Source organism: Ambystoma mexicanum, chromosome 11 (genome assembly GCF_040938575.1).
Source record: "Ambystoma mexicanum isolate Mex_15411 chromosome 11, UKY_AmexF1_1, whole genome shotgun sequence".
Classification (NCBI taxonomy): domain Eukaryota; kingdom Metazoa; phylum Chordata; class Amphibia; order Caudata; family Ambystomatidae; genus Ambystoma; species Ambystoma mexicanum.
The window spans coordinates 1,411,062,470-1,411,350,827 of NC_090934.1; the positions used below are offsets into that span (position 1 = coordinate 1,411,062,470).

At 46.1% G+C, this 288,358-nt stretch overlaps 1 protein-coding gene across 1 annotated transcript; it reads right to left on the reverse strand.

Moving 5' to 3' along the window:
* Positions 1 to 112,751: 112,751 nt before the first annotated feature.
* On the reverse strand, positions 112,752 to 232,788 carry PGPEP1L (pyroglutamyl-peptidase I like). The gene is given in 7 exon segments (XM_069625430.1): positions 112,752 to 112,997; positions 211,506 to 211,689; positions 211,692 to 211,734; positions 230,833 to 230,949; positions 231,240 to 231,283; positions 232,255 to 232,462; positions 232,750 to 232,788. Coding segments are annotated over 7 exon segments (825 nt in total). The 3' UTR covers positions 112,752 to 112,807.
* Positions 232,789 to 288,358: the final 55,570 nt, after the last annotated feature.

Consider the following 288,358-nt stretch of genomic DNA (forward strand, 5'->3'; position numbering starts at 1 on the left):
CAAGGTGGGGCAAGAGAAACCAAACTCCAAGACTGGCTAAGTGAAACATGACCCCAAGGCGGGGAGAGATAAATTCAACCCCAAGGTGGACTGAGAGATACCAAATCCCTAGGCAGGGTGTGAGACCTGAGGCCTCAGGGAGAAGTAAACCCTGGGAGATAATTCACTGGTGAGAGTACCACAAAGTTCCTTGGTGTGGAAACCAATACATATACCTGGTGTGGACTTAGGAACCAGGCAGTTCCCAATGATAGAAGAAAACCAGAGACAGAGACAAAGTGTTTGAGAAGGGGACATTTCTTCTGTTTTGTACTGAGCTATAAGCCAAGGGGCCCCTTTATTTGATCTAAAACATGACACCCAGTTCCAGGGAGGGGAAACTTGAAGAGATAGTTCTTGTGTTAGAACACTGCTACGGGGCAAGGACTCCCTTTGTTTTGATCTGAAACTAATACACAAACCCATGTAGGGGATGCTTGAAGAAACATTTGTTCTCCTAATTTGACTTTTGCCATGGAGCAATGACCCCCTTTGTTTTGATCTAAGACTGACACGCAACCCCAAAGAGGGGAAGTTTGAAGAGACATTTGTTCTTCTATTTCCATAAAGAAATATCAAGCTGCTGTCCAAAACTAGCCAGAATTCTTCCCTTATTCTGCGTATGTTAAAGTTAGTTTTGTGCTCACAGTGGTAGGGACAGTAATCCGGTTATGATAGGTTTTCTGAACATTGGACTTCATTTACTTTGTAGGGCACCCTGACGAGGTCTCCTTTATACTCCTTTCTTGTCTTTAAAAATAGGGACAAGAAACTTGGGGGCAGCATAGGTTTTGGGTGTTTATAATAAAGGACCTTGTCACTCAAAATGCCACCTTGTGCGCCTCCTGATTCTGACTTGCAAATCTGTTGAAGTAAGCGCTGTCTTCTGCGAACTACACTGGCTGGAGTATGTGCTTGGGGGAGAAACCAGTAGCCCACCAGGGACTTTCAAAATTACAAAGGGCCTACAGGAAAGCCATGAAAGTGGGGGAGGCTTAAACTGCTTTGTTTTACATGGCAGAAACACAGCAGAGCTGTGCAGAAAGGGGGGTGGAGCTTAAAGCCCGTTTTAAGTGTTCCCATCCCCCCTGAACACCCCTGATACCCAAATAATTAGAGCACGCTAATCGGGGAAGAGGAAGGATAATTTACGGAGAAAACAGGAAAGAGTTGGTGTGGGCTACCAGGGTGAGGTCAGGTGTGGAAGGTGGAGAACCAAGAGACCAGCAGGAGGTTGGAGAGTAGTGTGGAGGTGGTTGGAGAGCAGGTACTACAGAGTGGTTGTATCTGAGTGAGAGGAGAGGGTGAAGTATTGGTGGAGGGTGGAAGTACAGGGGAGCAGGAGATAGTGTTAGCCTTGGAGAGGTACTAGTAGTGGAGGTGAAGTAATAGTAGTAAAAGTGGCAAGATAGTTGTAGTAGTAAGAGGCGGTAGAGAAATTATAGTGACAGGTGGCAGTAAGAGTGGTAGGAGTGGAGTGGTAGCAGTAAGGTGTGGTGGTAGTGGAAGAGAAGTATAGTGAAAAGGTGGTATTAGTGGTAGTAGGAGAAGTAGTATTGGTAAGAGAAGAGTAGCAGGAGAAGTAAGTGGGAGAGGAAGTAACTTCTAACGGTGGGAAGGCTGCGTGGAAGGGCAGGTAGAGAGAAGAGAAGGAGGAATTGTAGAAGAAGAATGAGGTGAGCCTGTGCGACTGGTAGGTGATTCCAACAGGGCTAGTGCAAAGCATTCCCTGACACCCAGTAGAGCACAAAGCAGTGCAGGGAGAAGTACAGATAGAAAAATCCAGAGGGAGTCAGAGAGCCAATCCCTCAGGGTAACCATTGCAGGCTTAGCCAATATATAAAACAGTAGGGGTTAATAAGCCCTAGTACTATCCATAATTGCGGATGCATGGGCTAGAATGGGGGTAACCCAAGGGAGATGAGAGAGGGAGAGAGGATGGTCTAAGCGTCAATTACGAAAAAATAAATTGCAATTTGTTTTTTCCGATACCACCTAAATCCACAGTTTTTGTAATAAACACTCTGGGAACTACTTCAGGTGTCCAGTTGTTTTTTTACTTATTTTTCTTGGTCATTCTTTGATGCATTTTAAAATATAAAATAAAATATTTCTTAACATATTTGCATTATTTGACTTATGGATTGTTTGTTGATAATGGTGTTATTCTTTCAAATTCATTTTGTCACTACAATTTGCATAAACTCAATCCTGTTGCTTGGTACTCAGTTATCCAAAACATTATATTTTCTCTAGCAGTGGATGTCATGCACCGCCACCTGTGCCCATTCTGGACTTCGTGGTCCCTGACCCATAGAGGACTGAATTCCGTGATCCTTCGAACATGGCCGTTTGGTGCGGAACGCAGCTTGCCAGTCTTTACGTGCTACGTTCAGCATTCTACAAAGCAGCCACACCCCCGCGGCTCTGCGCGTCTCAACACTACTGCTCGGAGCAGTCTTACGTGTGTTGCCGAAGTTCGCCCGGAACTTCCTTCCTAGTCCTGTTTCCCTGATTCCTTGAATCTACTTCCTCCCTTTCCTTTCCTCAAACTTACCTTACGATTCTTTCGGGATCCTCACCTGCGCTTGAGTCACGGCGTTCCGTGCCTCCGAGCTCGGACTTAGTCTCCTTCCTGGTTCCTGGTACTGGACATCCGACCGCCTCTTGGAGGAGGACCGCTATCCCCACGCTGGAACCAGACGACCAGCACACAAGTCTCTACAAATCCCGGACCGTGCGAAAGAAATCATCAGAGAAGGTCGCAAGCAAAGAAAGACAGGTGAGAAGGGGGGAGACTTGTGACAGATTGAGACGCGTAAAAAACGATACGAATACAGAGATGGAAGCCACGGTTGAAGACCTCATGCGAGGTATGCAGGAATTAACCACTGAAGTCCAGAACTTTAAGGCAGAGAACGCTGCTTTAAAGCAGCTAGTCTTGTCTTGTGACTCTGCTACTAAAGAAAGTGTCTTATTGGGAGGAGTGGTGGACAAATATGATGGCTCTTCAAAGAACCTTCGTGCCTTCCTTGACTCATGTTTGGTGCATTTCACCTTCAAGCCCTACTACTTTTCCACTCCAAGAGCCAAGGTGGGGTTTATGATCTCACACCTCAACGGTAACGCCTTAACTTGGGTAAGCCCCCTAGTCAATTTGGGCGACACCCTCCTAGATGATTATGATGGATTCGTGGAAGCCCTAAAAGCCATGTTTGATCGCCCAGAGCTTGTTTACAGTGCTCAGGAACGACTACTTGAATTTCAACAAGGATCCCAGGATATGCTTACCTATGTGACCCACTTTAAACAACTTGTAAAAGAGGCTGATTGGTCCCAAGAAGCCAGCTTCACCCTCTTTCGAAGAGGCCTAAATGAAGAAATAAAGGACGAGCTAGCCAGGGTAGCTCGCCCAAGCTCCTTCCAGGCCCTCATGGACCTCTCCCTACAAATTGACTTTCGTATCCAGAAAAGGAAGGTAGAGAAAAGAAAGTCTAAGTCAACATCTCAAAAAGCTGCCACAGACCATTCATACAGACCAGAGCCCGCAGCTTCTCCTACCCCGGACCCAGAACCCATGCAACTGGGGGCCTTCCGTGGACCCATTACTCCACAGGAAAGGATGCGTCGGATTCACACTGGACTGTGCATGTACTTTGCCTCCGATAAACACCTTGTGAGAGAGTGCTCTATCGCTCCACCTCGGCGGTCGGGAAACGCCAGCTCCCGATCCTAGATGGGGCACAGTTTGGGGAGAGAGATGTCTGCTCCACATTAATTCCTTCCTTGAACTCTCCTGGACAAAACAATCTTGTGATTCTACAGGCATTCCTATCCCCTTCCAAGAAAGAATCCTACCCCATCTTGGCACTAGTGGATTGCGGAGCCATGGGCATATTCATAGATCATGATTGGGTCACTAGTCACTTCATCCCCCACGAAACACGAGAGACTATGCAACCTGTTGAAGCTATTGTTGGGAGACCCTTATCTTCAGGACCCATAACCCTTCAAACCAAAGAGATTCTTCTTTCTATAAATCACAACCAAGAAAGGGTTATATTTGATATCATAGGATCTGCTCACTATCCTATGGTTCTAGGCATGCCCTGGTTACAGAAGCATAACCCATATATCAACTGGGCAGCAGGCTCCTTATTTCTTGGTTCAGAACATGCTATGTCCCATTGTTTGTCCCCAATCACTTTACCAAGTTCCTCTGAAGACTTTCAAGAAACTCAGCAAATTCCAGTCACTGTCTCTAACGTTGTCTGGATTCCCAGGGCCTACCAGGCATACGCAGATGTATTCTCAACAGCAATTGTTCAAGCTCTGCCACCCCACAGACCAGAGGATTGTGCCATTGACACTGAACCTTCAGCCGTGATCCCTTTCGGAAGAATGTTTATTTTGTCAGAACCAGAAAAAAGGGCCCTCCGGGAATACCTGGACACCAACTTGGAAAATTGAACTATTCGACCATCCAAGTCCCCAGCAGGCGCTTCCCTTTTCTTTGTTCCTAAGAAGGATTCCAAGGAGCTCAGACCGTGTTTGGATTACCGTGGCCTTAACCAATGCACTCTCAAGGATCGTTACCCATTGCCTCTCATCTCGGATATCCTGGAAGCAGTGCAGTCATCTTCACAAAACTTGATCTCAGGGGTGCCTATCATCTTATTCGTATTAAAGAAGGTGATGAATGGAAAACAGCCTTTAGAACACCCTTCGGCCATTTTGAATACTTGGTCATGCCCTTTGGACTTGCTAATGCCCCTGCAATTTTCCAACATTTCATTGATCGGGTCTTTTCTGATATGTTGTTCCTCTTCGTCATTGTTTACTTAGACAACATACTGATCTACTCCAAGGACCATCTGAAACACAAAGAGCACGTAAGGGCAGTCTTACACCATTTACAAGAACACAAGCTCCTGGGCAAACCCGAGAAATGTCTTTTCCATGTATCAACTGTTCACTATCTCGGATTCGTTCTTAGCTCAAAGGGGATAGGGATGGATTCTTCCAAGGTTGACTCCATTCTATTTTGGCCTGTTACGACCATTGTAAAACAGATCCAATCCTTCCTGGGGCTTGCTAATTTCTACTGGAAGTTTATACCCGCTTTCTCTGAGATTGTGCATCCCATTGTCACACTATTAGAGAAAGATACTCCCATTCATTGGACCTCAGCCCAAGATTCGGCATTTCAACGGTTGAAGTCAGAATTCACACAAGCTCCCATCCTAGTTCAACCCGACACTGATGACCTTTTCTTGTTGAAACTGATGCCTCCAACTACGCCATTGGGGCAGTCTTGAAACAGGAACTTGGTGACAAGTTAGAACACCCCATCGCCTATCTCTCCCGCACCTTGACTCCCAGTGAAACTCATTATTCCGTCCTGGAGAAGGAATTGTTAGCCATTCGTCAAGCCTTCACCGAATGGCGTCATCTTCTTCTGGGAGCCAAACACCCGGTACAAGTCCGCACGGACCATCAGAATCTTCAAGTCCTACAATCTCTGGAATGTAGAAACAGTCGGCAAGCCCGTTGGGCCTTCTTTTTTGCCCAATACCAATTTCAGATCCATCATTTTCCTGGAACACATAACATTATTGCCGATGCCTTATCCAGGCGTCCTGATTACGAAACCCTTGAGGACCGGACCTTTCCTAAGATGTTTCCCAACTCAATATTTGTTGCTCAAGTAATCACTCTCCGGGAGGATATTCGAGCCCAAACTCAGTCCTCTGAACCCTGGAAGGAGTTTAAGAAGAACAATCGGTGGAATCTCAAATCAAAAGACGGATATCTCTTCAAGGACAATCGACTGGTCATCCCTACTCCTGGAATGAGACAAAAGGTCACAAGCATATGCCATGATACTCTTCATTCAGGACACCGTGGCATAACCAACACCCTCCATTTTATACAAAGACAGTTTTGGTGGCCAATGATGAAGGATGACATCAAGATCCATGCCCAGACTTGTGCAGTCTGTAATCAGAACAAACATGACAATAAAAGACCAGCAGGTCTCCTACACCAACCAGCAGTACCAACAAGACCCTGGGAAATCATTGCCATGGACTTTATTGTAGAACTACCTACTTCCAGAGGCTACATGACTATAATGGTTACCATTGATTTATTCACACATATGGCTCATTTTACGCCTCTATACAAACTACCATCCTCATCTGAACTCGCTGGGATTTTTCTAGAACACATATTCCGTCTTCATCGATTACCTTCCAAAATCATTTCCGACAGAGGACCCCAGTACATATCCCAGTTCTGGAAACAGCTATGTTGTATATTGGGAATTCAACGTGCATTGTCTTCGGGTTATCACCCACAGACCAATGGTGCTACCGAACAAGTAAACCAAACCCTGGAACAGTATCTTCATTGTTTCGCCACCAAAGTCCAGGATGATTGGTCACTCTTAATACCTGTGGCCGAGTTCGCATACAACAATTTGGATCATTCTGCTATCAAGACCAGTCCTTTCTTCTTTAGTCAAGGATTTCATCCTTCAATCCTACCATCCGTTCTCCCACATCCTACCCCAGTTCCGGCGGTTGATTCCTGGATTGAAACACTTATCAATGTGCACAAAGAAGCAAAGGAACACCTAGAAAAGGCCCGAAGAGACGTGAAACAATATGCAGACTCCAAAAGAAGGCCTGGCCTTCCTATTCAATTGGCGATAAGGTCTGGTTATCCTCAAAACTCCTTCCTCGGCACCTACGACCAAATAAATTGGCTCCCAGGTATTACGGATCCTTTTCTATAAAGGAAATTGTTAATCCAGTGGCCTTTCGACTCCGACTACCAGAGTCATGGAAAAGGATTCATCCAGTCTTCCACACTTCTCTGTTAAAACCATATGTTCAGCCCTCTCGAACTCCTCCAAGATCCAACCCAGTGATTATCAATGACCAACTCGAATATGAGGTCTCCAGAATTTGTGACTCGAGGTAGCGACGTGGTCAACTACAGTATTTGGTCGAGTGGAAAGGGTATCCTCTCAGTGAGCGCACCTGGGAACCCGTGTCAAACATGAATGCCCCCCGGCTGATATGAAGATACCATCTCATCCATCCAGGCAAACCCGGAGGAGCTGGGTTTTGGAGGAGGCATACTGTCATGAACCGCTGCCTGCGCCCATTCTGGACTTCGTGGTCCCTGGCTGTCATGATTCCTGCCCCTCATGTCCCCAGCCCTCCAAGATGTCAGGCTGGAGCCAGGCCACGATCACCTACATGGCCCTCAATGCACTCTAGTCTTTTGGGTGTGGTTCAGCCCAGAGACACCTGGGATACCCAGAGACTATTTAAGCCACGCCCAGGCTGAGAAACATGCTTTGTGTTTTCTGCACCTGCAGCGTGACACTCACCGTGTTCGGATCGGTCTCCAGTAGGCCTGCATCTTTCTTCTGCACTCAACTCTGTTGGGAACAGCCTTACCTTGCGGTGCTTTGCCCATCATTCATCGCTCCTTCTGTTCTGCGGGCATCTTCGGCGGTGTCCTTCCCATCCTGGCACGCCGCTTCCTAAGAAAAAGGGAAAAGAACAGAAAAAAGGCATAAGTAAGCATTCAGCAAATCTTTTCTTATTTTTAAAGACTGTACGAGCTTCAAATGCCAGGCGCTCTGGGGGAACTCTGTCTCCGGAACTTCTCATCCATCTGCAAGAAGGAAAAGACACTCCAGGTTAGTGTGAAAACATCTAGAGGCGCCGCATAACGAGCTTACTCACTGCATTTCTCCTTCATAACCGGCATCCACGCTGAAAACGTTGCGGCACCTAAAAGACACAGAAAAAGAACACAGTTCAATACAAATACGAAAGGGTCGCATCGCGCATCGCACTCTCACTCACCATCAGCGCTATTCATCTCAGCAGCACGTCGCCATCCCCGGACGCCGGCCATCATCTAAGGAAGGAAAGGAACGAAGTTAGAGAACTGTTCAAAAGACTCATTATACTTACCTGTCGGACTCTTGCCAGTGAAGTAACTAGGCAGCAATGAGCCTGCATCAGTCAACGCGCCCCTGCGCTGAAAGCAGGACGGAGAGCACACTTTCCAAGAAAACAAGGCCCAGCCTCCAGTCGAGTAGACTCCAGGGAAGGGTTCGAGCTCGTAAAAGGTTAGAACAGGCTGAGTGACGTCCCCGTGGATGCCAGGTGAGCATTACACTGACCCATAGAGGACTGAATTCTGTGATCCTTCCAACATGGCCGTTTGGTGCGGAACGCAGCTTGCCAGTCTTTACGTGCTACGTTCAGCATTCTGCAAAGCAGACACCCCCCCGCGGCTCTGCGCATCTCAACGCTACTGCCCGGAGCAGTCTGACGTGTGTTGCCGAAGTTCGCCCGGAACTTCCTTCCTAGTCCTGTTTCCCCTATTCCTTGAATTTACTTCCTCCCTTTCCTTTCCTCAAACTTACCTTTCGATTCTTCCGGGATCCTCACCTGCTATCTCATCGCTTGGCTTGAGGATACCGGCGGGCCTCTGACTCTGCTTCAGTACGGAGTCATGCTTCTTTAGGCTGGGGCAGGTAGACCCAGTGAACCACCTCTGGCAAGAGGTCTAGGTTGCACGAAGTCCAGGCCTCCAAGAAGAGGCACAAGGATTCCTCAACTGACGTGCCTAGATCTTCGCAAAAGGACCAGTCTTTGACAAAGGTCAGTGGCCAAGGGGAATCAACAGGGGATGAGAGCCGAAGCTGCTTCCATCGCCCCAATGGCGTAATGTCCCCTATGTCCACGTCCTCACCTTCATCTTCAGAATCAAAGCCGAGCTCCTCCTCCTCTGTGACAAAAAATTAATCGTCGACGACCAAGCCTCACTCCCGGTCATCTACCTCAAGGTCTTCGACACCGTCCATAACCATGACTGGCTTGCAGCGATCGTCAACAAAGCCGTTGTCAACTAAGCCGTCATCGGCTATGACTACCACATCGTTAACAACTACCCCGATGACCACGTCGATGGCATCTGCGTCCATGGCTGTCACACGCTCATCAACGACAACCTTGTTGATGACTCAATCGATGGACCAAAATTACCACCACACCAATGTAACCACGGCTATCGTCACTGGTGTTGGGGAGAAGCTGGACCCCCACCAGGGCTGTGGGGGGCCAGCAGCCATACCCTCACCATCTATGGGAGACCCCAACACCTCCTATATGGCCCCCAGAAATGCAACAGAGTCCCAAGCAGGCAGCAGCATGTTCCAAACTGCGTTTATTTCTGGGCAGCAAAAAAGAAAAAAAACACGCAGAGCATCGTGCACATCGAGAGTTCAGGCGCCGTCTCCCCCGGGGATGGCTTGCAAGCCAGCTTTGTAATCACACTGCAGGCTGACCTCACAGAATTGGATCAGCTCCCAGAAACCTATCTCCTCCTGCTATTGGCTGCTAAGTGATAGGTTACCTATGTAGCCCTTATAGAGAGCCTGACAATTGAATGTTAGCCTTTTGCGTCAGTGGGTTGGTTTAGCTGTGCCAGCCCCCCATTACCTAATTCTAACTTGTTGCATTATGACTTTGTTCCCATAACTTTTTAGCTGAAGCAAGCAGTTCGCACCTGAGCTCTGAGCGCTCATTGGCTGGGCTGAGCCATTCTTGTTACAATTATGTTTCAAATGTTGTCCAAGTCTTTGCGAAAATGTCTTTCTTTCCCAGAAAGAAAAGAAAAAATAAAACACACTGGGTTGATGTGGCTTACTCGCATTTGTGGAGAATTAAAAATGTTTGTCTGCAGAAAGCAATCTTATCTTGAATGTGCGACCTTGGCTGCTCGTGGGTTTTGCGAGGAGCATTGCTGAAGGCTTCTGCAGCCAGTGTTCAGTGAGAGAAATGAACTTGGCTGTAATTTTCCTGAAACATGGCTTTACACTGTGCAATTAGACCATGTTAATTCATATAGGCATTTGCAAGCCTTTAAACAGGGATTTTTGTGTTTGTAGATTCTGATATTGCAGCATTGATTCTAATGTAGCATGGAAGTTGCACTGTTGGTGAAGTGGGTGTGTTTCAGCATATTTGTCACCCATGGGTGCGCTGGGGCCTGGTTCAAATGATAAGTGCGCTCCTTGTTCTTCCTGCTGTTCTTCTGTATATGCGCCTGGGGTGAGGGGGCATGGGTTTGATCTCGATTTTCCCTCTTCAGTCCCCCCTCTGGTCGACTTTGTCGACCACACCACCAAGCAACATTCACCTCCTTCCGGTCTGCATATCTTTGTCAATTCCTTGAAGTGTTCATAATTTTTTGCATTGTTGTTGATGAACAGTACATATAGGAGTGTTCTCCTTCTGTGTTCCACCACACTCACTTCCCTTCGTACTTCCTCTGATCACAGGGAGTGGCCACCTTTATTACTGATGGAACCATGTCGCACACCGCTATCTTCGCCCTTAATCCGGCTCTTCCTTTCATCATGTCTCTTATTTGCATTCCGATGTCTTCTTCTGTTGTTCTCTTACATCTTGCAATGTATCTCTATCTTGCACAATGATGCTGTGCTCGGTACTAGTCCTTCCGTTATCACCTTCAATCAACCAGGCAGTCATGATGTCATCCATTACCATGCAAGCACTAGCTAGTTCTTTGCTTTCTCTTTTCAGATGCATTTTGTGCTGATCATTCTTTAGTATGCTGGTACTTCACCCAATCATTCTTCTGTCTCGCTCGAGAAGTAATTCCCCCTCTTTTTACTCCTCTGTCTGTTTCTCTTCTTCCGTTGTTTTCCATCTTGGTGAATGTGTCATTCTTCACATCTTCCTTGGTCATCACCAACAAGGGCATCCTGATGTGCACCAATTAACAGTCTCCTCCCCAAATCAGTGGTAGTTTCTCTTGATCTTTAGATGCATGTGCTCAATAGTAGTCCATAAGCAGTGATGTTCCTGCTCTCATCTCGCAACTTCTCTCAACCTTCTTGCATCCAGCATGATTGTCCACTTCTTGTCACTGTTGTGCTGATAACATAAGGCTGGTACCTTAACAGTATACGTCCTTCTTCATTCTCCACCCAAGTGACTATCTTCGCTCTTTTGTCTCACTCCGTTAGGCACTTATCATATTTTTGTCTCTTTTATTTTATTTTTTCTTCTCTCTTTTTGTTTTTCTTTCTTCTTTTATTATTTATTTATTTATTTTTTCTTTTGTTTTTTTTCTCTTGCAGCTTGCTCACTGGTGCATTTGCTCATTGTTTCTTCTCTCTCTGGTCACTTTCCACATACAGTTGTTCTCCAATTAGCTGCTTTATATAATCATCTTCCACAGGGGATTACCCCCCTTTTTCTTTTTTAAATGTATTATTATTATTTTTATTTATTTATTTTTTTTTTTTTTAATCAATCTCAATGTTGCTGTCTTCCCTTGCAATCTTCTTCACACCTTGGGATACACGGGCGTCGTGCTCTGCTGTAGTAATTTCTGTTGTAATCAATTCTCTCACGGCATATGTTAAAGAGCAGTCAGGACAGCTCTCTCCAGTGGTGTCCCTACCAATTTTGTACATGTGTGCATGTTGTTGGTCACTTCTGCTATTTGTGTAATGTGTATGTTTTACTCCCTTTGTGTCTGCCCTTACCTCTCCTTACTTTAGCAGCAGCTTTTCCTCACGCACTGACGCCGTAACTCTTCCTGCTTAGGTTAGGGAATGTTAGCAGGGGATACAGCGGTAATGCTCACTATTACATATAATTTTCAAATTACCACCCCCATTATTTCGTTCATCATTAATAGTCCCATCGTGAAGGTAAAAGTCCTTATTTGCGTGCCCATAACCACTTACGCTGCTGGGTCCTTGCAGCTGATGAGATGATAAAGTTGCCCGCCTGAAAATCTCAAGAAAGACGTTAATACGTTAGTACTTGTTAGTAACCTCAAGCTCCGCGAACTAAACAATCACTAAGGGCAAAAATCAAACCTCCCCCTGGACATTTTGTGTTTTCTAAATTTCTCAATATGGGTAGGGAAAATCTTGGGCTGTTTATTCAATGGCAGCAAGGAAATATACTTCAGGGAAACATGCTTTAAGGGGTCGAGGTTCTTGATAGGGTGGGCAATTGAGTGGGGAATGCTTCACAATGTTTTAATCAGTAGGCCTCACAGTTTCTAATGGAAGATAACATTAAGGAAATTTCCTACACATTTCTAACAGCATACATACGCAACAACCTGCATGTGCGGGGAAAAGAGACAGAACAAAACAGTGTTACAGCTGTAGGTGCATAAAATGTAATATGAAACTCAATTAAACTTTGGACATGCGTGTGTCAGTCCCTATTCTAGTTGCTAGTGTGCGTTGGTGTTAGGGTTGGCTCTTATACTTGCATGTGTGCTGAGCCAGGATTGATGTCACCATCAGAATGTAGGCTGTGAGTCTGGAGTGTGAGATTAGAATGTTTGGGGTTGAATGGGTTCTAACCCAGGCAGTTAGATTATGTGAGCCTGGGTGGTGGGAGCCAGTGGGCTACTTGTCCCTTTCCTCTTTATCTCCTAATGACTTGATGACATCTGATCCTGTAACCTAAGAAGATAATAAAATAACCACTATGCGTACCTGGCCTGTGTATCCTGAGTGTCCCTTGGAGTGAACCCTATGATCAAGAGCCGGTCATAACAATTGGCGACGAGGATGGGATAAGGTATGGTGAAGGAGGACCTTGACCTTGGAGTGGACTTCATGAAAGCAAAGATAAGCAGGTACCTGTGTGATGTCATGTGAGAGAGGAGAAGAGACTCTGCTGCGGGGGGTGCAAGCAAGAGGACAAGTGAATGCAAAGAGAGGGAGAGCCCACTGCCCCCATGGACTGTTTAGCGCCCACCACCCAGAGCTGGAAGAGACAGCCTGTCCAAGGAGACCCCTGGGGAGAGGGGAGAGTGACCCGCTGGAGACAAGGAGTCATTAGATGCTGCCAAAGAGACGGGATAACCGAAATACCGAGGGCTGTTTGAGTCAACCATTCAGGGCTGTGTGAGGCAGTCTGCCTCAGTGGCAGTTGGGACATTCGTGACTTGCTGCTGCCCAGTCAGGGTCTAATTAGGCTGTCTGGAAGGGAGCTATGGACAGGCAAGCAGAGAAGTTTGGCATACTTTGCTTAACCAAGGCATTCTAAGAGGCTGTCAGTAGAATAGCAGGGAGCCTGCACCTGTGCTACTTTGAATGCTGCCCAGTAGCGTTATCCCTGCGAGGAGAAGGCAGAAAGGGAACTCTGTCTGCAGTGGGAAGTAGCGTTTTTTCCAGTGAAGTAGCGTTTTTGCCACTAAGACATGTACTATGATGTGGTGTCTGCTGCAGACCTTGGTTAGGCAAGGGTGCCTAAGGAGCTGTGCGGTCCGCTGTGTTCAGTGGCAGTTGGAGCTGAGAGACCTGTCGACTAGGGTGGTCTCTGTGAGAATAGTGACATCACAGGACCTGAACCTGGTGATGGCGATTGAGTGGAATGATGGCTGTACAGCATTCGTTTTCTGGAACTGGTACGGGTTAATTAGCCGGTGTTTGTGATGTGTGACGTTTCGGAGGATGTGGAGTGAGTTCAGAGTAAGGCACCTGCTGGAACGTGACAACGTGCCGAGGAAACGAGATACGCTGTCGGAGGAAGAGTGTTCTGACCTCATCTAGTGGAGCATTCTATGTGTGGCGACGCCGCGTAGCAGAGAGCAATGTTGAGCGAAACAAAGTCGTCTGCCCGCACTGTCCAGCGTATGTTTAACGTGGTGGGCGTCAACAAGCCTGCACTGTCCAGCGTATGTTTACAGTGGCGGGTCCCAACAAGCTGTGATCAACTGAGGACCTTACCAAGTTTGTTTGTATTTTTATCCAGCATTTGACTCAATGCTGTTCATGGAAATGGACTGATGCCTGAACAATGGTGTCATCGCTGGAAGCGTGTTATGGTTGTTACCGCTGTAATATACTGTATTGAAGATTTTGGATGGGTGATTTCATGAGTGTTGGTAGTGCTTGAGAGTAATTCTGTTGAATGCATAATACGTGGTTTTTGAAAATGTAACTATGAGGTATCAATGTTATTATCAGCAGCATTCAAAGTAGCATTATTGTATTTTCATGATGCACCGCATGTTTAGTTGTAATCATTTTGAGGCATTCTAGGTTATTAGAGTTGCCCGCGTATTGGCAACATGAACTTTTAAGTTGCAGCTAAACATGATTGCACTCTAGCATGTCAGGATGTCTTTTACTTGAGTGGCTTGTATGAGGTATAAGGTTTTGGTGCATGATCAGAGTGATGTAGTCCACATTATGCATAGCATAACATTTTTGAGGCATTCCAGTGTTTAGAGTTGCCCGCGTACTGGCAACATGAACTTTTAGGAAAAGATATCTGCAATTCATAATGTGATTATATATATGTCAAACAATTCTTAGTATAACCAGTTTTGAGGCATTGTAGGTTATGTTTTGTTAGTGTGTGTATGGATGTGCAACCCATGAAGACTGCTACAGCGACTGCAGCGCTGCTTGGCCATTAACATTCCATGTGGGGGTGTTTGTACACCGTGTACCTTGCGTCTGATGTATGTATTGGAGGAGTATGTGAGTGTTCTGGGTCAAGTTAGTACATGACCAGGGAGTGGTCAAAGAACTCTGTGGAGTTGGTAGTGTTGTAGTGTGAGTGTGGCCCATGTGGTTAGTCAAGGAACCCTGCGGGTTTTGTAAGAGATTTTAGAGGTTGTGCATGACCAATAAGTGGTCAAGAAACTTGTAGGAGTTTTGATGGGTTTTGGTTAGTGACTCTGAGGGGTCCAGTGGTATCTAGTAGGAGACTAGTACCAGAAGCTTAGTAGGAGACTAGTACCAGAAGCTTTGCGAAGCTTTGATGTTGTTTCTGGTTAGTGACTCTGCGGGGTCCTGATGTATCTAGTAGGAGACTAGTACCAGAAGCTTTGCAAAGTTTTTATGTTGTGGTGATTTGTGGCTCTGCGGAGTTCACGTGAAGCTTTGAGAAGCTTTTAGGTTGTTTTGGGTTGTGGTTCTGCAGAGCCCAGAGGCATCTAGCATAGCACTAGTGCCCGAAGCTATATGAAGCTTAGATGTTGTTTTTGGTGACCTTATGCAGTAGGTAAGGTCCAGGGGTTTCGTTTGAAATTCTTAAGATGTAAGTGATATTGTATCTTGTGTTTTTTCTTTGTGAAGTTTTAGGTGGTTTCTGGGATTGCCATTGAATTCCTCTTGGTCAATCTCAGAACCTTGGCAACGTTTCATCTTCGGCTGTGGTCACTATGGGGGTGTTTTGAATTGTTCAGAAGGGCTCAAATGTCAGGCCAACATTTGCAGCTGGGTTTTGTTGTGTTTGTTTAGTGACAGCTGGTTGCGTTTCTTTATTGGTGTGATGAGGTGAGTGACTGGTGATTAGGTGTGGCTGTGTTGCTTGAATTTTGGAATGGATTTGACAGCGGCATGAGTTGTGACTGTGGTTTCTTGGTGACCCGGGTAGATTGTTGGGTTGTTAGTAAGTATCTTGCGCAGTTATGACAGTACCTGGTTTTTCCCGGTTTTGGGAGTTAGTACTCGGAAGTGGCAGTCCGAGGTTCCTTTGTGGCAGAGAGGAACGGAAGGAGCTTTGTGTTTGGTTGGTTTTGGTAGTGTTGTGGTTTGTTTGCCGAGGTGGGCGGTTAGTGCTCGAAAGTGGCAGTTCGAGGTTCCTTTGTGGCAGGCGGGAACGGAAGGCGATTTGTGATGTTTTGATTGGTTAGGAATGTTAGTTGTGGCGGCTGGGACTGTCATAGGATGTTAGTTACGCCTGTTTGTTCAATCTCTGGGGTTAGCGGAACTCTGCTGAGAGTGAGGTGTGTCTTGCTGTGGTGAAAGTGTGTGTTGTTCTTTATGCAAGAGGAGGAGGTGTTAGGGTTGCTTTCCCTAAGTGTGTGTGGTTGAGGTGTGTTTGTTTGTTGTAGGAAAGGAGGTGTTAGGGTTGGCTCTTATACTTGCATGTGTGCTGAGCCAGGATTGATGTCACCATCAGAATGTAGGCTGTGAGTCTGGAGTGTGAGATTAGAATGTTTGGGGTTGAATGGGTTCTAACCCAGGCAGTTAGATTATGTGAGCCTGGGTGGTGGGAGCCAGTGGGCTACTTGTCCCTTTCCTCTTTATCTCCTAATGACTTGATGACATCTGATCCTGTAACCTAAGAAGATAATAAAATAACCACTATGCGTACCTGGCCTGTGTATCCTGAGTGTCCCTTGGAGTGAACCCTATGATCAAGAGCCGGTCATAACAGTCGGACCATAGGATGTCCATGTTTCCCTAACTCGGGAGTGTTCGTGCTATTTTGCAGTTCATGAAAATCTCTTCCGTTGGCCCTGTTGATCGTTGCTCCCTCGTTGCCAGGGTGGCCACCGCTTTGTAAGGCTTGACTCCTCACACATCTAACAAAGTCTGTCAGGAGGGGAAAATGTCCCACTGTAGTCTGTAGCCATTGGGTGTTAGTTGTCCGTTGTCTTCAGGCCTGCCCTGGGTCCTTTATGTCTGGCGAGAAATGAAATGGAAGCGCTTGAGACCTGAGAATTTACATATTCTTCAATTTCTTGACCTAACCTCTCTGCACTACTCTCACACTATTCAGTGTCCTAGGGGGAGGAGCCAATGGTACACCTATGCACCATCCTGTCACCACCTGGTGGCGTTCAATGGCGGTCTGACTGTAAATTGTTACACAATTCGAAATGTACCCGGAAAATGGGTAGGCACTTAATTTATGTGAAGATACTCATTACACACTTGGATCATATATACGCAATTTAGGTGCTAGTGTACAAATGGGCCTTTGGATCTTTATATTTACTGTGCTTTTGTTGTAAGCTATTTATAGTGCGTGCCTTTGTCCCGTGGGCATTAGGCACTGACAAGCTAAACAGGGAAACATCAGGGTGGTAAATTTGTCATATAGGGTGGCTGTGTTTCTAAATTAAGTGGACCATGTTACTTAGTTAAGATAATCGCAAGGGTTTTTAAATCTTTTTTTCTATGGCTCCTCTCTCAACTTCTCAGGGCGTGTCTCACAGTGAACTGCAGGCACTTTAAGCTGGTACTAATGAAATTCGCTACCAATTATTCGCTACCTGTCCCTCCCCCCTCTTTCTATTTATTTATTTATTTCCTCTTTTCTTTCAAACCCAACCCTCACAATTTACTCCCATTCTCTCTATCCCACCCCATGTCCACTTTTTAAACCCTACCTACTCTGTTAATTACTCATTTAGTCTAGTATTTTATTACTCCACTACTGTAATTACTGTTACATTTAAACAATATATTTCTCCCCCCAATATCTGCTCTCAAATTTTAATACAACCATTATTCTCCAGTTCGTGCAGCAATGACCTCTTTCCCTATGTGTGTTGGCTAATGCATTTGTGCCAGTGCTGTTTTCAAAAGCGCTAGTGGCATTACCACTTGCACTGTTATTTTGTCGCCAAATTCATTCTGTTGGGAACATGGATCATCCACCCTTTACCCCTATTTCTCTCCTCCCGTGGTGAACCGTCAATGAAATGTAGGCCTCCCCCCTCAAGTGCACCTTCTTCCACCTTGTGTGTCTCATTTAATTGTTCTGTGTTATTCCTGTATTCATGAGCCCAGTCTCCTCGCTGAAAGATGTGTGCTCAAAATGTAGCTAAATGTACTCTCTTGTGATGCGCTATCATTATGCACCCCCCCTGTGTACCGTGCACCCCCATTATGCTTAAACAATCTTCCTTACTTTCAACATGTGTATACCTGGTGTTTAACAAGTTATGGATTTCTCTGTTAATAAGGTGGTCATATCCACATCGCTCATGATGTCACAAATGTCTCTTCCCTAATGCATGGCCTAGTCGCCCCACTGTCACCCAGAAAAGAAAATGTTTTGATACCTATCACCACCCCTATACAATTGTCCTCTCCATTATTGAGTGTGCGTGAGTGTGTGTGTCGGCGTGCGTCTCGCCCCCTCTGTCGGGGAGGTGGAGCATTAGTGTGTGTGGCAGAGTAAGTCAAATCAAGTTTGTCTTGGGCTGTCCTATTAGGTGTATAATGTCAATCTATGTCCTTTGAAAGGTTAGTTCCCCATCAGGAAGACCCCTCCCAGTCATGTAACCGGTACCGTTGCTATTGTGTCAGTGTTCTGTATGGGTGCTTACTGCTGTGCAGTGCCCCTGGGTTGTTATTCTTGTCAGTCCTGGTGTAGTGGTGCTGTCATTTGTTGTGTCTGTACATGTAGTGGTGACAGTGCCTGCGTTGGTGCTTGTGGTGTCTGCTGAAATGATCCCGTCCTGCCCCATGCATCCTCCCCACATGGGTGGTGCATATTGTGGTGGTTGTTGACACTGCTATTGTGATGCTTGTGCGTGTGTGTTGAGGCTGTTTTTAACTGCCCCCCCCATTGCATACTTTAACAATTTATTTTGTGCCTGCTTGTCCTCATCTGCCTTTCTCTGCCTCCGCTGTTCTCTTGCCACAATATACAATGCACACAGTCAATGTCTAGCGCGCTATCCTTCCTTCCTCCCTTCCATAACCCCATGCATGCTGCACCACCCCTTACTGATCCTCTATCATGTTTGGCTGTGCTGTCTCGTTCAGTCCTTCTCTCCTCCTCCAATCCCTTTCTTCCCTTTCCAGTTCCCCCTCTCTGTTGCTATTGTTACTCCTTGCACCTCCCCCGTTATCTTCCCTTTAAATTTAATTCCTCTGTACCTGTGCCTTCAAATCTGCTTCCATGCACTGCAGCCCTCCCTTGCTTGCTCCTGTGCTGCTAGTGGGTTGTGCTGCACCTTCCTGTTTGTTCTCTTTAGTGTATTGTCGTGTGTGTGTGTGTGGTGTTTAAATGTCCTTCTGCTGTTTTCAGTTCTCTCATGCAATGCATTCCTTGCTTGCCATCTGTGTCATCAAATATTACACTCCCGGAGGTTCAGAAGGGTGAGTCCCCTCTTCCCTCTGCTCGTGCTTGTTCAGCATCAGCTGACCCCTCGCATCTTCCCTTTCCTTCGTGCACACAGTTCAACTGTAGCCATGTGCTTTTAAAGCTATTCCCGTGTAAGTGCTGTGTATGTGTGTCCTTAGCTATTGCTGCACGCTTCTGGAGAAGCCATGGTCTTTTTTAATTTACCTTCAGTACTTTTGAATCTTTGCACACTATGTTTTACTGACTTATTTCGGCATGGAAGCTGTGTGCTACACAACAGGTGAAGGGGAGTCATTTCTGTATTGTGTGATACATTTTACCTCTATTCAATTTGAACATTTCGATAGTCCGCTGTTCAGGGAGCAAAAGTTAGAAGTTAATTGAACATTTTTCAACTTCTGTGAGCCTTCTTGGCTCCGCACCTTAGCCAGTGCACTCCACGTGCAGCCCATCTTCACCAAACCATTGCCTTCTCCGGCACACCCCCACAATCTTGCGCATGTGTCTTCCACACACAGCCTCTGGGTCACCTATTCTCCAAATCCAAAACCACACCACTATCTCCTCACCATCAAAACTCTGTGTCCTATGCATCAATCTGAAGATGACGTCACCAAACTAAAACACAGTGCAAATGAACAGACAAATGTGCATACACAGAACAATAACCCATTTCTCCCAACCCCACAAAAATCCCAAAATAAAACCCCACAATCCCCACAGCTGTCTTCCTGTCTCAACTGGAACAAGGTAAACCACAATAAAAACTCTTATAATTGGACTGCGCAGGCTGCGTCGCCAATTAGCAGGGAACCTCATCTACTCATTGATCTACAACGTCAATTCATAGGAAATCCACACCCCTGTACATGAAATCGCCATCTGGACCAACCAGCGCGGCACTCCTTTCTAAATGTGGGGAGTCACTACCCCACCCAATATCCTCATAAACACAAGAAGGGACCACTGCCACCGCTCCAGTCCCAACTACAATTCACGTGCCGATCACCACCAATGCGCCAAATTTTGCGACAATGTACAATCACCCACCACCCAATTTACAATGCCTCCCCCCAGTTTCTACCCAAACAAAAGAACTTAACATTTCTGCAACATACTGATCAACAATGCATCATAATAATTTAAACATTTCCCCCCTCAAAGCCCATGTTGCTGGTTGACTTACATTTCCTATGCTGCACTGGCACTTGCTCTGCTGCTGGACACCCCCTCAAGGCGCTTCACCGGACCCCTTCTCCTGCAGGGCTCTCACCTGCCCTCAAGCAGGGTATTTCCAAGTGGCCCCCAATGCCTTTAGCCGGTTACGCGTTTTCCGGTGGTCTTCAGGTGCAGGCGAGGGTCCCACAGCTTCCTTGAGTCGGCGGCAGGGAGTGCAGTTCAACGCAGGGCTTGCGCAGGCAGTGCTCATTCACCCATGTTACAATGAGCAATGAGACTCACAGAGGGCACCAACTTGTTGGGGAGAAGCTGGACCCCCACCAGGGCTGTGGGGGGCCAGCAGCCATACCCTCACCATCTATGGGAGACCCCAACACCTCCCATATGGCCCCCAGAAATGCAACAGAGTCCCAAGCAGGCAGCAGCATGTTCCAAACTGCGTTTATTTCTGGGCAGCAAAAAAGAAAAAAAACACGCAGAGCATCGTGCACATCGAGAGTTCAGGCGCCGTCTCCCCCGGGGCTGGCTTGCAAGCCAGCTTTGTAATCACACTGCAGGCTGACCTCACAGAATTGGATCAGCTCCCAGAAACCAATTTCCTCCTGCTATTGGCTGCTAAGTGATAGATTACCTATGTAGCCCTTATAGAGAGCCTGACAATTGGATGTTAGCCTTTTGCGTCAGTGGGTTGGTTTAGCTGTGCCAGCCCCCCATTACCTAATTCTAACTTGTTGCATTATGACTTTGTTCCCATAACTTTTTAGCTGAAGCAAGCAGTTCGCACCTGAGCTCTGAGCGCTCATTGGCTGGGCTGAGCCATTCTTGTTACAATTATGTTTCAAATGTTGTGCAAGTCTTTGCGAAAGTGTCTTTCTTTCCCAGAAAGAAAAGAAAACAAAAAACACACTGGGTTGCTGTGGCTTACTCACATTTGTGGAGAATTAAAAATGTTTGTCTGCAGAAAGCAATCTTATCTTGAATGCGCGACCTTGGCTGCTCGTGGGTTTTGCGAGGAGCATTGCTGAAGGCTTCTGCAGCCAGTGTTCAGTGAGAGAAATGAACTTGGCTGTAATTTTCCTGAAAATGGCTTTACACTGTGCAATTAGACCATGTTAATTCATATAGGCATTTGCAAGCCTTTAAACAGGGATTTTTGTGTTTGTAGATTCTGATATTGCAGCATTGATTCTAATGTAGCATGGAAGTTGCACTGTTGGTGTAGTGGGTGTGTTTCAGCATATTTGTCACCCATGGGTGCGCTAGGGCCTGGTTCAAATGATAAGTGCGCTCCTTGTTCTTCCTGCTGTTCTTCTGTATATGCGCCTGGGGTGAGAGGGCATGGGTTTGATCTCGATTTTCCCTCTTCACTGGCGTTTCAGACACCAGTACAGTGCCTGCATTGACTGCGTGTTCGAGAGCATCTTTCGCTAACCTTGTTACCGGGTGGAAATGTCGTGTCAGAGACGGCTCACTCCCAATTGGAGGAAGAGGAAGAGGCCATCGTATCACTTCCGTTCTTTCCAGAGCAGAGGTCATTGCCTCCCAGAAGGTGGGGAAGGCAAGCCGAATTAGGCTACCACCTTTACCCCCTCTGCATTCAGATCAAGCCATTGCTAATCCTACACAAAGAGACATGTCTTTAGACACTTTATCTACTCTCACCACTCTAGTGGCAAACCTGCAGCAATCTTTGCCAGCACCGGCCATGGTTACAACTACCGGTCAGACATCCTCACACTGATCACCCTGGCCCTTCCATGGAGATGGACAACATCACCCCATGAGGGATAAACAGTGGGGTAAGCACCAGTAAGCACCAGAGAGGTTGTCGGAAAGTGGGACGGACACAGACCGGGGCCTCCACACACACAGACACACACACACACAAAACCCATACAGATGAATTTGATGACATCATTCAGCTGATGGGGAGCTAGATGTCTTTCCACTCAGATTCACCCCCGGATGAGGTAGGAGCCTTCCATTCTCTCATGTTCAGGTCGGCCAAAAGGTTTGGCCTTGCGCTGGAGGAACAGCAAAAAGAAAGTGTTCTGTACCAGCACAGAGAACAGCACAGGACATCCATCATGTCTATCTCACTGTTGGAAGACGTCTGGGACGATGGCCTAATCACCTTAGCACATCCTGCAACTACCCCTGCTAAAAAAGACTGGTTCAACAAAAAATACAGAGCCACAGAGAGCGCTGCCTCCGTACTCAACCCACACCAGACTCCGTTGTCTCAGCCGCAGCCAGGAAAAGATTGGCTAAACCACCCTCTGCATTGTCCACAAGGCTTTCTGGGGCCTGGGACCCACCTATATGCAACAATGCCTACCTTAGTACTGTCCTTCTCGAGCCCTCCGGTCATCTACCTCCAACCTTCTTCAAGTGAGATTTGGAGGGAGATCATTATCCTCTGCAGGGGCCTCTCTCTGGAATAGCCTTCCTGCCACCATCCATATTGAGCCGGATCGCCTTAAGTTCTGGAAACTCCTCAAGACATTACTCTTCTCTTCCTTCTCTCTCCCTCTACCTTGCTAACCTCTCTCTCCGCTCTACCCCCCTCTCCTCCTTGTCCGCACAGCCTGCTGACTGGCCGTCTGCTGTACCTCAGAGTCCCACAGGTCCCTGGCACCCTCGCCAGTCCTCTCGCACTTGCCTCCGGGCCTTGCACATGGCTCATCATTACTGCACTTGGTCAATGACCCTTGAGAATGCCATCTTTCAGCACTTAACCCGGTTCCTGACTGACTGGGTGCGCCTGGTCTCCCTTACCCCATCCCCCTGCACTTGTACCCCCTCCCTTCCCCTACACCTGTCTGAGCTCTTGCACGATCTGAATGTACCATGCCTTGAAGATGGTCTTTCTGTTTCACTCTTACCTCCCCTCCTTGCATGGTTGCACCTTGAAACACTTGTGTATAGGCGCATTACAAATGAACAATAAATAAATAAATAAATCCTCATCCTGCTCTGTCCCTCCAGACAAGGAGGGAAAATGCCTTGACACCTTTGGTAAGAAAGTTATCCCCACCGCAGCCACGACTATCAGGGCGGCAAATGCAATGCTCATACTCTCACGCTACGATCGTGAGCTGTGGTACAAATTGGGTCCCTTGTGCAGTTCCTACTAGACGACAAGACGCCTTAGACATCTTTCATGAAGGTGAGCTGGCTTCCGACCATGCCATTACGGTCTCTGTAGACATCGCAGATACTGGTTTTCACCAGCTGGGGAAGGAGTGGTCCTGTGCCGGCAGGGTTGGCTCAAGGCGACAGATTTACGACCAGACGTCCAGTCCAGGGTCATACATATGCCCTTCGATGGATCTGCCCTCTTTGGGGGGAAAAGGTGGATGAGGCTCTGGCATCCATAAAAACGGACACAGAAACTGCTCGCTCCTTGGGCATGCTTCAGCAAAGGCACCAGTCCTTTCGGTCAGGAACAGGTCGCTATGGCAGAACATCACGGGATAACCACACCAGGTACCAGTCTTCCTCCTCTTACAAGACCCTGTGTTCATCAGGGGACCAGTACAGGAAAAGATATCAGTCTTACAGGGGTTCACAGTGGCACCGTGGCTCAGCCCAATCAAGGGGCCAGTCCGGCAAGCAAGCATGACTAGACCAGGGTCAGGCCCTCCCACTTCAGCACCCCAGTTGGAGGACGCCTGCCAAAGTTCATTGACGAATGGACACTAATAACAACCATTGAATGGGTGCTATCCTTCCTCCAGCAGGGCCACGTGCTGGAATTTGTGGACTATCCACCAGACATTCCTCCAAAGCACAAACCAGAAAGACTACGACAACTCTTGCTTCAAGAAGTGCAAGCTCTGCAGTGGAAGGGTGCAGTGGCGAAGGTTCTGAGAAGCGAGCAGTGCACAGGAGTTCAGTCCCGATACTTCCTGGTAATGAAAAAGCACTGCACAACAAGCCAGGGGGTTGGAGACCCGTCATAGACCTAAGGGTGCTCAACAAGTTCCTAAAATTGCAAACATTCCACATGGTCACGCTACAGCAGGAGTTGTTGCAGCTACAACAGATAGATTTTTTAGCGTCCCTCGACCTCGAGGACGCCTACTTCCACATCCCTATTCACCTTTCACAACGGTGATACCCACGCTTCGTGTTGTTAGGAGTACATTATCAGTTCAAAGCTCTTCCATTTGGCCTGTGGTCTGCCCGCGAGTGTTTACTAAGTGCCCTGCACCAGTGGTGGCTCACCTGCGGCATTAGAGTGTCCACATCTACCTGCATCTGGATGATTGGCTTATGAGGGCCCCCTCATTTCCGCTGGCAAAAACCAACACTGCCATCACCATCCGGTGTCTGCAGCAACTGGGGTTTTCCATCAACTTCCCAAGGTTATGCCTGGTTCCATTGCAGCATGCGCTCTATCTTGGAGCAACACTCGACTCCCACACCTGCACCGCCAAATCCTCGGACGAAAGGGTGGTGGCTCTTTTACAAAAGGAGCGCTACCTCAACAGTGCCTGAGTAACACCACTCCGCAACTACAAATCCCTGCTTGAGATCAGTAAGGGAACACCTGGGGCATGGCTCCCTCTTGAGACTGCCAGACCACAGGCAACCGTCACGATGGATGCTTCACTGGTGGACTGGGCGCCCACTGCCAAGGCCAACACACCAGGGCATTTTTATCAGAAGAGGAAAAGAGCCAGTATATCAATCTGCTGAGGCTACGAGCAATCTTCTGGGCCCTGAAGTTTTTTCTCCCCCTCCTAAAGGACAAGGTGGCACGCATTTACACTGACAATACAACATCAATGTTTTATGTTCGAAAGCAGGAGGAACAAAGTCCCCACAGCTTTCCAAGGAGGCCAAGCCTTATGGCACTGGGCCCTACAGCGGGGCATGTTTTTCATTCCCCTCCATCTATCAAGGATTCAGAACACTCTGGCAGTCTCTCTCTGCAGGGAGGTACGCTCCTGCCACGAGTGGGAACTGCACAATGACCAGCTACACCTGTTTCAGATGTGGGGCACTTCGGAGAGCGACCAATTTGCCACCCATGAGAACAGATGCTGCAAGACATTTGCCAGCCGCTTTCCCCATTCGGAGAGCTTGCGTGACGCCTTTACAATTCCTACACACCTTTATCAGTGCAAACTGATGTTAGTGGCCTCTGTGTGGCCGAGACAGTTTTGGTACTTAGAACTCCTTGCCTTCTCGTCGGCCCCACCAATCAAGCTGCTTCCTCAGCAAGCACCCTTGTCCAGGAATCAAGGAGCAGTACTGCATCATGAACCGGCGCGGCCTGGCTCCTGTCTTCTTACAGTTCGGGACACAGTCCCTTCCACAAGACTGGCAAGCTGTCCAGGCCAAGGCTAGAGCCCCGTCCACCTTGAAAGAGCATGGGGAAACATTTTCAAGTGTGGTGCCGAAGCCAACGACTGCAACCTCAAACCGTCCGACCGGATGAGCTGTTGCCATATCTACTGTCCCTGGCTCAATGTGAGTTAACGCATTCCTCATTAAAGGTATGCCTAACGGCAATCTCTAGGTACAACCGTGCAGCGGTTGTGGCTTCCCTATGGTCTCACCGGCTGGTGAAGGAGTTTTTACGGGGGCTCTTCCGGTCTTTTCCTCTGGTTTGCCACCTGGCACCAGGGTGGGAGCTCAATGTGCTACTCTCAAGAATCATGAAGCCACCATTCGAACCCATGCACCAAGCATCTATTAAACACCTTTCCTGGAAAACTGCATTCTTGGTGACCATAACTTCAGCAAGACGAGTGAGTGAAATCCAGGCGTTTTCTGTGAAACCGGCCTATCTAACGTTTAATAAGGACAAGGCGGTTCTATGTACCAACCCAACATTTGTGCTGAAGATGCCATCTACTTTCTACCTAAACCAGCAGGTGGGTTTGCCTGTATTCTTTGGCACACTCACGTTTCCAGTGGAACGTACTCTGCACACGCTGGATGTGGTGCGCACCCTCAAGTACTACGTGGCACGTACTAAATCTTTCCACACAACGGACCAGTTGTTTGTTTCATTTGGACCGGCTGGTCCTGTGAAGGCTCTCTCGAAGTCCTCCATTGCAAGATGGATTGCTACCTGTATCTCGTTCTGCCAAAAGCAAGCTGATAGGCCTCTTCCCAGTATGCCCCAGGCTCATTCTACCAGAGCAGTGGCTGCAACCACAGCCTTTCTCTCTGGAATTCCGCTGCCTGACATCTGCAGTGCAGCACCCTGGAGATGGGTGCATATGTTCACCATGTTCTATTGTTTCGACAAACATTCTGCAGAAGAATCTAGAGTTGGCCGATCAAACCTTTTTGCGTGAGGTGGGTAAGTCTCCAGTGGTAAGTTATGTTGGGAGCTTGCCTCTGCCCATGGGTATTGTAATACTGCTTTGTATGTAATATTGCTTTGTAATCTATTCACAGCATGTGAATCTATGAAAGTTCCGATTCTGGAGAAGCAATAAGTTACTTACCTGAAACTCCAGTTCTCCAGCATTGGTATCTTTCATAGATTCACATGCAACCCTCCCACCAACACCGCATGGCTCATCTTTTGCCTCTTACTGCCACTTACTTGCACTGCCAAATCTGAAGATGGCTGACATGGGAGGAGCTAAGGGAGGTGTTCATATTGGCTGCGGGCAGTATGACCAAAAAATGACTGATAGAGCATAAAAGTGGCTGAAAGTTTCAGTTTAAGTGTAAACTGCTCTGTTACAGAGGATTCCCAGCCTGACGACGGGGAATATTCCCAGCATGTGAATCTATGAAAGATACCCATGCTGGAGAACAGGAGGTACAGGTAAGTAACTTATTACTTCTATCATATACCTAGATATAAACAGACATGTGCCATGACCAAGAATAACCGCATGGATATTAATAGAGATCCTACTGCTTATGTGCCTCTTGTGTAATCACCTCACTGAGAGCACCTTGCAAGGGTTCACATTTATGAAGAAATTGCGTCTTAGTTAAAGGGCACACCATAGACATGTTTAATTGTGTTTCTAAATAAAAGAATGTTGAATTGTAAAGATCCAGAGGTGATCAGTCATAAATGTATTAAGTCACCCAAACCATATCACATATAAGCTAATTAAGATATGGTCATGTTCATATTTTCTATTATTTCTCTATTCTATTTATGTACAGCATGCCTACAAACGCAATTACATGACCTTTCAATTTCAATGCAAGTCAAACTGTACAAGTCCTTTTTTCAACTGTATGCTGTGTCGCTCAATGCAGGTTTTTAACAATACACATTAAAGAAGGGTTCTTTTGTGTGGCCAGTAGGGATATTGATGCCAAATCTGTCATATGGATGAGTGCAGGTACTGACTATCGGGTTACTTACTTATCCTATACATGGTTAGGTGTTTTCATTTTCATCCATAGTGAGTAGCCAATTAACAGACATACCCTAAAGTTTTGTGCTGTCAAAATATACATATACAAAGTACCAGGCTTTGAACTTATGTCAACAAAGGCGTGTGAGCTTCTGACTTGATTTTGAGAGCACCTAATCTATTGTACTACATGCAGGGAAGGTGCACCAGTGGTCAGGTATGAACCTAAGCAGGCACTCAATCATATAACATGCCTACAGCTAGTACTCTGAAGACTGTCCCTGGGAATAAATACATGTTACGAGTACTGAAGGTGGCCGGGGACATTTTCTCCTCACATAATCTTGACACCCAACACCTAATAAAATGCAAGGCTCACTTACGCCAACCTCTGACAATAGGTCTGGGCCACTCGTCATAGCGAGTGCGAGAACAACCCTACTTTCAAAAATAATGTACAACACAAATAAACTTTGCATCAGATGCCATTGGCCAAATGGCCACCACAGACAGTGTCTGCAGCTTGTACTTTGAATTCCTTCCCTGGGAATACATGGATGTTGCTGGTCCTGCAGGCGGAGACATTTCTCCTCACGTGATCTTGACAACATCCCAGGTACCCCCACTTTTAAGTTTGAACGTGGCATATTGCCATAACACTTCAATGTAATTCAGGCCCCAAACATAAACTGTGCAACCGAAACAAAGGACTGTATCCGCAACTATTTCACATGTACACCCCCTTCGCCCAATTTTTAAAGACCACTTCTAAAACAAAAGACCACCACTTCTCGGCTTTGTACCACAGAAAATACCCTCAACCAGGACTTTTGTCTTAGTTTCGAATCACCCCTTAAATCCTCTGCAGACTGGTTTTCATGTTTCTATTCATGCTGTGTTCATATTCAAACTTAGGAATTGTATTAATATTATTTTTGTTATGTTCATCGTCCCTACATTTTCTCTAAATCTATCATTTTAATGTTTATCTGCCTAACACATTTTATTTTCAAGATACAGCTTCCATTATCTCATCTATTGTTTTGTCAATCATATACGTCCATGAAACTTCAGTTTCCTTTAAATATTTCTTTCAGAACTTCCTTTGTTTGCTTAGATGCGTTCCTGTATTGTTTTTGGATGTGTGATCTTCAGTCATGCAAGCACTCCCGGTACAATGGCAGTGGTTGCGCAACTGAGGCTTTTCAGATTTCGAAGTTGACAGCCCTGCCCATGATGTCTTTGCGGGTTCAAGGGGCAACCCCTTCTGCGTCTGCAGCATGCATTTTGCATTAGAGATGTATACATTTTCGCAATTCACCAAGAACGGTTGTCCAGGATGTCTGGCATACGCTGTTCTCACTGTCTTTCAAGATACACACAGACAGATGAGTATAAAGTAGAAAAGGGTGTTGAATGTATATTGCTTTGAACGTGAGTATAATATTCTACAATCAGCTTTCTGCAATACTCACTCTCTAAATTAGTTTTATATTTCTTGAAGAATGGAATATGACTCATGCAAAAGTTATGTAATTGTCATAACTTTAAACTTTTTTGTCAAATACTTCTGTTCAGATGCGTGAGTTGGGATGATCCCATTTGTTATTTCTGATGTCAATGTACTTGTTATGAAATGCATGTGAAACCTTCGAAGTAATACAGGTATTAATTTATAGTTATTTCTATTGGCACTATTCGTAATGTAGATACAGCAAATGGAAATGCACTCAAGTACTTTGGACGAAATGACAGACCCTTCTGTGGCCCACCAGTAAGGCTATATGTCTTGCATATTTATATATCTTGTTGTTTTGAAATGTCTGTGTTATCTATATTTCTATATTGCGGTTTTTCTTTGAAACAGTATCTTGACGCATTAAATCTGGTCAACAAGGCCAGTCTTACACTTGTACAAGTTTACCAGAAACCACTGACACTTGGCTTGGCGGTCAAGTATACTTATTTTAATTTTACATTAGTGTATATGCTGACAGTTGATGAATACTTTATTTCTAGCAATATCTATTTAATTTTCCATGTCACATGCTATATTTTGAGCTATTAAGTTCATTTATGCAATGGAAATCTTTAAAAGTCCTGTGATTTTCTTGTTTTGGAAAAAAAATGTTATCTGCCATCAGTGCATTGCAACCATTTTATTTATTACATATATACCCATGTGAATAACTGTATTTGGTGGATGTTTTCTGTAAATAGTTGAAATGTATTTCAACCAAAATAAGGTCATTTTCTTGGTATTAAAGTAAGCAAAACATGTAATAAAAAAGGGACACATTTTTGTTTTGTAAAAAATGTTATCTGCCATCAGTGCATTGCAACCATTTTATTTATTACATATATACCCATGTGAAGAACTACATTTGGTGGATGATTACTGTAAATAGTTGAAATGTATTTCAACCAAAATAATATCATTTTCTTGGTGTTTTCTTGGTATTAAAGTTAACAAAACATAAAGTAATTAAAAAAGGGACAAATATGATTTTTAAATTTTCTTTTATATTTTAAATTTCAACACGTCCACTATAGGAGACAACCACCATCTTTAACACTACAAGCCGCCCAGCAGATATCACAACATGTACTCTATTGTGAATTCTTTGTGTATGGTTATGAGAATGTTATTGGTATATACAATGTCATCACATGTCTTTTGACAGATGTATATTTATTAGCCAAACCGGTCATTTGGTTTATTCATTATTCAATATAGTCTTGGCCATCATCAATATATTGCACAAGGATGGAAACATCTTGTCTGCAATGTTGTGCCATTGATCAGGCATGGGGCTGGGGGAGCAGATATGAATTTCTATTTATGTGGGTTTTACAGTCGTTCTCTATTTGCATCCATATTGACAGGACCTATCTATGTGTTTCTGTAGTCCAAACATAGACCATGGGTTATCAACCCGCTATTTACATTAGTATGTATTGAATGTGATCATCCATGTTTTTATCTTTGAGCCAAAAGAGGAAACTGTTGTGCTCACTTTTGTGTCATTACGGTATGACACTACCAGTACAGCAGGTATTGCTTATTATTTTGTTTTTGCAATCATATCTAAAGTTTTAAAAATTCGAGATTAGCATTCAAAACTGTTAGTGTGGTATATTAATAATATATCCATACGTCTGCTATAATGTATAGCATCACGCAGTTATACATAACATTTTCTTTGTACTTTTGTTTACTTTTCTCTTTACTGGTACCGAAGGTTGATACTGTAACTGGCAGTCATCTTTACGTATCATATGAATACACACATGGAGAACAGGTATATTGCTAGTTTTTGGTTACTTTGTTTTCATGGTAAGGGGATGTAGCCTTGTTTAAATCAACAATATAACAAGTGAACGTTTTTGCTTTATCCTTCATCAAAATGCAATGCATATTAACCACACTGTTACCACTATATGTGTTATCCTCTAATTATTCTCTGTGGTTTATAAGGGGCTGACTCCAAATTTGGTGCAAAAGCAAAACGAGGAGAACAAATACACAGGTTGTATTGTAATTATCTTTAAGTTGCAACATTTGTAAATGTATAGACGTGCATGTTGTAGCTCTTTGTGTGTCACTTTTAAAGAATATTTAGTTGAGCTTTGAACTTGTCTTTATTCCACATGTATATTAAAGCATGAAACTATTGATTTCAAAGCAGGATGACAAAGTGATGGCAATTATTGATGATGGAACAAACGCCAAACAAAGATCACAGGTATAAGGTTACGAGATGCTTATTTATTTGTGTTAATAAAAGCGAATTTTAATAGCACATTTCATTACTTTTAGTTGCTAATGAAAATAGTTCATGATAAAATCTTTAATTAAGCAGCCAAATTTGAAATTTACTTTGAAGTATTGCGTATCTAATTTTGAATTATTGTCATGGCCCCATTGTAGCAGGAGACTTGCATGGGTTCAGGAACAGTTACTGTTTCCCAGTGCATCAAAGAAACAATGGTATGAGTATGTGATCATTCAAAATGCATAATTGTACATCATTGTCTCTTTTGTACAGTGACCTTTACTGATGTTTATTTATTGGAAAGTTAAAATTGATGTGTTGAACATTTGCATTGAGCACAGACACACATAGCTCACTTTCCTTTCCTTTTGGAAAAGAGGCCATGGAAGAAGAGAAAAAGGAGACTCGGACCACACCAAAAATATGTGGTGCTCCAAGTGAAACTATGGTGACTTGGAAGGAACTGTTGATGAAGATTTCAAGTTCTCGACCCAACTTTCCCATGATGGATAGCCATATGCAGTGATTGGAATGTGAGCTCAATATCACCACTGAACCATGGAAAGTAAGGATGGCTCAATCCTGTACCACACAATGTCGCCCTGAACTGGCCTTCTACACACTAGAGCCAGCCTTCTCTGTGGATCCTCTCACCCAGTCAACACCATATTCAGGATTGGTGCAAAATACTGAGTTTCGCATATTGAATCACAGCCACCAGTTGGAAACCAATACAAAGGCCAAGGTGGCAGCAGGGACGTGAGGAGGAAGTTATCACCCCCTTTGAAGCAGTTGGCAACACAGTGGAAGATACGTGGTGGCTTTTAAGGGGGCCCCAATACACCGTTTTTGTCTGATCCCTGCTGGACATTGTAAACAAGCTTAAATGCAGCCCACCAAAATGTGCTAATAGGTGTCGCAAACCATTGGTACAGTTCACAAGATAAGTGGTTAGAACCAACCTGTATATTGCAGGAAGGTGTGTGGACGAACACTGCAGTTTTTCTTGGTCCCTCAAAACCAATGCTTGGTAAAGTTCCAGCCGGAAATGTACTTGGAGCACTAAAAACGTTTCTGTTCCAGATCTACATTTTTTTTCTTTGCTGTTGTCTCTAGCGCCTAGATGCCCTTGGGCGAATGCTGCGCTTTACAAAAATAAACAACAAAACAAATCACATAGTTCTTGTGCTCCGTTATGAAGTAGCTCTACATTTAGTAACATCTCCAGTTTGTGTACATTTTGGGGACTGAATTCCTTGTTAAAACAGTCTACAAATATTGGCATCTTTGCAGCGCTTTGATCTGAAACTAAAAAGATGGGTTGTGTTCATTAATATATGACAGTAGGAAAGTAAGATAAGAAACTTTGATTTCATGTTGAAAGTCAAATAAATCTCTCTCAAACCCTCTAACTTTCTCTCCCCCCTCGCTCTTTCCCCCTGTGTCTCTCCATCTCTTTCTATTTTTTCCTCTCACTCTCTCTATTCCTACCTCTCTTTATCATCTTCCTCTACCCTCTTGTTCTTCTTTCTCACTCTCTCTCTCCACTCTCTATCTGTCTCCCTCTCAACGCCTATTTCTCTCACTATCCCCATCCCCCATCTCACTGTCTCTCCACCCTCTCTTTCTATGTCTCTCTGCCCCCTCACTGCCTCACTCTGCCCTCTATCTCCCTCCTTCTCACTCTACTCCGCCTCTCCCTATCGCTATCTCTCTCCCACCCTCGCCATCTCTCTCCCCCTCTTACCCTCTTTCTCTCTCTCCGTCTTTCCCGTCTGTCAATCTCTCTCTCACTATTCAATCCATCTCTCCCTCTCTCTCACTCCCTCTCCTTCACCCTCCCTCTCTATCCCTCTGGTTCTCCTTCACTCTCCACCCCACTCTCTATCATTGCCACTGCCCTGTCTCACTCTCTCCCTCTGTTGTTTTCTTTCTCTCTCTCTCTCTCTCTCTCTCTCTCTCTCTCTCTCTCTCTCTCTCTCTCTCTCTCTCTCTTTCCCCCGCCTCCCCCCTCTCTCTCCACCCTCTACATCTCCCCCTGCCTTTCCTTCCTACCCCCTAACCCAGCATACTCTCTCTCTCACATATTTACATGGCTAAGCAAGAAAATGCTTAATATATAGTGCCACTGTTTTATTTAACACTATGGCTATATTTAACAGTATGTATTGCTACTGTAGTTAATATTCCTAGGTCTCTGAGTTTATTGGCAAATGTCTCCTTGTAAAACATGAGCTTGGGAGGATAAGTATTTGTAAACTTGTGAAAACACCAATGACCTTCATCCCTTTCATCAATGGGATTCTCTTCTAGAAGTGGGAAAACAGAGAATATTAGAAAAGCATTATTATAGAACCGTGGCATTCAAACCTTTTTTTTACTGAGAACCCACTATTGAAATCCGTCACCATAATTTATTTTTAAAGAGCATTGCGCCCCCTGGACTTCCTTTGGGCCACTGGGGGCCCAACACAACAGTTTGAAGACCAGTGGTATAGACAGAAAAGACAGAAATATGTATTCCTCAGGGCAGAAAATTAAAACTTGTATTTATTGATCCGCAGTTATGTCTTTCTTGTGTGTCCTTGTCATGGACATTATCCACCTCACAACGGTCTACTGACACAAGAGGTGAATTTAACACCATACAATGGCATCGTCGTTAATATATTATGGGAAAACCGAGCAGGGCCGGTGTTGCCTTTTGCTGTACCAAGTCTCAGACGCAGCGTGCCTATTAAAATAATGTTTTTAGAAGGTTTTGTATACCAGTCAACGCACACACTTTTGTCGGATGTTAACCACTATGTTTTCACTCGCCCACCATGTGCCCCGCCCCTCCCTTCCTTCCACTTTGGGCAAAAACCTCAGTGGGATATTGAACAGTCAATCAGTGGGACATTGGATTTCAAACAATTGATTTTGAAAGGATAATATGCATCTTGGATTTACAGTTAGCATAATAATTAGACAATCATTTTTGAAGTAAACCACATAGTCCATATTGAAAAAGAAATGACAAATAGGAAGATACAAATGAATTGTACAAAAAAGCAACATTATTTATGTTTTTTTATTTATTGGGTATCTATAATGCACTTACACACAGTGTGCTTCAAGGCGCTAAAAGGCTCCCGTTTTTAATTTGGACTGCTTTTTTACACACAAATACAGACGGGAATCAATCTGCTTTCTGTATTTATTCCTAAAAATGGAAAAACAGAGAAACAGCTCTTGTTGCTTGGTTCCCTGTTGTGAGGAGTCAGAAATGAAAGTCGGACACAAAGTTGCCCTGTTTTGGGTTAAAGTCTCTTATTTACATAAAGTGGGTTGGGAAAAGGCCTCTCTGACCCTGCCCTAAGAGGAATTTCCCTACCTAAAACCAGAAACGTTATGGTCTGTCCATGTCAGGATATCAAAGTCCAAACTGTCCTTGTGTCCAAACGTTCTATCCTGACCCTCACACTACAAACCAAATCATAAGGTGAAAATGGAAATGTCTTTAAGCTGGTGATTGCAAAACGAGGTCATTAAGGAAAAATGGAACAGCTCCAACATAAAGATTCTCCAAGGTAAAAGGGCCTTGGTTCCAGTGGGTGATTCCCATCCTCTGGTTTATTTTCCCAATTCAAATACCAAGGTATTCCAAAGTCAAAATATGATTTTGGTTCCAGGGGAATTCCCGTCTCCTGGATTTCGTTTCAAGTACATTAATATTTTTGACACAAACATTCACAGAGAGTAGCAACCCTTGGTTCCAGAGGTTTATTCTCTGCCCACGGATTTTTCCTTAACGCCAATGTTGTTACTGTTCTTGATGTCTTCCTTGGCTTACAACCAGCATAAAAGTTCTCCCAACTAAAAGGACCTTGGTTCCAGAGGACGATTCTCTTCCCCAGGATTCTTCAACACTATTCCAATGATTCTTGACCTAACAGTGCTTTGTCTCTTTCTTGATGCACAACAATCCTCTTTGTTACAAAGCTCCTTAGACTTGTAGTACCTTTTTTCAAAAGTTCCTTCTCTGATTCAACAAACACAGTCCTTCCTTGGGACTTCCTGTAGCTTTGCAACTGCCTGGTATATTCCCCTACCTGGACTTTGTATTCACTTGCACCTAGCTGGTTAACTCGCCTGCCAGGTTTTCTCATGTACTTGTAGCTATCTGGTTTACTCGCCTGCCAGGTTTTCTCAAATGCATAAATAAACAGTTCCTCTTTTAATTCCACTGTTGCATATATTTTCTTTGGTTCTGTGTATCTGATTGTGTCAACATTCACCCATGGCTTTCCTCAAATCTGCATTCCATGTTCTCATATATGGCTGAGTCTTCTACTTTCAGTATCGCTTCTTGGTTTGTAAACAATCTCCTTAATGTCTTTGTTTATGTTGATTTAAAGTTTACAAATTGTGTTTGGTGTGGGTGCTGAAACGCCCCGGGGTCCCCAATTTGCTTGGTTTGACTCACCGGCTCATTGTGGCATCTTCGGTCCTGTTTGTGCTTATGCGGCCAATCTTTGTCTCCAGCTTTCCACTCTGGACTGCTTCCACCTCCTTCTGGTTCCTCTTGCGGTAGTCCCGTCAGCACGCCTGCCTTCCTTGAGCCCCGGTAAGTGAATCGTTGCTTTCTCCAGTGGACAAACACCCAGGAATCTTCCATTGGTTCCTGACATGTCAGCAGCCGGCCCTCCTCATGCAACATTTCTCTACCTCGTTGCTGGAGAGCCCCTTGGCTTGCCACACCGGTCTGTGCTCCCAGGTACCACACACTTCGATGAGAGGTACAATGACTTCTTCCCAACAGCAGCAGCCTCTTGCAATTGGTTTTCGATCTTCAAATGTCCCGCACACAGGTGCCTTGTGAAAATAACTAGCATGCTCATTGAGCTTGAGTTTCTTTCCGCTCTATATTGCTCTCTTCTTTCTCCTTGTCCCAGTATTTGGGTAATTGGGGGAGATGACGTCCATTTATGATGACTAATGCAAATTGAAACATTACTTGCAATCTTTCCAAATGATGAGCCAGTTCTACATGGATGATAATTAGAACTGGGAAAGACAGACTTGGAGCTCTTACCCTTTTGTCCAGGATTGGACGTTTGGTTAAAAGGGCTTTGGGAAAAGGCTTCTTTATTTTCCCTGGAAAGGGATACTGTGAAGAATCCTATGGATCCCTAATTGAAACCCTGCCAAAAGTCTCCTCCCAGGTGGCCAGGGGATGGAAACACGTCCAGTTCCCAACCCTGGGGGTGGTGTACTGTGGGAGAATCACCTGGGAGGAGACCAGGCCCAGGATGGTGAGGAGATTACGTGGGATGAGACACAGTATTTATCCTCTGGCAGGAAGAATCTTCCCAAAATACCTAAAGAGGTAATGTATTATTGTCATTTTAATGTCCCTAACCCTCATTTCTGATCTATAGCCATGGACCTTGATGTTGGGAAGGGTGAGCAAACTTTACCAAAGAAAAGATCCTTTTGGGTTTCCCAAAATAAACACCATCCTCAAACCCAAGGGTGCAATATACAGGAATATGGATATAGTCTTCAATAAACTATCTTCCTCTGTAAAGGCTAATTTTCATAGCCCCTCTATATAATTATAAAGGAATTAAATCTACCCTTAAAAGTAACTTAAATATGAAAAAACTAACTTTGTTGAAGGAACTACAAGTCCTAGAATTCTAGAGGAATCGAGACGAGGAAGAGGACTGAAGAGGCATGCAGGTGCATTAGTCAGGCAATTCAGCCCAACAGCCCACACCTGAAGGAACCTGTGAGGTATAAAAGGCCCGCTCAGTTGCAGGCAGAAGGAGAGAGGTGTGGAAGGAGCTGGAATGTTAGTGGGAGTGCAGGCTGTAGCAGTAGACGCAGAAGGAAGGCACAAGGCAGACAAACTAAGCAGAAGTGGGAGAACAAGAGGGACTCCAGAACACGAACACAGCAGATTTCACCTGCATGCTCTGAGAGAGTCGTGTCCTCCCAAACTCTGAAGTGTAGAGGCTGCGCAGCGGAAGACATGCAGGAGAAACGGGTTTCCCCATGGGAGCCTGATTGCCGTGTTTGCCGAGCAGTTGGTGTGCCAGATACTGTGGCCAGAAGCAATTATCAAGCCGAGTTTCTCTGGAACAGTAGAGACTCCCAAAACATGTGGCCAGACCAGAGATATGTTTATATCAGTAGTCCAAAACATCTGGAGATCCACAGATTGTGGAGCGTAAATCGTGTAAAATCTTCCTTTAATGGGAAGACTACCCAAAGTAAGAAAAGTAGTTTCTAGGACCCTAAAACGGTGTGTAAAAAATGAAGTAATCGGTTATTATATTCATACCAGGGAGGTAGTAGATGCCATCTGTAGGTTTGTGAGCTGGCATCACTATTAAAACACCAGACAAATGGTGAACTCCCTATTTTACACTGGAGTACTCCTAGTCAGAATAGTTTATTGGTCAGGACAAAGCATGATTAGAAAGGTACATCTCATTCTTCTATTCCAAAATGTACCGTGAGTGAAAGATATTATCAAGTCTGCGTTACCTGGGAAGAGTAGCAGACGTAGAGAAAGTGGTTTACAGGGCTTTAAGATGGTCTGTAAAAAAAATCATATAACTTGATTATTATGTTCAGATTTGAAAGCTAGGAAGTGACATCATTGTGTATATACATGTTGGATTCACTGTTAAAAGCACCAATCAGACGTCAATGTCTTTATGAAAGTATGAAGTACAATATGTCAATAGTGGTTTAGTCATAACATATTTTTAAAAAGGTACTTGATATTTACAGTAGATATACAAATAGCCATCCAAGGAGCACCAGTAGCATCGGAATAAACACAAATACTAACTTCAGGGAATAAGGTCTCATTTTATGAGCATATTAAATGTATTATCATTTCAAGAAGAACTTAATGCTGCTGAAATTGAAGCCATCAGTGCTTTAAAAGGCATTTCAGGAGCCTTGCCAAATGTACTGCAACCCAAAACCTTAAAGAAAATGTAAAAAATACTAAAACAATGCACTGTTGAACAATGTGTTCTGTGACAAATCATGGGATTCAGTCACTTCTCCCCACAGCGGGGGGCCTTTCCTTGTGAGGCCAGGGAGGTGAGCCTGCTACGCATTAATCCCCTTAGGGCGGTAGCGACATGCGGGACCTCACAGAGAGATACTCCCCTCTGGGGGACAAGGGCTCCTGTTCCGCAAAGGAACTCATTAGAGCCCTTTCTTTTGGAACAGTTGCATCCAAACTTCAGAGACATCCATCAACACCAAGCCACAGTCTGTTATTAAAACATAAAACCCAAGGTACAAACTAAGGAACAAGATGGAACAAGTTACTTACCTGTAACTCCACTTCTCCAGCATGGGTATCTTACATGCAACCCTACAGATAAGGTGTGTATCAGCCATTTTTATTCACAAACAATTGGCAAATACTCCCAGAAATCAAAAATAGGGAGTAAAAATACTCCCAACAAAAAATGGGAAAAAGACATGTAGAATCTTGTGCCCCTGCTTTCACCCTCACAGCTCCATGGATATGATATGGCATTTATAACGTGCCTATACACAAGTGTTTCAACATGGATATGTTTGAAGCAGTAGTGCACATAGTATCACAAGAACAAACTGCTATTTTAACTGACTGATTGGCCTGTAAATATGTATCTAAGAAATACACGTTACAAGAACAATTCAATATTTCAGTTGGAACATTTTTACTCGCTTATAAAATACTCTCATTGGGAATTGGCCTTACATTTTTACTCCATAAAAAGTCATTTTACTCCCAACTTCAAAAAAGGGAGTAAAATACTCCCAAGTCCAAATCTTATCTGGAGCACTGCTTACATGGATTCACATGCTCATGAATATTCCCCATCGTCAGGCTGGAAATCCTTGGTAATGTTAAAAGTAGATTTGCTTTAAAACTAAACCTGCTTGTCACTTATACAGCCTTTTGCTCAAGCCTGAAAGCTCATCTACACCTGAAGCCTGGAGGAGCAGGAGCTCCCTCCATCCACTGCAGGAGCAGTAGGCAACAGGATTGATGCCCGCGTGCCCTGCCAGATGTAAGGTAAGCCATATGCCTCCCCCAGCTGCACATTAGAAATCACCAGCGCGAATGCGCTTTTGCTGCAAATCCGCGGCGATAAAATTAATTATATCTGCGCAGCTTCTGGCTTTGCTCAGCTGCCCCATTCTCATTCGGATTTACCCTCGATTTGCACTGAGAGTGCATCAAACTCCACTGGAAGCCACAAGGTTTTCCACCTTCTAAGATGGCCGACCGCCATCTCCACAGCCACCTAGCCGACCCCACAGCACTGCGCACACTGTGATTGGCTCATCTTCTGAATTTACAGCCAACCACAAGCCGGCAGGCTTGGAGCCGGCTCACAATCTAAGGCACACATCGAAGGCGCAGTGCCTGTCTTCAAGCCTGTCTACTCCATCGAGCCTAGGGCAACGACCCTTGCCCCTCCAGTGTCGTCCCCCCACCTAACAGGGTAAACGTGCTGCTCTCCTCCGTAACTTTGTCCACCCCCTGCAGCCAGTGACCTGAACTGTTCCCCGACGATCACTGAACTTGTGCTCCTGTATCTCCTAACTTTGCCACCTCCGAGGTCCATCCTGCACCGCTGTCGCATTGCACCAGCCTCACTACGCACTGTGCCCACAAACTGCCACATAATGCTTCAATGTATAACCTGTATCTACTCAACTCTGCCAGCCACTATTTCTGCGTGACCTTTTTTAATACCCAATGGTTTAGGTTCTTGCACTGCATTAGCAAAAGTATCTTGCCCACTCTTGCATTATATTGGCAAAATCGAATTTAGCCTATCTCTGCTCTGTATAAGCAAAATTGAAACTGCCTATTTCTGCACAATATTAGCTATTTCGATTTTAGCCTATGCCTGCATTGTAGTAGCATCATTGAAACTGCCAATTTCTGCACTATATTAGCTATTTCGATTTTAGCCTATGCCTGCATTGTAGTAGCATAAATGAAACTGCCTACCTCTACACAATATTAGCAATTTCTATTTTTGCCTATGCCTGCATTGTAGTAGCATAATTGAAACTGCCTACCTCTACACAATATTAGCAATTTCGAATTTAGCCTATGCCTGCATTGTAGCAGCATAATTGAAACTGCCTACCTCTACACAATATTAGCAATTTCGATTTTAGCCTACGCCTGCATTGTATTACCAAAATTGAATCTACCTATCTCCATACTCTATTATTGCTATCTAGACTTACCACCTGTACATTCGAATAGCCCACTTCCACTTGCCAATTACAGTTCAAGCCAAACCTGCTCGCACCCACATACCTGCAACTGCCTACTGTGCTTACCTGCTTGCGCCCAATCCATAGCCACCTAACCAGTCCATAGCCTAGCAGCCCAACCCATGTCGGACTCCCAACTATGCTCTCTTGGCTCATTCTCACCATGTTCCCTTTTTGTGTCATGAACAACAATACACCATGTAGCAACAACAGCTACATATCATACAATAATGGACTAGCTAAACTCGGCTGCCCAAGACACCACCCCATTCCCTGTCCCACACCTTTCCTGCCCACCCTACCACCTTTCCCCCACACTGTTCATCAACACCACACTGCAAAAGTCAGCGCCACACCAGTTAACACCATACCCAACACTATCAACCCTACTAAAGATGACTACACTGATACCAACCCTAACCCTCCCAATTCACCAGGATACCGCCCCACAACCAACCCCACCTTCTCTGCCCGCAACAACAGACTAGGCTCTAGAGTCCACACCACATCCAGCAAGTTGCCCGCAACACCTATGTCCAAGGCCACCAATAAGAATAGCGCAAATTCTACCAACACGGAATCTCTAAAAGGAGCACTACTCAATGTCTGATCCGTAGTTGCTCACGCCTCCGAAATCGCTGACATCATCCTCTCAGCAGACCTCGACTTCCTTGCTACTACAGAAACATGGCTACATGAAGCAGCAGGACCCTACCTAACCCTTGCTGTTCCCGACAATTACTCTATCCTCAGAGCTGACAGACCTAATGCTCGCAGAGGATTCATATTCAAATCCTCACCCGACCTCAGATCTATTACCTCCCTCCCACTAAAATCCTGCGAGCACCCCACCATCAAAGTACAAACCACCCCTAAGAGTACAATTACTTTGCAACTAATATACAGACCAACAGGTCCCACAGGTACCTTCGAGGAACACATTACCTCCCTCATAGCCGAGAACTCTAAGTCCCTCTCCCAAAATATCATTCTAGGAGAGTTTAATCTAGGGTACAACGACTCTCCCGCCGCCTCCCTGGCTAACGCCCTATCTAAAAAAGACTTTACTCAAGTCATTACACTACCCACCCATCAGAAAGGCAGAACTATTGATTGGGTCGCAGCCCATAACTGCATTATCACCTGCAAAGCCCCACAACCTCTTGTATGGACTGACCATTCCCTCATACCATTTGACATTAGTATTAACAACCCTAACCCCAAGCAGTGCCCCCACGTACCAGCCTGCTTGACCAGAAACAAGCGCAACATTAATGCGGATACCCTTACACCACTGGTTCTCCCCCTCCTAAACACGCTCCCAGCCACTGCTGACCTCAACCTTCTAGTCAGCACCTACAATGATGCCATGACTAACGCCATTGACGCTGTTGCCCCACTAAAGTTAGGCAAAGGTAAACCCAGAGCTCATCTGAACTCTTGGTACACACCTGAACTCGAAACTCTCAGAAAAAAGAAAGCCAAGATGGAAACCCTATGGAAAATAACTCCTTCAGCTGAGAACAAAACCAATCTCACGACTATCTCCTCCCATTACAAAAAAGATATAATCCGCACCAAGAAGGAAGCTTACAACGTTAGAATAAACAATGCAGGATCCTCTGCTAAAGAACTCTTCACCATTCTGAAGTAATTAGAAAATCCCAACCCACCGACGGACACCTGTGTGAAAGACAAACCATGGTGCACTAGCATCCAAAATGCCCTTGCCAACAAAATCACTGGTCTTCAAACCAAGATCGAGGCCAAACGACTACAACTTTCCAACAGTAACGCCTCCACCCCTAGCATATCCACCCCTACCAATACCACATCTGGCTTCACATTCAAAAAGGTCACTATACCCGAAATCCAAAACATTATAGCATCCCTCAAACCCTCTAATTGCAAAGGGGATAGCTGCCCCGCCCAGATCATCAAAGATGCAGTGAGAGACCTATCTCCCTTCATCTCTAAACTAATAAACATATCCTTCTCGACCAACTCTGTACCTAACAACTTGAAACATTCTTGGGTTCTCCCTCTTCTAAAAAAACAATCCCTTGACCCTGCCATTCCCACTAATTACAGGCCTTTCACCATGGTCCCCTTCCTGCTAAAAATCCTTGACAGAGTTGCCTACTTGCAAATTCAAGATTACTTAGAGTCCAATCAATTGCTAGGCTTGCGTCAATCTGGCTTTCGACCTCAACATGGAACAGATACTCTGCAACCACCTCTCATCTGCTGCCTCCTTTTCCCCCTCTGCTGTCATGTGGATAGAATCCTTCTTAGCCAACAGAACCATGAGGGTCTTTTCATCTGCGGCTGCAGCAGACCCCATCCCCATTACCTGCGGTGTCCCACAAGGATCTTGTGTCTCCCCCACCCTATATAACATCTTTACAAAGCTTCTCTTTGACAAACTGGACCATCTGGGTGTCACCTACACCAACTAAGCAGATGACACCCAGATACTCCCCACCATCACTGACAACTACAATGTCGACGTCACTAGGATCAAAAAAATCTTCTCTATCCTTCAGGCATGGATGGCCGCACATGGCCTCTGCCTGAATGATGAGAAGACCGAGCTCCTCCTAGTCGGATCAACCAACAACCTACAGAAGCTCAGCGTTGACTACACCAACATCATCATCATCGATGGTAACACCATCCCAGTTGTTAAAAATGTGACAATGCGCTGCAAGCAGCACTAAACATTCCCAGGCGAGAGCACATTTCCCACAAACAAATATCATGCAAATGGCTGTCCATTCAACAAGAAATTGACTTAAAAACCCTCTGCCTCACCTACAAAGCCTTAAACCACCCAGCCCCCCCATCTCACTAACAAACTCACTTTGAAGCCGAGCACCAGAATAACTAAATCTTTCCAATACTCTATGCCTCACGGTGCCCAGATTCACCACTAAAAAATCCGGTGGCTCGAGTTTCACGGTCCTTGCCCCTCAACTTTGGAACACCCTGCCGTAGAACATCAAATCGACCAAATCCTTCCAATTGTTCAGGAAATTAGTCATTGGTTGGCTACTGGATAAAACCAATCCCAAATCAGACTAAGCACAATACAAACTGTATATACTGTACATACCATACAAATGTTAAACCGCATGCTCTAACTACCATTGTTTGTATATATTGTATATTGTATATTCTACAAATGTATAACTGCAAAATGTATATATATTGTACTTCTTTCTGTAACCTATCCTTAAGCGCCCTTTTACTCCTGTGTCTGGAGCGCTATATAAAATAAATAAACAAACAAACTGGTTCTCATCAGTTCCCACCAGGGGCCATCTTCATATTTAGAGGCACACGTGAAGTGGCAGTATGAACCCAGAAGAGCCATAGGAGGGCTAGGATGGAGGGTTGCATGTGAATCATGTAAGTAACTTGTTACTTCTCCAGCATGGGATCTCACATGGATTCACATGCTCATGAATACGATTATACAGCAGTACATACATAACCACGGGAGGTGGCATAGGCTCAAGAGAAGCAACACAATAACTCACTTCTGGAACACACTCACGTCAATTAAACAGGTTGCAAAGCACTGCTTGGCGGACCTGGGACTTAATTCTGAAATCCCTGTTGATGCAGTTGAATCTCATGAAGGTATGAGTCGACCTCCATGTAGCAGCCCTGCAAATGCCCAGCAGAGGAAAACCAGACAGGAATGCTGTAGGAGCGGCCATGGCTCTGGTGGAATGGGCTCTGTCTGCCTGGCAGCAGCCTGTTTTCCAGCTGGTGACAATACGTGATACAGCCAGAGAGCCACCTGGAAATGGACGTCTTGGAGAGGGCTTTCCCCTGCCCTTCAGGTGCAAATGTCACAAACTACTGAGAAGCTCTGCGAAATGTTTTAGTGTGTGCGACATAAACCTTCAAAGCACACGCCACGTCCAGTGAATGTAAAGTCTGTTCTGCCGGTAGGATTGGGGAAGAAGACAGACAGAAATAAAGGCTTGTTGAATTGAAAGTCCGATGGAACGTTTGGCATGAAAGATGGATGATGCGTAGGACCACCTTGGACTGGCAGAAAGACAAATACGGTGGTTTGTAAGAGAGACCCTGTAACTCTCCCACATGTCTGGCTGAAGTGATAGCCATCAGAAAAGCAGTCTTCCAAGACAAGAACCCTAGAGAAATACTGTGAACAGCTTCAAAAGGAGGTCTCATCAATTTTGACAGAACAACGTTGAGGTCCCATGCAAAGCTGGAGCTTTCAGAGGAGGGAACGCTCTGAAAGACGCTTTAGGAATTCTTTAACAAGTCTGTGAGACCACAAGGAAGGCCTGCCAGTTGAAGTGTATAGGGAGATAGCTGCCAGTGTACTTTGATGGATGAGAGAGCAGGTATAGCAGGATTTGAGGAGCTTTTATTTGAAGGGGAGAAATCCCCTGAAAATTACATCACACAAAGAAGCATTTCCATGTGTGCTCATAGCATGCAAGGGTAGACAGTGCTCTAGCCTTAGCCAGAATATCTTTGCATTCTGCGGGCAATAAGTAATGTCCAAACTCTAGGTTTGCAAGAGCCAAGCTGCCAGTTTCAAGGATGCTGTGTTGTGGTGGAGGACAGACCCTCCTTTTCTGGAGAGCAGGTCTGGAAGCAGAGGCTGCTTTGATGAAAGGAGCCGCCGACAGGTGGAGAATGTCAGGAAAGCACCTTCCTCACGCTCCCTTGCACACAGCTCACCTTTGCAAGTCATGTACTCGCTCACTTCCTCCAATCCTTTGTGTACATCACATAAAGCTTCAAGCATGCAGCATGGGAATCCCTCTCGCAAAGGTAAAACCCCTACGCGCCGTGTCTCGTTCCAGGAACACTGGGGGTTGTCTTGGAAATGCTGGCAGCCTATCCATAGACTCCCATTGGATCATGCACGGCGAGATGCTGTGCGTCAAGTCTGCTGATGCCTTAAAGACTCTGTCCAGGATTTAGAACACTGCTTCTGAATCTCGTTTCTAGTGGCATTTTCATTGTTACTCGTTTTGCTCTTGTTTACCTCGACTCTGTTTCTGCATCTGGACTGCTCTCTTCTGTGTCCTCGGCTCATCTACAGCGATGGATTTGGACCCGGAACGTTCAACGGACTTATTCGCATGCTGTTTTGACATTATTGCTTTTGGATTACGACCTCAGATTTTCCCATTGGATTGCTTTCGTCTTATCCTCGAACTGTCACCTTGTATCTCGGAACTTGTCAAGGACTTTCTTTGAACCTTGCTTGGATTAGGGACTTGGTTACAGGCGTCCTCGTTTCGTCGATGTTAGGTGTAATTCAGGACTCTTGTAGGCGTCCTCATTCTGTCGGGAATAGTCTGTTATGGAACTTTGCTATCTGGATGCACCTCCACAGTACAGAATAAGGATACCTGAACATTCTCCATGAAATATCACTCTGTTAAACACTAGTAAGATTGGTACTGAACTCTAGTGTATTTCTACTGTCTTATAGTGAATTTTTAGCTGATAATTCTGGGTTTTATATCCAGGATTACACCTTCCATATACCTTGACAATATCTTTTGGCAGACATTCTAAACACTTCTTTAGTGAGTATTACTATTGTTATTATTTTTGGTATACTCTGGTGTGTGTTCTTGGCTAACTTTTGTTATTTTTCTTTGCAGCCAGCGGTCTACCAAGGCGTAACTCATTTTCAGGCAATGCTCACCTAAATCTGTCCTTTCATACTCTTGAGGGGTATATTGTCAGAAAGACCCAATAACTTCACGACGTGTCAAAGACTGCCGCTCTGTTCTGTTTGCAGACGCTACGTCTAACAGAGAAGGTCTGAGTCAGATTTGCCTGGGCCATGCCAGAGCAATGAGTATCATCTTGCAATGAGCCTGTTTAAGTGCCCTTATCAATCGCTGCATCAGAGTAATTGGAGGGAATGCGTAGAGAAATCAGCACTCCCAGGCGAACAAGAAGGCATCCCTCAGACTCCTCGGCTGTGGGTACCTGCTGGCGCAAACCTGGGCCACTTTGCATTGGCGAATAGGTCGATTTCAGGGCGACCCCACCTGGAGAAGAGTAGAAGAACCTAAGTATGATGTAGATTCCACTTGTGGCATGATCGTAGTTCCCTGCTGAGTGAATCTGGAATGGTATTGTGAATGCCCGCCAGATGGAATGAGAAACATCTTCTGATCTATGGCCCATTTCCACATCGCTTGTGCTTCTTTGGACAGAATGGGAGCATGGGTTCCCCCACTGCTTCCTGCTGTAGGACATGGTGGTTATGTCCGTGAAGATGCAGACCACCTTGCCCTTAAGTTAGGGCTCGAATGCCTAGAGATCCCAGAACACTGCTCACAGCTCCAAGATGTTGATGTGAAACTCTTTCTCCTCTGGTTGCCATAAGCCCCTGGCATGTAGTTGACCGTTTTCTGCTCCCCACCCTTCCTGGGAGGTGTCAGTGGTCACAGTGGCCTGATGTGCTGGAAGGCGCAAACATGCCTTTCATGAGATGCTGACAAATGGACCACCACCGCAGGGTCTTCCTGAACACTGGAGCGACAGTGATCTTGTGATTCCAGGAGTCGGATATTTGCTGCCACCGCATCTAGGAACTGTTGTAGAGGCCTCATGTGCAGTCTGCAATGAAGGGACCAGGGGGATGCATGAAGGCATCATCACCAAGAGAGATTTGATCAAGCGGACGGTTGTCACTCGAAGTGTTGAAAGCTGTCACACTTTGCTTAAGATGGTCTCTACCCTCTCCTCCAAGGGGGAAGCCAGACACGTCAGTGTGTTGAGACGTGAGCATAGAAAGAGAGCGCATGGTTTGCGAAAGTTGATCGAGAATCGCAGTGAAGTGAGGCACCTGATGGTCTCTTAAGGGTGTTGTACGGCCAGCGGAGAGCAGGCGCAGATCAGCCAGTCATCTAGGTAGGGAAAGACGTAGATCTCTAAATGCTGTGGATGTGCTGCCTCTGGAGCCAGACACTTTGTGAAGGCCCTCAGAGCTGACTTGAGGCCAAAGGGGTGAGCTTTGAAATGGTAATGTCTGCTGTTCATGACAAACCTGGACGAAGCGTCAGTCACTGCGATGAATGGGGATGTGAAATAGGCATCCATTAGGTCTAGGGAAGCCAGGAAGTCTCTCTGCTTTAGTTGTTCGAGCATGTGTTGCAACGTGACCATCCTGGACTTCTGGGACTTGAGAAATGTATTGAGTTGCCTTGGGTCAATGATGGGGCGTCCAACCTCCTGACTTCTTTCTCACCAGGAAGTATCTGGAGTACTCTCTGAAGCCCCAGAGGTGTTTTGGCACTGTCTCTATTGCCCCCATTTTTAACAGTGCATGGATCTCTTGCAAGAGCAGAGGCAGGTGTTGTTCCTGACTGGAGAAATGGAGGGGCATTTGTCCAGGAAATCGATGGTCTGACCCCGCTGGACAATGCTGAGCACCCACTTGAATTGCGAAGGCTAGAAATTGACACTACTTGCGATAATATTATGAAGAGGCGGAAGAAGATATGTTCTTCTCGTGCCTCCTGTCCTAACAAACATCAAATATTCTATATAAAGGAAACCCAGCAGTTTGGGCATAGATATTAACCATTTATTTAAACCAGGTTGTGGAATCGAATATCTATCCATAATCATGGTCAACTGCATACATCGTGCCAATTTGTAAGTAGGGCTCCCGTTCTGACCCTATCAATTATAGGCCCATTGCTGTTCTGGATGCCGACCGCAAGGCTTTTGTTACCTTGCTCTGGGGGCATCTAGAATTATAAGAGAAAGAAACCATGAGAATTAAAATATGGCAGACGGGTTTCAGAAAATACTTGGGAACCTCAGTAAATAGTTTTATTTTTCAATGTGTTCAAAGCTTGGCATGGTCTCAAAAATACAAATCTATTTTCATAGCGACAATTGATCTGTCGGCCGCGTTTGTTGCAGTCGACAGAGGCTGTTTGTGGACCAAACTAAGAAATTGGGATATTACATTCAGGCTTTTGCATTTGATAATGGGTTTAAATGACCATTACAATGTTCAGGTGAGGCTTAATTGGGGGCCCTTTCGTGAAATATTTCAACGCATAAGTGAGTCAGACAGGGCTGCATATTAGTGCCCTGTCTTTTTAACTTATACGTGTCTAACATTGGTGATTTGTTTTAGTTCCGGCATCCCTAAAAATAAGTCATTTAAAAGTCATATGGTTTGCATGTGCAGATTATTTTTTAATTTTTGATTGCTCGCAGAAAGGTCTGTAGTATTTAATGCTTTTAGTAACTATGCTACTTTTTTCTTTCTTAAAAATAAACTCTGTAAAGACTAAAACTATGCAGTGCACTGAAAAGGAAAAGACTTCTGCATTTCTATGGCGTAATGGTTCTGATGTACTACAAAAGGTTGACAGTTTTATTTATCTTGGATTTCCTATTACTTCCAGGCCATATACATTTATTAATCAAGGATTGGATAAAAGGTTGTGCAATTTCTTATTATGCGGAAAGATAGTAGCTAAGATTTTATAAGGAATCGAAGTCCAGATTTTGTGGGTTTTAGATACATTAACGTATTTGGAGGGTTTGGTTTTAAGGAGAGCCCTGAGAATTCCTAACGTGATTCCTGTTGCTCCTATAAGATATGAGCTCGGTATTTATAAGCTTTTAAACAGAGCTCATTGGAAACTGTTATCTTTTTAAAATAGGATTTTTAATCCTTTGAATAATTCTTTGTTTTATAATTTAAAAGAAATGTTAGGTCTTAATGGTGTGGAATTTGTGAGTCATTTTGACCAGTTTTGCAAAAACGTGCTTATGAAAATTGGTTTAGCAAGTCACGTTCTCAGGGATAATACAGAAAGAGTGAAATGTTGACTGTCTGAATTGGATTAGATATCATCATTAAAATCTACACATGGATATAACTTGCTTAGGACCATAAGATTGCTGGTGTGTTGGCTCCATATCTTTCAATCTACCCAGACAGATTAGGAGGTATTTCTTAAGATTTACTTGTAACCTACTGCATACAAAGGAAATAGTACTGAGATACGGGATGCTATCACTTGTTTCTGCGAGTGTCAGATTTTGTAGGGAACAGGACAAGCTTGAGACCGTACAGCATCGACTAACTAGCTGTAAAGAATTGGATGGGAAAAGAAAGAATGCGTTCAGTAAGTTTCAGAAGTTATTAATTCTGAGTGATGAGCACACTGTGTGGCAAATTGTCTAGTGGGTTGTACTACCACACTTATCATGGCGGTAGTAGATTTATGTTTAACTCTTTTGATCTAGAGCTACTCCCTGATTCTAATATTACTACTGAGTTTTTATGATTGTAAATCATACTGCTTATATAGCTTCTCTTTGAGTGTTTAGATTTCAGGCACTAAATTAGGAACAAGGACGTAATGTGTGCTGTTTTATGAATTTTATAACATAGTAAGATGAATTGTGGGTGATGGGTATGTTATTTTAGAATTGTAATGTTAATGTGTAGTTTTTATGAATGTGATAATGCTATTTATTCTCCTCCTCTGACATTGATTAATCAAATTAAATGTAGTTTTAAGGGAGAAATGTTTTTACGAGTTGTATGAATTACCTCTAAGTGAGTTCATTTGCTGTTGATATGAATTTATATGTATTTTTGATTGTTTTTTTTTAATAATTTTTATTTTTGTTCAGAGGGTTACAGCAGTACTAAACAGGTTGGCAATTGGCGAAGCACATCGATCATAACAACATAAACAGACATTAACAGTATAGGTTGCAAATTTTCACATCGCACAGCAGTACTAGAGTGGCGACGTCGGATCATCTTCTCCATCAGATATCATATTACACAAATATAGCCTGAACAGTGCCCATATATCTTTGGGTCGGCATCTCGATGGCAATGTTATAATAAATTGTTCCTCCAGTTCATTAATCATTGACAAGTCTTTCAAGAAGTCTAGCCGCCTTGGAGGATGTATTGATTTCCAACATTTCAGTATATTACGTTTTGCAACAGCACATGCCAAGTTAAATAGTCGTCTAGTGGTGATGGCGGCTTTACCGATATCCCCAAAGAGATATTTCAGTGGGGAAGGTGTGGCAGGTATCGCCGTGATATCTTCCAGGATCTCCGCCACCTCCCCCCAGAATGCGGTGACCGGTGGACATGCCCAGTACATGTGAAAAGAGTCTGCGTCAGGGGCATCGCATTTAAGCATTTTCCTGTGTGACCTTGTACAAATTTAGCCAACTTAGCCGGGGTATAGTGTAGCTGGTTAAGGACCTTAAACTGAATGAGCCGAAGCCCTGAGTTCATGGATACATGTTTGGTCAAGTGGCAATATCTCAACCATGTGTCTTCACCTAGTTCCACCCCCAGGTCATGTTCCCAGTTCCCCTTAATATCATTGCTTGACTTGGAATGTGTTTGGACTAGACTGTAGAGCGCAGACAGTCTTTTACTATGACCACCCAGTTCCGTCATGGTTGCGATACATTCATGTGTGGCAGGTTCTTCTGGGAACGAGGGCCATTTAGCGGCAAAGGCAGCCCTCATTCTATGAAACTGAAATCGCTTAAGGTGATCTCCACCCACCGGACCAATAAAATCGTCAAGAGCACAGTATTTTCCTTCCGGAAACATATCACGCATTCAAAATTGCTTTTGTGGGTCCCAAGCACCCTGGAGGGCCCTATCAAACGTGGGGCTTATGCCTGGGAAGTTCCATAGTGGTACTTCTGGATCGTACGGGGTTGTAAGGACGAGCCTATTATATATCATAGACCATGCGCGCACAGTGGCGTTGACAGGGTCGTATTTGCATGACTCTTTTCGTTTAAGATCGAACATGACTGCTCGTAGTTCTATAGGGGAAGCCGCAAATCTTTCCAGGGGGATGTGTGGAGCAGTGTCTTCCGGGTCAAACCAGTGTCTAGCAAAGTGTGGCTGAGATGTTAAGTAATAGAGTTCGAAGTCTGGGGCTGCAATCCCACCCTTTTCAAAAGGTTCTGTCATTTTGGACCATTTCAACCTAGGCATATGTATTTTTGATTGTTAAAGGTTGTTTGAATAATCATATAACAATAAATAAAAAAGCCTAACATAACCTGTATTAAATATTACATATATAGTATAGATGAGAGATTACTATAGAAACCTCTGTGGCCACATATCAGTAGGATCCAAAAAATCCAACTCTTATGGAAATGCGTGGAAATTTGCTTTGGAGACCAATAGTGTACTAGGCCCAGCGGGAGCTTGTAGATTGAGTGAAACATGTGTTGGCCTAATTGTACCATGAATGTTTATAACTGGATAACTGTACCTTTCAACACATATACCAAGGACATTTATCCTCGATCTTGGGCAGTCTACTTATCTAGACCCTTTAAAAGACACAGCCCATCCGTTTGGACCATGCACACAATTTACTTCGGATTACTGGGGCACCTCTCGAGCCCATCACATACCAGACTTTCATAGACATTCACATTACAGCAAGGTCCACCTATCACCGTCTTACACACCTTATCATGCTTCTTACATGACTTTACTTTAACACAGCTCTCTAGTCCTATCGTGCACCTTTTTCCAGTCAATGCATCCTAAGGCCCTGCTGTCCCTCACTGGGACTTAATGCCCCTCAACTATGGCAATTTTTATGTGCTTTGAGACTACTACAGCAGTGAGCTGGCGCAGTATAAACAAAAATATAATAATAATAATAACCAGATTGTTTAAGCAACATTGTTTTATTATTTTCAAACCAATCTGCATGACATTTTGCATTCTTTACTTGGAGCAAGAAGGTTATGTTTAAACATCTGGAAACCCCCAAATGTAGGCTTCTTTCTAAAAGCATTGTGATGAGCTGTCTTTGCAGGAGGCTTGTAACTGCCATGATTTAAATACAGCAAGAATGTTATTATTCTATCGATCCTTTGGAATGATCTTTGCAAATAAAACGTTTTGCACCTGATGATTGGACATTAAAGGACTTTTTGGATTGTGGCGCCAAAGCAAGTCTATCCTTACAATACCTTAAGTCTAAACACTGTAGATTTTGAAAGGCATCTTGATATACTGACCAAAATAAGAGGCGATGGCTGGAAGGTTTGGAATTCATTTTAGTCTCTGGCATTGCTCTGGGGAACCCACCAGACCATCCTTCTTGGCCTGCCACGCCATTACAAAAGGGTAAAGACCACATGCAAATCAGGCTTGGTCCCACCCCAAAAGGGGCAGGCCAGCCCAAACTGCTTCATCACATCCCTTCTGCTCAAGACCACAGGCATTTCCAAGCATGTTTCGGCCTTGTTGGGCCTCATCAATGAGGAGTAGCTTGGGTCTCCAGGCAGGCACGCGACCACATTTGGGCATACCCGTCCCACTCAGGGTGACTTACACAAAACAAAAGAGGTGATGACTGGAAGGTTTGGAATTAATCCTAACCTCTGGCATTGCTCTGGGCAACCCTCCAGACCATCGTTCTTCACCTGCCAACCGGACTGATTTGCATATGGATGGACCCCTTTTGCAATGGCCAAGACATGCTAAAAACGGTGGTGTGGAAGGTTGCCCAGAGCAGTGCCAGTGGTTCAAATTAATTCAAAACGTTCCGCCCATCAATTTTTTGGTTATTGATATACCTACCATACACGAGACATTCAAAAATCTTGTTGACCCAATTGCAAGTGGGCATTTACCTCTGGCAGTTGTATTGCAGAAACCAATGGAATTTCTGAAGGGCCTGTATATGGGATGAAAATATTTGTAATTTTCTATTTATTTGTCCTGTATACAAAAGACTGTGGTATTGACCAGTACTCAAGATTTTGAATACACAGCATATGAAGGATGGGTTAGGCTTTTTAAAAACTGTGGATAATGAGCATGCACTTTATGTTATATTAATTTCGAATGGATCGTGTCCTTGCACAGATTCCTCATCTTTGATATATCCGATATCCTGCTTGCATTTTTTTGAAACTTTTCCACAGCAGATGGTGACATGCATCATCGGTTCATCGGTGGCTTCCATGCCTCATTGGACCATGATGTCGACACTGGTACAAATAGCACGCACAGCACCCGTTGCCTCCGTTTTGTTTATCCACGGCACAGTGCTTTGAACGGTTCAATCGCCTGAGTGTTTTTCTCAAAATCTAGAGATATGTTTTCCAAACACAGGATTCAAGAGGTGTGTGGACTGTGGATCGAAAATGTTTATTAAAGATTTGCAAAGGATATGCCTCTGGCGTCTAGGTTTGGACCATAAGGTCGATGAATGTGATCATTAAGGCCTTGAAGGAGAGGAAGTGGAAACTTGCACTAGGTAGGCCACCATCTAAATTACCTTCGACCACCCTGTCAAAAAAGAGATCGACGAAAAAAGCTCGAGGGACATCTCACCACAGAGAGCTAAGAAGCGATCTAAATGTTCTAAGCACTCCAGACCGAGGAGTGATTCTTGACATTCATCACTGTCATCTTCTCATGAAAAAACAAAGGAGATGTCATTGCTCCCCATCATCACTGGATTTCTCACCTGACAGAAAAAGGCTACATTTTCCAAGCAAATTAGTGTCTAAAGCTGATTGGGAGGAATTTCACCTCCAGATGCTTAAGGTGTTCTCAAAGGTGGCCCCTCCCTGCCCTTCGAAGGAACTTAAGAAGGATTCTGACCCTATTGCACCTCGTAAGACCGACAAGGAGTCCTTTAAGACTTCTATTCGTGCACATAAGAGCCCAGGCAGTGAGTCCGAGAAGTGCCCTCTAGAGGCATCGACGGATTTGACGGACTTAAGGGAAGTTGAAGTCACGTCCTTCCTCTGGCGCTCTGTCGGGGGATTCGACATCGATTTCTTTGACGTCAAAGCCATCAATGATTTCGTCAGAACCCTTTCAGAGTTTTAAGCCCTTGTCTAAGAAGGACTTTTTCAAGACTATGGGCTTTATCTTTGAGGAAGAGGGAATAGAGGCACAGGACAATCCACTGTTTGGATCGGAATATGGTACTTCAAATGTAGCAGAAGAACTAATTCCTGATGAGCCAAAGTGCTTAAACTAGTTGATTGTTTTAAAGGATGCAAGTTGCTTGGACACTTCACCGGAAGTGGAGTTTGCCTCCGAGATTCAGCTGTTTTTTCTGATGCCTCCTACAGGTCTGTCATGGGTAAGGTCATTGAGTACCTGGGTTGGGGTCATCTCGTTAAAGAGATTTAAACGGATAATCTGACAGACATCATTGGTAAGTCCCCCTAAGGATCCTGTCTTGCCATTTAATACTACTTTAAAAAAACAGGTTCCTTGAGAATTGGAAAATGCCAGACACCACATCAGTAGTTATCAAAGACCTGACAAGAAAGTACAGGCCTTTGGTGATAGACCCGGCGTTTCTTTCTAGACAGCCTTCCCCAGAGAATCTGGAGGTGCAGACGGCCATCTACCTCGAAGGTGGTAGCCTACCCGACGATGCCTCCTGATATGGATGATAAGAAATGTGATGCCTTAGGAAAGAGGGTGTTTTCTGCGGGAAGCATGGCCCTGAAGGACATTAATGCTATGTGTGCACTAGCTATATGTTCTCATACTTTGTGGGATGTGGTTGCTCAGGCTACACAGCATATTTCTGAAGGAGAAGAAAGAGAAGGATTTCTGAACATCGTCCAGGATGGGAAGGACTCAAAGTGTCAGTCGTTGCAATCTGGGATTAGGATCCTCGGATTGTGTGAGCTGTTGCAATCTGGATTAGACTCCTCAGATTATCTGAGCCGCTCTTTAGCAGCAAGCTCTGTTGCCAGAAGATGTGCGTGCCTACACAGGTCAGGGTTTGTCGCTTTATTGCTGGTATTGGAACTCTCTTGTACATTGGTGCTCGATGAGGTAATGACCTGTTCGTAATTGACAGTACGTTGAGTTGATCTTCAATAAGATTTACACACTTTATAGGTTTTGTGAAAATACTAGGTTTTATTGTGTTAGATGTTCACATGACATGCATCCTGTTGTTTACCTTGTTCCAATGCAAATCCTAAAGCTACATGCTTGTGATTTTTAAGTGCCAACACACATACAGGCAGCAGGAGATAACCAGCCCACTACAAATCAAAACAGAGACTAACCACCTAGCGCAGAGATTCACAGTTCCTACAAGCTCCAACCGCAACTCACAACAAACTATTAGACATGCTGTTTCATGGCTCTCAACTATTAGGCCAAAAAGCAGATGAGAGTTTTTAGAAGCTGCGGGCATCCAAGGCAGCTGCTAGGTCACTGGAAGCAGCGATTTGTCAACCATATCAAAGGCATTTTCGGCCTCTCAAAGTTGGAAGGGTTGTTCCTTTCGGTACTGATATGATATGGCATTTATAACGCACCAGTACACAAGTGTTTCTAGGTGCGATAAGACAAGGTGGGGGAAACAGAGGGAGGACAAAACAACAACCTTACTAGGCCTTGTGTCATTCAGATTGTGCACGTGCAGGGAAGTGGAAGGAGAGAAGTGCAGAGGGGTGGGGAAGAGTGCAGGTAACTCAATAAGTGCAGCCAGCGAGTGGCTCATAAGTGCAGCGAGAAGGGACTGTAGGGTTGCAGATTCAGACCATAAGTGCTGAGGAGCCCAGAGGCAGTGTGAGGGCAGCTGGACATGCAGGGGCCTGGGTCGGAGTTCAGAGGGTAGCCAGGTGACAAGTGCATGGAGCAGTCGGGACATCAGCAGGGGAGAGGAAGAGAGAAAGTGGAAGCGAAAAATAAGGTCTTTACTTGCTTCCAGAACCGGAGGTGGTTCTGCTCAAGTTTGAGAGAGGCAGGGAGGCTGTTCCACAGGGAGGACACAGCCGAAGAAAGAGATCTGCACCAACTCTCTTCTTGGAAAAGCGCCTGACCCTCAGAGAGTTGGAGGTGGATGAGCATAGAGCTCGAGAAGGGAGATGTTAAGGAAGAGAGAGTTGGAGGTAGTGCGGTCTCAGGCCCCACAAAGCCTTCTGGACGATGCAAAGGGTCTTGAACTTGATTCTTGCCACCACAGGGAGCCAGTGAAGAGATTTCAGAGCTGGAGAGATGCTATCCCTGGGCTTGAGGCCACAGACAAATCTTGCAGTCCTGTTCTGAATAAGTTGTAGAGGTCACAGAGTAGAGGCAAACATATTTAGAAAGAGGCTATTGAAGTAGTCCTTTCCCGGATTCTTAAGCTCACCATCTTTCACAGAGGAGAAATATCCAAAACATATCAGTCTTTGTCCTGCTCTGCGGCAGTCAAGCACCGAAATGTTAAGCAAGTCTCCTGTAAGACTTATGTCCGTCAGAGGGACTCCCAGGACCCCTGCTTATTTTTTGCATAATTTAAGTAACTTTGGATCTCACCCTAAGTTACTGGGGGAATCCAGATGTGGACATCTTGCTCACTGTTCTTAGAGAGGCACAGCTTCACCCTACTGATGAGGTCCAACCAGACCGAAACATGTGTCTGGGGTTGCTGTTGGTACTCTTGTTCAGAGGAGAATTGCCTAGCATTTCAGTGCTGGACTGCCCCAGGGCAGGACAAAGACTGATATGTTTTGGATAGGAGTTGTTTCCAGTCACCTGCAAGAATAATTAAGTGCGAAAAATGCAAGTACCAGAATCCTTAGAGACACTATAGTCAATTAACCTGCTACACCTGAAAAGGAAATGAAGACATGCCTGAAAAGGTAAAGAAACACAGCCTCCCTGAAGATTGATGGAGTCATGAAAACGTGCGTTTGGAGGAGAGGTCAATGCAGGAAAACTTGACTGGCAACAGAGTGCGCGCCTTGTCACTAATTCTTAACCATTATGTTTTGGATAGTTCTCTGTGAAAGATGGTGAGCTAAAGAATCTAGGAAAGGACTATGGCAACAGCCTCTTTCTAAATCCACCTGCCTCTACTCTGCTACCTCTACAACTTATCCAGAATCTGGGTAAGGCTTGTACCCGGGACTAATGTCTGGGGCAGAGGTATTCCCAGGACTCCCCCCCCTTGTTTTTTTGCATAAAATACGGGGGTACATATGCAATGTTATTTTGGGAATCCCCTTCACCACATCCCTCAACCACTAGTTGTAACATTCATGTCTTGAGACTGGATTAGCGCTGTACATGTTGTCTGTGGTGGTCCTGTGGTACCCTGGGGCTAATTTTGCTGGCAGTAATTCCACTGGTGGATTTTGCGTTCAATTTGTGGGACTTCTAATTCAGTGGAGTGGTAGAAGTGGTGGTAATTTCATCACCTCCACTTTTTCCACTTACCGTCCAACTCATAGTGAGGCCCAATGTCTTTTCGGTTGTCTCCTATTGGGATTGAATACCTCCACTTCTGATCCTTCTCGCAGATTCTGTCGACATCACTCTCTGCTCTAAGCCTTAAAAACAGAGCTTGGCTGCCGATGGTAGTTTGATCCACCTGAGCCTTCCGACCACAAATCCACAGAAGGGACTTATCATTTCCCTTCCCTGGGTTTCTGATGTCTACCCTCTCCACCTCCCATCTAATTCTCTTTTGGTCCTGCTCCTCCTTGACTACAGGCCACATGTTCCTTATCCCACTTTGTGCTCATCCCCTTCTGATTGGGATCAGGCTCCTACCCCTACTCCTATTTTGGTTAACACATGCCCTCATTTATTCCTGTTCAAATTAGCTCTAGTGTCACTAACCCTTGATGATTCCTCCTGCTACCAGCTGCCTCCTCCTGGTTCCCCCCTGCCACCATCCGAGGGTTCTCTCGTTACATCCTATCTGTCTCCACCGACCCCCACCTTAGGTTCTCCTCCTGCCACCGCCTAATATTCTTCTCTTGCCACCACCTGCTTCTCTTCTGCTGCCCCCTGACCACGTTGTTACTTCTCCTCCTCCTCTCGTCCACAGTCCACTACTCTCATTCCTCTTTCTTACCAGCCGCCTTCTTTCCTGAATCGCCAACTAGCTCCAAAGTCCACTGTGGACTTCGTTCAAACACTCTCAGCTAACAGGTTTATATATTCCTCTACTTTTTCCCCCGTGGCTGTGCTTTGTTCAAGTATTTCACCTGGGTGTTATGGGTGTGCAGTGTCAGGTTGGTACTTTTCTAACTACAGTTTATTAGAGGCAAGCGGACCATGGCTTTAAAAGCTGCAGAACCAATTTTGGAATGGAATTGTGTGTATTTCCAGGAGTGTTCAGCTCCAAATGCAGAGCCGTGTCTGTTTCTCTGGGTGTGTTGAGTCATTGCGGCACACCAGCGGTTACATGTGATTTAAACGGATGACAAAACAACAAATCAATTTTTAATAAACGAGAAACATCTACAGATAAAATAACACATTTTGTTTTCTTTGTTTTGGGGGGGGGGGGTTCCTCCCAACCACCCCATTTTTTTGTAATTCATAAATTCTCCCACCCCCAAAACTACTAGTCCCATTCCCAACCACATATATATAGTTTTTAAAAATTAATAATTTTTTTTTTTAGACGTTTTGGGTTCGTTCAAAATTCAATTTGTTGTTTTTAATTAGATAATATCACTGCATACCCACACCAGCTGCTGGAATGATGCAGTCTTAGAACTTTCTTTCTCTGCCCATAGGTGCAGCTTCGTGTGTTCCTCGCCAACTGCCTGGGGGAAGGCTGACCTTTCCCAAGCAAATGTGCATCTCTTAAAGGGCACGCTTGTACCCTTCTGGAATATTCCACTTGCTAGCAGCACGCAAGTTGGTACCCCAGGTTTTGGTGGGTCGGGCTTGACCATGCCTCCCCACCCAATTAGCCCAACATCTATCATCACTTTTACTTTGTCATTCAGTTATTCTTTGAACATGGTCTTGTAAGCCTCACAACTCCTGGGAATAAAAAAGGAGTGTGAGCATGCTCTTCTCTTCTCCTCTCAACGTCATCCGCCCAAGTCTATTGCCATCTAGGTCACGTGACTGGAGCCCACGTTTCGCGCTTTTTCTCTGTATTTAATGGTTTTAAAATGGATAAAACTCATTGGGCCTCATTACAAGTTAGCCGGTACAGATTTAACGGTGCCGGTAAAACTGTACAGGCACCATTTTCCAGACCGGCTAACTACGAGTTCTGTGGCTGTGTGGTGTTACACCCGCCAGGTCTGACCTGGCGGGCGTAACGCCACCGGCCGCAGACGGATGCGGAAACACCGGCATCATTACCTCATGGTGCCAGTGTTTCCGCGGCCCCCATTCCCGTGGAGTCCTACGGGACTCCACGGGAATGGGGAGTAACGGAATGCCGGCGCCGGAATTACCAGACCGCCGGGGCTGTAATGCCCCGGTAATTCCGGCAAGTCCGGTGCCAGTAAATCCCCACGAGTCCGGCGGCAGCCTGCCGGTTTTACCGGCACGGCTACCGCCGGCCTCATAATGAGGGCCATTGTCTTTTTTGCCGTACCTTTGCAGGGGCTTGGCTCTTCTCTTGTATTCATTGTATCCCTTGAAGCTCGACAACCAGTTCTTGGCTGCACTGGCCTTTTGACACTGGGCCAACCAAGCCCTCTTGGAGTCTTTCTTGCTCGTCAGCTACTTTTATTAACTGTGCCACACTTTCAGCTTTCCTTTTCATTGGGTCCCAGTTTGCTAAAACACGATGTGGAATCATCCGGATTTCTTATGCATATATATACCTTGGCGCATCGCTGCAATCTATTCACTGTGTATAGCCAGACTTTATGATTACTTAGTCTACTTGGGTTTCCAGCATCTGTACAATTATAAAATGGTTTGCATTTTCTTCTGTGCTCTTCAAACGTGTAATTGTCATTTTGCACATAAACGTTTGCTCGATTCTTACTTTGTCAGCAGATTCTATGTTCTCTTTACTTTCTCTTCTGTTATTGCTTCTCGTTGTGTCACTTTATGTCATGTGACGTCACCAGTCTGCTCTTTCGTCCATCTTCTCTCGCTCTTCAGGGATCTTCCCCAAGAAACTGTCAGCTCTTTGTGGATACATAAAGAACGGTCTTTTGTTAAGAAAGAACGCTGCTTGTGTTATTGGCATCATTACAGGTGTCTTGCTTGTCACTATATCCGGTTCTCACCATATAGGCAATTTAGGGGCGGGACTTCCGGTAGAGGCTTTTGGCTCCTCCTCTACAAGCCTTTGCCCTGTGCATCGTGCAACTCCAGTGCCGCTCCTACTTGACTCAGAACCCTAAGCGCCTGCACCGGATCTACCTGTGCTGCTCCCCAATCTTCCGGAACGCATCTGCGCATGTTCCGGCCATGCGGGACCGGAACTCCTAACTTGTCAGACACCAACAGCCTCTGTCCCTCATATGCACCTGGACACCACCAGTGCTGGCAACGAGTGCAGAAGTAGAATGCCATCCATAACACAAGAGAATTTCGGCATTCTTAATATTACAGCCAAGAAAAGTGCTGCAAACTCTTGCACTGAACCATACTACACATGAACTGATCTGGACTTAGCTACTGCCTCACTAACTTTAGCCCTTAATGCCTGTACGAAAATCAATACTGCCAAGAATGCCTTACCTAACACTACTTCTTATGTACACTAGAGCACGCTGCCCCTGGTACTACTTCTGCCCCGTGCACTTTGAAGTCCAGTTCCTCTGTATTGGCACATGTACATCGAAGTCTATTGCCCCTAAATTCACTGATGTCGCTTGCATCTTGAAACCCATTGCCCCAGGCCGCACTGCTGCCACTTGTATTTTGAAGCCAATTGCCCCTGTATCTTCTGATGTCTTATGTATTTCAAAGCCTATTGCCTCTGCATTTGTTAATGTCGCTTGCTTTCTGAAGCCCATTGGCAGTGCATTTACTGATGAAACATGTACTTAGAAGCCTATTGCCTCAGCACTCACTGATGTCATTTGCATCTCGAAGCCCATTGCCCCAGGCTCCACTACTGCCACTTAGATTGTAAAGCCAATTGCCCCAGGCTCCACTGCTGTTTCTTGTATTTTGAAGCCTGTTGCCCCTGTATCTTCTGATGTCTTATGTATTTCAAAGCCTATTAACCTTGCATTTACTGATGTCTCTTGTACCTTGACGCCTATTTCCCCAGATACCATTGCCACCCCTTGTATTTCGAAGCCTATGGCCCCTGCATTTACTGTTACGAGTACCCCAGAGACTATTGCCCATGGGTTGATCGTAATACCATGCATTCCGAAAACCTTCTTCCCCTACACGTCCTCACCCCATGTACCTTGAAGCCTGTCGCCCAAGCAATAGCCAGCGCCATTTGCAACTCAGGGCCTGATGCCTTTGTATTTGCCAAGGCCACTGGCACTCTGGAACCATTGGCCTCTCCAATCACAACAAATACTTCTGACTAGCCTACCCTCACTGTTGATACCAATATAGATGTAACAACGCTTCTTAAGGGAGCACTTATCAACGCCAGATTCCTCATAGCCCACACCCTTGATATATTTGATCTTGACTTCATTGCCATCGCGGAAATGTGTCTGCATGTAGCTACCGGTCCAGCCCTCTCCCCTGCCATCACAGACAGCTTCACCATCTTCAGGAAGGACAGACTGGTCAATAAAGGAAGGTGGAGTAGCTATCATAGCCAAAAACCAACTGTCCATCAAATTAATCTCTAACCAAACATTCCAATCAGGTGAATTGCTCTTAATCAAAATGTTCCTCTCCGCCATACCCACCCTAACAATTCACCTAATAAATAGACCCCCGGGGTCCACTGATATCCTTTGAGGAAGACATTGTACAACTTTGCTCAAGTGACACCAAGCCATCCTCCAGAATCCTCCTTTTGGGCAAAATAAATAAGGGTCTCAACGATCATACTGACGACAATGCACTTCCTTGTCAACACCATTGAAGCCTTAGGTTTCACGCATCGTATTACAAACCCCACACATGTTAATGTTAAAGGTATTTGTATCACTTACCGTCACCAACGGAATTGGTCCCCAAGTGCATTGGTGGATCTGCAAACAAGGCGGGGAGTGGGGGGATTAATCGGGTAAGTGGGTGTAGGAAAGTCAGAAAAGTGATGTCCTGTTGGCAGCTTCAGTTCGGTTTTCACTGTGTGCTGAGCTTGGGTGTGAATATCGGATCGATGTGAGTCCTCATGTGCGGTTGGTGCGAGTTATGTGTTGTTTGTTGTTGCAGTGTGGTGAAGTGTGTGCGAGAGGGTGATTGTGTGGATTTTTGTGAGAGTTAAGTATGCAGAAATGTGAGCTTTTGGGTTAGTGGGTTATATGTCTCTTAGTCCTTATAATTCTTGTTCTATGTATCCGGTTTTCCTAATATGATAAAGGTCGCACACTTGACTGGCTGGCAGACATCAACTGCAATATTAACATCCTTTCTAACAGTCTTTGTTCTTGGTCTGACCATAATATCATATCCTTTACTATCCAGAAGAATACTCCAAATGGATGCTACGCCTCAACCTGCACCGGCTGCCCTTTCAAAAAATGCTTGTTAACATCACTGCAGCAAACATAATAACATACTCCCGCTGCTGCAAACTCTAATAGCCTACACACAATCAACTAATGACCCTATCTGTATGGTAGATCCATATAACCAAACTCTCCTATCGGCTACCGACATGGTAGCACCCAGGAACAAGCACAAACCCAAACCAATAGTCCACCCGAACTCCTGGTACACCCCAAACCTTAAAGCTTTGTGCTAGACAAAGAGAGCAGCCGAGACTGCTTGGAAAAATCTCCTTCAGATGCCAACAAAGAATACTTCACCGCCACTACAAACAAGCCATTCTCCAAACCAAAAGCACGACTTACAATGAGAGAATAGATAAAGCCAATTTAGACACTAGAGAGCTTTTTGCCATCCTGTGAGAGCTTGAATCACCAGCTCCCCCCCCACCCCCCCTCACCCCCTAGATAGTTGCCTGGTGCTCGAATATCCAAAAGGCACTTCTGGACAAAATCCCCTTACTACAAACTAAAATTGTGGCTAAAAAAAGAAATTACCAATCGAAGCACCATAAGACCTTGTGCCATCACCGGCTAACTCCGTCCTTCTGTTTGAGTTTAGCTCAGTCATAGAAGTCACTAAAATCATTAAAAGCCTGAAGCCTTCCAGATGCCAAGGGGATATTTGCCATGCCTCGCTCATTAAAGATTGCACTGCCCCCTTCATCACTTCGCTGATCAATACCTCCTTCTCAACTGGCAATGTACCATTTAATCTAAAAGATACTTCGGTCCTCCCACTCCTTAAGAAACCCACTCTAGACCCCAATACACCCACCAACGACTGCCCTCTCACGACAGTACCTTTCCGACTCAAAATACTGGACAGAGCTGCTTATGTGCAAATCCAAAAGTATCTGGAAACTAACAACCTCCTGGGTCTGCACCAACCTGGCTTCCTCCCTGGTCACAGAACAGAATCAGCTCTCCTGGACTTAAACATCCAAATGGATGAGATTAAAGATAATAGCAATCTGGCACTCCTCCTCTTACTTGACCTCTCAGCGGCCTTGGATCTGGTGAACCACAAAATCCAATGCCATCACCGCTCCTCGGCAGCTCACTTCTCCACCAAAGCTGTAACCTGGATAGAGTCTTTCTTATCCAACCAAACTATCTGGGTCTTCTACACCTTCGCATTCTCTCCACCCCCCAGCCCGAGTCACCTGTGGAGTTCCCCAACGCTCCTGTGTCTCCACAACACTTACAATGGGCCTCATTATGAGGTATGCCGGTAGCCATGCCGCTATTGGCGGCATGGCTGCCGGCAAAACCGCAACCGTGTCCTCGGAATGAGGACTTACCGGACAATTCCGAGTTCGGACACGGTTCATCCCCATTCCCATTTCAGCCCCCATAGGGCTGAATGGGAATGGGAGAGGGAGTAAACAACGGGCCATTACGAGATGGCCCGTTGTTTGCTCCCTCTTCCCCTCGCGGGACCCGGTATGCACGCCTGGTTTTCCCAGGCGTGCTTAACGTGTCCCGCGAGGGGACCTCGTAATGTGGTGGAACGGGTTGAATGGCGCGGCAGCCTTTTTACGGCGCCGTTTAACCCGTTCCGCCAGAGTCGTAATGAGGCCCAATATCTTTACTAAGATGCTCTTCCAACTCCTAGAAAACTTGGGTATCACCTAAACCAACTATGCAGATGATACCCAAATCATCCTCACTATCTCGGGCACCTATGACCCATACTCCAGATCACTGAGCAAAATGTATCAAACCATCGAGGCCTGGATCGCACAAAATGGCCTATGCTTAAATATCGAGAAAACTGAGTTACTCCTTATAGGCACACAAACTCGGCTAAACAAACTTAATGGATCCTACAAATCCTTCATCATTGACGGGAATACTATCACTGCCTCAAAAGAAGTAAAAACCTGGGGGGGTATACCTGGGCTCCTCTCAATCCTTAACTAGACAGGTAAGTGCCACTGCATCTGTGGCATTATACATCTCCAAACTCATCATTGCCTGCAGAGCCTTCCTGACCTCCAATAGCTGCATCACGATTGCTAGAACCCTTATTCTATCCAGGATAGATTACTGCAATGCCCTCTTTGCAGGCTGAAATACTCACAACATCCTGCAACTTCAGGTCATACAATATAATGCGCTAAGAACCGCTCTGAACGTTTCTAAAAAAAAAACCACATCCCTGCCACTAGACGGAATTCCCACTGGCTACCGGTTCACAAACACATCGTGTTCAGAACTTTCTCCTTGACTCACAACTGTTTGTCTAATACCGCCCCTATATAATTGTCAATAAAATTCTCCAAAAATGCAATACAGCAGACCCACTTGAGCCGCCCACTCAGACCTACTTACCATTCCCAGATTTAAGCGTCAGAAAGCAGGGGGTCGTAGCTTCCAAGTGGTGGCTGCAAAACACTGGAACGTCATTCTGCTATCACTAAGATTAGAAGCTTCGTTCTGGTCCTTCCGCAAAGTCCTCAAAACCTGGCTATTCACTCAGGAACTGCAAAACTAGCAGAGATCTCACAACCTACTTTGTATGAACTACCTTTCACCTAACCAAGTAACTGTTATGCATGTATGCATCACTTTCCTTCTGCAAACTAGCGCGTAGATGCCTCCGGGTTTGGTGCGCTATACTAATGACAAACTAAATAAATAAATACAGGAGTTATAAAACAGGTGTGCCCCTGGCAGCCAACGGAGCTGTCGGTGTGCCCTGTAGATGGTGCGCAACAAAGAGTTAAAGCAGCTCAATAGACTGAGAGCCCCAAGACATGCAGGGAAGGCATAGGACACAGTCTGTTGTTGAGAGTGCGGGAGCGAATAGCAGATACCAGCGCCACGCCATAGAGACATAAGCACGATGGAATGGAGCTAGGCATAGCTCAGGACCCGAGCCGGACCCTACTAAACAGAACGACCAGCGGCCAGGCGCTAAGACACACATGCCTGCAAGCACCCAGAGAACACCAGGTATACGACTGGAGGTGCCACCCAAAGCGGAAGTGTCCGAATCTTAATCACATGGACGAACAAGGGAGGTGACACCCTGCACGTGATGAACGGATAACTGTCGGGTTTACACCAGGACAGAAGTGTGGTGTGTGCAGCCGGAGCCCTCTGAGGCCATTGTAAAAACAAGGATGGACCCCGGATGTATTTGAAAAGGAAAGGCACGAGGGAGTGGGTCACATCCAACAACAAAGTGAACAGTTGTGTGGTGGAGAGAGCCCGAACTGTAGCATTGTAAGATAGGCCCTACGCAGAGTACTGCTAGAGACCGGTGCTGGCAAGCCGGCTGCAGGAGGCTGTAACCAAAAGGGAGCCGGAAAGGGTTAGATGCTCAAAGGGACACTTCGCAGTGACCGAGTAAATGCAGTGCAAGGGCTGAAATTGAACAGTTGTGGACACACTACAGGAGAAGCAGTGTACAAGCCCGAAGAAAAACCAAGGAATACATCCCAAGGGCCCTACATAACAGAGCAAGCCGAGGTCAAATGCATCTTCTCGCTGGTAGCCCGTTCAAAAAAGAGTTATGCCGTCCAAATTGCCCAAATGCAAGGGAAAACAATCCACCATCCAGGAGTATTCTAAAACACTGTAAGCCACAGAAGGTGCCAGTGGGAAGGAACAAAGCTCTAGAGAACATGATAGGATGGCGCTTAACAGCCAACAGATACTGGACACCATAGCAGAATTGAAAGTATCGATGGGAAGTAGGATGGCCACAGCCATCTTGGACCTACGGTCTGCTCTAGAATCTAAAATTGACGCTGTGAGTATTGATGTAAATTTACTGCGGCAAGATGGTACGTGCACTGGCCGAGCGCACAGGGACCCAGGAAAAGGAACTGAAAGACAATACAAGCTCATGTAAGACCAACACAACGGACATCCACGTGTTACAAGAACAGGTGCGGAACTTTGAAAATAGAGTATGTATAGCCAGACTTTATGATTACTTAGTCTACTTGGGTTTCCAGCATCTGTACAATTATAAAATGGTTTGCATTTTCTTCTGTGCTCTTCATACGTGTAATTGTCATTTTGCACATAAACGTTTGCTCGATTCTTACTTTGTCAGCAGATTCTATGTTCTCTTTACTTTCTCTTCTGTTATTGCTTCTCGTTGTGTCACTTTATGCCATGTGACGTCACCAGTCTGCTCTTTCGTCCATCTTTTCTCGCTCTTCAGGGATCTTCCCCAAGAGACTGTCAGCTCTTTGTGGATACATAAAGAACGGTCTTTTGTTAAGAAAGAACGCTGCTTGTGTTATTGGCATCATTACAGGTGTCTTGCTTGTCACTATTTCCGGTTCGCACCATATAGGCAATTTAGGGGCGGGACTTCCGGTAGAGGCTTTTGGCTCCTCCTCTACAAGCCTTTGCCCTGTCCATCGTGCAACTCCAGTGCCGCTCCTACTTGACTCAGAACCCTAAGCGCCTGCACCGGATCTACCTGTGCTGTTCCCCAATCTTCCGGAACGCATCTGCGCATGTTCCGGCCATGCGGGACCGGAACTCCTAACTTGTCGGACACCAACAGCCTCTGTCCCTCATATGCACCTGGACACCACCAGTGCTGGCAACGAGTGCAGAAGTAGAATGCCATCCATAACACAAGAGAATTTCGGCATTCTTAATATTACAGCCAAGAAAAGTGCTGCAAACTCTTGCACTGAACCATACTACACATGAACTGATCTGGACTTAGCTACTGCCTCACTAACTTTAGCCCTTAATGCCTGTACGCAAATCAATACTGCCAAGAATGCCTTACCTAACACTACTGCCTTATGTACACTGGAGCACGCTGCCCCTGGTACTACTTCTGCCCCGTGCACTTTGAAGTCCAGTTCCTCTGTATTGGCACATGTACATCGAAGTCTATTGCCCCTAAATTCACTGATGTCGCTTGCATCTTGAAACCCATTGCCCCAGGCCCCACTGCTGCCACTTGTATTTTGAAGCCAATTGCCCCTGTATCTTCTGATGTCTTATGTATTTCAAAGCCTATTGCCTCTGCATTTGTTAATGTCGCTTGCTTTCTGAAGCCCATTGGCAGTGCATTTACTGATGAAACATGTACTTAGAAGCCTATTGCCTCAGCACTCACTGATGTCATTTGCATCTCGAAGCCCATTGCCCCAGGCTCCACTACTGCCACTTAGATTGTAAAGCCAATTGCCCCAGGCTCCACTGCTGTTTCTTGTATTTTGAAGCCTGTTGCCCCTGTATCTTCTGATGTCTGATGTATTTCAAATCCTATTAACCTTGCATTTACTGATGTCTCTTGTACCTTGACGCCTATTTCCCCAGATACCATTGCCACCCCTTGTATTTCGAAGCCTATGGCCCCTGCATTTACTGTTACAAGTACCCCAGAGACTATTGCCCATGGGTTGATCGTAATACCATGCATTCCGAAAACCTTCTTCCCCTACACGTCCTCACCCCATGTACCTTGAAGCCTGTCGCCCAAGCAATAGCCAGCGCCATTTGCAACTCAGGGCCTGATGCCTTTGTATTTGCCAAGGCCACTGGCACTCTGGAACCATTGGCCTCTCCAATCACAACAAATACTTCTGACTAGCCTACCCTCACTGTTGATACCAATATAGATGTAACAACGCTTCTTAAGGGAGCACTTATCAACGCCAGATTCCTCATAGCCCACACCCTTGATATATTTGATCTTGACTTCATTGCCATCGCGGAAATGTGTCTGCATGTAGCTACCGGTCCAGCCCTCTCCCCTGCCATCACAGACAGCTTCACCATCTTCAGGAAGGACAGACTGGTCAATAAAGGAAGGTGGAGTAGCTATCATAGCCAAAAACCAACCGTCCATCAAATAAATCTCTAACCAAACATTCCAATCAGGTGAATTGCTCTTAATCAAAATGTTCCTCTCCGCCATACCCACCCTAACAATTCACCTAATAAATAGACCCCCGGGGTCCACTGATATCCTTTGAGGAAGACATTGTACAACTTCGCTCAAGTGACACCAAGCCATCCTCCAGAATCCTCCTTTTGGGCAAAATAAATAAGGGTCTCAACGATCATACTGACGACAATGCACTTCCTTGTCAACACCATTGAAGCCTTAGGTTTCACCCATCGTATTACAAACCCCACACATGTTAATGTTAAAGGTATTTGTATCACTTACCATCACCAACGGAATTGGTCCCCAAGTGCATTGGTGGATCTGCAAACAAGGCGGGGAGTGGGGGGATTAATCGGGTAAGTGGGTGTAGGAAAGTCAGAAAAGTGATGTCCTGTTGGCAGCTTCAGTTCGGTTTTCACTGTGTGCTGAGCTTGGGTGTGAATATCGGATCGATGTGAGTCCTCGTCTGCGGTTGGTGCAAGTTATGTGTTGTTTGTTGTTGCAGTGTGGTGAAGTGTGTGCGAGAGGGTGATTGTGTGGATTTTTGTGAGAGTTAAGTATGCAGAAATGTGAGCTTTTGGGTTAGTGGGTTATATGTCTCTTAGTCCTTATAATTCTTGTTCTATGTATCCGGTTTTCCTAATATGATAAAGGTCGCACACTTGACTGGCTGGCAGACATCAACTGCAATATTAACATCCTTTCTAACAGTCTTTGTTCTTGGTCTGACCATAATATCATATCCTTTACTATCCAGAAGAATACTCCAAATGGATGCTACGCCTCAACCTGCACCGGCTGCCCTTTCAAAAAATGCTTGTAACATCACTGCAGCTAACATAATAACATACTCCCGCTGCTGCAACCTCTAATAGCCTACACACATTCAACTAATGACCCTACCTGTATGGTAGATCCATATAACCAAACTCTCCTATCGGCTACCGACATGGTAGCACCCAGGAACAAGCACAAACCCAAACCAATAGTCCACCCGAACTCCTGGTACACCCCAAACCTTAAAGCTTTGTGCTAGACAAAGAGAGCAGCCAAGACTGCTTGGAAAAATCTCCTTCAGATGCCAACAAAGAATACTTCACCGCCACTACAAACAAGCCATTCTCCAAACCAAAAGCACGACTTACAATGAGAGAATAGATAAAGCCAATTTAGACACTAGAGAGCTTTTTGCCATCCTGTGAGAGCTTGAATCACCAGCCCCCCCCCCCCCCCTCACCCCCCAGATAGTTGCCTGGTGCTCGAATATCCAAAAGGCACTTCTGGACAAAATCCCCTTACTACAAACTAAAATTGTGGCTAAAAAAAGAAATTGCCAATCGAAGCACCATAAGACCTTGTGCCATCACCGGCTAACTCCGTCCTTCTGTTTAAGTTTAGCTCAGTCACAGAAGTCACTAAAATCATTAAAAGCCTGAAGCCTTCCAGATGCCAAGGGGATATTTGCCATGCCTCGCTCATTAAAGATTGCACTGCCCCCTTCATCACTTCGCTGATCAATACCTCCTTCTCAACTGGCAATGTACCATTTAATCTAAAAGATACTTCGGTCCTCCCACTCCTTAAGAAACCCACTCTAGACCCCAATACACCCACCAACGACTGCCCTCTCACGACAGTACCTTTCCGACTCAAAATACTGGACAGAGCTGCTTATGTGCAAATCCAAAAGTATCTGGAAACTAACAACCTCCTGGGTCTGCACCAACCTGGCTTCCTCCCTGGTCACAGAACAGAATCAGCTCTCCTGGACTTAAACATCCAAATGGATGAGATTAAAGATAATAGCAATCTGGCACTCATCCTCTTACTTGACCTCTCAGCGGCCTTGGATCTGGTGAACCACAAAATCCAATGCCATCACCGCTCCTCGGCAGCTCACTTCTCCACCAAAGCTGTAACCTGGATAGAGTCTTTCTTATCCAACCAAACTATCTGGGTCTTCTACACCTTCGCATTCTCTCCACCCCCCAGCCCGAGTCACCTGTGGAGTTCCCCAACGCTCCTGTGTCTCCACAACACTTACAATGGGCCTCATTATGAGGTATGCCGGTAGCCATGCCGCTATTGGCGGCATGGCTGCCGGCAAAACCGCATCCGTGTCCTCGGAATGAGGACTTACCGGACAATTCCGAGTTCGGACACGGTTCATCCCCATTCCCATTTCAGCCCCCATAGGGCTGAATGGGAATGGGAGAGGGAGTAAAAAACGGGCCATTACGAGATGGCCCGTTGTTTGCTCCCTCTTCCCCTCGCGGGACCCGGTATGCACGCCTGGTTTTCCCAGGCGTGCTTAACGTGTCCCGCGAGGGGACCTCGTAATGTGGCGGAACGGGTTGAACGGCGCGGCAGCCTTTTTACGGCGCCGTTTAACCCGTTCCGCCAGAGTCGTAATGAGGCCCAATATCTTTACTAAGATGCTCTTCCAACTCCTAGAAAACTTGGGTATCACCTAAACCAACTATGCAGATGATACCCAAATCATCCTCACTATCTCGGGCACCTATGACCCATACTCCAGATCACTGAGCAAAATGTATCAAACCATCGAGGCCTGGATCGCACAAAATGGCCTATGCTTAAATATCGAGAAAACTGAGTTACTCCTTATAGGCACACAAACTCGGCTAAACAAACTTAATGGATCCTACAAATCCTTCATCATTGACGGGAATACTATCACTGCCTCAAAAGAAGTAAAAACCTGGGGGGGGTATACCTGGGCTCCTCTCAATCCTTAACTAGACAGGTAAGTGCCACTGCATCTGTGGCATTATACATCTCCAAACTCATCATTGCCTGCAGAGCCTTCCTGACCTCCAATAGCTGCATCACGATTGCTAGAACCCTTATTCTATCCAGGATAGATTACTGCAATGCCCTCTTTGCAGGCTGAAATACTCACAACATCCTGCAACTTCAGGTCATACAATATAATGCGCTAAGAACCGCTCTGAACGTTTCTAAAAAAAAACCCACATCCCTGCCACTAGACGGAATTCCCACTGGCTACCGGTTCACAAACACATCGTGTTCAGAACTTTCTCCTTGACTCACAACTGTTTGTCTAATACCGCCCCTATATAATTGTCAATAAAATTCTCCAAAAATGCAATACAGCAGACCCACTTGAGCCGCCCACTCAGACCTACTTACCATTCCCAGATTTAAGCGTCAGAAAGCAGGGGGTCGTAGCTTCCAAGTGGTGGCTGCAAAACACTGGAACGTCATTCTGCTATCACTAAGATTAGAAGCTTCGTTCTGGTCCTTCCGCAAAGTCCTCAAAACCTGGCTATTCACTCAGGAACTGCAAAACTAGCAGAGATCTCACAACCTACTTTGTATGAACTACCTTTCACCTAACCAAGTAACTGTTATGCATGTATGCATCACTTTCCTTCTGCAAACTAGCGCGTAGATGCCTCCGGGTTTGATGCGCTATACTAATGACAAACTAAATAAATAAATACAGGAGTTAAAAAACAGGTGTGCCCCTGGCAGCCAACGGAGCTGTCGGTGTGCCCTGTAGATGGTGCGCAACAAAGAGTTAAAGCAGCTCAATAGACTGAGAGCCCCAAGACATGCAGGGAAGGCATAGGACACAGTCTGTTGTTGAGAGTGCGGGAGCGAATAGCAGACACCAGCGCCACGCCATAGAGACATAAGCACGATGGAATGGAGCTAGGCATAGCTCAGGACCCGAGCCGGACCCTACTAAACAGAACGACCAGCGGCCAGGCGCTAAGACACACATGCCTGCAAGCACCCAGAGAACACCAGGTATACGACTGGAGGTGCCACCCAAAGCGGAAGTGTCCGAATCTTAATCACATGGACGAACAAGGGAGGTGACACCCTGCACTTGATGAACGGATAACTGTCGGGTTTACACCAGGACAGAAGTGTGGTGTGTGCAGCCGGAGCCCTCTGAGGCCATTGTAAAAACAAGGATGGACCCCGGATGTATTTGAAAAGGAAAGGCACGAGGGAGGGGGTCACATCCAACAACAAAGTGAACAGTTGTGTGGTGGAGAGAGCCCGAACTGTAGCATTGTAAGATAGGCCCAGGCCCTACGCAGAGTACTGCTAGAGACCGGTGCTGGCAAGCCGGCTGCAGGAGGCTGTAACCAAAAGGGAGCCGGCAAGGGTTAGATGCTCAAAGGGACACTTCGCAGTGACCGAGTAAATGCAGTGCAAGGGCTGAAATTGAACAGTTGTGGACACACTACAGGAGAAGCAGTGTACAAGCCCGAAGAAAAACCAAGGAATACATCCCAAGGGCCCTACATAACAGAGCAAGCCGAGGTCAAATGCATCTTCTCGCTGGTAGCCCGTTCAAAAAAGAGTTATGCCGTCCAAATTGCCCAAATGCAAGGGAAAACAATCCACCATCCAGGAGTATTCTAAAACACTGTAAGCCACAGAAGGTGCCAGTGGGAAGGAACAAAGCTCTAGAGAACATGATAGGATGGCGCTTAACAGCCAACAGATACTGGACACCATAGCAGAATTGAAAGTATCGATGGGAAGTAGGATGGCCACAGCCATCTTGGACCTACGGTCTGCTCTGGAATCTAAAATTGACGCTGTGAGTATTGATGTAAATTTACTGCGGCAAGATGGTACGTGCACTGGCTGGGCGCACAGGGACCCAGGAAACGGAACTGAAAGACAATACAAGCTCATTTAAGACCAACACAACGGACATCCACGTGTTGCAAGAACAGGTGCAGAACTTTGAAAATAGAGCTGAAGAAGCGGAAGGGCGGGCTTGCAGAAATAACGTGCGGATCGTAGGGCTTCTGGAAGGGGAAGAGGGATCGGACCCGACGAACTACATCGAAAACATGTTGCTGCAGGAAATACAGAGTGAAGCATTAGGCCAAGGGTTCGCAGTAGAAAGAGCGCACAAAGCGCTGACAAGAAAACCGCCACAAGGAGCCCCACCGTGCCCGATTATGGCAAAGATCCTGCACTACAAGGACGGGGAGAAGGTCCTGGAACACTTCCGTAAGGGTGGAACAATAAACAGAGCATCAGCAACCGCCACCATATACCCAGACTATACACTGATGCTACAGAGGCAACGCCTGAATTATATGGTGGTGAAGAGGAGGATGCGTGAGGCAGGATACAGATACATGCTGCTATACCCGGCAAAAATGAAGGTGCTCCTAAAGAACAAAGTGTTATTCTTTGATTCACCAGAGGAGGTGACGACTTGGCTGGACTCAAGGAATTGTCAGACAGGAGCGGCAGACCAGAAGGGGAGTGAGATATGTAACCGGAGCCTTGTAGACGTTGCACGGAGATATTAGATGGCCATGCGAAGCGATTATGTCAAACATGTTGACATTGGGAATAGATTATAGCGAATTGCACCTGGGTTCATTGGTTCGGAGTACAGAGCTTCCAGTACGACATGCTGTCAGCGCAAAGTAGGAGGTAATACCAGGAGAGACACTATTGATCCCCCGAGAGGTAGATTAGTTGGGATACTTTTAGAGCGGTATCCCCCTGCAGAGTACTGTGAATCGGTTATACCGAGAGAAGGGCTAGATGCAGGATAGCCTGAGATCCAGGGATGGAGCTGGGCAACAGTTTGGGGAAGTTGGAAGGGGGTGTGGGGGAGGTCAGCAGTTGGGGTTTTGGAGGGGGAGTTGGGGGAGGTATTGGGGTGTGGGGGGTGGGGGAGGTAGTATGGGGCAGGGAACGAGCTTACATCCATGCGCTACTGCACATGGTGCAGAAGACAAGGAAGGATAGAGGCGGGACTGGGTATGGATGAGAGATGGGAGACCTCAAGATTGTAACCTGGAATGTCAGGGGGCTCAATAGCTACTTGAAGAGGAACAAGATCATGATGTACCTAAAAAGGCAGAAGATAGATATTGCCCTATTACAAGAAACGTACCTCACAAAAGAAAAACAGGATGTGATAAGGAAGAAATGGAAGAGGACCACCATAGGGGATACGTACTCTGCATACGCCGTGGGGTGATCACTTGGATAGCACCACATGTCCCCTTTCAGTTATTACAGTCCACTGTGGAATTAGATGGGAGGATGGTGGCGATAAGGGGATTGATAGAAAATAGAGAGCTGTGCATCATTAATATATATGCCCCAAACCAAGATACTGTAGCCTATTACAAGACCTTATATAGTAAAGTCAGCCCATACCTTGGGAGCACGGTGATATGGGGAGGTGACTTTAATTGCACACTAGACCCCAGGGTGGACAGATCAGACAGGAAGTTAGACAAACCTACCCCTGCAGCCAAAACCTTGAGGACCCTGTTGGGAGAGTTTCATCTGGAGGATATATGGAGGCTACACCACCCACATGAAAGACAATAGTCCCATTACTCGGCCCAACAAAACCTAACACACGACTAGATTATATGTTTGCTACTCCGGAGTTGACAGGAGAGCTGGTGCGGTCGGAATACAAAGCGAGGGTCCTCTCAGACCACTCGCCATTGATCTTAACCTGGCAATTCACGCCTCCAAGGGCTAGGATCCCAACGTGGCGCCTTAGAGCCAAAGCACTGAAAGACTGAAAATAGTAGACTACTTTGAAAATAACACCGGAAGTGTAGAATCGGCTGGCACTCTATGAGAGGCATTTAAGGTGGTGGTGAGGGGAGCGGCTATATCTAAATCCAAGGGATTACAAGGGGGTAGAACGCAGGAGTTGCAAAAGGCAGAAGCAAAATTAGAAGCGATTATGCGGAGAGGAGATGACTCCCTTGAGGATGCTGAAATCATAAGTCAATTGCAGCAAGAGTGTGGAGGGTATTGGGAGAGACTATGCAACTTAAGTTATAAGAAATATACAGAGAGGCAGCACGCTGCCGGGGACAAGCCGGGGAGATTGCTAGCATGGTTGTATAAAAATGAGATACCCAGACCGACGAACAGAGCAATAAAGGAGAGCATAGATAAACACTAGACACCCAGGAGAGCATGAACAGGGGGTTCCTCGAGTTCTACCAACAACTGTATAGAAACGTTGAAGAGAGTGAACAGAGCGAGATGATGGAAATATTAGAACATATTGGCCTACCTAAACTGAGTACTGAAGAGAGAGAGAACCTGGAGGCCCCTATCACATTAGAGGAACTAGAGGCAGTAATTAAGCTACTACCCACTAGTAAGGCCCTGGGAACGGACGGACTCCCCAGTGAGTTCTACAAAACATATAAGAATGCGGTGCTCCCCCTGCTACTGGCAATGTTGAATGAAGCGTGGGAAATAGAGAGGCTGCTGGAATCCTTGAGAGAGGCAACTATTATCCCGATTCTCAAACCTAACAAGCCAAGCACAGACTGCGGGTCGTATAGACCGCTATCTATGTTGAACCAAGACAGCAAGATACTCACGGCTGTACTGGCAAATAGACCGAGACAGGTTATTAACATACTTATACATCCTGACCAGACCAGATATGTTCCACACAGAAGCATATCTGATAATCTAAAAAGGCTCCACCGGGTCATAGAGCAAACGGGAGGGGACTCACAAGAAGTTGAAATTGTCTCATTAGATGCGGTGAAGGCCTTCGATTCTGTCAAATGGCCTTGGCTGACGGCAGGCCTCAAAGAATATGGAATAGGACCTGGGTACCTGAAGTGGGTGAAAATTAGCAATTCAGGTGCAATGACCCAATTTATGCGGTATTAGTGTTGGTGGTAGGCCAGCAGTGTTTGGTTATTAGGGCCGGGCCAACACAATCTCCAGATTTGTTCTGCTTTTCGCAACCAGTCCTAGCCTTAGAGTATACTGTATGTGATCCTGGTTCTTTCAAGAGTGCATATCCTGACACTGTTAGTGCTAACACCCGCCACATTCATTGTACTGGACCTACAAGTGCAAATCTATTAACTGCTCCAGCACTAAGACAAATGCAAAGTGAGTTACTGGCCAGGGATACATTGTGAATTTTATTTATGGAGCCCTACACGCCAAAGCGATGTAGAAAAACAGATAAACGGTACAAATCAAAAGGAATCCGCCAGTGGACTCAAAATAATTGCAGGTAAAATCAAGAGGTGAGGAAATGGGTCTTGAGCCATGAACGAAAAAGGGGAAGAGGGGAGATGGAGCGAAGAGGAAGAGTGTGCCAATATTTAGGGGCAAGAAGAGATAAAGATCGGACATGAGACTTAGCACAGGGAGACTGGGAAGCTCTAAGTAAAAAGAGGATTTGAGATTGAAGGGAACGGGGAGGGACGTACAAAGAAATAAGGGAGGAGAGATGGGGAGGGGCGATGGGGAAGGGAAGACCATGAATACATTTAAAAATTAGACAATGAAAATTGAAAAGCAGACACAATTCAAAAGGGTGCCTGTGCAAAGAGTCTAAAGCAGAAGAGATGGAGTCACAAGAAGCTAGAGAGAATAGGGGGTGAATTGATGATAGGTTATTTATAATGCGCTTAATACCCAGAGGCTTCTAAGCGTGGACCCGGGGATCTAACCCATGTTGCTCCATGTCGTCTTGCTTCCAAGGCGAGCACGTTACTCCTGAGCTATCCTCCCGTTACAATGAACTATAAATAGAACAAAGAGGAGCAAGGTCAGTAGCAGGAAACCCAAAAAGGAGAGGAACAGTAGAACAGACTAGAGAAGATCAAAGAGAAGACAAGAATTAAGGATGTATTAAAAGAATGTTTTAGAGAGAAAGTGAGAGGAATGGGCAACAGCAGAGTTGTGTGAGGAGAATGATAAGGAAGAATCGAGAATAACACCAAGATTTCTGAAGAAGGAGGAAATAGGAAGAGAAAGGGCAAAGAAATAGAGGGGGAGGCATAGATGGTGGAATAGTGAAGGCAGGAAAGGAAAGAACTTCCGTTTTGGAGGGATTTAGATGGTGATAGTGAGCTGCCATCCAGGACTGAATAGCAAGAAACAGGAGGAAAGAATCAAATGTATAGATGGGGACAATGGAAAAATGGAAAGGAAGAGCTACATTCAGTGTAAAAGTGATGAGGAAGACCAAAAGAAGAAATAAGGGAGACAAAATGAATGGTGTGAAAAGAAATAGGAGGGGACTGAGGACAGAGCCCTGAGGGACACCATAGTGAAGAGGGAGAGCAGGAGAGATTGAGCCAGCCCATGACACCGAGCTGAGAAAGAATTGAGTATGGTCAGTGTAAAAGTGATGAGAAAGACCAAAAGAAGAAATAAGGGAGGCAAAAGGAATGGTGTCTACAGAAAAGAGGAAGGGCTGAGGATAGAGCCCTGAGGGACAACATAGTGAAAAGGGAGAACAGGAGAGGTTGAGCCAGCCCATGACACAGAATCGGTGTGGTCAGTGAGATAGGTTGAAACCAGTTTCATATAGAACCAAGGAAACTGAGACGGGAAAGGGAGCCGAGAAGAAGAGTGTGGTTGACACTGTCAAAAGCAGCTGACAAGTCGAGCAAGACCGGAGAGATGATTGCCAAGAGTGACGAGAGGTGAAAAGCGAATCAGATACAGAAAGGAGACCAGTTTCAGTGGAGTGAAACGGGTGCAGACCAGATGGGTAAGGTGGAAGAAAGGAAACAGTACCGATGTGAGCAGAGACCTGATAATAGACAATATGCTCCAATATGCTCTCTAATGTGGACTCAAAAACTCCTTCTGTTCTGATACTCCTCGATCTTTCTTCAGCCTTTAACACAGTCAACCACTCCATCCTCATAAACCGTCTCCATGATACCCTAGGCATGACAGACAAGGCACTTGCATGGCTGGCCTCCTTCCTATCAAACAGACCCTCCCAAGTGCAAATGGGTTATTCTCTCTCCTCTACCTCACTCCCTACCTGTGGCGTCCCTCAGGGCTCTGTCCTATCGTCATGGCTCTCCAACATCTACCTGGCCCATTTGGCCCACCTGATCTCCACCTTCTCTCCTCATTTCCAATGTTATGCAGATGACACACAGCTCACCTTCAAGCTACCATCCTCTACCTCCTCCTCATACCTGACTGCCTGACTGCTATTCAGACATGGTGCTCGGCCAATGGATAGAACAGAGGCAACGCGCTGATCTTGTAAGCAAGACCACGCAGAGCAAAACAGGTTTGAATCCCGGATCCGCGCTTAGGAACCAAACTCAGGTATGGTATTAGGCACGTTATAAAAAAACAATTAAATCAACAACAAAAAAATCACTGCCTTAATACCAGTAAGATCGAGATCCTTCTCATTGGGATGCCTGCTCCGTCTTTCCCCCCACTCTCTGGCCAGCCTCCTTGGGTCCCGTCCCCTCGCCCACTTGTGAGGCAAATAACCTTGGGATAATCTTTGACTCCTCTCTCCCTTTCTCCCCGCGCATCACGGACCTTGCCCTTTCAGTTCCACCTCGCCAGGGGAATTCTATCTTTCCTCACTGTCCCCCAGAAGCTCACCATCTCCATAACCCTGGTTCTCTCTAGGTTGTACTACACTCTGCAGCCTCCTCCTCAATCTACCTCTTTTCCTCCCTTCGCCCTCTTCAACTAATCCAGAATAGGACTGCAAGACTTATCCCTGGCCTCAAGCCCAGGGACCACATATAATCTCTGCACTGACCCCCGTTGGCCGCAAGGATACAATTCAAGGCCCTCTGCATTATCCACAAGGCTGTCTGGGCCTGAGACCTCTCTACATTCAGATTTCTCTCCCTAAGTACCTTCCTGCCAGAGTCCTTTTGTCCTCTGGCTCCAACTCTCTGCAGGTCAAACGTTTCTCCAAGCAGATCGTGGGAGATGGATTACTTTCCTCTGTGGGTTCCTCCCTCTGGAACGGCTTTCCTGCACCCCTCAGACTTGAGCCGGATCTTTTTAAGTTCCAGCAACTTCTCAAAAACGTTCCTTTTCTCCTTTTCCTTCCCTCTCCCCCTTCTTTGCTAATCTTTCCCCCCGCCGCTGGGACTGGGGCCTGGTCCCTTCAGAATCACACAGGGACCAGACCACCCCCCTACCAGTCCCCATAGCATACCTCACCAGCACTTGCCTTTGGGCCCCCTTCCTCGGACTAGCCCTAAACCTGGTCCACCCTGTCCACCGTACACATCCTTCCTTCCCCCTCTCTCTGCCCTGGCACTTGCTGTCCAGGCCCCCACTGCACTAGCCCACCCCCCTCCCTTTGGGCACCTCACTTCTGCACTTCTCCCTCTACCTCCCGCCCCTTGCACTTGCCACCTTGTCTTGCACTTGCATGGTAGGATTTCACAAGGCCAATATAACCATTTTTTGTTGTTCTACTTTCCTCCTTTGTCCCCCTAGCCCTATGTTGTCTTGTGGCGCCTGTAAGCACTTGTGTATAGGCACCATACAAACGTCCAATAAATAAATAAATAAATATAATAATAATTTAGCATTTATATAGCGCTACGAACCCTCAGGCATCTGAGCACTGCTTATTATTACCCATGGTGTGTGGTGCTCATTTATCGATCTCAGAAGGATGAAAGGCTGAGTTTGGCCCTGCTAGGATTCGAACCTGTGTCAAAGCGAGTGCTCTACTCGCTGTGCTATAATAGTTTGGAAAGAAAAGGTAAAAGTAAGATGAGACGGTAGTTGTAAGGGTGAGAGGTATCCCGGGAAGGCTTCTTGAGAATTCAAAGAATAGTAGCGTATTTAAAAGAGGAAGGGACAACAGGGGATTGATGAGAAGGATTAAAGAGAGAGGCCAAGTAAGAAGAGAGTGAAGGATAGACCATGGGATTGAGGGAGGAAGGCAGAGAGTCAGAGTGGGCAGCAGTGGGATGGGCTTTAGAAAGGAATGAAGAAATAATCGTGGAAGGAATAGGACAGAATGAGGAGAAATACATTTAAAATAGAAGGGGACTCAGGGACAGAAAGGGGAGGTGGGTAGGGATGAGGAGGCTGAAATAATAGAAGAAAGTTGAAGAGTAACTTTGGATCTGAAGTAGGAAGCAAAATCAGAAGCAGAAAGAGGGGAGGAAAGAGAGGGATCAGGGAGAACCGGAGAGATAATACGATTGAAGATTTGGAAGAGACGACGAGGATAAGAGGGGAAAGAGGCCATTCAATCAGTGCAGGAATGTTGTTTAGCAAGAAAAAGGACAGTGTCAAAGTCACTAAAGAGAAGAAAGATTGAGAAGCTCAGAGGGTGATTGAGACTTCCCCCATCGGCCTTCAGCCCAGCACAAGAGGTGCCGAGAATAACAAAGAGCAGGGGTAACCCAAGGTTGAGGTGGCTTGCATGAAGGCCAAAAAGAAGAGGAAGGATGGAGAGAATCAAGAGTCGTAGGAATTGAAGATGAGAAAAGGGAAGCAAAAGAATCAACAGAAAACAAGGGATAGTGTCGAGCGACTAAAGCGAAGAGGTGAGTGAGGAAATTAATAAAGATGTATCACAGGATAAAAGTTCTCGTGGAATGAACGTGAAGGGAGAAGAGGGAAGGGATAGAGAAGAAGAAGGAATAAGTGAAAAGATAGTGAGAGAATGATCAGCAGAGTAGGATGGAAGGGCAAACACAGGAGTAAGAGATATAGGGGAAGAAAAGTTCTGATTGAGAGAAGAACCAGGGATATGAGAAGGAGGGATAGGGACTAGCAAGAGAAGCTAGGAATCAAGAACGGGAAGGCGTGGAACAGAAGAGTGAATAGTAGTCAGACGGAGATTAAAATCCCCCAAAAGTAAAAGTGCAGTATCAAGAGGAAGAAGAGTCGATAAGAAACAGTCAAGGGCGATACAAAAGGAATTTGGAGGACCAGGACGATGATAAATTAATAAAAAAAGCAATAGGTAAAGGTTTAGAAAAACAACTGAACTGATTTATTAAAAGGACGAGAAAAGAGGAAGGATAGGGGGAGGAGGAGCGAGATGTACGAGGAAAGATAGAGAATGCCAATACCACCCTCATGACCCGAACAAGTATTGTAATTCTGACATAAAATAGTTCCCTGAGGGAAGTGCTGCCTGAGGTTCCGCCTAGAGCAGTCTGTTTACAGGCTACCTGGAGTAGGCGGGCCCTGCCTATTCAGTCCACCTGAACCAGCAGGAACATCAGTACCAGACTTTGCCTGAAGGGCAGGGTTTTTACTGTGGTGTCCCCTGTGAGCTGCACCTTTGCTGTGTGTCCAGGCTCTGCACGTGGGTACCTCAGGTATTTGGCTTCTGCGTTGGGTACTTCTGGGGAAGTGGGTTGGTGTTGTGGTGAGGGTTGACTGGGCATCGACTTTATCCCCCTATGGCCCTTCCCACTTTCAATGGGAATGGTTGAATGCTCAATACCTGGGCAGTGCATTTGAAACAGTGTCATGACCAAAGCAAAATATGGCACCAAAACTGGCCTAAACAGTTTCCTACTTTAATGGCATCACCAAGCTGATTCAAGTGAAGCATACATTCCCTTGTCGCCACCCAGCACTTATGCAGACATGTATGGCAAATGACACGGGCACAAACTCTTCCCAATTAGTTCTTTGGTCCTTGGACCTGTCCACGTGGTCCATGCAGTGATGATGGTGGTTGAGAAGGCGACGTTTGCTTCAATGTCCTCTTCAACTGTACACAGAGTCCTGTGTAGGCAGTTGCCTTTAATCTGCATATGGCTGGTGCATGGTATGTGGTATGTGTTAATTCAGCAGTATGTCTCTTGGTTGTGGTGAGGGATGGCCTTAACTATTCTCTGCAATGGCTGCAATGGCTGCTTCGAAATCACCCTCATCTTTCTGTGACTGTAATGACTTCTTATTTCTTGAATATTTTTTACTTTTCCAGTGATTCATTTTGCAGAGAAACATTCCTGATCTAATCGCACCACCCTCGCCACAATCCCACCCCAAAATCTGGGACAAGAAGCATGCTGTTTTGTATCTGATTGTGTTTTGTTTAAAATAATCAAGAAATTAAATACAGAGAGCTTGAACCTGCCTGCTGTTGCCTTGTGTTTGCATTCACATTTCAATATCCAACTTATTTTGCATAATTATACCGAAGAATTGGGTATTTTAATATCTGTGGATATATAAAGGGCAGGGTAGAATAGAAGGGTTTTAAGAAGGAGACAAAAAAGGAGATGGTTCTCAGTATATCTAATGATATAGGTAACTTATTCCAGAGTTTGGCGGCGGAGACTGAAAAGACTCGGCCACCAACCCTGGAGAGACGAAATGTAGGTTTCACCACTAGGCATGTTTTTTCAGAGTGAAGCGAGCGGCCCGGGATCTAGTTATAGAATTCACTTTGCATACAGTCAGCTCCTAGGTGATAGAGAGCTTTGTGAACTAGACACAGGGACTTAAATTCAACCTTTTTGGCCACAGGGAGCCTGTGCAAGGAACAGAGCACAGGGCTAATGTGAGATCCTTGGGGAAGGGACATAGCTACCCTGGCTGACACATTTTGGAGAACCTGCAGCCTATGTATGAGCCCAAGAGTTTGAGCCAGGTACAGAGCGTTGCAGTAATCAATGTGACTGATCACCACGAGGTAAGCACCCATGGGTGCAGGTGGGCAGGAAGAAAAGGCAACACCTTGCGTAGCACTCGCAGCGGAAAATTGCCAGCTTTGCATACTGCACTCACCTGAGTGGCCATAGAAGGTTCCCTGTGTTAATATCCACCCAAAAATATCCCCATACAAGAATATCGCCATATTTGTGCGGTGATATTAACCCATGGAACCTGCGAGGGACACCCCCAGAACCACCATATTTTTATTAAAGCCGGCGGGGGACACCCCCACCACCCCGCTCCCATTTACCCCATAAATTATCCCCACTGATAATATCGCCTATGGCCTTACCCCACAACCATACATATGGCGATATTATTGGTGGGGATAATATTGCCTGATACCCCATAGAAAGTGAGGCAGAAAGATAGACTCCCAAGTTCCTGACCACTGTGATAGGGAAAGGTAGATCACCCAGAGTCGTTGTCCAGAAAGTTGGGGATCACAAAGAGGGATCCGGGGGGGAGGACCGACCACCAGGGTCACAGTTTTGTCCCCGTTGTGCTTTAACCGATTACGGCCCATCCATTCTCCCACGGCACTCAGGCACTCACATAACTGCGGAGACACTTCAGTCTGGTCGAGATCTAAACGCAACAGGATCTAAGTGTCATCAGCGTAGGAATAGCACCGAAAGCCATGGGAGCAGATGAGCCCAATCAGAGGTCGAATATACACATCAAACAACATTGGGGACAAGGCAAAGCATTGAGGAACACCACAGGAAAGTGGGTTGACGGAAGAGCAAAATGGAGGAAGAGAGGGAGATTGTCCCCTTTCAGGCAGAAAGGATGAAAACCAGACCAGGAGTGGCCCATAGAGGCCTGCAGCAGCCATGCGGGCCAGTATGATGTGGTGGTCGACAGTGTTGAATGCAAAAGAAAGATCTAATAATATCAGTGCACCCACTCCACCCTGGTCAACCAGCATGGTAAGGTCGTCAACTACCTCCCTCCATGCCTTCCGCAAAAGCCTTAAAACCGCCCTCTTCAATTAGTTTGCTAGATCATTGTCTGTATTTTGCATGCAACTATGCTATCTGCATTATTGTAGCGAGTGCCGCAAGGCCGCCTGCGCCTTTTATGTGTACGGGTATGTAACTAAGCTACGTAACCACGGGCTGCTGTGCGCTTAACAAATGTGAATAAATAAATAAATAAAATAAATAAATACTGAGACCAGGACACTCTCTGTGCCCCATTCGGGCCGGCACCCCGACTGAAAGGGGTCGAAAAATTACGAAGATACAAGAAATAAGGAAATCAAAGATTCAAGAAACTTCATAAGAAATGGGAGGAGAGAAATAGGGCGATAATTGGCCAGAACAGAAGCATCCAATGATGGCTTTTTAAGAGGAGGGATAACAGTGGCTTGTTTGAACTCTTTAGGAATAGAGATTAGCTGGCAGGATTGATTGACTGCCAGCATAAGCCAGGGAGTAATGGTGGGCAGAATATTTTTTAAAACCTTAAGGGGGACAGGGTCTGAAGGGTCTCAAAGGGATGCCGATTTGAGTTGATTGGCTTCCATAAAAAACGGTTCAGCCGAAAACTCAGTGAAAAAAAAACACACTTGGGTACTGGCGATCTCCGGATTATTCAACTTTGGGTAAACAGAGCAAGCCGTATTAGTTTCTATGACTCTCTGGATATCTGTTACCTTTGTAGTAAAAAACTCGATCAACAGATCACAATGAGACTGAGTGGCAGGCACTTTAGGAGTGAAACGAGTAGTTGAGGAAAAGGACTTGACTAGAGTTCCTTGGACTGATTAAGAGCTAACCCTACTTTGTGCATAAAGAATGTCTGTTTAGCAGTCCGAATAGCTGCGTGGTATACGCGAGTGAGCTGCTGAAAAGCTTGTTTCTTCTTGGGACAGTAAGAGCGGTGCCACGTTTGTTCTGCCTGCCTCGCTTCCGGATGCACTGCTCGAAGTTCATCAGAGAATCAGGGTGCAGAAGGAATATTCCGAGAACAGGTTGGCTTAAGTAGGGCTACCAAATAAGTTGCTTCCTGCAGCGTCTGCGAAAGAAAAGAGAGATCCACTAGCGTGGCAGTTTTACATTTATCATGGACAAAAGAACCCATATGGGCAAGGTCGGCTGAATGCCAATTGCGTTTAAGTACAGTAGCGGGGGTAGGATTCGTGGGAGAACACATACAGTCCACCTTGAATGATATTAAATAGTGGTCTGACCACAGTACTTGCTAAACTGGGGAAACCAAAATAGACGAGACTGTGGAAAAAATAAGATCAAGGATGCCACCCAACAGGTGGGTAGCTTCATGCACAAACTGATGAAGACTGAGGTTATTCAGAACTACAAAGAAGTTAGCCAATGTAGGAGCTTGCTGGACATTGTACCTGATGTTAAAATCGCCCAACATTACTAAATTCATGAAACGCAATTTCAGCGACGCTGCCAATTCCACAAAAGGAGTGAGAAAAGCAGCATAAGGGCCAGGTGGCCTGTAGACAATATGAAAGTAGGTGGAATAAGAGGCATTAGCAGTCAGGGGCACTAACAAGGCTTCCACATTCAGACTGTGCACCAGGGGGACTACAGAAAGCTTTAGCAAGGATTTCAACAGGATTGCTATCCCTTTACCGGGGTGGGGAGCAATGAAGGTCACGATAGAGAATACTATACCCATCTGGAAATGCCTCCACAGGTGTAGGAGACAAACTGACTGATAGCCACGTCTAGGTGATTCACATGATCAGTGAGCTTGTGTTCAGCAGGCAAGCATGGAACACAGGCTTCCCCATGTTTTCCTTGGCTGCAGCAGCAGTGTCCAAGGGACTAGATACCAGCGGGAAAGCCATGCCTGGAGGGGCCAAGGCCACCAAAGATGCACAAGAAAGAATTGGAGTGCCGCAGAAGTCAGGACCGACTGAGCTGTCCGTAGCCTGGATGGGCCCAGACGATCCCAGACGGGCTTAATTTAGGCGCAACTTCGGCACGACGGGCTCTTCCATGCTGCGCACGACCGCTGTGCTGTCTACGTCCAAGCTCATTAATAAATGGGCACATGGTATTACCGAGGCCAATCCTGTCGCACTAACAATAGCAGCATGATTGCGAGTATGAAAAGAATAGAAAGACTAGCAGTGACTCAGCACGAGCTTCGGTGTGCTCCGAGTCCAGGCAACTTCAGCCAATGCAGCCAATGCAGCCTGGCTTACAAGAAAAATAAGGTAAGCAAACAGAAAAATGAACTTAGATGAAACAAATAAAATATAAAAGAAATAAAAAAGCTAAAATCATAGCATGCGTGCAAGTAGGCAGCGTGCAGTCACCCGCCATGGCCCGGGGTTACACCCAGAGACTAAAAGGTGAGAATAACATGATGGAACACCAATACTAATAAAACAGTAAAATAAAGTAAAGAATGGAACACAGAGGCTAAAGCAGTACCTTGTCAATCCACTGGCAAGTATAAGTGAGAGGTTCTTAGCTCCACAATGGCCAATCCTGTCCCACTAACAATAGTCAGTGAGAACAGACTGCCCCCAGTAGCGGGATGACTGAAAGTATGAAAAGAATAGAAAGACTAGCAGTGACCGAGCAAGAGCCTCAGTATATTCCGAGTCCAGGCACCCTCAGCCAATGCAGCCAGTGCACCCTGGCTTACAAGAAAAATAAGGTAAGTAAACAGAAATGAACTTAGATGAAATAAATAAATGTAAAACAAATAAAAACGCTACAATCTTAGCGTGCGTGCAAGTAGGTGCGTCCAGTTACCCGCTACGGCCTGGGGATACACCCCTAGCCTAAAAGGAGAATAAAACGTGATGGACACAAATGCTACTACCAGGGAGAAGCTTTTATTTTGGAGAGGAAAAACTCCTTAATGTATTAAAGAGCAAGAGCAAGCAAGAGATTATAAAATTGTAATGGAAGTGGAATCAACAAATTAATGTTAATTGCCTAAGAAATCGACTTAAGGCAGAATCCTTTTATTTCTGCACAAAGTTACTTGGAAACATTTTGTTTTTTTTAAATTGATATTATTTTCTTGTTACTGAAGGGAAAAAATCAACCACCTTACCTATTCCACTTTAATGAGGAGAAACCTCTATTTTATGTTTTCTGATGTAAACTATGTTTTTTACAGGTCAAGAAGTTTATAAATCCGTTGAAATCTGTGAGATACGCTGTACTCTACACTCGCAAGCCCAAATGTAATTTGCTCTGGTGAAAACACGCTGTCGGAGACAAATATACCTTGTGCAATTATAGATTCTAGGCCAATCTATTTTAAAAAGCAATCGACAAAAATGTATTTAAAGGCCCATAGCAACTTTCAGTCACTTAGCTTATAAACAGGGTTCCCCAAAAACACTTTTAGATGCTACCTGGATTAGTTCAGTCTTGATCCATTTGTCTAAACAATCCAGAATTATTGTACTCACTTCTGGTTTGTCTTTCAAAGTCCCGGGACATGAGCAAAATAAACCTGTTTCCGGCATCATCATCAGATAGGCACTTCCCTTCACTTGGTCCACCGGCTCCTAGATTTCCTCAAAGGAAATCTGGTTCTGTTTTGAGAAAGTCCTCTGATTTCAGTTCCATTTTGTAAAAGGCCTTATTAAGGATATTTTCCATCAGCTACTTCCAGGTGGAACCCTAATCTGATATTGTCCTGTCCAACAGGCCCTTTTCCTTTTCTGCTTTCCCAAAAAACGTCCTTCTTCCTATGTGTTTGAGTTGAAATACCAGCAAACTTCCCAAATGCAGCATTGTTTGATGCAGTAGTTTTGGATTGGACAGAGCCTGTGTTGTTTACGTCACTTACATCCACTAGGATCAACTTGTTTGCTTTGATAGTCCCACTGAATTTCATGACATAAGGGCATATGCTAACTCTGAGGTAGCCCTCCCTTTAAGAATGTAAAATCAAAATTGAACTGGAATAATTAAAAAGGCCTCTCTACCCCTAAAGCTAAGAGGGGTTTCCATGCCTCAAAGAAAACTAGTGAAAAACCAAAAAGTCTGTCACTGTCGTGGCTCAAAAACCTACGTCTGTCCCTAACACTAATAACTTAAGCCAACTGTGCAAGGATGATCTCTTCCCAAAGTAAAGTGTTTGTGGTGGTTCCAACCAACAGAAAAGTTCCCAGTCTATCGGTAATCAAAACTGGGGAAGTTAAAAAATATATGATTCCAAGGCTTGGGTTGAGCTCCTTTCCCCCTCGACTTCGTATTCTACTTTCCCTCGTTTTGGACTTCTGAGCCCTGTATCCTTTCAGGTGAATGTCACTGGGCAATTCACAAGGCTATGCTTCTCAGATTCACAGTTCTTTTACCCCACCAACTTGGCACACTTCTCTACCAGGCATAGAATTATGTCCTTTTCACTTCCAGGGTTCTTGACCCGCTTGTTCTCAACGTCTTAGAGGGTGCGGGTCCCAGAGTCACAAGCATCTAAATGACTTGTGTGCGACAGGCATGGTATCAAAAGAAACACAGACTCAAAGGTAACAATTTGAAAACCTTTATTTATAAACTTGGTTGGTTTGGTGGAATGCCTAACTGGCCCTAACTCTAAAGGGGTGGTTCTCTCAACTGATGGTTCTAAGAGCCGTCAATGTCTGTAAGTCCAATAATATGTCTGTGTCTAAACCTATGCTTGCCCTCACTTAGACAAAATGTGTTCAGGGATCTTCTTAAAGAAAAATGGTGATTAAAAAGGAAATGAACCCACAGCTGGTTTCAGGTAGTCTTACCAGTAGCTGTAGTTCTGCCAGTTCAAAATAGTTCAGCTCGAAAGGGTTGCCCTTGGAACCTTCAATGTAGGGCTCTTGTCGTAAGTCAATAGAGTTCACAATGTTTTTGGGTCTCTTGGGGATCCCTTCCCCAAGTTTCGATCCATCAGTTCCAAACAAAAAGACACAGTTCCTGTTAGGCCTCTCAGGGTTCCCTTCCCCAAGGTTTAGGCCTCTCTTTACAATGTTCAACAATGTCTCGGGTGGGCCACTCAGGGTTCCCTTCCCCAAGCCTAGGCCCCTCAGGTTTCACACAAAAGTTCACCTTGTCAAGATGCACCGTTTTAACACACAGTTCTTTCCATGGGATAGTGGCAGAGACTTTTGAAAGCGCTGGGCTTTGGCTCCTCCCCTGCACAACCATTCTGACTCCTGACCCCTTTCTTTGTACTCTGTTTCTTCCTTTTGGGCATCTTTCCCTCATGCTTTTTTCCACTCAGACCTTATTTCTCTTTCACCTGCTTTCACCTTCCTTTCCTTCTATGGTGCACATCTGCACCCTTCTCTCTTCTTTGCTGTCCCTCTTGCACACTCCTCTTGGCTTTATTGTGCCCTTGCCACATTCTGCTCTTTGGTCGTGCACCCTTACACCTTCCTTTTTTTGTATCGTCCCTCTAGCACTTTCCCTTTTCAACCTGTGGGTCTTTTGTACCCCCTTTTCCTGCTTTTGGGTTTTGCGCACCCTTTACTTTATTTTCTCTCACTTTGTAAATTCACTTTCTCAATCTGTTGGGTCGCTCGCACCCTTCTTTCCTGCTTCGAGTTGCTTGCACCCTCACTTTACTATCTTTCGCTTCATGCCCCTTGCACACTCTGAATTTTTCCTTGCTTTCTTTTCCTTTCCGCTTACCACTTTACTTTCTGCTTTCAAGCCGCTCCCGCTCCAGCCATCCTCACGTGCCTTGATTCCTCGTATTCACCTAGCGAAACTCACCCAAACAGCGCGGCGGCGGCGAGCAGCTCCCTGGGTACGGGCGTTAGGGCAGGTTTTCACCACCTGCCCCTCATACTCCCCTGGGACCGACACATGTCCCAGGGGAACGAGCACTGGCCTGGAGGCGGCCAATATGCAGCACCTCGCCTTCCTCGGGCTTCACAGAGACACAGCTACTTCACCATGCTGCAACCCTTCTGGTACACCGGACCAGCGTCTCAGTGTCCCGTTCTCCACCGGTCCTCTCAGGCTTCTCAGGTTGTTACCTTCACATTCCAACCAGCAATCCCAGCTCACTCGTACTTCTTAGCAGAATCACTCCTTTTATACGTGAAGTGATTGTCAAGTGGAATCAGGTGTAACCGGTTTGGGTTGATTGCCTGACCATGCCTGACTATCAGTGGAACACTCTACTCGTGTTACATGGTAGGCCTCACTTTGTATTCCAATGTTGTTTCTATGGGTAATCCTCATTGCCCTGATTGCCTCTTCTTTGTCACTGTACTTATTGGAAATGGGGAGGTGGAGATGGAGTGTGATTGGAAATACCCCATTAAGGTGGAGTGAGAGTGAGTTTGGGCTATAATTGGGAAAGGGGGAATGCCATGTCTAGCCCTTGGGTTTCTCCTCCCAATCCCCAGTTACCCTCCACTGAGGTGATACTACCTCGCTTTTCCTCACCCAGGGTCGGGATCCATAAGCGAAGGCCCCTCTCTGGCCACCTCAATGGAAGATCACAGGGGAGTAGGTAGGAGAATACTGTCAGGTTTCTCACACTTGGTTTACTTTCCTGCCAAGCCGTTGTCCTCTTATGGACTGTCTATCTTTCTCTTACAGGGTCCCAGACCCTCTTGTTCCTCGTTACTTTAGGCCTCTGCCTTTCCCATTGGCGCAGGTCCCAGACTCGCAATGTACAGTTCTATATGCTTGGTGTACTCACTTGCCAAGCATACAACTTTCCCTTGTTTACTCCTTTTTAAATCAGGGTCCATGACCCTCTTATTCTTGAGTTCTCATATGGGAGCGGATCCCAGACTCACACTTCGTTGTTGTATTTGTTTGGTTCACTCTACTGCCAAACATGATTCCTTTCTCTTCGTTATTCTCGGGCTCCCAGACCCTCTTATACTTTCACTTCCATATGGGTGCAGGTCCGAAACTCTCAATGTCTCTTCAGGGTCCCAGACCTCTTATTTCTCAGGGTCCCAGACCAGCTTACATTTTGACTTGTGTATGGGTGCAGGTCCCAGACCCTCTTACTCCAGTGTCTCTGTCATGATCTCTGCTTCCAAAAGGTCAGGGTTTTCCCAACTCCCTTGGAAGCAGATCCATAACCCAGGTTCCGAGTGCCAACCAGTCCCAATTGGGACCTTTTGGACCCAGTCCTGGCGCCAGTGGCACCAGGCTCATAAATATGCCCAGTCCCAGCGCTGGAAGCGCCGGGCTCATAATGCTTGGGTGGACTTACCTGCAGCAGACCATGCTGCTTACTTGCCTGCCAGTTGAGCCTCTGATCCTCTTCTGTTTGGAACTACTTTTCCTGTTGGGTGAGGCAGGAGCCACTCCCTAGATTCAGAACACTGGAACTCTTCTGGAAAGCAGGAACTCTTTTCTTAGGCGTGGCTGTGGAAGGAGACACCTAAGCACTACAGGAGGCTATTTAAACCACACCCGATGGATGAATCTTGCTTTGCGTTATTCTGCATCCTCTGCAGCAGAACGCTCATCGTGTCTTCTGCATCTGATCCTGGGCCGAAGGAAAAAGGCTTACCATCCTGAATCCAGTCTTCAGCAACACCTATAAAGACAAGAAAGAACAGGTTAGCATTACGGTCTTCAGTGACAGCTCTTCACTTACCTGGTCCATCGGCTGTCACCAACGCCTCGCGCTGCATTCCGGCATCTGAAAGACAAAGGCTTACCTACTCTTCGTGCGCTCCGGAGGTCTTCACACTGCATTCCGGCATCTGAAAGACAAAAGCTTACCAACTCTTCGCACGCTCCGGAGGCCTTCGGCGCTGCATCCCGCATCTGAAAGACAAAACAAGGTGCGTTTAAAGACATTGGGGAACTTTAATACTCACGTGCCATTACTCCTTTCCACATCTAACCCAGTGGGTATTCCGGCACCCTGCAGCCACTCCGAACTTGTACCTGCAAAATAAAAAGACAGTTAGAGCGCATCGTGAAGCAGGCAACAAGCGCTTACTTACGTGCTTCCAGGCGCTTCTATTCATCACACGGGCTCCATCTTCAACTCACTTCAGCCCGTCATCCGCCATCGCCGGAACCCTGCAAAACAAGAGACATCATTACTAAAGACTTTAAAGACATTAGAATTACTCGAAACTTACCATTCGTGCAGTAAACGACGGACAGCAGTCCTCTGAAGTCAAGAGGCCTGCTCCCCTTATCCAGTGAAGAAACTGGTTACAGCACCCTGCCCCGAGGCAGATGGAGAGCACAGCGTTCACTTACCTAAGGTGAGAGCGTTAACCTTTGGGGGTTCTACAGGAGAAGAGAAAGGGAAGAAGAGAGAGACATTCAATAACCCAGTTCCTTAATCCCATATTTTCTATCTGCAGACATCTTACCCTTCGAGTCAGACATACAGTGCACAGAGGTCCAGCCCAAAGAGCCAGCCGTGTGTTACACATCACCTTTGAAGATACGGTATACGCCCAGTCAAGACCGGCGCCTCTACGGGAATCAGGTGAGCGTTACAGAACGCAAAGCCTACCACAAAACTCACGTCCAGGCGCTATGGAAACCTCGGATACCGACCAGCTAGCCCAGTTACTTGGGGAACTAAGGGCAGAAGTGCATGCAGCCCGTCAGGAAACGAACGCTCTAAGAAGGGAACTGATTATTTCCAAGGAGCGAACAGATGATCTCGCTAGACAATTGCTACAGTCACAAGCCGGACAGACCCCGTTACCCGCATCTGGGGGAAATCTTCCTTCTACATCCTCTATGAATCCAGTGCAGATCAACCTACCTGGGAATGTACCTCTGGCTCCGACCGAACGATTTTCTGGTGACCCAAAGAGGTTTGCAGTATTTATCAATCAGTGCCGGTTGCATTTCTTATGCCGGCCAGCAGCCTTTCCAACTGATCAAGCTAAAGTAGCTTTCGTGCTTTCGTACCTTAGTGGCAATGCGGCAGACTGGTCTATCCCTCTAGTAAATCAAGATGATCCGGTCCTCCATGATTTTCAAGCTTTTCAGCTCAGTATGGAAAAACTGTTCGCAAGACATTCACAGGGGCAGGCCTTGGACAATGAGCTTCTTTCGTTGCGACAAGGTAATCAAGACCTTTTGGCTTATATTGCGTCTTTCAACAGACTGATAGTGGAAACTCAATGGCCTGAGGACAAAAGGATTACGCTGTTTTATAGAGGTCTACGTGGAGAGCTCAAAGATGTGTTAGCCCAAGTAGTGAATCCCCCACAAGATTGTTCGGACTATATAGACTTAGTCGTTCAAATAGATCACAGACTGCAGAACAGGAAGGCCGATCGTTCCAAGTTTGATGCTCGAGTATTTTCCAAACCGCCAACTCCTTCCAAAGGAGTAGACTCCGGGGAACCCATGCAAATAGGGGGTCTGAAAGGTCCTCTAACACAAAAGGAGCGGGAAAGGAGAAAACGGTTGCAATTATGCCTCTATTGCGGAAACTCAGGGCACTTTCTTCGAGACTGTCCGGTGAAACCTGCCAAGAAGGCAGTAGGAGCGGCAGTTACCAAAGTTACAAACTCTGAGCAGGGAAACGACCTCGCCCGACAAGAATAGAGGTCCTCTTGCCGAGCGTGAAAACCAGTTCCGTGACCTCGCATTTCGTGATACCTATGGTCCTCATTAGCCCTGATAATCCGGATCGATTACATGCAATTGAAGCTTACGTCGACAGCGGTGCCATCTGCAATTATGTGGATCATGAAATGGTTTTGAGGATGAATCTAACTCTTTGTCCCAAGGCTGTAAAGGACATCATTACTACGGTGGATGGTACGGAGATAGCCTCCGGGCCAGTAACGCATACCACTCAAGAGGTGACGCTAGTAAGTCAAGATGGACACCAGGAGAAGATCGTGTTCGATGTGATCAAGGCCCCTCAGTTTCAGATTATTCTAGGAATACCTTGGTTAGAGAAACACAATCCTCTGATCGATTGGCGAGCAAGAACGGTCCAGTTTCCAGAATGTGTCTCTACTTGTCACCCTCCACCTGGTGTTGCACTGGCAGCAATTTCTTCGGAGGCTCCCCAGTTACCTCCCGAATACCTAGAATACCAAGATGTTTTCCGGAAGGATCAGGCTAACTCTCTACCTCCTCATAGGTCTTATGACTGCCAGATAGACCTGATACCTGGATCTACTCCTCCTTGTAGTAGAATTTATGCCCTCACCGAGCCTGAGAACCTTCACCTTCGACAATACCTGGATCAATACTTGGCAAATGGGTTTATTCGTCCTTCCAAGTCCCCTGCTTCTTCAGCTTTGTTCTTCGTTCCAAAAAAGGAAGGAGACCTTAGAACTTGTATAGATTATCGCTCCCTGAACCAGATCACCGTTAAGAATAGATATCCGTTACCTTTGATCCCTGAACTACTGGACCAAGTCAGAAAAGCATGCATATATACAAAGCTGGATCTTAGAGGAGCTTACCACTTGGTACGAGTAAAAGAGGGCGATGAATGGAAGACGGCCTTCCGCACCAAGTATGGGCTATTTGAATATCAGGTCATGCCCTTCGGACTTTGCAATGCCCCGGCCGCCTTTCAATATTTTATGAACGATGTCCTCAGAGAGCTCATAGATGTGTGTGTTGTTGTTTACATTGACGACATCCTCGTTTATTCTTCATCGGAATCTGAACATCGGAAACACGTGAAAATGGTCCTCGAAAGATTGCGTCAACACAAACTTTTCGCTAAGTTGGAAAAATGTGTTTTCAACGTGACTGAAGTTGAATTCTTGGGATTCATATTATCACCTGGCGAAGTGCGTATGGATTCAAAGAAGGTCGATGCAGTTCTCAAATGGCCATCACCATCCTCCGTAAAAGGTGTGCAAAGCATGTTAGGCTTCGCTAACTTTTACCGCAGGTTTATCCCCGAATTCTCTCGAATAGTCCAGCCCATCACTGCCTTGTTAAAGAAAAACAAACGTTTTGAATGGTCTACCGAGGCGGAACAAGCTTTCCAGGATTTGAAGACTAAATTTATCTCTGCACCAATCTTAAAACACCCTCGCCCCGAACTTCCCTACATCGTGGAAACTGATGCTTCAAGCCTTGCCATGGGGGCAGTTCTATCACAAAAGGACCCGGTAACCAATCAGTTGCATCCCGTGGCATTTTGGTCCCACAAATTCTCGCCTCCTGAAATCAATTACACGATTACTGACAGGGAACTTCTGGCTATCAAGTCTGCCTTTAAGGCTTGGCGGCATTATCTGCTGGGGGCCCGACACACCATTACTGTGATTACGGATCACCGAAACCTGCAATATTTGAAAACCGCAAAAGCCCAATCCTCTAGACAACTCCGTTGGGCATTATTCTTTGCCGAGTTTGACTTCATAATTACCTATCGACCTGGTACAAAGAACGGTAAAGCTGATGCCCTTTCTCGGATGGGAGTGGAAGAACACTTGATCAACCCTAAACCTGTACCAATCATTCCCGAACAAAGAATTCTGGGTGTAATCGCCACAGAATCCATAGAGGAAGTTAAGGATAAAGCCAGGCAACTTGTAACTCCAGCAGACATACAGAATTGGCATCTGCAGGGAAAGGACTTTGCAGTAAAGGACAACTTATTGTATTTCCAAGAACGATTATACCTACCCAGCACAGATTTACAGAAAAAAGTAATCTCTTGTTATCACGATTCTTTAATGGAAGGACATCCCGGTATGGCCAAGACCTCAGAAAAGATCAAGCGCTACTTCTGGTGGCCGTCTTGGAAAAAAGATATCAGAGACTTTATAATGTCCTGTGGAGTATGCGCCCAAAACAAGAGTCAAAAGGAAAGACCAGCAGGCCTCTTACGCCCTATTGACATCCCACCTCGCCCTTGGCATACGCTTTCTATGGACTTCATCACCGATCTACCTCCATGCTCCGGATACAATACGATTCTAGTAATCGTGGACTTATTCTCCAAGATGGCGCATTTCATTCCGCTCAAAGGCTTGCCAACAGCAGCAACTCTGGCCCGAGAATTTCTCGAAAACATCGTCCGACTGCACGGTTTTCCTTCGGTTCTAATTTCGGATCGAGGTAGTCAATTTATTTCTCATTTTTGGCGAAGTTGCTGTCGGTCGGCTCAAATTGATGTGAGACTATCGACCAGTCACCACCCTCAGACCGACGGACAAACCGAGAGGACCAATCAAACTCTGGAACAGTATTTACGCTGCATGCTGCAACAAACTGAAAAAACTTGGAAAGACATCCTTTGGATAGCCGAATATGCCTACAATAACTCTGTCCATTCGGGAACTGGGAAAACCCTGCTTTTTCTTTTGTACGGCAGTCACCCTCGAACCTCGGAGTTGGATCCCCTCCAAGATCTTGAAACACCAGCAGTAGACTACCTGCATTCTACAATCACCCAAGCCTTTAAGGAAGCTGTTTCTCACCTTCAAAGGGCTAAAGAACAATACAAGAAAGGAGCAGATCAACATCGGAAGGAAGCCCCTCAATATCAAGTAGGGGATCAAGTCTGGTTATCCACCAAATATCTACCTCTAAAAGGGCCACGCACATTCAACCCAAGATACCTTGGTCCCTATTCCATCACTACCATAGTAAACCCAGTAGCGGTCAAGTTGGACTTGCCCCCGCACATGAAGATACATCCGGTCTTCCACGTCTCTCTATTAAAACCCGTGCAACCTCAAACCCGACTAACTAAATCTCCAAAACCTATCCTAGTTGATGGAGAACTCGAGTTTGAAGTCAAAAGCATTCTGGACTCCAAGATCTCCAAATCTAAACTATTTTACCTAATTGACTGGAAAGGCTACGGCCCCCAAGAGAGATCCTGGGAACCTGCTGAATATGTCCACGCTCCTCGCCTAATGAAAAGATTTCACCGAACATTTCCTGACAAGCCAAAACCCCCGGAGAAGCCCGGTTTGGGAGGGGCCTTGAGGGGGGGTACTGTCATGATCTCTGCTTCCAAAAGGTCAGGGTTTTCCCAACTCCCTTGGAAGCAGATCCATAACCCAGGTTCCGAGTGCCAACCAGTCCCAATTGGGACCTTTTGGACCCAGTCCTGGCGCCAGTGGCACCAGGCTCATAAATATGCCCAGTCCCAGCGCTGGAAGCGCCGGGCTCATAATGCTTGGGTGGACTTACCTGCAGCAGACCATGCTGCTTACTTGCCTGCCAGTTGAGCCTCTGATCCTCTTCTGTTTGGAACTACTTTTCCTGTTGGGTGAGGCAGGAGCCACTCCCTAGATTCAGAACACTGGAACTCTTCTGGAAAGCAGGAACTCTTTTCTTAGGCATGGCTGTGGAAGGAGACACCTAAGCACTACAGGAGGCTATTTAAACCACACCCGATGGATGAATCTTGCTTTGCGTTATTCTGCATCCTCTGCAGCAGAACGCTCATCGTGTCTTCTGCATCTGATCCTGGGCCGAAGGAAAAAGGCTTACCATCCTGAATCCAGTCTTCAGCAACACCTATAAAGACAAGAAAGAACAGGTTAGCATTACGGTCTTCAGTGACAGCTCTTCACTTACCTGGTCCATCGGCTGTCACCAACGCCTCGCGCTGCATTCCGGCATCTGAAAGACAAAGGCTTACCTACTCTTCGTGCGCTCCGGAGGTCTTCACACTGCATTCCGGCATCTGAAAGACAAAAGCTTACCAACTCTTCGCACGCTCGGGAGGCCTTCGGCGCTGCATCCCGCATCTGAAAGACAAAACAAGGTGCGTTTAAAGACATTGGGGAACTTTAATACTCACGTGCCATTACTCCTTTCCACATCTAACCCAGTGGGTATTCCGGCACCCTGCAGCCACTCCGAACTTGTACCTGCAAAATAAAAAGACAGTTAGAGCGCATCGTGAAGCAGGCAACAAGCGCTTACTTACGTGCTTCCAGGCGCTTCTATTCATCACACGGGCTCCATCTTCAACTCACTTCAGCCCGTCATCCGCCATCGCCGGAACCCTGCAAAACAAGAGACATCATTACTAAAGACTTTAAAGACATTAGAATTACTCGAAACTTACCGTTCGTGCAGTAAACGACGGACAGCAGTCCTCTGAAGTCAAGAGGCCTGCTCCCCTTATCCAGTGAAGAAACTGGTTACAGCACCCTGCCCCGAGGCAGATGGAGAGCACAGCGTTCACTTACCTAAGGTGAGAGCGTTAACCTTTGGGGGTTCTACAGGAGAAGAGAAAGGGAAGAAGAGAGAGACATTCAATAACCCAGTTCCTTAATCCCATATTTTCTATCTGCAGACATCTTACCCTTCGAGTCAGACATACAGTGCACAGAGGTCCAGCCCAAAGAGCCAGCCGTGTGTTACACATCACCTTTGAAGATACGGTATACGCCCAGTCAAGACCGGCGCCTCTACGGGAATCAGGTGAGCGTTACAGTCTCTTTTCAACCCCTTTTTTCACCAGACCTCCAACGCCTCTTGGGCAACCTGTGTACCTGTTATCTCCATTGTTGTAGGTGTCGGTGTTCCCCAAGCAGCTGTGTTGCTTCTCGAGTCTCCGGCAGCATTCGGGTAAGTGGTGGGGTTTGCAGCGGATCTGCAGACATCTGACTCTGCCAGGCTGTGCGCCCTTCCTCACAGGCACTTTGCCGGGCCTGGGGCTTCCAGAGGTTCATCTCGGACTTCGGTGCGAGTGGTTCTTCCAGCTTGGATCAAGCTCGCATTCTCCTTTGGCACCGTTTACGGCCTTCCTTTCGGCTCTCGTCTGCTCGCCCGGTGCACAGCTTCCGCAGTGCATCAACAGAGGATTGATCTCACTCTGTGTCCTAGCTGAGCTCATTTTGAACTCCTGCGCATGTTTGTTGCTTTCATTTGAGCCAATTACATCCTGTGAGAAGCTAGACCGCTCACGCTCATTCTCCACGGTAATCCTGGGACTCTCGGTCATCTTCTTCTCAGTACTTCTTTTAAAACTAGATGCAAAATACTTGGTTGGTATTTCAGTCTTGCCAAGCATATTAGTTTGACTACCTTGACATTAAAGGACATTGGGCCTCATTACACGGTAGGCGGTAAGGGTTTACCGGTACCGGTATTTTACCGGTACCGGTAAATCCTTACCGCCTTACTACGAGGTCCCTTTGCGGGTTGGGGAATTTAACGCCTGCTTTTTGCAGGCGTTAAAAACCAACCCGCAAGGGACCAGTGGAGCTAATTACGGTACCGCAAATTGCGGTACCGTAATTATCGCATTCCCCATTCCCATAGAGCCCTATGGGGCAAAAATGGGAATGGGGAAGGGCAATGGTGGAAGGGGGAATTACCACCCCGGCAACCTTGGAATGGGGCGGTAATTCCCCTTTCCACCAAGGCGGTGCCGGTATTTTACCGGCATGAACCATGGCGCTAATAGCGCCATGGTTCACCGCCTTCCGTGTAATGAGGCCCATTAACTTTGGTCTGGTTAGATGGGGGAAAGGAGGACTTGGTATTGGAGAAGCGGTTGGCGGTACTGAAGCAGGGGCATACCGCATTTCCTGAGATTAGTGGTCCCCTATCCTATAGGGGGCTTCCTTCCCCCATGTAATCCATCCTCGGTGCACCAACCCCAGGGGGATTATTGTACTGTGGATTCACCGCCCTGGCCCCATGAAAAACATATCCTCCTAGGGGAGAAGGGACGACATCCTCAGAATCGTCACAATACCGATTTGCAAGAATATAGTGAATCCAAAGACATCCTTAATTTTTGCGACTGCATGCATAAGTTATTAAAATATGCAAATGTATTAGAAATTAAAACACTGTAAAGTATATTTTTTATATGCTTGTTTTTCTCCTTGTTGCACGGAATTCAGATCTATTTTTATTTTTCAAATTGGACATATAGTTGTAAGGTTTGTGACAAATCGTGGAATTCAGTCACTTCTCCCCAGGGGGGAGCCTTTCCCTGTTATGCGAAACCCTTCCTAGGGGTAGAGGCAAGCAGGACCTCACTGGGACACACTGTCGGTGTGCAGTTATAATGTCGACTGCAAAAAGTCAAAAACAAAAATGTGGAAAAAGAAAATGTCGACAAAAAAAATCGAATGTGTTTTTTTTTGTTTGTATTTTTTTTGGGTTTAGCTATTAAAAATAAACAGGGGGTTGGGGGGGAAACCCCCATTAAAAAAAAAGTTTAAAAAAACATTAACATTTTTTTTTTCAACATTATTTTTTTCGACATTTTTGTTTTCGACATTTTTACTATAAACCCACACTGTCCAAATTAACCTTGTCTGGTGTAATCTCCTGCCAGGGCTTTCTCATATGAATACTCTTGACACTTGAATCTGCCCAGCATACTCCCCTGCCAGGGCGTTTCTCGTATGAATATACTTGCAACTTAGATCTGCCTGGTATACTCCCCTGCTAGGACTTTTCTCATAGGTACACTGTGCAAACTTGCAATATGTCTTTTTAAGAAATCTTGAATCTCTTGTTCTTTCTCATATGAGTCATTTACTTTCATCTGCCTTTGGTAGAGTTGCCGAAATGCTCCAGTGTCCGTGCTTCCCTTGGGTGGACTCACTGGTTCTCTATGGCATGCATTGGTTCTCCTGCTGCAAGCCTGTAGTGGCTCTTCTGCGTCCCCCTCCCTGTCTTCAGGTTCGCTACCTGTGCTCAGTGGCTTGTGTGCCCCTTGCACTTCCCACTCGCCTGCACTGGGTTTCTCCATGCTCGAGCAGCGTGGAGGATGCCTTACGGTACCTGCGTATACAAGGAAGCCTTTCTTCCTCTTCTGGAGTCCACACAGCATACCATCTCCTGCAGTCTGCTCTCGTAAGCCTCTACTGTGAGCTGGTTGGCTCCATGGACCTCACAGTAGCCCAGCAGTCCCTCGGTTGGCACCGAGAGGATAAGACTTCTCCAGCCAGCGTCTCTCTGTCAGTTGGTTCAGCGATTTAAATGTCCTGGCAACAAGCATGCGCTTGCAACAACTAGAGCACGGCTTGTGCTCTTGGCTTCCATTGATCTTCATTACTCAGCTCGGCTTCCTCGTTACAGTATTCAGGGAAAGCCTGGTCAGTTTTTGATTACTTATATGCAGAGTCTGGGAAAGTATTCTCAGTAGTCTTGAAAGGCAACTCAGTTTTTGATGGTGTGTATACAGAGTATGGAATGGTATTCTCAGTAACCTTCATAGGTGAGTGGAGTTATGACAATATGCCTATGGGGCATGGGGGGGTATCCTCAAAAGAAAAAGGGGTGTACCATGTCTCGTCCAATGATGTTGCATCACTCCCCTGAGGATTGCCTTACCCATGTGATCCTCCCTCATATAGGCGCCCCCAGGGCCAGGATCAGTCCAGCGGCCGCATGGGGAGAGGTCACTGCTGGAAAAGGAGTGATGACACCATCAGATTCATCACAGTAGACAGATTACTACTGTTTTTGTACTTTCAACTAAACATGCATTAAGAAACTGTTGTCTGAGGAACATACTCGCTGAGTATTTGTATTTTGTAATTGGGGTTTTATATTGCGCAAACCTAGCACAAAGCAAGGGAGCGCTATGCATGCTATTGTCACTCGCCAGGTTGATGACTGCTAGAAGCAAGAAGACAGGACTTGGAACCTGGAATCGGATTTTTATTTCAGGGGTTGGGCTAAATAACACCCATACCTCTTCTCTGTGAGGGAAGGAACTCTTTTCTGTGATATGACTCTTTGCTGAACCAATTAAGCAGACAAAGGGGCTGATCACTTAAAAGAGCGGGAGAGCACACCGTCACAGAACCAGCTGAAAAGGAAAAGTAACAGGTCAGTAAGGTGGTAGATGTCAACAGACCATATATCAAGGTGAGCGTTATAGATCTACCTGGGTCAATAGTTCCCTTTTCCTAGCAGACAATTCCCTTCCTTCCTAGCAGATGGTGTCAAGGATTCCCCCTACAAGAACAAGGATATTGCTAACCTGGTACAGATGGTCCACTAGAAAACAAAGCAACAACAGGGGTTTCCTTACCCGTTAGCGGAATCTTGGCCCTGTCGAAAGAGAGTCCGGTAGAAGGGCAACAACAAGAGAAAATAACAAAGAGGTTGATTAGTAAGGGAATTCTGTACCCGGGCGGTACAAGGGGCACACTAGGTACGAGGAGGTGCACTTATCTGCAGAGTGTCCTGTGCTGCATGAAGGTAAGATCCAGAAGTAGATCCGAGCAGGCACTGGAGGAGAGTCGTCCAAGGCACAATGCTGATGAAGTAGGAGCAGTCTAGGTACACAAAAGCCATGTCCCATACACGGGAGTTTGTAAAGTAATGGAATGTTAATCAGAAGCAGTCCGAGTGCACATAAGGGAAGGTTCGGTACACAGGAGGTCGTAAGTAATAGAACATTGAGCAGGAGCAGTCCAAGTACATAAAAGGGAAGGTTCGGTACACAGGAGTTCATAGTAATAGAACGTTGAGCAGGAGAAGTCCGAGTACACAAAAGGGAAGGTTCGGTACACAGGAGTTTGCAGTAATAGAACGTTTGAGCAGGAGCAGTCCAAGTACACAAAAGTGGTTCAGTACACAGGAGTTCATAGAAATAATAAAAGGAACAAGCAAATGAAGACAGCGCTTCAGTTCGCCAAGCGACTTTAAACAGAAGCAGCGTTTGGCTAGCTCAGGACGCTTAAATCTCTTTGACGATAGTGAGGCTCTGAGCGCAAACTGGTGGGACCAGTCATGTGCTTGTTCCGAGACTGATGGGAAATGTGGGAAGTTAGCGGGCAGTATGCGGCTATCGGAAGTCTAACTCCATGGTAATCTCCAACACCGGAGAAATGGAGTGGAGAAGCGCTGTATGCTTTTCTGAACAGCAGGGAACGACAGAGTCGAGTGCTGTGGTGTGACAGCTGTTGAGGGTAATATATGAGGTAAGGAGGGGGTTACAATATGTGAAGTGGGATGTTCCGTTCATGCGGGTGGGAGGTGTTGTGGGAATGCAGGGAGCCTAGATGTCTCCTTCCCTGTACCCCCATGGCTGGAACATCCCATGCCACATATTATAGCCCCTTCTACTTACCTCATATGTTGAGTCTACTAGTTTGAGTGTGCTTGATTATTGGAACACTAATTTATTACAAAGAAATTGCAAGGCTATATGATATGTGCAGGGAAGTCTACCTTATTCTTCCCTAACAATGAACATGCAGGAGCCTGGGCCCAAGTTCAGAGGGTGACCGAGGGACCAGTGCGCAGAGCAGTCAGGGGCATCAGCAGGGTAGAGGAAGAGAGAAAGCGGAAGCAAAAAGGAAGGTCCTGAGTTGCTTCTGGAACCAGAGGTGGTTCTGCTCAAGTTTGAGAGAATCAGGGAGGCTGTTCCCTTGGGGAGGCCCCAGCCGAGGAGCTAGATCGGCCCCCAACTCTCTGCTTGGAGAAGCGTCTGAGCCTCAAAGTTGGAGGTGGATGAGCGGAAAGCTCGAGAAGGAAGATGTTTTGGAAGAGAAAGTTAGAGCAGACCCAGGCCCCAGAAAGCCTTGTGAACTTGATCCTTGCAGTCACAGGGAGCCAGGGGAGAGATTTCAGAGCTGGAGAAATCCGATCCATGGGCTTGAGGCCAAGGACAAGTCTTGCCATCCTGTTCTGGATAAGTTGTAAAGGTCGAAGAGTAGAGGCAGGAAGAATTGGAAAGTGGTTGTTGCAATAGTCCAGCCTAGAGAGTACCAGAGCTCTGGTGACAGTGAGCTTCTGGGGGAAAGTGAGAAAAAGAAGAATACCTCTGAGGAGGTGCAGCCGATAGTTTGACTTGTTGGAGACATCGGAGAGGAGAGAAGGAGAGGGTGGAATCGAAGATGACACCAAAGTTCTTAGCCTCACAGGAAGGAGCAGGAAGAGAGCCCAGAGAGAGAGAGAGGGGGGAAAGGAGGGAGCAGGTGTTCCAATGAGGAGGATCTCAGTATTACTGGCATTAAGGCAGAGTGGCACACCATTGCTGAATTGCGGCATGACAGTCTGGTATGAGAGAAGCAGCAAAGGTGGCTCAGGGGAACCTGAAAGAGAGCCGAGTGTCATCCGCATAACATTGAAAATTGAAGCAGAAAGTAGCGATGTGGTGGGCAAGAGATGCCAGGTAGTAGTTGAAGAGCCAGGGAGAGGGGTCAGACCCCTAAGGAACACCACAAGTAGAGAGAGAGATAAAAGAGAGGAAAGACCCCAGTTGGACCTGAGAGGATCGGTCGGTGAGACAGGAGGTCAACCAGGCCAGGGCCTGATCGGTAATACCAAGGTTGTCGCGGAGGTTATTGAGCAGGATGGCATGGTTGACCGTGTCAAAAGCAGAGGATAGATGGAGTAGAATGAGGACAGAAGGGAGATTAGAGTCAAGATTGGAGAGCAAGTCTTCACAGGTGTTCAGGAGAGCAGTTTCTGTGCTTATGGTAGCTCTGAAGCCAGACTGGTGGTCATGGAGGCACCAACAGATTCAGTTTGTAGATTATGCTGGGTGATGGGCAGCTTTTCCAAGAGTTTCCGCAGGAAAGGAGTGATGGAGATCGGGCGATAGTTAGCCGGAGAGGAAGGATCGGCCGAGTGCTTCTTTAGAAGGGGGTGCACAAGGGAGTGCTGAAGGGGGTAGGGGAGTTCGCTCGGAAAAGGAGTGATTGCAGAAATCGGTCAAGGCTGGAGCAAAGGTGTCAATGTGGTCCTTGATGGTGAGCAGGGGTGAACCTGCTTTCATGAGACTTTCATGACTTGTCTAGAAACATTGTCAGGGGTGAACAGGGGAAAGGAGGAGAAAGGAAGATATGGGACAACCTCAGACGGGCCAGGAGTGGTAGAGGAGGAGGAAGAGGAAGTAGAGGAAGAGAGGATGGACAGGATGTCCTGAGTTTTAGTGGTGAAATTAGAGGCCAATGCCGTGCAGAGGGCCTGGGAGGGAACAGGAGAGGTATAGACTTCAGCAGGATTGGCCAGTTCCTTGCAGATTTTGAAAAGCTTGGCCGAGTTGTTAGATGAGAGGATAGAAAGTCTGTACTACGTTTGGAGCAAGCCAGTTTGTCAGGGGTTGCACCTGATGCCCCCCACTTCCTCTCCGCCACCCTACAACACTGCCGAGTTGGAAAAGGCTGTTTTTGAAGTGGCTGTGTGAGTCCTGCTTTGACCTTATCTTAGATATCCTGTAGTCATTACGAAAAAGGGTGAAGAGAGCAGGACTTTGGCTGAACCTAAGATGGCTTTATAGTTAAGGGGCTGTGATAGAATGCCATCTAAGATGGCAGACGAGCGTGAGCTTTTTTTGATTTTCACAACCCAAAATGATGCTGGTAATTATGCCTCTGAAAGTGAGCTCTTCTAATCAGACACACTTTCATAAATTCTCCATGTTGAAAAGTATAATGCAAACATGTAACTCTGCTGAGCCGGTCTGATGACACCTCTCAGCAGTTGCCTTGTAGTTGGGACACATGGCAGTTACAGAGTAACATGTGCATTCATGTAAACCGCCTGATGGAACATGAAGTTTGAACAGGCCCTTACTGTTTTATTTTGTCAGTCCTGACCAAAAATTCTATTAGTGTGTGCTCTTAGGGCTTGTCTGCAAATTAGTAGCTCAAAATAAGCTATGCCGATTTTTTTTCCCACTCGCTCATGTATGTTTATCGGGAAAGATAATGATAGTGAAGTGGCAAGTATATAACACAATTAAAATCAAGCACATATCCAACAGGGTTCTCAAAGCTCAAAAGGTTGATTGACGTCTTACATAAAGTAGCATTGCTGTAATGAGACTTGAATGTAACCAAGGTGAGTCAGTGGCATAACACAGCTCTGGGGGCACCCCTGCAAGCCATGCTGTCGGGCCCCCCCCGCAACTCTGCAACAAATCACGAGTCGCACCACACTCTGGGCCGCCCTAGATTACCACGCATGCGCAATACACAAAAATGTGTTGCTTAAGGGGTATGCCACACACTGTACTAGGAGAAACATATAAATATGTGTTTTAATGCAATATACAGCACACTTTCTGAGAAAATTTTACTAAAAAGCCACAGTGTTGGCTATTGTTGTGTAGGGTAACAGCAATCCAAAACATGTAAGTAACCAACAGTGCACATGAACATTAATGCTTTGCTATTACAAATGCCATGGCACAATGAAAACATGTCCATCTGGCTGCACAATGTAGACCAGTGTAGACACATAATAACATTACAGTAAAGCATGCCAGGCCACATTAAGATATACCTAGACTGGTTGCACCAAAATGTCAGTCGAAGCAATAAGACTCATCAAGAAGAGAGCACACATTCGAGCCCGAGTCTCTGCGTCCTCTAACAACACAGCCAAACTCTTTAAAATCTGCAAGGAACTGGCCAATCCTGTTACGGTTTCTACCTCTCCTGTTCCCTCAACAGGCCCTCTGTACGGCTTTGGCCTCTTGCTTCTCCGCTAAAACTCAGGACATCCTGTCCACTATCTCCTCTTCCTCTCCCTCTTCCTCTCTCGGCACCCTTTGTCCATCTCTCCCTCTCCTCCTCCTTTCTCCTCTTTCTCTCTAACACCTGACAAGGTTTCTAGACAAGTCCCATCTATGGAAGGGTCGCCGAAGCAGGTACTCGCCTGCTCCTCCAGAACCATTCAGGACCACATTGACACCCTTGATCCAGCCTTGGCCGATTTCTGTAATCATTCTTTGGCCACTGGAACTTTCCCCTCTCCCAAATTCTTGGAAAAGCTGGCCAATTGCCAGCTTACTCTCCACACTGAATTTGTTGGTTGTCTCCATGACCATCAGTCTGGCTTAAGAGCTGCCAGAGGCATGGAAACTGCTCTCCTGAACACATGTGAAGATCTTAACTCTAACCTTGATTCCAGTATTCCTTCTGTCCACATCATCCTGGAACTTTTCTCTGCTTTCCACACGGTCAACCACACCATCCTGATCAATTGACTCTGTGAGAACCTGGGCATCATGGGTGAGGCCCTGGAGTGGCTGACCTCCTTCCTCTTGGGCAGCCCCTCCCAGGTCCAACTTTGTCCCTTACACTCCGCCACCTTTCTCTACATGTGGCGTTCTCCAGGGCTCTATCCTCTCACCCTGGTTTTTCAACCTCTACTTGGCCCCTTTGACCCATCTGATCTCTACCTTCTTCTCTAACTTACAGTGTTTTGCGGATGACACTCAGCTTTCCTTCAGGCTCCCCTCAGCCTACTCTCCTCTTTCGCTCATTCCTGGTGTCATCTTCAACTCCACTCTCTCTTTCTCTCCTGACACCTCGGACGTCGCCAAGAAGTCCCACTACCAGCTGCACCTCCTCAAAGGGGCTGTTCCATTTCTCACTTCCCCCCAGAAGCTCACTGTCTCCAGAGCTCTGGTTTTCTCTCTAGGCTGGACTACTGCAACAGCCACTTTCTCAATCTGCCTTCCTTTACTCTCCACCCTCTGCAACTAATCCAGAACAGGACTGCAAGACTTATCCTTGGCCTCAAGCCCAGGGACTGTATCTCTCCAGCCATGAAATCTCTCCACTGGCTCTCGGTGGCTGCAAGGATCAAGTTCAAGACCATTATCATTGTCCACAAGGTTTTCTGGGGCTGGGATCCACACTACATCCAACGCTATCTTCCAAAATACCTTCCTTCTAGAGCCCTAAGGGTTATATGCTTCTCCAGGCAGAGAGTGGGGGGGTAGATCCTTCTCTCGTGCAGGTGCCTCCCTCTGAAATGGCCTCCCTGACCCTCCCAAACTTGAGCCGGACCACCTGAAGTTCCGGAAGCAGCTCAAAAAGTTCCTCTGCTTTCTCTCTCTCCCTCCCCTGCTGAACTACCTGACCTACCTGTCCGCTGTACCAACTGGTTGCTTGGCTACCCTCTGTCTCACTGAGTCCAGGCTCTTTCTTGATCAGTCACCCTTGCACTGCCTCCAGGCCTATCACGCAGTTAGGGGCTGTAATTGTAACCCTACCGTCCCTTGTTCTCCTTGCACTACCCAGAGCGGAGCTGCCCTGGCGGCACTTACTCAGAGCATTGCTGCCCTGTTTTCCCCTCCCCTCTCCCTTGACTTCCCCCCTCCCTTTCCCCTTGCACTTCTCGTTCTCGCATTTGCACGATCTGAATGACACAAGGTTTAGTAAGATAATTTGTCTTGTCCGCCCTCAGTTTTCCTTCTCTTGTCTTGTCGTGCCTAAAAACACTTGTGTACAGGTGCGTTATATATGACTTTTCATATCATAACATATCATTTTATCACAGATGCCCAGAAAAATATACAGTGCCGCAGTAAGAAACAGCTAGACTGGCAGAACCCAAATGCCAGTCTAACCAGGTAATTACACTTAGCAGGACTGCTTTATCAGAAATGCCCAGTTAAAAAAAAGTCATACCAAACTGAGGAATGACTAGACTGGCTGCACCAAAATGCTTCTCTAGCCACTAATACCACATATCATGCCTGCTTAGCATGGACATGGACGACCATTATGATTTATTGCACAACCCCAACCCCCCCTCACACATCCCTTCTCCCTCCCATCCCCTACCATAACCTCCAAAATCAGCTAATTGGCCCAGAATTACCTCAGTCCCTCTTCCTTGTCCCAGTGCTTACGTATGAGGCTCCTTGCCTCACTGGTAAGTACTGGAGGAAGAGTGGGACAAGGAGTAATGAAGATTACAGGTAGCTAAGTCAGGCATTACCTTCATGTACCTCTACCTTATCCCAGTACTTGTGTATGAGGTATAGTGCCTCATACACAAGTACTGCCTCATACACAAGTACTGGGATGAGGAAGAATAGGGCTAGGTGTAATGAAGATTACCAATAATTAATCAAGGCATTAAACACAAGTAGTGGTGCAACACCATTGTGCTGACTGGGCTGCAGCACTCCCCCCCACTGAAATTGTGGGGTATGTTGACTTGACCTGGGCTATGTTGACTTGACCTGGCTGACCTACAGAGCAGTTGCCAGACAGAAAAGGACACAGATGTTAAACTGCACCTGGGTTTTGCCGTTAACAAGGGCCCGGGCCAGCAATTACTAATGTACAGCATTTCACTGTTTGTACCTGCATTCAAATGCCAAATTCTTTAAGTAACTGAAATTGTGATGTGGGTTTAGTACTGCATGGAATGGGAGTGATTGAAAGGGTAGAGCGGAAACAGGAGACCAGTCTTTCTCACAGCAGCCCATAAGTGGGTGTTTTCAGACATAAAGGAGAGAGTTAACTGCTTGTAACATTGAAGCTGCGCTAGAATAGTCTCATTAAAATGCCCCCACGCAAATAAGTTTGCTCCTCCCCAACACACATGACGTTAGCACCTTTCCCAACATTTGAAAAGTTAGCCCCCCTAAAATGTAGGTTTTGTTGCGCCCCTGAACACAAGCACACACACCATTCACCATATTTACACACGCACACCCAGCCATCCATATATTTAAGAGTGCACTCTTTCACCATACAGGCACACCCAGCAGCCACCCATACATTTAAGTGTGCACCCTTTCACCATACAGGCACACCCAGGCAGCCACCCATACATTAAGTGTGCATCCTTTCACCATACACGCAAACCCAGCCACCCATACATTTGTGTGCACCCTTTCACCATACCCTCACACAGACAGTCACCTATACATTTAAGTGTGGACACTTTCACCATACAGGCACACCCAAGCAGCCACCCATACATTTAATTGTGCATCCTTTCACCGTACACGCACACATGCACACCCAGCCACCCATACATTTGTGTGCACTCTTTCACCATACACTTACACCCGGACAAGCCATGGGTTGAGGGGAGCCATAATACTTCAAAAATACATTGGGCCTCATTAGGAACCTGGCGGTGACGGTATGAATGGTATCGGTAAGGCACCGGCACTGTTCATACCATCCCGCCGCATTACGAGTTCTGTTTGCGGGTTCCCGACATCCCGCCAGGTCTTAACTGGCGGGCGGTGCGGCACCCGCAAGCATAACTCATAATTGCGCCGGCACCGTTATCAACGGTGCCCGCGCAACCATGTTGGGCAGAATGAGGATCGGGAGCCTGGAAATACCGCCACCCGGGAATGGGCAATTATCGGCTAATTCATCTCGTAATGGGCCGGTATTGCCCAATCGCGGGAGGCGGTGCCGGTAGCAAGCATGGCGGTAGCCGTGCCTGCCATACAGGCACGGCTACTGCCATGCTCGTAATAAAGCCCATTGTTTCTTTTTGAAGTCACTCTGACTTCCTAAACAAATTATTTCCGTTAAGGACTGAACCATAACGGAAATAATGTCTTTATGAAGGCAGAGTGACTTTTTTTTATTTTTGAAGTCATAGGGTTCCCCCACCCAATGACATGGAGGCCTCCAGCCTAGGTCTTCATGTCATGGGGTGGGGGTAGCCACCAGGCTTTTTGTATTCACTCTGCCTTCATAAAGAAATGATTTCTGTTACATAAATCATTTCTTTAGAAATGCAGAGTGAATTCAAAAAGAAAATGAAAAAAAAAAGATTTTTTTTTTTACTCCAAGTGGGGGCCCGTTCCAGAACATGTGGGGTGTGCGGGGGCCCCTGTTACGCCAGTGAGGTGAGTGTGATGGAAGTCTGATGTCATGAGTATTCTGCTGAATGGAACCTTGAGTTGATGTGATCACGTGTTCTGTGTCAGTGAACACCTGGCTGGAAGATGAATGGATGTCCTACTTGTTGGATAACTGTTCCCTTGCTTGTTTCTTCCATACTAGGCCACCTTGATGACACTACACTGTAGTGGCTACTGACTCTCCATTGTGCGACCAGAAAACACAAGCTCTTTGAACGTCGAGTTGCTCCACTGCTTAGTATCAGGGGACATTTCAGATGACAGTGAAAACTTGTAAACATTTACCTTGGCACTAGTGGACGGAGGCGCACTGTGCACTACCATCATCGCCATTTCTTTATTTGGGCACAAGAAAGGTTATCATCATCAAACACTATAAATGACATCACACAAAGATCCTACTATTATTTTAGTGTCATAAATGCAGCAATAATGACGCAGCTGCAAGTTTACCAAATAATCTCTAAACTACAATACCTGATAAACAACGATTCATTATAAGCAATAGAGTCACAACGAGCACATTTCTCAATTATTGATGCCCCTCCTATTGCCTGTTTGGGCCTTCATCATACAGTAGGGTAGGGGACACTACTAGTACGACCTGCGGTCATTAGTAGAGCACGAAAGCAGCATTAAAATGCGCTGCGGCTGATTATTCGGGACTATTCTCCAGGCTAAAAGACTATCCTAAACAGTAGATGAGTAAAGACAATGCTATTGTGGCCCACACATTTTCTAATTCTTTTATCATCCTCTTTTTATTAGAATTTTGAAAGAATCCATCTTCCAGAATAACAGTCTGGGTATACACGCAACAGTCTTAGATGATAATAATAGCAATACCTGGGTAATACATGTATTGTTTGCACCCAGAGGTTTCTAAGCGCGAACCCGGGGATCAAACCTGTGTTGCTCCGTGTCGTCTTGCTTCCAAGACGGAGCGCGTTGCCCCTGAGCTATCCTCCCAATTGCAGCCGTTATTTTTTTGAATGTTTAAGGGCAGCCTCTTGATCTGCATAACCTCTCTACCACATGTTTTGATTGTTCGTAATGCCTCCTTTAGGTACTGCCCAGGACACTGGTGAATCAGTGGCCGACTTAAGATAAAACAAAGCAGGTCTACGTGCTCAAAAGCATGAAGGTTCTAGGATGGGTATAAGAATTGTCTTTCTAAGAAGAACATGTTTAGGACAAAACTAAGCGAAGCATTGTCTCTCCCGGGTCCACATAAAAGGGCCCACATTGAGAAAATCATATTTACTATTCCGAAGCATCAAGCTTTGACCTGCTGGAAGTTAGCTAAATCAGACATGTGGAATATGATGAGTCAGCAGAATTGCAAGGGCTTGATCCTAAGCCAAGATATCTGTCAGGACCTGCTCAGTCAATGAATAGTGTGCAAGGATTGCTCAGCGCATCTAATGCATTTGCTGGATTACTCTCATTGCGGACTAAGAAGGCTGCGGCGGAGGAGAGGAAGGATGCGCTTCAGGAACGCACCCTGGATCTTTTGTAAATGTGCCACCTCCTCAAACCCCAGGAATTCGGCACCCTAGAGTGTGATCACTCAAGGTTCGCCCTGGTATATCCACATAACCACATCAATGGATTGGTAACCAAGGAAGGTACAGATACCTAGGATTAGATTGCGCCCTAGCCAGACTGAGCGGAGCAAGTGCTTTTCCCCAGCAATTATCCGTAAATATGACGCCATGCAGGTGGTATTCTTCAGAAGCCATATGAGCTAGGTTTCTTACTCTGGACCACCAGAACCATTCATTTAGAGAGGTTTACTAGCACCTGTCTTTTGTGCATAGCTAGCACGCCTATTGAATAACATCTGTTCAGCTTTGGCTCTACCTGCAAGGAGACCCTCATCAGTGCAATATATTTCTCACAGCACGTTTTATTTACTTGTACTGGTCTAACATGACATTGTTTCCATTAGGCTTTGGAGCCTGTACAGCTGGCGTCTGTGATTCTGCACTGGTCCAGCATCTCACGGATGATTCTGTGGAGGACCTTTGCCAGACTCTCTGCTGTGAGGGACTCTGTTGCGGGTGGCACGTGTATGAGGGCTGCCTTCCCGTTTCCATAATACAGAGAGCAGTAATAGGCATAGTCACAGACATACCTGCAACAGTAACAACACAGATTATAAGAAAAAGCACTTTTTTATGGCCTTTCATTTATTTAATTATTTATTTAACAATTGTAGAGCACGCCAAACCCGTGGGGATCTGGGCGCTGGAGAGCAGGTAATACACAATACAAGAGTTACCACAGGGAACAATGGAAGACATAGGCTTGACATATATCAGATTAAACATATTTGCAGTCATGAGATATTTACAGATACATTGATCCCATAAGTATAAACAGATACAGTAATAATCAATAATATTTAAATGTAGAGTCTTATACGCATAAGTAATTTACAGATGTAGTAAACAGATGTATTTACAGAAGCAGTAATATTGTATAATGATGATACTGTAAGCATTGAGGCAATGTTTGACGAGTACTCTCACTGAAGGAGGGCTACAGATTGCATGTGAAGAACCAGGCCTTAAGTTTTCTGTGAAATCTGCGTGGGAAGGGTCGGCTCTGATGTCTAGAGGTAGGGCGTTCTAGCCATTGGCTGCCACAACTGGGAAGCTGCATACCCAGCCTTGGTTCTTTTGAATTTAGGAACTGAGGCGGAGCGGGTGGGCTTGGTGGTTTGTGTTGGAATGAGCAGGTTTGTGAGATAATTGGGAGCTATATTGAGGCATTTGTGGGTGATTGCCATTGTTTTGAATTTGATACGGTCCTGAACCAGTAGCCAGTGCACTTTGCATCTGATTTCAGAGATATGTTCTCTTCTTGGTATGTTTAGGGCCGCCCGTAAGGCGTTGTTTTGAGTGACCTGTAGTTTTTTGATACTGCTAGTCGTTGTGTTAGCCAGGAGGATATTACAATAGTCGAGTTTCGACAGAATGAGGGCTTTTGCTAAGGTTAGGCAACTTTCTGCTGATAAGTAGAGTCTGCAAGCATTGATGAGTTTGGCAGTGTAGGCTGCTGATGAGATTGTAGAGTTGACTTGTCTGAAGAAGGTTAAGGAGGAGTCCAAATACACGTTTTAACTTCTTTAGAGGCAGTGATGGTATTCCCATCAATTATGAAGTGTTTGTATTTGGGGTCAGGTTTTTTGAGGTGTGTTTGGGTACCGACCAGAAGTAGCTCCATTTTGTCTTTGTTTAGATAAAGTTTATGGTGGGCCATCCAGGATTGGATCATGTGGTAAATGTTGTTGAGGGTGGAAGAGTCTCAATCGTAGTCTCTGGTTAGGTGGATGAGTATTTGCGTATCGTTGCATAGTTTGTATAGGACACTGCGTTCATCAAGGTGGTCAAATAGCGGCTTGGTAAATATACTGTAGAGCGTTGGTGACATGCATGATCCTTGAGGTACCCCACAAGGAACAGGGGCAGGGGAGGTGTTAGCTAGGTTGGAAAAAACTCTCATAGTGCGCTCAGAGAGGAACGATTTTATCCATGCGATGGCTTTGGGTGAGAATTGGGCCGCGCTGTCCAGGTGGTGGCATAGTATTTTGTGATTTCTTAAGTCAAATGCTGCAGAAACGTCTAGGAGGAGTAATATGGCTAAGTTTCCGTTGTTAATTATGGTGTCCATTTGGTTTTTTAGGTCGAGGAGTGCAGTTTCCGTGCCGTGTCTAGGTCTGAAGTCCAATTGGCGTAGGCCCAAGAGATTGCTAGTTTCCAGATGTTCCTGTATCTGGAGGTAGGTGGCGCGGTCAGGAATTTTCAGGAGGATGGCGACTGTCATAATGGGACGCTAATTAGTAGGGTTGCTGGGGTAAGGGATGTTTTTTTTAGGAGTGGGAGGACCCACGCTTCTTTCAAATCATTAGGGACTGTACCTTGTGAGAAGGAGTTATTGATGAGAGAGGTGAAAACTGGGGAGAGTTCTCTAACACAGTTTTTGATGACTGGGGCAGGGCATATGTCGCCTTGACATCTGGATGGTTTTAAACTGGTGATGATTTTGATGACCTCGGTTGTGGAGACTGGCCTGAATTCGAATTGGGGGATATATGATTTCTAGTAGTTGGCGGGTCAGTGTTTATGACTGGCATAGTTACCTTGTCTTTTTTGTTAGCAATTTTGTTTCGGAGCATTGCTATTTTGTCCAGAAGTGCATGCTGTATGCTAGCACACCATGTTTCGTCTTTCTGGCAATTGTAAGGTGGGCTAGTGTGAGACTCTAGTTCCCTCAGGATGGTGAATAGTTCCTTACTGCCAGATTTGGCATTTGCTATGCGCTCGCTGTTCGCAGCGTTTTTAGCTAGCAATATAGCTTGTTTGTATTCTTTGGCGGATGAGATAAATAGGTCCCTGTTATTTTTCGAGGTGAGGCTTTCCAGAGCGATTCAGCAGCACGTTTATTAGAGCTAAGATTCTTGAAGTCAGGTGTGAACCAGGAGTTCAGGTGAGCTGTCTGTTTTGGATTGCAGTGTTTGAGTGGGGCAATTTTGTCGATGGCTTGGAGGATAATGGTGTTGTAGAGATCTACCATGGCTGATGGGTTGGCCAGTGGGTAGGTACCTGCAGTGATAGGGCCTAATAATGGGAGCGGGTTTGTGCGTTTGATGTGACGCATGCTTCTTACAAGGGTAGCTGGGGTTAAGTGTGGAGCAGTTTTAGGTTGGGTTTGCTAGGGATAGGGAATGTGATGATGTTATGGTCTGACCAGGGGCAAGGGGAATTGGCTGTAATGCTGGTTGACACATTTAGGTCGGCAAGCCAGTCTAAGTTGCAGCCTTTGTCATGGGTAGCTTGTTCAATGCGTTGAGTAAGTCCTAGAGCGGCCATTGTGTTTTGAATGGTTGTGGCATTAGGATCTAGGCTGTCATAAAGGCCAAGGTTGAAATCGCCTAGAATGATGATTCGTGTGGATGGTTTATTGTTTTTTGAGAGAAGTAGGGTTATATCCTCGTCAAAGAATTGTAGTGGGTCTGGTGGTCTGTATATGATGTGCATGGTGGTGGTTGCAGTGTTAGGGTAGGATAGTTTGATTGAGAGAAGTTCCCCAGAGGGGAAAGCTTGGTTGGGTGATTCTATGATGTATAGGTTAGATTTAGCGATCAGGGCATCGCGACCTCCATTGGCGGAGGTTCTATCTTTTCTGAATATTGTGAATCCTTCAGGTATGGCTAACAATAGTGCAGAGCCTGCTGTGGCGTGCAGCCAGGTTTCTGTGACCGCTAGGAGGTCAAGTTGGTTCGTGGTTATGAGGTCCGATATGTCAAGGGCGAGTGCTAGAAGTGATCTAGCGTTGATGATGCCGCCCTTGATAGTAGTTTCATTGATGGTGGTAATCTAAATGTCTTTTGGGGTGTTGTGTGCTGGGGAGAGAATAGTACAGCTTAGTGCATCATTTGGCTCAGTAGGATTGCTAAGCATTGGAGTGATGTCGGTGAGGCAGGGTATAAACCTGGGCTCAGATGCCGTAGTATGTTGTTTGTCCCATCTGCCGGGTCTGGGCTGCACATTTGCTTGAGCGGGGGCCAAGAGCAAATGGTCATGCTTAGCAGGGTTAGGCAGGAGGTGTGATTCTGGAGGGCTGGGAGGTGCATTAGGTAGATTAGGGGTTAAGGGCAATTGGTCACACTTAGTAGGGTTGGGAAACCCAGTTGATTCAGTGGGGTTAGGTCTGATTGACTGAGTGGGGACAGGTGCAGTTGACTAAGCAGGGTTAGGCACACTCTATTCAATATGGCTAGTTGCAATTAGTTTTGCATGGCTTGGTGCGTTCAGTTTGACATGGCTAGATGTCAAACTGTCTTGCTATATGCTTATGCCTTATCCAACACATTTTTGTTTCTGTAATGTTACTGCAAAAGCCCTCGTAATAACATTTTGGCATCACCAAAAGAGACAACCTTTTACTTTTAAGATGCTTCTGTTTCTTACATGCACTTGCGCATTCCCAATGTCAGGGGGCCTAGTAAGATCGTTGTTTTGTTCTCCCCTGTTCCCCTCCCTTGCCTTGAGAGCGATATAAATAAAATATCAATATCAATATATGATTGCAGAAAATGGGGCGCAATCAAGATAGCCTACGCGCAATGCCATTCTCCTGAGTGTACCTCTTCCTGCTATGCTTAGTCTCTATTTTCCCAGGCTTTTGGAATTCTATAATATTGGGTTTAAGGATGCCACCATACTTTGACATCACGCACAGGGTTAATTTCTTCAGCCTGAGTGGCTCCATTTCTTCTTTCAACCCAAGCGTGGCTTCCGGGCCAGTGGTGTGCCTGTGGGCGGTGACCAGTCCCTCAGGCCATAGTCCCACATCCCGGTGTGCCACCGCTGCAGTCCACTAGGCAAGGCATTTTTAGGAGGCGAGAATTAAACTTTGAGGGGAGTGAGCATGCTGCTTAGGTTGTCTCCGCCCATAAAGAAAACACGTGACTCTTCCATCATGCACAGTGGGCAATGCGTGCATCACATTTGAAGCTGGAAGTCAGGAGCTGAGTGAAAGCGTGCATAGCAGAGGGGCAGAAGGCAGGAGCTGGATTGAACAGCTTGTATCAGGGAGGACTTAGTAGATTGTGCTAGTACTATAGAGAGGAGTCAGAACGGTAGGGTTATGAGAGGACAAAAGCATCATAGTAAGTTTCAAAAGGGTAATTTATGGACAACACATTAAAAAAAAAGTGTTTCAGTGTATAACGTGTGTGTTCTAGAACTTGAATGAGCGTGTGTGTGCAGGCATGGGTGAGTCTGTTCCAGGTCTGTATCTGGGAGTATGTGTCTGGGGGAGTGACATGTGTGGGCGTGTTTGGTGGAAGACCACTGTGGCACCATAATGTGCTCTACAGTGCTTGCTGCCTGGCCGGAAGACCACTGTGGCACCATAATGTGCTCTACAGTGCTTGCTGCCTGGCCGGAAGATGATGTGGCCACCATTGGGAAAGAGTTTCAGGAGCATAGATATATGGCTGAAGGCAGCATTAGAAAGTATTTTGGAGGACAATGCTCAGATATATTCTGATCAAAGGCATCACGAGGATGGATGTGCTTCGTAGTGGCAGTCCTGGCATAGAGTTTGGATACTATTAAGGAATTATTTTACAGAGGCAATGCTGACATATATGTGGCCACGGGAAGCATGAAGAAGTGTTGAAATTCTGGCATTTTTTGTGGACACAAGCATGATGAACCTGTGCATGGCAATTCTGGCATAAATTGTGAGCACAGGCAGCTTGAAAATGATGCACAATCCTAATGTGTACTGTTGGTGATCTGTCATCCAGCTATTTGATTGTTTCAAGTCTAACCGTTGTGGCCAACCAGAAGAATGACTTGGACTACCATGGGTCATGATATATAATGATTTATTCAAAATAAAAGAAAAATGCCTAACTGGCCCTGAGGGAGATTCCCTGCCTTCTAAAACAAAAACACAGGGTTCTCCGCATGGCACAAACTAAAGAGTTCTTGGCCCAAATTCCTACTCACTAACTGGTCCTACCACTTTAAAAAACCTAACTAAAAAGAGAAGGATGTTTGCACACAGCCTTGGCATGGGCTTCTGCCTGGGCCGGTTTTAAGAAGACTTATTTTCAGTCTCACAGTTCCATTCAAAAGTCATTACACAGTGCACAGTCCTTGTGTGTAGTTTGTCGATTTAAAATGATAAAGCTCTTCTAGACAGTTCTCCCTTCCCCCTCTCTGGGAGATGACACATTCCTTTTTTCTCTATATAGCTCCAATGTATACCACTGGTTAAAGCCCTCCAGGATCTCTTCAGTTCCTCCCAGCAGTAAAATATTTCTAGGAATTTCTAGGAATAATATATATATATTTTCCAGTATTTCACCTTTGTGGCACTGGAACTCCCCAAAGTCTTGATTATTGGTTTTCAATCCAATGATTCTTATGCTTTTGTTGGCTTCCCCAGCCTTGATGTGTAGTGTGGACACTGCCAGCAGTGTCACGTGGATATCCCTTTTCCTCACCTAGCGACACAGCTGGGTGTTCCTTCCGTTTGAGGTCGGAGGGATGCTACCAGAGGCCCAAGCATCTTGCAGAGTGTGTAGAGAGAGAGAGACTCTGAGAGACTCTGTGTGCCCGATTGGAAGAAGAAACTCTGAAGAGAAGGTGATGTGCAGTGTGGCTCCTGCCAGCAGTGTCACACGGCTATCCCTCAGCTGACCTGCTGGGTGTTCCAGGAGAAGAACGGGGAAGAGCGGAGGCGGTTGGACGAAAACTGAGAGATGGTCGAAGGCTGGCGGGGCTCCATACCTTATTAACTTAAATAAATCCTATATGTATATCCTTACTATCAATATGGCGACAAAGGGTCCAGAACCTTCTGAGCCCAGCAGCCACCTCTGTTAGTGCTTCATCATATGCTGGCAACAGTGAGCAGAACTGTAAGCGAAAATGTTCGTCCCCCAGTGCTCATTAAAGCATTTTAATTGAGCGAGCCGCAGTGCGACCTCTCCCTCTTTGGACGGAGATGGCCCGAGCTCTGGCACGCTGCAGAGCTCAGGATTAATTACTGTATTACTCTGCAAATACGGGCAATGGACTAGAGAGCAGTGGAACAGCTACTACGCCCGCCCAATAATTATCTCACCAGCCAGCATAAAGATTCTTTATCATTACATACTGGGGCAATACAGATCATTGGACTACAATCCTGTTCATCAACCAGCATTCTACCAGCCAGCCTCAATATATTAATCATACTGTGACTACAAATACAACTACTTATCACTGCATCACCACGCAATCACCTTTCTTGTGATCCACCTGCACCATCTCTCACCATGACAATGGCGTTCGGTAGTGTTCCCCTACCGGCATTCTACCTGCCAGAAACAGGCGAACCCACAATACCCTGGAAGAGATGATAAAGTCATTTGAACATTATGCCAGTGTAATATGTGGGACCACCTACAACCAAACTCAGCACTTTGGTATAAAACTAAAAAGTATATATAGTAAAAGGAAAGTGGTGCCCGCTTCTGCTATTTTTTTCATCAACTACAGCTTTGACAGAAGGAAATCTCTTTTATGGCATTGCCTGGGCACTGCAGGACAGGAGGAATTTGAGGGCTTGCCAGATTTTCCAGAAAATGAGTGTGAAGATCTAAATGAATACGAAAAAAGCAATCAAAAAGACGAGTAAACACTACAAAAGGAATTTAAGCACAATAATAGAACATTACAAATTTGGGAAAGAATACAAGAAGGCGAAAGTGTGGAACAATACATTACAAGCCTGAAGAAGTGGGGCAGACATGCAATTTTAATAACCATCTGGACAAACGCCTCAGATATCAATTCATGCTGCAGTGCAACAGTGCAAAAGTCAGGAAAAAACTTTGGTCGGAAGATGACCCCATCCATCAGATACGGTCGTGAGAGTAGCCAAAGAGGTGGAGCACACAGAAAAATGTGTTGAAGTCCTCGAAAACAGAATAAACGACACAAATTTAAAGGCATAGGTTGTACCGCAACTGGCAACCATACCCAAAGTGAATGATGCTATCTCGACTGTTAACGAGAATGCATACATGAAGAAGAAGACAGGAGAGAGAGAATGCAGAAATCTACATGGAAAGATGACAAAAGAGGTAGAATGACCTTTTCGCACAAGGAGAAGAGGCAGCCCAAGACAGATCAGCCCAAGGAGATGTTGCAGGTGTGATAGCGCAGACTATTGGGCAGACAACCCAGAATTTCCTACCCTGAAAATCATTTGTCGAATATGTACGGTCAAAGGTCACCTTGCAAGGTGTTGCAGAAGCAGGAGAGCTTCTACCAATTGGATCGGTAGCGACCACAGTGAAGAAGAGGGCGATGAATGCATATTGATGGTAGTAGATGAAGACAAAATAGATAGTCCAAAAGCTGCAGTATTTGTTGATGGTGTTTTAATGTCCATGATGATTGATTCAAGTGCCAAATATACTCTCCTGCGTTAGAACGAATGAGAAAGTCTAGGATATGATTACCTAAATGAGGTTGATATTAATCCCATAGCATATGGAGGAGCGAGAATTGAGTTATTTGGGTGGTTCTGGGCCACTCTCAAATTCAAAGGTAGAGAAGCCAAAGTGAAAGTCTACGTAAAGGCACAACTGCCTTATTGAGTTGGACCCACCAAAGAAAGCTTAAAGTGAAACTAGATCCCAATGCAGAAGAGGCGGTGCTGGCCATTGAAAATGCTAACAATGGAGAGAAAGTAACAGATGAAATATTCCAAGATAAGATAGGCTGTTTACGTGGATTTGTACATAAGATAAAAATGAAGGACAACTGAATGCCAGGTTGCACAGAATGTACGCAGTATCCCTTTGTCAATGAGAGAAGAAGTCAAACGAGAACTGAAGAAACTAGAGGATCAAGACATTAATCATAGAGAGCATAGATGCAGCGGAATGGGCATAGTCATGTTAAGGAAAAGTACTGGAATGCTCAGGATCTGTGTGGACATGAGAGAACTCAATAAATGTGTAGTGACAGAGAGGCACCCATTGCCCAACATTCAAGAGATCCTATCGCCCATAGGTCCTGCAAAATACTTCTGGACCTTGGATCTCACTTCTGCCTACCATCAAGTGAGATTACGTAATGAGTCCAAGGATTTAACAGCCTTCATGACTTCTGAGGGGCTATTTCAGTACAAATGGATGCCATTCGGCCTGGTGTCAGCAGCCTCAGTTTCAGTCGGAATCAGTCAGATTAAGAACAAAGGAGCACGTTATGCTACTGGTATGCGGAGGAATGATGTTCTCCCTGCTGCAGGGGATATGGTAAGAATCACATTTCCCCCCACCCTCAGAGATGGGTGTTGTAGGTGGTCCAAGCCTAACAAGGTGAGAGAGGTTTTTAAACATGCAGTCAAATTGGGTGACGGGAGAGTATGGCATATGGAGAGTGTGTCTCTTGTGAGGAGAGTGGAGAGAGTGTCATTGGGAGGAATGAGAGAGCAAATAAAAGCTGGTGAGAGTACAAGGATGAGAATGTTGTGGTTTTGTGATGGCGAATTTTCCTTACCTAGCCATACAGCTGGGAGTTCCTTCCGTTGGAGGTCGGGGGGATGCTACCAGAGGCCCAAGCATCTTGCAGAGTATGGGCCTCATTACGAGTCCGGCGGTAATCAAGGCGGTAAACTCCCGGAAATACCAGGGCATTACGACCCTGGTGTCCCGGGAATTCCAGAGGCGGAATTCGGTAAATCCTCATTCCCATTGAGTCGTATAGGACTCAATCGGAATGGGGAAGTGGAAACACCGGCACCATCTTGTGATGGTGCTGGTGTTTCTACGTCCGCCTGCAGGCGGGCGGTGTTAAACCCGCCAGGTCAGACCTGGCGGGAACATCACCTCCCGCCTGCAGGACTCGGGATCGGGCGGTCCAGAATTAACAGTGGCGGCGGGTTTACCGCCACTGTTAATTCCGGACCGCCCGACCTGTAATTAGGCCCTATGTGTAGAGAGAGACTCTGAGTGCCCGATTGGAAGAAGAAACTCTGTGAAGAGAAGGTGATGTGCAGTTTGGCTCCTGCCAGCAGTGTCACGCGGCTGTCCCTCAGCTGATGTGCTGGGTGGTACAGGAGCAGAACAGGGAAGAACAGAGACAGTTGGAGGAAGATGGAGAGAAGGTCGAAGGCTGGCGGGGCTCCATACCTTATTAACTTAAATACATCCTATATGTTTAGTTTAGTTTCGTTTTGTTTATTCATTTGTAATGCACACCAGACCCAGGGGTATCAGGGCACAGCAGTTACAGATAATGCAAAGCTTAGCTAACATGTTACAGAAATAGCAATACAGGCAAACAACAGTGCAGTTGAGGAACACAGAGAGGAAAGGGCAATGCAAGGGAGTGTGCAAAGACAATCATTACATTATAGGCAGGATACAAAGTCAAGGTTGGAGCAACTGGGATACAGTAGGGTACAGGCAAATAGACTGGAGGTGCTGCAATGATGCAAGAGTGTAGTCCTACTGGATAGATTTGTATGTAAGGACATTAGATGTCTTTCGACTTAAGCCAGTTGATGTAGCTTAGTATGAATTTAGGGTAAGATTGATCTTCTCTAATGTGATGTGGTAAGGAATTCCACAGTTGAGCAGCTTTGACGTGGAAGCTATTTCCACCAACCTTAGAGAGTGTGAATCTCGGGATTGTGATGCAGTTGGAAATGATACGTCTTGTGGGTCTGTTGGAGCTTCTTCTTTGAAGTCTGTTCATGAGATAGCTGGGGCAGCGTTGTTCAATGCCTTGTGAGTCAGGGAGGTTGTTTTTAATTGAATTTTGTTGAGAGTAGAGAGCCAGTTATTTTGGCACCTTATTTGCCGATATATGTGATCTTTTGGGCACTCCAAGGGCAGCTCTTAATGCATTATTTTGCAGGATTTGGATTTTTTTGATAATAGATTTGTTGGCCCCAATGTATAATGCATTCAATAGTTGGGGTTCAGGTTAGTGTGGGTGCCGAGAATGATAAACTCAGTTTTGTCATCATTCAGGCATAGAGCATGGGTGGCCATCCATGCCTGGATGATGAGATACACCCTATTCAACAAGGCCAAATACTCTCCGAAGACCCAAGAAAGTGTCAGGAGAATCTGGGTATCATCTGCATAGTTAGTGTAGGTGATACCAAGAAGGTCCAAATCGCCAAAGAGGGACTTGGTAAATATGTTGTATAAGGTGGGGGAGACACAGGACCCCTGAGGCACGCCACAGGAGATGGGAATGGGGTCTGCTGCTGCTGAGGGAGAGAAGACCCTCATAGTTCTCTCGCTTAAGAAGGACTCAATCCAGGTAATAGCATCTTTAGAGAAGTGGGCAGCTGAATCCAGGTGTCTGCATAAGACCTTGTGATCCACAAGGTCGAATGCAGCTGAGAGGACAAGTTATAGGAGTAAGGCTGATTTCCCCTTGTCTCTCAACTCGTCTACCTGTGCCTTCAGGTCGATAAGGGCAGTCTCAGTTCCATGTTGAGGGCGGAAGCCTGATTGATGTGCTCCAAGGACTTTATGTTGCTCCAAGTATTTTTGTATTTGAAGATAAGCAACTTTATCCAGGATCTTAAGCAGAAAGGGGACTGTTGTAATAGGGAGGTAGTTAGTAGGTATAAGTGGTTCTAGAGTTTGTTTCTTTAGTAGCGGGAGCAACCAGGATTGTTTGAGGTTGGATGGGATGGTGCCAGATGTGAATGAGGCATTGATGAGTTGGGCTATGAAGGGGGCTAGCTCTCTAGCCGCGTCTTTTATGAGCTGAGCAGGGCAGAGATCTTCCTGGCAGTGAGAGGGCTTGAGGGAAAGAATTGCTTTCTCTGCCTCAAGGGTACAAATGTTGTTGAAATTAAATCGGGGAGTCAGGTTAGCCAGTGGGTCTTTCGCAGGGACACTTGGAGTGATATTGTGAGGAAGATGGTTAAGGGATTGTTTTTTTTTGGGATATTTTATTTTGAAGGGTAGATATTTTGTTGGAGAGGGCCTGTTGTATATCAGTGCACCATGTTTTGTCTTTGGTGCAGATATCAGGTGTGCTAATAGGCATTCAAGTTCCTTCAGGTTGGAGAATAATTCTTTGGTGCTAGAGTTAGCACTAGAGATACGTTTGTTGTAGGAATTGAGTTTGGCAAGGATAATTTCCTTTTTGTATTGGGATGAGATTTCGGGTAAGTTTCGTTTTGTTAGATGGTGTTGGGAGTAGTCGCAGGTGTTTTCACAACTCCTCTTTAGGTTTCTGAGGTCTTTGAGTTGAGGCGAAAACCATTTATTCAGATGTGCTTCAGGCTTACTAGGTCTGAGTTTACTGGAAGCAATGGTGTCAAGTGTAGTAAGCATGATTTTATTATAATCATTGACAAGTGAGCCTGGGTCAAGGTCGTCTCCAAGCAGGTTGAGGGTAGGGATGATCGCTGGGATCACTTTCTCCCTAGTTATATATTTTTTGTTTCTAGTTAGACAAGGTGGGGCTGTAGGAGTAGTTGGCAGGGGTGGTCTGGTAGTGAGAAGTGAAAAGGACACGAGAAAGTGGTCTGTCCATAGATAGGGAGTGATGGAGGTAATATTTACTGTGCAATTATGCTCCAGGACCCAGTCGAGGGGTCTCACTTTAGTGTGGGTAGGTTCAATGATTTTATGGGATAGGCCTAATTCGGATAGGGTGTTAGCAATGGCAGAGGCATGTGTGTCTAAAGGGTCATTGAAGCCCATGTTGAAATCTCACAGAACTAGTACCTGAGATGTGGTTTTCAGGTTATTGGATAGAAGTGAGTGAATGTCCTCCTCAAAAGTTCCAATAGGGCCGGGGGGCCTATAGATAAGGTGAATAGTTAATGTCTGGGAGTTAACTAGAGGGAGTTTTGGAGTGAGGATTTCACAGGAGGGGGTGTTTTGGCCAGGAGCAAGTCTCATAGAGAGGCTAGATTTGCAGATGATGGCGACTCCTCCGCCTCGTGATTTATCTCTATCCTGTCGGATTATGGTGTAGCCATCCGGAACAGCTACTGAGACCAAGGGTCCTGCTGCATCATGTAGCCAAGACTCAGTAATGGCTAAGAGGTCGAGGTTGTTAGCCAATAATAGGTCAGCAATGTCTGTGGCATGTGCCACCAAGGATCTCACATTTATTAGTGCTGCTTTGAGAGGAATGGTTAGTGTTATATTGGTGGAAGGTGGTGTTGAGGGGTCTAATTTGTTAGATTTGTTCAATGAGTGTTGTTTGGAGGTGGTCTGATGGATAAGGTTAATAGGGTTAGGCATACCACTTAAGGTTTTCTGTGTGATGTGGAGGTTGGTTTTGATGTTAAGTGGGGGTAGGGATCTAGCGAGTGGTTCGTACAGTTTACTAAGGCGCGCTCGTAGTCTCAAATTTCTAGTTTCTACAGTGCAAGGAATGCTGGGCCTGAACTGGTTGCTAGGATGCATAGTATGTTGAGAACAATTAAATGTCATAGGAGCCAAGGTCAATGGGTCTTGTATGTAATCTCAGGGGGTTGAAGCATTCTATCAAGTTGAGCGCTAATAGTAAGCTAATATGGTAGAGGGTAGTGGTAAGCGAGTGCATGTTAAACCAGGATCTATCGGGTGTATGTGTGGTTGACATGTAGACAGGTTTCAGCATACACTAGAGTTGAGGGTCAGGGACGTGCTGGCGTCCATGTTGCTAGGCAGTGTGACAGTATAGGTATCTCTTTACACTTTGTTAACAGACAGCAGGTGTCACAGTGGTGTTAGGAGGTAGTAACATATATTGCTTTTACAGTTATCAAGGTTTGAAATCAGCGTCATAAAAGGGAGTGTGCTAGTCTATGGACACAATCAGGGAGTCAGGTAAACAATTTTTTATAAGGCCTGACAGAATACTTAATGTTAATCAAATGCATGAGTGGCAAGCATAAAGGAACACGTTAAGACAATATAGCATTGAGAAGCTTAGTAGGTCAGTGGGCAGTATATAGCAATTAGGCAGTAGGTAGTGGTGTTCATTCTAGCATTATTTGTTGGAACATGCTACTCGTAATGGCATATACATTGTAGGATGTACTGGCTGGTCATACTTTAAGGCAATGTAGGCATTATAGATTATTCCAAAGTATAGTACTTCATAACAGACTGTTCTTGCAGTGAGGTGAAGCGGTACAGGTGCGCTCTGCGGGATCGTGATATCGTGGGGAGTAGTGGAAGGTACTGTACTGCAGGCAGTGATGTCATAACAATGGCGACTCTATTTGATATAATACGGGCAATATGCATGCACATTTGCAGACTGACGCTAGAGCGGCGCTGAAGTAGTTCAAATTGTGGAGGTCTGAAGGTACTACAAAGTCAGGTGATTGCTCATAGGTATAGCATATATCCAGAGAGCGGGCGCCTGAGGAAACAGTCAAACACTTATGGGGGAAGGACTGGATTTACCGTGTTTTGGTGTTGATTTATTGGGGGGCTCCCGTAAGAGACCGCAACTACTGATGCCAATGCAGTTATTAGAGGTATGCAGGGCAGCAAAGCTGGGGCAGAGAACACGTAGATATTACAGCTAGATGGGCAGCGTTCAGTCGCCTGGTGCCGGGAGAGGTTCTGAGCTGTGGGTATAGTTTGTAGGGTCAGAGGAGGCGTACCTGTCGACCTACAGGGCTAGGCTACTGCACATCCATGCGCACAACAGGCGCAAAACAGGGCCTTTTCCTGTGGGCTTTCTCTGGAAGGGCCGCAGCCAGCGTCTTCCGCCAGCCGGCAGATTGGTGCTTACCAAATGCACCTCGGTTGCTGGGCAACGTTGATTGCCTCGGTCAGGGCGCCCGTCATTTTGGAATCAGGCTGAATCAGGCTTGGCAGGCAAAATACGCTAAATAAGGTGATGCTCCTTGTTACGGTGGGGTGGGTGCCGTGGGGGGTCAAGGCAAAAGTGATGAATTAAATGAAAAGTGCCTTTTGGCACCGTGATGAGCTCACCTCACACCGAAGGGAGAGCAGATGAAGCGTGGTAACAGCAATCAGCTGTTTGAGTTCGCTGTGTAACTGCTGGAGTTGCGGTGAGGCTGCGGCTGCAGAGAAGGGCTCCTGCCCTCTCCGTGGGATGGACTCAATTGATGTATATCCCCACACCACGTCTGTGTCCTTCCTTACTACATGATTTGAAGCAAACGTGTGCATTCAACTCTCTGGTTCACATGATGTGTGTCCATTTAATTCTCTCACTTTTGGATATTGTAAACTGCTTCCTCAGCCTTCATAGACAGAGTTTGAATTGCTTGCACTCTGCTTTACTTGGGTCGAATGCCTGTTCAATTGTCTCAGGCTTTCAGGCTCACGGCTACTTCTCCAGCCTTGATATGCACTATTCACACCTTACACACTCCATTTTACCTGGGTCTGGTGTTAGTTCCGGTTTTCCAGCTCCTACTACCGTGAACGGCTTTGGCAGTCTTTGACCACGCAAGCTACAGCCCTTGCTGTCGTCCTTACGGGGAGAGCATTCCCTTGCCTCTTTGTGCACTTCTTGCAAGCATGGGCACTCGCTGTGTGCTGATCGGGGATTCGGGAAACATGCCTTTCAAACGTTGCATCTCTCTTTCTTGCACACGTGATATACTGTACCAGTGATGTCACTCATGATGCCATAGTTGATGTCAGATCTGATATCAGTGATGACATTTGTGATGTCATCAGTGTGCTTATTCGCCGTGTAATGGGGGCATCCTAGTTCAGGTGGAGCCGCTTTAGTGCCTGCCGAATTTCAGGGGCATTGTGGTGTTGAATCAGCACCTTAACATCACTTCAACTGAATTGTTTTCACAGAATTCAAGGGTTTCGTTGCATCAGATTATTTTACCTTAACGTCATTTCAACTAACGTTTTTTCACGGAATTTCAAGGGTTTTGTTATGCTATATATCCCACCACCAATAATTCGACTTTCTTTTCGGATTTATTTTAAAATCTGTTTATTAGTGATGTGACATCTCATTGTACAAATAACATCACAATGCCATCAAAGCATGTACTGTAGCAATCAGTATAGAAGAAAACAAACAAAATGTAACAGGAAACAAAAAATAAGAAAAACAACATAAAGGAACTAAGGCATCCCATAATATTCCATCCAGCTATAAGGTAGGGGCCTGGTGTATGTCTTTGGCACACCCTCTCTCTCTCTGGGAGACCCCCAAAGAGATAGAAGCAACTTAGTTATTTAGGGCCCAGGTCTCGATACAATTGTCTCTCTTTTAGTCCAGTGAATCATATATCTGAAGTAATTAGGACCCAGGGGAAGAGTTCAGGGGGTTTATAATCCGCTGGGCTGAACATCGCGAGGATGAGTGCGATCTATGCCTCAATACTTTCAGTGGGTTCTTGCTTACCATCCCTGAGGGCTCTATGCCAAACAGTGGTCTTTGCTGTTTTCTGTGACCTAAAATCATTGTACCATAAGCAATATAATGCCTCCCCCATCCTTGTTCCTCCATGACATTGCAATTCATCTTTTTGCTAAAACACCCACTAAGTCCATAAATGTAACCACAGGTATGTACTTGACCGGCCTATAGTAAGCGCCGGGCAAATATTCTGCCGGATCCCACTGGTATCGGGTAACCCCAGCCTTCACGCAAGATGTCTCTATCTGGAGCCAAAAATCGCACACCTGCACACACTGCCAAAACATGTGCATGATGTCTGTACCATCAATGCCACACAATGGAAAAACAATGAGCACCTTGGGATCGAATATGTCAACTCAGCTGGGTGTCATGTTCGTTCCATGGAGTAAATTAAGCTGGAGCAGGCCAAACCTTGCGTTTCGGGTGACCCTTTTGACAAAAAATAGTACATTATCCCATTGGGTATCATCGAGCTTCCGGCTCAGATCCACTTCCCACTGCGCTCTCAGCCTCTCACTCACCGCACTCAATAAACATCAATACAACCGGGACACCGTCCGCCAGCCATCCTCCAGCTCGTACAACAATGTCAGCAGCGCCATAGGCTCCGGTTCTCCGGGCCAGTCCACCCACTTTCACTTTGCAACTTTTACTAGCTTCAGATACTGTAAAAACTGGCCCTTGGGGGGTCCCGTTGCACTTGTCAGAACTTTAAGAGACCAGAAGACCCTGTCTCTGTACAAAGGTCTTCTTTTCTGATAACCTACTTGATGTCATATAATTTGTAGTTGATATCTGTTCTTGAGCTACACAACATCAGGTTTATCAAGTATTTCATGTTTTTTTGTGTCCACCAGACAAGATGGGATTAGTAATGGTGTACTGTGACGAAGAAGAGCAAGGTGAGGTGAGAAAGACTAAAGTTGTGTTGTTGGGTACTGTGACCAAGTAGAGTGAGGTGGGTAGTTAAGAACTGTGACAAGGAACCCTAAGGTCGGGTAGTTGCGGATTGTAATGAGGAATTGCAAGGTATGATTAGAGTGGGACTGTCATAAGGAAGACTGAGTTGGTACACAAACATACTGTACACATTATAAACACAGGACTCCTTTTAATGACTACATATAAATATTATTTTTTTTGCCCCAAAAATAATACTCAGATAGAAAACTACGAAAGTACTGGGACAATGAAGAGGGGCATGCTGAAATGAGATCTAGAATTATGAACAATATCTATCTATTTAACTATTGAGAACATGATTTAACAAAAAAGGAAAGATATGAAGACACTATGTGAATCGAGAATGCATAATGTTACAAATTACTCAGACGAAACTGAGATGGGAAACAGTACATTGCACAACAACAATGCAGATCGAGAACCAGGATTACACCGAATGTAATAAAAACTGCATCTTAATCTTTCAATAACTTTATATCTTATTTGAAGAGAGAATATAAACACTACAAAACCATTGAGGATTGCACTCTACTGGAAAAAACTCAATAAAGACATAGAAACAGATTATTTTCTTTTACTGATTCACAGGTTCAAACATTTTTCAAACCGATTGTCCTAAGGGCACATGCATGGTATGCCATTCAAAAGCTGATTGGTTCATAGAAACACAGATAGCTAACCACATATGTATACTGCAGAAATCCTTACATATCCTCATTGTTTTGGAGACACATTCAGGTAGACACAGTGCTTTGTTTACCAAATTTGCCCATTGGCCCAATTTCCTATTCAAACATTTTCCCTTTGTGTTTTCCATTTGTTGTACATTGTTTTCTGTTTGTTTATTTTATATTTGTTTTTTGTATTCCCTTTTTATGGATTAATCTTTTTTCTTTTAATTTCGGTTTATTATTATTATTATTTTTTTTTTTTCTGGAGATGGAGACACAACATCCCAAGGCACACTCCAGTGATGAAGAGATTGACCTCATCACTGTCCCTGAAGACGTTGAGTGGGTAGAGCAGCCAACCGCACCTAAGAAGTACCACCACCAAAGATTCAAACCTTCCCTGCGCTGTCAGTACTTTAAGGTGCCTAAAGACACTCCATTGTCAGACATTGAGATGGGACAGTGCACATTTTGCAGAGAAGTCCGAAGGACAGGATTTTCAACGGTTCCTGCGCAGAGCCTGGGCACCACAGCGTTCCTCAACCACCTTATCCATTATTACTGGGGGCAAGTGGATGAACGTTTCAGGAGCAGGTTCTGGAAACAGGCAATCCACCTGGTTTGCAATGCCCTGCAACCCACTGCTGGACCTGCAACGCCACAGGAGGAAGCAGAAACAGCATCACAAGCTGTGTCATCTGCTGGTCCTCTGACATCAACTTCATCTGGTGCCAATGATGGACGTGTCACCTCTGCCACCCCAGCGTTGGACCCTCCACACCAAAGCAGGTCTCCAGAAGGTGGTGTTTTCACCTGCGAGAAGTGCTAGATGCCGACAGCACTGAATGCAACAACTTTTGAGGCAACTGGGGCTGCCTGGGTGGAACATAGCAACATTTCTAATAGCTTTTTTTAGGGCTTTTTTGCTCATGTTTTTAGGTTTCTTTTACCTGACAGTTAATTTTAAAAAACAACAAAAAACCTTGTACAAAAAAATTGGTCTAATTTCCAACTATCTTCTCCTACATTCACTCCCTCCTGCTACAATGCCCTCTACAACCCCACAGCAGATTTTTCCAGAATCGCCATGAAAGTTCAAACAAAATACCTAAGCTCGGGGAGGTGGGTTTAAAGGATAGTTCCGGGACTTTTTTTTTATTGTCCCTACGGTTCGGCCATGTGTTTTTAAGCATAAATCGGTAGATGGTAGAAAACTTTCCTATGGACCTTACCCGACTTTTCGTCCATTAACGCACTCGAAATCAGCCGCCATTTTCTGATAATCCTATCATTTCCCCCCATCGCCCTGGCTCACCTGCTTTTGCGGCACTAAATCAAATCCCCCGCCCCTGAAACAGACTTTATCAAAACATTCATATACCCCGCCTCTATCCGTGACGTGACTGTGCTGCGTAGGCAAACGCGCCCAGGCGTCTTCTACGCGACTCCACACAGAACCCGGAAATCAACACAGATCAGCTCACAACACAGCGCGCCACAATTCGGAATATGAAACTGTACTTTTAAATCAAACCGCAAGATTGTAAATTTGGTAAAGTACATTTATTTGACATCAAATGTTTAGAGAATATTCAGCGATTTTCATTTTTATTTGCTCACGTTCCAAAAAGTTCGTTTTGAGGCACGCGATGTTCCTTTGCTGTACACAGGGTCTTAGATCATCTCACAATACAGCGCCACAATTCGGAATATGAAGCTGTGGTTTAAAAGCAAACTGCAAGATTGTACATTTGGCAAAGTACATTTATTGGACATCAAATGTTTAGAGAATATTCAGCGATTTGCATTTTTCTTTGCTCTCGATCCAAAATAGTTCGTCTTGAGGCAAGCGATGTTCGTGTGCAGTACACAGGGTGTTGGTTTACGATAAAATAAGCTCTTCGGTCGCACTGATAATCGCATGGCTGTTCCAACAACGAGGCACTATGCCACCACAACAGTATGTATGTTGCATCTAGCCATTAGTACCGCGTAAGGGCATACTTGTACTTGGCGATCGTCCCATAAAATGGTCAGGGTGGTAACGTTGTTCACGCGGAGAAGCAACTGGCGGTTGAAAAACCCATCTGCCGGTGTCTGGTACTCGTGACACACACAATAATGAGTGATGTACCTGTTTTAAAAACATAAAAAATGAAATTAGTCTCACCATCAGATCTTTATTAAAATTATTCATTTTATATATTAGGTCGGGAAATTATTTCATAGCTAGGACAGTGCAACTGGGTATTATACGTCATTTCCAGTAACCCACCCCCTCTCCTCCGCCTTTTTCACAGCCGCCTGAGCGCCAGTGGACCACTTCGTCAGCAGGGGAGAGGGAGAGAGAAAGCAGAAGCAAAGAGTAAGGTTTTGAGGTGCTTCCGTAAAAGGAGATTGTTCTCCTCAAGATAGTGCGCGGTACAAAACAATATGCCACATTGAACAAACAAGTACAACTTAACCCGTCTTTAAAGTTACTGTATAGTAATTAAATTGCGGTATAAACTCATCTAAAGAGTTACTTACATTATATTTGCATTTTCCATTGTGTCTGTGCGTAGGGCAGCCCCGAAATACCACTCCTTCTATGCCGACGTTATTTCCTCTAATGAACGAACATTAAATGGCTATTGTTTCTGAAATTTTATTCATTATCGTTTCTTACGTTATTGCACCACACCCCCAAAAAGAAGTCTTTCGGGATGGTCCGGCCTGTCAAGGTCAAATAACAATAGAACCTTATACTGAGTCGTGGGCCATTCCGGCACCCGAGCAAAAAATCAAAGCAGCTGACCTTCACTTTGAACGAGCACACATTCCTAGTTAGCTACATTCAGTGTAAGGCCATCTCACAGGACTTGAAATTTACACTCCATCTTTGCATTTTGTCTGCGTGCTTTGCAGCCCCAGAGAACCATAAATACGGAGACATTCTATATTTTTTGAAAAATGATTTATATTACTGTTTGGTTTAATTTAATGCGCAAATGAACAAGGTTGGACAGAGACATTGCATGTACACTGAGCAATCACTTTTATTTACACAATACATAGCTACACATATTCAATGGGCCTGCGACATGAGGAGACTCGAGGGCAAAGTCACAGGTGACACCCGGGTGGTTCGCACTACTGCACGGTGAAGGGAGGGGCAAGGGTGGAGAGACACATTGCATGTACACTGAGCAATCACTTTCATTTACACATTACATAGATACACATATTCAATGGGCCTGCGACATGAGCAGACTCGAGAGCAAAGTCACAGGTGACACCCGGGTGGTTCGCACTACTGCACGGTGAAGGGAGGGGCAAGGGTGGAGAGACACATTGCATGTACACTGAGCAATCACTTTCATTTACACATTACATAGATACTCATATTCAATGGGCCTGCGACATGAGCAGACTCGAGAGCAAAGTCACAGGTGACACCCGGGTGGTTCGCACTACTGCATGGTGAAGGGAGGGGCAAGGGTGGAGAGACACATTGCAGGTACACTGAGCAATCACTTTCATTTACACATTACATAGATACACATATTCAATGGGCCTGCGACATGAGGAGACTCGAGAGCAAAGTCACAGGTGACACTCGGGTGGTTCGCACTACTGCACGGTGAAGAGAGGGGCAAGGGTGGAGAGACACATTGCATGTACACTGAGCAATCACTTTCATTTACACATTACATAGATACACATATTCAATGGGCCTGCGACATGAGGAGACTCGAGAGAACAGACAATCAAATTACAATCATTTAAACCGTGATGTGTATTTCTCAATGAGCTCTTCTTTAGGTGGACATGGAACAGAGGCAATGTTGGGTGGCAATGCAGTTGTCCCCTGCACAGGTTCGTTCACAACTCCATGGATGTGCTTATCTAGGACATCAACAATAAGTCTCTCAATAAACTCATATTGCATATCCTCAAACACTGGTTTGATCACCCATTGTTTACTTCTTTTAGTGAAGGCCTTATTGTAGCGAAGCGTCCCTAAAGATACTGTCGTCCTACTTTGTTGACGGCCAACATTATGGTTATGTGCCAAGACCGCTAGAAGAGTCCGATTAATCATGTCCTCCATGCCAAAATGCAATCGTTTTGGCCTGTACTTTAGGCACATATTGTGGAACACCTCCAAATCTCCTGTGTGGCAGAATTCCGTGAGTCCCCTCAAATCTCTTGTTATAGTTTTATCAAATACAATCTTTTCAATGGCTTTGTGAGTGGGTGATGAAGGAATCAACCACTTCTTCTTCCGTGCCTCCTCTGTGGACAAATGGCCATGTTCACAATTGTGGAAATGTTGGTTTGTGTTCCAACGGTGAACGTTGGTACAGTGTAGCATTACTGACCGCCATTTTTCCAGTAGAATTTCCAACGACCCTCCACATGTTTTTGAGCTCCACCAAAGATGGTTGCTGATTGACTTGGACCACTGTGAAATACCTTGCATATCTTTTTTTTTACCTGCAGCCGACATTTTTTTATTGATTGTTTTTGCAAGATGCCAAACGTCAAATTGGTGATTTATATTTTTATACTCTTCTCTCATTGTCTTGGCAATTGAAACGTGTCTGTCCGTGGCTATCAGGTCGATCACCATTCCCCGCGATTGTAGTTCTTGCAATGATGCTACAAAGCCAACTTTCTCCATGGCCACTGAGGATGTACTTTGTGACACCTGCACGACCACCGAACTCACAATTTTCTTACTTTCCATGTCCTGAAAGTGGTAGGTGCAGTACTTGGCTGAAAATCCTGGGCTGTCGCACTGTCCATCACCGGCTAGCCTGAACCGTTTGCCCGCGAATGTACTATCGATAGACATTTTTTCCATTCTCCAAGCTTCGCTAATGGCTGGAAATAGATAATCGGTTTGGTATTTGTAGAACTGAGTTTTCGCAATGAAATGGATTCCCACAAACTGAAAGAAAGACTCTAACTTTTTAAAACTTGAACCACTAAAAAGTGCAGCCGCTGCACAAAGTAGATTGCCTGCTGGCAGTTGCCCCAGCATGGGTTGTGCAGACCATGAGAAAGGATGATATTTTGTACAGGTGGCATGTATTTTAAGGTTAGTGCCTCGAATTGCACGAGTCACATTAATCAATGGCTCCCCACATACTTCCCCACCAACCGAATGCCCACATTTCATCCGAATAATAATATCAATCAAACAACTATCGAATACAATGAATTTGGCCTCTTTCCTTATACTGTCACTCTGCATCCCAGCTGGTTCGGCCTGTAAGGTTGAGGACATGTCACTCACATGAAAGGTAGAATCTCTGATATCGTCTTCCGCTATGTTCAGTGATATTGATGGTGTTTCATTGTCGTCCACTTCATTCTCTTCCATTGCAACATCTGTTCCTTCTCCGGCGATGGGTGAATAAAACAATTTCTTCAACTTTCTCGCGGTCTTAGTTTTTGTGGGTGTGGATTCTGTGAATTGATCTCCGACTGCATCCGAACTACCAGGAGGACATTCACTATCAATGGCTGGTGGTGGTATAGCTCCGTTGTCAATCACTTGATATTCTTCCCATTGGCACGATGCATCTCAAGTCCCTGCCAAAAGGTTTGACAAGCAACATCTCTCGTTCGCTTCACTGTCTGTGTAGATCTAGTTCGTACACCCACTCGCAACTAGAGGACAGATTGGAAAAGGGATGTTCAGTTTAAACACAACTTACAGTATTGAACTAATAACAGTGAAAAACAACATAATATAGTGACCAGGACACTAACCTTCTTTTGCTTTCTTTTCTTTGAAACTTTCTTGCCTCGAACTTCAACATCAGGACGCTGTTGCTCCGACTCGTGTGTGCATGTCTCCACTTCCTCTTGCGCTGCAACGACTATATTTTCATGATAAGCACATCCATCACGCACTGACGCTCCATCGACTCCCTGAAACATAGAACTTTCATTAGTATGTATAATAATATCGAAAACACAAAATGTACTTGGGGACCAATACCCACGTACATCTCAATAGCAAAACACGAATGAACGCTTTGTGTAGAACATTCAAATGACAATTATTCACGCATTGTTGATCTAGTTAGATTGAACTGTCAAGATCCATACCTCGGGCTCCTCATAGACTTCCATTGATGATATTATTGAAGATGATGCTTCAGTAACTCCCTGAAACACAGTAATTACATTAGTATGGTTTTCTATTTTGTTAAAAAGAACATAAACTTTGTGCAGGCGTCAACGGCTCATCTAAATAGACCTGCACAAATGATCAGTTGTCTAAAATAAATAATGGATATGTAAATATGATTCGATTTGCTCGATCGTTGGAAGTGTCACCACCCAGAGATCTGCATCAACTACTAGGGGTGATGTTCTTGTAGAAGAAGCTCTGTCATCTCCCTGAAACATAGTACTTGCGTTAATAAAGAAGGAAGTATAGCGGATGTAATCACGTCATATGATTTCGCTTGATCGAACTGTCAGTATCCATACCTCGAAATGCATAAGAACATCAAGGGACGATGTAACTGCGGTGCACACTTCTGCAAGCTGTTGCGCAGACCCGTAACTGCATGCTCCCCCTTCTTCTTGGACTAATGCTCCATCGACTCCCTGAAACATAGGACTTTCATTAGTAATGAACACAATATTGAAAATAGAAGACACATAGGAGGACGACGACAGAAGGACATATCAATGGCTAAAAACGAAAGAAACATTGTGTGTAACAATCACGCTACAAGAATGCAAGATCTGATGATCTCCATCGATGGAACTGTCCGGAAACGTACCTCGAGCATCTGAGTGACATCAACGGTTGTCGTCAATACGTTGGACTCCTCAGCATCTCCCTGAAAGACAGTACTTGCATTATTTTGGATAACAATAATTATAACTGAAAACAAAGACTAGAGGACGAGTACAAGGGTGTACCATTAGGTAAAATAATTACACGATAAATTAAAACTATTGATTTACATGCCTAAAACAAGTCAGTGGCAGAATAGCCAAGTAAGATTACCCGATAGGCGCTTGAAGTGGCTGATGACTGCAATAACGACACGGATGGAGAATCTTCCGCCTTCATATTGAGTGGATACATAAATGGGGAAATTATTGTTAGCTAATGCTACACACTACCGCAAGGCCGAGAGATAAATACGTAAACTTGACTCACCAGTGGAGGGATGTGGACGAATAGAGTGGGAATAGCGGTTGAGAGCAATTTTCGCCTCGCTCGCGGTGTGTTCTTCTTTATTAGCAATGATGTGGAGTACATGTCTGAGCTAAAGTGCCTGCTGCAGATGCGGTATCGATCACCCCTCTTGTCCGCAAAGACTTCTAGGACTCTACTTTCAAGCTCAGACGGTGGATATCCGCAATATCGGACCCATTCTCTTATCTGATCTATTGTCTTAGGGAAAACATGCATTATAGTACCTTCAGATTTATTATGGGTCTTCGAAGGGCAACCGCCAATGGAACAGGCAGGCATTGTGGAAAGTTCTGAAAAGTAAAGATCAACAATTCTCTATGAATACCAATGTAAACTCAGAACATGTGACTAGTTCCTTGCATGTACTGTCTTGAACGAAAAGAAATTGGACGCAAAATGATTATGGTACATGGCCTTACCTTGACGAACAAACAGTTAGATGCTGGGATCAGAGTAGTTTCTTGTCGTAGAACAGGGAGCAGTTCACAGGTTGCAAACTGAGGAGTTTCCTCGAAGTGTTCACGGAAGTTCACAGAGACGAAGAGCAGATAACCAGCACCTTCACGGGTTGACTAGCAAAGCGCAAAGAAGTGCTCATTAGAAATATGAAGTGGGTTATAAAGAATTCGAATCAGGGGTGTGTTTGTGAATGAATGACGTGTATATGTCGTGGCATTATGCGGTTTGCAGGGGGCCGTCCAGCGTGAGGGGGGATGCTTGGCAGGAGACACGGGGTCTGGAGGTAGACATGGGAACAACAACCCATGCTCTATAGACCACTTTGAAGTGTACATGGTCTTTGGCACCTCTTGGCCTTTATCGCTCCCTGACAGCTCCACTTGCCAGCACAAGTACCCCGGTGCGAACTGCCTTTGATAGGGCGGGGGTGGATTGGGGCGGTGGTCGTGCAGACAAGACACAGGAAGACTCGTGAATGGAGACACACTTATGTGGATTGCAGGGGGCCGTCCAGCGTGAGGGGGGATGCTTGGCAGGAGACACGGGGTCTGGAGGTAGACATGGGAACAACAACCCATGCTCTATAGACCACTTTGAAGTGTACATGGTCTTTGGCACCTCTTGGCCTTTATCGCTCCCTGACAGCTCCACTTGCCAGCACAAGTACCCCGGTGCGAACTGCCTTTGATAGGGCGGGGGTGGATTGGGGCGGTGGTCGTGCAGACAAGACACAGGAAGACTCGTGAATGGAGACACACTTATGTGGATTGCAGGGGGCCGTCCAGCGTGAGGGGGGATGCTTGGCAGGAGACACGGGGTCTGGAGGTAGACATGGGAACAACAACCCATGCTCTATAGACCACTTTGAAGTGTACATGGTCTTTGGCACCTCTTGGCCTTTATCGCTCCCTGACAGCTCCACTTGCCAGCACAAGTACCCCGGTGCGAACTGCCTTTGATAGGGCGGGGGGGGTGTGGATTAGGGCGCTGGTCGTGCAGACAAGACTCGTTTGCCGCAGGGCCTCACCAAGGAGAGGCCATCTCACTGCATGTACGAGGTAGGCTGAAGGATCTAGTACATGGAAGGCAGGGGGGTGAGTTTATAAATACCTCAGCCTCCCAGGAGAATATATGGGTGCAGTTCACCCTGGAGACCCTGGATGCCTAGGCAGTTAGTCAGCAGCAGGCTGGCCTGTGGTGGCAAGGCGGCACGGGCCAGAGGGGGTCATCTCTGTACCCGGTGCCCAAAAGGATGATTTATTATGATCAACCATATTGATTATTTACCTATAATCATGTTTTGTATCAATAAAATCCAACGGCCTTCCTTTTATTGCCAACGCTTGAACAAAGTGGTGTGGTAAGTATTTTTGGGGGAGGAGGCAAGGCCGGGAGGCTTGATGCCAACCCACAAAATAACATATGTATGTCTGCTGCATATGGGTTCAACGGTTATGTGGATTGAAGGTGGGCGGCCAGCGTGAGGGAGGATGCTGGCCGGAGACATGTGGTGTGACAAGACAAGGCACAGGAAGACTATTCAATGGAGACACACTAGATTCATTTAAAAAATCAAAACAACCATTGTTAAAATATATGTTGGGTTTTATTTTAGATCTTAATTTCAATTGAACATAAATAATAAACATTACACATTGTAAAGTTCCGGTTGCAGCACATCCAGGGAAAATCCGCGGTATTGTCCACTGTCGCTGGGGAAATGTTGTCTAATGGCAAGTACCGCACAGGCTGGTATTACTCTCCGAACGCGGTGTCCGAGCCTCCCGTGAAGCCACCAAGTGAAGCAACGATAGGCCACCAGCCTGTACCACCTGTGAAAATGAAAGATGCAAACTGTATTAAAATGACAAAACTTTCTTATCACTGTCGATTCAGGTAAAAAATGTCATTCTGCTTTGAAAAAAATTCTATCTAGAAAATGCACAATATGGAACCAATTTACATGCATTCGAATGATATGTAGATGTAATTTTAAATGTGGGAGACGACCATGACATAGTAGTGGCATCACTCACTGACATCAAAACCAGAGTATACTTACTCGTTACTCGGATTACGCGGACGAACAGTGCCGCGAAGTTCATGCATAAGCACCATCATCATCCTCAACACGGTCCGTGAGAGGCAGGCTTCCCTGAACTCTGGCAGCTCGGTGATGCATTGCGGACTTGGCTCGCCTTCCGAAATGTAGGCCAAGCACCCGGAATTTTCACGGCAGCAGCAGTTCTCCTCCTCAGTTGGCATTAGCTCGCACCGATTGCACGTGCACCAGGTGGAGACACCGTCCATGCGACATGGTCCAGGCTCTTCATCCGTTGACTGGTCCTCCCAACTGCCGTCCGAATCCCCATCGTTTTCGCGTGCTTGCCTTTCCAGTAGTTCTTCCTCGGTGTTCTCGGGCTCGTAGATATACGGCATTATTGTAGCCATTGTGTGGTAAAGAAAGTAAAATAATTTACAGAGATGGTACAGGTGTTCACAAGGCCTAGAAGCGGCGAAGGTAGCTGACCAGAGCACAGAAACGAGTCACAGAATACTCAAAGTAACACAGAGAGAGTAATGGAATCGAAAATCTGCTGCTGTGTGTTGTGAAACGGTGTGTTTATACTTATTGAGGAAAGAGGCGTCCTGCCATTTCCATGGCGACACGTCATTAGCTGAAGCGCAGCGAATGTTGACACGAGACGTGCTTTGGCGTTGGGAAATGGGCGGTACGCGTCTGCTGATGTCAGGCTCAGGGGGGGGGATTTGATTTAGTGCCGCAAAAGCAGGTGAGCCAGGGCGATGGGGGGAAATGATAGGATTATCAGAAAATGGCGGCTGATTTCGAGTGCGTTAATGGACGAAAAGTCGGGTAAGGTCCATAGGAAAGTTTTCTACGATCTACCGAGTTATGCTTAAAAACACATGGCCGAACCGTAGGGACAATAAAAAAAAAGTCCCGGAACTATCCTTTAATATTAAGCACCACAGCAATGGGCAAACCCTATGGGTAACTGGCCGCCCCAAAGTTAAAGGCCAAAATTAAACAAGGGCTCCTTAACACAGCCAGTTGTACTGTTGCCAGCATTCCAGGCCCACCTTGGATTATGCCTGCAGGTTATATATATATTTGTTTTTAATTGAACACCCTTAGTACCATGCGGGTGCTCAGGGTGTTTCATGGGAAAAAACACAATTACCTTGCAAAATACTTCGGTGCCATTCCTCAAATTCATTTTCTCTGTTGATGACCGTGACATCATCAACAAGGAAACAGACTTCAGAAAGTACGGCACAGCACAGCGCCATACCGCAAGTTCAGTTTTATTTAATTGTACATCCTTAGTACTGTGCAGTTGCTAAGGGTGTTTAATTAAATTGAAAAACCACATTTGGAGACCACCAGGGGGCGCAGGAAAGTATGGCTGCCTGAGTTAGGGCTCCAGCTTCCACCAGCAGTAGAGAAATGAGAAAGAGCTGATCCACGCCGCGCCGACCCCCGAAAATGGCAAAATATATGAGACGGACGGTGTCTGGAACCCCCTGACAGACTTTGGGGGCAGTGGCCAGAGTGGTACCGGCGGAACACAGGGCCGTGTCTCAGGCAGTGGAGAGCATCTGCCGTGCGGCGAGGGGTCTGCAGCGTCACGTCGTGCCAAAACACGACCAACAGCGGTGTCTGAGGTGGAGAACCATGGGCAGCAATGCCGTAGAGGCAAGGGCGGGTGGGGCTCATCTGGGGAATCTTCCCATGGCGCCGGAGAGCACTACCAGATGAGACGCGGTATGCGAGAGAGGAGCGGCTTGGAAGTCACATGGCAGCGGATTGTTGAGGAAGCAGCATACAGCACCCGCTGATTACTGCATCCCGACCCCTTTGGTGTGGAGGGCCTCCGTGGTCAGTTGATGGTGGAGCAGGGGTAGTGGAAGCCCGAGGCCGGCAATTTGAAGTTGGAAGAACAGCAACTGTGCTTGTGGCAGCAAGACCCTGGCTCTGTTATACAGGGACTTCATGGGCCCATAAGGAGAGACATACCCTTGCACTGGGGCTGAAGGCCAGGTCATGTGGTGCGCGACCTGGGAGCTAATAGCTTGGTCAGGCAGACTTCAAGGAGGCTGAGAAGAGAAATAGCCTTGGTCCCCGGAGCAGAAGCAGGTCGGGGGGCCTGTCACCAGGAGGCAGCGGCAGACCCAGACATAGCTGAAACTGAGAAGGAAGGGCGGCCTTTGTCCCTGAGAAGAACATTGGAGCAGATGAGGTGGCATTTGACCGGCGTTTGCTTCTAGAGCGAATCCGAGACAACTGAGTGGTGAGTGCTAGCAGTAGGGAAGTTATTAAGGCGCCACCCATTGAAGCTCGAGGCTCCACCCAATGAGACACGGCCCGCTTGGCGGAAGGGGCTCAGAGTGTGGTGTTTACAAGGGCCGTTGCAAGAGACCACAACAAGGCCAGCTCCACCCAACCGCAGTCGGGGTGTGGACTGGTTAAACAGGACAAAACATACAGAGGCTCTCCCCAGTGCTGGAGCCTGAAATCATGCCGAAGGGAGGGCAAAGTGGAGTGCCCGGTGCAGCAGGCGAGGGGAGAGTGCTGGCGGGCATAGACATATCATGTTTTGCTATGAAGGATGATATCAGGAGCATGCTTGGGGAAATCAAGGCACTCCAAGGGGACTTAAAGGTATCCCTGGTAGACCTTACAGGCAGGATAGGGACAGTGGAAAATAAAGTAGAGAACCAGCAGAACAATCAGCTCAAAGCAGACCTGGTTTGGATGCCCAAATTACGGAAATGGAACTGTGTGAGGAGAAGGTGACGCTCAAAATGAATGACCTAGAAAATAGGCAGAGGCGGAATAATATACGTATACTAGGACTAAGAGAGGGCGATGGGGAGACTCCCGCTCAAGGGGAGCATAAGGAGCAGGCTATCATTGACCTCCTGTTCATCCATGAAGTGGGTGCAGTTTGAGAGAGCACACAGAGGCGGCAAGCCGTATGGAAGAGGTCCATGTTCAGTGGTGTCTGGATTCACGAGGTACAAGGAAAAAGCTGAAGTGCTAGCCAGAGTCCGTCGAGACCAAACCTGGAATATGAAGGCTCACGCACAATGATTTACCAAGATCTGTCCAGTTTAACACTGTCCCGGAGAAGGGAATGCTGACCACTCACAAAGTGGTTGAATGAGAAGGAGATCTTCCAGACTATCAGATTATCTCGGCAGAGGAGGCGGAGCAGGCACTGCGCCATTTAACTTCTGTAGATGGAGAGACGCCGGACCCAGGACAAGGGATAAACAGGGGACATCCATGAGCCTTCCCTGGCGTCGCAGGGGGCAGACATGGCGCAAGTACAGGCGTTTGAATGGACCATCCCCACATCAGAACCCATGAAAGCTTGAGAGATGGAATCATTGGCTGGGGAAAACGGTGTGGCACGTACAAGGCAGCTGGCTAGGGGGACATTTGTTCTTCACCCTACGTGGACCTCAATAGGATGGAGGGCGTCTCGAGAACTTCTACTGCCAGTGGCAGGTTTAATTTTATTTGGTTGTGGTTATTGTATTTTGGGGTGTTTCACGGGTAGCATGTACTGATTGGGGACACGCAACATCACAGTATACTGAAGGGGAGGCGGGAGGGCCTGAGGGCGGACAGTGTGGAATGACTTGGGAAGAATGGGTGATAAGGTGAAGGGAGCTCGGGGGGGGGGATGAATTTAGTAGTGGGCACCCTGAATGTGAAAGGGATGAACTCACCCACAAAGAGGTCCCTAGTTACACGGGAATTTCGCAACACAGCCTTGGATATACTATTTTTGCAAGAAATTAGGCTGGTGGAGGGGGATGAGGGAAGGCTGCGAGGGCCAGGAATTGGACAGGTCCATTGGGCCTCTGGGTCAGCGAAGCGGGGGAATGGGCATTAAACTGCATAAGCGATGCCAGTTACGGGGGTGTGTGGTTACGAAACTGTTAGAGGAACGACTACTCATAATACATGGCCTGTTTGAAGGGGTGCGGATAGTATTGGCAGAACTCTCCACTCCAAACCAAGGTCATGCGTAATTCATCCAAGGTGCATTAGGCATAATACTGGCCCTAGTAGGGGATCTTTTCATCATTGGAGGTGATTTAACTCTTCAGCGGACAAAACACACGGTAGGCAGTCTGTCAAGGACCCAGTTGTCCCTGAAGGAGGAGGAAGAGAAAGGGCACTTGGGCCGTTCCATCACAGTGATGGGACTGGTAGATGGAGACGGTTACACCCAGGGCAGAAGGGGTACACTTTCTTTTCTTCCCCTCACTCCACATACACCAGACTAGACTACCTGTTATTGAATGGAGACCAAGGGAGGCGGATTATCAGTAGTGACATCCGGCCAGTGGGGTGGTCTGACCATGATATGGTTGTGATGCAATTAGACATGCAGGGGCTAACAGGGCGGAGAGTAGGTGGAGATGTAATGACTCATTGTGGAGGGATACGCTCTTTTCTGAGCAGCTATCTGGGGACATCTGATAATACTTTGAGATAAATGAAATAGGAGGGATGGACATAATTGTTGTTTGGGATGTGGGGAAGGCCACCTGGCAGGGGCTCCTAATGAGGGAAGGAGCGCTGAGAAAGAGAGAGAGGGGATTTCAGGAGGAAGCGCTTAGGAGGAATATTTAGGAAAGTGAATCGCGGATGCATGGGGGTGAGAGATACGATGAGGAGACGTTAGAGGCAATACAGAAGATGAGGATGGAACTGAAGGGAATATGGCTGGGGGACACACTGTGCAAATTGAAATACCTTAACCAAACATTCTATGAGAAGGGGGACAAGATGGATGTTTCAGCGCGCAGAGGGCAGAGAGGTGGGTCATGGGGTTGAGGTATGCTGGGGGTACCTGCCGGGATACGCCAGCAGAAGTGCCGTAGGGCTTTGCACAATACTATGAAGGTTTATATGATACTGACAGCACAGAGGCAGGAATGCAGGCAGAAGAATTCTTAGAAGGTTTCAATATGGTGGGACTCACTAACCTTAAAGTTGAATCCCTAGAGAGCCCAATAACAAGGGAGAAGGTGTCGGACGCAATAAGGAGCCTCCCAAATGAATGGACCTGGGAGAAGATGGGTACACTATGGGCTTTTATAAGAATTTCACAGGTGTCCTACTGGGTCCTATGACTAAGATATACAATAACATACTGGTGACGGGGAAGGCCCTGGCATCGTTTAGTAATGCATTAATAACTGTGATTCCAAAAGAAGGGAGGGACCCCGCACTGTGTTCCTCATATCGTCTCATATCCCTGAATGTAGATGAAAATGTAGTTACACGCATCATGGTCACGTGCCTCGAGGGAAAGATGCTACGATTGATCAACCCAGATCAAGTGGGATTTATTTCTGGGCGTTAGGGCACCAATGCCATTCGCAAAACACTGGACCTTTTGGAGCATGTGTCTACAATGTCGGGAGACTCTGCTCTGGCCAGCTTGGATGCCGAAAAAGCATTTGGCTGTCTCGAATGGTGGGTTTTATTTTCCTTATTACCTAAGGTGGTGCCGGGGGACAGAATGTTGCAAGTAATTAGCGTGAAATATGCAGAGGCAACTGTGAGAGTGGTTGTTAAAGGGAAGACGTCTAGAACCTTTCACCTACAGAGAGGTACAAGACAGGTTTGCCGGCTGTCTCCTCTCCTTTTCGCACTGTCCGTAGAGCCACTCAGTATAAGGATGAGGTGGGAAGAGCAGATAGCAAGTATTAAGGTATGCATGTTACAGACTTAGCCAGCTTGGTAAGGGGGGGCTCTCCGTGTACTGAGCGGCTATGGGCAGGTGTCGGGCTTCCGGGTAAATATGAAAAAATCAGTCCTCTTCCCATTTCGCCAAGAGGCACAGGGACAGGATGATGATATGGAAGATCTGGGGATCCCAATCGAGAGAGAGAGAGCATAGAGTACCTGGGGATTCGGATAATCTAGACACTTGGATGATTTATATACGGTTAACTACCCCCCAATACTGCTTGCACTCTTCCGGGACATGGAGACTTGGTTGAGGCTTACTCTGTCGTGACTCGGCAGATTGAATGCAGTTAAGATGACACTGCTCTCCAAGATACTGTAATTATATCGGGCGCTGCCGAGTGCAATGTCGGACTCTCATTTTACGGAATTGTGGCAGTGTAAGAATATATTTATATGGCAGGGACAGAAGCAAAGGGTGCCTTACAGGGTACTGATACAGCCGAAGGAAAAGGGAGGAGTAGGACTGTTGGACATGCATACATATTATAGGGTGGCACAATTTCGGGTGCTAATCCCACACCTGAGAGCAGATGTGCAGAAACAATGGGTGCTCATTGAGAACTATCAGTGGCAACCGGTCACGTTAGGAGAGTGGCTTTGGGCGCCCCAAAGGGCGGTTCCCCGGAAGATACATAGACATCCAGTCCTGGGTCTATTGTGGACATTATGGAGACTCAAAAGGGAGATGTGTTTGTTGCGCTCATAAGCCTCCAGGTCCTGCGGTGCGCTGTATAAATTATTAAAGTAAAGTATGAATGGAGTTACGACATGGCCGTCCCCAATGAGCCACTTATGGGCATCCCCGATACGTGAATGTATCCCTGACCACTGCTGGTTCCAGGACTAGTTCGAGGCAGGATTGGAGAGACTGGGGCAAGTAGTGAAGAGAGAGGTTTTATGGGGATAAAGGCCCTGGAAGAAAGCTTAGCCATAGGGGCACTGTCAGTGTTCAAATACCTTCAGCTGAAATTAGTGCTGATGTCGGAGAGATGGAAGGCGGTGCTGCAGAGAGGGCTCATGGGGGTGGAGCTGGAAGATGAGCAATGGAGGATGTTATGTAGGAATGCCCACAGGACATCAATAGCGTACCAATGTAAGCTGCATGGCATCAAATTACTGTACAGATGGCAATGGGACCCGGTGAGGCTATCGAAGATGTTTGCAGGAATTGATCCCAGGTGTTGGAGAGTTTGCGTCCAGAGTGCCGACTATTGGCATTTGTGGTGGGGTTGTAAGGAGGTGCAGAGCTTTTGGAAGGAAGTTCTGGGATGGATAAAGGCCCTAGAAGGAACGGAGAGGAGCTTAGACCCCTTGCTGGATCTGTTTGGAGTAGAGGTGGAGAAGGATGCATGGAGGAGGCTGTTGCATATGACCCATTTTCTGCTATTGGCAGCGCGAGCATGCTTGATGGCGGGATGGAAGAGTGCGCAGCTCCCTATGGAGCGTCAATGGGCCTTGAAAGCTCTCGACATCTACGAGATGGAGCAATTAACTGGGTTATTGCGTGATCAAAAAGCCTCACCTGCACTGGAGTGGTCTTCCTTAATAAATATGGCCAAGAGAAAGCTAGAAATGCATGGGAAGGGGTGAATGTTTGTTGGGAGGTGAGTGAAGAGGATGCCCACTACACGCGGGAAGAGGAGGACTGAAGGTAGGAGGTATCATTGAGCAGACCCATGACCAAATGGTTAGAGGCGGGCTCACACTGCCGAAAAAGGTCACAATGCGATGATGTGCTGCACATTTCTTTCTTTAGTTCAATCTTTTTACACTGTATCAATGTGCTACCTGGGGGCGGGGGGTGAGATAGGGCCGGCAGGTTAGCACGATGGGAGAAGTTTGTACGTTTGGGGGTGAAAATTTTACAAAATGCAGTTGTGGACTTGTCATTGATATGACCGTCCCATGTTTTGTCTTGTGTTGCCACAACTGTTAATAAAAAACGATTTAAAAAAAACACACATTTACCTTGCTGCAGTGCAGTTCGGCACCACGGCCTGCTTCCTGAAATCAGTTTTCTCTGTCGCTGATTGTGACAGAATAAACAGGTAAACAGACTTCAGAAAATACAGTATAGCACAATGCCACACCGCAAGGTCATATATATATATATATATATATTTGTTTTTATTAAACACACTTAGCTCTCACATAGTAAACTACACAGGTGCTAGGAGGCGAGCGCGGAGCGGGAGGGCAACAATGTACAGGGGAAGGGGCGCTGGCCATCAGCACTCAGGCTGCTCATAGTGCAGGCTTATACCAGAGAATACAGTTCACATTCCAAGCACTCCTTCCACGAAAGTAATGAAACGCAGTGGCTAAACCACTCCCCAATTCTCCTGTACACTTTTTCATATAAATATAAACATAACAAAGTTAAATCAGCACCATCAACTTCAATCAAATATACAAATCTGAATCGAGAATCACAGTTCTCAAACTAATACTCCTGTATATTTTACTTTCGGAAAATAAACGTCTCCTTTTTAACATTGCATACTCTTTGTTACTCAAGCCTTGCAAATCGAGAAATCATGCAAAATGGTGCAAATGTATCTCTGTGCTGTAAGAAAGGCATGGTATCAAACAGTGAAGGATGGGAGCAAGCTACGGCCATCAAATAATAACACAGTACTAGTAAAGTCTATGTCAAATAAAAGGTCCTACACTAATAAACCTATTGCCAATCCCTACTTCTAAATACAAAAGGGTGTGGGACAATGATGTATTCAAAAAAGAAGAGTGTTCAAGAAATAATATGTCAGGACAGTTGAGCAATTGGCTTCACTTCCCTGCGTTTTCAGCACAGGGCAAGGTGGCACGTTTGAGCTTCGCACACACTGGCTTCTTGGCCACGTGGATACAGTTCAAACCACAGACAATAGAGTCTTCTGCCAAAGCCTCTCCAATAACAGTCTCTTACTGAAGAGGGTCTGTCGTAACAAAAGTCTCAAAGTTTCATTCCTATCAGGATTTTCACATGCACAGGTTCTCGCTTTCAATGTTCATAGTGGGTCTCCCTCTTCATGCTGAGACCCCCTTTTAGCACAATGTTCACACTTGGTGTCCCTCATTCGGGCTCGGACCACGGACCTCCCTTGATTTGGGGTCGTATCCTCTTCATATCTCAATGTTTACATTTGGTCTCCCTCGTTCGGGTTCGGACCATGGACCCCCCTCATTCAGGCTCGGATCCTCTTTTCACCAACATTGAAGACTTTCGAATGTGCAATGGGTTTTGCTTCAGCCGTCACAGGACCACTTTGATTAACTTCACACAATTATTCTCATCAATCTTCTACTTTCATTTCTTTTGGTGGCATACCTTACAAAGACTTTCGATTGAGCACATCCAGGGTGCTATACCATTCTGTCAACAGTATCGCGTCTTTCCTTCTTAAGTTCAAACATTCATCAGCAGTTTAACTTGACTCGCGTCTTTCATCACACGCGTTTAACAATGTTTATTCCAGCGCTCGTTATACAATGTTGCCACTTGCAACCTTGACCTTAACACAGACCGGTCTTGTATACGTCTTGCCAAATCACAAGCTGTGTTGCTCTTTCTAATACTTCTTTGTTCTTGGAGCCAAGGACAATATCACAGCGACTGCTGCTGCTCCTCCCCGCCTTGGTACGTTATACAGGAGGGCCTTCGTAATCTCTGACATACAATGTAGGATTCTTTAGTCTGGTTTCCTGGCCTTACACTTTCTGCCCCTGAGGTTTCTTGAAAGTAACGACATCTGGCCAAAAAGGACATGGGTAATTCCCTTCTTACAAACTCTTCTTGGTTTGCCGTCTTTCTCCCTTTGTTCAGCTGCAGACTTGAAACTGATGTACCTTTGTGTGATATGCCTCGCTCAGAGTGTGTTCATGTGATCTGCCTTTTATCCATGTGGGGGAAGTTTAATGGGAGTCAGGTGTGGGCGACTGTCAGTAATTGCCCGACCTCGCCTGACCTCAGTAGCGGGACATGTTACATCCATGGCTCGGTTGTGAGTCTGTTTTCCCCCCGAGCGAGCTGTCTGTGTGAAAGTGCTGGAGAAGGGAAAGGGGGCGTAAGGTTCCCTTGTATCCTACCTGGTAGGATGGGGAAAAGGTGTTCCAGGGAAGCGATTCTGCGTCTCGCTATCCAGTGTCCCACTCCCACTCCCTGAAGACCCCTCATCCATGTGATCCTCCCACACTGATCTACCCCCAGGAACTGGATCCAAAAGCTATGGCCGTGTCCTGGCAACCTGGATGACAGATCCTCAGGGACAATCGGGTGAGACAACTTCTGGTTTCTCAAGGTGCCCACTTCCTCTTTCCCAAAACTAACAACACTACTCTACCTCCTTTATACCCCCAATATCCATCCTACAAACAAATGAAACATTAAACAATCCTAAAAGCAACTTTTCAAAATTCTGTACAAATCCCTACTTCAAGAATCGCTTCGTAGTCCTTCAAACAATTCAAACATTAAACAATCCTAAAAGCAACTTTTCAAACATCTGTACAAATCCTGACTTTGAGAACCGCATCATAGAGAACACTAGATTAAGAAGACCTTATTTACATTGTATACTCTTTGTTAGTTATGTCTAACGAATCGAGAAATCATGCAAAATAGTGTGTATTTTTATTTCCGTGCCCACGGCCTCTTTCCCAAAACTGACAACACTAATCTACCTCCTTTATACTCCTCATATCTTCCCTTCAAACAAATCAAACGTTAAGCAAACTTAAAATCAACTTTTACAACTTCTATATAAATCTTGACTTCAAGAACCGCTCCAAAGAGAACACTGAATGGAGAAATGTTCCTTCACATCACATGAAAACGTTACACAATCAAAACAAAACACAATGGCCCTCATTACGACCCAGGCGGTAAGGGGTTTACGGCAGCGTAAACAGCGCCGACCCTTACCGCCTGAGTACGAGGTCCCTTAGCGCCATGGAGCTTTTAACACCTGCTTTTAGCAGGTGTTAAAATCCATGGCGCTAAGGGACCATGGAGTTAATTACGCCACCGTAATTTACGGTGGCGTAATTAACGCCTTCCCCACTCCCATTATGCCCTATGGGGCAAAAATGGGAATGGGGAAGGGTAAAATGGGAAATGGGGACTTACCGCCCCGCCGACCTCGGAATGGGGCGGTAAGTCCGCCTACCACCATGGCGGAATTGCAACCTTAGCGGCATGGACCATGGTGCTAATAGCACCATGGTCCTCCGCCAAGGTCGTAATGAGGGCCAATGTAACCATGGCTCAGCTATGAACGTGTCTCAGAGGCACACTTCATATTCACAAAACAAAGTTAAATAACACAGTTCTAGATCTCAATACACAAAGACGAGTCATTAAATTACCTTAATACAACCACCTACACGTTTTAGTTTCCTAAATTTACTTGAAATACTCATCTTCCCCTAACTAGCAACCATGCTGATTACCACATCTGAATGTATTATAGTTTACGAGGTATTTACTCTTTCTTTTCCCCATTTGTGTTGCGCCTCGATCTTGGCAAAACACTCAAAATAAATAAAATATAACTACACTAGCCTCAAGCCCCAAACGTTCATCAATCATCCTTTCTCGCCCTGCCAACATGCTCCCTGCCCTCAAAACTCCCTAATTAATACCCTTTATTTCATTTTACGGCACTTTTTAATGTTTATTCTGAACTCGAATCGCGATGCACAAAATGGTCGCCTTTCAGAACTGAAAAGGCTTGGCAACCGCAATGCATTATGGGAGCTATAACTCACTTTATGGCTACAGATGCCTGGTACCCCACTCTGCACCAAATAAAACAAAAAAACACTGGATGGATTTGCATCAACTGAAGAAAGGATTTCCTACAGACCCTTCGTGCCCGACTTGTTCTTTTTTGGCACAAATCCGTCCAGCGGTTTGGGCCATGCTTGTGAGCACAAATTGGACATGGAAAAATGAAAAACACACCATTTTTTTACCCTTTATATCTTTTGAACCGTAACACGGATTTGCATGCAACTTTACAGACCCAGGGAACGGGCCCTAATATAGGAATTTCAAACGCTGTGCTGATCTGTCCTATGGCTCAAAAGGTATTAACCATAGAATCTCAATTTTTCCAATTGGTGATAGGTTTCACCTTAACTATAGTATTTTTTTAATATATATCTATATATATCTATATATATCTATATATATATATATATATATATATATATATATATATATATATATATATATATGTATATATATAGAGCAAGAGCACTGAACTCGGTCACCCTCTAGGTAGACACATGTGATGTCATCATCACTTCTGCCCATCTCGTCAAAACATCCACCAAAACCACACAATACATCTGACACCCTTCACTCCACGCCGGGCCAATCACATTAATAGTTATTTTCTCCCATGGTCTCCCAGCAATGTCTGTGAGAGCCATGGGACACTTCTCCCCCACATAAACATTCTCACCATTGGTGCAAAGGATACGTTTTCTGGCGATTTTCGCTATCTGACTGTCACATGCCGGCCACCAACGATTGTTCCTTATTTGTCACTTGCTTTTCACTATCCCTTGATGTCCTTCGTGTCCTAGTCGCACAATCCTTTCTCTTAACTCCTCAGGCAGGACCAACTTGTACCCTCTCATAACAATGCCACCCAAAACACATAGTTCCTCCTTGATATTCCAAAACCCTTCCGCTCATGCCTTATTTGCAACTTCTTTGTTTAGTTTGCCTTTCATCAATCCATTAATAACAATGTTCAATTTGATATCTCTTTCACTTGCTTCTAGCCACTGCTTCTTTGATATTGAAGGTTCCACTATTTCACAAATGTCATCCTGCTGCTCACCTTCCTCCTCTTGTTCCACTTTGGTGGTCATTCGCGATAAAAAATCTGCAGCATAATTTCTTACTGCAGGGATGTACTGAACTGTAAAATCGAATTCCTGCAGTCTGGACACCCACCTTCTTATCCTTCCTGACTCCTCGTCCAAACCTTTCGTAGGAAACAACACAACTAACGGCTTATGATCCGCGTGTATCTCAAAAGTGGTACCCCATATGAAACTTTAAATTTGTCTGTAGAGGCCATCTGATAGCCAGGGCGTCTTTTTTAATTGTAGCTTAGGCCTTCTCTGAGCCTTTCGACAGCCGGGAGGCGAATGATATTACAATTTCCTTCACTTCTTTCACTTGTGTGAGAACAGCACCCAATCCCCAAACTGCTTGCATCTGTGGTCATTATTGTATGTCAACCTCTCTGGTAATTATGCAATGGCATGGCTGTTGTCAAAGCTTCTTTTATGTATTTAAACTCACTCTCGCATTGATCATCCTACTAAAATTTCCCTTTTTTCAGCATACTCCTTAAGGCACTTGTATGGTCAGCAAAACTTAGAATAATACTCTGCCATCTCTAAAAATGTCCTAACATGCTCTTTACATTTTGGAGTGCTCATGTGTTCTATTGTGTCAATCAAGTCTTTCTTGGGGGATATCCCCCCTTCTGAAATTACATGACACAAATATTCAATTTCCTTCCTGTACATCTTAGATTTTTCCTTGCTGAGAGTCATCCCAACATTATTTATTTTCTTGAGAACTGTACCCAATCTCTTATCATGCTTTTCTTTGTTTTCAACTTATACCAGCACACCATTTTGAAAGAAAATCACTCCATGGCATCCTCTTATATTGAAATACACCCTCCAATGTTATGAACGCTGTTAAACGTCTTGATCAAGCTGGAACGTTAACTGAATGCTGGTTTATTGGACATGTACATAACTGTTATATAAATATATAGTAATATAAAAGCGATCTCTGCCTCTCCTCCTCAGATATCCTTTCAACTGTCCTCTCTTCTCCGTGCCTCACGCTGTTCCTCCTTCTACGTTCCACACCGTGTCATCGGATTCCATGACATGGTGTGTAGGATCCCATGCTACAAACCCCTTTCTTTCACAAAAGGTCTTATTCCCCTCGATTAAGTGTACTCATTCAGATAACTTGGTCTTCGATAACTTCTCCCAAACCGTGATGTAGAAGAAGCCATATCTGCTGTACCAGACAAGGAATCACCACCAGAGCCAACTCTATCCCTTCTCTCCTAAGGCCTTACTCTCATAACTCTCTCCAGATTCCACACTCCCCCATCCCATGTCTTCACAGCATGTCTGACTACTTCCACAACCTCAACAGGCCTTGACCATTGACATCCATCACCCCTCAACACCGATGGCACTTTGATCCTGACCCAACTTCCTACCCTCCTGTTTTCATACAACACTTTGTTCCCCATTTGTTTACGCCTGATGTTCCCTTCCACACCTTCCAAACTTACACCCGTACCAGCCCCCTCACCCATACAACTCGGAAACAGCTTAGTAATATCCTTCCTTCCTCTGCTAAGTTCAAATGGTGAGACTCCCCTGGTACCATGTGGTGTAAAACTGTACACAATCATCATCATCCTTACCACGTTCTTCCAATCTCTCCCATTAGACTATGATAGCTTCTTTAATTATGCTGGTATACCTTTCCACAATCCCAATGGTCTGCGGGTGGTATATTGCACTAGTTCTGTGTAAGATAGCTCGCTCCTCACAATACTTCTCCATCTCTCTTGACTTAAATTGCGGCCCATTATCGGTGAGAATCTCCCCTGGATACACTTCACGTTAACACAAATCCTCCAAGACCTCAGTCATCCTCTTGGTAGACACACGTGGTGTCATTATCACTTCTGCCCATCTCGTCAAAACATCCACCACAACCAGACAATACGTCTGACACCCTTCACGCCACACTGGGCCAATCACATCAATCACATCAATAGTTATTTTCTCCCATGGTCTCCCAACCGCACTCTCTTCTCCGTGCCTTTTACCTTTCCTCCATCTAGTTCCACACTGTGTCATCAGATTCCATGACACGGTATGTAGGATCCCATACTACACAAGACTACTGCAATAGCCTTTTCCTTAATCCACCGGCTTCGTCTCTAGGTCCCCTTCAGATAATCCAGAATAGGGCTACAAGAATTATCCTTGGCATCAAGCCAGCCCTAGAAACTCTCCACTGGCTCCCGGTTGCTGCAAGGATCAAATTCAAATCCCTCTGCATTATCCATAAGGCTGTCTGGAGCCGGGGACCAGGCTATCTATAACTGGTCTCACAAAATACACACCCTTCAGATATTTACGTTCCTCCGGCACCAACTCGCTGCGTGCCAAACGCTTTGCTAAACAGCGAGCTGGTGGCCGATCTCTTCAGCACGCTCCTTCCTAGGGAACAGCCTCCCCCTTGCTCTTCGTCTTGAGCCAGATCTCCTCAAATTCTAGAAGCTCCTCAGGACTTTCCTTTTCACCTCCCCCTTCCATTCATCCCTCCCCTGCTAAAACCCCACAGTTGCTGAGACTGGTGACCAGGGCCTTTATGTGTCTGCTTAGGCTCTGGCCTCCCATACCCAATCGCTTCCAGCCTCCGCCCCCTCCCAGCACTTGCCTTGGCACCCGCTGGCCTATGCCACCACAGGCTTACACTTTTTTATTTATAGAAAGCTGACCGCTCACCTAGGCACTTACAGCTGCACACTCCCTAGCACTTCCCTCCTAGTACATCGGCTCTTATCCCCCAAACCCTTATCCCTTCTATTTATCTCTGTGCACTTGCACATTCTGAATGCTTATAAGGCCTAGTATGTCGACCTCTATCTTTCATTGTTTTTTTATTTTCATTTCCATGTTCCCTCCCTGTTGCCCTGTGGGTGTTTTGAAACACAATTTACTTGTTGTATAAGTGCCTTACAAATGCAAAATTAAATAAAAGAAATGTTATGGTATGAGCCAATGCTACCTATATAACACAATCCTTAGTATATAGCAACTCCTAGCTTCCCTGGTCTCTTAGTATTACCTAGTACATTTTCTTGGATCAATATGATAAACAAAACACTCTACACCTCCGATTCCTCCACTCTGTTGCAGCTGGGCGGCGCAGTACTAAGAGACACAGAGGGGGTCATTACGAGTTTGGAGGTAGCCTTGGTACTATTAGCGCCATGGCTGCCTCCAAAGTCGTGTCTGGGTTCCCTGAATGGGGACTTACCGGGTCATTCCAACCTTGGAGGACCCGGTAAGTCCCCATTCAAAATACCCATCCCCATTCGAGCCCCCATAGGGGTCGAATGGGAATGGGGAGGGAGCTAATAACGGGCCCCTTAATAACGGGCCTATTAGCTCCTTGGTCTCTTAGCGGCTCCCGCTAAGGACGGCTGGTTTTACCAGCCGGCCTTAGCGGGAGCCGCTAAGGGACCTCGTAATGCGGCGATAAGGGGTTAACGGCACCGGCATCCTTACCGGCGCCGTTAACCCCTTACCGCCGCACTCGTAATGACCCCCAGAGACTTCGGTACTGCATCTTGGGAGTCCGCTCCTGCTCTGCCTGAGCACGTTACGTGATTTCCCATTTATTGGATGTGCGTACTGACCTCACAGCACTCTGTCTTAAAAGCACCATCACACTCCTCCTTTTCCATAACAACAAACAACCTAACTTAACCATCATGACACCTGTAAATCTCTTAGACCAGGGTCCACTTTTACATCTACAATATAGACCCCTATATACTCCAGCCAACACCAGTAACTTTTCATGGGGTATCTCCTACAGCCATCCTGACCATCAGACACGCACACCTTGACTATTCTGATGTTCACTCTTACGTTCTGCTTTTCCTGCAGCACTGTCATCGAACATCTCTCCCTGAGCCTCCTCCCTGTTGTCTTGGCACGGACCACTACTGGGCAGGCCATCAACTCCTTCCCCTTCATCTGGTGGCTCATCCAGACAATTTTCAAACATTGGCAAGAAACCTTAAGTTCCTTTTCACAGTCTCTCGGTCATCTGACACAATTATCATCAACACCTTTGTGTCCACCACATGGAATGGGTGATGCTCATACGTAGGGGAAGTTTTTTCTGTAGGGCATCATGCCCAAAGCAACAAAGAATCCCCTATTAACAAATTGCTGTCCAGTAGTTTCCTCCTTGCGCTCTCTTTCTCATTCGCCTGCCGCTGGGACACTTGATCTGCAACTGTTATCGATGGTCACCAGATTTCAAGAGTTATGATTGGGAATCAACCCCCTTGGACACTGTTGAAACAATGCCTCTGCTAGTGAAACCGCTGTAGACCAGTGCAGTGTACCAGGGGGCCTCTGGTAAAAGTAATCACAGCAATGAAAAACCCATCCAAAAAGGAACATAAACCAATCAAGAAGTAACACACATTTATTGGACCCAAAACAGCTGGGAAGCACAGTTCAGGCAGCCCTGCGGAACTGAATTGAATGAAATGTGCTGTCAACGCCACCCACTGCGGCTGAACATTTTATACATAGTTTGCCAAATTACCATACAATATTTTAGTTACATTTTTAAGGCAGGTTACAAGAGCTGATTAGTGGGACTACGTCAGTCCCCTATATCCACATATATGTTGGATGACCCTAATTGGTTGATACACTTTTTGGCCACAATTACATGAACACCCCTCGTGACATCATAAACCTTCCCACACTGGCCCTCAATTATGTGATTGTGCTGACCAGTCAAAAACACACGTTTGCCATTGGTTGGCAACGTCCAATATACAGATAGCAAGAGGCGAGTCCGACCAATGGTGTGCCGCGTGGACATCTGCGAGGACACTGTACAATGTTGCACCCTTGGGAAACCAAAACCCTTCCACGTTGATTGGCTCCTCGTCCAGCACCCCATAGCCCTACGCCACAGCTCCTTTTTCACACCTTGCTGCCAAGTCTAGTGTGAAAAAATGATACGACATTGTGGCTGGAGTTTAATTCATGGTGTATCATTTCTATTTCTCTGCCAATTGTCGCTCGTGCACCCAGGTGCCTAGATCATTTGCTTCGATAGAATCTCTTAGAGTGACTTCACTGTGGCTACTTTCTCCTGGGAAACTTCAACCATGAGATATTTCATCACACTGTTTCTGCTGAATACTCAAAAATACATACTGTTTGTCACAAAAGGCATGCAGCTCTTTTGCTTATGAGTTGCCTGCGAGAAACATTTTCTTAACCTGGGCCTACAAGCAAAATAGCTTCTCTACTGTTCACATATTGCTAAGAAAACCTGTACATAAGCCCCCTTAGACATCTTGTACCCAAATGCTGTGCCCGCTCTATACAACTACCCCGTACAGTCTCCACAGTACCCCGACCTTCATTGTGTTCCACCGTGGGACTTCTCGCGCCTGCTTAAATGTTAGCTTATGCTAGCAGCATCGTGTTCAATGATGCTGCCACCCCTGGTGTCACCCTTGACGTCACCACATTATTTGCACAACTGGTATGTGCACCCCCATGGGCAGCGTTGAATCTGCACCTTTCTCCTCTTTGATCGATCTATTGATCGACACATGTTGGGCAAGCATCTCTTTGCTCATTTCCTTTGGTATCCATAACCTTTTCACCCTACGGAAATTCTACCCTTCAGCCTCATATTCCTCCAGCGAATAGCCCATTGTCATATATGCTTCTGTCATGCATGCCGGACGTGGTCCTACCTCCTACGCTCGTAGAACAGCTAGACCGTTCTATTCCAAATGGCGGTTGTTCGATACGTTGCCGGGAAAACGACGTTTGCACTTTTCACGTCGCTAACTTCACGTGTATTCTGTTCGTCACGTGAACTACGGCATTACGAATAAAAGCAGCGTGGAAACTTCACTCGCTGCTTCTGACCAGTACTTTGGACGCTATCCTGTGGTGCATCAACCCGTATCTAGCGTGAGCCTCGTTCCGTTCGGGATAAGTCTCCCTTACTAATCTTCCCTTCCTTGTCGTTTGTTCTACCTTTGGATTTCCTCAAGAGACTTCTGCTGGATTCTTCTGCCCTAGACTTAAGGTCAGTGTGTGCATTCATGTCATTTTCTGTTCTATCATACTCAGTTTGGGGCAGTTTCTTATGATACTTTATGTTGTTCTAGGCTGACTTCCTATACCTCACCCACGCCCTTTCCAGTGATCCATCTCTCTGCCTGTTTTATCAGTCAGAGAGTTGTATCATTTGGAAGGTCTAAACTTGACTTCACAACTATCAAATCGTGTGAACAGGGATCCGGAAGACCCTACCACCTGTATCCTTTTGAGTACCGTATCCTTTTCAGTCAATACTTTGGTGCTCTCTGACAGAATCAGAAGCCATGGAGGGTACGGATCCTTTAGCTGTTTTGACTCAGTTGATCAGCGATTTGAGAAATGAGATGGTTACGGCACAGGACATGTTACGGCACCGTATGGACGTAATGCAAGACGCCATGCACGGTAGTCCTCAGGGAGCACAGGTTCCAATGGCCACTGCATCTGGATCTGGGACTATGACACCCCCACAGGAAACTATTAATGTGGTTATGCCCACTCAGTTTCCCTTGGCCCCTCCGGAACAGTTCACTGGTGATCCCAAAACCTATAGAACCTTCGTTAATCAGTGCCGACTCCATTTTCTTTGTCGTCCTACATCTTTTCCTGACCTAACCACAAAAGCAGCATTCGTGCTTTCCCATTTAGGGGGCACAGCTGCTGCTTGGGCTAACCCTTTGTTGGAAACAAATAGCCCTTTGTTGTACGACTGTGACGATCTCTTGGCTGCAATGAGTAAAGTCTTTGACATGCGTTATTCTACTCAAGCCATGGATCTGGAGTTACTTAATCTACAACAAGGCAATCAACCTCTTTTGCCTTACATTGCCCGATTCAATCAACTGACAGCCGAAACACAATGGCCTGACAGTAAGAAAACGGCTGTTTTCTACAAGGGTCTTTCAGAAGAACTGAAAGATGCCTTATCTACAGTTCCGGTGGTTCCTACGGGATTCACAGAGTTGCTTGATTTGGTTCTACAAATCGATGCCCGAAGGAATGCTCGGAAAGGAGAGAAAAAGCCCTTCATACAAGCCTCGGTTCGTTCAGAGACACCGGTAGTCCTCTCGAACGACCCCGAACCAATGCAGATTGGCGCCGTGAGAGGCCGGTTGTCCAATGCAGAACGAGAGAACCGAAGAAAGATCCATTTATGTATGTATTGCGGTTCATCCGAGCATTTATTAGCGACATGTCCTAAAAGACCTGTCAAGCGTTCGGGAAACGCCAAAACTCGACAATAGCAGGAGTCCCTGTGTCGAGTGTTTCATCGGACTCCAGTACTATTCCTAATCACGCACCCGTAATTGTTGAGGTGACGTTACATTGTGATGACCGAGAATTGGTTTCCAAGGCCATGGTTGATTCCGGAGCCACCAACAATTACATAGACATCACATATGCCAAGAACTGTTCCATACCCCTTGTAAACAAGAACAAACCTGAAACGGTTAATACCGTGGACGGATCTGTTTTGACTTCTGGTCTGGTAACCCAGGAGACGGTATCTGTTCAGATGACATTATCGAATAATCATTCGGAAGAAATCGTCTTCGATGTCATAGCTGCTCCGCAGTACGAAATCATACTTGGTCTTGCATGGTTAACCCTTCATAATCCCGCCGTTGACTGGGTTTCGGGATTGCTCCAGTATCCTTCAATTCATTGCAATGAACATTGCTTTACCAGTCAGGAGGTGTCAAACAAGCAACACATATTGGCCTCTATGGGGGGAGTTTCAACTATCAGCGTGGTACATCAAAGCGACACTACCATACCATGCGAATACGCTGAGTACGCTGATGTCTTTGATAAAGGCCAGGCAGAACAATTGCCTCCTCATCGACAGTATGACTGTCCAATTGAATTGATTCCTGGTGCCAAAATCCCTACAGGTCGTTTATATTCGCTGACTCCAAAAGAAGACTTTGTGTTGAAAGAATACATCGACAAAGCTTTAGCGATGGGTTTCATACGGCCATCACAATCACCTGCTGCGTCTCCTCTATTCTTTGTTCCGAAGAAAGAGGGTGATCTAAGGCCTTGCATTGATTACAGGGCACTTAACGACATCACCATAAAAAATCAATATCCTTTACCACTGATAAACGTTCTATTGGATCAATTAGGTACTTCCAGTTACTTCACCAAATTGGACTTGCGAGGAGCATACAATTTAGTTCGCATTCGTGAAGGCGACGAATGGAAGACCGCTTTCAAGACACGGTATGGTCTTTACGAGTATTTGGTGATGCCTTTTGGTCTGTGCAACGCTCCCGCCACTTTTCAATTCTTCATGAATGATATATTCAGGGATATAATGGACCAGTTCGTGGTGATTTATCTGGATGATATTCTGATCTATTTTCATCATATAAAGGAGACAGAAAATACATTCCCCACTCAACACTGATCTTTACATATCGTGTGATGCTGAAAGACCCTCATAATACCAATAGTCTTGAAAAAATAGACCTAGTACTTATTTGTTTTTTTATAATATCAAAAATAGTTTATTTTACTAGGTTGAATCACAACCCAACTTGCTCTTTTATAAAAATAGCTCTAAAACAGAATTTTCAGTAAAAAGGACCCCATAACACAACATACAGTGGATACATCTACAATACAAATTACTAGTTTCACTCACATCCATTCCTATAACATGACAATACAATACATCTACATATACAATTTATATAATGATTTAAACATTTTCCAATCACTGAGTGTTATTAACTCAGAATAAACAGTCCCGACATGTTTCAGTTCATCGTGGCACTAAATGCATGAACCTTCTTCAGGGGAAGAACACTTTTAATTTTTTCTCCACCATGTAATCCAGGGCCCCAACAGTACTCTTCAAACCGTACTCCTATAATTTTTCAATACACAAAGAAAAATAGGGTATCACTACAGATCAACATCATCACAAATACATAAGTCAGCTCCAAAATACTAACTATGTTACCAGTAACATTCAAATATGTACCTATATACTGGTAAGATCAATTGAACCCAATAGTCACTACATACCTCACAAGTAGGATTACTGCAGTGTAGGTGTGCCACAGTGCACCCGAATGTCCTCCGACCTCTTTCAATGAGTCTGATACTGTTCTCTAAACGGTTACTGAGTGATGGCAGAAGTTATCATTCCATACCTTCTGATCCATCTATTGCTATGATGGAGATCATAGAAGCCAAAGTACAGAGTGCATATGAAGCAGAAATGATTAGTAAACAGGAATGTGATTACCTCATTAGAAAACAAGGACGCGTACCTGTTTTTTATATTCTACCTAAGGTGCACAAGAGCCTTACTAATCCCCCAGGCAGACCTATTGTTTCTGGAGTCAACTCCATCCTTGAACCCTTGTCTAAATTTGTTGCGGTACTCTCACAAGTTTGCACAGAAACCAAGGAGGAGCACCCAGTGGCTTTCTTCTCTCGCAAACTTACCCCATATGAACGAAATTACACAGTCACTGAGCGGGAATTGCTGGCTATCAAGGATGCCTTCCGAGAATGGCGTCATCATCTTCTTGGGGCCAAACATCAGGTGTTGGTGTACTCAGACCATAGAAATCTTCAAGCATTCAAATCTATGAAATGCCTTACGGCCCGACAGGCCAGATGGCATGTCTTTTTTGCCCAATACGATTTCCAGGTCACATATTGTCCTGCCCGAGAACACGTTAAGTCGGACGCGTTGTCTCGTATGGGTGAAGAGGCGAAGGACGAAGCACAAGTACAAAATCAGTTGTTGGCAGATCATGTAATATGTAGTTGTTCTGTTCAACCATCCTTAAAAACCGAAGTACAAGAGTGGGTGAAAAAACATCCACAAGTTATCCAGGATATGAATCTGGACGTACACAACGGTTTACCTTTCACACAAGGAGTGCTCTACCTACCGACGTCTTCAACGCGGAATAAAGCACTCAAGTGGAATCATGATTCCTTGATCGCAGCCCATCCTGGACGGAAGAAAACACTAGAGCTGCTCAAAAGATGGTGCTGGTGGCCATCCATGTCAAAAGATGTCATAGATCATGTATCGACTTGTTCTGTATGCATCCAATGTAAAAACACTCCTGGTAAACCAGTGGGCTTACCCCAGTCCCTACCTGTCCCTAACAAACCATGGGACATGATATCTATGGACTTTGTGGTAGAACTCCCACCAAACCAGGAGTACGATACCATATGGGTTGTAGTGGATTATTTCACTAAATTGGCTCTTTATATTCCCTGTATTGGTTTACCAACCGCTGCTGTTCTGGCTGACCTATTCATTCAACATATCTTTCGTTTCTTTGGTCTACCGTCAGTAATCATTACGGACAGGGGCTCACAGTTTGCGTCACGCTTTTGGAGAGCACTAACATCAGCATTACTGATTGATGATAGAATGTCCAGTGCTTATCACCCTCAAACTGATGGACAGACCAAAAGAGTCAATAGCACTATGGAACAATATCTGCGGTGTTTGTGTCTACAGTACCAATCGGATTGGCTCAAGGTCCTGCCGGCAGCAGAATTTGCCTATAACAACTCCTATCATAGTGCTATAGGCACTTCACCATTCTATGCGCTTTATGGACAACACCCCCGATCAATACCTTTGGATTCCAGCTTGTCTTTGGATACTCCTGCCGCAGGCCGTACTTTTCGTGATCTGAAGAAACTACAGAGGAAAGTGAAGCAGCAACTGGAGCAGGCTAAAAGACGCGACAAGTTCTATGCCGATGCTCACAGAGTACCCGCACCTGTCTACAAGGCTGGTATGAAAGTATGGCTGTCCACTAAGAACTTGAAAATTCCAGGCAAAAAGAAATTATTGCCTAAATACATTGGTCCGTATGCAGTGCTCCAAGTAATCAATCCGGCTGCTGTCCGTCTAACTTTGCCTCAACGATGGCGAGTGCATCCCGTATTCCACGTGTCACTCATTAAGCCATGTTCTGAAGCTACTAGATTGCCTGTACGGCCTGTTGCTATTTCTGTGCGGGGTTCAGATGAATACGAGGTACAGGACATACTGGATATGAGGCTACGTTCTGGTAGGCCGTTTTATCTGGTGGATTGGAAGGGCTATGGTCCCGAAGATAGGTCCTGGGAACCTCTTTCTAATATTCATGCTCCTGCTTTATTGAAGCGTTTTCACACGAGAAGGGGAGAGGTTGCCCCTTTGGGGGATGGCACTGTCATGCATGCCGGACGTGGTCCTACCTCCTACGCTCGTAGAACAGCTAGACCGTTCTATTCCAAATGGCGGTTGTTCGATACGTTGCCGGGAAAACGACGTTTGCACTTTTCACGTCGCTAACTTCACGTGTATTCTGTTCGTCACGTGAACTACGGCATTACGTATAAAAGCAGCCTGGAAACTTCACTCGCTGCTTCTGATCGAATCATTTGGCGTTGTGTAGCTTTAACCTCCGTCCTGCATCCTTGCAGGTTACTTCAGCTACTTTTTGGGCCTTCTATAGCGTGTTTTCCGCCACACGCTGATTCCTGGAGCTGTTTGTTCGCGTGTCCTTCCACACGCGCACGTTGTCTTCAAACGCGGCTGTCCTGGGCTGCGTGAATCCTGTTCGCGTGCAAACCCACAAGCGCACGCTATCTTCAAGCGCGGCTGGCCTGGACTGCATGAATCCTGTTCGCGTGTAAAATCCACACGCGCACGTTGTCTTCAAACGCGGCTGTCCTGGGCTGCGTGAATCCTGCTCGCTTGTAATTCCACACGCGCACGTTGTCTTCAAACGCGGCTGTCCTGGGCTGCGTGAATCCTGTTCGCGTCCAAACCCACAAGCGCACGCTATCTTCAAGCGCGGCTGGCCTGGACTGCATGAATCCTGTTCGCGTGTAAAATCCACACGCGCACGTTGTCTTCAAACGCGGCTGTCCTGGGCTGCGTGAATCCTGCTCGCGTGTAAATCCACACGCGCACGTTGTCTTCCAACGCGGCTGTCCTGGGCTGCGTGAATCCTGCTCGCGTGTAAATCCACACGCGCGCGTTGTCTTCAAACGCGGCTGTCCTGGGCTGCGTGAATCCTGTTCGCGTGTAAAATCCACACGCGCACGTTGTCTTCAAACGCGGCTGTCCTGGGCTGCGTGAATCCTGTTCGCGTGCAAACCCACAAGCGCACGCTATCTTCAAGCGCGGCTGACCTGGACTGCATGAATCCTGTTCGCATGTAAAGCCGCACGCACCCGTTGTCTTCAAGCGCTGCTGGCCTGGACTGCGTGAATCCTGCTCGCGTGTAAATCCACACGCACACGTTGTCTTCAAGCGCGGCTGGCCTGGACTGCGTGAATCCTAAATCGCGTGTATTTCCACACGCGCATGCTATTTTCTTTGCGGCTGTGCAGAACCACGTGTACTTTGTTTATACCATAAAAAGGGCGATATTTCCAATTCCTGCACCTGTGACATTAACAGGGGGATTGATTCATTTCTATACTTTTCTCTACGTGGGAAGGAAGCTTTTCAAGGATAATTGGAAGGTGACAGTGAACAGTACTTTGGACGCTATCCTGTGGTGCATCAACCCGTATCTAGCGTGAGCCTCGTTCCGTTCGGGATAAGTCTCCCTTACTAATCTTCCCTTCCTTGTCGTTTGTTCTACCTTTGGATTTCCTCAAGAGACTTCTGCTGGATTCTTCTGCCCTAGACTTAAGGTCAGTGTGTGCATTCATGTCATTTTCTGTTCTATCATACTCAGTTTGGGGCAGTTTCTTATGATACTTTATGTTGTTCTAGGCTGACTTCCTATACCTCACCCACGCCCTTTCCAGTGATCCATCTCTCTGCCTGTTTTATCAGTCAGAGAGTTGTATTATTTGGAAGGTCTAAACTTGACTTCACAACTATCAAATCGTGTGAACAGGGATCCGGAAGACCCTACCACCTGTATCCTTTTGAGTACCGTATCCTTTTCAGTCAATACTTTGGTGCTCTCTGACAGCTTCCCCATCCGATAAACAATCTACCCAAAACGCCTCATAGTTACCTACATCCAAATGTGGCATTGTGAGCCTTCTGGGTGGACCAAATTCAGACATTTCTGTTTGTGTGTGTCAACATGGGGTGTATTTTTTCCGACCCCGTCAACATTCAGGGGCATCATATATTTCCCCCTTCTGCTGTTTCCCTTCCAGATCCTTAATCCTAATTGACATGCACAAAAGGTGATGTGTACCAGAACGAGTATTGGAACAGTTATCTTAAAAACGTTCATCAACCACATGGGAACCCAGGCAAATAGATTATAGAGCCAGTTGTCTGATATTACTGTGCTCATTTCCTTCATCATAGTCTTGTGGAGCGTATTCAAGCTCCTCAATAGCCTCTGTTAAAGTTCTGTCTGCTGCATCATTTGCAGGCACGAAAGTACAGCAGCTGCTTCCGATATTGTTTCAGACCCCACCTTCCATTGCTGTTAATAAGTCCAAAATGTACCTATTCTGGAAGCCAACTAATCTGACCACCCTCAGTTCTTCCCTCACAGCGTTTAGTCCATTCTCCATTGAATTTGCCAATTGTAACTCATACCTTGTTCTCTGCAGCAATTTTGCATTGGCTGCTGTTGGACACCTGGAAGGAAGAGGCACGCAAACAAAGTTGATGGTTTATTAAACAGTCTGTGCTCTGGTGGAACAGCAGCTAGTCGGTCCGAAGATTTTTGGGACAAATAATTACTGTCCCTTTGATTTCTCCAAGTTTAAGGATCGGGCTGGTCGTGTATACACCCCTCAATGTTTTATTAGTTTCTAAATCTTTATTCAGTAGTGCAGGATTGTTGAATGGAATGAGTTGTGAACGGGGCACCACCAGGGCAGGGCTGTGTAGTGTGACGAGGGAACACGTGCCTCCCCAATCTGGAGGGAGCTGGGTGCATGCCTGGGTCCCGCAAGCCCACCATCTATCCATAACAACTGCAATCCCGCTCCTCAGCACATGGATACTCATCACCTTGGTGCATCCAGTATTTTTCCCCAAATATATTGAGCCAGTGGATCTGAAACACAAAGAAAAGCCTTTGAGTTCCTTTATATGCAAAGGTTGTTTTTTCTCATCGATCCACATTAGAGTGTGAACATGTTTGTTCCACACCGTGAGACAGCTGGTATTCATTTCACTCACTAAATCTTCTTTTGACCCTACCAGTCCTTCCTCCTTACATTGCAATATTCCCCCCTCCCATGCCCCAGCATGCAAGACAGACCCCTCTATTTGCATTAATGATCTTGTATGGCACCATGGAATGATGTGCCCTTTCTCGTTATGACACTTCCATTTGCTGTGGTTTGTGAACAGTTGCAACTGACTTCTCGCCCCTTCTGTCACATATTCTAATATAATGTGTTTTGTGGCCTCTTTTTTCTCCATTCTTGAGTTTCATATAATTGTCATTATAAACCTATTTCACCTCATCTATCCATTGGAAAGTAACTGAGTTTCCATAAAATAAGCCCCTTATCTTACACAATGACAAATGTATCACACACCTCCTCCCTCCCTCCTCTGCTGACACTTCTTGAGGGAGAAAGGGCTTGGGGGCACCTGTAACATGTGGAATGAGAGAGCACATTTGACATGTGTCATTGGCCCCGTCGCCCAACCCGTCTCATTTTGTCATACCATATATTGACAGAAGCCGTGCCGTGACTGCCATAATGCCATCTTCAAACATTTCAGATTTAGAAACATCTTGTTTGGTGCGTACTCCTTCATTGATATGATATGGCATTTGTAACGCGCCTACACACAAGTGTTTCAATGCGCGACGAGGCAGGGAGGGGGGACCAAGGGGAAGACAGACAACGATCCTACTAGGCCAGGTGTCATTCAGACCGCGCAAGTGCAGGGGTAGGGGGAAGGGAAAAAGTGCAAGGGGAAGGGGGAAGTGCAGTACAAAGTAAGTAGAATAAAAATAAATAAATAGGGCCAGCTGATGGCAAGTGTAAGGTAAGTGCAGACAAGTGCTGGGAAGGGGGGGCTGTAGGGATACAGAGACAGTCCCGCAGTGCAGGGGTTGCCAGGGAGGCAGTGCAAGTGGAGAGTGGCTGGGCCCAGGACCGAGGTTGGTGAGAGTGGCCCAGTTGCAGATTCAGTGCAGTTTCAGTGAAGAATTTAGCAGGGGAGAGGGAGAGAGAAAGCAGAAGCAAAGAGGAAGGTTTTGAGGTGCTTCCGGAACCAGAGATGGTTCTCCTCAAGTTTCAGGGAGGCAGGAAGGCTGTTCCAGAGGGAGGCCCCTGCCGCGGAGAGAGATCTACCCCCAGCTCGTTGCTTCGAGAAGCGGCTGACCCTGAGGCAGTTGGAGACGGATGAGCGAAGGGCTCGGGAAGAAAGATATTTAGGAAGAGAGAGTTGAAGGTATTTAGGCCCCAGAAGGCCTTGTGGACAATGCAGAGGGTTTTGAACTTAATCCTCGAAGCCACTGGGAGCCAGTGTGGAGATTTCAGTCCTGGAGAGATACGGTCCCTGGGCTTGAGGCCAAGGACAAGTCTCGCAGTTCTGTTCTGGATGAGTTGCAGAGGGCGGAGAGTGGAGGCAGGCAGATTAAGATAGAGGCTGTTACAGTAGTCCAGCTTCGAGAGAACCAGGGCTCGGGAGAGAGTGAGCTTCTGGGGGAAGGAGAGGAAGGGAAGAATACCTCTGAGGAGGTGCAGCTGGTAGTGTGACTTCTTAGAGACGTCAGATATATGAGGAGAGAAGGAGAGTGTGGAGTCGAAGATGACCCCGAGGTTTTTTGCCTTGCAGGTAGGCGCAGGAATTATTACTCTTAGTAGGGGCAAGCTGTCCCCTTTCAACTAAAAACCAAATAAACAGAAAAACAAAACACAAAAACAGTACATTATAACATATCTTATACAATATCTTTCCTCCACCGGCCACTTCCACTTGGCGCAACTCTCTCGGCCTGCTCACAGTTTTTGGATACAGGCGAAAGGAAGACAAAAAAGTAATGGACAGCTGCTGAATACTTCCCGTCAGCTGGCCCCATCTCTTCTCCTGCGAGGGGAGTGCCAGTCTTGTCCCAACGGATGTCAGATAGATGGAGCCATGGGCGTCTCTCTGCTCCCTTCACCGCTGTCTGGGTGCAGTACTTTACAGTGAACGGTCTGGTGAAACGTGGTTCTTTCCAATTCCTGATGAGGATCTTTTCACCCGGATAAAGAGGAGGCTTTACTGCAAATGACTATTCGTCTTGTGCAGTTGGATTGTCTGCACCTTATGTGAGATGCAGGTGAGAGATTTTGTGAGCTCACTCAAAAATATTTTAAACTCATCGCCAAGGATTTGGGCACAGCTGTTAGCATCTAAAATTGTACGGGCAGGAGTGAGAGGAGCATGCATCCTGCCAGTGACAATTTTGTACAGGGCCAAATGATGATCCACGCCATGGGAATTGAGTAGTGCCAATAAAGCGAGCGCAAGACAAAAGAGACAATTCTTTCCAAGTGTCACTGACAGCTTGGCAAGGTGCTCTTGAAGCAGGCCATTGAGGTGCTCAACAATTCTGTTGGCTTGAGGATGGAACGGAGAACATAGTTTGTTCTTGATACCAAGGAGGGACGTTAACTCCTTAAAGAGATCACCAGCAAAGTGTTGTCCCTTGTCAAACCTCAACACATCACATCACACCTCTGGAATACTTTACAGACCAAAAACTTGCCGGACGATTTTGCATCATTATGAGCACATGGACCATCCTTAAGCCAAAGTGAAAAAGGGCATGCCACAACAGTTTTATACCTATAAGAGGTATATTAATCCTGCATTTCGGCATATCGACATAGTCAATATGCAAATGCAGGAAGGGGCCTTCAGTGTGTGGTAATGTTGCCTTAGTTATAAGTGTGTGCCATGCTGTATTATTTTTGGCACGTTACACAGTTATTTACAAAATCAGTCAACAGTTGTTGTAGGTAAGGCATGAACCGCTGTTCGTTAATTTCTGCAGCTACAAGCTCTTTTGACACGTGCTGGTTAATTCAGAAGATCCAAGGCTGTGTGGAGCAGCCTTTGGGGCAATACCATCTTCCCTGTACTATTCTATCTCCACAACAAATCTGCAGGTGACAGTAAGCAGCCCCTCTATTTTCCATAACTCCTGTTCTTGTTGAGGTGCACCCCCTTGCAACTCAATCAGTTGGACAATAGGCAATATGTTAAATGGCTCATGGGTGTACGGTGCTATCATTGCAGCAAAGCCATCAAAGGTACTTGATCCCTTTAGAAGGTATGAACCGTGTTGTAAGTAATGGTAAATATGCTGTTTCTTTTGCTGCAGAGTCGGCCCTATCGTTGCCTTGTGAAATTAAATCTGTGCTGCTAGCATGGGCGGCCTATTTTATTAATGCCAGTTCTGCTTATTATTAGTGGTAGGGATGGCGGGTCCTGACATTACTGTTAGCAAAGAAGAGGCAGAAGAAACATAGGGCTGAAGAGAACATATTAAACTGGAACAAGGCATTCTCTTTATTAGCAGCAGTTGTGATAGTGAAAATATCCAGAGCAGGGGCCTGCATTATGGAAGTATAGGGAAACTATTGTCAATGAGCAGAGAAAGTACGGCTCAACGGGTTGGGTAGATTAAGACAGTGATTTTAGATCCAAGATGTCAATGGTTCAGGATATGACGTGAGACCAGAAGGACATGGAAGGGTGGGTTTCATTCATGGGTGGTAAAGACAGGTCTAGTAAGCCGACTGTTGAGGTGTCAAATGGTACACAGAAGCCGTGGTGCAGTAAGGATGGACCCAACCTTGGAGCCGACTGGCAGACCTTTGATCACGGCCCATCAGCACTGAGGAGGAATGATCAAGCACACAGGAGTTTTACTTCTGGACAGGCCTGCCGATCTTAACAAAGGGTCGTGCAGTTGGGGCACAAGGTGGCGATTTCCACACCATTGCTTGAAATGTGGGGGTAGTCACCTAGTTGGAAAATGTTTCAAAGCTGAGGGGAGGGCAGGGGCAGAGAGCAACACAAAGGTGCTCAATACATCAATGTGGGAAAAGGGCCCTCCCCAGTGGGAAAAATGGTGAGTATTATCTGAAGGACAAAGAGGGTGAGTTTAATTAAATTGATATTTTATTTATATCATGCTTGTACACAAGTGTTTCAGAGCACGACAAGGCAATGGAGGGGAACAGGAGAGAACAAAACAACAATTTTACTAGCCCCAGTGACATTGAGAACATGCAAGTGCATTGGGATGGGAAAAGGGGGAACGTGCATTGGAGGGGGGAGAAGTGGAAAGTGCAGAGCAGAGGAGAAACAAATAAATAATAATAATAAATAAATATAAATAAATAATAAAGGCAATAAACAGTGGTAGTGCAGCCAGCAAGTGGGTTTAAGGTAGCAGAAAAGGTGTGCCCCTGCTCTAACCCCTACCATCACTGACTTCATCAATGCCTCGTTCAGCATGAACCACATCCCTGCCAATATTAAGGAAGCCTGGGTTACTCCCCACCTTAAAAACCGACCCTGGACAGTCCCCTTCCTCCTTAAAGTCATCAACAAAATTGCTTACACTCAACTCCAATCCCACCTCGAAACTAACCACCTACTAGGAGATAGACAATCAGGTTTCCTCCCCAGGCACAGTACGGAGACATCACTATTGGACTTTTAAAAAACCAAATGGATGCCATCAGAGACACAGGCAACCTATGCATCCTCCTATCATTGGACCTGTCTGCGGCATTTGATTTACTGGACCACAGCAAACTATGCCAAAACCTAGCCAACAACTTCCACTTCTCCAAAGATGCAACCTCCTGGATTAAATCATTCTTGGCAGACCGAACTTCTAGAGTAGCCATCAGTAATGAAGCAGCCGGTCCCATCCCAGTACCTCTGGGTGTTCCGCAAGGCTCATGCCTCGCCCCTACGCTATATAATGCTTACACTAAGCTATTTTTTGTGGCCTTTCATGCCATGGGAGCAATCTACACTAACTTTGCTGATGATACTCAGATACTCATCCCCATCACAGGCAACATCGAACAAGACACCATCAGTATCAACAAAATATACTCCCTTACCCAGAATTGGATGGCAATAGTGTATGCCTAAATGGGAAAAAACAGAGATTCTTATTGTAGGCACCACCCCCTCGCCTTAGCAAATTACCACCTGAGTAAACTGCTATAATCATAGATGGCATCTCCATCACAATCTCACATCAAGTCAAAACCCTAGGGGTCTACCTTGACTCCAGTCTCACCATGAGCAAGCACGTAAACACACTCGCATCCTCCACGTCATATACTGCCAAACTCATCGCACTTAGCCGACCCTTCTTCACACACCTAAATTGCATCACATTGGCAAGGGCTCTTATACTGGCTAAGATCGATTATTGCAACATCCTCCTATTAGGCACCTCAAAGAAAAATATGAATAAAATGCAACTTCTACAGAACAAAGCCCTAAGAGCAGCGTTAGGCATCAACAAGAAAGATCGCATATCCCAGTACAGAAGAGAGGCCCACTGGCTTCCATTCAAGCGAGAATATTACATAAAACACTCACAATCACTCATGAATGTATCACCAAACAGGCATCTGCCTACCTCAACCACTGCATCACACGCAAACTTAATTCTAGAACACTCTGTTCCAATGCTAACACTCTCTTGCTCATCCCCCTGAGAGGCCCTGAAGACCCTCACATATGGAAACAAGGCACAATCACCATACACCCAGTGATATGACAGACACGAGGATTGATTTCCAAGTTCTATGGTTTATTGCAAAGCAAATATTCTCAGTCGGCCACTGGGTCTAATGTCTCGCAACGTGTGATCACCCAGACCTCGTGAAACGCAAGAGAACGAACATTCTACAACAGTATCTTATATATGAAAAGACAATCATACAATCTCTTTGTGACACATCAAAACCACCCATAATGTATCTTCTTGAGCTAGGGTTCGATAATTGACAATTATGACAAATATGACACTTCATGACAAGTTTCTTTCTTAATCTATATTACTTGGTTTAGCAACAGTTGCAATTCGCAGTAAGCAGACATGGTTCTTTGTTATGGAGAACACAGAGTACTTGTTTAGCGAGCAAACTGTGTTCGTAGGAGAGACACATTCCAAGCCATACTATCTTCTAGTTTCTATTCGTGAATTAGGGGTCAGCCTGATCTAAGAGGGCCCCGAAAGGGGGGCTGCAAAGAAAGTATAATTCATGCTTTAACGGCCTGTTTCTACAGTTTCAGCGAGACCGGCTGGCACCTGGCTTGGTAATTAAATACCTCTCTGCTCGCCTTCAAGGACTTGTGAGGGAGGAAAACAATGTATTTCTGTACTGTTTGGCATTTCTGTCTGGGCCGATCTCTCAACATGTAACTTGTGGCCTTGCTCTGTACATGAGCAGAATGGAATAAAATACATTTTGCAAAGCATTTGAACAGAAAGGCAAAGAGAGCAAATGGCAGACGTTTCACAAAATGGACACTCTATGGTTATGCTGATGATTCCTTATTGGTGATGTAGGGCATATGATGCGATTGTTTTTCAGCCAACATAATATACCATCTATGCTTTGGTAGTGTAATTTCTGGACACACAAACCCTCCTTTTGGCCGTAAACCAAGAGCATCATCCATACATCGCATCTTCCTCTGACCATGTATCTAGTTCTGAACTATGCATACTACTGTAATCGTGATCATCAATATCAATCGACATGAACTGTTTCGTAGTTTCTGTTTTGTAGCTGGTATTCGTATCTAATTTGGAACTTCTTTTTTCTGTTACCATGTGTATACATTCATTCGTTATTTCAGAGCAAATGATTGGCAGGCAGTGTATGCAACAACAACATGTCATGATGATTCCAAGTAATGTTATTATGATTGCAATTAGTTTTCATCCCCATGAGCGCAATAATCTCCAAAACCAAGAACTTATATTCAGCTCCGAACCGCGTGTCGGGATACGAAGGTCCGAGCTCAGAATGTGTAATTTCTTTATTGCCTCAAAAATCGTAGGTGAGGAGTCACTTACAAATACGCAGCATGCTGAACCCACGATTTTGCAAACACCTCCACGGTCGGCCAAAATTATATCAAAAGCCATTCTATTTGGAATTGTCATTAATCTAACTACCTTCTCTTCTAGGGTTATATTATATAATATGTCGGTTGTTCCATTCATCGTTTTTTCTAATATTCTTGACAGCCTCCGTATATTCCACGAGTTTATTGCTTGGCCCCAAAATGGGATAAATGATTTTGCTATGTCTTCTGCAATCAATCCTGTTTCATCCCGACGGGGCCTGGATCTAGATAATTTTGATATGTCTGACTTTCTGGACAGAAATACTCCTGGGAAAAGGATCCCTAAGTAACACGTCCCTCCCAAATTTCTATGCAACCAGGGGTAAGCTTTTTCTCCACATATAAAATAAACGGGATCACCTACATATATTGTTTCTTCTTCTCTTTCAAGTACTGCAATATTCATGCAACTATTGAATGTCCCTACTGAATAGGAACCTTTTTTCCGTAGACAAAATGGGACAGTTTGAGGATTGTAATTTATTGTATACAAGGGGGGCACTACGTCCTTGTTCCCTCCTTGGTTCATGTGGAATGTAATTACAGATGATTTATAAGGCACATACAGTCTGTCCACTGGCCTTACCACTGGTTTTATCACTCTTGCTCTGTTAAATATGGAACAACCTACAGGTTCCATTACCACTTTTTAAAATTCATCTATGTTTGTTCTATCTAACTGACCTGTATCACTCTCATTCCATTTCCCATAAAATAGTGTGCTTAGTGATGCATAGCATGCTGTATTGAGGGGTAATGGCTGGACATACCAACCCATTCCTTTCCGGCCATGCTGGGGTAAATGGGAGCAGACCCAGCAATTTGTTCTGTTCAGGATAGAGTGAGTCATATTCATTATCAAATGCAACGTGTTATTGCCATACCCTTCCCCGTGTCTTTCTTCTAATGGAGGGAGAGTATAAGAGAGTACATGGACTGGACTGTCTGTGGCAGGTGCATTGGTAACAGGCAAAAGAGTGCTTCATGTATACACGCTCTCCAAATACATAGTACTGGGATCAGTGTACTCAGAATGCAAAGTAGTATTATAATCATTATCATACATTTTCTACAGCACATTCTTCTTAACATTTTTATAGTCTCTACATCTACTATATCACCAGTGTTGGTGCAGGGGGAACAGAAGTGAGTATGGGCATTGTGTGCAATTCTTCTTCTCCAATAATGTTTGTTGTGAATACTTTCTTTTGAGCAGCGCCCATAGAAACACCAAAGCGTCAAAAGGGGTCAGCAAAGTGTCTAGGGCAGTTCTCGGCAGCCTGAATTGCTAAACATGTGGCAAGATTATTGTGCCTCTGCACAATGCTTCAAAGACTCCAGAGCAGGCATCAATTATGTTTGTACCATATGCGCCCCACTTGTCCCCATCGGGTGATCAACATATGTCATTCACTTTTTCAAAGACAGCACCGGGAAACTGTGTTTCAGAGCTCCTAAATTGATGCAGATTGGTACAGCCCCCACGCTCCACTTCCCTAGACCTCTGATTCCCAAATTCATCGGTGATGGGAATAGAGGCGAAAACAAAACATGTAGATCAGATCACTTCCGATTTTGAGAACGTAGGTTGTACCTTATCGCTCCAGGTACTGTGTGATCAATGAACAGTGCAGATGCACTTCCAGATGCAGGCTCAGTGTCAGCCTGTGATGATGCAGGTTCAGCGGGGCAAAGTTGGGGCACATTTAGCCCTTTTCCCTTTGTGGCAATCTTTTCAGGCTTTTTCTCAGGCTCAGGCAGTATTTGTGGCAGAGAACTGGCGATCGTGTCTTTCGAGTCAAGGGCAGCTGTATCTTTATTGTTGTCTTGATCAGGCAGTTCTTTCAACGGGAATGGAATTCTTTTCGTGTGGGTGGCATGGATCCATGCCTTTCAACCATCCACTCGGACTGCAGTCTGCGTTACCAGGAGAATTTGATACAGGCCCCTCCACCTGGGTGCGAGCGAGGACTTTCTCTCAAAGTTCCTGATCAGGACCGACTCGCCTGGCTGCAGACAATGCCCTGTGCCTGTGTATCTGACAGGAAGAGCCTCCTGCCCCTGCTGATGAATCAAACTGAGTTTCTGCATTAACAAGTTACAATAAGTGCTGAGCAAAGTGTACTTTACTTCATTCAAGCGCCTCAGCTGTGGCGCGCACCAAACATTTGCAGGTCTCCCCATGACGATTTCGTATGGGGAGAGTCCAGTCCTTGCCTGCACAGACGTGCGCATGCACAACAAAGCTAAGGGCAGCGCATCAGGCCACCTCAATTGATTCCCTGAACAGATTTTACTTATTTTATTCTTTAAGATGCCGTTTTGGCGCTCAACAAGACTGGCACTCATCGTGTGTCTGGCGGAATGGAATCGTTTATCAATCTGAAGGCCTGCACTAATCTGTTATATCACGGCGGCAACAAAATGCGGGCCGCTGTCTGACCATATGACCCGTGGCAGGCCCAATCTAGCAAATTATTCTTTCAGCATCACTTTTGCTGTGCTCATTGCTGTGCAGTCCTTAAGCGGGTATGCTTCCATACATTTACTGAATGCACACACTACCACCAGGATATACTTAAGATTCTGACATCTTTCCATTTCTATGAAATTAAAATGGATCACTTCAAAGGGCATAGAAGGGGGGCCAAAACTACCTACTGGAGTAGTGGTTCCTTTTCCAATGTTATGTTGCAAACAAGTCATGCATTTCTGGACTAGTCTTTCCACAGTTTTTCTAATGTGTGGATTCTGCCATTCTGAGGCCAAATGCTGAATTATCTTTTTAGCACATATGTGTGTGGGACTGTGGGCCATGATTACCATTGCAGTTACATAGGAGTTGGGCAGCATCCACTTTCTAATCTCCTTATCTACTCAGCAACCCTCCACGTCTAATTCTGCTGAGCCCTCAGTCCATGTTTTTATTTCATATGCAGTTGCTTCTGCTTGCATCTCTTTAATAGTGGCAATACCATTTTCTATCATGCAGGGCCCTTCTTCTGGCTGAGCTATAAACTTTTTCGTGTGTGTATTAGTGGCAGTTTGTTTCACAATTTTGTCTGCAAATGCGTTTCCTTTTCCAACGTTACATGTTACTTTCTTATGCGCCTTGCATTTTATTATTGCTAGTTGCTTAGGACACGCCAGTGCAGACAACAATCTTGCTATTAAAGCACCATGTTGAATCTTGGTTTCATGTGATGTTAGAAAACCCCTCTCATCCCAGAGTCGACCAAAATTGTGTACCACGCCAGTGTATATGTTTACATTCAAATTTTCGGAAATCTCACATGCTATTGTCAATGCTATTATCTCTGCAGCCTGTGCTGAATTATATGGGATCCTTTTGCTCTCTACAATACTCTTTAGTGTTGTGATGGCATACGCAGCAGTTGATGTGCCATCGGGCAATTTAAAACAGGAAACGTCACAAAACAGTTCTACATCTTGCTCTTTCTGTGGGGTGTCTGTTAGGTCAATTCTTCATTTCATTTCTTGTTCAGTAACCATTTAACAATCATGGGGTGGTGATTTCTTCTCACCCGTACTTTCATTGGGAGGGGTCATTAACTCAGCAGGATTCAAAGCGCGACATCTCAAAATTTGAATATGTGGTGCAAAGAGGACAATTTCGTATCTCGTCAGTCTAGCTGATGTAAGATGTTGCATCTGCATTCTATTTAAAAGAACGTCTACTGTGTGAGGCACCATCAAAGTTAAGGCGTGACCCAAAACCATTCCCTCGGTTTGTTATACTGACGCGGCAGCCGCAGCAACAGCTCGCAAACAGCGCGGAAAAGCGCATGCAACAAGATCCAGCGCGGAAGAAAAATAACCGCATGGTCTATTTCTTCCTCCTTGTTCCTGTGTCAAAACAGCCAGCGCACAGCCATTATTTTCATGCACAAATAACTTAAAATCCTTTTCATAATTTGGTGTGCCCAAAACTGGAGCTGAGCACAATGCAACATTGAGCAGATCAAATGCTTTCTGACATTCCTTGCTCCATGGTAAAGGCAAAGCAACATCTTTCTTTGTCAATGCCACCATAGGTTTTACAATCATCGCAAAATTTGCAATCCACTGCCTGCAATATGAAGCCATGCCTATTACAGCTCTGACTTCCTTCTTTGTCCTTGGAATAGGCATACCAGAGATGCTTTCTATCCTTTCTGGTGTCAGTCTCCTTCCCTCTTTCGAAAGGAGGTAGCCCAAATAGGCTACTTCCTTTCGACAATACTGGAATTTTTTTTAATGAAGCTTTATGTCCATGTGCTGCGAAATGTGTCAACAATTTAACAGTACTCTCTTTGCAAATGTCTTCTGTGTCGGCAGCAATCAACTCATCATCAATGTACTGCAATAGTACACACTCTGTTGGCAATTCTAACATGTCTATCTGTTCTTTTAGTGCTCTGCTATAAATACTCTCAGTGTAACCTTGTGGAATTCATGTGAATGTGAAAGAACGTCCTCCTAGTGTGAAAGCAAATAAATATCTGCTATCTCGATGAATTGGGATGCTAAAAAATGATTCTTCAGATCTACAACACTAAAATGTGAAGCAGAGGCTGGAATCATTGTCAAAATGGTAGTGACATCTGGCACAAATGGAAATTGGGGATCAACTACTTTATTTAATCCGCGCAAATCAATTATAAAACAATATGGTATTTCATTACCTCCTTTCTTATAAACTGGAAGAATGGGACTGTTGCAAGTGCTACCAGTAATTTCTTCTTCTATCACGTTTAATCAAATCAGAAACAATACATTTCAATGCTTTTTCACCTTCCACTGAAATGTTATACTGTGGGATACGTGGCAATGTAACTCCCTCCTTCAAAATAATTTTCACTGGTTCTATTTTCAAACAACCAACATCGTTGTCATTCATTGCCCATATACAAGTCGGTACGTTACTTAATTCAGTTGGTAATTGTTTAGACAAGAATTGTGATACTGGCATCTTTGGTGGTGATATTGTCAAATACACTCCACCAGGCGAACAATGAATGACCACACTTCATTTTTTCAACAATTTTAAACCCAATAAATTCTCGCCACATTTTTGTGTCAAAAGAAAACGGCACGACTCAGTGAATGGACCTAGTGTTATGGGTACTGATTGTGACACTGGACTGATGACTGGGGTACTTGCGAACCCCACTGAAACATTATTTTGCCCTGACAGTGGTATCTCCGGAACCGAGTGATGGTCAATGGAGCATTTCTGTGCACCTGTGTCCAGTAGAAAAGTGTGCTCTCTATTCCCTACTTTCATCTCTACATAGGGCCCTTTCTGATCAATGGGAATAGATACTGGTTCTGACCCCTGTCTTGGGCTGTCCTAGTAGTTGAACAATACATCATCCGATGTGAAGTCGCCAGAATAGTATGAATTCGGCTGAGTATCAAAAACATTTCCTTCTCCCACACTATTTTGCTGATGTTGGGTTTGGTTCTGGTTTGTGTTATTATTTCCTTGGTTATTCTGATTTTGTGGCATTCTCGTATTTCTATTTTGTCCTTGTGTTCCTGGGCGACCTCTATTCTGTCTTCTCGGGGCATTTCCATTCCTATTATGTATATGTGGGCACTGTGCTCGCCAATGGCCTTCTTCCTTACAATATGCACATTGATTCAGTCCAATTGGACCTCCATGCATGTTCGAGAAATTCCCTCTTATTTGTGCATTTCCCCCGCCCCTATTATTATTCACTACCTGTTACATCAATACTCTTGTTTTTAGATTCACCCTATCCCTCACCTCTTTCTCTTTTTCTGTATTTACTCTATTCTCATAGTATTGTGCCATGTGTAATACTTCACTCTGTGATTTGGCTTGCCACGCACTTTCAGACGTCATTATTAAATTTTGAATTTTCGGTAGCAATCCTCTCAAATATTTGTCAACAAATTATCTCTTCCTGGGTTCGGTGCTTAAATCTTGGCCACTAAAATCTGCAAATACTTCTTCAAATCTATTAAAATAGTCAGTGGACAATTCATCTTTACCTTTCATGCATGCCGTTAATTTGTCCCAGATAATTCTCCTTTCAGGTACCAAAATCTTTAATTTCTGTACTATTCGCGCTGGTAATGCTAACAGAGCTGGCGATGGCTTCTCGCCAGCTTTTCTGTCTGTATCCTCTTTTATCAAATTTTCCCATGTATCACCCAAAATATCAGTGTCATCTACATTCCTTATTTGTTTTCATATATCTACTGGGAGAATCACAGGAAATAATAGGTCAATATCACTCATTGTGAAAATGGACGATCTCAAATACGACTCAATTTCTTTATAAAATCCTGCCGGATTCTTTCTCAAATCAGGGATTGTTTGTTTTATATTATTTACTTTTTGTCTAGAAAAAGGAACATGCAAGTACTGGGCTGTATAATGGACTTCTGTTACCTGCGCGGGAGCTCCATCAACGTCAGGAACTTCTACCTTTGGCACAAAAGTGGGAGGGACATCCCTCATGGGAAATATTGAGCTGGCCCTTTCTTCGTTCTCCCTCTTATTAAGCACTATAGCTAGATTGAGGGAAAGGGCAGTCTTACCAGTTTCACGTGAAAACGCTCTCTTGTATATTGTCATTAGTTCAGTGGGACAACAATAATTTTTTTCAATACATTTATCTTGCAAATACTCAACCATCACCTGCAATACCTTCCTTTGCACCTCTATCGTAAACTGATTGAACGTATCATGCACCTCCATTGTAGGAATGCTAGCATCCGTAATCCATCTAATCGCCTCTCGTGTACATATTTTCATTTCCTCACTAACAGGTTTTGATGGCGGAAAAAAATCGCTGCACGACATATGGTACCACCTCCTCTTGTTTCCCTCTTTTCATCTCTGCATGCAATTAATAGAGTTCATCTTTAAACTCGAATAGCCTGTCTATGTGCTCTTTTATTTCTGCCACACTTTCCCTCATACGTGAAAAAGCATTCAGATCCCGTAACTTCTGCGGTGCTATCATATCAGTCCATTTCTTCCATCTATCCATAAGATACTCCCCCATGCATTCTAACAATACCTGTTTTTCACTGAGCTTCTGATAGTCATACATTGCACTTAGCGTAGCTCCCTCATCATTTCCTTCAATTTACATTTCTGCCCATTCTTTAAGTTCTTCTCTCCTCTCCCTGCTAACCATACTACGGGTTACTCTCGGTGCAGGCCCCGCCTCTGAAGAGCTGCCTTCTCTTGTAGCTGCTAATTTCTCTTCTGTCGGCGGTGGGGGAAATGATATCACGTGCGCAGGGGCAGATGGTGCAGTTGGAACAACAGGAAAGGGGATGGCAACTGAGGGGGAGCATTGGGTACTGGTGCAATCGTTTCAACCTTATTTTTAGGACGTTCTTGTCTCTTTCCACTCAAAATTTTATTTTATCAGTTCATCTGATGTATATAACTCTTGTGGATATATCTTTTGTATGCCTAATTGGATACTCCTATCCCCTTTTCTGATATCCTCTTCCCATTTTAGCTCTACTAGTTCTATCGCTTTTTCTGTGTTTGATTTATGCCTTTGCGCATGTTTCTCCCTACTTTTTAAACAGAGGTTAGCTTCTTTCCTCCAGTCTCTTATGATGTCAAATGTCACGGGACGTGCTTTCTTGCGAAGCAATACTTATTCTAAGTGCTCTATTCGGGCCATCTCAAAAGTACCGTCTTTCGGCCATTGCAAATCTACTACATTTCTGGTCTGCCTATGCCACATTTCATTAAACATTATCGCTCCTATTCCATATTTCACATACATTTCAAACGCTGGCGACCCTATGGGCGGCACAACGTGGCCAGTTTCCAAAGATTGTCTACCGCAGTGGAAAAATCCCACTAGACAGGAAGACAATTTCCCAGGCATATTGATCTTATTCATACCTTACCGTGGGCTTTTGATCTTGCAGGAGCAACACTAAACCAATATCAGGGCTGTTAAGAATCGGGGCACGACTCACCTGATCAATCAGTTCGTCTCTCAAGACGCAATTTCGTCCGTATACAGACGCAACCAAGAATCGCTGTGACTGTGTATCTGGCTCAATCTGCCTCATTTCAAGACCCTCGCCTTCTTGCTCTCCGGCCGCTGCTCGTCGATCAGGGATCGGCTGTGTACAGATCTGCAAAGGAGTCTATCATCACTTTCACAGGGGGCCCCCGAACACCTTTCGATCCCAGCTCGACGGCCTCGTCCTTGATTCATTTTCACCTTCTTCAAATTCAACATACGCGATGGAGCAAATGGGGGAGGGTCCCTATTCGGGCGCCATTTTTTGCAAGGCCCTGAAGACCCTCACGTATGGAAACAAGGCACAATCACCATACACCCAGTGATACGACAGACACGAGGATTGATTTCCAAGTACTAGGGTTCATTGCAAAGCAAATATTCTCAGTCAGCCGACTGGGTCTAACGTCTCGCAACGTGTAATCACCCAGACCTCGTGAGACGCAAGAGAGCGAACATTTTACAACAGTATCATATATATCAAAAGACAATCATACAATCTCTTAGTGACACATCAAAACCGCCCATAATGTATCTTCTTGAGCTAGGGTTCGATAATTGCCAATTAACAAATATGACACCTCATGACAAGTTTCTTTCTTAATCTTGGACTATTACTTGTTTTAGCAACAGTTGCAATTCGCAGTAAGCAGACATGGTTCTTTGTTATGGGGAACACAGCACTTGTTCAGCGACCAAACTGTGTTCGTAGGAGAGACACATTCCAAAGCATACTATCTTCTAGTTTTTTTTCGTGAACTAGGGGTCAGCCTGATCCAAGAGGGCCCCGAAAGGGGGGCTGCAAAGAAAGTATAATTGATGCTTTAACGGCCTGTTTCTGCAGTTTCAGTGAGACCGGCTGGCTTGGTGATTAAATGCCTCTCTGCTCGCCTTCAAGGACTTGTGAGGGAGGAAAACAATGTATTTCTATACTGTTTGGCATTTCTGTCTGGGTCAGTCTCTCAACATGTAACTTGTGGCCTTGCTCTGTGCATGAGCAGAATGGAATAAAATACATTTTGCAAAGCGTTTGAACAGAAAGGCAAAGAGAGCAAATGGCGGACGTTTCACAAAATGGACGCTCTATGGTTATGCTGACGATTCCTTATTGGCGATGTAGGGCATATGAGCAATTGGTTTTTGGCCAACATAATATACCATGTATCCTTTGGTAGGGTAATTTCTTGGCTCACACCCCAGTTCAATAACTCCAGATCAGGCAACTCCAGCTTCCCTGTAGCAGCTCCCAGAATCTGGAACTCACTACCATCCAATATTTGCAACAAACCCTCCTTCCCACAGTTTAAAAAACTATTCAAGAGCTGGCTCTTTAACAAATATGAATTCAATGAGAGCCACCTATGTAACCAAGCATACACCTGCCAAGCCGGTAACCAAGCAACATTTATCTTTGTACTGTAACTTGTCACTTTGTAAGTATTCTAGTAACATGTATTTTCTGTACATTCCTGTAAATCTTCTGTACATTGCCATGTTGTAAGTATCCTAGTAACATGTATTTTCTGTATCCCAGTAACAATGTAAGCATGTAAATATACTTGTAACCTATGCCGTGATACCTCTGGGTTTGGGCGTATTACCAAATACAATAAATAAATAAATAAATGTCTGATAAATGCAGAAAGAAAAGAAAGAGAGTGGGGGACTGTATGGATACAGATACAGACCCCAGTGAAAGGGGAGGCCCGGAGGCAGTACAGGAGGGTGGCAGGGTGAGCAGGTACCTGGGCCCGGAAGACAGAGGGTGGCCAGGTGCACGGTGCCAAGAGAGAAACAGATCAGCAGGGTGTGGAGCGGGTCGAAGGCAGAAGCAAAGAGGAGGGACTTGAGATGCTTCCGGAACCGGAGATGGTTCTCTTCAAGTTTCAGAGTGGCAGGGAGGCTGTCCCAAAGGGAGGCCCCCGCCAAAGACAGAGATCTACCCCCAACTTGATTATTTGAAAAACGACTGACCCTGAGGGAGTTAGAGGTAGAGGAGCGAAGAGCTTGAGACGGGAGGTATTTACAGAGGGAAAGTTGAAGTTACTATTTAAGGGCTTTCTTTGTTCTGCAGACTTGCGGGGTGAAAACTAACGGTTTAGGTGCTGTTATAGGAATGGAGATATCTGAGGACGAGTGCCACCTCTGGATTTGTCTAGAGTATGGCCATGGGCACTGCAGAAGTGCCCAGAATGTTGGTAAGGTATGGGACACTCAAACTGGATACAGGCTCAGCAGTGAGACTGGATAGTTATACTAATGTTCAGCAGAAACACATACAACCAGAAGTATTATACAAAAAATAAAGGTCTATTATAAAGATAGTAGGCCGAGTTAAAGCCTTGGTGAAGTACTTTGTCATATAGTTATAAGGATATTAGAAAACACAACACAAGCCTGGGTACACAGACCAAAAGCATAAAACTCTTCTGACCAACTAACGCTACTCAGGTACTTTGCACCAGGCTAAAGGGACACCTGAAAGGAGGAATGGTGAGTATATTGGCCTGAAACCGGTGGGGACATTGTTATGGGAGTGCTGACTGGGTGGTCATAAACCAGAGGTGGGCCGTTCTCACAAGAACTGGAACACAATTGATCGATACAAAGGTTATGGCAGTGACGGACCTGTCAGTTGGATATCATACAGCATAACGTTTTCCTCATGGTTCTGGTTCACAGCTCTAAAATGTGCAGCAGGTGCTAATAAGACATGGGGAGTGTAGATGTAGATAAGTTCTGAAGTTGGTGGCATTGGGGGCAGCCACCCCCCAAAGCGTGGCAGTGTTACAGGGCGGTCCTAGACGGGGAGGAGTTTATGCTGCGGTGTCAGCCGTGGGCGGTTCCCGATGGCCACACTCGAGCCAAGTTCGGACGACGGGCAGAGTCCCTTATGGACAGTTTAGGCTCCTCGCCAGTGAGATTTAGTGGTCCCGAGAAATTACCGTTTGGCACTTTATAATCAGGAGCGGACATCCGCTACTCTGCAAAACCGGAAGTGACAATTGTCCCCGGGAACAATATAATTAAGATTGCCCGACAAACAAAAAGGGCTACCTTAGAAGTCTAAGGAGATCTTGCTTTACTTATGTGGCTGGGACCGGACCCAAATTGTGTATGACTCTAATAAATGTGATCTTGTGTTTCCAAATATATAACAATTGTCCTTGTGATTATTATGAAGAATGTTAAATTGCACAGATGTCTTACACCCTGGAGAAGGGCGGGCCATAGTGGGGGATAACCCTGCTAAGGGGATAAACCATAATCCCCTGGTGGGGGCCCAGTCCAAGAGCCATGTCTGGAGGAGACCTGGTGGCTAAGATCCGATGACCTGCAAGCTGTGGCGGCCAGACGTGGTCGGAGTGGGCGTAGCGTTGGCGGCCCACTCATTGCCAGGTCCGCGCTAAACGAGCAGCCAACGCCACTGATCCGGCAGCTGGCACATCAACTTCCAACATCGAGTGGGTGTCAGCTCCTTGCTGTGCAGGCCCGGGCTCCTGCTCTCTGCTGCAGTCCCGCTGTCCCCGGCTCCCTCTGTGTGATCATCGTGGCCCAGCTGGCCCCTCCCCCTGCACCGAGATACTGTCTCACGGCGAGTCAGTGCCCGCGTTCAGCTGTCCTCCTGAGGTGAGGGGGGCTGGATCTGCTGGGTCATCCAGTGCCCCGGGCGTAATTTTAGTAGGAAGTGGACTGTGATCCCACTGTGATTTCCCAGGCCGTGGGCGGTGATCTGTTGGGCAGCGGGAGCCGGAGAGGAGCCACGGGCAGACACGACTAAGATGAGGTGCGCTCCACCCCGTGCCGCACTTCTGGGCCCCTACAATGACCACGGATCCCTAATCGGACCCTCCCAGTGCAGGCCCAACATTTTGGTCATCCATTGGGTGCAGCAAGTTGCATCACACAGAGAACCCACTCAGTACCGCTCCTGCTGCAGCAACACAAGAAGCCATAACATGCTGTGCAAGCTCAGACTCCAGCTCCCCGTTGGAGTTCTGCTGACCCCAGCCCCTTCAGTGCGATCTTCACGGCCTGTCTGGCCCATCCCCCTGCACCAAGATACTGTCTCACGATGAGCCGGTCCCTGCATTCAGATGTCCGGCCGTGGTGGGGGGGCTGGAGCTGCTGGGTATTCCTGTGCCCCGGGCTGTAATTGTACTGAAGGAGTGGACAGTGAACCTCCTGTGAGTGCTCGGGTCGCGGGCGGTGATCAGTTGGACGGTGGGGGTCGGAAGGGAACCACGGGCATATACAACTGAGGTGAGGTGCGCTCCACCCTGCACCGCACCTATGGCCCCCTGAGGTGAACACAGAGCACTCGTCGAGCCTCCCAGCGCAGGCCCACCCTTTTGAACATCCATTGGACGCAGTGGATCTGATCACACGAGTAACCCACTTCGTTCCGCCCCTACCATGACACAAGAAGCCATAACACGTGAATAAACGCACGTGAGGGAGGCTCCGAGGGTATTGAAACTACATCATCTGAGGACCTGGGAGTTGTTCCTAGTACTGTTGCCCCTATCCACTGGGGCTATTAGCTCAGAGGGTGAGCATTGACCATTGGGGTGAAGCCCATAAACTCTACCTTCCAAACCCTGGAGACCCTGAGACAAAGGAAGATATCTTTTCTCGCCTCTTCTACTGCTCCTCCTTACTTTTTGGTACTCCCACTTCACATCTTGCCCCCCTCAAATCTATGTATCACTCTGCCATCCGTACCCTCTGTCTCCTCTCCCCCTGTGACTCCATCTCTGCTTCCCTTTCCTGCATTGGCTGGCTCCCCTTTCATTCTCAACTTAAATTTCACTTCCTCTGTCTGGTCTTCAAATCTCTCCACGATCTTGCTCCCCCTAATCTCTCTTCTCTTCTCTCATTCTACACTCCCTCTCATCCCCCTGACCACTTCCTCCTCACTGTTCCTCCCTCCCCCTGTGCCTCCTCCCGTTTCCACTCCTTCCAACTCCTCGCCCCCCTCCACTAGAACTCCTTGCCTCTCTCTATCCGCTCTTCTTCTACTTTTTCCTCTTTCCGCACGTCCCTCAAATCTCTCCTCCATTCCCCGCCATGACACCCCCCTCCTCTCACTCCCCTCTCCTACCCCTTTCCCCTCTTCCCCTTGTAACCCCCCCTCATTCCCCCTCCCCATCCTCTCTCGACCCCCTCCTTTCCATCCTCCTCCTACCTTCCCTCCCTCTTCCTCCTAGCCCTCACCCTCCTCTCCCCTTCCCCCTTTGAACATTTGCTCTACATACTGTTTTTGGTGACTAATTCATGTTTGTAATTTGCTTCTGTTGTTACAGTTTTTGTTATGTTAAATGTACCCTGTTGTTATAACTGTACAGCGCTTTGGTATAAAGCGCTATATAAGATTAATAAATACAATACAATACAATATACGTGGCCCGCTCCACCAGATACGTGCCAAGGCCCTAAAGTGTTAATTTGACCCAAGAGAAGGGGAGGCTGGTGTCACCCCGGTTGTGTACTGCGGGGCTCGTGGAGGTTCACCTCGGCCCACATGAGACGTCTCTCTTGGCCCTGCGACAACAGCTGCCATCTGCTGGGGTGGGTCAGGAATTGATGGACTACAGCCCACGCTCCGACTTGCGTCCTTCCCCCATACCATCGACAGGCTTACTGGTAAAGGACCTGAGCACTAACCATGACCAAAGGTGCCGGGGCTGGGGGAGCTCCGGAGCCATGGATAAATTCACGAGGTCTGCACCCAGAACCTAACAGGGGCATTCTGCCCAAGTTCAATTGGAACCCCCATACCAAATCCCAGCCCACCCTTCACCCCGATCTAACCAGTACGATGGAGGCTACGGCGAAAGGATTTGCCGTCGTACATAAGAAACTTGATGATATCACAGCGAATGTGGCATCTATGAGATCCCAATTGGCGCATGAAGGAGCCCGGATTACAGAGGCTGAGACCAGACTAGGGGTTAACGAGGACAGCTTGCATGCCCTCCAAGACACTGTTGCCACCCTGACCACGGACATGAAGTACATCAAAAATAAATGTGTAACGCTCACCTGGTATCCACGGGGACGTCACTCAGCCTGTTCTGACCTCTTACGACCTCAAACCCTTCCCTGGAGTCTACTCGATGGGAGACTGGGCCTGAAACACAGGATTGGTAGAGTTTAACTCCCTATTGTCTCTGTGTGCTTGAACCCCTTTTTCCCCAGGGCCCAACCCTTCCCTTTGATCCACAGCTCACCTTGTTTTCTTGGAAGTGTGCTCTCCGCCCTGCTTTCAGCGCAGGGGTGCGTTGATTGATGCGGGCTCATTGCTGCCTAGTTACTTCACTGGCAAGAGTCCGACAGGTAAGTATAATGAGTCTATTGAACAGTTCTCTAACTTCGTGCCTTTCCTTCCTTAGATGATGGCGGGCGTCCGGGGATGGTGACGTGCTGCTGAGATGAGTAGCGCTGAAGGTGAGTGAGAGCGCGATGCGCGATGCGACCCTTTCATATTTGTATTGAACTGAGTTCTTTTTCGGTGTCTTTTAGGTGCCGCGACGTTTTCAGCGTGGATGCCCGTTATGAAGAAGAAATGCGGTGAGTAAGCGCGGTATGGGCGCCTCTAGATGTTTCCACGCTAACCTGGAGTGTCTTTTCCCTCTTGCAGATGGATGAGAAGCTCCAGAGACAGAGTTCCCCCAGAGCAGCTGGGATTCAGGTAAGCGTTTGAAGCTCGTACAGTCTTTAAAAATAAGCGAAGATTTGCTGAATGCTTACTAATGCCTTTTTTCTGTTCTTTTCCCTTTTCCTTAGGAAGCGGCGTGCCGGGATGGAAATGACACCACCGAATATGCCCGCAGAACAGAAGGAGCGATGAATGATGGGCAGAAGCGCCGCAAGGTAAGGCTGTTCCTAATGGTGTTCTTGTTCTTGCAGGAGCTGAGCACAGAAGAAAGATGCAGCCTACTGGAGACGGGTCCGAACACAGTGAGTGTCACGCTGCAGGTGCAGAAAACACAAAGCATGTTTCTCAGCCTGGGAGTGGTTTAAATAGTCTCTGGGTATCCCAGGTGTCTCTGGGCTGAACCACACCCAAAAGACTAGACTGCACATGCAGTTCTGGGAACCGAAATATGTGGGGACATCCATCTTCTCCCCATCATTGCACTACAAATCCAATCCCCAATGTTATCCTATGGGAGTGAGTGAGTCTGGTGCCACAAGCGCCAAGTCTGACTCCAAGTGGGTCTTTGGAGGGACGGAGAGGCCCTTGAGGGCCATCTAGGTGATTGTGGCCTGGCTTCAGCCTGACATCTTGGAGGACTGGGGACATGAGGGGCAGGATTCATGACAGCACTCCCCCCCAAGGCCCCTCTCAAGGTGGCTCTTCTATCTTGGCCTGGTTTGTTTGGAGGGTTTTGATGAAATTGTCTAAGCTAGCGAGGTGCATGGATGTACGCACAAGGCTCCCATGTCCTGTCTTGTGGACCATACCCCTTCCAGTCTACTAAGTAGTATAATTTGGATCGGATGTACTTTGAATCCAGGATGTCCTTGACTTCGAATTCTGGCTCCCCGGCGACTACTACTGGCTGCGGTGGCGTTGCTACCCGGGTCCCAGGTTGAACAGGTTTAAGGAGAGACACGTGGAACACAGGATGAATCTGCATGTTTGACGGCAAAGCTAGTCTGACCGCCACAGAATTTATCACGGAGGTCACAGTGAATGGGCCCAGGTATCTTGGACGGAAAGTTCGGGTTCCTTTAATGGACACGTGTTTAGACGCCAGCCAGACTTTGTCACCCACTTGGTAGTTGGGGGCCTTTGCTCGGTGTTGATCAGCAAACTTCTTTTGGCGATTCTTAGTTTGAAGTAGGTGTTCAGCTGCCCTTTTAAAGGTTTGAGAAATGGTTGTGTGCAAGGTTTTGACTGCTGGCATTTCCAGGGTTGTAGGAACGTCCAACTCAGAAGTACGTGGGTGCCTGCCATACATGGTGTAAAAGGATGTCTGCCCAGTGCTGGTGTTTAGGGAATTATTATAAGCATATTCAGCTATCCATAATAGATCGAACCAGCTTCCTTCAGCTTGGTGTAACATGCAACGCAGATATTGCTTGAGCGTCTGATTTGTCCTCTCAGTTTGACCATCCCTTTTGGGGATGGTGACTGGTGGATAGCCGGATGTCGATCTGGTCCATAGATCAGCATTTTCTCCAGCAGTTAGATACGAATTGAGTACCTCGGTCTGAGACTAAAACTGAAGGAAACCCATGGAGCCGTACGATGCCTTCAAGAAATACCTTTGCCAGAGTGGAAGCATTTGGGAGCCCCTTAAAGGGAATGAAATGTGCCATTTTTGAAAATAGGTCCACGACCACAAGAATAGTGTTAAACCCTTGACTGGGTGGTAAGTCAGTAATAAAATTGAGGGACAACGTACGCCAGGGTGCTGGTGGGATTTTCAATGGTTGTAATAGCCAAGCCGGTTTCTGCTTGGATGACTTGTTTTGAGCACACACTCCACAAGATAGGATGAATCGAATAATGTCTTTACGCCACGTGGGCCACCAATAATTTCGTTTTACCTTGGCTAGGGTTTTAGCGATTCTGGGGTGGCCCTCAATCAAGGAATCATGATAACCGGACATGACTTGTTCTTCTAGTTCTTGGTTTGGTAAGAATAAACGATTCCTGAAGTAGGGCAACTGATCTTTTATCATGTAATGTTCTCCTTGTGCACTCCACGCTTGTAATTGCTCCGGACTCATCAGGTTTTGGATTTCTTCATGTAATTCTTTCTGAGTTATGGTTGCTGTGATTCCTAGGAGCTTGTCACTCGGGATTATTGCTATTGGGTCAGGGGTCTGATACCCTTGCTCTTCCACCCCCATACGGGAAAGGGCATCAGCCTTCCTGTTTTTCACCCCTGGTCGAAATGTAATCACGTAGTCATATTCAGCAAAAAAAAGAGCCCAACGTAGTTGTCGTGAGGATTGGGCCTTTGCCGTTTTTAGGTACTGGAGGTTCCGGTGGTCAGTTATTACGGTGATTGTGTGTCTGGCGCCCAAGAGGTAGTGCTGCCATGCCTTAAAGGCTGACTTAATGGCCAGGAGTTCTTTGTCTGTGATAGCGTAATTGAGTTCAGGGGGTGTGAATTTACGTGACCAGAAGGCAACAGGGTGTAACTGGCCCGTTTCGGGGTCCTTTTGTGAGAGGATGGCTCCCATAGCCATGCTTGAGGCGTCAGTTTCCACCAGGTATGGGAGATCAGGGCGAGGGTGGCGTAAGATGGGGGCAGATGTGAATCTTGCTTTGAGTTCCTGGAAAGCTTCCTCGGCTTCTGTTGTCCACTGGAACTTTTTGTTGCTTTTCCTTAGCAATGACGTGATGGGATGCACAATTTGCGCAAATCCTGGGATGAACCGGCAGTAGAAGTTTGCAAAGCCCAGCATACTTTGAACCCCCTTGAATGAATTTGGGGATGGCCAGTTCAGGATAGCATCTACCTTGTGTACATCCATTTGGATTCCATTCGGGCTGAGAATAAAGCCCAGGTATTCCACCTCGGAGACGTGGAATGAGCACTTTTCGAGCTTGGCGTAGAGCTGGTGTTGACAGAGTTTCTCGAATACGGATTGGACGTGTTTAACGTGGTCCTGCTTTGATGAGGAATATACTAGAATATCGTCGATGTACACTAGAGCACAGACATCAATCAATTCCCGTAGGACATCGTTCATGAAGTATTGAAATGCTGCAGGCGCGTTGCAAAGACCAAAGGGCATTATTTGATATTCGTACAAGCCGTATTTGGAGCGAAAAGCTGTTTTCCATTCATCCCCCTGTTTTACGCGAACAAGGTGATATGCCCCCCTCAGGTCTAGTTTTGTGTAGATTTGGGAATCTTTGACTTGATCAAGCAATTCAGGGATCAGTGGCAGGGGGTAGCGTTTTTTTACGGTAATCTGGTTCAGTGCGCGATAGTCGATGCACATTCTCAAGTCCCCCTCCTTTTTCAGTACGAAGAATAGAGGACTGGCTGCTGGAGACTTCGAGCGACGGATGAACCCGTTGGCCAGGAATTGGTCAAGATAGGCCTTCAGGTGCTGGTTTTCTGGTTCCGTGAGTGTGTAAATTCACCCACAAGGGATTTGTGCGCTGGGTATCAGGTCGATTTGGCAATCGTATGGTCTATGCGGTGGCAGGGTATTAGCCTGTTCTTTCTGAAAGACATCTTGAAAGTCCTGGTATTCACTTGGTAGGGAGCTGATTGCCACAGTCGCAAGCATGGAGGTTCTGGTGTCTATTGGTTGTTTCTCTTGGCGATAACATGTGTGGGCGCAAGTCTCAGAAAAGGCCAATTCTTTTGCTCGCCAATCGATTCGAGGATTGTGAGCTACCAACCATGGCATTCCCAAAATCAACTGGAACTGTGGTGCCTCAATTAATGAGGTCGAAAACGATAGATTCTTGGTGTCCATCCTGGCACAGAAGGGTTAAAGCTGCAATGCATTGGGATAATGGACCAGAAGCTATTTCCGTGCCGTCGACAGTGGTAACAGTGTCGGTGGTTGATTTAGGGTGTAACGGAAGCCCCATCTTTGCCGCAAGATCCTGGTCGATGTAATTCCCAACGGCTCCACTGTCAATGTATGCTCTTACTGCGTGCATCCGAGATGGTTGTTGGAGATTGATCAAGACCACAGATAGTGCAAAATGGGAGGTCTGTAGTTCACTTTCTTCGCTCGACAAGTGTACCCCTACACTTGCCGGGCTGGGGAGTTTTCCGATTCCTTGATGGTATCTTCCTTGTCCGTGGCCCCTACCGTCCTCCTCGGTGGCTTCACAGGGCACTCTTTAAGGAAATGACCTGACCTTCCACAGTACAGACATAACTGCTGCTGTCTCCTTTTATCCCTTTCCGCTTTAGTCAAGGGGGATCTGACCCCCCGATTTGCATTGGTTCTCCTGAACCTTCTGTTGTGCGGGCAATATTGTCCTTTGAACGCACATACATAGGGCGAGGGTCCGGTCTGGTTCGATCTGCTCTTCGGTCCTGCAACCTATGATCCAATTGAACAACAGGGTCAATGAATTGTGAGCAGTCTTTCGGGGGGTTCACTACTTGTGCAAGAACATCCTTGAGTTCCCCCCGCAACCCCCGATGAAATAACGTGGTTCTCTTCTCCACTGGACATTCTGCTTCAACTACGAGTCTATTGAACGTGGCTATGTATGTTAACAGGTCTTGATTCCCTGGGCGAACAGCTTTTCCATCTCCTGCTGAAAGCCCCTGAAGTCATGCAACAAAGGATCATCTTGGGCTGCAAAGGGTACAGACCAGTCTGCGGCGCTACCACTCAGGTAGGATAGCACAAAAGCGAACCATGATTGGTCATTCGGAAAGGCCCCTGGTCTACAAAGGAAGTGCAGGTGGCAATGGTTCATGAACGATGCAAACCTCTTGGGATCCCCTGTAAATCATTCGGGCGGGGCCAAGGGAACTGCCCCAGGAAGGGTTATCTGAACGGGATTGGTTGATGGTGCTAGCATCGAGGGCACACTTCCTGGCAATGGTGCATGCCCTGCTTGTGAGTGGAGAAGTTGCCGGCTTAAATCATCAGTGCGTTCTTTGGCTACTATCAGCTCTCTCCTCAGGGTGTTGGTCTCCTGCCTGGCTGAATGTACTTTGGAACGTAGCTGCCCCAACATGTGGGCTAACTGGTCTGTTTCTGACGTTTCCATGACGCCCAGGTGGATTTTGATGTGAGGCTTTGTGTTCTGTAACTCTCACCTGGTATCCACGGGTCCGTCACTCAGCCTGTTCTGACCTCTTATGACTTTGAACCCTTCCCTGGAGTCTACTCGACTGGAGACTGGGCCTGAAACACAGGATTGGTAGAGTTTAACTCCCTATTGTCTCTGTGTGCTTGAACCCCTTCTTCCCCAGGGTCCAACCCTTCCTTTTGATCCACAGCTCACCTTGTTTTCTTGGAAAGTGTGCTCTCTGTCCTGCTTTCAGTGCAGGGGCGCGTTGATTGATGCGGGCTCGTTGCTGCCTAGTTACTTCGCTGGCAAGAGTCCAACAGGTAAGTATAATGAGTCTTTTGAACAGTTCTCTAACTTCGTTTCTTTCCTTCCTTAGATGATGGCCGGCGTCCGGGGATGGCGACGTGTTGCTGAGATGAGTAGCGCTGAAAGTGAGTGAGAGCGCGATGCGCGATGCGACCCTTTCGTATTTGAATTGAACTGAGTTATTTTTCTGTGTCTTTTAGATGCCGCAACGTTTTCACCGTTGATGCCGGTTATGAAGAAGAAATGCGGTGAATAAGCGCGTTATGCGGCGCCTCTAGATGTTTCCACGCTAACCTGGAGTGTCTTTTCCCTTTTGCAGATGGATGAGAAGTTCTGGAGACAGAGTTCCCCCAGAGCGGCTGGGATTCAGGTAAGCGTTTGAAGCTCGTACAGTCTTTAAAAATAAGCAAAGATTTGCTGAATGCTTACTAATGCTTTTTTTCTGTTCTTTTCCCTTTTCCTTAGGAAGCGGCGTGCTGGGATGGGAATGACACCGCCGAAGATGCCCGCAGAACAGAAGGAGCGATGAATGATGGGCAGAAGCACCGTGAGGTAAGGCTGTTCCTAATGGTGTTCTTGTTCTTGCAGGAGCTGAGCGCAGAAGAAAGATGCAGGCCTACTGGAGACCGATCCGAACACGGTGAGTGTCACGCTGCAGGTGCAGAAAACACATAGCATGTTTCTCAGCCTGGGCGTGGCTTAAATAATCTCTGGGTATCCCAGGTGTCTCTGGGCTGAACCACACCCAAAAGACTAGACTGCACATGCAGTTCTGGGAACCGAAATATGTGGGGGCATCCATCTTGTCCCCATCAATGCACTACAAGTCCAATCCCCAATGTTATCCTATGGGAGTGAGTGAGACTGGTGCCACAAGCGCCAAGTCTGACTCCAGGTGGGTTTTTGGAGGGATGGAGAGGCCCTTGAGGGCCATGTAGGTGATCGTGACCTGGCTCCAGCCTGACATCTTGGAAGGGCAGGAATCATGACAAAATGTGACGACCTCGAGTCCCGCTCACGAAGGAACAACATTAGGATAGTCAGGGTCCCCGAAGACGCACTTACAGGGAGAATGGAACTGGCCATCGAGAAGTTACTCAAAGACCTCCTAAGGAGCCCAGGCCTTTCCCCCTTCTTTGCAGTAGAATGAGCCCACCGGGCTCTGGCCCCCCGGTCCAAACCATAAGATTTACCTAGGCCTATAAAAGCGAAAATATTGAGCTATCGGGATAGGGATCACCTTCTTTGACTAACCCATGAAAAAAATGAAATGAGGCTGGGCTCCCAAATCATCCGGATTATCCCCGACTTTTCTACCTTAGTGCAGGAACAGCGATGTCAATTTAAAGGTGTGAAGAAGATGCTGAGAGAGCGGAACGTCCAATATGCTATGTTGTTCCCGGCACGTCTGAAGGTCCAATTTCGGGGCAAACTTTATTATTTCACGGTCCCGAGCGAGGCTGTAAAGTTTGTTGAAGCACAGATACCCTTGGATAACCCAGCCGCTGACCCGGCTGAGGGGAACCTACCCATCTGATGGTGCATGGTTTGTATGTTCTGATCCGTGGTCAAGGATCCTTGACTTAACATGAGCTGATAGCAGCATTTTTTATGTAATGCAGCCTCTTCAAACTACACTAGTGGGAAGTTACTCCCCAAGTACAATGTTTGATGCCGTGCGGCAACAGTATACCACATTGCAATTGCTCTGTGTGTATTAAGGGTTAAATGTACCCCCGATGCCAGTGGACCGAGGGCGAATTTGGGGGGGGCGTGGGAGATGTAGATGCACTGCTAGGTTGGGGAAGGCAGTGGGGGACAGGAGAGGGATCTTGGCAGTTATTAAGATGCGGCCCGGAGAAAGTTTGGGCGCCCATTGCACATTCCTGGGGATCAAGAGCTCATTGATGGGGAAAGGTTACAGACACGGATATTAAACCTGTCAGATCACTTCCCGGTGTCCTTGACGCTACAGATTGGGGCAGGAATAAAGACTGCACTTGGACGTTCAAATCAGCTGTACTGAATGACATAGTGTTCCGTGTGGAGATTAAGACTGATATCGATACCTTCTTTGCTTGCAATGTGGCGGGATCCACCTCCCATAGCGTCAGGTGGCAAGCCTTTAAGGTTTACATTAGAGGGATGGCGATATCCAGGGAGGCTTGAAACAGAGTATTCCCAGTCCCCTTGCCCCCAAACACTGTTGTAAATACGGTCAGAACTTGAATCATTCGAAGCCCATGCGAGGCGGGAGGTGAGTTACTTCACCCGTCTACGAGCAGCCAGAAAATATGGGGAAGGAGACAGACCGAGAAAAACATTATCGAGACTGGTGCAGGTAGAAAGAGGGCGATCCCACGTAGACTCCATTCTTGACGAAGAGGGCAAAATTAAGTGGACAGATGCTGAAGTGGTGGGGGTGTTTCGGGACTTCTACTGCAGTATATATATACTGCAGAGCCTCCCAGTGGCAACCAGGCCATACAGCCACTGTTAGAGGGCATCCTGCTTTAACTCCATAGCGAGGGAGGCGCTCGACAACCCCATTACACTGGAAGAAATTCTGGCGGCCATTTAAAACCTGCCGAAGGGGAAGGCTCTGGAACCTGATGGCCTCACTTTGGAGTTTTACCGGGAATACACAGCGGTAATTGCCCCTTTTCTCCTTAATGTGTGGGATGACTCCCTGAGAGATCCACTGCTCCCAGACTCCCTGCGGGAGGCTGTGATCACGGTACTCGTCAAACAAGACAAGCCTAGTAATCAGTGCGGCTCCTACAGACCTCTATCACTAAGGAACTGCGATACAAACATATTTGCTAATGTGCTGGCTAACCGCCTACTCCCCCTGATGCAGCACTTGATCCATCCCGACCAGGATGGATTCATCCCCGGATAGTCCACATTGCTGAATATTAGGCGACTATTCAATGTCATGGCTAGATTAGACCCCTTTGCACAGGCAGTGTCGGTAACCATTGATGCTCAAAATGCCTTTGATATGGTGTTGTGGGAATTCTTGTGGGCGGCACTGGAAAAGATGGGGATAGATTGTTTGTTAACTCCTGTGTGTCCGAGCAATTCCAGCTGCGCAGAGGCACCCATCAGCGCTGTCCCCTTTCCCCCATCTTGTTCGATGTGACCATCGAGCCTATGGATGACTTTATCAGAGAGCGCCACAGACCATGTGGAATCCGCTTAATTGTTCCACCAGAGATGCTATCCATATATGCGGATGACGTGTGGCTATATGTCCGAGACTCACACATAAATCTTGATCCCATTCTACATGATATTAAACACAATTTCTCAAAATCTGAAATATTTCCACTTACGAATAACATCCACGAATTTCAGGGACGTTTCCCCTTGCGGTGGTCCCACAACCACATCAAATATTTGGGGGTGATGATATCCAGGACAAGTACCGCATTACTGCGAAAAACTACGAAGCGGCCACAGCAATCGCTGAAAGCAATATACAGAGATGGCAATCTCTCCCGCTCTCTACTGTCGCTAAACTTTCCCCTCATCAAAATGAAGCTATTACCCAAATTACTTTACATTTTCACTAATGTCCCAATATGGCCCGGGAAATCTTACTTCACCAAGTTGCACTCTCTCCTCGCACAATTTTTTGTGGCACTCCGGTGCGGTTCGAAAGAAATGGGTGGAACTAACATTCCCATATGAGAAAGGAGGGTTCTCAACACCACTTTTGGAACTCTATTGGGTGGCTGTTACGCTCACCTGGTCTCTGTGGGGACGTTGGGGCACGGTTGGAGCCCTCCCTCTGCTTGGCTCTCTTCAGTAGACTCTCTCCCCCAGCTGCTGATGAGCCTGTTGTTCTGGACACTGGTATTGCCCATGAGAGAAGATGAGAGGCAATGAAAATGGCGTGGTGGTGTCGTGAATTCCCTCGAACCTCTCGTGCCAAAATGAAGTGCGCAAGTGTTTTCCCATGCAAGCTCACCTGTGGTTTTGTAACGCTGAGCTCTCCGTCCTGCTTCTTGTAGCAGGGGCGCGTAGAGTGGACCTAGTTACTTCACTAGTCCGTGGAAGTGACGATCCAGACCGGCTGCAACCAATCCACTTAGAAGGTAAGTCTTCTGATTATGATTATTGTTTGTTTTATTATAATGTTTTTTGCCTTGATTATTAATAGCAATTCTTGCAATGTCTAATCTCTTTCCAAATAGGTGTGAAGATGGCCAATCAGAGTCGTGGAGCGAGTCCGGGGGTTCCTTTGAGGATGATGGAGTTCCCGAAATTAGCTGGTAAATTGGCCTTTATAATGGAACTCTAGACTTAGGTATGGCACAGCCAAGCATTCATTATTTATATGGTTTCTAACGTGTTGTGTTATTTTTCCCTTGAAGGAGAAGACTGGCGGTGTAGAACGGAGTTTGGAGGCTCAGGAGCAGCTCTGCGGCTGCAGGATGAAGGTACCACGAAGATGAGGAAAAGAAGTGGAGCCCAGCGTTGCTGGAAGCCCGTATCAGGCGAGGAAAGACTCTGACTCTGATAGCGATGGGATGCAGGTAAGATGAGCACCCAGTGATGGAGCGGCTGGAATCAGGTAAGGAGCGCCTTCAGCAATGGAGCGGCTGGAATCAGGTAAGGAGCGCCTTCAGCGGTGGAGTAGCTGAATCAGGTAAGATATGGCTTCAGCGATGGAGTAGCTGGATTCATGTTAGAGGCGCCTTCAGCGATGGAGTAGCTGGATTCACGTAAGAGGCGCCTTCAGCGATGGAGTAGTTGGATTCAGGTAAGAGGCGCCTTCAGCGATGGAGTAGCTGGAATCAGGTAAGATATGCCTTCAGCGATGGAGTAGCTGGATTCAGGTAAGAGGCGCCTTCAGCGATGGAGTAGTTGGATTCAGGTAAGAGGCGCCTTCAGCGATGGAGTAGCTGGAACCAGGTAAGATACTCCTTCAGCGATGGAGTAGCTGGATTCTGGTAAGAGGCGCCTTCAGCGATGGAGCAGCTGGAATCAGGTAAGATACGCCTTCAGCGATGGAGTAGCTGGATTCAGGTAAGAGGCGCCTTCAGCGATGGAGCAGCTGGAATCAAGTCGAATCATGACGAGATGAAGAACAGGTAAGGGCAGCGGCATGTGTTAAGCTGCTGAATGCAGAATAACGCGAAGCGGACGCATGTGGGTGGGTTGGCCTTAAATAGGCTGGCTCTGGTCCCTCCCTTTGGCCCCGCCTTGTGGCTCCACCTTCACCCTCCCAGGGACTCTTGAACGTGCCTTCCAATGATAGTCTATGGCCATGCCCGGCCCAGCTGCATGTGCCCTAGGCACAGAGTGTGCAAAGCCCACTTTTCCATGAGCCTGGCGCCAAAGGCATCAGGACTGGGTCCATTTGCGCCCTGGGGGTGATGAAGGCCTGGACCCTTGTCCAATGGCCATGACAGTGGCTTCCCAAGCGCAATTTACCTCATTTTGGTATATTACGAAGCGACCTCCACCACATGTCAAATCAGAATAACTAGCGGCAGGATGCACAGACCTCAAGAGACTAGTGTTTGAGCAACAATATAGAGATGACTCCCCAAAGGACCCGTCTACTCTACACTGGGAGCGTGGTGCTGAATTTTTACCCTCATAGCAGCCGAACACCCATATTACCGTTGGCTTCCACTCTGGAACTTCCGCAGGCTCAAACAACTGCGGGACAAGGCAATCCAAGAAAGATGGGAGAGGTAGGGATACAGAGCACTGGCAGACCTATTTCAGAGCTGGAAATTCATCGCGCCGGAGACCTGGAAGCCCGGACATGAGGGGACAGGATGAGAAAGATTGCAATACTATAGAATCTACTCTGCAGTGTTGTCCAAATGGCTGGACTACCCCTGTGAACCCGCTGAGACACCCATACTGGCGTACATAGCAAACGCGAGTGAATGAAGACACATCCTATACAGAATGATATTGGAAAAAATGACTCCCACTCCCTCGAGAGCACAGGTTTGTTGGTCCGAAGAAATGAAAATTCATGCAATTTAAAATACTACACAGATTATACAATACCCCCGCTAGGCTTTTCAGAATGTCCCCAAGAACAGAGCAGTACTGCCCCTGATGCCACTATGCATCAGCAGATCACCTACACATGCTTTGGGGGTGTCCTCCATTGGATGTTTTTTGGAATAGCACTCTCGACATCATGTCAGATGTGGTCGGCACCCCGCTGGAGAGGAACCCACTTGGAGCACCATTTGGGTTGTGGGCTAATAACCAGAGCAAAAGTCACAGAGCATTCGTTAACATGGGTTGCAAGATTGCCAAAATAACCATACTTCTGAATTGGAAAAATAGGAATCCCTGAAGAGAGAAAGAATGGCTACTTGCACTGACCTGGGCTCAGGAGAACAAGAGACAGTGTGCATTTGCCCTCCCTGTTGCTGCCAGACCCCGTGACATCTGGGTAGACTACAGTTCTTACCTGGCCCGAAAAGGCACCTGACGAGTGAGTTACCAACTGCGGTACCTTACGACTGACTCTAACAATGAAGTTTGTTAAAACATATATGTGATCTGTGAGATGCTTTATAATCTCTGTTGTACTCATTACATTGCCAACTAAAATAAAGGTTTTAAAAATAAACAGATGGATTTCTGAACTCTGACCTGGTGGGCAGAGGTTCAGAAGGCCAGCCTAGTTTCTTAGAACAGGGTAACCTTCTGGGCAAGCCAGACCAATCAAGGTAGCATTGGTGGCGGTCAAGACTAGGTCTCAGGAGGTGTGAGTGTGATCGCAAGCCCACAATAAGCACACAGTAAGCGACACTACAAATTACTCTCAGTCAGGTGTATATATCAAAAATACATATACATTTATTAAAGGCCTTTTAAATGAAACACAAAAGCAAATATCAGCAGTAATAAATAAATCAACACAACCCCACAATTAAACATATATAAAGTTACCAGTGGCCCAAAGGAATAGTGCACAGTAAGGGTCCACAACCTGTGAAGAAAGGGAGCAAACAGTGCAAATATTATTTAGGCAGTCCTTCACTTATCAAACCCTAAGAGGCAATCCAGTCCCTACGATGAGTGGAGCCTTGTGCTCAAAAGTACTTTTGGTGCTGATGCACGCGATCGTGCGGTTGGGCCAAAACGGGGGGATCCAAGAGTTGGGCATAGCTTGGTAGCAGAGACTGCCTCGGTAGAGAAGAGTGGCCCTCAGGGGACACTCATGTGTAAAAATGGATGAATGCGTCAGGGGCCACCGTTAAGGTTTGCAAGTACTCACTAACGCTCGGCGCACTCTGGACCAAACTTCGGCAGTCAAGTCCACTTCAGTTGTGGGTTCAAATCCTGCAGTTGTGCGGTTCTGCTGCTTTCAGGGGCAGCGTTCCAGGGAAGATTCTGTGGTGGGACAGTGGCGATTTCTCAGTTCCTGATGAAGGGATCAGGCTAATTCCACTGCAGCAGGACTGAGGGCACTGGGGGGCACAGCAGCAAGGCACCCTCGAAGTTTGTCACCAGAGCTGGGCGACACAGCGACTGCGTATGCTCGGCTTCAGGCTTACTCTCCTAATTCCAGACCTAGGAATGCTAGGTTTACGAAATTTGGTGGGAGAGTGCCTTATACCCAGAGCTTACTGTCTCCAACTGCTCAAGTGTCAACTCGAGACAGCGGCGGTTCCAGAGCAAAGGTCCCGTGCAAGCTGGTCAGTTCACTGGGCGGTCCAGGAACACTTCCAAAAAGATTTGTATACAGGTTAAGTTGGAGGTGCTGAGCATAGTTAGTCCCACTATTCCAATGGGTCGGAATGCTTTAGCAGACCTTCTAGGTTCGACCAGAAACAGGGGGTCCAATGGGATGACAGCGGGCTCAGGATGCCAAACCTTCCAGCGGGTCACCAGCGGTTCCTCAGCTCTGCTTGTTGCTTTCAGGATACTTGACTCCTATCCTAAGTTTTAAGAGAACTCAAGACAACGACCTGGTATGGGTGTAAGGGGCCTTCTCTTATACAGAATCTCCTACGCACCAAAACAAGAGGACCCAATGAGAGATCTGCTCACATACAGCCATCCCAGACGTGGACCAATCATGGACAACGGTGGTAACAGTAATTCCAATCACACCAGACATCCTGGCAGTCCGGATGTGCATTGGAACTAGACAGTCTAGCCAAACATTATGGGGGCACACACACACAAGGCATGCATAAATCCGTGAAAGCTTTGTTTTGTGCTCAGATCTGCATGACCAAATAAGGGTTTTCCTGTGTCTGCTCGTCCTGTGGAAGGCAAAGGGACAAGATGGCCAAAGGACAAAACAAAAGGACCTTGTGGAATGGCCATTTTGGGGTCAAGCCACTGTCCGGGGCCAAACGTGGTAAGACGGGTATGCACCACACGAAAGGGTTAAAAATATGAGAAAAAAAGCAGCATCCACCAGCTCTGTCCAAGGCACATTTGTACTTCTACTGAAAAATCTGTTGAGGGTGTCTAGGGTCTTAAAAATGAAAGGAAGACCCCAGTACACTGGTACTTTGCGCACTGTTAACATGTGAAAGACTAAGGGAAACAAAGTCTCCCAGTACTGACTATCTTTAAGGGCACATCAGTTTCCCCATAACAAAGTGACCGAAAACCCAGTGGAGTACAGCATAAGGCTGGGCTCCACTGGCAAAAGTCAGGCTAGGATGGTCAGACAACAGCAAAAAGTTGGGGGGTCCACAACTGGAGGGAAATAACACATAAATGGAAATCTTTCCTAACATGGGCGCCTCTGTGGCCACGCACCCGGTGGGTACCTAGCACCTCTTCTTCTCCCTTGGAGGCGGAAGTGGCGGACCAGCCACATCCGGCTTGGGCTCTGGGAAGCAGTTATAAGGCGGGGGCTGCTGGGCTCTTTCTCTTTGTTGCAGCCCCAAGTCCCACCCTCCCTCTTCCTTGTTTCGTCTCTCTTCAGCAGTACCCCGATTAAGTAGGATTCGATGAGCAAAATGATGGCGTTTACGGAGTAGGATGAAGGGATTCCGGCATTTGTACAAAATGAAAGTATTTGAGTATAGCATTTTACTTTTCAGTGACTTGCGGAGGTGTGTAAGGTAACGGGCTTATTTGTTCATAAGGGTGTGATGTTTTGCTAACTTTTCTTTTTCGTCATAGGCGGAGTTACGGGGCGGGGCTAGCCGGGGGGGATTTTGACGCTGTGGTTTTGGCCGTGGGTGTTTCCCAATAGCCGCACTTGAGTCAAGTTCGGACGATGGGCACTGAGAACCTTATGGACAGTTGAGACTCCTCGTCAATGAGATTCAGTGGTCCAGAGAAATGACTGCGTGGCAGTTTATAATCAGAAGTGGACGTCCGCTACTCTGCAAAACCGGAAGTGCCAAGTGTCCCTGGCAGGGGAGTTGCTAGGTCTGGAAAAGACCCGGGGCTACGCTGATGTCCGAACTGTTGGGACTGTGGGCCTGCTAGCCATTTGGCTGTAGCTCCTGAGATTCTATCCGGGGCTACAACCAAAAGACCAGGGGCTATAGCCCCCTTAGCCCCCCCTAGCAATGCCTCTGGTCCCTGGGAACAAAATAATTATGATCGCCTGACAAACAGAAAGGGCTACCTTAGAAGTCTAAGGAGATCTTGCTTTACTTATGTGTCTGGGACCGCCCCCAAATTGTGTACGACTCTAACAAATGTGACCTTGTGTTTCCAAATATACAATTGTCCTTGTGATTATTATGAAGTATGTAACCATTGCACAGATGTCTAAGAGACTGGAGAAGGGATGGGGGGGCATAGTGGGGATGGCCCCACTATTAGTCCCTGCAGGGCGAGCGTTAGCTGTGCCGTGTTTTTCAAAGGAATGTAAATTTAACAGCAAATGAAATTTGGTTTTGACAATGATAAAGGAAGGATCTGATATGCACTTTGCGGATTTCGTGCAGCGGTTGAGGTGTAAGTGACTCGGAGGAAATGCATGGCACAATTGGTTGCATTAATGAATAGTGTTAAGTGCATGGCGAGCATCGGCCGCGCTGTGTGTTTCAATGGGATTTAGTTTCTTCATTTATACCGCGCGCCGAACCCTGAGGTAACTGGGCGCCGGAGACTTACAAGAGTTTACAGCAGAATATATACATACAGGAGTGTAGACGTGCATAATAAAAACTGTGCCTGCAGGTGACCGGGTTTCATGGTGGTCGACGAAGCAACGAGTACATTTGGTTTGAGGAGACAGATAATGTCCATGGCCACATGTGTCATGCCCCTGCGAATGGTTCAATGCCCCCCTACCCACACAAGCGTGTCATTAGTCGCCAATGTTTGTGAGCTGGGATTCTTTCAGACGTGGCTCATTTGTCACCCCTCCCCCCCCCCCACCCCTTATGTCTGCATGGTTCCCCTTCAGTATGGGCTCTGTTACCCCCTTGGCTGCACCTCCCGCAGCATGTGCTGAGATGCCTTTGCACTTTGAAATCAGCACTTTACACTGATGTGCTGGCCTGTGCACCGGGTTACGGCCGCTGCATCCCCCAGAGGTGCGGGGTGTGTGTGTGTCTATGAAATCACACCATTTCCCGAATGAGGGAGCACTGCATGCTGTGTGCATTAGTTCCAGCAAATGTTTTTCTTTCTTTTAAGTCACAGGATTTAGATGTATTTTACGGAAGAAAAAATTGTACAAATTGCACATGCAATTAAATCAATACAAAACAAATGTGTTCCGGTGTGTGAGAGAGAGAGAGGGCGCACAGATAGGGTTGTGTTTTAGTAGATCGGGGTAGCACTGCGCTGTGTGTTGGGAGGTTCTGTCGAGAAGTTGGGTGTGTATGTATTGGGGGGCACTTTATTTCCTTGATATGACGTTGCTTGCCTAGGTCACTGTATTGCCCAACGAGGATGATACGTGTTATGCACGTTGAAATCCAGTGTCTTTCTAGGCAATGGTTGAGGTGCATTGTGTTAAGGCGATGAGAGTGGGCATCATGCATCTGAAATCCAGTGTATTTCTAGGCAATGGTTGAGGTGCATTGTGTTTTGGTGCACTGTGCCAGCGATAAGAGTGGGCATTATGCATCTGAAATCCAGAGTATTTCTGGGTAATGGTTGAGGTGCATTGTGTTTCGGTGCACTGTGCCAGCGATGAGAGTGGGCATTATGCATCTGAAATCCAGAGTATTTCTGGGCAATGGTTGAGGTGCATTTTGTTTCGGTGCACTGTGCCAGCGATGAGAGTGGGCATCATGCATCTGAAATCCAGTGTATTTAAAGGCAATGGTTGAGTTGCATTGTGTTAAGGCGATGAGAGTGGGCATTATTCATCTGAAATCCAGAGTATTTCTGGGCAATGGTTGAGGTGCATTGTGTTTCGGTGCACTGTACCAGCGATGGGAGTGGGCATTATGCATCTGAAATCCAGCGTATTTCTAGGCAATGGTTGAGGTGCATTGTGTTTCGGTGCACTGTGCCAGCGATGAGAGTGGGCATTATGCATTTGAAATCCAGCGTATTTCTAGGCAATGGTTGAGGTGCATTGTGTTTCGGTGCACTGTGCCAGCGATGAGAGTGGGCATTATGCATCTGAAATCCAGCGTATTTCTGGGCAATGGTTGAGGTGCATTGTGTTTCGGTGCACTGTGCCAGCGATGAGAGTGGGCATCAAGCATCTGAAATCCAGCGTATTTCTGGGCAATGGTTGAGGTGCATTGTGTTTCGGTGCACTGTGCCAGCGATGAGAGGGGGCATCATGCATCTGAAATCCAGTGTATTTCTGGGCAATGGTTGAGGTGCATTGTGTTTCGGTGCAATGTGCCAGCAATGAGAGTGGGCATTATGCATCTGAAATTCAGCATATTTCTGGGCAATGGTTGAGGTGCATTGTGTTTCGGTGCACTGTGCCAGCGATGAGAGTGGGCATTATGCATCTGAAATCCAGCGTATTTCTAGGCAATGGTTGAGGTGCATTGTGTTTCGGTGCACTGTGCCAGCGATGAGAGTGGGCATTATGCATCTGAAATCCAGAGTATTTCTGGGCAATGGTTGAGGTGCATTGTGTTTCGGTGCACTGTGCCAGCGATGAGAGTGGGCATCATGCATCTGAAATCCAGTGTATTTAAAGGCAATGGTTGAGTTGCATTGTGTTAAGGCGATGAGAGTGGGCATTATGCATCTGAAATCCAGAGTATTTCTGGGCAATGGTTGAGGTGCATTGTGTTTCGGTGCACTGTGCCAGCGATGAGAGTGGGCATTATTCATCTGAAATCCAGCGTATTTCTGGGCAATGGTTGAGGTGCATTGTGTTTCGGTGCACTGGGCCAACGATGAGAGTGGGCATTATGCATCTGAAATCCAGTGTATTTCTCGGCAATGGTTGAGGTGCACTGTGCCAGCGATGACAGTGGGCATTATGCATCTGAAATCCAGTGTATTTCTGGGCAATGGTTAAGGTGCATTGTGTTTAGGTGCACTGGGCCAACGATGAGAATGGGCATTATGTATTTCTGGGTAAGGTTTGAGGTTCATTGTGGTAGGGCCTGCTGGGGGACAACAACCAGGTAGGTGTGATGTTGTAGCTAGTATGCTACATGGATTAGGGTGATTGTGAACGTAGGTTTATCCCCCACTTTTTTTTCCGGGCACTCCCTCGCACTATGGCTCATCTAAGGGGATGCCCTTGGTAACACCCCTTGGTTGCTTGCTGTTATCGATATCAGGAGAGTTGCCAGACCCCTTACCTTGCCCCGTTCTGTTTGGATGACGCCTATGTTACACTAGGGTATTTTCCTTTCTTCCTCCGCTAATCTGGGTGCACCCCCTTCCATGGGTGCCATACTGAGAATGCATGGGCATTTCTACCCCGCCGAAGAATACACGTGTTGCAATATACCTTGCCTGTGCTGGGCTGAAGAAGAAAAAAAGGCGCCTGCAAGAAACATGTAACTTCCTCTGGTGGCCCCATGCAAGAGGTCACAAGAGGAAGTTACAGTCCTCAGCCACGACCTGGCTTATTTATTTATTTATGCAGTCTTTGTCTGACACATGGACACAGATTATTTATTTATTCATGCAATGTTTGTCGGATACCTGTATCTGACAAACATTGCATGGATATACAGGTATCCGACAAACAGTGCATGAATAAATACCCCTATTGACATGACACACGATGCAGCCACCCAACTGCTTTCAGAGGGGAGCTGCAGGAGCTGTGATAAAAAGTTGCTTATGGCGAACAGAAATCACCCTGTTTGAATAGTAGTGAAGGGGGAGATTTTTAAAAAATAAATAAAATGGGATGCACATTGTGCATTTTAAAGAATATTAACTCAGCAACACTGGTCAAAACTATTATCCACATAAAGAAGTAACTCATCATCGGTGCCAGGAAAGCGGCTTAAAGTGGAATTGATCTATAGTTTGGAAAAGAAGCTTGGTGAAGTTGGGGGTGAGACTGCATGGAGAACTGTTTGATTCAATCACGGGGGGAGTTGGTTGATAGCTCAGTGGGTCGAGCACTCACCGGTGCACGGCGTTGACGTGTAGGGCTGTGTAGATGCCTGTCAAGAGCAAGGGTGCAGCTACAGCCTCGTTAGCTGGGAAACATGTGCGATATCATGGGGGGAGCTGATGCATCTGAGAGGTTACAGGGCAGCAAGCTTGACATGGGACAGTATTGGCGCAAGGAAGTGAGTTGGGGGAGGTGCGTGAGGCGGCTGTTACAGGAAGATACGCTACCTGGGCTGGGGCTCCGGCTAAGTTCCAAGAGAGCCGACACGAATGTAGGGACCCAGGGCCAGGGTGCTGTTACTGCACTGGTAAGGCAACTCAGCGAGTTAAGCAACTGTGAGCAACAAGCCAGTCATTGATTAAAATCACTGCAGGTTTACAGGCACTTTTGTCTCTCCAAATGGTCTACCGATGACTGGGGTCAAGAGAATGCTCCTTACATAAGAACATACCAGTTTTGTGCGTCATGCTCCAGAATTTTGTATGATTTTCATTACGCCCCCAATAAACTGTCACATTTGTATAGTGCTGCGCACCTGCAAAAGTCTCAGAATGGTTCCCAGGATGTACTGTAAGAAAGTAAACTTATCAAGAGGAATGGAAGCGAAGGTGAGGTTGACATAGAGGAAGGATTTTTAGAGGGTGCAGGGCTAGCATCCGGTGGCCCCGGGAGAGGGTGGGGGGGGGGCAGTCTGACCGCAAAGGCGTCAATGGCTCGGCTGGCTAATATACATGATTCACAGCTTATCCTATACGGGGTTCATGAAAATAGGAATTGTCACCAGGAGCTCAGCAAATAAAATGGTTGCAAATGCAATACATGGGGGAGTTCAAGGTCACAGGTTTGAATGTGGGCACGGCTGACCCAGCCTTTAATTTCCTAATAGATAATAAACAGCAATTCTGGTTGTTATGCAAGGAATAAAAGGGACTTGGGGCAGTGAAAGCGCAGCGCCGCGGCAGCAGGTTCCCCGTGCCGAGGGTTCGGGAGCGCAGAAGTGAGACGATAGTGCGCCTGTGAACTGGGTAACCGTGCAAAGGGACCGTATTATTGGCTCCCTGGGCGAACTGATGCCAAGAGAAAACCACACCTATGTGAATTTAACTCTCTGCATTGGGCACAATCTGACAATAAGCGTTAGGGCACACTTAGATGACATTTAAAGCATAAGGGGTTATAGATAATAAGCAAACTTGTTACGTTTGTATCTTATGTTGAAGTTAGATTTGAAAAACACTAGTACTCGCTCCCGGTTGCCCAGTGCAGCTCCTGCTTGCTGGTTAATGCCAGATACTCAGGAGCTGCTTTAAGACGTGGTTTACCTAATCTTAATTTCGATCCCTGAAAAGAGAAAAAAGAAAATAACCCTAAAGGGTATGCAGTGTTAAAATCGCTGTAAAAATGTTGCCTGTAAAAAAAATTGCGGCAAAATGCTGTGGTTTGACCAAGTAAAAGGTGTACGCCATTATACCATTTAAGGAGAGCGGGAATTGCAGGTGTGTCCCCCGCTCCTCTTAAATGGTATAATGGGTCTGGGGGTTGCGGGGGGTTCCCCCTGCACCCTTTACATGGATTGCGGCAGCAAAACCACTGCCTTTTTGCCGTGATATTTTGTAACCACAGCCATTTTTGCTGTGATTTTAACACATGGAACCGCCTAAAGGTGGTACTGTGGCAATGTCAGTTTGCCGGGGAGGCGGCCAGAGCAAGGTATGTTGTAATGGCAGGTTGCCAGTTGCATTAGGACATCTGCATGGTCCACCTATACCAGGTGCACTGCAGAGGAGGGTGTATTTGCTGTTCCAGGTAAGACATGCGTATTGAAAGAGAGGTTCTGAAGGCTTATCAGTAGGATCAGGAGACAAGGGACCACTCCAACACGGATGGGTCAGCTGGTGACGGGGACCAGATGCTATGCGACCTCTGGGAGTGGGCACTCTCGCCAGGAGTTGGGTCCAGGTACCAGCGTAGCTGCATGACAGATACCCTACAGCGAGTGGGACCGGCCTTGTCTGACGGGCACTCTAACAATAGGGACAGCTGGACAGAGTCCTCAACTGCGGAGTGGCCTTGGGCAGCGCGCCACACAGGCTAGGGGGAGTGTATTAATAGAGACTGGAAAAGGGCCAAACGGATGATAAACGCTAATGGCGAAAGGCCAACCGGAATTGTTGGGAATGGCTAAGAGCCACTCGGAAGTGAGTACGGGATAATAGACGGGCACTGTCAATAATGAGGGCAGTTGGACTCCTCAGTGACTAAGTGGCCAGGGGGGATGTTCCATAAAAGTGATGGGAGTTACTCCCGGAAATAGTACAGGGCCATTGGGAAGCAGGTAAGAACGAAGAGACATGAGTCCCTGGCGGCTGATGAACAGGAATGGCAAAGGGCCACTCGGAAGGAGTGGCTTGCAGCCAGTTCATGGGTAAAAGGTGGTGCTTGAATAGCTGGTCAGTTGATCATTAGATGAAGCAACTGTTTTATAGCAGGTGGATGACAGTTGTTACGGCAGGTATGTGTTGTGACATGGGGCGGAGGAGCACTGATCTGGTCGGGTTGTATTCCATGGCCATGCAATGGCATCATTGCTGCCTTGTACCCGCAGAAAGGTAGGCAGGATGGCTGCACCAAGGGTAAGGATGGTACACCACCCGGAAGGGATCAAGATCTTGGGGCAGACCCACCTAAAAACTGAAATTGTGTGGCAGCACTAAAAAAGGCTTGGATGTGCCTACGGAGCTCTGGCTGAAATTGGTGGGGGCATTGTTATGGGAGTGACTGACCTGGCAGTCGGATAGCAGAGGCGGGTCGTTCTCGCAAGAACAGAAACCGAAGTGATCCATACGAAGGCTATGGGGTGACTGGCCTGGCAGTCGGATACCAGAGGTGGACTGTTCTTGCAAGAACAGAAACTGAAGTGATACAAACAAAGGCTATGGGAGTGACCTGGCAGTTGGATACCAGAGGCAGACCGTTCTCGCAAGAACGGAAACTGAAGTGATCCATACAAAGGCTATAGGAGTGACTGACCTGGCAGTTGGATATCAGAGGTTCTGAGGGCAGGAATTTGTGGTACATACGGCACAAGGTTTTCTTGTTGGATGTGTTTTTCCAGCTCTAAAAAGGGTCAGGATGTGCGTAAGAAGCCCTGGTGAGTATAGATGCATGAAGATAAGCTCTGAAGTAGGTGGGGGCATTGGGGTTAGTGCGGGTGCCGCCACCAAAGCGTGGTGGAGTTACAGGGAGGTCCTAGCTGGGAAGGAGTTTTCATTGCGGTACCCGATGGCCGCTCATGAGCCAGGTTTGGGGTTTGACGGGCACTGACCCCAATATAGACAGTTGAGACTCTTCGTCAACTGAATGCAGTGATCCCGGGTTTATTTGCTCCAAGCTAGGGCGTGGGAGCTACTGCCTGGCACTTGGCAACCAGAGGCAGACGTCTGCTATTTAACAACGGAAGTGACACAGGTCACCTGAGGACAATAAAATACTGATGGAAGCCCGGGAACGAATTGAAAAGGGCCACCTGAAAGGTGATGTAATACATTACGATAAAGGAGACGGGGACCACCTCCGTTTTGTTTGCTGACTCCAATAAAATGTGATCTGTTTGTTCCAAAAATATAATTGTCTCTGCGGTCTATTTTGTAAGTTATTGGCTATGGGCCTGGGTTGGCCCTGCTATTTGGAGTTGGCGCCTTCCAAGAGCACACTAGGACATGCACTAAAATCTCGCTCTACGCACCTCATGCAGGACTTTGCAACCATCTTGCACCCCTTAACGTGCATCATTTTGTTCCTGCTACCCTCTTCCCAGACCCCATTCGCCGAGTCTACCGTTGCGTGTGCCAAGAAGGAGAGAGTGTGCAGGCAGAAAGATAGTGAAGAAAAAAAAAAAACTACGGGAACGCCCTGGAATCTAAGGCTCCCGCCCAAAGTCGGGCGCGGCTTATACAGTGTAATATTATTTCCATGGCGCAGCGCCCTACCTTCCCGCGTCTCTGGAGTAGATGGCGTCGGCCTCGGCACTCAGTGCCGTGTTTCTGCACAGAGCCCTCATGTCAACAGTGGACTCGATTCGTTCCGGGCCTTGAGGCAAGCAGCGCCCTTCGTCAGGGCAGGCGCCAGCCACGTCTCTCTCCCTGTAGCCTTTGTTCTTCCCGCACTGCTCGGGATGACTGCGTTTGCAGCAGGAGCAAGGCCAACGTGCACAGCCAGCTTTATGTTTGTGCCAAACCGGAGGGAAAAAAAGGAAAACGAAGTGATCAGGACTTATTTAAAAAAAAAAAACACACACACAATAAGGTACAGGAAGCAGCCATCACTTTTAGAAAATGCGACAAGTGTTTTGGGCCCCTTTGTGTGTTTACCTTGTTGAAAAGCCAACGGAAGTGTAGTGCTTGTGTAAGGTGACAGATTGATAGCAGGCAGGGAACAGAGCCTCTGTTTGTGCAGTGAACTGGTACTCGCGGGGCACCCGCCCCCCTTTGCTGTGACCTGCCTGCCAATGTGCCTGCAGCGTGTTCTTACACACGGGCCTCGTCTGTGGGCGGGCCATTGCTTCTGAGGGTTCGTGAGTCCACCCCAGTCTTCTGCTCGGAAACACAGAGCGAAGCGCAGCAGCCATGGTGAACTTGGTGGAAGCAAAGCTGCGAGAGCAGGGACCCCAAAAGTAGAGGGTGGCAGTGCAGCCCCGTCCTGGTTAAGGCCCATGGGTCAGGAGGCTACACCTGAGAACATTTGACAATTACTCGAGGGTACTGGGGAACCACAGGAAATTCACCCATGTACAGGTGGGAACCACTGCCCCCCTAAAGGATACCTGCATTCAGGGTGGGCTTCAGGAAATCCGTCCCCCACAATGTTATTAAAGGACGAGGTGTGAATTCCTACAATAGAGCAGCAGTATTTTTGGACAGTTTGGGTTAAACCCCTGAACATCTCTGGTTATGACGTTTTTTTTTTGTTTTAAATTAAAGTTTTATGGTCAAATAAATTGACCTTTCACATACAAAATCACAACACGTAATACATTAAAAATAAGAGAAACATGAAGAAAATAAATAGTTCACCACATTATACGCAGCCAGAAGTGTAACAAGAAGGAAACAAAAACACAATTACACATATCAAAAGACAATATTTCAAATAAGGACTATATAAATGTTATTTTCACATGCATATAAAACAACACACACAGATTAGTTATAAACAAAATAACGGCCTAAAATAGTATTAATCAGTAAATGTCATAGTCTCTTGGCATCTTTGTACTTTATGGCACAATAAAATAAAAAATAAAAAATAGTATCTTGGCATCTATTCTTAATTAGGCAAATGCTGCTTACGAATTGTATGACCTCTAATGTTAAAAGTGTTTCATGACCCTAATTTATCCTGTCCCAAAATTCATCTGTGGTAAGCCAATAGATTTCATCAACAAAATGCCCCAGAAATAATACTCGTATTACGTGGCGCACCGGTACAAATAACCATAACATGCTTCAATGTTTGAGTACCTTTCACTCCGGCCAATAGCGACATAAGCCCTCTTTCTAGTTCGCACCACAGCGTAGCGCCAATACTTTATTCCTCTGCAGTAGAGTCCAGCAGAATCTCAAAAATAGATTCCTCCAATAACCACTGGGAATCTATTTAAGTTCCTGGGCAGAGTTCCAGGCGGTTTATTCGTTTTTTGTGAGTGAACAATATTAAGTATATTTACAAATACAATCAACCTCCCAAACAGATGTTTTTACTGACCCTGGGTTATTAGATAAATCAACCTGGATTCGGCCCCAGTTTGCTAAATTGAGCCTGCCAAAGTTTTAAGTTTCCTTAAAGTTGGTACTTTATCCCCTTCCATTGGTCAGGATATCTTACTATACAAAGTTAAGACATTCCAGTTGAACCAGGCTATGGTGTAACTGGTTATAGAAAGTCTCCTCGCCTACAGGTACATTACCAGGCCCTGTAAGATTGCCCACAACCTGTGTTTGCAGTATGCCTTGATCTAAAGTACTCCAAGCTTGCCATGTCCATTTTAGTGTTAAAGTCTAGAGGGTCAGGACATGGAAAGGCATCTACAACCTTTGGTCACTTTCTTTACCCACATAAAATGAACAGTGCCTGTTGATTAGGTACAATCACCTCAGCTGGCGCTTAAAAAAAATCCTCAGACCATGCTTTTTACTTTTGTGGTTCAGCAAAAGAAAACACTCCATAGTAAACACAGCCGTAAGGCTTGCTCCTCCCCTTTCATGTTACCAATAGGAGAGGCTCCCTTGATCACATGTACAATTAACAGGCAGAAATGGAGGCCGGGTTTCCTAAAACCCATGGCTTTGGAACCAAGTGGTGTTGGGAGAAAGTCATGTTGGGGCCACCTGGTGGGGTCAGATGTTCTCATTATGAGTCGTAACCATGGTAATGTTGATGGAAGAGGCAGGTCATCACAATGTTGAACGCGCATTACTAAATGAAAAAAAGACAATGTCAATGTAAGGCTTGATAAACCCGGCCTTATTCAGGTTCAAAGCCTATTTGTTGACGTAAAAACATTTGGCTTCACTTCTCAGACATGCTTTTGAACAGGCAGTATCAGCCTCACGTGAAGCCTGTTGCAGTCATATGCACTGCAGAGTCCAGAGAGGACCCACTCTCTTTTTGATATGGCTTCTATCTATGCGTCCCAAAAAATCCATTTTCTGGTACAGGCGGAAGTTTTGTTTAGTCCTGAGTTCACACCCTTTAAACCATGATCTATCGGCACACACATTGCATACATATGTAATAAAAGCATGTTTGGGCAGTGAATACTGTGTACAAAAGGGGAACAATTCTGCACAATTGATCTACTGTTGTTCTAATCAACGTTTCATGCAAAACTGCTGTATGTTTGATCCCATGTCAGTGACCGAATAAAATAAATTGTTGACATTAAAAGAAAGTGTAGTGATTACCTGACTTTGAGGGACTTATGCTCTAATAGTGTTTGCTTTAAAGCCCCTACCGTAGAAAATGGGGTTCACAAATAAATGTTTACGGTGCCGCTCCACTTTTGATATTTATTTCAATATAAGAAATCCACAGGTATGCTCCTTATGTGCGGGCATGAGTACTGACATTCAGGGCTCCTCCTTTACAGCAGACTGGGCATAATAAGAGGGGTTGCTGTTGTCTATTTGAAGCTGCTATTGATATTGGTGACTAGTTCTTGCAGGCAGAAAGCACCAGACCAAGAAAGGTATTTTGACTTCTGTTTTTTTTTGCTAGAAATCTAGATGAATGCACATTGACACATCTTAAACACATGTTTAGGGTTTATGGTCATTCCATCGAATTTTTACGATCGAATGACCAATCCATCTAAAAAAATGCATGGAAAAAAGTACCATCGAATGCATGCTTGTTCCTATTTTTTTTTAAAATGGGGGTTCCCCCAACCCCCTGTTTCTTACCCTTTAAAACCCATTATAAATAACACTAAACTCTTTACCTTGAAAAATATGCATTCGATGCATATTTCTTCGATGCAATTTTGTCGATGGAATGGCATTCGATGGTAACGTTTTGGGTGAAATGACCAGATACCCTGTTTAGTTCTGGTATTTGAAACAATGACTCTGGGGACTCTCCATTAGGAAGGGAGACAAAAGGGGAGGGCTAAGGGTGGAACAAAGAGTTAATCGAGACAAGCACTTGAAATGTATTTCAGAAACACATCATATCACAGCCTTGTTAATACTGTATTTTTTCATCAGGGTTTACTTTTCCTGGGGCAGGGCACACACTACTCTGTTGGGCTGCTGTTTTCATCAAAGGGGTAGTTCACTCAAACATTTTATTGTTTCAAAAAGATTGGGCAGGGCATACTGAGAAATATACATAAAAAATATATATTTTTTTAAATTCCTATGTCAAATGTTTGGGAAATCAGCCCCAAAGCCTAGATTTTAATTCCCCTGGAGGCATCCATTTTGTAGATTTCAGCAGCCTCCTGTGTTAATGTTAACTATCGGCTATCTATTGCCCCATCTCCATCACTCCTTTCCTTGGCAACTCCTGGAAAAGCTGGCCTTCTCCCAGCTTAATCTTCACACTGAATCTGTTGGTTGTTTCCATGACCATCAGTATGGCTTCAGAGCAGCCAAAAACACAGAAACTGCTCTCCTGAACATCTGGGAAGACCTGCTCTCTAACATTGATTCTAATCTCCCCTCTGTCCTCATTTTACTCAATCTCTCTTCTGGCTTTAACACGGTCAGGGGCGTTGCTAGGGGGGGCTAAGAGGGCTATAGCCCCTGATCTTTTGGCTGTAGCCCCGGATAGAATCTCAGGAGCTACAGCTAAAAGACTAGCTATCCCCCAGTCCCAACAGTTCCGACATCAGCTTAGCCCCGGGTCTTTTCCAGACCTAGCAATTCCCCAGAACACGGTCAACCATGCCATCCTGCTCAACAGTCTCTGTGATAACCTGGGTATCACCAATCAGGCCCTGGCCTGGCTGACCTCGTTCCGCTCTGACCAGCACTCCCAGGTCCAACTTGGATCCTTCTCTTCCTCTATCTCACTCTCTACTTGTGGTGTTCCCCAAGGGTCTAACCTCTCTCCCTGGCTTTTCAACCAATACCTGGCACCTCTCGCCCACCGCATTGCCGCTCTCTGCTCCAACTTTCAGTACTATGCAAATGACACTCAGCTCGTTTTCAGAGCCCCCTCTGCCACCTCTTCTTCCTCTCCGTCTGCTATCTAGGAGTGGTGTGCCGCCAATGATCTCTGCCTTAATGCCAGCAAGACAGAGATTCTCCTGATTGGCACACCTGCACCCTCCTTTCCTGTCACTCTCTGACCGGCCTACCTTGGCCCTCTTCCTGCTCCCACCTCTGAGGCTAAGAACCTCAGGGTCAGCTTCGACTCCACACTCTCCTTTTCTCCTCATATCTCTGACTTCTCTAAGAACTCAAACTACCAACTGCACCTCCTCAGAGGTATTCTTCCTTTCCTGTCCTTCCCCCAGAAGCTCACTGTCTCTAGAGCTCTGGTTCTCTCTAGGCTGGACTACTGCAACAGCCTCTTTCTAAATCTGCCTGCTTCTAACCTCCGCCCTCTGCAACTCATCCAGAACAGGACTGCAAGACTTGTCCTTGGCCTCAAGCCCAGGGATCGTATCTCTCCAGCACTGAAATCTCTTAATGGCTCCCTGTGGCTGCAAGGATTAAGTTCAAGACCCTCTGCATTGGCTACAAGGCCTTCTGGGGCCTGGATCCTAATACTTCCAATTCTCTCTTCGTAAATACCTTCCTACTCGAGCTCTTCGCTCCTCCACTTCCAACTCCCTCAGGGTCAGTCGCTTCTCCAATCAACGAGTTGGTGGTAGATCTCTTTCTTCAGTTGAGGCCTCCCTCTGGAACAGCCTCCCTCCCTCTCTGAAGCTTGAGGAGAACCATCCAGAAGCATCTCAAGACCTTTCTCTTTGCTTCTGCCTTCTCTTTTCCTCTCCCCTGCTGATCTCCTGTCTGATGCTGCACTGGTCACCTGGCTACCCTCTGATTTCAGGCCCAGGTCCCTGCCCGCCCAGTTGCACACCGGCACTGCCTCCTGGCATCTTTTGCACTTGGGTCTGTATCTATAAACCTATAGTCCCTTTACCTGCACTTATTGGACATCCGCTGTCTGCACTTACCCATGCACTTGCCACCTGCTGGCCGCACTTCTTGTTATTGATTTGATCCCATGTACAGCACTGCACCCTTCCTCTCCCCTGGCACTTTTTCCCCTCCCTTTTCCCCTGCACTTGCGCGATCTCAATTTAACTTGGCCTTGTAAGATCGTTGTCTCTGTCCTCCTTCTGTTCCCCCTCCCTTGCCTCGTTGCGCCTTAAAACACTTGTGTATAGGCACGTTATAAATGCCACATCACATCGTATCATTAAGCTCTGCTCTCGCGGCACCAATCAAGCAAAAGCCCCCTACTGGTAGCTTTTGCTTATAACTAGTGAACACTTGGAGGCTGATTTTCCCAAAAATTTGACATAGGTACTTTGAAAAGAAATATTTTTTATATATATTTTTGATTATGCCCAATCTTTTTAAACAATAACATTTTTGAGTGAGCTACCCCTTTACTTGTGCAAGTGCAAGCAATTCTCGAGTCTGCTATACTTTTAAATGTCAAGCTAAGCGAAGGTCTCAGTGTGATCACTACCAAACCAGCAGTGACCCACTCATGAAACAGGCTCAGCCTTACATGTATACGTCCTTCTCCTTTTGTGGTACAGCCGACCGAGGACAGACAATACACTTTAGGAGTGGTGTGAGCTGATATCAGTAGCAACCCAAACAGGTTAAGTACAATAGTACAAAATAAAAGAATGCCCAATCAAGGTTCTATACAAATATAAGCTTTTAATCAAACAAAAACGAATCAGAAACCATTAAAAAAGATCACACCCCTGTAAAAGAACACAGAGAATCTAGACTTTTGTGCAAGGGCAGTCTGGATACATATGCAGGGGTGTTCAGGCACACGATTTGCACAATGTCACTGTTTTTTGTGATTTGTCTTTAAGAACAAGGTAGAGAAGGGAGGCTTAAAAGTCACTATGGCCGCAAAGGCATCCACTTCACAGAATCTTATGTTTTAGTCTTTGGGGCTAAAGATTGTTGCGCCAGTGTTTTCGGAATCAAACCGGTAGTCTGGGTGCTTTTGACACCAGGCTGGTGTTGATTTGAAGAGCGGCTCAACGATTCACTGCTGTTTAGCAGCTGCAATGGCTTGGGGACGAAGATGCTGGGGATGTAGGCAATGTCAGTTCAGCGACGCTGAAAGACTATGTGACCTTAGGCAAGGAGAAGGTGAGACTGGCCTTGCGGCAGCGAGCAGACTCAGCAGGGTTGACATGGTTTCAGGGGTACTACAGCAGCATCAGCTAGATATTCAAAGAAGTTGGCCACCAGGCAGGAGTGCGAGCTGAGGACAATAAAAGCCTCTGTGGGTCTCAGATGCAGAGATAAAGATGCAGAGGCAGTTAAGCGTTGAGCTCAAGGATGACTCAAGTAGTTCCAGTGGAACAGCTGAGAAACCGATATTGAGGCAGTACGAAGATGTAGTGAGAGCCAGGGGTCATTTTCTTGGTTCTGCAGTTGCACATAGTGCCAATCCGGGACTCGAGGATAAGGTAAGTGTTTCAGTTGCACTCACACTCCTGGGAGCTTGGCTGGCACCTTCAGGGAATCATTTGCCATTAGTGAACAGAAGTCTTATTCCAGTGCAGCCACCAGAGAGAGGCCTTGGTTCAGGTGCAGTTCCCTGGGGATAGTTAGAGGATACCGCTCACCTATGCCTTGGATGCATTCAGTCTTCACCTCTATGGCAGAGGGCTTTGGAATGGATTACAACAAAGGCCCAAAAGGTGTAACCTTCTTATCTTGATGGTCCAAAGATAAATCAAAGAATGAGGGGGTGCCTCTCTCCTTTTAAAGGGAAAATGCCACAGGGGATTGGTCCAAAGCAAGCATGCTGTAAGGGATCCAAACCCTGTTTTAACCAGTGACCTTTGCCTTATGACATTACACCTAGTTTATGTTGCTTGCAGGAATTGAATAGGACATGAAAAGGAAGAGAACTCTAACAGAAAGCAAGGTGGTTGGACCTATCTCCAGGCCTACTTTCCCTCTCTGGCTACTGTAACCTCACCCCCTTCCCATGCCTGTTGGCATCAAAAGAGCTCCAGAGATGAGAACCCTGGTGCAAGGCTGACTTTGCTATGTCAATGTTGCCTCTAAATTACTGTTCCCAGGAGACCTCCTTCGGGAGGTGTCTATGCCCTGGGGGAAGGTGTTACCCTTCCTGCTGAAGAATTAAAAGGCAGCATCCTGGCTATTGTTCCACATGGAACACTATCTTCGTTCCCTACGAAGATAGTGGGGTGAGTTTTGGGACCCCATCCCTCTCCTGACCCTTCCAAACGCTTCCATGTTCATACATGGGGCCCTGCCTCCCCTTCATTTAGGCCTTCCCTTGCTCCCTCCCTCTGCCTTCCCCAGTGCACCATGATTGTTGCTTTCTTTGGGTCAGCTGACCCTCCTGCACATACTGGAATTCTCCTCCGGGAATCCTCCTATTCTCGCTGCATGGGTGCATCGTAGGAAGCATCTCCCTACGAAGATAGTGGGGTGAGTTTCGGCACTCTGTCCTCTCTCATGCCCCCAGTGCCTTCCAAACGCTTCTGTGTTCATTCCCATGCCCTGCCTCCCCATAGTCCTTTCCTAACTCCCTCCCTCTCCCCGCCCCCTGCACTGTGATTGGTGCTTTCTACGGGTCAGCTGACCCTGCTGCCTCCAGGGAATCCTCCTTTCCCTGCCACATTGGTGCATCTTAGAAAGCATCTCCCTACAAAGATAGTGGGGTGAGTTTCGGGACTCCATTCCTCTCTCATGTCCCCATGCCTTCAGATCGCTTCTATGTTCATTTCCGTGCTCTGCCTCCCCTTCTCATAGGCCTTTCCTCGATGTTGCGTAGTGAATACGCGGTTCTGCGCATGCGCGGCCCATAACGTGGCTCGCGCATGCGCGCATTGATTAAAGACGGTGTCGGCTGGCAGTTCACGCCGGAGATCAGAGCAGCAACACGTCTCCGGCGTGTCTCTTGGTGCGAGTGCTGTATGCGTGCGTGTGTGTCTGCCATCGCCCCACACTATCACACTGGTGACGAGGACGGCGCGAGAGCAGTCCTCTGCTCCGGTAGTGTCCAGGGAGGAGAACACTGCTCCGTGTCGGCACGGGCTCACACGTGTGGCCGGCGGCCATCTTGATTGTGCGCAGAACGCAGTCGTTGCGGCCCGTGAGGGTGCTCGTGCGCCATCTGCGATTTGCACCAAATATCATCAATCTTTGGACCCTCCACAACCTGTGCAGCTGCAAGGTTGTGGCATTCTGTCGAAACAAAAAAAAAGAGAGTGGCACTGGAGAAGATATTGCGCCAAGGGTGATCCGGGGCCCTGTCTTCAAAGCAGTTCAACATATTCCTGTGAGTACCAAGGAGAGATATGGGGGAGGAAGAAGAACAGGATGGTGCTCCTGCCCCCATCCCTCGCAGGGTGAACAGCACACTAGCCCCCATGCCCGAATTTGATACCACGCACACCTTTCAAGTTGGGGCCTAAATAGCTCCTGTGGGTGAAGAGGTTGGAGATGTTCTTCACGGCCTCTGGGATCACAGAGGACGAAGAAAGAATTGCGATCATGGTGTACTCGGCAGGGGCCGAGGTTCACAAGATATATGACTCTCTGAACATTCCGGTTGCGACATATGCTGCAGTGAAGCAGACGCTCCGAGATCATTTTCTGCCAATGGCGAATGTAGACTTTGATAGGTTCGTCATGAGTGCGGAAAGACAACGAGAGGAAGAGTCATTGGATCAATTTTGTGCACGACTCAGAGTTCTGGCAAGCTCCTGCAGATGGGGAAACGAAGAGGAGATGGTTCGGAACCAGTTATTGCAGGGCTGCAGCTCCGGTAAACTGAGGAGGCAGGTATTGAGGGAACCTGGTTTGACCCTACAACAGATTCTGGACACAGGGAGGGCCTATGAGCTGGCTGACGCGAGGGGTGCGAAAATGGATGCAGCCACGCATGGGAGAAACGAAGGTGAGGCTTTTGCAATTGGCCAAACTAACCCACGAAAGTCAAGGAGGACGTCAAGAGGTGGTGATAGCCCGGGGGGGCATAGCAACGCTCCCTCGTGCCAATATTGTGGGTACGACCTGCCACACATGGGTGACTGTCCAACCAAATTGAGAACCTGTGGCCGGTTTAACACCCCAGGACATTATGCTAGGGTGTGCAGAGCATCAGCACCTGTCCCTGTGTCGAGAGGGCCCGAAAGGGTTGCCAGAGGCAGCACTCAGAGAGTGAGGGGTGTATCATCCATTGAACAAGGTATACAGGACCTAAACATCGCTGAGGAGGAGGAGGAGGAAGATGAAATCTTCTTCATCTCGAGTATAGCTGAAGGCCCCGGCAGGAGAAGACAACCCAAGTGCACAGTTAACATTGGGGAAACACCCACACCAGTCTTGATAGACACTGGAGCGTCTGTCTGTGTGCTGGTGACAGAACACTACAACGCACTCCCTGGTCCACCAGGCCTAGCCGAGTCCACAGCACGTATATACGCCTTTGGAGGACACACACCGCTCCACATCCAAGGAGTATTCGTGGCTCCAGTCACTCACGGACAAAATAGAATAAGGGCAAGGTTCTTTGTCACTGATGTGAGCCCGCATTCCCTTCTGAGTTGTGCTGTTGAGGCATTGGACATTGTACACTTCTCATTTGCGGTCTACCACACTGACTTGGAAAATCTGTTGAGTCGTTTTGAAACGATATTCCGAGGGATAGGGAAACTAAAGGCTGACCCAATACGCCTCCACATCGATGGGTCTGTGAGACCAACGGCTCTCAAACACCGCCACGTCGCTTTCCATCTGAGGACACAGGTGGAACGCAAGCTGCAATCCCTGATAGACAAGGACATCATTGAGAAGGTAGAGTGCCCCACCCCGTGGGTCTCCCCGATCGTGGTAGCCCCAAAGCCCAAACAGCCGGGTGCGGTACGCATCTGCGTGGACATGAGTCTTCCCAACCTAGCGATCAAAAGAGAGCGCCACATAACACCCACCCTGGACGACATCATTGGGGAGCTTCAAGGAGCGAAAGTGTTCTCAAAACTGGATTTGAGATCCGGGTACCATCAGTTAGAGCTCCACCCCGAGTCAAGATGCATAACAACGTTTACGACTCACGAGGGTTATACCAATATAAAAGACACAGTGGAAGTGGCAGAGGGTGTCGAAGCAATACATCTCGCGGTCGAATCGGCGCTGCTCGTTGCCCTATCCCGCCAGGAGATCGCCGAAGACTCCAACATGGACGAGACATTCACAAGGATCAAGCTTGCTATGGCAAATTGAGAATGGCGAGAGGTCCTCCAGGACAACTCCCGAAGGAACGCAGGGGCTCAAAAAGACCTGCAGGCCCTCTGGAAAGCACGCCATGAGCTCTCAGTAGCTGAGGATGGCCTCCTGCTAAGGGGTCACCAGATTGTCATCCCGAGAATTCTGGTTGACAAGGTTCTGCAGCTGGCACACAATGGGCACCAAGGGATGGCCAAGATGAAAGCAAGGCTGAGACTCAAGGTCTGGTTCCCCGACCTGGAAAGTAGAGTGGAGGAGTTTGTGAGAAGGTGCATCCCCTGCCAAGCAGCACACCCGGTGGAGAGGGCCCCGCCAATCCAAACTATGGAGAGGAGTGACCAGCCATGGGGGATGGTCCATGCCGATTTTGGATCCACCGGCCGAGGGCTCTACTTTCTAGTGGTGACAGACCAGTGGTCCCGCTATCCGGAGGTCGAACTGGTGGAGTCGACGGCGAGCGACCACACCATCATGGAGCTGGAGAAAATGTTCGCCACGCATGGATTTCCGGTGGAGATTTGCTCAGACAATGGGGCGTGCGTGTGTGTCTGCAGGTGGGGCCTGCCATCGCCCCACACCATCACTCTCGCTCACTGTGATTGGTGTTTTCTTCGGGCTAACTGACTCTGCTACACATACTCTTTAGTGGGTTCCCTAGGGCAGCCGGCAAAGGGCACATGCTAAGGGCGCATCATGAGGGCGCCTACCATCCCTGTTTGCCCTGGAGCCCCATCCCGCCGGACTCCATGCTCGCCCTCTGCAGCTACTTCCAGCTAAGAGACCTCTGCAATCATTCTTACCACTGCTACACTGGTATTTTGCTTCTCTGACTGTTCCAGGAGTAGGTTTATTACACTGAATCTAGCTTTTGTTGTTATTCTGCCAAACATGTATCCCACCCAGAACGCTCCAAGAGTAGGTCTGCTACCTTGATCACGCCACTTATGTGTTTTTTCTGCACTCACATTCCTCATCCAACAGGGTTTTAGGAGTGGGTTTGCTGTTTTGAATCTCACTACTGTTGTGTTCTTGCCACGCTCACATTTCACTTCCCACAGTGCTTCCAGGTGTGGGTTTTCTGTTTTGAATCTCACCAGTGCTGTGTTTTCCCACATTCTAATTTCTCTTTCCACAGCGTTTCCAGGAGTGGGTTTGCTGCTTTGAATCTCGCTACTGCCATGTTTTTGCCACGCTCACATTTCTCTTTCCACAGCGTTTCCCGGAGTGGGTTTGCTGGCTTGAACATCGCTACTGCTGTGGTTCCCCACACTCATTTCTCTTTCCACAGCGTTTCCAGGAGTGGGTTTGCTGGTTTGAATCTCGCTACTGCTGTGGTTCCCCACACTCTCATTTCTCTTCCCACAGTGTTTCCAGGAGTGGGTTTGCTGGTTTGATTCTCACTACTGTTGGGTTTTTGCCACATTCCCATTTCTTTTCCTACAGTGTTTCCAAGGGCGGGTTCTACTGCTTTGAATCTAGCAACTGTGTTACAGGTGTGGATTTTCCATTTTGAATCTCTCCATTTCTATACTCTGCCCTCCCACCTTGGAGAACAGCTCCAAAATGAGAGGTGCCAACTGGTGCTACAGAAGGGCCTCCACTCAACTGATCAGACGCCACACCTACATGCCGCCACCTCCCTCCCACTCATGAGAGGCCACAACCCCCCCTTCCTGGTTGCCTTCCTAGCCCCCTCACTCCCTCTTGACCTGAAACCTCCTTTGCCCACCCCACTCGTCCATCAACACTGCAGCCACACCACTCTGACCCATGCTTTGCATCTCTAAGCACTCTTCCTGCAATCCTGGCCTCCACCAACTGTAATACCTACCCCTTGTCTCCTCCCGCACTCCCCAAACCCAGTAAAATCATACTCAACCTACTAAACTGCCCTCAAGGCACCCTCACTATGCCACCCACCAGTTATAAGACTGTCACCAGACCCTGACCTCCTGACTGGGGACCCAACTTGTAGCCCTTCAGACCTCACTTTCCTCCACATACCACAGGCTAACCCCCTCGCACAGTCACAGCTTCCTGCTCATATATCGATCCCAGGATACAATAGAAGTTTTGCGGAAATCCTTAAGTGACTCCATGGGCAGCCATTATGTTCTCCTGCTCTGTGGTCTCATAGTATATGGGGACTTCAATATCTGGCTCGACATCCAACACAACCCTATGACCCGATCTCTTCTGGACAGCCTGGAAACCTTGCACCTTTGGCAGCTAGTCTCAGGCCCTACCCGCTCTGCTAGTCACACTCTAGACACAATCTTTGGCTCATCTGACCTCATCACCACACTGCCACCTCGCTCAATTGCCTGGTCCGACCACTCTGCCATCCTCTTCACCCTCTCTTCTGCAGACCCATCCACCTCTCCAGCAGCCCCGGGGCTAAAAACCCACACCTGCCTCTGGAAGAAAATCATAGTAACTTCTGACCTGGCAGACACCCTATTCGCCTCCCTGCCCTCTTCTCCCCTCTATTTGGGTCAGATCACCATTGCCAACTTTGACTACTGGCTTTCTGAAACACACAGTCCCCTCATCCCCATCATATCCATCTCTAACAGACAAGGACTTTCCGCAGGTGGTTCACCTCAGCTGTCAAAACATTGAAATCCCACAACCACATCCTAGAGTGCAGATGGCGGACAGACCCAATGTCATCCAACATATTGGCTTAATCCTCAATACCTAGGCCATCACATCACCCCTGGCGCTACCTGGATTGCTAGACGCCGCCTGACCCTCTGCTCTCCGCCACCTGGTACAGCTCTACCGCTCCCCTGTGCCCCTCTGTGTCCTACCCTGCTGGATATCTGTTCTGTTTTTACCTCTGAAAGGTGCTCTGTTATACATCTGCACTGTTGCATACCTCTGTAAAGCACTCGGTTGCTTCTCGAAGCTAGGTCCGACACTCAATAAATAACATAATAATAATAACTCAAAGCTTACAAGGGCAGAGATTTGTGCAAAGCCACATAATCCTAATACTGGAACAGTACCACTAATGCCTGCAACCTTCTAGGAAACTCTTCAAGCTTGTAGCCAAATTCAACTCTTCTGTATCCACCACCAACACTCCCAAACACACCAAATCCTCCGTTACTCCCTATCAGACCACCTTCGCAATGTAGAACTGGAGACAGACAATTCCATCCTGTCTAAAATCGAATCGCTCACCCAACCTGTCCCCCAACCTCACCCATGACATCAGAACCGCCTTCTATCCCCCTCCTATTCTATACCTTCTCTCCACTCTCCTACCTAGAATTCCTCAACCTACTACCACTCATCCATGCCTCATGATCCCCCAGAGACTCCTGCCCTCCTGCCTTACTAAAATAAATCTTGACAACCACCTGCACTGGCGACTTTGTAAGATCCATTATCAACACATCACTCACTTCCGGCACCTTCCCATCTGAAATTCAAAACCTCCTACATCAAGCCCTTGCTCAAAAAGATCGCCCTCGACCCTTTTGTCCTAACCAATTACGGACCTATCTCTAACAACCGATATATACCTAAATTAACCGACCAAGTGGCATACCCACAACTATGCATCTTCTCAAAATCCATTCAGACACGGCTTCAGGCCCTCACAAGGTACCAAATCCTTCCTATTCTCCATCTGGGATGATCTAAGATGCAGACTCGGAAGGCTGTGCCACCCCAATCCGACTCAACCTCATTCGACACCATTGACCACTCCATCCTCACTGACAGACTCAACACACTTGGCATCAGGGACTCAGCCCTGAATTGGATATCATCCTTCCTCTCCAACAAAATTCAGATAGTACAGATGGCTCCATTCTCCTCAGTTCCCCTCCCAGTTGCCCATGAATGCCATTAGGCACCTGACTCTCCCCACTCCTCTTCAACCTCTACCGGAACCCCTTACTGCACACTTTCGATCCCATGCATTATTCTGCTACAATTACACTGACAACACCCAATCCTTCACAATCCCTAAGTGCCCCTCTTCTTCCGCTCGCGATCTCGCGACATGTGTCAGAAACCGAGCACTGGATGACAGCTAACCACCTCCTACCCAATCCTGGCAAAACCGAGATCATGCTCTGTGGTAGTACTGCCCTCTTCCCTCAACCCACCCCGGGGCCGCTCGACCTAAGCCCACCTCAGGCACACCTCCCACCACCTCCAACACAGTAAAAAATCTCGGATGCATTATGGACAAGGACCTGACCCTATCACATCACATCAATTCTGTGATAAAATGCTGTTACCTACACATTTGCACCGCCCACCACCTTTTTCTTTACCTGACCTTCCCACACAGTCACCCCAATCGTTGCTATCATCCTTTCACTACTAGACTATGCTAACACCCTATACCTAGGGGCCTGCCAACACAGATAAGAAAACTCTGAGTACAAAACACAGCCGCTAGAATCCTCCTAACACTAGGCCCAAGAGAACACATCACCCCACCCTCTGTGTCCTTCACTGGCTTCCGATCGGACGAGGCTCCACCTTCAAGGCAATGTGCATCATCCATCAAGCCCTATACAACAAAGGACCGGAATACATGCATCATAAATGTAGACGCTACAGGCCTAACAAAAACCTCAGATACGGCTCAGCACTCCTTGACATTCCAGTGACCAAATCAACCTGCATGGGGGGGCTCCTCCTTCTTAGTCCAAGCACTCACCATCTGTAACTCCCTCCCATTAACCATCTGCGGCGTAGAGGACTACCTCATCTTCAGGAAGGCTCTCAACACCTGCCTCTTCCCATCTGCACCCTCACAGACTTAGCCCCGATCTATCACCTACCCCCTCTCCGGGAAATTGGGCGCACATGGGGAGCCTTTCTAGGTGGGACAAGGCTTCTTAACCAGGCCTTTATGAACCGCTCCACAGGATAAAACCTAACTATGCTTCAATCTTTCCTCACCAGACCCTCATGCACTGTATCCGAGGGAGTACAGCTGTGCCCCTCTGGGACCTCAATCTGCAAATCCATAAATATTCTGTAAAACACACCGTTGGAGCACACCGACCCTAAAGATACATCGCTCTAGGCCCTCCAATAGAATACAGCTGAGTCCCATGCAAAATTCGGTTCCAGCCGTTCACATAATCTGACTCTTATGAACCTTCTGACTCTTTGAGAATTTGTTACAGCACCCATTCATCACCTGATAATTACGGGCTACCTACTCCCTACCTACCATCATCTATATATATATATTTGTAAAAGTGTGTGTTTATGTTCAGGGTTGACTCCAGCCCCATAACAGTTGGTGGGCTGTAACCTTGCCCCAAGGTCGGCATACCAGTCTGGGGTGTACTGGCGATGGTGAAATCTGACCAACCCCACCCATTCGCCCTCCACATGGCAGGGGCCGGCCCTGTGCTATCAGTATAGGTGATTTCGGGGGATTGCCGATTTTGGGATTGTTGGCTCCCGCCCCATAACAGTTCGTGGGCTGAAATTGTGGCCTGAGGTTGGCATACCAGTCGGGGGTGTACTGGCGATGGTGAAATCTGACCAACCGCAACTATTCGCCCTGCACACAGCAGGGTCCAGATTTGTGCTATCAGTGTAAGCGATTTCGGGAGATTGCTGATTTTGTGCCTTTTCCAAAAATAGGAAGTTAGGACACAAGATCGGCATACCAGTCTGGGGTGTACTGGCAATAGTGAAATTTGGCCAATCCCACCCATTGGCCCTGCAGAGGGGTGGAGCAGGGTTCCGGCCATGTGCTATCAATATAGGCGATTTTGGGAGACTGCCGATTTTGTGATTTTTCAAAAATAGGAAGTTATGACACACTAAAACATACAAAAGGCTATAGCATACCCCTACGTGCATGTCAGCTACAGACCTGTGCAATGCCGGTTGGTACCGCTAATTAAGGCTCTAAATGCACACACGCATTGTACAACTCTTTTCATCACTTCTCAATCTTCTGACTATGGTCTTCCAAAGGGAGTTCATCCTCACAGCACTTTGAGGCCATATCAATGGCAGTAGGCACTATACAAATACCAAAGAACATAACATGGCAGCATTGTACACAATCAGTTTTGACGTCCAATATACATTGGTCCTGTCATAGTTCAGCCCAGCTCACAGAGCCGACACTGGTGAGATAGCAAATTTCAGTAGCTGGATAATAGCGTCTCCTTAGTAGCCACCATTCCGCAACCTTAGCACTGCTTATATTTAAAGATTTGCTCCCCACCAGATTGTCCTGGGCCTACAATTATAATTTATATCAGAGGTACAAAAAATTGAAAAGCCACCTCCTCCTGCAGAAACGTTGTGTTTCGACATCAGTCACGAATGTATTTGTGACCTATTCCATGGCAGAGCTGTGGCTGAGGACGCCTTTAGGCTATCTCAGCAAAGACACACGTTTGCACTATAACTTTGGTTTGGAGCATTTAAAGAAGTGGGCCTGATTAGCAGCTCCACTTTTCAGAAATAGAATTACCTGAATACTTTTATTACAATAAAAATCTAAAAAGCCAGGGTTTTCACACCTTCACAGAAGACAATTCGTTACCCTCAGAAGGGCTGCTTTATCTTTAGTGGAGCATGGCTAGGGCTTCTCAGATTCTTTTAAAAGTTGTAAATGTGAGACTCGCGAGCGGGCTCTGCAGACCTGCTTGTTAGGATGTTACCTGTACATTTTGGGCAGGCTGCTTAACATTTCCTGTGGATGACTGTCAAAGTAATTCTCAGCAGGCCTGCTTTACTTTGTGTAACACCGTGAGCACTTTCCAATACGTCTGTGCTAATTATGGTGTAAGAATAGCACACTTTTTTCTCCGGGAAGCTAATACTTGCCCCCTTTAAATGATAGTAAAAAGCATACATGCACAAATATGCGCGCCACAAATAAACATTGGAGCGCCTTAGCTATCACCTAAAGCAATATACATCCTTTTTGAAGTCTGACTCCTTCTGATTACCAGTAACATTTACTTAGTACTGTGTAACACCAGAATTCCGATACTGGGGTACCCTGTGCCCTCCCACTGTTAGTGTGTTGTGGGACATTCATTTTTTGCATGCAATAAATACCTTTCAGGATTTATTTGAAACCACCTGTGGAAATGAATAACCACTTTATACTCTCTTCCTTCATTGATGTCCCGCCAAGCGATATGTCATGGATCTGGTTAGAAGATTAGGTGTGACTGGGAGACCAAACTAGATCTTTTTTACAATTGAAAACTGGTGCCACATTCAGACTTGGGACCCTCGCATCTAAGCTTTGCACTGGTTCAAAACACGGACCTAAATAATTTAGCAATAGGTTTGTATTTTAGTAAAATGTTTCCACTAGGAAAAAATGTAAGCAGATTGTTTTTTGTACTTTTTACTGTAGAACATAAAAAGAAACTTGTTTGCTACATTTGCTAACAGAAAAAGTGGTTCTGAGCTAATTTTGTATATTTTTCCTGCACAGAGTCAAAATTGAGATAATCTGACCGGGGATCATCTTCTCTGCATCAGGGTGTGGGAATGCAATCGGTCTTTATTGAGAAGGATCATGCGCGTTTAATTATCCGTGTGTTGCAGGATATGACATGGGCTGTAAGATATGCACGTGCATCACATAAATGAGGATTCATTTCGGGTCTAGAGATCTGGTAACAGATCTACGTTTTGTTGTTCTAGATGATTTCTTGTCCTGAGTCTGCCATTGCTCGTAGTTCCTAAGGTAAGGTAAAGTAGTCTTGTATGGAAATAATGTTGGCCTCATTTTGTGTGGTTGCCTAAAAAAGTAGGTGGGAGGAAACTATCAGTGGGATTGAGGGAAAGGCAAACGTGGAAACCTGTAGTGTTGATGACTATAGGACAGAAGCACCTGTTACCTGCGTGGCGTAGGGATTATCTGATTGTGTGGGTTTGGTGGGAATGGGGGAGATACGTCAGAGAGACCCCACGGATGAGAAATGTATAGTTCTTATTTAATCATGTTGTTAGCTCTCTATAAATTCACAATTGAGTTGAAGGTCATCTCTGACAGCATTTGACTCAAAATGCACAAGACTTTCCTTACGATCAAAATTTAGACTGTACAATCCAAACTATTACCCTTAGTTTAGTAAGTGAGGGGTTTGCCAGAGGTCGATATGAGAATGTCCTTAGCTCTGACCACCTCACCGCCAAACAAGTATAGCCGAGCACCTCAGAATATATATGTGAATCCTATCTGCACTGACACACCAAACCTAACAAAGAGGAACTAGTCGTTTGAGAAATGAGTCCCATAACGAGACTACCATTACGTTAAAAGCTTAATTTCTATCTTTGCACAATGTTTTTGCAGAGCTTGACTTACCTGTGGTTTATTTTTTTCCCAAATCTTGGTGACTTTTTGCTTGACTGTGTTGTAATGTACAGGAAGCTCGCAGATGCGCAAATCCACATCATCACCGAGCCCCAAAAGTGCCAACTCCTGAGATGAACAACAAGAGGATCATAACTAGCCAAATTAATTTGAACACCTTAAATTGAACTCTGAGTCATTTGATCCTGAACCCTTTTCTTTTGGATTTTGTTTTGGGTAACATTTTTATTATCTTCAATGAAACATTGCAAACAGAAACATTTACATTATGCATTGGTACACGTTTGATCACATTGTATCATTCTGGACTTGTTCACCATATTCCCGGTTGCCTTGAATAAGTCAACCATGAGGCCCAGTTTGCTTTTTGAAAAGCTCAGCCTAAAGGCCAAACTCACATTGTGCGACATTGCTTCATTGCAAGCAGTAAAAGTGCATAATACTTTGAAAAAAATAGATCACATTTTATCATAAAAGGTTAAGACACTTCAATCCCCACGCAAGAACACTTTGAAAAGGATGCATTAATCAAATTCTCAGAACAGTCAGGGAAAGTACATGGCATGCAGTACTTAAGCACTAAAATCACTATGATCTGGGGGGGAAATACATTGGAAATAAGTAAATGATTTGTTTACCCTTTTAGTTTTCGGTTCTTTCTTAGGTCACTTCTTCGCTGTGCGTCTCCATACTCCTCGCGTCTTTCCTATAATGTGTTGCTGTAGTCATATGTGCAAAGAAGTTATAGGTACATTCCTAACCACTTTTCTCCCCAGAGGATCGCTAAAGAAATTGTAGAGAGGCTTTTAATGTGCAATTGGACAGGTTTATTTAATACGGGTATTGACAGGCAAGAGTGCAACTAAAGCGTGGGAGGTAGAGCGACTGTCATGGCCGCAGGACAAGGACCACTATCTTTATCATCTAAAGGGTCCAAATGGACCCAGTCCTGGTGCCTTTGGCGCCAGGCACATGAGAAAGTGTGCTCTGCACACTTTGTGTCTGGGGCACGTGCATCCAGGTCGGGCGTGGCCAATAGGAAACATTGGGGAGCACGTGCAGCAGTCTCTGGGAGTGGCAAGGTGGGGCCACAAGGCAGTGCCAAATGGGAGTGGCTGGGACCAGGCTATTTAAGCCAGCCCCACGCGCATGCAAGCACTTTGCGTTAGTCTGCCGCCTGAAGCACTCTTACCTGTTTCCAGCTCATCATCTCAGCGCGCATCTCTCCAGGTTCCAGTACATCATATTCAGTGCCCACCATACCTGACTCCAGCCACACCACCGCTTGAAGCGCAGCTTACCTGACTCCAGCACTTCATCTTCAGCGCGCACCTTACCTGCTTCCAGCAATACCATCGCCCGACATGCAGTTTACCTGACTCCAGCAACACCATCTCCGAACGTGCATCTTACCTGTCTCCTGCAATCCCATCACCTGCAGCGCATCGCATCTTAGCTGCTTCCCATTGTCATCGGAGTCAGGGCGCATCCTCACCTGTTCCAGACGTCTAGCTACGCGGGAGCTCTTCTCCTGGCCCAGCATCCTCACAGATCCATCCATCCAATAGTCGCTGGCAGGTCTTTGGATAGCCGCTTCCCGTCTGACACCGCCAGGCCATTCCTGCAAGAGAAAAGGACACACAAGGTTAGAGACTGCATACATATATTACACGTGGCTGCGCAACACATAAGCCTTGCGTTCAACCTTGAAAACCAACTTACCTTCTAATTGGGAACCTCACAATCCCCACTGGCACCATTTGGACTCGATCCCAACAATGCGGCTCCGTGTAGCCATCTTCACACCTATTGGTGAGAGAAAAAACATTACAAGGGATACGGACAATAATCACGGGAAAAAGACATTGCAAAAGGATACGGACAATAATCATTGTTAAGAAAACATACCTTCAAAGTGGTGCGGTCACAGCTGGTCTGGGCCGCCATGCGCACGGACCAGTGAAGCAACTAGGTCCATCAAAGGCGCCCCTGCTGATGAGAAGCAGGACGGAGAGCTCATGCTCACAAGAAAACAGGTAAGACTATATGGGTAAACGCATGCTCACCTCATTCCGGAACGAAGGGTTCGAGGGAAATCACAATCCAACCACAGCATTCTCACTGCCTCTCGTATTCTCTCAGGGGCAGTGCCAGCAACCAGAGCATCCCACACTACAGCAGCTGGGGAAGGAGTCTGATTCAGGGGAGCCAAGTCCAGGGAGGGCTCCAACCATGCCCCAACGTCCCCACAGAGACCAGGTGAGCGTAACAGAATGCGGAGCCTCTCTGAATTTCTGCCTGGGCGTTATCGACTCCTCGGAAACCGATCAGTTGGCTCAATTGCTGGGGGAACTGTGGGCCGAAGTACATGTCTCCAGACAAGAGACCAATGCCTTGAGAAGCGACTTTATTGTAGCCCATGAACGAACGGATGATCTGGCGAGACAGATGCTTCAGACACACGCAGGGCAGGTTCCGTTACCCAGAATTGCACCAACTCCTTTGCCGCAGCCGTCACCACCAGTTGAAGTGGTGCTCCCGGGGGCAGTGCCACTGGCCCTGCCGCAACGTTTCCCCGGCTATCCTAACAAAATGCCATATTCATGAACCAATGTTGTCTTCACTTTTTGTGTCATCCTGGGGCCTTCCCTAACGATAGTGCAAGAGTTGCCTTTGTACTTTCATACTTGGGAGGCAGCGCAGCGGACTGGTCCATACCATTAGTAAATCAGGATGATCCACGACTTTGAAATTTTGGAGAATTCCAATGGGAATTGGAAAAAATGCACTGCACACCCAAGGACAAGCCCTAGATAACAAACTATTGTCCCTCAGACAGGGAAGCCACGATCTGCTGACTTATATTGCCACCTTTAATTGTCTCGTAGCACAGACCAATTGGCCCGAAGAAAAAAGGACCACACTGTTTTATCAGGGATTGCATGGTGAGCTAAAAGATGTGCTAGCTCAAGTGGTCATCCCCCCTGAGTGTTTTGCAGAGTACATCAATCTGACGGTACAACTGGACCATAGGGTACAAGACTGAAAAATTGACTGCACAAGAACTGAAGGGAGGTTGGTTTATATGTGACCCCGGGACAACCAAGTCAAAGCTCATGAGCCAACCAAGCCCAGGCAGATTGGGGGATTGCGGGCCCCAATCTCCAAGGCTAAGAGAGAAAAAAGGAGACAACAACAACTCTGTTTATTCTGCGGAGAAGTAGGACATTTACTCCGGGATTGTCCGATAAAACCCCCCAAGGAAATAGTAGGTGCAAATGACAACTGCAATGAAGAGAAAGAACAAAACCGAGAACACTCCAATGCCCGACAAGCGCAGGGGTCCACTGGTTAAGCGAAATGAAGAAAGTTGTACAGACCTCACACCTGGTCATCCCGGTACTCTTGGTCCACCACCAACAACCATCAAAGGTACATGCCTTAGAAGCATATATTGATAGTGGAGTGGTGGGAAATTATATCGATCAGGATCTGGCCACACGGATAGGCCTTCCCCTCCAGCAGAAGCTACAATCGGAAAACGTCACAGCAGTGGATGGCTCGCAGTTGTCATCCGGCCCAGTGACGCAACATACCGACAAAGTGATGCTGATGTGTCAGTATGGTCATCGGGAAGACATGTCTTTCGATCTTATTGGGCCCCCCAGTTCCAGATGATCCTAGGAATGCTGTTGCTAGAAACCCATAACCCCAGGATTGACTGGCGAACAAGAGTGCTGACTTTTCCTCACGAATGCACCAAAAGTTGCTACCACAAAGACGTGAAGAACCTGAAACTGAAGACGAAACCTATCCTGGGACTCTCCGGTTCTCTACCCCGTGAATATCTGGACTATCTGGATGTGTTCCAAAAGTAGCAAGCAAACACCCGGCCTCCACATAGACCTTACGACTGCCAAATCGATCTGGTCCCCGGAGCACAAATTCCTTGCAGCCGAATTTACGCTCTAACTAAGCAAGAAAATCAGCATCTGAGGACTTACCTAGATCAGTACCTAACTAACGGATTCATCCGCCTGTCTAAGTCTCCTGCCTCCTCGGTTCTCTTCTTCGTACCCAAGAAGGAGGGCGTCCTCAGAACTTGTATAGATTATAGGGTACTGAACCAAATCACAGTTAAGAACAGATATCTTCTGCCACACATCCCTGAGTTGCTTGATCAGGTGAAGAATGCTCAAATCTATACAAAACTGGACCTACGAGGAGCTCATCACCTTGTGAGAGTTAAAAGGGGCGATGAGTGCAAGACGGCATTCCAAACCAAATATGGGCTTTTCGAGTATCAGGTCATGCCCTTTGGGTTATGTAATGCACCAGCGGCGTTCCAATTCTTCATGAACAATGTGCTTCACGAATTGTTGTACGTCTGCGTCCTTGTTTACATCGACGACATTCTTATCTACTTAACGTCCAAGGAAGACCATGTTGGCAATGTAAGGGCAGTTCTGGAAAAACTTTGTCAGCATCAGCTGTTTACCAAATTGGAAAAATACTTCTTCCATGGCACGGAAATTGAATTTTTGGGCTTCATGCTTACCCCACGAGGAGTTCACATGGACACACGCAAAGTGGATGCTATCCTTCAGTGGCCATCCCTAACAACTACCAAAGTGGTGTAAAGTGTGCTCGGATTTGCCAATTTTTACAGACGGTTTATCCCAAGGTTTTCACAGATCGTCCACCCAATCACATCTCTACTGAGAAAGAATAAAAAGTTCTTCTGGTCCTCCGAAGCTGAAAACGCCTTCCAGGAATTGAAACAGGCCTTCAACTCAGCACCTGTTCTTCGGCATCCCTGACCTGACCTGCCTTATGTGGTTGAAACAGACACCTCCAGTGTGGCCATGGGAGCAGTATTATCACAAAAGGACCCGGACAGTGGGCAGTTACATCCCATAGCATTTTGGTCCTGTAAGTTTTCTGCACCGTAAATGAACTATGCAATCACTGACAAGGAACTACTAGCAATTAAAGGAGCCCTCAAAACCTGGAGACACTACCTTCTAGGCGCAAGACACACTGTTACAGTTATCACAGATCACCGTAATCTGCAATACTTGAAAACTGCTAATGCCCAATCTTCGCGTCAGCTTCGCGGGGATCTTTTCTTTGCCGAATACGATTTTGTTATTACTTACAGACCACGAGTGTGTAACGGAAAAGCAGATGCCCTGTCACGCATGGGAGAGGACAAAGAGGCTTTTACACCATCTGAGCCAGTAGCCATTATTCCCGAAGAACGGATTCAAAACCAGGTTGCTGCAACCGCCTGCTGGGAAGACTTGAAGACCGATCTCCAATCTCGGATGGACCTAACAGCCCAACAGGAGTGTTTGGTTAAGGGAGACCAGTATTCCATCAAAGATAATTTACCCTATTCTCAGGAAAGACTATATATTCAGGACAAGGAAATGCAAAACAAAATAATAGCAAACTACCACAAGTAATTAGTGGAAGGACATCCTGGAATTGCTAAGACTCAGGCCAAAATCCAGAAGAACTATTGGTGGCCAACCTGGAGAAAAGATGTTGCCCAGTTTAGTGCGACTTGTGGTGTTTGCGCGCAACACAAATCCCAGAAGTTAAGTCCCGCAGGGTTGTTGCGTCCATTAACTGTACCACCAGCACCATGGCATACGCTGTCTATGGACTTTATTACCGATCTGCCACCCTGAGACGGCTTTAATACAATCCTGGTCGTAGTAGACTTATTCTCCAAGATGACACATTTTATTCTGCTAAAGGGGCTTCCCACTGCTGCTGCTCTGGCCACTGTATTCTTGGAACAAATTGTCAAATTACATGGTTTCCTGTCTGTATTGATTTCAGACCGTGGAACTCAATTCGTCTCAGCTCTCTGGAGGAGGTGTTGTAAGATGGCCCAAATTGATCTTCGACTATCCACGAGTCACCATCCCCAAACCGATGGTCAAACTGAAAGGACGTTCAGACTCTAGAGCAATACCTGAGGTGTAGGTTGCAGCAAACTGAAGGGTCCTGGAAAAGCATTCTCTGGTTAACAGAATTTGCCTACAATAACTCTATCCACACTAGCACTGGACACACCCCATTCTACACAATGAATGGTCGGCATCCTTGGACGTCCTCCTTTGATCTGCTTGACGAACTGGAAATGCCAGCAATCACCTCCTTAAATAAAACCACTACTCAAACCCTTAAAGAAGCAACCGAGAACCTGATCAGAGCCAAGGAACAACAGAAAAAGTTTGCAGACAGACATAAAAGAGAGGCCCCACATTACCAAGTTTGAGATAAAGTATGGTTGGCATCCAAGAATATTCCATTGAAGGGACCTCGGGCCTTCCGTCCAAGGTACCTCGGACCTTATTCTTTCAAAGCCATCATTAACCCTGCTGCCATGAAATTGGATTTAGCAGCCAATATGCGAATCCATCCAGTGTTCCATGTTTCCATCCTAAAACCAATGAAACCAGATACTCGGATTAAAACACCACCTGAGCCTGAGAACATAGAAGGAGAACCAGAGTACGAAGTCAAAGGCATTCTGATTTTGATCAACTGGGAGGGTTATGGACCTCAAGGTCGGACATGGGAACCTGTTGAATTTGTCCATGCTCCACGACTAGTCAGACATTTCCATCGTGACAATCATGCCAAACCAGGACCAGGGAGAAGAACGCCCCTGAGAGGGGCCTTGAGGGGGAGTGCTGTCATCGCCAAAGGACAAGGGCCACTATCTTTATTATCTAAAGGGTCCAAACACACCCAGTCCTGGCGCCTTTGGCGCCAGGCTCATGAGAAAGTGTGCTGTGCACATTTTGTGTCTGGGGCACGTGCATCCAGGCTGGGCGTGGCCATTATGAAACATTGGGGAGCACGTGCAGCAGTCTCTGGGAGTGACAAGGTGGGGCCACAAGGCGGGTCCAAAGGGAAGTGGCTGGGACCAGGCTATTTAAGCCAGCCCCACCCACATGCAAGCGCTTCGCATTAGTCTGCTTTCTGCAGCGTAACGCTTGCCGCCGCCTGAAGCACTCTTACATGTTTCCAGCTCATCATTTCAGCGCGCATCTCACCAGGTTCCAACACTTCATCTTCAGTGCGCACCTTACCTGCTTCCAGCAATACCATCGCTCGATGCGCAGCTTACCTGACTCCAGCAACACCATCGCCTGACGCGCATCTTACCTGTCTCCTGAAAACCCATCGACTGCAGCGCATCACATTTTACCTGATTCCCATTGTCATTGGAGTCGGGGTGCATCCTCAACTGTTCCGGACGTCTAGCTACGGAGGAACTCTTCTCCTCGCCCAGCATCCTCACAGATCCATCCATCCAGTAGTCGATAGCAGGTCTTCAGATAGCTGCTTCCCGTCTGATGCCGCCAGGCCATCCCTGCAAGAGAAAAGGGCACACAAGGTTAGAGACTGCATAAATATCTTATGCTTGGCTGCGCAACACATAAGCCTTGCGTTCGACCTTGAAAACCAATTTACCTTCTAATTGGGAACCTCGCAATCCCCTCTGGCACCATTTGGACTGGGTCCCAACACGCGGCTCTTCATGGCCATCTTCACACCTATTGGGGTGAGAAAAGACATTACAAGGGTTAGGGACAATAATCACGGGAAAAAGACATTGCAAAAGGATACAGACAATAATCATTGTTAAGAACACTTACTTTGAAAGTGGGGCGGTCACAGCCGGACTGGGCCGCAACGCACACGGACCAGTGAAGCATCAAGGTCCATCAAAGGCGCCCCTGCTGATGAGAAGCAGGACGGAGAGCTCATCCTCACAAGAAAACAGGTGGGACTATATGGGTAAACGCATTCTCACCTCATTCTGGAACAAAGGGTTCGAAGGAAATCACAATCCAACCACAGCATTCTCACTGCCTCTCATATTCTCTTGTGGGCAGTGCCAGCAACCAGAGCAGCCCACACTACAGCAGCTGGGGAATATGACTGATCCAGGGGAACCAAGTCCAGGGAGGGCTCCAACCGTGCCCCAACGTCCCCGCAGAGACCAGGCGAGCGTAACAGGGACAGATGAGGTCACTGAAGTTTCCCAAGATTCCCAAATATTTCGCTAAATCGTTTTATGCTCGGGCACTTGATTTCTTCACAGTATGTATTGTGGTGAACCAGAAGGAGTCAAATGCAAGTTGGAGGTTTCCATATTCGATTATTTAACCAAAATAATAAAATCCATATCTTGCCCTAACACTATGGGGTTTTTCCCTACCTAGCCAAACTAACTAATGGTGCTCGTCAGTCGTCAGAAGTCCAAAACCAAAATGTTCTCTGTCCAACAACCTAACCCTATCTGGCCCTATCACTTGAAACTAATAACTAAATAAGGCAGCTTCCGTTTACCGGCCACTCTCGACTTTATTTCTGGATTTCCAATATACAACAGTTCTCTTATGTATTATGAAGTCTGTATTTTTTTTTATCCTGGTTCCGTATCCCTCATTGATGAGTTTTTGTAGGTCTTAGTATATGTTTAAACCTTTAGTCTCCAGGATCTCTTGAGAGTCTCTAGTCTCACTCCTGTACTCTTTAAGACGGTGGCTTGTTCCTTTCTTTCTCAGCAATTTGAACCCTTTTATTTTGGGGGTTGTTTCTTCCTCTCTATTGGACTATCTTATACCCTTTTCTTGTGTTTGATAACCTACCTCCTGGGGTCTATCCTCTTATTATGGTTTCAAATGTCTTTCACTTTTATCACAGCTGTTTGGGCTTAACTCAGTATCTTCATCAAAGTCTTTCATCCAAGAATGCCAGTAATCATCTTACTTTCTTGCTATCTTCCAATACAGGGTTTCCCGTTCTCTGAAGCTTTCAGACTACATTTTACTATCTCTTTGGTAACTTTCATCTGGTTACCGAAGCCTCCGCCTTATTAGAATCACCCAGGACCTTCAGCCTGTGTGGGTTGATTCCGTGGGGTCGGCAGTGGGACGTATATTCTTGGTCTGCTTTTCACTTCCACTTTCTCACCTCTCTCCGAGGCTCTTCCTGCTTGTTCTGCTAACTCATGGTGGTCAGCACACTTTTGCCAACGAGAGGATTCATTTGTCCAGCTGGTACGGCTCTCTACAATGTTTGGTGGGTGCCTGACCCACTACAATCCTCTCCTGGTCACTCCACACTTTGGGGTTGTCTGCTGGACCCCGTCCGCACAGCAGTTGCTCTGCTGTATGTTACGCTGGGCCTCTGGTGTCTCCCTTCAGCGTTCTCCATCGCACAGGTTGCCGCTGGCTCCCTGGCTCAACCCTGCTCTGCTTCTCATATGCGTGGGTAAATCAGATGGTTTCTCCTGCATATGCTTCTCTCTCCGTCTCCATGATTTGCTCGCCTGTGTTACAGGTTGTTTTGCGTTCCAAGGTAGGTTACACTTTTCTTCAGATGTCGTACTCTATCTAGCATTAGCTGAAGCCAATAGAAGGTAAACATGTTGGCATTTAAAGGTAATCCCATATATGCAGACAATGTTGCTTGTGTAGGGACTGGGAGATCCTCATGGGAATGTGAGGCCTTGTGCCCTCGAGGCGAGTCGCTCCCAGTAAGGTCACACTTGCCAAGACCCCTATGGAGGGTCTTGCAAGCGGGCTCACTTCCCTATCCTCACAGGTGGTGGCTCCCCCTGGGGAGAAGGGACAACACCCTAGATTTGTCACATGCCCTTCCCTGTAAGTGTGTGTGGCCTCCCTTTCTCCATGAAGAGCAAATGATTAATCGTTCTCTAATTTCGGGCGTATCTTCTTATCACCCAGAGGTTTCCTTGTCCTTTCCTCAGTTTGCGTCTCTTGGGTCTTAGTCTTCTCCCAGCTCCAGGTGGGTAGTTTTTTATTTTCTCCAAGGTTTCCCGCGATGACAGGGGAGAGTATTTTCTTAGGTCTTCTGGTCTAAATGAGGCGTTAACAGGTCAGGAAGTCGGTATCAATAATCACTTGTTCAGGGAGGCCAGCTACTATGGCAGCTTTTTTTGAAAAAACTTTATTTAATACTGGCATGTTCACATTGCGGGAAGGTCATGTTTCACTTACGGCAGTACAGTATACATGCATAGGTATATAGTGCAACAGCTTATACAACATTTGGGGTGTGGGGGGATGGGAAGGAGACAGAACATAGTGGGTCATGGCGGGGGGGGGGGGGTTCCAGTTCTCATGGTCCTTGTCTTGTCTTCCTCTGACATTAAGTACGCTCTGAGGGGAGCCCATATGTCTTTGGGCCTTGAGGTGGACTGGACCGCTCAAACGTAAGTTTCTTTGCATTCTTGTGTGTTGATCAAGTCTCGTATCCAGCTTTGGTGTGTTGGGGGATCTTTTGATTTCCATTTCCTGAGGATGTTCCATTTGCCCACTGCACCACCCACTGCAAACAGTCTGCGGGTTTTGACCAATGCCTTCCCTATGTCTCCCAGTAGGTATTTCAACGTGTGACCGTAATGTTTGTGTTTAAAATAGAGTTCATAGTCTTTGCCACTTTGTTCCAGAATTGCTTGATTGGTGGGCATTCCCAATACATAGGTATGGCTGTTGCCTCAAGTGTGCCACATTTGGGGCATGAATGTGGTTTGGATGGGTCAAACTTGGGGATTTACTTGGGAGTAATATGCAGGTGGCTCACAATTCTAAATTGGATAAGTCTAAAGTTTGCACAGAGGGAGATAGTTTTTGTATATCTGCAATAGTTTGTCCATTGTTGCTCTTCTATTTGGATGTTCAAGTCTTTTTCCCATTTAGATTTAATGACATTCTTGTATAGTGTGTTGGACTGTGTTATCCTGTACAGCATGGAAACACTGCCCGTGAAGCCGTCTTCTATAAGGATCTCAGTTAGGAACTTGTAGGTTGGAGGAGCCTTCGGGAAGGTTGGCCATTTCTTCTTGCAGGAGGCCTTTAGTCGTTGGTAATGTAGTGTTGTGGATAGACCTTTTCTTGCTCTGTTTTGGATTTCTGACACCGTGTCTTAGGGTGAATTCTCTGTTTAGGCTGAATTTCCTAACCTAGTGAGTCCCCCAGCAGCTTTGGTGGATTTTTGGGGTTTATTTTTTTCTCCTGCCAAGAGTGAGACTCTTTTACCCTCACTCTTGGGCATGATTTGAGTGTGTTTCTTTGACTCTAGATGTGTTTGATGGGCTATGGGGTCTTTTACTCCATAGGGCTTCATGTGTTTTTGTGATGTGTGTTACACAGCACCCTAAGTGCAGTAACACAGGGGTGTCATAGTGACCCCCCCAAGATAGACTCCATACCCTGGGACTGACTACTGTCTCCCAGGGCATGTAAAGTCACCATTGACTTTACTAGTATCAAATTCTGAACAGAACCAGTACAAACCATCCTATTGTGGACGTACTGGCCGGGGCAATTCGATTACCCCGGGGTCTGTTAGTCGAGGGGGCACGTCTCCGTCCCCCCTGATTGAGTTTTTGCTGGTGGCAGTGGATACTTCTTTTTATATTCGACCGCAAATATATCTCTATGGGATTTCCCATTGTTCGAGGCTACCAACTTTAATTATTTAATTCCTATAGCCTCGCACATACCGCCGGTTTATTTATTTAATATTAATTCTCCGGTTGGTATTTTTTGCCAGAACTCGGTTCTAAAATGGCGTTTGTGTTCGCTTCTGTGACTCCAACCCCAGGTGAGCCCTTTGTTCCACTTTTTGGCGGGCTTCTCCACAGAAGCCCTCCAAAGTGGTGCCACTCTGTCTGGGGTACTTAGGAGGGGTGGAGGGGGATTTAGGCACCCTGGACTGAGTTGCCTAGGCAACTCAAGTCGCACTCTGTCCTGATTGGCCCAAGTGGTGAGCCGGCCTTGACTGTGCCAAGCACCCCGGCAACCGGGATACCACGTTTTACCACTACCGCGAATCAAAGGGTTGTACCCTTAACCGGAAAACTCTGCGGCTGGTTTCTTCCCTGGCAGTGCAACGACCTTCATCTTTCCTCCACGTCGAGATCTTCTCTTCCTCTGGACGACGCCGCGACTTGCACCCGCTGCCAGGAACAACTGCCCCCGCTGGAGGATCATTTCCACATAAGGTACTATGTTCCGCCTGGCTTCCCTTGCAACCGACTGTACAGGGTAGATTTAGCCCCCGGCTTTCGAACCTGGGTTAGCCTGGGACACCCTGGCTAAACTTTTCTGAAACCTAACTAAAACCTTTCTGAACTCCCTGCAAGACTTTTTAAGCCTGTTGTCATTGTGTGATCTTGGGTGCATTTGTGCCCTGCTCTCTCCAAGAGTGGGCCCGGCCTATGGACTTTGGCTCACAAGTAACATTTGACTTTCCTGACTTGCTTAAGAGTTCCTAAGTATTAGTGTGGTGTATTTTCCTACATTCTGCCTTTTTCCCTCCCTTTTTCGTTAACTTATTGGAGTGCCATCTATAGTTAAGCGCTCACGTCTGTCTGGAAATCAGTGGTGTTAACTAAGACTTGTCTGATAAGGAATAAGGGATGTATATATAATAATAGTAACTGTGTTTAGAGTGATTTACAATAATAGTGCTGGAGTGTTTCAATAAGTGTGTTTTTAAATAAATAATTATATACATTGATACCAAAGCTCTGGTCAGTGGTTGCTTGTGCTATTGTATCTGAGTGCCTATTGTGTATACTTTGCATACTGCCTAACTCTTCTTGAGGGCAGTCTGACTGCTCAGCCACAGCTACCAGGTAAATCTGGGTGGTGCAGAATGCTACCAAGTGGGTTTACTGCCAACACCTGTAGTCCTAAATCTTTTGCATTGGTCCCCAAGGGAACTGCACAGGTTTCTGCCTAACACTGGTGTACAGCGGTGGGATTTGTATTTAGTATACATTTTAGAGTGCTTTAAGAGACCTTAGTGCAACTAACCACAAAGCTTAGCAATGAAAAAGTAATCTTTCTAACATGTCAACTATGGAAAATTATAGTCAAGAGTCCCTTGCTACAAAAACTGCTGATTGTTTAAGAGTTCTCTGTAAGCATAAGAATCTCTTGACTAAAGGCAAGAAAATGGAATTGATAGAAAGGTTGTTAGCTAACCAAAGTCTGGATGATGGTTCAGAGGAACCTACCATGCCAGAAACAGTAGATAACAGTATAGAGATTGATGTTGATCAAAATGTTGATAATCTTGAGGACGAGTCAGAAGAGGAGGGTGAGGCTGCTGTTACTGTCCCCCCTGGGCCTCTGTCTGCTCTGCCAGCTGTACCTACTGGACCTTTACCAGGTCCCACACTTAGTCCTCAATATCTTGAGCTAGAGAAAATGAAACTTGAATTAGAATTCAAGAGACTGAATACTCAGGCTGAACAAATACACCAGGAACTGAATCAAGAACTCAGGCTAAGGGAAATGGAGCTCAAGCATGAGCTAGAAATGAAGAAATTATCTGTAGACAATGCTTCTCTCTCTGACTCCTCTAGAAGTTCCAGTCCTAAAAGACCCCGGATGCCTGAGGAATTGATTGGTATGTATGAGCCCAAGTTGGATGTGATGGATTGCTTGTCTCTGTTTGAGTATAATCATGGGCTCCAGGACATCACAGGGAATGAGTTACTTCCCTGGTTGTTCTCTAGGCTTCCCCCTTTCGCAACTGATGTGGTAATGGAGTTGGGGGAGGAGGATAAGAAGGATTATGAATGTGTGAAACTAGCTTTGATAGCTAGATTTGGGAAGACCCCTTCCGAGTATCTTAAGAGGTTTAGGACCCTCAAAAAGAATGATGGTACCCCTTGGGCTACCTGGGTGAGTGAGTGTTTGAAAAACTTAGAGGGATGGATTAAGGGTTACAAAGTGAACACTTATGAAGGTATGAGAAATCTGTTTATGTTGGAGTCAATTTATGATGCCTGCTCTCCTGAGCTCAGACAGCACTTGGCTGATTCAAAGGAATTAGATTCAAGAAAGCTAGCTAAGGCTAGTGACTTGTGGGTTGCCAACATGGCCACTCACAAGGATTCAGGGGTCACTCAGAAAAAGGATGAGGGAAAGCAGCCACCTAAAGAGAATCCAGAGAATTCTAATACTCCCCATAACAAAGAGGGCCACAAACAACAAAATAACCAGGGTAAGCCCCAGGCTAAACTGAATCAGGCTAGTGTACCTTCTGGTCAACAACCAGAAGGAGGTCAGAACATGCCACCCTTTCAGAGAGCATTTGGACAATGCTATATATGTAAGGCTACTGCCCATATCAAAGGGGATCCCAGATGCAAGGGTAAGCCTGCAGGGATCAGCACAGTCTTCTTAGCCTTCACTCCTGAGGATGAAGTACAGATGGCTAGTGCTCACTTTGAAGCTTTTGCTGAAGAACCCTTGGGTCTTCAAGCAACTGTGTCTATAGAGTCCATGGATCTAGTTAAGTCCCAGAATAGGGTTGTGTATAACTCCCTACCTGCAAACTCTAAAGTGTATTATATGGACAGTGTTCTTGTCAATGGCCAGGATACTCCTGCCAGGAGAGACACTGGGGCCAGCAGAACAGTAGTGGATGAAAGCTTCTTTCAACCTGAGGATGTGGCAAAAGCACCCAAAGGTCCCACTAAGATGTCTGGAGGCCCTGTCCAAATGGTTCCTATTCTACCAGCCCTCATTCAGTGTAACAACATGATAGTGAGGATCCCTGTCAGTGTGCAGACTGAGGTGCCCGGGAAAGTCCTGTCGGGGAATGACCTGAGAACTCTAGGAGTAGTGTCACATACCCCCAGGCCTCCCAGTATGGAGAACCAGAACCTAACCAAATTGGCTAGAGAGGCCACCTTAAGGGACCACTCTAAGCCTGTGGGAACCTCTACTGAGACCCCCACTACAAGCCCTGGTGTTAGTAAGTTGACCACTAACCCAGGCACATTTCAGGCTAGTACATTAGGGAAATGGGAGCCCCAACCAAGCCCCATCATTGTTCACCCAGTTTCAGAGTCTGTGACCCCCTGCTTCTGAGGAAGGGGGGATAGACCTACTGGACCCTTACCTAGGCCTGAGAGAACTGGTAATTCTCAATGCTGGTGGAAAACCAGGAAAGAAAAGTCTAAGGCCAAAAACCTTCAGACTGTTGGACCTTCTACTGAAGACCCCAACTCAAATCCTAATATTAGGGGGGAAACTCCTGAAGTAGGTAAGGTTAGATCTAAGAGGAGGGGGAAGCAGGTACATTGCCTAACCCTAACCCCTTCAACCAAGAAACCTAAGACCCAACCTGCTCCCACAAGAGAGGTGGTGAGGAACCTTGGAGGCCCCTCTAGATCTAAGGGAATCCTTTATAAGGACCCCTTGAAAAAGCCTAACACAGGTTCAGAAGTTGTACCAACTTCTGAGGGACTGGTCAACCAGATCCCCGATAGTTTCAAAAAAACTGATGCTCCTCAAAGGGTTTGTAGGTCATACAGCTTGCAAAGGAAAGCCTTTGATTTGACCATAGAACATAGGTCAAGGTGTCACCACCAAAATGCTGATGGTCTCTCTACGATGTATGTCATCGACTAGAGGTATGAGATTCATCCAGGAGTGTATTAAATCCTCCTGTCCCTTAGTCTGGGGGGGGGGGGCGAGTATTAGGGAGAATTCTCTGTTTAGGCTGAATTTCCTAACCTAGTAAGTCCCCCAGCAGCTTTGATGGATTTTTGGGGTTTATTTCTTTCTCCTGCCAAGAGTGAGACTCTTTTACCCTCACTCTTGGGCATGATTTGAGTGTGTTTCTTTGACTCTAGATGTGTTTAATGGTCTATGGGGTCTTTTACTCCATAGGGCTTCATGTGTTTTTGTGATGTGTGTTACACAGCACCCTCAGTGCAGTAACACAGGGGTGTCATAGTGACCCCCCAAGATAGACTCCATACCCTAGGACTGACTACTGTCTCCCAGGGCATGTAAAGTCACCATTGACTTTACTAGTCTCAAATTCTGAACAGAACCAGTACAAACCATCCTATTGTGGACGTACTGGCCGGGGCAATTCGATTACCCCGGGGTCTGTTAGTCGAGGGGGCACGTCTCCATCCCCCCTGATCGAGTTTTGGCTGGTGGCAGTGGATACTACTTTTTATATTCGACCGCGAATATATCTCTATGGGATTTCCCATTGTTCGAGGCTACCAACTTTAATTATTTAATTCCTATAGCCTCGCACATACCGCCGGTTTATTTATTTAATATTAATTCTCCGGTTGGTATTTTTTGCCAGAACTCGGTTCTAAAATGGCGTTTGTGTTCGCTTCTGTGACTCCAACCCAAGGTGAGCCCTTTGTTCCACTTTTGGGCGGGCTTCTCCACAGAAGCCCTCCAAAGTGGTGCCACTCTGTCTGGGGTACTTAGGAGGGGTGGAGGGGGATTTAGGCACCCTGGACTGAGTTGCCTAGGCAACTCAAGTCGCACTCTGTCCTGATTGGCCCAAGTGGTGAGCTTGCCAGCTCACCACTTAGCATGTTTGAGTGACAGCTAGGCTGAGTGAATGGGGGTTTTCTGCATAAAAGCAGGGCATGGGGACTGGAACTTCAGAAGTCGTCACAGGACCTAAGAATCCGACGAGGGAGAAGCTGAGCTGACCTGCTATGACGACACCACCGGTGGAGCCCTGCTGAACCGTCTCACCACTTTTCCCAACGACAGAGGAGATCTCCAGCCCTGAGAGTCTTTTTCCTTCGACTGGTGGGGATAACCAGCCTGCTTCCTTTTTCGCTTCCTGGAGCATTTCGTGGCCGCCTTGCCTCTGCCAAGCACCCCGGCAACCGGGATACCACGTTTTACCACTACCGCGAATAGTACCTTTAACCGGAAAACTCTGCGGCTGGTTTCTTCCCTGGCAGTGCAACGACCTTCATCTTTCCTCCACGTCGAGATCTTCTCTTCCTCTGGACGACGCCGCAAATTTCACCCACTGCCAGGAACAACTGCCCCCGCTGCAGGATCCTTTCCACATAAGGTACCGTGTTCCGCCTGGCTTCCCTTGCAACCGACTGTACGGGTAGTTTTAGCCCCCGTCTTTCGAACCTGGGTTAGCCTGGGACACCCTGGCTAAACTTTTCTGAAACCTAACTAAAACCTTTCTGAACTCCCTGCAAGACTTTTTAAGCCTGTTGTCATTGTGTGATCTTGGGTGAATTTGTGCCCTGCTCTCTCCAAGAGTGGGCCCGGCCTATGGACTTTGGCTCACAAGTAACTTTTGACTTTCCTGACTTGCTTAAGAGTTCCTAAGTATTAGTGTGGTGTATTTTCCTACATTCTGCCTTTTTCCATCCCTTTTTCGTTAACTTATTGGAGTGCCATCTATAGTTAAGCGCTCACATCTGTCTGGAAATAAGTGGTGTTAACTAAGACTTGTCTGATAAGGAATAAGGGATGTATATATAATAATAGTAACTGTTTTTAGAGTGATTTACAATAATAGTTCTGGAGTGTTTCAATAAGTGTGTTTTTAAATAAATAATGATATACCTTGATACCAACGCTCTGGTCAGTGGTTGCTTGTGCTATTGTATCTGAGTGCCTATTGTGTATACTTTGCATACTGCCTAACTCTTCTTGAGGGAAGTCTGACTGCTCAGCCACAGCTAACAGGTAAATCTGGGTGGTGCAGACTGCAACCAAGTGGGTTTACTGCCAACACCTGTAGTCCTAAATCTTTTGCAGTGGTCCCCAAGGGAACTGCACAGGTTTCTGCCTAACACCGCGAGGAACCAACCTTCCGGGAAAAGGTCTCCAACTTTGGCTTGCTTTTCAGGGTCCCAAGATGTTTGTATAGTGCGGTCCATTGTGGGTTCCAGACCTGGGTAATGCCATAGGGGTGAGTGTGCCCAGAATGCTCTTTCACATCCTACTCTCTTAAGGATCTGCGACCATGCTCGCACTGTCGATTCCATCGGGTTGGCGAATGATTTTTCTCTTGGTACCTTGGCAAATATCATGCTTTTGAGTTCCAGGGGGATGCTGCGAATTTGTCTGCAGTATTTTGTGAAGTGTGCTTCTGCTGAGTAGTAGTATATTTGGAAATCCAGGGCTGCCAGGCCACCTGTGTCGTAATTTTCGCATAGTTTGGCTACTGTGGCAGTTTTAATGCACGTAGGTTGACCCTAACTCTCAGCACAAGAAGTATCTTGGGATAGGTCTCAACGCCGCCATGAACGCACGTTATTTTAACAGCCTGCTCGCCCTTGAGATCTTCAATGTATATGAAGTCAGACCATATTGCTGTCAGCTTAGTTCCACAGTCAATAAGGGCTTTAGTCCAAATGCCATTAACTTGGACATCCTTGTGAAGAAGAAGTAGAGGAGGATCCCAGCAAGGAAGATGTCTGCTATTGCACACCCTAACCCTTCCACAGTCAATAAGGGCTTTAGTCCAAATGCCATTAACTTGGACATCCTTGTGACTCTGGAAGGGTTAGGGTGTGCAATAGCAGACATCTTCCTTGCTGGGATCCTCCTCTACTTCTTCTTCTTGCCTTCCCCACTGTTCAATTGCCATCCACCCTATTTCCATGGGTTTTTCAGGAAGATTTCTGGAGCAGGATCGGACAAGATGTCCCTCCCCTCACTGCAGGAGAAAAAGATAGGGGAAATGGGAACAGGGGTTTTAATGAACCCATCTCTTCTCTAGTGGGTGGTTTAGCTTTGGTTATGAGAAAAAACGGAGGTCTTATAATGGTTTTCACCTTTATGGAGATATCTCAAGGATAGGCTCTCCCAAAAGGTTAAATTTATTTTTGGTATGGGAGACTCTGGGAGGGTCTAAAATCTTTCCTTGGTTTAAGGGTTTTGACTGGTGATTTGAAAATATTTTGCAGCCCCAGAATGTGCTTGGGCAATCTGAACTGCGGTCTCTATGGAAGGTTGATTGTGTTGCAATATACCTCGCTGGAGGGAGGAAGGCAAGGCACTCACAAATTGCTGTAGCGCAATGGCTTCCAAAATTTCTGATAGATTCTTTCTTCCCAGCCATTGGGTGAGGACATTCTGGAGCCAACCTGCTAATTCCAGGGGACTTTAATTTGAAAGTAATTGGATATCCCGTACCTTGAGTCAGTACAACCCCTCAGTTTGGCCTATCCGTTCTAACAGACCTATCTATCGGTAAAGGTCATCCCTTGTGGGGTCAGATTTTGATAAGACACCTGTAAATCTCCTTTTACTAGGGGAGCCAGATAAGGTTTTCGTACCATTGAAATTGTGCAGCCACCCTCTCGAAATGGATGAAGAAGGCTTCCAGATCATCCCCCTCATAATAGGTTGGACCAGCTCTTTTTTAAAAAATTTATTTTTTTATGGTCTTTATTTATATAATCAATGCATCAACATTTTCCATAGCATTGCAAGGTCCAGAATTAGTTACTGCAACATCACGTCCAAAGAAATCGGTTTTCGGGAGTTTCCTCTATGGTGCCTTCTTATGGTGCATTGAGTTCTTTTGTCTTTTTATATAGTATCACAAGTAACTCAGCAAATATCGCCAACATTATAGAATAGTAAATGAACTAACCCCGCCCCACTCCCCACCCAACACCCCCACCCCGTTCCCTCCCCCTCGACATAACACACTAATGTGCATGACACCGAACACTTTTCTTTTCAGGTGGTCACATTTCTTTGTCTACGTTGCATAGGACACTTTCGGTATAGATTCAGATTACACTGATTTTTGAAAGCATTCGTGGTTTATGAAATTGGTTTTCTCTATCCCTGACATGTTCATGAAAAGGAAGCCAGGTCTTCAAGAATGTTTGATATGTCCCAGCTTTAAGAGCACACACCTTCTCCATTGCTAATACCCCCCAGATCTTGACCCACCAGCATGCGATTATGGGACCTTCTGGTGCTTTACAGTTTTGGACGAGGGTCATGCGAGTTGCCGTTAGGAGATGCGTGATAAGTGTAGCATTCCCGCCTGTAGCTGCGTATACCCCTTTCCACCTCTGCCCCTTGGAGTATCACTACTGGTGATTCAGGTAAATGTGTCCCTATAATCTTTTTGATATGGGCTAAGATTTCTTTCCAAACAATTTTGGCTTCAGATCATGTCCACCACATGTCTCCCAGTGTTCCTATTTCCCCACATTGCCTCCAGCACACGGGTGAGTGGTATTTATCCATTGTGGTCAGTCTCTGGGGTGTCAGATACCATCTATGGCAAATTTTATAGGCCGAGTCTTTTACAGCAGTGCACTTAGACAATTTCTGTGCCCTCCTCCAAATCTGCCCCATTACTCCTCCGTAATGTCAACCCATAAATCCTCGCCCCATTTCTTCATGTATGTTAGGTCCGCTGTATATTGCGTTCTATCGAGCAACCTGTATATCCTCGAGATCCCTTTTGCAGGTACCCCCACTCGCATAGTCAGTTCTAGTCCCATCAGTGTTAGAGTACCAGCTTTCTTCACTTCCCTCTGAGAGATCCAGTGTTTAATATGTAATATGTGTACCTTTCTCCTTCCCCTATGTGAAATTTACGTTTGCATTCCTCGAAGAAGTGCGGGTTGCCATCTTTGTAGAAATCCTCTAGTTTCAGTGTATCGCCTCCCTCCCATCTTTCCCAATAAGCGCTCTTTATGCCTGAGGAGAAGTCTGCATTATGGCACATCGGGCTGTGTGGACCCAATCCTGGGGTGACCTTCCCCCATTTCAGTGCTAAGTCCCATTTTTGTAGTGATCCCTTGTTACCTTCAAGTAATTGGCCTCCCGCCGCCCTGTTCTGTGCGCATATTGATTGTAACACGCTTAAGAGGATGGTAGTTACTCCTTGTTCTATTTTACTCCAACCTTTCTGTGACTCCAGATCTGACCATCATAACATGGGTGCTATCTGGGCTTCTAGTATGTATCTTTTCACATCAGGGACGCCCAAACCTCCGGTCCATAGTGGCCAGAGTAGTATCGTCCTCCGAATCCGGGGTTTCTTTTTATGCCAGATAAATGTAATAATCTCATCTTGTAGGGTTTTTATCATCTTGGCCAGTATATTTATCCGAAGTGAACTAATGACATATAACCGTCGAGGAATGATTGTGATTTTAACCCTTGCTATTCTAGTGAACCATGAGAGTTCTTGTGCGTCCCATCTCTGCAGGTCCCCTCTAAGCGCTTTCCAAAGGGGGGGATGTTTGCTCCATACAATGCCTCATAACTGCTCATTAGTTTTATTCCCAAGTACTCTACTATTTGTACTATTTGATCTTCCCAGGTTAGTGGGTAGTCACTGCTTAGTTCCCGGATTTCATTCTGATTATCTGTTATGTTGAGAGTTTTAGACTGTGACCCAGTTCGTTCGGACTAAGGAGGATCACTGTAGTAATAATAGGGTGCCTGTAGTTAGGCAGAGTTAAATTCTTTTGGAGCAGTCTATCTGACACTGGTGGCTAGTTCTACCTCTATGTTGCGTGTATCCAGAACTGCTTCAGTCCCTCCACGAGGGGCACTTCTCAGGTTCCTAACACTCGCGTCCTAGTTACGGTTGCTAATAGTTACATGAAAACGTTAGCCCACCACGCTTAGGATATTCCGACTGGACGGCTCTCTACAAACCAGTAACTCCGGTCTCTGACGATGGCGATCACACAAGCTACAGTAAGTTATCTCCTGCATGGATTTATTTACACTCTGGCACATTTATTTAGTTTTCTCCTTTGCGCACGTTTATACGTGGCTCTGCATTCGTTTTCACAGTAAGCGATGGCAGCTCTGTAGCAGACGCCTTTAACATTGACAGGAAACAGCGCACTGCAGCCAGTGACTGTGGTTACCTGGCGCAACGCGGAAAAATACTTGACCCAGCATATCTAATCACACACATCCTTTTAAAAGACATACTATGGTGAGTCTTCAAACCTGCACCTTTTTACTTTATTTCTCCATGACCTTGAGTTATGAACATACGTATAACTGGCAGAGCTGAAGTCTTTGTGAAGGGAGCCCTGAGAAGTGAGGCATTACACCTGTTGTCTTGAGAGCAAAGCCTTGAGACAATTTTTCTTTGAACTGTGCTGCTTGGAACTTGGGCGATTGTGTGGAACTGTATTACCTTAAGTGGGAGAGAGGTAATTCTGGGACTTTTGTGGAACTTTCTTGAACCTGGGGAAGGGGAGCTGAGAAGGAAGCCGAGAGCTGGAAGAAGCTCAGAACTTTGTGTTGATCACTATTTCTTTGATTATTGAAATTCCTACTACACATTGTTTAACTTTAGTTGTGAGGGGCAAGCATATGTTTTGGACACAGACTTTTAAGTTGTACTCTTTGACTCAGACTTTCCTTAGTTCTGTTCAGGTAGGGAAATCCCACCTTAGCATGGGGAAAGTTAGGCCTTCTACCATCCTGACATTTACTTTAATAAACAGGTTTGTTGTTAACTTTGAATCTGCCGTCTGTGTCTTGCTTCATGATGCCTTCACATATCACTCTTTTACTTGAATCCGGAATGCACAATCCCTTTGCAACACATATTCCTACGTCACTGACCAGTTTGACTCTTCTCACTCTCAACTTTCACTTCTTGCTATCACAGAAACATGCATCTCTCCTTAGTGACTCTGCTACACTAGCAGCACTACACATTGACTCTGCTACCATCTCCCACTCTTCCCAAACTGTTGGGAAGGATGACAGTGTGGGGTTCATATCAATAAGGCCCTCAACACTGCCACTCTACCCCTCGTCTGGCATCAACTCTTCCTCTTTTGAATATGCCACTATTCAACTCCCCCTCCTACTCATCGCATCTTTCTGGCTCGCTATCGACACTCCTCTCAACTTCTTCTTCGATCTGGCCCCTCTCCTTGAGTCACTTCCTACCGACATCTGCAGCTGTGCATAAAAAATGCCTTTTGTTGAATACTTTTTTTCCAAACTCCAATCTGTATGCAGGAATGGCTGTCAAATGTCAAATGTCAAATGGCCGCATAATCGACTATTAGTTGGAACTCTATACCTCCATGTTCCCACACATAATGCAACTCCTCACTATACTAACTAAATTCGACTCTAGGTTACTCATTCACCCCCTGTGCATTCTGCTAGTGACCCATTGCCTGCGCACCCTGCTATGTTTTGTGCCTGAATCGCCAACATCAAATCTAGGTGACCCACTGCCTGTGCACCTTGCTATGTTTTGTGCCTGAATTGCCAATATCAAATCTAGGTGACCCACTGCCTGTGCACCCTGCTATGTTTTGTGCCTGAATTGCCAATATCAAATCTAGGTGACCCACTGCCTGTGCACCCTGCTATGTTTTGTGCCTGAATTGCCAATATCTAATCTAGGTGACCCACTGCCTGTGCACCTTGCTATGTTTTGTGCCTGAATTGCCAATATCCAATCTAGGTGACCCACTGCCTGTGCACCCCGCTAGCGACCTTTACTCTTGCGCCCTGATTACTATAATCAAATTTAGCTGACCCACTGCCCGTGCACCCTACTAGCTACCCAGGCAGATGCTGTGTTTTCATTAGAGCACTGCCTGCCTGCACTGGATTATTGCTCCCAGTCCAGGTGCCTAGACAGCTCACTGAACTCTAGCTCTACCCACCCAGCACCCACTAATATAATGCTAGCACTCCTCACCATCATCATGTTCCCTTTTTGCATAGTCCCTAATGTTACACCATGCACCAGAGGACACTTCATCAAGGTTGGCGATGGATTAGTTAGACCAGGTTGTCCACGCCACTTCCCCATCCCCTGCCTCCCCCCTTTCCCCATACCATCTCCTCAGGCCCACACCATGCCCATCACCATCAAGAAGGCAGCAGCCTCAGACATCCCGTGCCTTAGTCCCAACCCGCCTACATACAATCACACCATACCCATCTGCATTAATGACACAACCACACCCATCCTGGGCATCGAAAGACTCAATAGACTCATGTCTAGAACCAAAATGTCCCTACGAGCTAACTCACTCACCACTTCACTGATCAAACACCACGCCCACTAACTTCCAACACAAAAGATTCCACAACGCACCACTCAAACACCTAACCAATAACAAAACCGCTGACTCTTCCCCCATCAAAGATAACACACCACCCCCTGCCCCTACCTCCACCCTCAAAACTACACTCATCAATGCCCGCTCACTAGGTGCCCATGCTATAGATATCCATGACCTCATTGTAGACCAACACCTTGATATGCTGGTGGTCACTGAAACCTGGCTTCACCCAGCAGCAGGACCACTTCTAGCCCTTGCTATTCCCCCACGATTCAGCATCCTGAGAACAGACAGGATAAATACCCAAGGAGGCGGAGTTGCCATAATAGCCAAAACCACCCTGGAAATCAGAGCATGCCCAATAGAACAGATACAAGGTTATGAACTCCTACTAGTCAAGTATACCTCCAACCCCAAAAGCACCACCAACCTACTAGTGGTGTACAGATCACCCAACAAAAACACACACCCTGACTTGGACATCCCACTACTCCTAACGCCCCTCATCAAGCCTAAAACCAAATGCATAGTCCTCAGTGACTTTAACCTAGGATACAATGACCCCCTCGACTCAGAAGCATCTACATTTTATACAGCCATGTCAGAGATGAACTTCATACAACTGGTAGATAAACCCACCCACTCAAAAGGAAGAACCTTAGACTGGCTTCTCACTCTTAATTCTCTAGTCACCATTGACTCCATCCTCCCACTCAATTGGTCAGACCACTATGCAATTAACTTCACCATAGACAATGCCAGTACCGAACACATCACCCCTAAAAAACCAGAAACATTTGAGACTAGAAATATCAAAAAGCTCTCTTCCGACAAACTCACTCCAGCCCTGAGTGCCTCCTTTGCCCATATGGTTCTACGCACCAACAACCCCTCCTATCTAGCAGAACAATACCAACAATGCCTCACCCAAACTATCGACCTACTTGCACCCATCACCACTAAAACCCGTAGACCTGATAAACGCTCCTGCTTTTGGTTTAATGAAGAACTTATAGCCTTAAGACGCACTAAAAGATCACTTGAACACCTCCATAAGAAAAACAACACCCCAGAATCGGCATCAGCCTTCGCTGAAGCCAACAAAACTTACAAATCAGCAATAATCACTCAAAAAGCCAATGCCTTCAACCTCCGCATTGCTAACGCGTCCTCAGACAGCAAAGAACTCTTTACCATTCTTAGAGAGCTCGAAAACCCCTGTCAAATCTCAGCACCTTCAAACGCTAGCTAAGACTGGTGCACCACCATTCAAAACGCACTCTCATCCAAAATCCTCCTACTACAAAACAAAATCGATAGTAAAAAAACACTCCTAGCTGACAAAACTCCACCCACCATATCAACGACCATCTCAAACGCCACTACTGGTCCCCCATTCCAATTCTCACCAGTGACTAACAAAGAAGTTTTCGACACTATAATGAAACTCAAAGCCTCCAACTGCAAGGAAGACCAATTCCCATCCCATCTAGTGAAACTATGCGCCCCCACTCTCACACCTATCATCACTGAATTCATTAACGCCTCCTTCCTCACAAACACAGTCCCCACCAGTATCAAAAAAGCTTGGGTGACACCACTTCTAAAAAAACCTTCCCTGGACCCAACAATACCCACTAACTACCGACCCATTACAACGGTCCCATTTCTCCTAAAAATAATCGACAAAATAGCCTTCTGCCAAATTCAGAACCACTTGGAACAACATCACCTACTAGGAGACCGCCAGTCAGTTTTCCGTCCCAACCATAGCACAGAGACATCCCTCCTTGATCTGAAGATCCAAATGGATGCCACCAGAGAAGCAGGTAAACTCTGCCTTCTGATGCTCTTGGACCTCTCGGCGGCCTTCGATCTGGTTGACCACGACAAACTCTGTAACACTCTAGCAAACAACTTCAACCTAGCTCAGAACGCTACCAACTGGATCAAATCCTTCTTGGCTGACAGGACTTCCAGAGTATCCATCGGCAAAGAATCAGCAGACCCAGTGTCTGTCCCTGCAGGTGTACCGCAAGGCTCCTGCCTATCCCCCACTCTGTATAATGCCTACACCAAGCTATTATTTGCAGCCTTGGATGCTCTGGGTGTCATCTATACTAACTTCGCCGATGACACCCAAATCCTCATTCCTCTCACAGGCAACCATGAACAAGACTCCCTCCTGGTTAACCAAATCTACTCACTCATCCAAAACTGGATGGCTAACAAGAGCCTCTGTCTCAGCAACGACAAAACCGAGCTCCTCATACTAGGCTCCTCCAGCAAAATCAACACCCTTGAGCCCGCCTTTAAATCATTCACCATCGATGGAACCATAATCCCTGTTCTTAAACAAGTCAAGACCCTCGGCGTGTACTTAGATGCCACACTATCCATGTCTAAACAAGTAAACACATTAGCCTCATCCACTTCCTACACCTCTAAACTCATCTCCCTCAGCCGTAAATTCCTCTCTACCAGCAACTGTGTTACTCTAGCCAGAGCACTCATACTGTCTAAGCTAGACTATTGTAATATCCTATTCCTTGGCACCTCCAAAGCCAACATAGCTAAACTTCAACTCATGCAAAACAAAGCCCTCAGAGCAGCTCTAGGCATCAAAAAATCTGAACATATATCCAACACCAGAAGAGACCACCACTGGCTCCCCATACAAGCCAGAATTCTATTTAAAACCCTGAGCATCACCCACAAATGCAGAGCTAACAAAGCGCCCAAATACCTCAACAACACAGTCATGATGAAGCCCCAGACCAGACTCCTCAGGTCCAACAAAAACGCCTTCCTTGAAACCCCCAGATACAAAAGAGAGAAAGCAGGGGGCAGCAGCTTCAAAACACTGGCCCCCAGACATTGGAATGCGCTACCTACCCACATTATGAATGAAACCTCATTCCCCAAATTCAAAAGCCTTTTGAAGACTTGGCTCTTCAACAAGTTCTAACTGAACCAGTGCACTAATCGCCTCCAATCAACTATTTTACCTGACTGCTTTGTATATTAGTGTATATTATTGATTCCTATTATTGTACATTTTTGATTGTTATACCTTTACACCTCTATGTTCATTCTAAGATTGCATTATCCCATTGTCTGTAACTACGCCGTGATACCTCCGGGTCTGGGCGTATAACAAATGTAATAAAATAAAATAAAATAAAAATAAATAGAACTTGAAGGGACATTTGGTGAAGATCAACTTAATGCAGTACTGGCCAAGCTACTTCTGGGCACTTTTGCTAATGCAAAAGCTATTGTAATATAATCTATAAATAAAAACACTTGCACTACTGCTAGCGCTCATTTTATTACTTGGTCTACGTATGTGAAAAAAGGACCTTGTTACAGCAAATGTGACCCCTGTATGCAAGCTCACCTAACTAAATCAACTCCAAACATGTTAAGTGCTGCTCAAAAGGCAACGTTTGCTGGTGATCGGGGAGGGGGGGGGGGGTTTGGAGCTGACTCAAAGCTTGAATTGATTTCATGACAACATCTCATGTTTTTCTAGTCCAAAAGATTTCATTAGCGGTTCACAGTATACAAACCAGTGTTTTTCTTAATAAACAAACTGCGGTTAAACCACCATTGGGGTGGAAGACTTGAAGACTTAAGACTGCATTCTGTTTGTGTAAATGATATCCAAATGACTATGCATTTCTTGTTCTTCTGTTCAGTCTATAGGAAAGAACATAAGACATTTTTGCTTCCCCTGTTGTGCACACTTAATTTCAGCCAGTATTAGCCACATTGTTATTTTTATTGCAGGCGAATGAGGAATATTTTTCTTTTTCGTTTTTTCAAAGATCCTTGATTCAGAAATCTATGTATGATGCTCTTGTTTACCTGTTTGTTTGCTGTGCTATATTAATTGATTTATTTGTATGTTTTATGTTTGTATTGTGCTTTATATTTTGATGTTTTATGATATTTGGCCCAACATAAAGAAAAATTGATTGTCGAGACGTTATCATAAAAAAAGGGGTGTCAAGCCTTCAAGAAAGGGGAACTATGAAAGCAATATTTTTATTTTTCCCATCATCCAGGTTTTCCTTATGATCTGCCACAATCACCTGGAAGGTATATTTTACTAATGAAAACTTACATTTCTCATTAATATTTGTTACCAAAAGGGTGCTAGGCATTATTACAAAAAGTAAATAAGTTGCACATTGCTTTTTTATCCTTAAAACATTCAAATTATAGTCATATTTCAGAACTCTTAGTACTTTTACTGACACTGGATAAGATTGGGCCATTCCGTTTTGTTTGAAACGTCTGTTTTCAACTTTATGAAAATGTATTAACATTCAATATTTTATGAACTTTTACAATAAACACACATTGTGCCCCATACTTTGCTAAATGTGAGTCTGTTTATTCTGTTTTTAAATTATTTTTCAGCATTGAGAAAGGGCTTGGAAGGGCATCAAACACGTGTTGGCTGATCGTTTCTAAAAATGTAAAATAATTTATTATTTTGAAATTCTGTCTTTGTCCACTAAAGTGGTCCTTATTGAAGAACTGGTTTATTAGTTAGTCTTCAATTTGGTCACAGGATTGTCTCAGAATGTAACTCATTGTATTAATATTATGTAACATCAATAAATCAATACCTTATTCTAATCTATTTTGCAATTCTTAATTAATTCTTGCAACATTATCAATGCAATGCATTTTTTCGTGAGACTTAGCCTAACAGTTTAAGAGTAAAGCTAATATAGGAAGATGGTTGCTTCCCCTTAAAAACCCTAAACATCAAAGAGCACCCACCCACATTCCCCTCCCTTCTTCATTTTGAGTAAAATGGATAGGTGGAGCGAGCAGGATAAGACGCCTCATTTTTCTTACCAAAAGAAATTCTAGATGGATGAATCAAATGACAATATGCACAACACACAATACAGACACAAGGGACGTGTAGTGGGGCAGGACCTAATATTGAATGGCTGTCATTTAATGCCTTGACAAAGAAATCATAGGGTGTTTTTAAACCACCTGCAATGTGATTGCAATTATTTACAATGAGACACAGTAACCATCGCTGTGGTGGCTTCAGTGCATAGTACTTACTTTTACTGACTCCCAGCTAGAGTTCACAATGTGATTCCTGAAAGAACCAAATCCTGAAAGCAGAGAACACTGGCACTACATTGTGTTTTCATGACTACATGCAGTAGAACATTGTGCCAAAATTTGAACTGTAAATTGCTGTTATGCAGACCACCTTCAAGGCTACTTTAGTAGCAGAGCACCTACAGGGTCTATGCCGCTCACTCCCGAATGCGAGTGAGAGGAGGGAATGGGCCCTAACGGCTCCCTTCCTGTCATGCCGCAGTGGTCACTGCGTCTCCAAATTGACTACCAAATCTTGGCTTTACCACTGACCACTGTGTTCATCGTGGATCGCTAGTGCCATATGTCGGCAAAGCTTGTGCATGCTATAATACTGCTATTTCTGTGAATGCTAGCACCGCTCTATCGTCTGCACCGTGAAATAACTGTGAAAGCCATGCCTGCATATAGTGTTCATGTGAAACATGGATTCTAGGTACATGGATCTCTTCAGTATGACTAGGCCTTTTTCCATTTTCTACCAAATGCCCTATAACTGTTCACTGACAAGATTGTTCATTTATTGCTCTTAGGACTCAGGGAACCAACTTACACTTGTATGACTTCTCTGCTGAATACTGTTAAAATTCTCTAGTTTCTGCGTTTAGCTGGGGTAACTGTGGCTCCACGTACCAATGTATGGCAATCTGTGGCAGGCATAAAGTGGTTACATATTTAAAACATGCATGCCTTCAAAGAGATGGCAGAGAACTCTATGTGACTGAAATTGCAAGCACTACCTCATTTGTGTTGCCCAACAAGACAGAAACACTTCTGTGATTACTTCTGGTCTTGTAAAGAAGGGAAGTGTCACAACAGTTTGGTCTCCACTGTCGTTTTAGGGGTAGGAACAACATTGATTTGCACATAAATATTTCCCCATCTGAAATGGCAGATATGCGAAAACAATAATGGAATTCAAGACTGATACTTTGTGAGACCGTTCAGAGTCTCAGGGGTAGATGATCATGAATGGTAGCAAAATATCCTCCCCATATCTTCTCCCGGTCTCCAGGAATTTTAAACACAACAAAGCGATACTGCAAAAGAAGTACAGACTTAATCAACTATGTGGGTATGATCAGGAATGAACATGTGGATCTTGGCACTTGACTAGCTAAAGGATGACGCGTCCTAAGGGGTCGGGACAGGCATCATCAGGTGAGACATGGTATCCCCTTTCCCTTTCCTCATGCCTTAATGGAATATTGTAATAACCCCCTTCAACAACCCACAAAACCTGCTGACATCTTCCTGAAAAACTCTGTAACAGATAGAATGACAAGATCTAACTATCAATCCCCTGCATATGATTCCTTTGAAAATATTGGGACGAAGGAGAGGAATGAATTTGTGAGGATCCCTAGAGCACGTAAGCCAACACTGTGCTCTAGTTGTTGGAGAGAAACACGCAATGGAGAGAGTATAGCTCAGCGGCAATGTGATCACCTTAGAAGCAAGACGACACGGAGCAACACAGGTTCGATCGCCGGGTCCGCCCTTAGAAACTTCTGGGTATTAAGCTCGTTATATATAACCTATCATATCATATCAATGCCAGGGTATTTAAAAACCGACAGCTGAAGGGAGAGAGACGCTGACAGGGGCAGGCACCTCCCATCAGGTAGAGCGAAGGACGGGGAAGAGTTGTGCTGCAGGCAAGACCAGAGGGAGTGCCTACCCGAATGAGGAGGACGGCGGGATCTGCTGCTCCATATACACCGGAACACAGGAGGTCGGACAACGTGGGGACTGAGACAGTGCAAGGCTGTCAGAGGACACCTGGTATCAGACGAGCGGCGAAGAGGGAGCGGGACACTCACCAATCCGTCGGCGTGTGGCTGTAGCCGAGCTGCATGTAGCAGACCGGTGAGGCCAGCAGGAGGAGGATGCGAATGCCGCACAGCCGGGGAAGCAATAAAGGAGTTCATTCACAGAGTGAAAGGCTTTCACAAGTGGAAGGAAAGCCACAAACTAACAAGCAGAGGATCCTGGACCCAATACATAGGAAGAATATGGAAAAGGCTGAAGCCTAACTAATTGTGCGAGTCTGGGGCCCCCAACCAAAGTGAAGAAGCTGAATGTAAATGTCCTGGCAGGAGAGTATTCCAGTCGAACCGAGCATCTGGAATTCACACCCATAATAGTCTATAGAAAATAGCCTGGCAGAGGAGTATACCAGGTATCTTGCAAGTCTGGAACCTGCAACCTAATTTGTGTTCCCAAGGAAGACTCATGCCCTTAGGATTTTGCATCAAATATATATGAGAGAACCTGGCAGGAGAGTATGCCAGGCGCTTGGGTAAAGAAGCTATATGAGAAAACCTGGCAGGAGTCTATACTCGGTGCTTAGGTAAAGAAGCTCAATGAGAAAACCTGGCAGGAGAGTATACCCAGTGTTTTGTTTTTGAGTCTGGGACCCACACCCAAGTTGTGATACCTTGAAAAAGAGACTCCCAAGGAAGGTGCATGCCCTAAGGATTTTGAATTGCAACTGTGGTATTTTTGAAAAGAGAATCCCAAGGAAGATTCATGCCCTTAGGATTCTGAATTACATTGAATGTGGGAAAGACCTGGGGAAGGGAGTCATTTCCCCTGGATTGATTGCAACACCAATAGGAGGCGTTATCCTCTTGGGCTATAAAGAACTTGGTTATTATTTTGAACTTTTGTTTTGTGGAGAGAAACCTGGGGAAGGGAGTAATTCCCTGAAACTGTGAACATTATCCATTTGGAACTTTTGTTGGAGTAATACCTTTTTTTATTTAACTTAAACAATATCGAACTTGAACATTTGTGCATTTTTCAAACCAAAAACAGTACCCATAACACCTTAGTGTTACTTTTAGAATGCAAGGGCTAGGAGAGGTTTTCGGACACAGGACATTTTTGCTTTGGGCATCTTGACACAGGACAGACCCTTAGTTTTGGAGGTAGGGAAGTACCTCCTAGATTAGAAACAGTGAGGCATTTTCCACCCCCTGTATCATTTAATAAAAGTCTATAACCACAATCATGAGTCCTCTGTGTCTGTGTCCCATTCCTCACACTACCAAGCTTTCTCCCCCGCTGGTCTTGCCTGGAAGATCTCAAGTCAAGACTATGGGCTTTCTGCCTACACCATTGGGTCAGGACGCCATACCTCCTCCCTCTTCTGGGTTTCAACACATTTTACCACAACCTAAACACATTGCTAACACTCTCCTTTGTCGTTTTCTTCTCTACTGCACTTATAGGTCATCTCACCCATGCCAGACAACATAACGATGGCCATATAGCCAAAACCCAAATGCTTGGCTGCTGTGTAAACTTGACTCTGCTTAATGACTGAAATCCCCATCGCCAGATGCCCCTTAAAAACGGAGACTCATCATCAACAGTGTGCCTGCTCACCTTCACTCACCTGCTCACCTCACAAGAGTATGTTTTGATCCCCAGCCCTTCCTGAGGACCCCATTGAAAGCAATGACTTGGCTCCCCAATGCAGGCTTATCCTAGTGATGTGTCTGGGGTGTCAGAAGGCTCTAGATGCATTACAAGTTGAATCTACGCAGGCTTCATTACTACTGTCCGCAGCTCACCTACATACCAACCACTCAATGGCTTCTACTTCACCCCTATGGCAATCAACTATCAAACCACCCTGGCCAGGGGGTGCCTTCCCCCAGATTCATTCTTAATATGACCTCCGATTACCGTCTTCTGCACTTGACCTACACCACTTGCCCACCCCAGGCTACCTTACCGAGCACGTTCAACTGGGCTTGGCTCCTGGGTGCCAGAATGCATGACACACAGTACTACAACCACATTCATACACTACAGAGCACCTGCTAAACTTCTTCTGCAGTTTTCGATCAACAAGCCCTGCTTGATAACACTAAGAAGTTCACCAGTTCAACCACTTAATACACCCTCAACTGTCAGCTGCGTCTAGGCCCTAGAATGCTTGGCATTCAGCAAAAACCAAATCAGACAAAAGCCTCTATATGGCTTCCTCGTCCCTCCCATATGCCCAGCCACATTGCCAAGCTGCGCACAGCCAGCTGAGGTTTTACCATGGTACACACTTTGAATTCGGGACACAGTACTAGTAGACAGGCAGTTCGGGCCTATTGTCACAACTCCATAGTTCTTCGATTTAGTTCCTTTGCCCCATAACCCTAGCATGCTTTATATGTGCTCTGTGGCCTTTTATGCCTACCTTGCCTTTCATGCATTATATGTCTTCAATACATTTTAGGCCTTGCATGTCTTACTTGCCTTTGTTTACATCTGGCATGCCTTCCATAATATGGTATGCCATCCGTAGCTTTGTGCCTCAGATGTCTCTTTATGCCTCGGGCACTTTTAAGGCCTTCCATCACTCCCAAAGGCCTTGTTATGCTTCCCAGGTCTGTCAACAAAACGTTCTGCTTATCACAAATAGTTGTAATGTATCTTGATGCGCTTGGCTATCTGGAACTATATCAAAGAATACTAAAGCCCAGTTTATTGAGTGATTGATTTAATCCAAAATTGCATATTCTTAATGTATGGCCTATTTGTGTTTCACTCAAGTAGTTTCCTCAGGGCCATCACACCTGAGTTTTAAACAATGTTATAGACACAGGTATTTAAAATTAAATTAATTAAGTAATGCATTTTTTTATTTTGTATTTTATTTTATTTATAAAGCGCCTTACGCCAAAGCGCTGAACATCAGAACAACATGATACATAAAACAATAACAGTGGAAGCAACATACAGTAATGAATCAGTCCAACAAAACAGTGAGAATAGCAATTAAACTGGAGGGAGGAGGGGAAGCATAGCAGTAGAACTGAGAGGGAGAGGGAGGGGGAGGAGGGGAAGGGGGAGGGAAGGTAAGGGGAAAAGGATGGGAGTGGGGAGGAGGGAGAGAGGAAGGAGATGATCAAGGGTGGAGAGAGGAAGGAAGGAGGGGGCAGGAGGGGGAAGGGGTTTCATGGCGAAGAATGGAGAAGGAGAGATTGAAGGGATGTGCGGAATGAAGAGAAGGAACACACAACACTTGAATACGACATAGGAAAATAAGAAGAGCAAACTGAAAATAACTTAGTAAGAACAGTTATTTGCTGTTTGTTTACCTTCTTATCCCTTTTCCCCTCACATTTTACATCATGTTTTTAAATTGTGTGCTTTCTTGTTCATTATTCATTTGTTGTGTGTTCTAATGCATGTATTAGTTATACAGTCAATTAGACATGTATGGAATGAATGCAATCATGTAGCCGAGGCTACTGGCAAAATTCTAAAACATCTTTGTTCGTACCTACAAATGTCTCTGTCCATCGCTAAGCTAGTCCCCATTTCATCCCCATGAAAATCTCAACTATTTTGCTTATGATGAACCTGTCTTCCCTAATTGTAGGCCTCCCATTCCTGTATGCCTTTTATCTTTTATCCCCCATGTCTTTTTATGGCAATCTCCTCTCCTTAGCTCACTTTGTTCTTGCTATTCCCTACTCCCCTTACTCTCTCCATCCACCACCTCACTCGCCGCAGTTCTCTATACAGTCTGCCTCACTGCCCCCTTCTCTCTCTCTACTTACCATACTCTACACTTCATCTGCCTTGCCTTCATCTATTTCCTCTTTTTTCGCCTCCTTCCTCTTTCAAGTCACTCCATTCACTCTCTCATCATTTAATCCTCCTTAATGCCATAGACGGCTTTATAGCCCAGCCATACCTCAGACCATAAAAGGGCCATGATTTTAAGACGACATTTGAGTTTTGAGATGGTTTGAAGATATCAGACAAAGGTTAGAGGGGAATCTGTGCAGAAGTCTCAGTGTTTGTAAGCAGAAACTGTTAAAAGTAGTAAGGAAGCTGAACAAGAATATGAGACGGGAGGTTTGCAGGTGCATTTTCTGGGATACCATTGGTGATTTTATCTCTAGAAAGATTTGCCAAAAAAGAAAAAGGTGGAATTTCAGTTGATACACCACATGTCTTTGCCAGCAGGGATTTCAATGATCAACTACAATGACGTGATGTACTGCTTGGTAACTGACTGAAGTGCAGTCTGTGAGAAACCTGAGGGTATTCTCACTCCTACTCCCCTTGGATCCTCTGTACAGGTGGCCAGGGAAAGGCCATTACTCTTGGACCCTGACACTGGGGGTGGAGAAGGGAGAAAGGATCACCTAGGTGGAGGTTCCCTGAGGATTGGGAGTGGAGTACCCTTGGGCAAGAATGGCATCCCCCTTTCCCTATTGATGACCAACTTAATCCTCCCCCAACCTTTATGGGCTATTATAAGCCAGTACCCCCATTTTTCCACATTTAACACTTGCCAGTACTGGGATGAAGAACCGGCAACTTTGAATGATGAAGATTACACCTTTTCACCACTTTGGTACTGGGACGAAGAAGATGACTGCAAGGAGCTGTGAAGGTCAGACCTGTCTCTTTAGTTATGTTCAGGCAAGGCAAGCATCCACACCTGCAGCCTGTTAAGGGGCTGCAGGTCTATAAAGGGAGACCAATCCAGCAGGGCAGAGAGCAACAGGAAGACCTGGTTGTGGAGGAGCAGCAAGAGCCCCTTGTAAGGAGGCAGCTGTGGTGGCCCATGAGAAAGAGCCAGGTTGCCGTCAGGAGACCCAAAGGGCTTGTGCGACCTGATGTAAGTGGGCTGTGTATTTCCCAAAAGCCTGGGAGCCTTCAACACCCAGTGCAAGCAGCAGGAGCTGCTGGGGAGCCCCAAACACAGAGGAAGCCGTCCGCATCCAGGAACAAGCGGAGGTGTCGGTGTGAAGCAAGAAACACACAGTGAATGAGCGGAGCTCGCACAAGTGGGTTTCCCGGCTTCAGTAGCCAAGAGGAAGTCGGGTGAACCACCGAAAAGATGCAGAGAAGGCTGGTGAGGGCCGTGCAGGCGTTACAGCACCAGGGTACTCCTAGAGGACCACATGTGATTAACGGTGCGTGAAAGTAAACGATTAAGTACATATTAAATACCAAACTAAATGGAAACTTAACCTTGAAACAAAACCAATGCATATTGAATATAAAATGTAATGGAAATTTAACATTGAAGCAAACAATGGCACATTGAATACCAAACATAATTAAGCAACATGAGTGCACATTTAACACTGCACTGAAAATAACTAATATTAAATATATGTTGAACAATAATTTAAAATAAACCTTGAAGTCAAGTACATTAAAGGCTGAAGGGAGCCAAAAGATGACCTATAATGAGTAAATGCAGTGTGGCAAGTCCACAGTTTGGAACTAGGTGGGTGACACGTGGTGGCAGAGCCACGGGGCTATCAAGGAGAAGCCAGAGGAGTGCAAGATTACACAGCAAACAGAGTTAAGTGAAGGTGACTTGGTGCACAGGAGCAAGTGCCAAGCAACCTGTGTGGAGCTAAGGAGCCCAGGGATCCTGGTTGTGCGACCTGCAATGGGTGGAACGTGTGGTCTGACAACTGTGCCTGGACCAGTGACCCCTGAATGGTGAAAGACAGGAACACTGTGAAACAGCCCAATGAAACCACTGCAAATAAGGGTCAGGTTGACCGGGTGTTCTGTTAAGACTTTTTGAAAGACTGAAACAAGTATACTTGGCAAAGAGGAAGTCTTGGGGGAAGGGAAACCATGGGACTTAAAGGATAACACTTGTCTTGGAAACAGAGTCTCAAGACTCCTTCAATGTTGGATTGTGTTGCTTGAAACTTGGGGCAAGGAACCCCAAGGATTGCTTCGGAACTATATCACCTTGAATTGGAGAAAGGTACATTTTGAGACTTTTTCGGGAACTTCCTTAGGCTTGGGGAAGGGGAGCTGAAAGTAAGCTGTGAGCTGGAAGAAGCTCAGAACTTGGAGTTGAACACTATTTCTTTGAACTTTGACATCCCTACACATGTGTTAGCTTTAGTTGTGAGGGCAAAGATAGGGTTTGGACAAAGACAGATTTTTAAGTTGAACTCTTTGACTCGGACCTTTCTTAGTTTCATTCAGGTAGGGAAATTGCACCTTAGCATAGGGCACGTTAGGCCTTCAACCATCCTGACATTTAAGTTAATAAATATATTTTTTAAAACTATAAGTCAGGTGTCTGTGTCTTACTTCATGATGCCTTCACAAGTCAAAGGAGTGAACTTGGTAAAGAGATGTGGGAAGAGAGCCACGATGGTGAAAAAGGCCTCAATGTCAATCTTTCATCTCCTAAAAGTTCACCCATACGATTTATGCTTTGTAGGAATATGCGTGGTTCAGAGGATAAGGCGAGGCCTATTGGATGAATTGGCTCATATGCAGGACATGAATCAATCTGCCTGAATGTTCATGAAGTTGTCTGGATTTGATCAAGTGCTGCTTTTTTCTTTGTGGTCAGAGTACAGAATAGAGAAATAAACAACGTGTTCATAGACTTGAGAACATGACATGGGTTCTAGAGGTCCCACTTGCCCGTAAAAATAGAGAGACTTGTGTCAAAACTGAATTTTAGAGATGAAACTTGTAATGAAGGCATGGTTATCAGATGTACGACAGACACAAGGAGTACAATCCAAGGGTGTTTATTGAACAGTATATGGGTGAGAAAAGCACTTAATATAAACCTAAATCTAAGATGGGAGCAAGCTACGACCAACAAAGTAAAGAAAACGCTGTCCTTGAGGTGTCATGTCAAAACAAAATGGCCTATACTAATAAACCTGTTGCCAAATCCTTACTCTATATAACACAAGGATGTGGGACAATGATACATAAAACAAAAGAGCATAGCACAAACTGAAATGTAAAAAAATAAGGGTTTCGATAGTTCAGAACTGCTGAACTAGTGCACTCCCTACCCCGCGTTAGATCACGGGAAAAGGCAGAACAGTGGCATGCCTGTGAGCACCCCTTGAGTCCATAGGCATCAGGAAGCAGTTGCTTCAGAAAAGGCAGGATCCCACAAATCAATCTTTTGCTTGTCATCACAAGACTTTTCCCAAGCTCTTGGCATGCGGGATTCCGCTCTTCCGTGGCTTTCTCGTTATACCTCTTTGTTGTCTTTACACCGCTGTTCAGTCACTTTATCAAAATGCAGGACTCACTTTCCCTTGCTTTCACTGGGCATCCCTCTGTCAGGTTCACTGTAGCCTTCAAATCACAGTTCAGTTAACTTTACCAGTTCTACTAGCTTATAACATTCAGGAACTCGTAATGTCTTTTTAAACAAATATTTGGTTCACTTTCACCGATTCACTCAGGTCCCCCTCCTCCCGGCTCAGAACTTAGTCTGTAGGTATTTCTGGCTTCCCTCGATTGGACCGCCTTCAAACCGCTAGCATCACACTTGTTACTAAACTTTCAATTAAAAATACTTGCCAGTCCGATCGCGTCTCGCGGGGTCACTCTATTATACTGTAGCAAGTGTGTTTACTTTCAACAATCAGGCATCTCTTTCTTACGGTTACCGTCGTATGCGCAACTCACAATACTGGATACAGTTCAAAGGTTTATACCAGCCTCTTCTTCCGAGGCCTTCTGGTATCTGCAGTTCCTGGTTAGCATTACCGGGCTAATAATTCCTTAAGCTAGCTTTATACTTCGTTTCACCTTTTGTCAAAGACTTTCGACAGTACGAGGGGGGCTTGTACCCTTGACTTTACTCTTGTATGATCACTATGACTATTCGCCTCCTCTCTCGGTTACACTCTCAAGTGCTTCAGATTTCTTTTGTGGCTTCTCCCACACGCACAATTCCGGCATTCTTCATTCTTGCTGCAATGTGCTTTCGCTCGTGGTTTCTCGACAACCCAATGAGTACTTCAAACGTGAATGTCCTTTTAATTTATCAACACAAGCCGGTCTCCCATTCCACTCACCAGCAAGGCCTGATACAGTTTATTAAGACTTTCTGTTTAGTCAAGGCTTTTGGCCAAGGGCAGCTTGACTCCTTTCAAGTCCTCACACCACATATGAAGGAGGTACCGCTGTGACTGTCTGCAGTAGCAGGGAGTTGCCCCTTTGGGATTCTGCCGCAACCTTCACCCGCAGCTGGTAGGAACACGGGTTTTCATTCGACTCCTGGTCCCGTCTTTTCTGCTTCTGTGGTTGCGTCGCCTTCTCAGGATTTCCTGCCTTTTCGTTTTACTGGGCTTGCTCGCTTCGGTTTCCTTTCTCGCCTTGCTCTCCAGGTGCTCTCATGCTCTGCCTTTTATCCCAGTTGGGAAAGATAACAGGATTCAGGTGTGAGTCGTAGGATAAAGTGCCTGACTCTGCCTGACCCTGATACTGGGACATGTCAACCAGACTAGCTATGTGTGAGTCTGTCTTCCTTTACAGGGTTTGGTCTGTGTGGCAGAGTGTGCATAGGAAAAGGGGGAAGGTAACGTTCTTAGGTAGAAAATGGAATAAAGGTGTTCTACAGGACAATGGGAACAGGGATACCGTGCTCTCCTCCGGGTGCCCCAATCCCACTCCCCAGGGACCCCTCATCTAGGTGATCCACCCGCACTGGTTCACCCCTGAGGTCTAGATCCAATAGCGATGGCCGTTCCCCGGCCACCTGGTTGACAGATCCCAAGGGACTGGTCAGTGAGACACCCTTTCATTTATCACAAACTGCATTTCATAACTTCCCTGTAAGACACTGGTAACATAGTAGGCAATGTTATAGAAAATAGAAAATACAGGCATTTGTGAACGTAGAACTAAGAAATTGTTTTCACTCTACTAACCCACGCATGCATATTTTGATGTGTAAGAAAAAGAAAACATCAGGAAAAATTAAACAAGTGGATTGTTAAGCTTTACAACTGCCTTATTTTCATAGAGCTCTTGCACTAGCTACTTTTCTTAGGTTTAGAAGAAGTGATGTAATGTAAGTGGTCTTGTAAATTCAGCCCCTTTTGGTGAGCTCGGTGCACATGGCTTGTAAGAAAAAGAGGGAGGCAGGGTTTTTCGTAGGACTGTGGGGGAGGGAAAAGTGAAATAATTGGTGTGGATGGGTGCAGGTCGGAAGTAGTACCTGGAAACTGTGTGCCAATCTGCTGTCTATGAGTTGGGCGAATAGAGTACTGTGATGAATCAGGTGGAGTCATCACTGTTTTACCAGTAGTAACATCCTCCCATGTGGCCAGGGGATGGCAGCCGCTACCCGATCCTGACTTGGGGAGGCGATATGAGGGACGATCACATAGGAGAAGACAGCCTCTGGAGAGATGCCATAGCCCCAACGGGTGAGACATGGTAGCCCCCATTTTGCCTTGAAAATAACCTCCCTGTGCCTGAAACCCTCATGGCCTATTGTCATGCATCTATTCCTTTTCATATGAAGAACAGGGAACACCTTCTTACCAAATCTATGGACCAACCTTTCAACTTTGGTCAACCTTGCTAATCTGATGAAATCACGTTTTTCAATTACACTTGACAATCAATCAGAACTGAGTTGTCATCAAATGCTTATCCAAATTCCATAAATCATTTGTAAACAATGGACTTCTGTTCCCTACCACCAGCACTCAAAAAGAACAGTCCTACTGTACCTTCCGCTGAAACTTAAAGACTTAGCTGTTCAACTAACTTTGCTCCTCCTAAGACTCTTCCATCTCACTACGGCATCTCCCCACCCCTCTCCCTTCTTCTCTTTTCATTTTAATGTATCTAGCGCCTAGATACCTGAGGGTTTTGCGCGCTGTAACACATGCAAAAATAAATAAATAAAATTCCCAGAATTCTTAAAATACTGGGACGAAGAAGAAGAGGGATCGAGCAATGTGGAGACTAGGAGACTGCAAGCCCAGCAAGCACTCCAGTGATTCTGGCATACACCTGTGCCCGGGAAATTTAAGCAGCCCAAACCGAGAATGGAAATCAGCTGCTGTGGAGACTGGCGAGCGAGAGTTGCACCTCTCTACGAGGACTGGAGAACTGAGAAGCTGGGACCGGCGTGGTGGAGCCAGGTGGCTCACCAATGGAGGAAAAAGGAACTGCTGAGCCAAGAGACACTGCGGGAATGCCAGGAGCTGGCGAGGAACTCCTGGAGTTTGCAGATGAAGGAAAGCAGCATTTCGCTTAGCGGAGCCAAGAGGACATCAGGCGTGTTGAGTGGAAGCCGAAGAGGACCAGCAAACAAAGGTGAGGTGGCTGCGTGAAGGAAGCTGACAGGAATCCTTCACTGGACGACTGCTAGAGAAGATACTAATGCCTACAAAAAATCGGTGAGTCCTCCTAAAAGCAGCGGAGACACCCGGGCGTGTCGGCAAATACATCGAGTGGGAACAATTGAAGGTTCCTTACTCGAGAGAGAGAAGAGACATGGATATATTGAAAGAAGGGAACTTAAGTCACAAACAAACCCTTTTCTAATGTGTACATGTACACAATGCAAATACTTAAGAAGAAGAGAAAAGATCATATATCAGGAAGATACACTAGCCAATACTATAGACAAACAACTTTAGGAGCAGATGAAAAACCTGAATGAACAATAATTCCTGGGATGGAATATACTAGGCAGTCATAAGTGTGTGGACATTAGAAGTCCTTGCAGGAGAAAACACCAGGCAATCTCAAGTGTGTGAATCAGAAGTCCTGGCAGGAGAGTACACCAGGCATTTTCAAGTGTGTAAAACAGAAGTCCTGGCAGGGAAGTATCCCAGGCAATTAAAAGGATTGTGTTAAACACCACCTGATAAGCGATAATACCAGGTGTCTTGAAAGAAATCAAAATTGTGAAGTCAAGCAGTTTTGTGTCCAAGTGTTGCACTTGGCCAAGAGAGGCCCAAATAATTGTTCTTCAAAGAAACCAAAATTGTGAAGGTTAACAGTTGTTGTGCAAGTGTTGTACTTGGCGAAGAGAGGCCCAAATAAATGTTGTGAACTGAAGGACTAAAGAAGAATCCAGGGGAACGGAACCACCCTCTGGAACAAGGATCTTTATCCCTGAGAGGCCCAAAGAACTGTTGTGTATGAAAACCTCAAGGAGAATGGAAGAATCCGGCGAAAGGGGACTACCTTCTGGAACTGAGAACTTTATCCTTGAATAACATTTGTTTAAGTCATTTATTCTTCCTTTATGTACACCTTTCTAAACCATTCAAGGTTAAAGACATTTCTCTTTTTCAACTTAGAGTTAAGTTTATAGTGTGAGGATCAGAAAAGAACTTTGGACACAGGACAGTTTTGTTTTGACATCCTGACACAGACAGATCCTTCGTTTTTGTTTAGGTAGGGAAATTCCTCTTAAAGCAGGGTCAGAAAGGCCTTTTCTCAACCCTTTTTATTTTCAATAAAAGTCTTTAACGAAAAATATGGCAAACGTGTGTCAGTGTTTCACTCCATATTCCTCACAGTACGTTATTTATAGGAGAGCACCCAAGATCTGATAGACTATAGAACTTTGTGAATGATTAGCTGCTGATGTGGGCTACTGTTACAGGGTTAAACAGCATTTGATTTTGAGGAATTTGTAACACACTCGAAACGGACAGAACCGTAAAATGGCGCAGATTACCAGAATTGCATAAATACCTGCATTCCATCCTAGAGGCCAAGCAATTCCAACAGGCCCAAAATAGCTAAGGATTTATTTAAACAGAAACGTTTTCAGGGCCTTGCGGAACTTGACCAGAGAATCAAGGGTCTTAATTTCCCTAGGTATACTGTTCCAAAGTCTAGGGCCAAACACAGAGAATCTTCTGTCCCCTCTAGACACAAATGTAGATGTGGGGATAGCCAACAGAACTTGGTCTCTTGAACGTAGGCAGCTGGATGGTTGATATTGCTTGAGCTTATCCTTGAGGTAATCAGGTGCTAAATTGTTCAGACACTTGAATACCAAGCATGGTACCTTACGTTTTATACTGTCCTCAACCGATAACCAATGGATTAGTCGGCGTGAGGGAGAGACATGGGAGGTTTTGTTTAATCCACAAATGGCTCAATTATGGTGGATGTGCTTACGGATAGGCCGGTGGCGGTCAACTGTGGGGCTTTGGTGTGTCTTGTTGAAGGTGGTAGGAGATCTTTGTGTGGTGTCAATTACTCTGGCAGAAGAGGGGAGTATACTAGGAAAAGTAACATGCAACCCTACACTCCTACCACAGGCTTTGTGCAGACAAATCCATTTCACATTCCCAATGTCAATCTCTCTCTCTCTCTCTCTCTCGCTCTCTCTCTCTCGCTCTCAGTCATTGTCTCTCTTTCAAATAGAGATAGTATTCCCCATGTACAACAAAACATGTATCTGAAAGTTGGCAGATGAGGAAAAGGGATTCAGTCTGGAAAATCCACTCATTACCATAAGCTGCATGCTAATGGTTATGGGAGACAAGATCTTTTGGTTCAGAAAAGGGATCCTTGAAACTTGAGAACTACCTCATTTCACCTCTCTTACTATCTTGGTGTGTAGGCTAAATGGCCCTACAGACCTCACACTAACGTGCTCAGGTGCTATGTTCAGTGGCCAGTTGGAATGGTTGACCATCACAGCCAAATGATTGACAAACATCTTGGGACTCAGGAAATTGAGTTCAAGCAAGTTTATTTTACAAGATAAAAGGATCAAGTGATTAGAAGAGGGCTGGATAGAAGAATAGAAAACTTTCAAATGAAACTATAAAAGAGCACTTCCAGCCTGATTGACGATTGTAGTCCATAAATCCAACCCTCACTTCCCTATGACTCCACTTCTTGGCAGTGAAACAAAAGCTACTCAGAATAACTTGTTGTCGGGTCATTATCCCCCAATAATGACCCCTCCCTAAGTCTATAAGGCTATACTAATGTCACTACACTGAGCAGAAAATCAGCTGGTGCCAATGATACGCTACAGGTTCATAAAGCTGATTAAGAAGATCTGATGAACATAAAAAAACAGATGGCTGTGGACTGTTTAGACACAGCTTTTTTAAAAACATGTTTTTATGGATTTTAACAAACAAAAAGCACTAAATGAACACTCCCGCCACAGTGCCCAGAAACCCTCCCTAACCCACCCAACATCCCACTCGGTGCATAGTATGAGTCACTACATTAGGTGCGAGACAAGGCGGCCAATCCGGTGACATTCATTTCGACATTGGTACAGTCCTTATACTGGGCTCTGTATATGCATTGACAAATCACAAATTGTCCAGGCTGCCCCGAGGGCCAGTGACCAGGGACCACTCAGGGGGGTGGAGGGTGGTAGGACAAGCCGGGAATCGGGATCCTGAATCTATAGGATCTAAGGGGGTCCCAGTAGTTTAAGGTCTACTGCCTGCTGGGAGCATTGCTGAATGCATAGTTTCTCTCAGTTCACACGCGTACATGCAGTTCAGCCAGGCCTGGAAGCGTGGGGGCTACACTTGCCAGGAACTACCAATAAGCGACCTGGCTACTACTGAGGCCATGCCGAGCAGTCTCCTTTCAGTTCGGGTTCCGTCCTCCACCAGCGCCAACAGCCATAGCTCGGGTAAATACACATCAAGGTGGGCAGCATCTCAATTATTGCCTTCTCCACCGCTGCCCAAAATCTTTGTATATAGGGGCACTCCCAGACCATGTGGAAATAGTCCTCCCCCTCCCCATGACATCTAAGGCATGCAGAGGATCTGTCTGGATAAAAACAATGTAGCCTTGCCGGAGAGTAGTGCACCTGATGCAGAAATTTTAAATGTGTCAGGCGAAGACTGTTATTCAGAGACAGGTCTTTCGTTTGCACACAGATCAGTTCCCAATGGGGGTCAGAGACTGTCTTGTCCAGGGCTATCTCCCATTGGATTTTGAAGTTATGCATACGGGGGGCCCGCAGGGGACTAATAATTTTATATATGGAGGAGACCGACTGTATTGTAGGAGAGGTGAGGGAGTGGGTGCTTGAGGATAATCTGGCCATGTGCACTGGAACACTGCGTATAGTCAGTAGCATAGTAGCATTTTAATAGCCTTCCAATCATCCCTCAGTTTGAAAGCATCCCAGGAGATGAAGTGCCCATCCACTATGAGGTCACCCTAGTGTGTTGACTCCGAAGCGCTTGAAGCATTGGCAAAAAACCCGCTCATGTGTGATTGGGATCCCCCTAATTGCGTAGACCGAGGCCTCAGGGGTGAAGCAGATGTCTGCGTCTACCATGTGGTCCAGGAGCTCCTAGGGCCTGCAAGTGATCTCCACCAGACGTATCTCGGCTCTGGGCGTCAAGAGAGGCCCTCCCCACACCAGCCCCCTCAGGTCATTTGGAGACAGGACCGCCCTCTCTAATGTGTTGTTCGGTAGGGCTGGGGAAGGGCTCCAGCACCATATTGAGTATTGTTTCTGAGCGGCTAAGAAGTATTGGTGCATGTCAGGGTACCCCAGGCCGCCCTCCGCAAAATAGGTAAACATAGTGTTATGAAACCCTAGCCTGCAAGCCCGCCCAGACCAAACGAATCATCAGTGACCAAAGCCTGAACCAGAACCCAGCTGGGGGCCAGATGGGGACATTGTTGAAAATATACAGCAGTTTAGGTAGAAAGACCATTTTGGCCCTCCAGCTGCTCCGGGGTTCTCAGATAGTTCTTAGTGGTTTATAGTCATTCCATCGACAGTCAAAGCATCTAATGCCATACCATCTAATAAAAATGCATCTAATGCATTTATTTTTGATTTTCTTTTTTTAATGGGGGGGTTCTCCCAACCCCTCCCCAATCCCCTCTTTTTTAAACTTTAAAACCCATTTTTATTAAACTAAACCTTTTACCATCTAAAAAATGCAATGCTTTTTTTTAGACGGTATGGCTGTCGATGCTTTGGTTCTCGATGCAATGACCGGATACCGTTCTTTTCTTTCAGTGTATAGCGTGTCGGGGAATCGAGACACCTGGACACCCAGATACCTTATCCCATGAGGGCACCACCTGAAGTCCCCGGGTATGTCTCCCTGGGTCACCGCCTGGGTCAGGGCTATTAATTCGGACTAGTCCAATTTATTTTAAGGCAAGATAGGTCACCATAGTGCATGATTTGCTTGTACTAGCGGCTGCAGGTTGATGCGTGGGTGTTTAATATAAAGCAACAGATCATCTGCATACAAGGAAATTATGGAAACATGGGAGAATATTCTAATGCTGCGTTGTGCGTGGTATTCTCTCAGGAAGCAGGCTACCAGTTCCATGGCCAAAGCAAACAGTATGGGGAACAAAGGGCACCCCTGTCTCGTCCCCTGAGTTGGGAAAATATATCCCAGTTGCAGGCGGTTGGTGTATACTGCCGCTCTAGGGTCTGTGTAAAGCAGTCTAATCCATTGCACATACTCCAGTCCCAGACCCGACCTGCAGAGGACTTCGAATAAGAAGGGCCACTCTATGGAATCAAAAGCCTTCTCAGCGTCTAATGCAGCTATGGCCAAAGGGATATCCGTGTCTATGTTCTGTATCAACATAAACAGGCATCGGAGGTTATTCAAGGTGGACCTGCCAGGTATAAAGCCGGACTGGTTGGGGAGGACCAGCGCTGGCATGTTGGGGAGCAGACGGTCGGTAAGGATTTTCGCAGGTCTGTATTTATAAGAGACAACGGGCGATAGGAAGAACAGCTCTTTGATTCTTTACCCGGCTTCAGGAGGATGGTAACTAACGCGGTTCTAGTGGATTCGGGCAGAACCCCAGTGCAGAATGCAGATTCAAACATGTTACACAGGTGGGGAACTTATAGGTCAATGTATTCTTTATAGAATTCTGCGGTGATGCCATCCAGTCCGGGGGCTTTTCCACCCGGAAGGGAGCAGATCGCAGCATCAATTTCTTCATCAGAGAGGGGCGGGTTCAGGCTGGCAACAGTTGTTGGCATCCAGCCAACCGAGAGCCACCTGGTCTAGATATTGTGTTATGGCGTCATGCCCGGCCTGTGATTTCAAGGTGTATAGTCCATCATAATATTCTTGAAATGTCTCATTTATCTTTCTGGTGTCTCAAATTAGGCCCCCCGACGGGGTGCGAATTTCAACTATTTCCTCTAATTGCCGCTCCTGCCTGACAGCCCATGCCAGTGTACAACTGGGGCGATCCCCCTTCCCATATCTATGCATTCGGCAACAATGGGATCCCCGAGAAACCTCTCCTCCATCTCCATCAGTGATCGCATCGTCGCCCTCTTCTCACCAAGTTCCTGCTGAAGGACGGGCATGTCGTTAGACCCCTGTCGTCGCTCGAGATCCTTAATTTCGGCTTCAAGGGAGGACATGGACACACGCAGGGACCTCAGGACGCCCCCTTCTTGCGACATGCAGCATATCCGTATGTACGCCTTAAAGGTCTCCCAAATTACCCCATTACCAGGGACCAACCCTACGATGGCCTGGAAGAAGGTGTCTATGTCTAGAGCAATACCATCCTGAAAGGGTGTGTATTGGATTGCACGGGCTTGGAACCGCCAGAACAGGGGAGTGATCTGAAAGAGTACGGGGAAGGATCTCTATCGATCCAACTCTGTGTAGCAGTTCCGAGGACATCATCATGTAATCAATCCTGGACGAGCTATTCTGCACCCCAGAGTAGAAAGTATACTCACGGCTTGTGAGGTGTATCACCTATTAGGCGGCATGTAGTGCATGGTAGTTGGCTATATATAGCCATGCTTGGGCTGCCTTGAGCAGAGATTTTAGGGAAGTTGAAGACCTGTCTATATCCAGTGTAAGTGCGACATTAAAGTGCCGTGCCATTTCGTTTCATAGTGAGGATAATTATGGAGATAGGAGGCACATTTCTGGAAGAATTCGGGGCTATCAGTATTGGGAGCATATACATTTATAATAAGGATTTGTAGACCCCGGACCTCCACCGCTAGTAGCAAAAATCATCCATCCGAGTCCCCTATCTGCTCATGGAGCTTGAATTCAAGCGAGTGATGAATATACATGGCTACTCCTCTGGAGTGTGTTGCGGAGGAGGAAGCATACCTGTGCACCCCCCACGTGCATGGCCCCCTCTAGGAATGATGAACCATGATATTGCGTGCCTTTGTCCTTGCGCCAATCGGGGGAGGACCCGCTATAGTGGTTGTGCCTGGAACCCGCCCACCCACTCTCACACCTCCATCAAAGACCTTGTGCATGCACCTCAGAGAAACCCAAATCAACAGCCCATTACCCACCCCCACCCATGCCAGAAACCTAAACATACTGGCTATGCCCCCACCCACCCAAATAACATGGAACCAACTAGAAATCCAACAGAAACCGCAGTGTCTGCTGGAACGGGGAGCCGCCGGTGGCAGGCGGGCTCAAGTGGCTCTGGCTTGTTTCATAATGATGAGGAGCCTCCCAGGTCAGTATCTAAGTAAAGGACCACAAGAGTATGAACCAGCCATGTACCAGGAGAAAAGCAAATTAGGGGTCATGTGTTGAGGTCTGGAGATCGACACGGGTCTGGCAGTTCGTGTGCATATCTTTCCACTGCTTCAGGCATCGTAAAAATCAAAAATTTCCCCATGTGGGCCACTGTGGCTTGGCCAGAAACATCATTGCATATTGGACATTCTTCAGACAGAGAATAGTCTTGGCCGAAAGGTTCTCTGCTGCTCCTGTACTTGGGGGCTGAAGTCGGGAAACAGGCGATCATCGAGGACTGCCATCTCTCAATTCCCCTCTCTCTCTCTGGCCGCCTTTAGTAGGACGTTCCTATTACGGTAGTTGAAAATCTGAGCAATTATAGGGCGTTCGGGGGATCCCAGGTGGGGCCTAGCTGCTAGGGAGCAGTGTGCTCTTTCCACCAGGAACATCTCAGAGACCGGGGGTCCGAGAGCACTTCTTTTAACAAGGTTTCAACAAATTACTCCATGTTCCCGGTGGGCTTTGATTCTGGCACCCAAGGATATTGATATTGAAATTTTATTTCTATCACGCTCATACATAAGTGTTTCAGAGCGCAAGAAGGCAAGGGAGGGAACAGGGGAGAACAAAACAGCGATCTTACTAGGCCCAGTGACATTGAATACACACATTATTCCGCAGAGAACACCCCTTCAAGTCATCATTCTTTGCTGAAATCTTCTTAACGTTCTGTTGCAACTGGGAGACTTTGTGTTGTAGGGTCATCACTTTATCCTCTCCCTCACTTATCCTGGTATCCGCTTCGGTCATTCTCCCACACAGTTTGTCGATCTGGAAGGCTGATAGGTCCACTTTGCTCGTTAGGGCGTCAATCTTGGTGCCCAGGGAATCTGTGCTGGATTTGAGGGCCAGCAGGGTGTGATTGAGGGCGGCGACATCCAATTGCGAGGGTCCAGGCTGGGCTGGTGGTGGTGACGGTGTTGGCTCCATTGTGGCTAACTGATTCAGTTTCGCCTGCTTTTTGGGATTCACCATGGTATAATGCCCCGTGTAGGCGTATAGCCCTTGGCATTGTCGCACCCTGTGGGTGTCACAGGGGGGCAGGAAAGGCCAAGTATAGTACTTGTTGGGTGGGGGAGAGAAAGGAGGCTGGATGGCACCTCGCCAGAAACCAAAGTGGTAGCAGGGCAGAGTGAATCGCCACAATGAAGCTTGACCGGATGAGCGTTGCTGCCATTCTTGTTGCATCCCTGTAGCACCTTCTCCTTCTTGGCCTCCACACAATAGCCCAGAGCACTGTCCTACATGTTTTGACAAATGCCCTATTTGCCAATTACATTCCTTGCAAATGCCAACCTAATGAAAAACAGAATAATTAAAAACGATTATAAATTCACCTTGCCTGGATTTGCACCTCAACTTAATGTTAATAGCTGTACATTACCATTGTTCTATTTGAAATAATCAAATTACTACCATTATAATTTGGGTTACAATAATTTTGCAATTACCTGAAGACAATATTTTCCATCGAGGTACGCCTGTGGCTCACCATTCTATTTGATAAGCAAATATTGCCCGGTGACCACAAAAGGTTGGGGACCCCTGTTGTAGGGTGAGGGTGCACATGTGAATGGATAAGAATGTGGGCATGTGAGGATGGTAGGGGAGGAAAGCCTCTGATTGGCAGGGGTGCAATTGTAAAAATACAAGAATTCATAAAGAGTGAGTCTCTGTACTGACAGTCTTTGGGACCAGTCAGTTACACTACACGAATGATCAAAACAGGCGAGGGAAGTAAAGCAGACGGCCCTTCTGACCTCTCAAAAAGTCAGGACACGGTTCAAAACAAGCAAAAGGAACGAGGGTTCCATAGGAAAGAATTTCTTTTTGCATCTTTCCCTCCATAGATTTCCAACACCCAATTTTACATCACAGGATAAACTGCATATGCCTAATTTGTACTGGTAAAAGTTGCCTTTGATGCATTCATGAATGTTTATCAGAAATGTGCCATGCTCATTGCAGTGTGTCATCTGATACTTTGCACATATGGCATTTGGGTAATGTGCAAATAAGTGAGATGCATGCCAATTTCCCATGATTTAATGCACTACATAGGTTCATTGCAATCAAAGTAAGTTACTGTTAATCATTTTTAAAGTAAAATGCCAATAAACTCCTCCAAATATCAAAGGCAGACTTCCCAAACAACCCTGCACAGTGGTCTGTGTATGATACACTATGTAACCAACATTACTGGCATAATGTGCTTAAAATGCACCATTTGCCACTAAGTTACCCAAAAATTGCTAGGGCAATCACGATGCGCCAGTGAAAGTGGGGTCACCGGCAGTGTTGGCACTAGGTTTCTAAGCATGAAAGACAGGGAATTAAATTCCTTCCAGGCCACAAGGCTGCACATTTGTGAATTAATTTCAATGGGATGTGAAATAACATTTTAGATTGGTGATTTAGGATGGAAATCTAGAGGGTGTTGGATCAACCCTTGTCCGCCTTCGATCTTTTAAAACCAAGGGCTTATTTTGGGACTTCTACTACAGATTTCAGCCTGAGGTCCAGAAACAGCCAATCAAAAAAAACATATCCAATGTCTTTGATTATTCACACATCACAAAAAAAGAAATTTAATTCAGGATTTAGAATATGAGTTCCAAGCCTTCAACGTGTAGACAAAAACTTAAGCAAGGCCCCTAGAGGGCTTGCAACAGACAACAGCAGCCGCCTTGCTGTGCCTCATTGCCTCAGAGAACTAAGGACTAGTGGCAATTCAATCTTTCTCTGTCGGAAATCTACCAAGTGGCTTGACAGTGGTGTCTGATCTATTTTGGGAATGTAGTGTCTATATTATAGACGCAGACGGCCTGGAGTAAGCCAAGCACCTTGTGACAGGGCCAGGGACAAGAGACAACACCAACATAAGACAATGTTAGCTTCTTCCAACTCCTCCGACTATGAAATGTACAGCGGAAACTGTGTGGTATTTATTTTGACATGGCGAGTCATGGATTCCTTTTAAGTGGTTTCAACCTCATCTGCTTGTCCTCGGGTGACTGGCTGTGGAAATTACCCTGCAAGGCACATGTCAAGAAGCAATATTGTGCAGTAGTGTAGGCCATGGACTGCACAGAGAAAGCCAAGAACGCCAGAGTAACTAGATTAATCTCCCAGCAATTTAACCCTTGGGGGTTGTAAACAGAGTTTTTGAGATTTCTCTTTGCCAAGTTCCGCCCTAGTTTACGAAGAGTTTATACAGTCAACAAAAAGTCAATCTTCTTGAAACTGACACCTGCTACACATGTTGCATGCAACTAATTCTCTCCATACAAACCCTGCCTATCCTTGTATATAAAGCTGGTAAGATAGCTCAGCGGGTTGAGCGCTCGCTGCTGCAATCTGAGCGTGATCTGCAGGTTCGAATCCCGGCAAGGCCAACTAAGCCTTTCATCCCTCCGAGGTCGATAAATGAGTATCAATTTCGGTTGGGTGATATTGTATGTAAATATGTGCTCTGTAAAGCGCTTTGGATTAAGGCGCTATATAAATAACACATTATTATCATTATAATGCAAATTGGATCAATTTGAGGCATTTGTGTGAATTGTACACTGATTGGCAAGAATGCCACATTGAAGACTGTTGTGAGTGAAGTCTTTAGCTCTGCAGGATTTTGTATGCAAGTGGTGGCCTGACTTTTCAGGAGAGCTGAAAGTTCTCCAACAAGTTGTTGCCTCTAAATGGGCCAAGAAACGGAGACATAGTTAGATGTCCGACTAATGTAAGGAAAACGTTACTCTTATTGTGCTGCATACTATGTTGTCTTCGCAAGCTCATCTGTGAAATTGAGCGGTGGTGTGGTCAGTAGCCTAAAAAGCGAGAGGTTACTCCAGAATACAAACAGAAACATAGCCTTAGTTTTTTAAACTTTATTAGATTTTCAAGAAAATACAAACAGCAATAAAAGAAGGTCAAGCAAGCATGTAAAAGATAACAAGATAACAATGATATATCACCAACAGTAAACAATCTCTATATACAAAGGTGGGGATAGTAATAAGAAAAAAGGACACATAAAGAGAAGGAGTATGACAGATGATGCAGAAAAAGTATTTCCTTTTTTAATACTTTTATCAATTTTTAGGTCCGTTTCTGGTCATTTCTACCTATCTCTGAGAAATTAGGCATCAACGCTGAGTGTGGTGAGTTTGCTGCTATTCCTGGAGGAAACACGCCCTTTCTGAGATATGATTGTGTTTCTGTCCTGAAAGCAACGTCCATCAAAATCGGAATTATAAACTTTTAATAACAATGCCTGTTTCTGCTAATAAATGATATGAAAAATAACGATATCAGCAATGTGGTCGTTATGTGTACTGTCGATGTGATAGAAAAAGATAGAAATAAAAAATAAAAAAAAATAGAAGCATGTACAAATACGCTTTGAGGAAGGGTCATTACGAGGGTGAGTAATATTCATAGGAAATTGCTGTATGCTGAGGGGAGAGATGAAGACCCGATGCCCAGGTGCAGTGCCGCTGGGACCCAGGATCTGGGTGGAGACGGCGCCAAAGCCTGGTAGGGTAGGTAAAGTGGAGAAACATTGTATTGTGGAAATTGAAGTGTGAATTCTCAGAACAATCCAAGAAAGATACTGAGCGCATAAAGATTGCATTGTGGGAACTCTCTTAGAATGAGACTGAGACTATTACGATTGCATTGTACGAATTGAAGTCTACATTTTCAGAAACGAGACTGGGAGGATTAAGATTGCCCAGTGGGAATTAAAATCCAGGTTCCAAGAGCTTCGAGGAAGAGTGGACCGAGATCAGCAGACAACACAAGACTCAGTATAGTTCAAAAGAGTTTATTTTCCAACTGAAACATACCCACAGCCTCAGGTGGACTGGGTACAGGAACGTGGGGCAATCGAATGAACACAAGATTATCAATTCCAGCTTGCTAGAGGTCTGTAAAAATGAAACCCACTGAGTCTGTTGGGTTTCAAGTGTCGCCCGAACTTCTTTATTGTCTCGGCTGAGTTGTCGCTGCATTGTCACCTGGTCAGAATGTTGGTCTTCCAGGAGGTCAACTCCTTCTGTCAGGCCTCGAGGTCTCTGGGCTCACCGCTCAAAGTGTCAAGCTGTGGGTGAAGCTGAGCCAGACCCCACTAGGCCTGAGTGGGGTGGGCACCGGCAGCACGGTACCTTTCCTTACACTGCCTCACTCTCTGTATGCACTGCACTGGTATGCTTTTCGTTAGGCAGATTTCTCTTGGCCAGGTTCCCTCTCTGGCCTTCCTCTGTTCTCCCCCTTTTCAGCTAGTGCTCTCTCTCTTGATGCCTACTCAATGCCTGCAATGCTCGGATAATGTGACCATCCTTCCTGTCTTCTGGCCCATGTCTCCTTTCTCCCTTTTAACACCCTTCCTCCCCTCCAGTAGTTTCATCACAGTGATCGCTGTGGGAGCCTAATTTCCTCCTTACTCTTCCGTCCATCTTCTCTGGTCTGCCGCATCTTTTTTCAATGTCCTCCCTACTCCATTTTTCATCTGCTTTACAATCCCCCTCTTCAAATATTGCCTTTTACCTTGATACATTCCTCCCCATTCTGTACGGTTCTAACTGATCTTGCCATCTTTTTTGTTTCTTTCCCCTCAGGGTTCCCTATTCTATCCCACCCCCCCCTATCACTATCTCTTCTCCTCCTCCTCTCCTTCGCCCTCTCTTACACTGCCACTGTTTTGTACTCCTTACCACTCTGAAATGCTAATGCTTTCCTCCTACAAACTCCCACCTTCAGTGTTAAATGTTGACTGCCTTCATAGCACTGTGGACCTACCGCAGGGCCTGCAAATCCTGAACTGTGTTCAGCTACGGAGTGGCAACAAGAATATGAGCATGGGGCGTGGCTACCAAAATTCAAATAGTGCTCCGCAGCTGCTTCCGATTAGTCTGCACATCCCTGCAAGGATCAGTTGACTGAAATCTAAAAAGCCAGTCTGCCATTTTGTTTTCCACATCTTCACTGTGTTTGCTTCTGGCGGGCCCCCTTCTAGCAGCTAGAAGATCTCTTCTCTATTTTTCCTCCAGGCCCTCAAACATTCTCTCCTGCTTGTATGTCTGCTTATGAAAGTTGATTACTCGATTTTGATCTTTTTGCAAATCCCCCCATTGTTGCATGCTCAACTGTTTGGAGCTGAGGAACCCCACATTCCCACCTATCAGTGAAGTTTACTACTATTGCTTGTGTTTTGATGATGCTGTTGTACATATGACCAACTTGCTTGCGCAATACATCTTCATGTCATACTTGGTTATGGAAAAACACACTTTGCTATCATATCTAGCCTACTTCCACTGGAGTTTGGTGAGTTATAGATCCATGGAGTACAAGGGGTCCACAGGATCAGGATTAACAATGCAGCTTCATTTGGTGGGTCAGTAGATCAAAATTGGGGTTAACGAGGTAAACCATTTAGGAAGGGATAGGAGGAATCTTAAACAAAAGGGATGAACAACCCCTTTTACTCTGAAGACTATGGGAAACAGAAGGTATGCTAATGGGGTGGGGCTCAGTGATTTACAATTCCTGACTGCCCCTCCCTTGAAAAATACCTATCTCTTTTAATCCTGTCAGGTGAGTTCTTTCAGCCAGGACCTCCAGTCTCTTATGCTAATATTGCATAACCAACCTCTCAAGGTCTTCATCCCTCACAGGGTTCTGTGCAATCCTTTCTTGAGGGTCCTAGAATCCGAGGAGTGGGAGTTTCATCTGAGGATGGGGAGCCTGGGAGATCCTAAGTGTACCACCTGCGGGCCCTACATCACAGAGCGGGTGGTGGCACTTGGCCCACATGGTCAACCCAACCTCATCACTCTACCCAAAATATATGGCTTTGTCCCACTGCGCAATGGGATTGGAAGTCTTAGTTACCGGGAGCATCTGAAAAAGAAAGAGTTTGTAATTGTATACCTGTCCTACCATGATCTGATCCAAAATGCCCAATGGTGTATGACAAAGTGAACAAGAGAACACATGAAGCAATATGTGATTATTTGCCTTCTATTAGCAAAAGAATAGGTTAGAAGTGGTCAATGCATTCAAAGACAATGGATTTGTCTCTAACTAAACCAAAGCAACCTATATAGCTCAAGCTGATTGGGAGTGGATTGCATTGCATAGTGTGGGGGTGGGGGGTAATCCTTAGTCTGTTAGCTTTGTGAGTTTTCCACTCTTCCTCAGTCCGATTCCGATGCACCACCCTTAAGGTAGGCCTTGCCTGTGCAGGCCGGGAGATCCAATCTAATAACAGGTGAAGAATGGGGTAGAGTCCTGTAGGTCTAGTTTAACTAAAACTCCCAGGGGAATGCTATTTGGAAAGTGTCAAGATTACAAATTCGAAAGGGCATATCTAATGAACTCTGTGTCTGTGTTTGAATTCCCTTTTTTAATACACAAAGTCTGAGTTATAACTCCCAGTGTGCTTCTTCACTCAATCTCATGCATATTGCACCCTACTCGCTTTTTCACTTCTAAGGCTGAAATTATGTGTCCTTTCCATATATATTATCACATTTAAGTCCTGGGTCACCTTCCTCGGCTTCTTGACATGGTCTTAGGCAGGTTCTGCCCAGCAACAATTCCATTCGCCCTCTCTTTAGGGTATTACCTGTAACACATGTCTAGGGGTCTCCTGGGATAAGGCTTTCGGCGTTAACATGTTCTTCGTTTTCTTAATGTTTCTCTGGCTCCTGCAAAAGTCTGAGATTTAGCACCAAGTGGACTTGCAGCAGCATTTTCTCCTTTGTGTTCGTCTCAGTCAGGGTCTGACGGTGTAGCCCTCAACAGTCTTCTGGCTTGTTTCCTCTCTGGCTCATTGCCAGCTCTTTCCCTCTCCAGGATCACCTTACTGATATTCCATGCCCCCCCCTTGAGCGCATTTATAGGACTCTAATAAGACTCATGCGTGGTTCCCTTCTTTACTCATATTTGGTTTGTCCAGGTATTGATTTTCACCCGGCCTCACATGGTTTATTTCATGTGTTTTATGTACTTTCATTAAGCGTCTAAGGTGCAGGTATTCATTTTTCCCCACTTTGTGATTGGTCGTGCCGATTCCTCTATTGGCGGAGGCTGATGGTCTGTCATTTTGGAATGATGTCAAAGTGATTAACTGACATGTCAGTTTCTCCACGGGGACTCTGCTTGATCCTGCAATTGTGCTTCTACATTGTGAGAAATCAAAGGGTGACTCACTTACTAGACGGCAGGGTTCTCTCTCTCAGATGGCCAGGGCACAGCCATCGCCTTTGGATCCAGAACCTGGGGGCGGATCAGTGCGGTAGGATCACCTGGGTGAGGGGCCTTCAGGGAGTGGGGGTGGGGCAACCGATGGTGAGACTCGGTATTCCCTCTTTTCCTGTACTCACGCCCCATCCTATTTTATGGATCCTCCAATGTCCCAACTCCCCCCCCTTCTACACAAACACTGGGCTGTGGAAGAAGGTGACTGAGAGTAAAGAGGTTAACACTTTCACATCTCATTGGACATGTCCTGCTAATCAGGTCAGGCAAAGTCAGGCATTTGACTTTAATCACATACATTGATACCTATTAGCTCTCCCCACATGGATAAAAGGTGGAACATAGAGACGCACTCTGAGTAAGGTGGAACACAAGAAGGAGCAGAACTTCTGGGGCGAAGATGAAGCTATTGGAGCAGGACTACCGATCGATGGATTAGACCAAAGGGTAGGGAAACCCTGAAGATCCCTGCAGAAGGTTGTTGCTTCCAGGACACCGTGAAGGAGTCGCTGAGAAAGCCAAATCGTAGACAATGAGAAACCTGCATTGTGTTTGAAGGATGCCAGCGACCCTCCCCGGTGAACGACAGAGTTGGGGAGGCAAGGCCAAGCCTGTGGTATTAACCTTGACTCGTGAATCAAAGCCGCTGAGACGTGCACAACCAGTGAGTTAGTGAAAGACATGAAAGGCCGGTTTGTGTCAAAGAAAGATTGAAGCCGCAACAGTGTATCTCACAAGTGAAGGTTGCGCACATGCTGATATGACGCGAATGTTACGCTCACCTGGTTCCCACGGGGGCGTCGACCGGAACTGGGCCGCTGTTGTTTCCACCAGCGTGACGTGTAGCGCCGAGATGACTGACTGGACTGGCCCGCTC